Genomic DNA, 288,358 nt, shown 5'->3' on the forward strand with positions numbered 1-288,358 from the left:
GGCTCTCCAAGACTCTCACACCAGGGGAATGCTCTGGGCCTGGGACCGGCGATCTCCTCCGACCCAGGGCAACACCAATGGTGTGTTCTGGACATTCCGAGGCCACTCCTGGAGCACAGAGAGTTCTGCTGGACACCAGCGGGATCGCAGATCACTCAAACCAGAAGTTTAAGCCCAGAGAGAGCTTTTTCTTTCCTGCTTTTACAGTAAAATTAAAATCTCAGGAGACTGATCCATTCTTGGGTTGAATGGCCTCAAAGGATAGAGGTGGGGAGTAGGGGAGAAAATCAAGACATAAATTGTAGTTTAAATACGACCCTCACTTTTTAAAAGTAACAGGACCTTTCCCAGGAGGCTGGTGTATTTAGATCCTTCTTTACCTTAAACAGAAAGAGCTCCTAGCTCAAGCCTCCTCCTCCACGCCTCTGTCCCTGTAAATACACACTACCCAATACATCAGCAACGTCAGTTCACAACGTTCGTTAATAAAACACCCACACAGTGACAAGAATGAGACTTTAATCAGTTTTAAGTGGAGTTTATAACACTAAGAGATAAAGGGTTAACAAACACAGTAACAAATGGACGTCTGATTGGTATGAGGCATTAATTATCCTGTACACATTGTATGGTGGTGGTGGTGTATCCTCAGTGCATCGCATTACACACGGAGCCACTGAGGCATAGCACTGGAGGATCTCAAGAGGCTGAATCCGAGTAAGGCTGTTGAACAGACTGGACTTTTTAGGATATATACTCTATAGGGAAACAGACTGAAAATGTGACTGGGCAGAGTCGAGGCCCTCGGAAGCCCCCGTGTCAGGGCCCAGCTCCACCCCTCCCATCTGCATGCAGGACACGCTCTAACAGTATTTAAAGGTGAACGAGGCACTTGGTGGCAACCACAGCCGTCGTTAACATATTGCACACGCTTTCTAGAACTAAAACACGGACCTTGCACCCTAATTTAATTTTTTAAAGCTGAACCATCTGAGGCTGCCTGTAAACTCCACTAAGGCTTACAGCCCACGCCACAGCAAATCATCTTTTACGCTCTCTGTTCAACTGCCCTTTGAGAATGGTGGCAAAAAGAGTCCGGGGAGGGGGGGAGGGGTGGGCGGGGCTCCAGGTGCCTGGGGAGGGCCCAGGGCCCAGCGGGGAGCTCTGTGGAAAGGGATGGATACCTTCAAGTCATTTCAGACATGGAAGCTGCTGCACATCCAGAAAGGTTAAGCATACAGTCCAGAAACTCAAAAGAGATGAGCTGCAGAATGCATCTCAGGCTACTTGTGAATACTGTCATAAATAAAGTTTTCATAAGGACTCAAAAAACCTTTCAGTCGTAGTAATTCTTGTCAAGTTCTATGGGGATGGTAACTGAAATAAAGTATAGGAGAGTATTATAATATATATTTATATATATAATATATATATATATATAATGCCATTTTTCCATTTCCAATGACTACACCATAAAATGTAAGCAAGGCTTCTCAAAAATGTGGAAACATTCAGAATTGAAACCCTCATTCAGACCTTCACATTCCAAAGGAAAAGGAAGTAGAGTGCAAAAGCCCATTAGAATGTCATTGCTTCCAACCCAGTCCTCAGTGGGACCTGTTGGCACGATACAAATGAAATTGTAATGTCTTGAGCCCAAAACTGGAGTGAACAGTGTCAATAACTGAAGTATTTAGAAGCTTGAACACTGAATTTAGTCAGCAATGCTTGTCTCTGTGAGTGGTGGGAGACACATTTCACGTGTCTATCTTAGGGGCGGCTATCTCCTGCTGGTCAGTTTCACCAGCATCACTTGTGAGCGCCAAAGCAGTATTTTTGGTGCATAAAAATCATTAAATATAAATGTGTAAATCATAAGAGCTGGGGGGAAAATTAATCATTAATTTGCTGAATGAAATTGACCACCAGATTTCAATAGCGTTGCATTACTGACCAAGCTTCTTTAGATGACATCCTGCCAAATCGAATCACCCTCCAAACTCCACAAATGCTGCTGAACTAGGCCGAATGCATTCTACATTCAATACATGAACGAGGTCAGAGCACAGCTGATGACCAATGTCAGCACCGATGAGTCAATCAAAATGGGATTTTACACCAGAAAGAAATGGGTAGTTGAATCCTGAAGATAAACGTATAGTTTGAAGTACACCAAATTTCTGGAAAATAAATGTCAACAGCATCCTCCCATCTGCTATAGCCTACCAGTGTGTTCCCTGCTGATCTCCTGGAGTCTGAGCACGCTCCTTCTGGGGCCACTTTCAAAAGGGGAGTGCGAGCCCTCCTTCCGACTACTGGCCCCCCGAATGAAGGATACAACACTGCCAGTTTAAACAGAAGCCTACAACAAACACTGTCTGATCGGGAGGAGACGAGACCCCTTCTCCTTACAGCTGGGCAGTGCCGAGAAGTTCCTTGTTTCCTGTTTACCGTGTGTCATGGTCTTTCTTAATATATAAATATTCTAGGTGCTAAGTATTCTTCAAGTAAAATTCCCTAACAGTTAATGACATTAAAAAAAGTGTGCAAAACTGCAAAACTCATGGTGATAGAATGTGTGCGGTCCAAGGGTGGAACAGCTGACAGCTAGGTGCCTGAATCAATGCATCATGAGTCTTCGGTCTCACTTACTGGGGAATCTCCCATGAAGTTTTCGGTGCAGCGTCACAACCGTGCTCCTGTTTAAGGAGGACGCAAAGCTTGCAGGCAGCACATGAAGCAGCCACAGCAGGGGGGGGGGGAGCTGGGGGCTGATGTGGGGACTAACAACCTCTGACCTTTAGCACTGGCCTCGATCACACGGGACAGGGAGCAGTCGGGACAAGTGAGAAAGCACATTTCAGAGAGCACTGTCAAGGTTTTAATCGCCGTGTTTGTCTCCAGCCTCCACATTTGTATGGTGAAGTCATTGTTGCTGTGTTTCTTCTTAGCTAAGACCCCCCTTCGGCTTAGACCCCTCGCCTGTGGGGCTCTAGGATGTTGTGGAAGGTTCATTCCTGTACCCCTAATACAGAATCACTCCTTCTAGCTGCCTTTTCTAGCACCAATATGCTTAAAAAAATAAAACGCACAAACAACAAGCAGTGAGAGCGGCCAATTTCTCCAAAGTCCAGGATTAATTACCGTAGCATGCTAAAGAAAGGTGCCTGTAGAACAGCTGGAGATGGTGCCTGGTCCAGAGTCCAGCATCAAAGAGACGCCTTTCTGAGCATTCTTTCCACTCCCCTGACCCCAATCCATGCAATATTACAATGGAGTCAAACCCTTGGGAAACTCCTCGCCACCAACTGCAGCCCTGTCTGTCGCCACGTGAGTGCAAAGGGGCAGGCTGTGAACCGGGACAGCTCGGGGAGCTCTGAAGCCACATCGGGAGGGGACAGAACACAAAGGGACATCCCTACGCATCACACACCAGGTCTGCCTCCACTTGTATAAAACTGGAAAAAGGGAAAGTGCCATCTTTATTTTTCCTAATTGAAACTTTAAGCGTCCTTTGAACACAAAAGGTATATACAGATGACAACGAGGCAGACTCCTTCCCACCGGACGGGACGAGCATCGCAAGCCTGCCACTGGGGAGAGGCCCCGACGGAACTGGTCAGGGAAAGGTCACTGTTCCTATCACTGGTCAGCTGATATACTGTCCTATTGCCATTTTAAAAAAAAGGTCCTTTTTCAGGTTCTTCAAGTTTGTCTCTGATATTTTTTCCCCTCTTGATAAAAAAAATATTCAGACTTTTGTGATCTGTGTGTGTTGATCTTCATCAAAAGGCTCGTTCTCTGGGTCAGAGTCAGTGGTGTCCGAGTATCTATAATGATCGGGTTCATTGTCACTAACATCCGGGGTGACCGAAGTGGAGCTGCTGGCCTCTGGGTTTGATGGTTCTTCTACGGTTTTTGTGAAGAAAAGCTTCACCTAGAGGACAAAAACACAAGCGCAAACCCTCCAGTGAAAACCCATAATAGGAGCAGCCAACAAGTCAGGTGGCACCCTGCTTGGGAGGGTTCCTGCCTCAGAGAAGAGGAACCAGGCCCAGAGGAGCAAGGGGCCTGCCCTGGCGAGTGCCTGCCTCAGTCACTCGCCCCCACTGCCATCTACACCGATGGAGACCGAGCACTTACACCCAGTGGCTGAAAGCAGCCCCAAAAGGCCTGCTTCAAGCATGACCCAGGAGAGGCGAGTGCCCAGAGATTGAAACAATCTTTCAGAGCAAATCCCTCGTTTTTCCAGAAGCTCATAATTCTAACGTTTTCATCAGCATTGGAATGTATTTCAATGAAAGATAACCAAATGGGCCGAGGTCCCAAGGCTCCTTCACAACCTGCTGATGTTCTATGGGGGAATTCAAAAGCGCCTTCCCATAAAGATAGTTATATATGATGCTTCCATTCCCAGCTTCACCAAATTAACCCATAACATATTTGGAATAATAAATTTTACAATAAACAAAAATAGCAGAATTACATTCTTAAAAAAAAAAACAGAAAAACAACACAATCACAAGTTTATTCTGAATGCTAGACTTGAAGGAGAAGTATCAGTGAATAAAGAGGTCAAGGGAGCTTTGTTATGGAGACACTGAAGGAGATGTTAAGAGAAGTAGGTGGTGTGGTGCAGCGGACTTCGTGATGACCCTGAAATCCTGCATCAGACCCCAACAAGCTGTGTGAGCAGAGGACGAGTCACTCAACCTTTCCACGCCTCAGGCTCTTCGTCTGTAAAGTGCTAAGGTCTAAGTCCATAAAGCTACGACTGGGGGAGAGGCGCCCTCCAGGATAGCCAACCTTCCTTAACATAGAGACCTCATTAACAATAAACATCCTTAACCCTTTTATGACTCAGAAGAAGGGAAAAGGAGTGTAGAGGAAACGAAAGAAGAAAAAGGACACAAGTGACAAGAAGCAAAAGGAAAGAGGAGGAGGAGGCTGAAAGCCTAGTGCAGCAGCCCTCCCTTGAGGAATCCGGGGGGACCACAAGGGGCGACCACAGCTCAAGGGACTGCTGGAAACAGAGTGCTGGGCACACAGGAGACCAGGGATTGACTTCAGTACTCAGGCAGCTGCCAAACTTTTTAACCTCAGGATCCCTCTGTAGTCACAAAAACTCAGAACCCTAAAAAGCTTCTGCTTATATAGGTGTTACCTACTGATGGAGCCCATGTTTGAATTAAAATGCCTTCTTACAATTACAAGTATGGTTCTGCTGCACACAGCAGGTTCCCCGAAAGTCTGCAGAATGGACGTTGTAAGAACCACTGATCCCAGAATGGCTGGGTCTGAGACAATGCATGATGGGGCTCCCCAGCGCCTGCAGCTCTCCCACCCTGGCCCTTCTGGCCTCTGTCTCAGGGATGCAGCTCACACAGTCCTTGATACACTTAGCATCAATGCTTCAAAAGGCCAGGACATTCACCCATGGATGCTCCCTTCACTGATGGCAGACTGCAAGGCACTCCTCTTACAACTTAAGCTGTTTCATGAGCTGCTATGGCTGGAAAAACATGACTTGCAATTACACAAGGACTTTTATAACTTAAGAATGATGTAGGGACCCGAATTCTTTCATCCCAGAAAAATATGAATTAGAGGGATCTTAAGGTAATGAGCAAAATCTAAGTCCAACAGTCCCAAAGGCATTCCTCACAGCAAGGTAGAGAGAAGGAGCCCTGGGTTTTGAGGCCAAAGCCTCAGGTTGGAGGCTGGCATTGCCACTTGCTCCACATGTGACCCCCGGCAGGTCCCTTCCCCTCCTCAGGCTCAGGGGCTGGACTGCTAACACCAGGATTCTAGGATCCCAATCACCAGCAGCTCAGAGAGAAAACAGACTGAAGTACTCTGATGAGCTAAAGTTGAAATGAAGTGAGATGGAGAGGGACAAATGGCCTGACTCCAGGACCCTGGCAAATATTGCATGGCAAAGGAAGTTTCTTGCATTTACAAACAAAATTCTGCTCCAGAATCAAGATGAAAACAAATGCTAACTCAAAGAGCGGCAAACGATTATTCTGATTTAGGGTTAAAATTCTGATTGTACTATTTATAGCCCAAATGCCATAGTGGACATGGGGTGAGCTGCTTGGCCTGTCTGGGACCATCTCAATCTGGGGATTAAATGACCTCAAAGGTCTCTCCGAGGCCCAGATTATGATCCTCCTCAACTATGGCTATGAGCTCGTGAAATGCTTGTCCTTTCTGAGATCTCTGTCCCCCACAAGACACGACAGTCACAAAAACCCTTAGATAACTAAAAAGCACTTCCCCTCCCCAGCATACTTTTCTTTGCATGCTACTACTTATTCAAGATGATGCAGCTAATTAACAAGATACCATCTTGATCAATTATTCACAGAACCACAGATTTAGGCTAGAAGAGACCTGAAGTCACCTAATCTAATCTGTTTGTTTTACAGATTAGGGAAAGTGAAGTCTGGCGAGGTTAAGTCACTTGCTGAAGTCACACAGTTATCAATGGATGAATCAGAATCCCAATTCAAGTTCTTAATCAAAATGGACCCCTCTTCTCCTCTGCACCACACACACACTACTTCTAATCTTAAATACAGGAAGTAAGCATATTAGGTAGTGGCTTAATGCTTACAGAACTAAAACTGAATTCATTGATAATTAACAGGTTTATGTTGCTTCTTTAGAAATTCCTCAGAAACCTGATATACATTATTTTTAGATAATTTCACATACCTCAATCTAAAAGGAACTGAAATAATTCCTTGTTTTATATCTAATTTTTAACATGAAAACCTCCACAAGGATTTACTAACCTTAAAGTTTGGAGAAAAGTATCTGTTGGCCTTGTCTTTATTCGCTTTGTCAAGATCGTTTTTGGATAATGTGAGTATGAGATATTCCTTGTCATTATCTGTTCGCTCGGCACTGCAAATACTATCAATCTCTTGATCACCACAAAGACTTCCATTTTCTACTTTGTCTGAGTTTTCCTCTGGTCCTGGTATGAAGAATGTATTTACCCAAAAGTGAAACATTTTGTCCTAAAAAAACCAAAAACAATTTATGAGCTTGTTCACCATCAACTGATGCAAAAAGAAAATGTCTCACACATCCACACCTGCCACCAGAGCATAGATAATATTTAGGATTAGGACAAAGGTTAAAAACACCAATGTCTTAGAACACATATATAGTAACACATCTTCACCCCTTAGCCATTTTCATGTCCAGGATTAGGATTTACAGTAACTTATTTTGGTTTAAAATATCAAGTCCCCTTTCTCCTTTCTAAGAAGATGTCAAAATGTGTTGGCCCTGGGCAGCTGCCATAAGTCGGCTGTTCCATGATGGCCTTGGATGGTAAGCTCTTTGTAGGGCAGAGCCCCTCAGGGCAGCCCAGCCTGAAAGGCAATTGCTCTCATTTCTGTCTCCCATTGACATTCCTGCCAGTACGATTCCCTGGGCAATCCATCCCACACAGGACTTTCTTCTATTTGCTGACCTGAACTTCTGCTGCCTTACTTTTTAAGCGCTTGTGTCTTTTTGGCCTCACCAGATTCCCCTTTGCAGACCCTCCTAGCCCGACAACACCGTCAGTTTTCAGAAAATGGTGGCCCAAGTTGCTCTACTTATGTATGTCATTAAGTTGGTGACTACAGTCTTAACTTACTAGCCTCTTGGTAAGAGAACAAGCCAATAATTCTTACAGATTTCCTGGATGTCCGTCTGGCCTTTCTACCGACCAAAGCGAAGTACTCCTCTATGCTGCTGTCCCCCTCTGCCCACCACAGCCAAACGCCAGCAGCAAGCAGGGAAGACTCATCCCAAAGAAGATCACGTGCCCACTTCATGAGGCAAAGTACAACAGTGTGCACAAAGAGATGGGATGTAAATACGTAATCCAATCTCCACTGGTCAATATTTAGAAGTGCTAATATCATGTAATCCTTCACACTCCCACAGTGGCTGCGAGGCCCACCTTCCCACGTCCTTCCCTATCAGACGAAGCCTTGTTAAAGGCCCTTGGCAACCCTTGGCTTACACATATTTCCTAGAAAAACTTCCTGGAGCCTCAAGAAAAGAAAAAGTATTGAAAAGTAAGATACAGTTTAACTTCTACTTAAGTCTTTAATGAAGAATGGGTGAAGAATGGCATGTTGTGTTCCAACTCTTCATGTTAATAAAGTTTCTCGAGAAAGCCCCTTGGGAACCCTTAAGGAGCTTACAGAAATGCTGATGATTTTATGGAGAGTCCCTGGCCAACTGGACTGATGTCTTTACCTCAGGACTCTGTAACACGCCCCAAGGACACCAACCAGCCGAAACATCCCCTATGTTCATCTAAGTTTTCTAGATGTTGGGAGTAAGTTCTCTATTGGTTTCTATGATTCATCAAGTGATAAAATCTGGGCTTAAATAAGCTAAATTTCACCTTTTGCTCTTACAAGGCGACAGTTCTAAAACAAGTTAAGGATTAAGATAAACTAAGTGCTGCTCTCTATCACGAGGTATCTCCAACTTCAATGCTACCAGCTATGAAAACACCCAAACAGGAATTGAAAAAAAAAATCTTGGAGAATCGCTAACATTACTCATTCTTGATCAGGGTCTAGATTTTAAAAGGCTCACTTAATGAACCAAGGTTCTACATGGGGGTCCATTTAAAATAGGCCTCTGCAATGCTCTTGTTGCTAGCGAGCCAGTCTGGTAAACCTCTCCACTCCTGCGTCTTCCCCTGCTCACCACACCTTTCTCCACCAGATAACACATCTCAAGCATTCATTGGGAAGCAGGAGTCAAGGTCAAATGCCTTAATCCCCAAAGCCTTTTCCCTAAAAAGAGGAAAGCATCAGAAGCAGGTAATTAATTACTTCTATCCCCTACCCTAAGGTCATTTAGAGTTATGAGGCCTCTCTCCACTCCTGCTCCTCCTCCACACCTCACTGCAGCTGGGGCAGAGCAAGGCCAGGTCCCCACTCCTGCCCAGCCTAGGGATGATCTCCTCCAAGAAAAGCAAAGTGCAAACCTTCTTGAGCATCTTGTTCTGCTTGTGGAAGAATTCCACTTTAATGTCACCGCACACCGGCAAAGGCTGAGGGAACTCAAAGTACATGTACTTGTCTTCCCGCCTTGTGGGTCCAGAAGGGGATGTGTAGATCTTCACCTTCAGCTGGCAGACCACGAACTGAGGATCTGTGAGGAGAAACACCCAGGCTTGTTACAGAGTGGCCAAACACACACCACATAACCCAAGCCTCCTGGCACGACCAAAACTAATCAGAAGACGAGCTTCCCCAACATGCTGCTTAATCCACACCTTTTTAAAAGCAGCTACAGATGGCAGCTGGTTATATTCCACCCTGGTGGATGTAGGGTATATTTCAATGCTTTGATTTAATTCAAGTTCACTCCACTAAAAACGATTCGTAGATTCAATGTTTCTAAAAATCTCCAAAATGTTTTCAATGCTCTAGAAGGTTTAATTTCACAAAACAAAAGCAGTGCAGTACCCTTAGGTCCCAGTTCAAGTCCTGCCTCTGAAACTCTGGCTATATCACCTGACCTTGCTGGGCATCACTCCTTCTGATAAACATTTTCCTCCCACAAAATAAAGAGTTTTTTAAGATGAAAGGAACCATAGCGATTAAGATTACTTAGTCTATAACCACAGCAAAAGGTGACAAATACCTTTTTTGAATGGCTGAAAGAAAATAACAATGAACACAATTACAAATTGCTATAGAATGAAGATATGAAATCTAGAATGTTCTAACAGCAGAAACATATGAGCCTTTTTTCTTCTTTTTTTCTTTTGGAAGCAATCAGGGTTAAGTGACTTGCCCTGGGTCACTGTGTGAGGGCGCATCTGAACTCACATCCTCCTGACTCCAGGGCCAATGCTCTGTCCATGGACACACCTAGCTGCCCCCATATAAGCATTTTCCAAAATGTTAGCCACATTTCATTTTAGCTCTAATACTATATTTTATTCTTATAAGGTATATAAAGCCAGAACCCAAGGGAAAACAAGAAAGGAAGAGGCATTAAGCAGAGAAAAAAAGGGGGGGAAAGTTAACAATGAACCACCAAAGAGCAAAAATTGCAAAGAATGTTTTGTTAAAATCTGCTGTAATTGTAACCCATTTTCTTAAGATCACTCTGGCAAAATTTAGCCTCTCAGCATACCATCACTCTTTACGTTATTTGAAGAAGAGCTTTGTAGGCTTATTTTTAAGGTATTTCTTATGCTTACATGCATATAGCAACAGGTGAATAGGCATACATTATTAAAAAGAAAATATAAAACAATATCAAATTAAAGTATGTAACTTTTTCAAACTTTTTTTCTTTTAGTATTCTGAGCTTGTTAAAAGTTAGCTTTTCTTCCTATTCTAGAATTTAAATTGTACTGTCAACAAAAAGAAAATGCCTGTGATTAGACAAACAGAAAGTTTCTCTAAAAATTAAATTTGAAAAAATGCCAAGTATATATAGCTATTCTCATGACAGAGGCATTTCAAACTAGATTATTTCTGAGAGGGAGACTCACAATTTAAGAAAGTAAAGGAGACAGAAGAGACGCAGAGACAGAAATGGTTTCTTTCTCTGCTGAAATCCAGGCTGGTAAAGTAGTTAGTTCCCATTGGTTTGGCCCTGTTTTAATTAACTTTTTTTTCCCCTTAAATAGTTTTCAAAAGAATACAAGGTCTTAAAAACAGGTTAGGGAAAACTGATTCATTTTGAAACAATTAAAGAGTGGAAAGAAAGTCAGTGCCCATCGATTTGAGGAATGAATGAATAAAAAGTAGCATATGAATTTAATGGAATGTTACTGAACCATGAGAAATTATGAATACGAACAGTTCAAATAAACATAGAAAGACTCATATAAACCAGTGTAGGCAAAGCAGGACCATTTAAACAATGACCACAATAACGTAAAAGCCAAACACTGAGAAGATTTCAGAAATCTCATCAATAAACTCCTCAAACTGATTAAAAATAGGTTAGGATTAGAGAGACTGATCTGACAATCATCAACACAGAAATAACTGGATCTGCAGGTGATGAAATCACCAAGTGAAATGGTATAGAGGGAGAAGAGCAGAGAATCCTGAAAGACACCTACTGTTGGAGGGGGAGGAGGATCCAGCAAAGGAGACTGAGACAGAGTGGTCAGAGAGGGAGGAGGAGAGCCAGAAAAGGTTGGGGGAGGACCCTGAAAACCTCGAGAGAAGAATGTCCAGGGCTGCAGAGAGGTCAGAAAGGACAAAGATAAAAGAATGAGAAAGGGCCACTGGATCTGGTGATTCAGATCACTGCTAACCTGAGGGCACGATTATTTGAATGAGGTCAGAATCCAGATCACAAAAAAGTTGAGAGGGAGAGGAAGGTGAGGGGAGGCATCGACTGTAGAGGGCCTTGGGAGAACAGATATGAGGCCACAGCTGGCAGGAGGGCATGGTTCAAGGGAGGGGCTTCTGAGGATGGGGCAGACAAGGGCTGGTTCAGAGACAGTGAGAGTAATCTGCTGGAAGAGAAGGGATAGAACACGTGTGCCTTGGAAAGTAGGGCCACCTCTCCATGTGTGATGGGCGAAGGAGAGAGACTGAAGTGAGATGAAGAGAGAAGAGGGAAGTCTTGGTGAATGGCATCCATTTCTTTGGCAAAACAGGAGGCAATGTCCTCGGCTGAGAAGGTGGCAGCAGAGGAGTAATGGGGGGTCAGAGGAGAGATGACAAGGTCTAGGAGAGCCACAGCGGTGGGTGGAAGGGGGCCAATTAGGGAGCTGTAAAAAAGGGTGCCCTGCTCCAGGGAGGGCCCACTTGGGATTACCAAACATGAATTTGTAGGGCATCCAATCAACATGGGCGGCGGCAGATTGTGGGAGTATCCAAGGCTGAGGCTTGGCAGGGCAAGTTTGATGAAAGAAAAGGATAGTGTGGAGTTGAAATGGCCCTCCAGGAGGTGGTCAGCACAAGGGCGAGGGCTGGGAAAGAACTGAGGGACAGAGGAAAGAAAGGTGATGGTGGGGAAAAAGAACAGGGTTTGGGGTTACAAGGCACAGGCTGACACAGAAGACACCAGCCTGGCATTAGAAGGGAGAGGTCCTGACATAAAAGTGAAACACTTGGAGGGGATGGTGAGAGCAACGACCCACCCCTAAAAACCCAATGACTGAACAATGGAGCAGAAATGAAGAAATGCAGACCTAAAGGGATTATCTGAGAAATCCAAGGAAGGAAGCACTGGTTACCAGGGAAATTGCAGAGAAAAATGGGAGCAAAGTCTTGGTTCAATATATTGAGTCTAAATTGTAAAAGCCTTCCAAATCAATAAGCATTATTAAATGCAAAGATGACCAATGATGAGAAGAATCAGTGTTGGGGGGGGGGAGAAACAGGCACACTAATACATTGTTGGTGGAGCTGTGAATTGGTACAACCATTCGGGAAAGCAATTTGGAACTATGCAAATAAAATGATGAGAATATATCCACACCCTTCGACCCAGAGATTCCACCTCTAGGCTTTTACTCAATCCCCAACACCTGCTCAAACAGGATCCTCCTTTCACCAAAATATTTGGAGCGGCATTTTTTGTGACTGCAAAGAACTGGAAAAAAAAAAAGTAGAAGCCCATCAATTGGGGAATGGCTAAACAAATTGTGGTATGGGAATATAATGGAAATTTACTGTGCTGTAAGAAATAATGGAGGATAACAACAAAACAACTAACATTCATGAAGCACCTATTAGGTGCTGAGGCTTGTACTAAGTGCTTTACAAATTTCATCTCATTAGACCCTCACAATCACCCTGGGAGGCAGTCGCTATCGTTATCCCCATTTTACACATGAGGAAACTGAGGCAGACTTGCCCAGTGTCACGCAGCCAGTCAGTGTCTGAGGCCGGACCTGAACTTGGGTCTTTTTGAATGCAGGCCCTGCCCTCTACATGAGCTGATGCAGAGTGTGAAGTCAGCAGAGCCAAGAAAACAGTACACACAGTGACAACAGGCCCCCACACAAGAATCAGAAACAAATGCTGCGAAACACCAAACCAAAGCTCAGCTCTAGAGAAGAGACGGAAGAAGATGCCACCCCGTGCCACCCTTCCGCAGCAAGGAGGGTAACAAGCACAGGCATCGCAAGTGAGCTCAGTCTTTCTTCGAGGCTGTGATTGGTTATGCTCATTTCTCCTACTGTCTTTAAAAAAAAATGATTTGTTACACAGGATGGCTCCCTGGGAGGAGAAGGAAGGAGGTAAGGGGCAGTAAGCAAGGGTGGGGTTTAACAAAATTAAAAGAAAATACAGTTTGCACAGAGACAGGCTTTTAAACACCAACTGAGGAGTCTGGAACGCTCCAGAAGCTTCCTGAGCAGTGGGGAGACGTGGCCAGGCCTTTGGGGGAGAGACCTCCGTCCTTGGCAGCTACGTGAACGCAAGGCTGGCTGGGCAGAGACGGGAGGAAAAGACCAACGGTGACGCAGGAACAAGGCCCGGCAGAGGCAACGAGTGCCAGGTGCCAGGGTGGTGGCCACACCAGGAGAAAAAAGGGGACAAACCCAGAAGACAGAAGAAGGTAGGAAGAAATCAGAAAGGCTTCGCAGCTGATCAGATCTAGGAGATGAACGAATGAGGGAAAGCAGCAAGGGTGTTTTCATAGGCCACAGTTCTCTTCAGACGATGAGCAACTGAGAACAACTGCGAAAGTTCTATCAAATTAAACGAGTTTCCAGATTTACTGGGTTGCTGACTCCAGGTTAACCGTGGTTCACTTATTCAGTCTTTCAGGAAGTAGGTGCCTTGAGCACAACTGTGTTTCTGACAAGCATGAGCTATTATCATTTGTATTAAGAGTCAATGCACTCAGAGAAGCCAGGTCCTCAGGCCGAGTTACACTGTGGGCATCTGCTTCTGCCATCGTTCCCCTCCTGGGCCACCCTAGAAGCGCTAAGTGTAACTGGACCCAAAGGATGATGAACGGTCTTACAAAGCCTACGGAGAACTCAAGTTTTAACGTAAAAATATAAAGTCTGTAATGAAAAGGAAGCTTTTGCTTTACTGCTCTGGTATAACACTGACATTCATAAGACACTTTAAAGTCTGCAAAGTACTTTCTATAAAGTTATGTCATAGCCTCTAGACATTTAAGAAAGATTTTGTGATGTCCCAGTAACCGAAGTAACGATAATTAGTCATGAGATCCAAAATATCTTGTCACTTAGTAGAAAGAGCCTCAGCTTGTCGTGGAAAGGAATACTCACTGCAGATGGAGAACAAGGACCGGGCCATGATCACCTCAAATAACTCCTGTAACTGAGCGCTGAAGGTACGGGGTCAGCCAGTGGGGGAAGGGGTGGGAGTGGGAGGGTCAGGATTGTGCGGCAGGCTCACACAGGTGAGAAGGAGGGGGTCGTGTGTAAAGAGACTGAAAAGGTAGGAGGGAGCAGATGTGAAGAAAACTAAATATCAAACACGGGATTCTATATTGATTTGAAATGTAATGGGGGCCCCTGGAGTTTACTAAGCAAGACCAGCTGGTGGCATGTGGAGGATGGACTGAGCCGAGGTAGCTTCAGACAGACCCTCCAGGCACCGACCGCAATGCTCCGGGCAATGGATGGTGAAGGCCAGAAATGGGGGTGGGGTGTCTATGCTAGTTGAGAAAAGGGGGCTGCATGCAAGATACTTTGTGGAGTGTCTACAGTGTCTACAATCCAGCATCTTTAGTCACCCAATGGACATTTTAAATTGAATACACGACAGCATCTCAAAACCACCACATCCAAGCCAGAACGCTTTCTCTTTCCTGACAACTCCACTGCTCTCACGACCTTTCCTTTTTCACCCGCGAATATTTATTACACACCTACTATGTGCCAGGCCCGGTGCTAAGCACCGGGGATACCAAGAGAGGAAAAACGAGTCTCTGCTCCCCAGGAGTCCACCATCTAATGGGGGGACAACACGTAACTAGCTACACACAAGATAGAGCGGAACACGACCGCGCAGGGAAGGCCCCGGAATGAGTCAATCGCCAAATTCTGCAACCTCCCCGGCATCCTCCACTCATCACTCTCACCCCAGAGGAACACGCTCACCAAGTCTCGTCATCACATAAACTGCTCAGCCAGACGAGGAGTGGTCAGAAGTGGGAGGCCACCTGTGTGCCAGGCTCCAGAGAAGACCAGCCCAACCCTGGGGAGCACTTTCAGGAGAGAACGAAGGAAGAGCAGGGAGACGAAGTGCTCTGCAGCCCGGCGGCCCGCAGCCCGCCTCCCATCTCCTCTGCGATGAAGGCACATACAGAGCCGTACGTGGCAGGCGTGGTGCGAGGCAGGTGCGGACGAGAGCAGGCCCAGGGCTAGAGGAGCCTGGGCTTCAGGAACAGAGGGAAGGGGAAAGAAAACGGGACTGGAGTTTGCTAGACACTGGAAACGAGTCGAGGCAGAGTGTCAGTCGATGGGAGCTGCTCCTTCCTCGATGACAGCAGGGGAGTAGGAGGTCTCCATCTGGACTCCCTTCAGACTCCCCATATGGATATCTGCAGTAGCACCCAATGGGGTGACCCCAGGAAGAAAGCAAATGACCCTGCAGGAGCAACAGCAGCTATAGAAGTCAGCTTATTAGTGTATCTTCTTTGTCTTGGTATCACCAGCACCCAGCACAGTGCCTAGAAAACAGGAGGCCCTTAGCCAACTTTTGTTGACTGACTGCACAGTGTGAAAACTGGACGAATATTGGGGGTGGGGTGGGATGACTTAAGGATGACTCACTTTGTGTACCTGAAGCCAGGTACCTGGCACCTGAAGGGTGGAGGGGCCTTAGCCAGAAAGAGGGAAGTCAGGCCTCAGGGTGGGTTTGGGAAAGCAGACAGGAAGCTAAGGACGAGGTGTCTGACCACATCCCAGTAGAGACGTCCAGGAGGAATAGCCTTTCTGGCACTGCATCGACCAGCTGCGACGTCTCAGGAAGGTTCCAGGGGGCCACAAGGAAAGGGGAGAACGTTTGTTCGTTATGAGCAACATAAAGGGAAGCAAAAAGCCTTGAGAAACTAATGTCTGATCATAATGTTCAAGTATTTTGACCGTGGCGAGCCTAAAAATACAAACCTACATAAAAGTGCCCCAAAAGCAGAACTTTTAAGGCTAAACTAAAAGTCTCTAAAAATCACAAACCATCACTGAAGCACAAGTACTAGCACACTAAAAGAAACAGTGCCGTGTAATCCATCAAGAAACAGGACTGTACTTCTAAGTACAAAAACTAATTAGATTTTCGAAGATAAAAACAGTCAACTTCGAACCCGCTGTAACAAATTCTGCTGGGTACTGAACCAAGTATCTCTGACTGAGAAATCACTACTATTACCTGTAGCAAAATGAAGGAGTCTACCAGAGCTGCCTGCTAATCGAGCCTCTCTCACACTCAGAACATTCTTGCTTGGCAATCAATATTTTCCAAAAGAGAAACAAGAAAGGGGCAGTGGCTCAGTGGATAGAGCTATGACCCTGGAGTCAGGAGTTCAAATCTAACCTCAGACACCTGACACTTATTAGCCGTGTGACCCTGGGCAAGTCACTTAACCCCGACTGCCTCACCAAAAAAAAAAAGAGAGAGAACAAGAACGAAAGAAACCCTCTTGGCAAGACTGGAGACAAGATTACTAAGCCAAAAATGTGGTTGTCTTTCGGCCAAGATCACTCCGGGGCCACAGGTGGTGAGCCTCCTCCAATTCAAGCAGGAATCTCGACCAAGGGAAGGAGACAAGGGCTCTAGGATATTCAAGACAAGACTATCAGGCATCACGGGGAGAGCAAGAAAATAAATGAGGAGCGAGCTCAGTTTCCCCACTTTTCAAGCACCAGGAGGTGCTCATTAATTGATTAATTTATTATAAGCACCAGACCGGGAGGGATGGGGAAAGCACAGGCGAGCCTACGACCTCCCGCAAATCACTGAAGCGGCCTTGACCGCAGTTTCCTTGTCTGCAAACCTTTCATCCCAGAGGGAAGTCAGCCCTCCACCCTTAAACAAGACTCCTGGCACTACCTCCTCTTCCTTTTCGCAGCCAAGCTCCTAGAGAAATCAGTCTACACCCCTCAACTCTCTGCCACCCTGTGGCAGCAGCAGACTGTGTCCACTGCACCTTCTCTTGGTGTCCTCCGCTCCCAGAATGCCCTTCTCCCCGCCCAGCCTTTAAGGCCCTGGTTTCTCCTCCGTGAAGCTTTCTGAGAAGGCTCTGGTCCGCACAGCTCACACCACTTACCGGACAATTAGTCACATCATGTTCTGCGGCACATCTCTCACAGCTTTTATATTTATGATTTAAACACTGTATTAGTTAACTTTTCATACATTTATGACTCGCCTTAAATCCTAAGCTGCCTGAGGCAAGAACACTCAGGCGCGCCTAGCCCAGCACCCTTCCACAAAGCAGCCACTCAGTTAAGTGGTGATGAAATAAATATTTCTAGCATCTTCACAGACATAACAGGAATTTCTGATCATGTACTTAAAAAACTTGGTTTTTTCTTGATCCCAGAGAATTGTAAGGAAAAAAAACAGGATGCTTCTGAGAAGCAGCTGTGGGTCTCAGTGTGCACATGGGACTGCAACACAAGGGACCCCGGAGATTCTCAGCTGCAACCTGCTCATTTCAGAGATAAGAAAACTGACGCCCCGGAAGGGAAATGACTAGCAAAGATTTGAACCCAGGTCTTAAACTCCAAATCCCCTACTTTTCCCACCACACCAGCCACTTTAGGAATGGAGAAACGTACAAAGTAAAGTGGACCACAATGAGACTGGTGTACCAAAAGAAAAAATCAAGTTTAAAAGGCGAAAAAATGTGTTCTAGTGATGTCATATTGCTCAAAGTCAGTTTTCAGTCATTTGTGTGTCTGTTTTCCCCAAGAAGAGTAATACAGACACAAAGACATCAAGAGAGTGAGAATGAGAACCTGAGGATGAATCCATGTAAAAGACAGAGAAAGATCTCCTCCCCAGGTTCCCTGGGGCCCTTCCCACTCTTCCTGATTCTGCCTTGTAACTCCACCCAGTGAAAGCCCCCAAAGGAAAGTGAGCACTGAGACCATCACTCCCGTGACTCTGGAGAAGGCCTTGCTGCCCAGACACTTCAGAAGCTGGGCTAGGCCTCGATCCTAACAAGATACCCAACCGCTTCATCTCAGACGGCCACCATGATTTTAATCTGGTCCACGGTTGATAATTCACATTTAGATGATGCTTCCTCACAACATCCCTGTGAGGCCAGCACAAATACATTCATCCTCACTTTATAGACACAAAACACGAAGCCCAGGGATGTGGTGATGCTCACTGACATGCTGGCCATCCACCTGCATTCTGTCTATTCCAAACCCTGCAAACACGAGGTCACTGGAAAAGGTACAAAAGAACAAAACCTTTTCATAATCATCACCCCCCCTTTTCCTACTTTCCCGAGTCATGTAAGAGATATCCCTAACAACTGATGATGGCAAAGCCCTCTCTCTGTAGCCCAGAAAAACACACCCACTCTATAGAATTGTCCATCTCGATAACGTCCTTTTCCAGACTTTTATGTGGCTTCCTAGTTCTGTAAAGCAAAAAGTTATAATAAATCAGAATAAGGTAAGTGCTCTTACTGCAAGTTCCACCACTGAACATTGGAATTGTTTCAAACATCATCTTGTGAAAAAGCAGGGCCACTGGTCTGTAATCCAAATGATGCTTTAACAGGTGGCTATAGTAATACACATAGCGCCTCTGGCTGGGTATAGTTACTCCCTGTAAAACAGAAAAAAGAGAAGATAATTGTAAAAAAAAGAAAAACTGTTAAGGTCTTCATCAGTCATTTCATTAAATGCACCAAAGTAATCACCTTCTAACCATCAAATAATACAACTGGCATTAAAAGAAGACAGTAGAAATGCTACCTTAATTATGACTTTTTTTAAAAGATCCAACTAATAAAATCTTGAAAATCAATATTGGACATTGGAAGGAGTAAGCTTAAGTTATCTAGAAAATTAGTTTCTTTATTAGACTTCACTTACTGGGTAAAGCCTGGCCAAATGAGGCATACTTAACCAAAATTACTGATCCATCTTGTTCAAATAAGCACAATGCCAAAGTCTACAAAACCAAACATGTAATTCAGAAAGAAACAAATCGACTGCCCCCAAGCATAGAGAAGGCAAGCTGCTAAAGAAGCTTTAATGAACCAGTCCCTGACTGATGAAAAAAGGCCTCACTGGTGACAGAGCAGAGGCAAAGGCCAGTAATTTCTAGGGAAAGGCCTCTGCAAGTCACCAGTGGGATCAAATTAAATCCAGGATATATTAGAATTAAGTAATAACCTTTCTTTTCAAAAACATCCTTCTGTTGTTACCTTTTAACTGACTTTTACCAATCACATTTATTTCAAACTTATTGCTCACCCACTCACAGAGGAACAGGGGAAAAAAGGCAGTTCAACAAAACGAATCATTTTATCAATTGTGCCTGACAGGGTATTCACTATTCCACATCCACAGCCCCCTCACCTCTCCAATGAAGAAAGAGGTACATTTTCTCACCTTCTCCTCTGCGGTTAAAGTTAGTCATTCTAATTACATGGTATGAAGTACCTGGGGTCCCACAGCTAGTAAGTGACTAAAGCCAGATTTGAGCTCAGGGCTTCCTTCCTGACTCCAGGCCCAGTGTTCTATCCACCGGAGCAACAACTTCCTCAGGTCCTCTTTAGTACATAGTAGGACTATGAGGGCTGTTATTGTTATTATTGTTGTGGGTTTCCATTTGCTCTTCTATAAAACGGGGGTGAGGGGGGTGGGAGGGTGTCAGACTGGATGGCTTCTACCCCATCTCTCAACTTTTTCTAGCGTTCTTACCATGTACTCAACCATTCTAGGACCCTGGCCTCCTGGCTTCGCCTCCTCGACAGCCCATCTCCACACCCTGGGAATTCTCTCTGGCTGTCTCTCAGGCCTGGAACTAACTCTCTCTCACTAACTCTGTCTCTCTCTCTTCATCATTATCCTCCTCCTCCTCTCCTCCTGATTTCTTCAGCTCCCTTCAAGGCTCACCTGCTGTAAGAAGCCTTGGCCCATTCCCCCTCTAAGAATCTCTCTAACTGAACCTGAATACGGCTTGCTTGTACCTCCTGGTGTGGATGCTGCCTCCCCCACTAAATGGGGAGCTCCCCAAGAGCAGGGACTGTCTTGTGGCTTTCTTTGTATCCCCAGGACTTAGCACCGTGCCTGGCACAGAGCAGGCACTTAACAAATGACTCCCAGCCCTAGATCCAGGACCCCACGACGTTGGGTATTAGGCACTAACGGAGTCAGCAGCACTGTGTTCAAGGAGATTAGGTTTAAATACAACCCCCCCCCACCCCCGAGCTCCCAGGTGAATGAAGGGCGCTTGCCCTGTAGGCACGCCTCACACAGCGCTCTCATAAACTAATTCAGCTTCTCCCCACGGAGGCTCTTCCAAAGCTTTTCATCTCACCTCAAACCTTCCATGGCCCCCCCCCAACTCTTTCAGCTGAGATCTTCGCCTCATATTTTAAAGGAAAAATTCACTGTGAGCCCCTTCTTCTCTCCTCTTCCTCATCTCCCATCACTGTGGGCCTTCTGCCCCTCTCCCCTCCTTCACCCTTGCCTCACGTGAAGAGGAAGCCTTACTCCTCACCAAGGCTAACCTCTACCTACTCAAGCGATCCCATTCCATCCTGGCTCCTCCAAGAGATCGACTCCTCCGTCATCCCCATGTCTCACTTCTTTTCAATCATTCCTCCCCTACTGGTTCACTCCTTACTGCCTATAAATATGTCCATGTCTCCCCCCATCCTCAAAGACCCCTCACTCGATCCTTCCACCCCCACCGTCCTCCTGTTTCTTCTGCCCTTTGTAGCTAAAACCTTCACAAAGACATCTACACCAGGTGTTTCCACCTCCTCTCCTCTCACTCTCTTCCTAACCCCTTGAAACCTCACCATTTCCATCAAGACTGCTCTCTCCAGAGTTACTAATGATCTCCTATCTGCCCAATCCAATAGCCTTTTCTCAGTCCTCATCCTTTCTGGCCTCTGCAACCACAGACACTGGTGAGCCCCCTTCTCCTTCTTGATACTCTCTTTTCTCTTCTCTTTCCTTTTTTTTGGCAAGGCAATGGGGTGAAGTGACTTGCCCAGGGTCACACAGCTAGTTAAGTGTCAAGTGTCTAAGGCCAGATTTGAATTCAGGTCTTCCTGAATCCAGGGCTGGTACCCTATCCACTGTGCCATCTAGCCGCCCCAAAGGTGTTCAATTTTCTTTTTCTTTCTTTCTTTTTTTTTTTTTGCAAGGCAATTGGGGTGAAGTGATTTGTCCAGGGTCACACAGCTAGTAAGTGTCAAGTGTCTGGTCTGAAACTGGATTTGAACTCAGGTCCTCCTGACTCCAGGGCCAGTGCTCTATCCCCTGAGCCACCTAGTGGCCCCCTGATACCCTCTTCTCTCTAGGTTTTCAGGACCATCCCCCTGGGCAGCATGCACCTGGCTGGGCTGGCATCAGGCGGCTCACACATGGAGCTAGTGACAGTTCTTAAACTGAAGCCATCATTTAAAAAGATCTTTTCTGCTCATAAACAGGTGACCAGGAAAGCACATTCTCTGAGAAACTGCTGAAGGAACTGGTTAACGCTTTTATTGGACTAGGAAAGGCTAACGGGAGAAGCAGCAGCCACCTCCACACACCTAAGGAGCTCTCCCAGGGAAACATGAGCGTTCTGGTCATCCAGGGGACCAAGTGAGGACAAAGGGGGAAGCAAAAACAGGCAGATTTTTGACTCAACACAAGAACACAGGTACTGAGGTGAAATCAATCTTAAGCAGTTTGGATGTGGCTAAGTTTTACTATGGTAAAATTTTTATTTTATGTCTGACACTTGAATGGGGCAAATAAAAACAAAATCAGAGATTATTTTCCTTCTCATCAGTAATTTGGAAAGAACCTGGATGAAACTTTCAAGAAAAATTGAAATCGTTTGTCCATTCTTTTTTTTTTTTTAAGGCAACTGGGGTTAAGTGACTTGCCCAGGGTCACACAGCTAGTAAGTGTCAAGTGTTTGGTCTGAGGCCGGATTTGAACTCAGGTCCGCCTGACTTCAACGCCACCTAGCTGCCCCCTCGTTTGTCCACTCTTAAGGCACTTAGAGAAGTACGGAAGAAACGCTGCTCCTTTACTGGGAGAGGTTGGTTTTTGCACTTTTTCTGATGTTGGTCTTTTTCACGAGAGGAGCTTCGAGTTATCAGACCATTGAAGGAGGCCATCCCTGCCCAGCACAGGTGTACCAAGAAGCAAGGAGGCCCAGACGCCCCAGGGGCTCCATGAGAACACGCCTGATGCCCAGGAGCGCTCCTGTCAACTCTTCCCCTTAAACAAATTCAATTCAGTTGTAACAGAAATTAACAGCAAGTTTAGGAGACAATCCTTAGGCTTGAAAAGACAAGTCATGGAATCATAAAGAAAATGTTCAGAACCAAGAAAATGCCAGTTTAATGTCAAAATAATGTCAAGCTTTCCTAAGAGCATGGGATGAGTGTTATCGATCAGCACTGTCAGACAAATGTAAATTAATTGGGGGAAGCCTAGTGGGAAGAACACTTGTCTCCTGCTCTGCCGCTTCTCTTGGGCCTTGTGTCCTGGGCAAGTCACACACTCACTCAGTCTGCTTTGTGATCTGTAAAATGCTATCTTAAAGGTGCTTCAAAAAAGGTATTTAATAAACTGTAACGTGTTTTATAAATGTGACTGTTCTATAAAAAGGTTATAACTTCAATTTTTTAATATAAGGCAGCAGATAGACAATTTCCGTATTTCAGTAGCTAAAGTTATATGAAAATGCCCCATCATGGCCTGGAGGTGACACAGGGGTTGTGAAGGCCATACACGCTGACAGAAGGCCAGCTAAGGGTCCAGGGCAGGGGTGGGGAACCTGCAGCCTCAAGGCCACATGTGACCCTCTAGGTCCTTAAGTGCAGCCCTTTGACTGAATCCAAACTTCACAGAATAAAACTCCTTAACAAAAGGATTTGTCCTGTAAAACTTGGACTCAGTCAAAAGGCCACACCCAAGGATCCAGAAGGCCACACGTGGCCTCGAGGCTACAGGTCCCCCCACCCCTGGTCCAGGGGTGAATGATTAGTTCAGGAATGGCAAGTGACACAGCCAATGTCCCCACTGACAAGGGGATAGACAACACACTGTGATCAATGAGAGAGGTATTAACTGGGCCAATGTTATCACGGATACCTATAGAAACCATCAGGGTTTTTAGGATACTCCTGCCCCACCTCCTTCTCTTGACATACTCAGAAAGGAAAAGTACCCACATTAATTAAATATGTTAACTGGTAGAAGGCCACATGCACCAGATTCTTAAGTCAGTTCTAGACTAATATCGCCTAAACATTCTCCAACAGTTTTAATGACAGAATAGAATGGCAACTTTTAACCTGAGAAATGGAATTCACAATTAGATGAAATAAAACAGGAGAGATTCAAGAAAGACTGTGGTGTGGAAGGATACTAAAGTTATATAATCCAATCTTTCAGCTAAGAAACTGAGGCCGGGACAGTGATGCTTGCCAAGATCACACAGGTAGCAAAACACCCGAACAGAATTTGACCTCTGGTTCTCTGCCCACATGTCCACTCACACCCCAATTCCTCTTATGTACCACAAGACAGATTTCACCAAGAGAAGCACCAAGGGTTATAACGGGCAGCAACAAGAGCTACCAACAAATTCTGCATTGGAAATACAGCCCAGTGCAACGAGCAATCTCGCCCTGCTCTAGAGAGACAAAGGAGGAAGGAAAAAAGGGTTCCTTGTCCTCCAGGAGCTCAGCATCTACTGGGGATGACAATGTGTTCATGCAGAAGGATGCACACACTAATCTAAGGAAGGAGAAAAGCGCCAGCAGGAGGATCCTGGGATTAACAAAAAACATCACCTGACATGGATGGCATGTTTTAGGGCCCACAGAAAATGAGACAGGGGCAGCAAGGTGGCACAGTGGATACAGCACTGGCCCTGGAGTCAGGAGGACCCGAGTTCAAATCCGGCCTCAGACACAGAACACTGAACTAGCTATGTGACTCTGGGCAAGTCACTTAACCCAACTGCCTTGCCAAAAAATAAAAAAAGTGAGATAGAAAATGTCAACAGGACAGTGTGTGTGTGGTGCCCTGAGTCCTAAGCCAGGGCCCACGTTGTCTTCTTCCAAACTCACCACTCACACTATTTATTTTACAGCCAAGGAAACTGTGGCTCAACATTAACTACATGCTCAAGGTTAGAGAATCCCTCCATGCCAGTCAGTCAATGTCTGGGCTCCTGACTCCCAAACAGAATGATCTCTGCGGCTGCACCTCTGTCTCCACTGCTACTGACTGCAGCTACCGTCCTGTCACTCCTAGAGAGACATGTCTATATCCTCATTCCTCCTGCGTTCCAATCGGACCATTCACCTGAAACTGCTCTAAGGTCACAACGGAACCCAATTTGCTTCATCTGAGGGTATTTTTTTCTGTCCTCCCTCCCCTCCGATTCTCATCTGCTCTACTCAGGCTCTCTTCTTCACTTTGTGACCACTCCTTTCTGGCATCCTAAGCAGCTGCTGCCTCGCCCCTTCACCACCTGCAGGCCCTGAGATGCGAGAGAACTTCATTTTTTCTTCCACCATTCTCTCCCTATGAGGTCTCATCCACTCCCAGGGGCTGTTATCACCTCTATTTGGATGACTACCAAATCTACGTAATTTCCAGAGATTTCTTTAGATAAATGTCAAGTCTGTACCACTAACATCTGCCAGATATGGCCACCTATCTGTAGGGCCCATCAGCACCTCAAAACTGACCTCAACGTGTCCCATCACCGCCCCTCCCACAACTTGCCCAGACTAGATAAGTCTTTCCCCTCTTCCTCACCTGGATTCTGTATCACAACCATCCTCTCCACTCAGCTCTTAGCTACCAACAGGCCTCACTGTCAAGTGTTTCCTCTCTCCAATCCATTCACACATTTCTCAAAATTATCTGACAGAGATCCACAGCTAGGAGTGCCCCCAGATGCCACCTACTTTAACCTATTTGTTTTACAAATTGAGGAAACAGAAGCCTAGAAAGACCAGGGAATCGTTTGAGTTTACAAAGGTAATTTTCATCCTGAGCAATATTAGAAGCCAGATCCTCTGACCTCGGCTAGTTCTTTTCCTTGTACTATGCTTCCTCCTGGAGCAAAGGTCACTCTTCTGATGACCTGAAGAGAGAATACAAGCCCTTTCCCTACGAGTCCCCTTCATGCACTAGGCATCAGCCAAGCTGGAACGCCAGCAATTCCCTGGATTCCAAAAAGAACATGGGAACAAACCTACAGCTTGGGTGATGAGTTTGGAACTCAGGGTTTCTAATAAAGCTCAGTTCAACTCCAGCCATTCTGGAAAGAAATTTGGAACTGCTGAATACTCAAAACACTGTTAAACTGTGCATACCTTTGGACCTATTAGTCATGATGTCACTACTATGCCTATACCACAGAGATCAAAGAAAACAGAAAAGGTCTCATTTACATATCAGGTTTTCTGCAGTGGCAAAGAACTAGAGACTAAAGGGACGCCCGTCATTTGGAGGATGACTGAACAAACAGCATACGAATGGAAGGGAATATTACTGTACTATAAGCAATAATGAGAGAGTTTCAGAGAAACTCGAGAAGACTAATATGAACAATGTATATAATAACATCAATGTAAAGAAAAAAAACCTTTGAAACACGTAAGAGCCAACCATGAATTCAGAGCATGGGACCTGCGGCCTGCCAAAGAAGCGATGCTCCAGATGCACAATGAGACACACCTACGTGGCCTTTGTGGAAATGCGAATTCTGCTTGATGGCGTGTTTGCTCGTGACCTCCTGCTATGCTCCTCTGTAAGGTTTTGCAAATCAGCTGTCATTCTAAAGTGATGTTACCCGTGCTTGCTACACCCCGGGACTTCTAACTCTTTTCCTAAAGTAATCCTATATTTAAACATGGAGTGAATCTACAAGCCTGTGATCTCATTCCTTAATCCTAAGCCACATTTCCCAACATATCTTTCCCTGTATGCCCGTATGCCCCATTATTCTTTGGCACGAAAGTAACCAATCATTAAAGCCCTATTGACTTAATTGGAAAAGGATTATCAAATGTTTAATGATGTTGCTATTGTTGGGTTGTGTCTGACTCTTCTGGACCCCATTTGGGATTTTCTTCACAGACAGACTGGAGTGATTTGCCACTTCCTTCTCCGGCTCATTTTACCGATGAGGAAACTGAGGCAAACAAGGTTGAAGTGACTTGCCCAGGGTCACACAGCTAGTAAGCGCTGAGTGCTCTACCTACTGCACCACGTGGCTGCAAACATTTAATAAGCACTACCTCTCCAGCTCCAGGAAGTATCACAAGCACGGTCTCTCTGCTTATGCTCCCCATGCATCACGTGAGGTGCCGCCGGCGCTTCTGTAATTCTACCTGTTCCTGGCCCAGAAAGAGCTCAGGAGCCGGCCCCCTGCTGGTCTGATTTCCCTTGTACCATTCGGGCCCTCCAGCAGTGTACATCGGCAGGGCCGCGGCTCTCAAACTGCAGCAGCACAGAGACAGTCCTTGAACATTGTTCATCGATGTGGACAATCTACCCAAAGCAGAGCACAGATGACCCATCTTTGCCTTCTTGGCCCAGGAGACATTTCCTCCTCTTAAGCTAATGCACCAGTGAGTGGGGTATGGAGGGGCTCTCATGCCAGGCCTGGAGTCAGGAAGACCTGAGTCCAAATCGTACCACAAACCTGAATAGCTGTGTGACCCAGGACAAGTCACTCAATCCTGTTTGCCTCAGTTTCCTCATCTGTAAAATGGAAATAATAAAACCTAACTCACAGGACCGCTGTGGGATCAAATGATACATACAAACCACTCTGCAAACCTCAAAGCACCATAAGAATGTTCACTATTATTATTATTCCTCTAACTCTGACGTGCCACAGACACCATCAGAGGCTGCAGGCTTGTCAGTTTCAGCATAACTGGCCCAAACCTTATCACACAAAGCTGAAACTAATAATTTAGTTATTGGAGTAGAATAATTCTTAATTCTAGGTGTACAACCATACAATCAATTTGTAGATCAAAATAAATACCAAATTAGCAGAATAATGAGAAGAAAGCCGTGCAACTGAAATAACACCAACTTCATGTTTTTAATAAGATTCTGACACTGAAAAAGGTGAAACGAGTTAAAAAAAAAACCCAGGCATCAATAAAATCACCATTGCTTAAGGAAGTTTAAGCAACGTAAATCAGTGGTCATAATAAGATCCGATGAGCCTAAAAAACCGATTCAGCCACAAACACAGAAAATGGTCTAAAACTCGTGAGGTTCTGGGCCTCATCTCCCGCTCTTCCCATCAACCTCACTCCATCACCGAATGCAACAGCCTACAGCCTAAGGATCCCTCAATACTGGGCTAGACTGGTTCTCAACAGCACTGATTACACCATGAAAAGCACAGAGGCCTTGTCTCTTGATCACACACACACACACACACACACACACACACACACACACACACACACACACACACACACAAAGGCCCTTTGTGGGTCTAGCTCCACACAGGGACCCCTTCTGTCAACACCGATCTTGGCCCACCAAAAACTTTTTCGACAAATCCTAGGAAGTTGCCGAAGGCACGGAAATTAAATGACATGCCTAGTATCACACAAGGTCGGGTGAGGCCTCAAAAGCCCTTCAATTCCATTCCCCCAGACTCCTCTCCAGCCCTGGGGCTTTGCCTTCTAATTGGCCAGCTGGGCCCAGAACCTCCAGTTTAAGGAAGCAGCCCTGGCCCAAGATATCTTCATCCCCCTCCAGGCTCTAACGCTGTCTCGTTGTCACTAGATTTTCTCTACCTTCCCAATCCCTCATGCTTTTCAGCTCCTTTCCAGGGCTTGTCTTTCCCCATGAAAATGGAAGCTACTCAAAGACAAGGCCTGTGCTTCTATTTCTACTCCCAGCCCTTAGTACAGCACCTAGGACGTGCTAAGCACTTAATAAATGCTTGCTGACGACTAGAATTCCACTGAGCACCACAGCTATGCCTCTCTCTTCAAGCACAATCCCTGGCACGTAGCGACTGTGCTTACTTAAATAAATTTGTAAATGTTTACTTAGTTGAATTGAAATAGAACACATGGCTGTCACTCACTGGGATGGCCAACTTGCTCCATGTCACAATCTGGGCCACAGGCATTTCCCATTTACTTTTCTTCTTCACTGTGAATGGTGAGCAATTCTCCTTCCTACCAGTATGAGACTCTGTCGTGTTCCCAGGTCAGATGCGATTAGTACAAATATGAATAACCAGAACAGCTTAGCCTCAATAAGGAATCCTCTCGCTCTGACTCTGAAGAGGACATGGGATTTAGACCTGCCAGGATCCTCAAAGCTCTTTCCTGACACTGGGGAACACATGAGGTGAGAGCGTGCGCTCCTGGTTTATGCCATATTTAACAACAGGAAGCACAAAGCTGAGTAAAGTTATTTCCACAGTGTTGTGTGCCCCCAAATTATGTATGACGTTAACAAATGCACCAGTAAGGAGAGCCTTCAAGGCTGCGTTGCGCTCCCGGGAGTCAGTTTTTTCTTAATTAGCAAACAGAAACAGGATCTGAAAGTCTCTCCACCTCTCAGTCAGTTGTGTGCCTGTAAGGATGGAGTCCACTACAGAAAGTAATCCACAAAAGGCTTTCCCTGTTCCCTTCTCACGCTTTTGTTAAGGAATCTCCAGTGTGTTAAGACTTTTTCAAGATTTTATAGAGATGAGAAGGTAGGTACAGGAGTTGTCAGCTGCTGACACCTTCTTGATTACACTTTTGGAGAAGGGTACCCTCTGGGGTCTCTTCTTTTCAAACTGCTTGTTCTTTCAGACTTCTTGAAAATCCTCAATGGTTTAAAATGATTTTGGCTACGGACAGATTTCTTCTGGGGTGATCTGGTCATGAGCTACAAGTATAAACAGGCTGCAGCATCTTACTAAGGACAGCTTCTGCATGAGAACTGGGCAGAAGAATAACCCAGGGCCATCACCAGAAAAGGAAGTGGGTGACTCACCTAAAAGGAAAAAGAAAAGACTGAAGCCCAAAAGCTGTTCCGGTACCACTGAAACCTCATAACCCCCAGAGACAGGCCCTGAGCACCTCGGGCAATCAGAGAAGATGAGCAGAATCTCAGCAAATGAGAAGGTGTGGGAGAGTCGATCCGGACTGGTGCAGGGAGTGAGCACAAGCAACTCAGCTCATCCTCACTTTATATTCCTAAGTGTCATCATCAGGAATTCCTCAAAGCACGTAACGTTTCAGCAGGGAGGCTCCAAAGGGGAATTCCATTTTCATCTCTCAGAAGAAGCGAGCACTCCCAAGATGGCTGTAGAAGCAGAATACTTCTGGTTTCGAATGCTCAGTGGTTTCAGGATGACCTAGCTTCACCAGGATCCCACACCCAACTCTGGCAAGCTCCTTTTCTTCTCAACAAGGTCTGTGGCAATGCTGCTCCCATTTCAGCATCTTGCTCCCCCCTCCAAGAGAACTGCAAATGGGCTCATATTCCCCACAGCAGCTGAGCTGCTGATCTCTTTACTCGACCAAAAATATAAGGCAGGTGATGGCACATCTTCAGCCATGACACGTTACAACTAAATTCTACTTAATCACCAACAGCGCATTTTCTGTGGTCCAAAGCAGGGGTCCTTTACTTTTGTATGTCCTGGGCCACTTCAGCAGACTGAAGAAGCCTTCTCAGAATCAGGTTTTTAAAAGAATAAAATAAAATACACAAGATTACAAAGGAAATCAATAATGTTGAAATGTAGTTATCAAAATACTTCTAAAAAGAGAAAAAAGCACGTTCACAGGCCGCAGGTTAAGAACCCTGACCTAAAGGAACCAGTGTGGACAGCACTAGAACCAAGTTTTAAAAAAAAAGTACAAAAGATTGGGCTAGGAAAGGATGCATACCAGTGAATTAGAGGTATTACAAAGAATAATGCCAAGAATGCTAACGAGAAGAAGCTAACATGACTGGTTGTGACCCCTAAGAACAAAATACTGTTATCATTTAGACGCAAGAAAACCAGGAGAGGCCAGAGTGGTTGTTCAGGGAGAATGGGATAAGAGAAGATGGAGAGAACCTCTTATTCTGCTTCCTTTTCCCTGCAAAGAAAATGACTGGAAGAACAAAAACACTTAACAGAGACTGAAAGGAAAAAGGAAAGGGAGGGAATGCGAAGAAGTAGCTCCCTGAATGTTCAGGGAATTTAAGAGCACAGTAGCCCAGGCCCCAGGGATGGCTGGGCTTCTGGGAGCTCGGGGGAATCACAAAGAGGGGGAGACATCCTACAGCACTAAGTAAAGGCAAATATTTTCCTTACTTTCAGAAACAGGAACAAGATGGAATCTGCCAACCACAGGCTGAGGAACTTGACTTCTACCTCTCTCCAGTTTCTACAATATGTTATTGAAGGGCTGATGTGTAAATATTTAGAAAGCAAAATGGTGATCATTAAAAGTCAGGCGGGATCTACCAGAGCAGCAGGTGGGGAGCACCGCAGATCTGGTTCACAAATCTCCCTGGCCTTCTTAACTGAGAGTTCCACGGGGGTAAGTGCCTTGGCGGGGTCACGTGAAACCTTCCTGGCTCACAGGCTGGTGCTCTCTCCACTCCACTTCAGTGTCTTTCATAGCATTGTGCTAATCAAACAGAACAGTGAATCTGAACCAAGTCTCTGGAGAAACACCAAAGTTAATGCTATCCAAGGAGACTTTTGCTTGGTGTGTATTACATTTTTAAATTCTCACAATAAAGTGAACTCTTTATCCACTGAAAGAAAAAAGTTCATGGAGAATTTATCATATGAGCAAACTTATCTTCCAAAGGCCCTTTATTTCCAAGCATACTTGACATGTCAGCCTGACTTGCCATTCACAGGCTTCGACATGTTATGCTTTATAAAGATTCAACAAGAAAGTTGCTATTGCATTTGTGGGCACAGAATGATATAGCTAGATATGCCTGAAGGCATTCGTGTGCTCTCAAAAAACTCAATGAACCAGACATTATCCACTTGCTCATTTGGAAGAAAACACCATCCAAGGGTTTAACACAAAATCTAAAGTAAAAGACACCATGCGATAAGCTACAAGCACACTACTACCCTCCCCACAAAACATTCGATGACTTTCTGTGGACTGGGCAAACGAAGGGAGTGTGATGTGGCTGTCCCAGGAGGGGGGTGTCTTCTAAAAATAAGGAGCTCCAGGCCCTGGGAAAAAAGGGAGCAAAAATGTCAACACACAACTCACCTTTTTGTCTCTGGTCCTTACTTCCCCATAGAAATCTAGAGCCTCTTGTGCCTTTAGAAACTTCCCTCGATGTAATAAATATGCACAGATCATTACACCAGTTCGTCCCTTTCCTGCTTTACAGTGAATTGCCGCAACATGATTGTCATCTTCACTCAGCCACTGGTCAAGATCCTCACAAAAGGGTTTGATGAGCTCTAGCTGGGGTGGGTTGTGGTCTTCAAAAGGATACTGTGCAACTGTGTCGAAAAAAGAAATGGTGCCATTAGACAAGATGCGTTTTATCAAACACTACTCTTACTCTGAACTGTTAAAACAGCCAGAGGTGGGTTAATTTTATATCTATGGCAATGATTTTCTAAGCAAGGAGTTTAATCAATGAATAGCAAAATTCTAGAGAAAATGTCTTCTGTCTCTCCATACACTAATCCATCATATTCCTCCACTTATGCTCCATCAGACTTCTAGCCTTGGCAAGCCAGGCATCATCCCCACCCCTGACCCCGGCCACAGAGAGCAGCACTGGGCTGAAGAGGTCAGCCAGTTGACTCTGACAAATGACGAAAGGTCTCTGGGTCCTTCTTTCCTCTTCCTCCACTTCTCTGACCTCCACTACAAAAAAGTGCCTCCCCTCAGGAGCAGGGGCATCCTCAAGCACGGTTCATCCTTTCAAAATATAAAGGAGACGTAGGCTCAGTTGAATGACAAAATCACACCCTTCTTTTTGATGCTACACAAATAACACCAGCTTTTTCAAGCTGTTCTTTCAGTTACTAATTTCTGTTTATGTGAGACAGAGAAATAACAAAGTGGTCTACCAGTAGCAAACACATAATGGTCACAAAAAAAAAAATTCAAAAATTCTCTACACAATTTTTTTTAAAAAGCATTACAGATGGATAGACAAGAGCCCAAGCCCAAGCCAACAGCAATGGCCTGTCTCCTAAATGGTGTTTCCCCAGCGCTCAGCAAGAACTGCAGGCAAGCCCCTGGAACCCCGCCCCACGGAAGCTCTAGAAGCGAATGATCTCAGGGTGACCAGGTTTCTAACAGCATCCAAGGGGGCCACTTTCTCTAACATTCTGAATTAGTCCTTGAGCAAAAGTTTGCCTCTTCATTTTTTAACTGCAAACCTGAGCCAATGGCAAGACCTGGTACTTACCTCTACAGTTAAATTTGGTGGCATCATAATGTCTTTCAGCACATCTAAAAGAAAAGTTAAAATGGTCACTTACACGTGTAAAAAATCTCCTTTCAAATTCTAAAATGATACCGAGACTACACATATCTGGGAGTTGTTCAGTCAAGCAACAGTACTAGAAGCAGCAAAGAGTTACTTCCTCACCACAATCCTGTGACACAGCAGATAACACAAGCATCACCACCCACTTTTAAAGATGAGGAAACTGAGGTTCGGTGAGTTTGCACCTGAAAATCATAGGATCCAAAGCTTGAAAGGATCCTGAGATTTTCTGGTCCAACCACACACATGTGCCACCCCCTTCCCACCCCTGTGGTGCAGGCAGGACAACCGAGGACCAGGAAGGGGAAATCACCTAAGGAAAAAGGAAAGACACAGTAAAGCATCACTCCTGAGTCAGGGCTGCTGACACCAAGAAATCCCTCGTTCTTCCCACCACACCAAACAGCCTAGACCAGCCCTACAGCAGTCTCAGAATCCTTCCTAGCCCTTTTCTTTTCGTAATAGCTTAGGAGGAGCTTGCTTGGGCAGGTGCCCATTTTTTATTTCAAAAGATACTGGGTCGCACTGTCATGCTCAAGTAGTTTTGTTATAAGCTATTCACATATTCTTTTAACACAGACTTCCCAAATCTTTGCCTCTAGAAAGAACTTGTTAACAGATCCACTTGGAGGGCAGAATTAACAAGAACTAATTTAAATGCAAGGCGGAAGGGCGCAGTATATGTAGAGAAGGCTGGTCTTGGATTCAAGTGCTACCTTTGACTAAGACATCCTCTGTGTGATCTTGGACAAGCTGATTCAGCCCCTTTAGTGTCCAAAGCAGGTCTCTAAGACCATGGAAGTTCCCATGCTGAGATCCCACTCACAAATGAGACCGCAGGTTAGAACAACACCTCCTCACACACAAAATAAAAAATAAAGTGTTTTTTTTTTAAAAAAAAAGAGGATTCTGGAAATTTTTTACTGCTTCATAACTTGCTCATTTTGACAACATCAAGGATTTTCAAATATTTACAAATATTTGAAACATATTGTTTGAAACATATCAAGTATTCTCAAAATCTTGTTTATTCCATATTATGAAGGAATGGGGCGCTCGACTTACATTTTCTGGCTGATTAAAATTATCCCTCTAAGCTCTAAAGCTCATTTTTGATGAACATTTTCCTAAAATATGCACCTCTATTACTATCCTTTTAAATAGTATAGTGTATAGACATGAAGAATTTCCTGATGACCAAGGCTCCTTTGCAGATTCCAGGGTTACAAAGCCAAGAAGAGCCAGGTTTCACCTTTGCTCAAGCTATAAAACTATAATCCCAGCACATTCCTTTCTCTGTCCTGAGCCTTGATCAAATAAAATCAGTATCTCCTTGTTCTTAACTGCTAGCTGCCGCTGCCAACATTCACTCAGCTGCTCAGACTTTAAGACAGAGAAGGTAAGAAGTAGCAGAAAAGGCACAATGGAAAATCACTTAACTGGAAGCCACATGGCCGGCTTTTGTCTATTTATCACCTGTATGGTCTTGGGCAAGTCCTTTCCCCTCTGGACCCCACAAGGCCTCAGAAGGGCCTTCCACCTTGAGGTCAATGATCCTATATCCTAAATCTGCCCCTCACAAGTCAAAAAGAAGTGACCCTAGAGCAAAGAAAACAAGAAACCTCCACAACAACTCACACTGAAATGATCCCTGGAGGCTCACAAAATACATTCCTTCTAACCACGCTGGAAGTCTCCATTTTCCCACTTTGCAGATGCAACAACTGAGCTACCTGCCGGCAGCCACACAGCCCAAGAGTCTGGGCAGGATCAGTTCTGGGTATCCGACCATCGAGTCTCTCGTTATTCTCTCTTGAAAATAACAAGTTACTACATCTTGCTCGAGATGTTGATTTATACAATACTTATCCACTCTACACAAGTATGGGGATCAAATGCTCAGAGTTAACAACAATCTCACTATGGCAGAGTGAGATAACAAAAATATTAGAACAAAGAAAAATAAAAATAAATCATTTAGGAATTATAGCAGGTTTTTAAAAAAAGCATAAACACCCAATCTTAAACATTTTTTCATCTAAATAAATTAGTACACAATTTTTGATGGATTTTTTTCCCCACAACTTTTCAGGAGGAAAAGTTATCAGAAAAACCTGCTCCCTTCCAAATGCAAGGGAACTAAAAATAGGAAAAATGTTTATTTTTCCCTGGGGCCCTCACATCACCACCAAGGAAAAAAAAAAGGAGACAAAGTTGTTTAGACATAGAAAATCCCTGTAATGCTGCCCTAGAAAACAGAAACCACCCAATCCAAGCATTCAAGCAACGTTTCTGAGTTCCATAAAGAGAGAGGCCAAAAGAGTGGTTTTGACGGCATCCCCGTGGAAGAGATGCCAAGGACAAAGAACCACCTCTAACTTCAAAGTACAGGTCCAGGGAAGACGGGCAGCCATCACCACTGCTTAGGAGAAGGCAGCTCTGCTGGGAATTACCCTTCCACTGACCACGTGGTCACAGGCTCTCAAGACCGGCAGGATGCCAAGCCATTTAAAGCAGATCAAGTAACAGAAATCCTTGCCAACACCCCAGTTCACCTCATCACTATACTTACTAAATGAGTTAATGATATTTTCAATCAGACTTCTTGAAGTAATTGTTTTACAAATACAATGCAGTAAAATAATATCTTTAACGCTACCTCACCCCAGAAAAGAAACAACTTTCACTTAAGAGCTGTTTTTAGAAGCAGGGAAACATACTTACAGATTGTATATCTTGTAATGATTTTTATGCTTTGAATCCAAAAACCTTCAAGTAAAGAAAAAAATCATCATTAACAAAAATAATTAACTTAATATTAACAATACTCAAGAAACTTAGAAGAATGAAGTTTTATTTTCTAACTTCAAGCAATATTTACATTCAGTGAGATAAAATTCCTGAAAACCCTTCCTTGGTATGTTTTACTGAGGAAGTATATATAGTTTATATCATATTAATATTATCCTTAAATGATGCTACTAGTCTTATCAATTTATGGTTGGGTGAGGAAAGCACTTGATTTAAAATCAGAAGACCTTCATCTGAATCTCAGCCCTGTTATTTACTAGGTGACTTCCTGTTTACTTAACTCTGGGAATTTGTTTTCTCATTTGTAAAGCTTATGGGGAAGGTACCTCACAGCTTTATGTCCTATGACATACAATCTAAAGGGGGGTTCTTAATGTGGGGTACGTTGCCTTGAATGCAGAAGAAGTTCCAACTTCATTTTCACTAATCTTCAGTTGTCTTTGTAACTCTATATAGCTTATCTTACGCATTTAAAAACATTCTGAAGAGATCCATCCATATGCTTAACCAGAGTGACTACAAAAGGGTCTATGACACAGAAAAGGTGAAGAACCCCTGATCTAAACAGAAGCCAAAGCAAGAGAAAGCAATAAATGACTATTCTGGTATTAATGATTTGATCTGAATTTTAAAATAATCTTATACCAGCATCAGATTTTGGTTTGAAAAGAATTCAGCTTATATATTCGTATTTTTTAAAGGATTGTATCCATATACACAAGTGTTCACATGTATAAACTCGAAACTGCACTGAAACCTTTGCCACTTCTGAGGAGCCAGGCTGTCCTAATTCAGTAAGATCAATCAGGTGACACACCACAAGTCTGACATCAAGTGATCTATGGTCCAGAACAGCACACTCGCACCTGGAGGAAGGCCCTGCTCCTGCAGCTCTCTCTTCTCCGGTCTTTTTTTTTTCCCACCCCTCCTCATACTTTCCCCTGGGTTTCATAGGAGTTCATATTTTGGAGTGACATTGACAATATTTTTTTTCCTGCAGGCATATTTTTTTGTTGTTAAGTCATTTTTCAGTCATGCCTGATTCTCTATGACCCCATTTGGGGTTTTCTTGGCAGCGATACTGGAGTGGTTTGCCATTTCTCTCTCCAGCTCATTTTATAGATGAGGAAACTGAGGCAAACAGGGTGAAGTTACTTGCCCAGGGTCACAGAGCTAGTAAATATCTGGGGCCAGATTTGAATTCAAGAAGATGTCTTCTTGACTTCAGGCCACGCATGAGGGCCAGAAGTGAGAAAGCAGAGGCTCAGCTTAGGAGGACTGAGCTCAAACAAGAAACACCAGAACAAGCTGGGCGAATAATGTGTCAAAAAGCATTTCAACCTTTCTATACAAATAAACATTTTTCCCCATGGTTGAACAGCATGGGGAGAGGAGAAAGGCATTAAACTGGGAGTGTTCACTGGATTACTCAAAACATCCCAGTATTACTCCAAAGGTTCAAGAGATCTCAACCAATAAGCAAAGCTGAGGGAGAGACCTCCAAGATCGCGGAGAGTCAGTTAATGGCAGAACTGAGACAACAGCTCCAATTTCATGAGTCATCATTCAACTCTTTCCATCCCATTCCATTACCTCCATGTTCTGTCTCTTGTTCATATACAATTTTCATTCAATGATTTCCAGATTTTCATTAGCACTCAAATACTTATAACATACAATAATGAATATTTGGGCCCTTAAAACAAGTCCAGGCAGCAGAAAAAGTCCTCTGAATTAGCCAAGAGCCAACTATGAAAGTCACTGATTACACTAAGGGCCAAGCCCAAGAATCCTCACCACTAAATAGTATCCTCTCAGAGCCAAGTACCATATAGGTATGCATTTAAAATACATACATATATATATATATATATATATATATATATATATATATATATATATATATATATATGTATATATATGTATATATTTTAAATCAACATAAGGAAAACTGAGAGATTTTTTACCAGAACAGATAAGCGCTCTAAAAACTATTCTTATCTACGATTGCCAAACTGTTCTTCAAATTTCTGCAAAACGTAAATAATTTCTACCTAGCTTTGTTTTACTACGTATACCATTCCCTCCTCTAAAAATAAGCAGATGAATGTAATTTTGGTGCAAAGGATACACTCTGAAAACTCAGGTCTGATTACCAAATCAAAACAAAATATTATAATTATGTAACGCATATGGTGATATTACACACACACAAATGCTAAGACTGGACATTAACAATACTGCACATTAGCCATGGAAGGACACGTTCAAATTCAATTCAAACATTTATGAAGGAAAGCCCTGATCTGTACAAGACACTGCACGAGTCCCCAGGAATACAAAGACAAAAAACAAACCACTCTCTGACCTCAAGGTTATACCCTACATTCAAAACGAAGGGAAGCAAGCTGCTCAATCTTGGAAAACTAAGCCAAAACAAATTCTAGTTATCAGTTACAGTACTCCAGAGGCATTAAGCTAAGATTTATATATATATATATATATATATATATATATATATATATATATACACACACACACATATATATACACACACACACATATATATACACACACACAAATATTTTTCAATAACAAAAAACCATATATCTTCATATTCTCTCTAGAAAAAAAAATCCACTGCTGCCTGGGAGATTCTGTTGTTCTCCCTGAGGAGACATCATATATTCTGTACTACTTCATATCTATAAGACAGCCTTTTCTTCTTTTTTCTTTTTTCTAATTTTATAAATTTGGCAATTTCCCTAAGGGCCTGGTATATGACAGAATTTCCCACCTTTTCCAAGTGGAAAATAAGAAAGGAAAAATAAGGCCATTCAAGGTTATATAGCTAACATCCTAAGTGCCTGGTTCAAACAAAACTGTCATCTACAAAATACTGTGTATGACAAACTAAAGATGATAGAGCGTTTATTAATAATAGTAATATCAACTACCTACCAGGAATTGTACTAAGGACTAGGGATACAAATACAAACAAGAAACACAGTCTCCACCCCCAAAGAGCCTACATTCTAATAGCAGAAAACACCAGAGAAACAGAGATAAGGCTAGGTAAGGGCCATCTGTCAATAAAGTAGCATATTCTCTCCAAGGTGAATACCAAAGAAAGATTCCATTTTGGCTTGGGAATCAATCATTCAATATTCAAGCTATCCACCCATCTTAACATGTACCTATATAGATCAAAGTTGACTTTAAAGTTTTTTACTTCTTTTTTTGGGGGGGGAGGGGCGCTAGGCAATGGGGTTAAGTGACTTGCCCAGGGTCATACAGCTAGTAAGTGTTATGTGTCTAAGGCTGGATTTGAACTCAGGTCCTTCTGAATCCAGAGCCAGTGCTCTTTTTCTTGAAACAAATAGTAGATATTTCTATAATACACCCTGTCATCCCTGCAGGATCAACATTCACTCGACTTAGGAGGATAATCATCTCTTCCCACATATTGTGCTTCTTCAAACAGAAATATGGAACCAAAACAAGAGGGCGTTTTGTTGTTGTCTTGGTTTTCCTACCACTCCTCTTTCCACTGAACCACACTGCCTGCCTCAAATTCTCTTCTTTTCCTTGCCCAGTAGAGAGCCTCTCTTCCTACATTTTGTTGTTGTTCCATTGGGTCCAACCTCATTCAGGGTTTTCTTGGCAAAGATGGCAGAGTGGTTTGCTATTTCCTTTTCCAGCTCATTTTACAGATGAAGAAACTAAGGCAAATAGGGTGAAGTGACTTGCCCAGGGTCAAGCAGCTAACAAGTGTCTGAAGTTGGATTTGAACTCATGAAGAGGAGTCTTCCTAACTCCAAGCACGGCATGCTACCCATTGCACCACCTAGCTAGCTGTCTCTTCCTCTTCCTATGTTAATAGGGATAAAAGGATCTTACAGCATTTACCTTGTTTAAGTCATTAACCCAAATCTACAGCATCCCTCAATGTCTTCCTTTTTGCTCTACTCAAAGCCTCTCTACTTGTGTCCTGACTCACCCTCGCACTCCACCCCCCATCATTCCCTCTCTTCCATCTTCAATCTGTTTATCTACTGAATCCACCTCAATGCCAATAAACCTGCCCAGGCTTCCATACCCTACCCCCAATCCTTTACTTAAACCAACTCACCAACCCTTCCTTTGACTCTGCCATCCCCACAATCTTTGGTTCTCTCTCTCCCTTTCAGAAATAAACTCTTATTTCCTCACCTCTCAACACTCGGCTATCCCCTTTCCGATCCCTCACTAAACACTCTCTCCAAGGTTACCAATGAGCTCTTATCTAGATCTGCAAAATCCAAAGGTCCTCTCTCACTCCACCATTCAGTTTGATTTCTACAGCTGTTTACACTGCTGGTCACATCCCTTCCCCAGGCCATCCTCCAAAGCTACCATTCCTTTTTAAGTCTCCTCTCCTGCCCACAATTTGTCCCAAATCCATGTACCTTCTGTCTATGCTTTCCCTCAGTGATTTCACCATTCCCCACGGATTAAATGATCTCTCTACAGAGAACATTCTGAAATCTATCTAATATCCAGTCTTAACCTCTCTTCTGAACTCCAGTCCTGCACAATCACTTGCCTGCAGAGCTGCTTTCCCTGAACTTCTACTGGCATTTCAAATTCAACATGTCTAAAATGGAATTCATCTCATCTTTCTCCCCAAATTCGCTTCTTCCCAGACCTTCCTATTTCTGTTAAGTGCATGTATCACCAACTCTCAAGTTACCCTGGTTCATGAACTCAGAAACACCCTTAACTCATCACTCTTCCTCAATCCCTCTAGCCAATTAATCGCCAAGTTTGATTGATGCTTCCTCCACATCTCTGACATCTGTGTCTCCCTCTCTACTCACACAGCTGTTGCTCCGGTTCAGGCCCTCATGACTTCTCTCTGAGACTATCACAACAGCTTCCTAATGAGTCCCACCCCTTCTAGTTTCTTCCTTCAATCCACACTCCACAAAGAAAGGAGTCTTCAGTCTGACTTCCATTCTCATAATCAAAGTCTTCTCTACTGCCTCTAAAATAAACAGAAACTCAACTCAACTAAGCATTTATGGCCCTCCCACAATCGAGTTTTCTACCTAATTTCCAGACATTGGTTCCCCTTCACACTCCACACTGCAGCCAAACTAGTCTTTGGTCTGGCCTCCAAACCTGCTATTTCATCTGCTATGTCCAACCCTGTATAGGCTCTCTCCCCTGCTAGAAACAAACTCTCCTCACTTCTATCTCTTAAGCTCCTTCAAAATACAAATGGATTGCTTCCTCCTATAGTAAGACTTTCATGATTTCCACAAAAATGAACATTCTTCTCCTTCCTCACATTATCTTGTATTTCTTATCTGTGAATGTATTTTATCTTCCCAGTTCAATATAAGCACCATGAAGGCAGAGACCATTTTGTTCATCTTTGTAGCCATCTCTTTTGCACATCGATAGCGGGTCTTTATGCGTGTTCAACATATTAAATTTAATATTAACCATTATAACGCCGAATGACTGGATTGTATTTGGAATAACGTACTGAAAACCCAGTCAGCTCACAGTGCAATACAAAACACCTCTCAGGCTAGTCTTTCACGAAAATAAACATTGTATAAACTGTTGTTACTAATGAGAAATCAGGTGTAGATCAGAGAAAAGCCAGCTTAGTTTTTTTTAAAACTGAGTAAATTTACCAAAGAAATTCAAAAGGGAATATTGAGAACACTGATTCCTTTCCTGCAGCAGAGAGGCTATAGCCAGCTCAGGAAAGTGCTGTCATAGTGGGCTTTCCTCAAGGTGATAAAGAACTCAGCTCTGCTTTAAGAGCTGAGTGTGCTGAGATACCGGGCTGCCTCACTTTTACTTACACTCCCCCAAAAGCACTGAGTATATCTAGAGCAATTCAGTGATTATAAGGCATTTTCCAAATCTCTACTTCACCTTTACTTTAGTCATGCATACTATGTTAGGGTCTACAGACAGCCATACAGTGTGCAAGGCATGCCTTTAGGAGTTAATGATTTCAAAAGCAACACAGCAAGGCTTCCTAATCACACCCTGTCCCAATCTTACAGAAGCCCAGGTCATTCTCTTTTATGTAACCATCAATGCCATTTTCACTATTTGCTGATACAGAATCTACCAAGTATGTAATTTAGGTAAGCAAAATTTCAAAATCCAATACAATGTAGTCATCTGTCTACTTTAACAATGGATTTCCAGTTAATAAGTTCAAATAAAACTGGTCAATGCTGAACCCTCATACTCACTAAAACGGGATGCTACTATAGCAATTAAGGCAGGAAAAAAATGGGAACAACTGAAAAACATGGTTGAGCTGTATAGGGAAATCAGACTGGCCAAAGCAGCAACAGCAGCAAAAACTAAGACAGAAAGTTTTTTATCTGAAATCAAAATATTCCGGACAAACAACTCTGAAGGACTTGAGAATTCTGATCAAGCAACGTCAATCAGGGCTCCAAAAACGATGCTGAGAGAAGTGAGGCCCCAGATGCATATTAAGATACACAGTCTCAGTCTTAGCTAAGGTAGTAATTTGTTTTGCTTAATTTTGCATATGCTTCCTTTTTTGAGTGTAAGTGGAGGAGGGAAAAGGGGAGGGAAGGGAAAGAGAAGAGAGGGGAGGAGAGGAAAGGAGTCACTCAGGTATCTCTCTTATAAAATGCACCAGAGAATGGTAAGCCTGAGAGAAGAAAAAACAAGGAGAACACTGAATTTATTATATATTTAAAATAATGCAAGCTGTACACAAGACAGCTTTGTAATTCCATGTCATCCCTTTCTTCTGTTATACTCTGGCTATGAAAACGCTCCTTTTTTGTCTGTTTAGATGAAGAGAAGAGAGGAGAAGAGAGAAGAGGAGAGGAGAGGGGGGAGAACAGGAGAGAAAACTTTTCTGGCCGATACAGAAAATTGACTCAGCACAACGGACAGCTCCCCAATCAGGGCCAAAACAAAGCATTGAAGCATAGAAAAGAGGAGGGGGGTTCTGAGAATTATGGCACCGTAGACTTAGAGCTGGAAAATAGCTCAGCCCTCCTCTGGTGAGGCCATTCCCTCACAGTACAGTTAATTAAACTGAGGCACTCTGGAGCCACTGCTAGGTCTCAAATCCAGAAGTAGGAGTTCAAATCCCGGCTCAGACACCGACTAAATGTGTGACTCTGGGCAAGTCACTTCACCTCTTTCAGCCTCACTTTCCTCATCTGTAAAATGGGGATAATAACAGTCCCTACTTCCTAGGGCATAGGGCAGCTAGGTAGTGAAATGGATAAAGTGTTGGTCCTGGAGTCTGGAAGACTCATGTTCTTACATTCAAATCTGGCCTCAGACACAAACTATATGACCCTAGTCAAGTCACTTAAACCTGTTCACCTTAGTTTCCTCATCTATAAAATGAGCTAGAGAAGGAAATGGCAAACTACTCCAGTATCTTTGCCAAGAAAACCTCAAATGGGGTCACAAAAAGTCAGGCACAACTGAAATAAATCAACACCACCACCACTTCCCAGAGCTGAGATATGATGTGTGAGATAATCTTTGTAAGGCACTTAGCATAATTCCTGGAACATAGTAGGTGCCTAATAAATGTCTGTTCCCTCTTCTCCTTTCTCTAAAGTTCAAACAAATAGTAAGAATCAGCATCCATTAAAATATCTCAAAGAAATAAAACACATCCCCTGATTTTTAGAAGTCTATTCATTACTCAGTAACCAGGATCCTTTTCTAAAATTTATATTAAAATGTTTTGCCTGAATTCAAGTTTTTTAAAGAATGTTAAAAACTGTTCTTATGTGTAATTGGAAAAATTTTTTCAAATAACATTTATAGAGTCAATCCTTGCATTTCAATATTTATGCTACCATCAAGAACTGCCTTTTCTCTTAAGTCAATTACAACAAACTCAAGCAATTCTAATCCTTAATGAATGGAATTATTTTGTATATTTCCAGGACAGAAAGGAAAAGCTAAGATAGATATATAAACAGACAGACACACTCTCTCTCTCTCTCTCTCTCTCTCTCTCACATGCGCATCCTGTGCCCCCAAGTGCAGTGTAAGCCATTAAAGCTTAAATTTGCACCAAGACTCTGGGACATCCTTTCTATTGGCCATCTACCACCACATCCCCTGCTTGCACAGAACCACTTTCTGCAGTCAGTCTGTTTCACTTCCATATTAAACAAACAGGAAAATACCAATCAATAATTACCTAGTCACTCTATTCCTACTCTTTAACAACAACAACAATAACACCTAACATTTATAGAGCATCTAATATGTGCCATGTTAAGCGCTTTACAATTATTCTCTCATTTGGTCTTCAAGATAACCCTGGTATGTGTTATCATCCCCATTTTATAGATCAGGAGACTGAGGTAAACAGGCTAATCACTTGCCCAGGGTCACAGAGCTATTGTCTGAGGCTGAATTTGAACTTGGGTCTTCCTGACTCCAGATGCTCTATCCACCTTCCCCACCTACCTGATAACTACGACTTTCCTTCAATCACTAGCGAAGATCTGATAAAATCGTAAAAATGTCTATCTTGTGAAAAGTATTTATTGTCCTCATACTTCATTTTCCCTTTTTTTCTACAAAACTCTTGGATTGAGATTTAGAGTTCCAATCTGGTCAGCTCCTTATTTCAGCAGGACCTTGGGGAAGTCTGAGCTGCAAAATCAAGGCACTGCCCTAGGTCCTTAAGATCAACATTCTATGCTCCTAGAGAAAAATCTTGACGACTTGGCACAGTATGATTTGTTTCTTTCTACATTTCATGATTTTTGTAACAAAATAGGATGTGTTCAGCAATTCATTTTGTCTGGTTTCCTTCAAGAAAAATCCATTCAGTTCAACTCAACTTCTTGGGTAGTTTACTATGGTGAACTTGAGATATTCTTTAAAAGTTTCATTTCATCAAAAATGACCCAAAAAGCCACAGAGAGAAAAGCGATCTGAAGAGAAAATGGCATTTGGTCTAGTTCCCTTTCCCTTGCCCCACAGGAGGCAGCATAGCACACTGACTCCAGGGTGGTTTCTAGTTTTCTTTAGAATTCACAGAGATGACCAAAAGGTTCCCCATCCCAATTAAAATTCACTGTCCTTCTGAAGCCACACATGCCAGCTGTCCCTTCTAGGGAACCGGAGGTGGAGGAGAAACCATACCGAGTCCAGCCAAGTTTGGAATCCTCTTGTTCCCACACAGTGTTCTCACTCTGCCCAGTTCCCTTTTCTTCACTCAGGTATTCCCTGGATAGGAAGAACTAATTAGGCATTGTTTTAAATGGCTCATGCTGGGTTGCAAGTTGGAAGGGAAAAAGAGAAAATAGGGTGTGTCTCCCCTTTATCATATACTCCGCTTATGTAGGAATTTGTTTTTTAATTAAAAAACAAATCTGTCAGAGATAACAGCACACAAATATCTGAATCGATTGTAACAAAGTCTGAAGGTAACAAACTCTTTAGGGATATTATGTTTCTAAATAATTTCTTTCTCATACTGTGGGTAATCAACAAATCATTTCCATTCCTATAATTTTAAGAAGGAATCTGTCACATCTAACTTGAAATGTTATCTATTCTAAAAAATACAATGCACCTTGTTGGGACAATGATTAATCTCTAATAAAAACTGAAGGTCCAACAGGTTATAAATTTTACATTATATTTATATATTTGAGGGGTAACATGCCAACTTCCACTTTAAAAAACCAAAACAACCACCTATGTCATTATCCCTTTATAAGCAAGTAGGCCAGACTGACAAACATCTCTTACAAACTGAAAACTTCTGTTGCTAATAATTAACAGTTCAATTCTGAAAATACCTCTTCTAACAGGAAAAATTAATTTTAAATAAAGGCATTCTCTATCTTGCATCCTGACTTTGACACAACTATGGGTGTAACAGACCAGAGGCTAATCTAACAAAGCTGGCAGGACCCTACATTTAGCGTGATGCGTTCACAAGCCAGAATACATCCGAGGTGCCAGGAACCCAGAGGCCGCATGTGAACCCAGCTCCTCTCGCTTCCTACTTCAGCATATTCTGACTATACCATGCGGCCTGCCTCGTGGTTTCACTGATAGGCCCACGGCTAGAGTCTCGAATTCCAAATCTGCACACCATGCTCATGTGTGGACAATGCCTAATAGTGGAGAGCCCCAAAATAATTAAACTTAAAACTGCCTTGGGCTCTCTGGACCTTGAGTAAATACAAATTCTCCTTTTAACAAATATGACAATTATTCTTCAGGCAAACTCTTTCCATTCCTTGGTGGATCATCTGCTTTCATCAGTCACAATGAATTCTCTACATGTTATCTTGAGTCTTTAACAAAACTATCTAATTATGAAACATTCAGTCAGCTCATCCTCCTCAAAAACCTTCAACAAACTCCCTGACAGTTCAAGCTTCTCAGGGCATTCCACCGAGGAGCTTCCCGAGGAGTGTGCCCTTAACTTTTTCCCTCCTCCAAATCCAAATTCCCAGCTCCTGCCAGGTCATCTGACTCATTTGGCACAGCTCAAGCGAAACTCAAAAGACTTGGGCTTGTCTAAACTGTCCTCCTCTGCTTTGCTTTTAGCCGTACTCTGCCACCCATCAGGGCAGATCGAGTACCATCTCTTTCCCAAAGGCTGCTCTCCTCCTTGTTGGAGCTATTTGCCTATCCTCCTTAACTCAGCACTGATGACTGTATTATTACTTTAAACATTACGTACGTTCCTCTCTCGTTCCTCCTGTTTCCTAACCAACACAGCCAATTAGATTATCAGCTCCTAGTAAGGGAAAAAACTGTTTTGGAAATTAGGAGGACACGGGTTCTCATTCTACTCCACTATAAAATGTTCATATGGCTTTCAAAAAGTCACTCCAACTTTCTGGGCCTGCTTCCTCATCCATTCAGCACAGTGTGGACTACTTAGGAGAAGGCACTACTTGAATGCTTTGTTATCGACTTGACTTGGAAAGGCAGGACCACGTGATGACCAAGGTTCCTTCCAGTGCTGGCTATAAATTCCATCACCACGTATTTACTTCCATGATTCTCTGACCGTGAATAATACCTCTTTTGTATATTCCACTGCACCCCAGCACTTCTCTGTTGCCCAATAAATATGCTCGAAGTAAATCTGGACATTTTCTTTTGCTCCCTTTTGATATTTGTCCTATCTGATACCTTATCTAGGACCAATGGGCAACAATGAGATTACTGAGGAAGCAAACAATTAGTTTAACAAAAAAAAATAATAATAATCTTGCACAAAAAAAGAGGTTATAATCAGGTCCTCCAAGAACCCGAGAGAATATTAGGAGAAATATTCGTCGCCAGTGCTGCCGCCTCAACCTCTTCCTCTTCTCCTCTCACCAGGATTTCATGCCCACAATTTGGCAGACTGCCTTAGCAGACGTAGACAATGGAAAGGCGGAAAAGGCAAGCTAACAGGGCTTTCTAAAGGGAAATGAGAAGGCCTGCCTCCACATTGTGGGGGGAAGATTATAAGAACTGAGGAAAAGAGACTATCCCCAACAAACACAGACAATCTGCAAGGTGAATCCATGCACAAATCATAAGCTGTAAAGCCAATCCAGCATAGGAAAACACGACTTTATAAAATAAAGATACGTGGGGCTGATTAACTCTATGAAAGCCTCTTCACTTTCCTGAAGGAGGGCCAATTGTATTACTAATAGTTCATCACTGCATAATCTAATTCTAAGAGCCCCAATTCCACATTCAGGAGTTTGGTTACCAGGCCATTCAGTTTCCCATTCTTGAATCTCAGTATCCTTATCTACAAAATAGGGGTAAGACCACCTAAAGAGTCCACACCACAACATTGGGAGGATCAAGAAATAGCACACTTGGCAATATTACCATGATCTATAGGCTTTATACAGATATTTGTCAGCTATTATTCTTAATTTCCCTTAAATAAGGGAATTTGATGAATTTCAAATGATTCTATTTATAGACAACTCTTCAAGGGCCCCAAATCACAGGATCACAGAGGTTTTCTACTGAAAAGGATCCCTGACCAGTAGTTCTACAGAATCACTTTCACAGATCCTGAGAGCAACTAGCCCATCTTCTAGGCAAACTGCATGTGAAAGTTCAGCCAAGAATCACCCTGAGGTTCTCTGGACCATACGGAACTGATATGTTCTGTTGCGTCCAGTCTTGGGATCTCCTCAGGTGAGTCACTGTCCAGGGCTCCCGTGTAGATCATCACCTGCTGTGCCAATCAGAGATCTCAGAAGGCTGCCTGGTAACCTAGCTCTTATATATGTACCAGACATATCAGAAGGGACTTGAACCCAGACCTTTCTGGGGTGGGACACTCTCTTTCTCCACTGAGTTCAGCTGCAGCTCATAAATACATTATTCAGTTAACACCAAAATGGTGGGAAATCCAACCCAAATTTTTCTCCATCACAAAGACAGAAAACATCAAGAGGTAAGTGGTACCCAGGGGGGAGAATAAATAAATTGGGGGAGGGGAAGGAGACATGATGACAAATTCTGAGACTCCTCTAACTCTAAAAACCTCATCGTTATCTAGCTGGTGGTCAGTAATAAACGATCTACTAAGAAGGCAAGTATAACCTTGATGAAGAACTTTCAAAACGAAGGTAATAAATATTATTTTAAAACCTTTCTTCTCTTACAATTCTTGTTCAGGGGCTACTAGAGCAGAAGGAGAGGCGGGTCACAGCCCCTTCAAGGTGGAAACTGAAGGACACAGCAACATTTTTAAACAGGATGAAGGATCAACCTAGGGAGACAAATGCTGCACAAAATTCATGGAGATGGAGCAGAGAATACCAGTTAACATACAGAGAATCTACTGAACTTCCATTCTTACTGGGTAGTCTTACCAAGAACATAACGTGATTGTTTGAATGTAACCGCTTCATGTTCAAAGGATCACAGGCCTTGGAAGGGGAAGGACCATAAGAAATCACCTAGCTCAACTCCTTCATTCTACAAATGAGGAAACTGAGGCCCTACAAGTTAAAATAACTTGTCTAAGCTGCTGAATGCCAGCACTGAAATTCAAACTTAGGTCTCTTCTATAGAGAAGGACGTGTTGGGGGGGGCAGGGTTTGGAGGCATAGAGGGAGGTGGAGAACAGAAACAAATGGGGTACGTGGAGGGGGGAGACAGGTTGGGAAGATTAATAAGGGATAAGAAAAAAAGATGAAAGTCAATCAAGGAACTTCTAAGTTGGTTGAACAAAATGCCAGGTTTTTTGCCGGTCGTGCTGTCTAAGAAAAGGAAGTGTAGCATGTGGAAAAGATCCCTGGGCTTGTACCTAGTGGGGCTGTGGGACCTGGACACCTCTCCACATTTTTCTCCCAGTTCTAAAATGCTCTCCAGTTACCAAAAGGCTCTACACCTAAATCTAAAGGCCTGGGAAAAGCTCCTAGACAGAGACAACAGGTCTGTCTCTGTCTCACACACACACACACACACACACACACACACACACACACACACAGCCAATGACCTTAATACAGGTTCTTTTATGTCTACACACAATGACATGCAAACAAATGTCATTCTGTAACTACATAAAAACCCTCAATGCTTTACTGAAACAGTATCAAATGAAAAAAGTTACAATTGCTCTTTTGTCCACAACAACTAAGTATTCAAAGAAACCTAAAACACACCAATACAGCAATGGACAGCTATAAAATAATTTGCTTATGAATGTGTTTATGTGCTGATTCTGAGCTCCTGAAACTAAAAAAGATTAGAATATTACAAAACAGTCCAACAGATATCACATGTTCACTGACATGTTCACTCCTAACAAAAAAATAATCGTTCATCCTGGGACGTTACATCAACATTCAAGGTCCCAGGATTTCTATTAAAGATTCTTAAATCATGAACAAGGACCTTGAGAAATACAGCCTGAACTGCCGAGTAAGAGAATTCAGTAGATCAAGTTTGTCTCTGACTCTCCTAATTAATCTCCTTTTTTTGCACTTGCTCCCTCGATCAGTAAGCCTTCAGGTCTCTTGCCCTGGTTGTCCCCATAACCCCCAATCCAAGTCTGCCCTCAGGAAAGCAGCCTCACCACAGCACCGACACTGCTACCAACTTCTGTTTTCTCGGAATTTTCAGGACAGGGCTCCCACTGTCAGCCCTCTAACATATCTGACAACTCATTTTCTCTTTGCTTTCCTTTGCTGGTCCATTGCTTCCATCCAACCACTCACTGTGAGTGCTTGGCTCAATCCTGGGCTCACTTAATCTCCTCAGCGGTCAAGGGTCTAATTACCATCTCTATGAAGAGAGCTCCTAAGTCTGTATTTCCAGCCTCTCTCTCTCTTCAGACAGACCCGTCACCATTTTGGTTAGGGCACCATCATCTTTCTATGAACAAGGTTTACAACCTCAGAAGTCGCCAGATCTGATTTCCACCTCCACATTTCTCATGTCACCCCCTCTCTCTACTCACACTGTCCCCATCCTAGTTCAAGTACTGTCAACAGCCTTCTCTTTGGTCTCACTACTCTTCAAATCCAGCCTGCATACAGAGGCCAAAGTAATTTCCCTAAAATTTAGGTCCTATCAAGTCATTCTCTTACTCAATAAAACCCAGTATTCCCAACTACCTCTAGAATGAAATATAAACTCATTTTGTATTTAAAGTTTTTCACAACCTGGCCCTATCCTGCTTTCCAGCCTTGATGCATACTTATTTAAAGTTGATCATACTTTAGTGAGATTGATTTGTATTAAGACAGTTATGTCTCCTAAGAACATCTGCATTTGAAGCCCCACAGTGGCTTGAATCCCCTTTGTAAAGGAATGTTAAGCATCAATTATCTAGACAAAGGGAGGTATTATCCAGACAAAGGTGGAGAGTCTTCTCATTGGCTCTGAAATCAGACTGCACCAAAGTGCACACATCCACTTAAAGGAGCTGTTTTCAACTTTATATAGGGAAAGATGAAATCACATTAAGTCCAAAACAAAAGTTCTCAATTACCACAAGTGTAAAACACGAACATATAAAGTAAAACAGTTTTTAAGTTGCAAAACTACTTTCAAAATTAAGAACACGGACGAAACACATATCCCACACTCTCCATAAAAGACAAGTATCCAAAAGGTTCTTACCTGACTACATCATCGATGTTGTTCCTGTAAACGCCTTCAAGTCTTTCTGCAGGAAACCCCATAGCAATGATGTTTGGATAAATATCTGAGCAGTTCAAAGTTAGGGAAATATTCAAGCTATATGTGTACTTAATCCTAAGACACTAGTTGCACTACTAAACATCTGTATCAAGTTTGTCAGTATCACTTATCAGAAGAGGAAAATTTTTAAAATATTAAACAAGCAAAATTAGCTCAGCACATGAAAACAAATTCTAAAAAGCATATTCAATCAATAGTTGCATATATAAACTATATACACATATAATTTCAATATACTGAAACCAAAAACATAAATTAACTGAACCATGGACAAATGGTTAAAATGACTAAAAAAAGCTTTCTTGTGCAAAAATCCCCCCCACCCTATCTTTTAATTACAGAAAGCCATCCCTGTCCTAATATGCAGTCATGATTGTTTTTACACATTCATTCCCATTCCACCTGACCTTACAATCTTTGAATTCCACCAACAGCCAAAAGAATAGGGGGTCAATACTTGTGCCCCTCCCTCCCATCCCAACGTGGGGAAGCACAAATCAGACAACATAAAACCCCTTGAAAACTGAAAGGCAGCTGCAATTATTACTGTTATATATCTCCCAGTAAAATAAACTTCAAAAGCACAGGAGAGAGGGTTAGCTAAACAACGGGCCCTTGGAAAAAGGAGCAGGGGCTTTAGTGTTGAAATAGAACCTCCATGAGTCATGGTGGCCCACAACAGCCCAAAAAGCTGCCAGGCTCTCAGGCAGCACTGAGAGAAATCCAGTGTATCCAGAACACGGGGGGGGGGGGGGGGGGGATTCCAGACCACATGTGAAATGGCCCAAGCTTTGGGCATGGCATTCAGGGAAGGACGCTTTGGCTGGAACCCACTTAGGGGCATGCTAAGCAGAGCAGAGAACCAGAGCCCTCGATGTACATGGACTGTTAAAGGGACCTTGAGAATACTTAGTTAGGAAAAGAAGTGACCCTAAGAGGCTGCCCACACCATCCTCACGCACAGAAGGGAGACCCAGGCCAGAACTGGCAGAGGGCACAACCACCAATAGGGAAAAGCCACCAAAAAGCAGCTTAGAGCCCAGTGAGCAAGAAAACCTTCCTAACAACGACTACCCCAAATAAAGGAACGTTTCTTAGGCACTGACAACGTGCCAACTGCTCTGCTGAGCACTAGGGATAGAAACACAAAATCCAGGTGGTCCAAGAAGCTCTATGAACAATGCTAAGAATTTCCTGCAAAATGCAAAGACCTAAGAGGCAGCCTGGTCCAGTGGAAAGGCAGTACAGCCTCTGGGGTCCACAGGCCTTAGTCGGAGAACAGGCATTTATTAAACATTCGGCACGCACCAGGAATTGTGCTAAGCACTGAGGAGACAGAGAAAGGCAAAGAACACAAGACACCTGCCTGCCTCCGAGGAGCTTACACTCTGATGGGGGAGACATCATGCAGAAAGTCACAAACATACATGCAGGAATGACGTAAATGAAAGGGAAGCCGGGAGGTAGAGTCAAGGAAGAGCTTTCCAGACCTGGGGAAAGCCAAAGAAAAGAGCGAGGGAGAGATGGAGCATCTTGTTCACATACTGGTCTAACTGGATCAAAGACCTGTGACGGCAAGGAACCCACAGTGTCCCAAAAAGCTTAGAGCAGTTTAAAGCTATTAAAGACATAAGAAAACTAGAAAACAGGAAGAGAAAAGGCCTGACTGGTTGGGAAGGACTTTTTAATGCCCAAGAGAGGAGTGTATCCTTGATCCTGGAGGGGAGGCACATGCTTTACGAAAATCCCCATGTTCATGAGCAGCTGATGGGCAGGAGGAGGGGGGAGAGAGGCCATCAGCAGGTGTGCAGGCAGGAAGGAAGGAGCGATTGGACCACGGTGGCCAAGTCAGTAGAGAAAGAGCACTTCACCCGAGTTCATTTCAGAATCCTCCTGAAGGAGTCTGTGTAGATGGCCTCTCGGGTTCCTGCCTGCTCTGAAATTCTGTCATCTTATCCTATTGACTGTTAGAATTCTCCCTTGAAGCCAGTCCCAGAGGCCTTTATTTCACACCTTGATAATTCATTACTTGTCATGAAGTTTGACTTTACTCACAAGAAGATAGGAATTCATATTTCCAAATAGAAAAGCTTATCAAAATGCAAATATATTTCAAAAGAAGTTTACCCAAAAAGGACTTAAGGAAATAACACATAAAAAGAGAAACCTATCCTTAAAAATCTACTGGCATTTAAGAGATATGAATTATCAGCAACTATTCTACTACAGTCTTTGTTTCACACCATCAGCAGCAATCCCTCAAAATATTTTTGGTGTAATTCTTTGTAGATTAAAACTTATACCCTAGACAATGTACGAGTTACTGACGAACCAAGAGCTACGTCTCCAGTATGGTGAAACCTCACAAAGTTGTATTCATCAAATAAATGACAAGTTTGCAATTCAACCTATCATCAAACATAGGTGACATTCAAACTAGGTTAACAAGAGGCTGCTAATGTAAATGGCGACTTTTTGACAAATCTAAAAAGTTTTGCAATTAGTATGCCAACTACATGTGAATTGGGCCTAGGGAATTAAAGAAATGGAATGAAATAAGTCAGACAGTTGCTTTCATACCGAACTTACAACATTAAGGTGCTTACTAAGTCCTCAGGCAGAGGTACCACACCATCAGGGCCCTGCCTCATAAATACGCCAAATGTATCGCCTGAAACATATCCAAGGCAGAAGCTCTGTCACTTCTCCCCTTCCTGAGTGGTCAGGGGTCCCAGGGGAGGGAGGGGAAAGGGCAGGGTGTGAATGAAGCACAGAGCCATGCCCGCTGACTACTTCCATTCACCACTAGACCCACTTCACCAAAGAAATCCTGCTCAAGAGTGTTTGAGTTCCCAGGGTGGTTGCTAACAGCCAAGGTTAACGCAGAATGGAGCTGAATTTTCTAGGACCCCAATGTTGCCGATAACAGACCCACAGCCTCACGGTTCAGTTAACATCATGAGCTTCAATGGGGGCAGGGGTGCCCCTCTGACTAAGCTCCTGACTACTGTTTAATATTATTCCTGAAAGAAAATATATCCCAAATCCCCAAATCTGGGAACATGGTTTTAAAGTCAGGAACAATTTCTGTAAGCCAGGAGAATCCTCGTCCCCCATGACACCCCACCAATGTCCCTGTCCAGCCTCTTTCTTTGAGAAATCCTGCTCTCCACTCTCACTGCTCCTCACATCCAAGAAGCACTCCCTGATATCCTCAAGTGAAAGGGACCACTCTGGATCTCTCCTCTGGCCTGTTGCATTCTGCTTCGTATCATGATTTTGTAGATCGCCCAGGGCCTCCTTAGATTTTTAACTCCTGGGCAACGACGAGAATTGTCACTTTTTTCATGGTGTATCAGCAGCACCTAGCACAGGACCTTGTAGATAGGAGGTGCTTAATAAATGTCTGAATTGCATTTATTGCCTACATTATGATAAAAATTTTAGAGACAGAATATTTCTATTACAAAGTAAGTTGGCTTTGTGGCTGTAAGTAAAAGAAGTCAGTCTCCAGTCTCCAATTAATTAAAATTGTGCATCACTTAGAGGGCAATGGAGAAAACGCTTAAAGAGCTTTCTAAAAAGATGAGGACTGGAGGAGACGGGCCAATGTGGAGCAGAAGCATGAGCAAGGAACACCAGGCACACAGGCTTCCAACTTCTTGGGTAGATCCATGCAATGCCAAGAGATGCAGAGGCAGTCCCCAGCATGTGAGGAGAGAGGACCCACATGAAGGATCTGTGGGAAGACAGAGTCCCTCAAGATGAAAAGACAAAGAATCGTTGTGTTCCACACCACGGAAAGGACTTGGACCAATGAAATGAGAGATCCAAGGAACCGACACCTCACATACCAAGAAGACAGCAAAATGAAACCAAGTCATCGAAAAATTTTATTTAATTCCAAATTAAGATTATGCTACAGACACCTGATTTTTAAATCATCTATACAGGAATACAGACTCAAAAAGAAATGGGTTCTGATCAAGAATTTGGCAGGAAAACAATGTCATGGACTTATGATCCAAGGACCCAGGTCTGAAGCCTGGGTCAGCTATGTGGTATCTCTGCAAACTCCCGCAAGTCCTTCAGTTGCCTGGGGTCTCAGTTTCCTCACCTATAAACCAGATGGCTTGGACCAGACAATCCCTAAGGGATTTTCCAGTTCTAAATTCTATGATAGCAATTTTACAAAAATCTACCTTTTTAATTCTGTAAATGGAATCAGAATACACTAGAGAAATGTTACCTGAATAAAAACCTATCGTAGGGGGATCCCTCTGTAAGCCAAATAATCATCTACTCTACTAGCTACGTTCCTATGTCTATAGAATTCATTTCTTTAAAACAAGGTAAACGTCTACGACCATAAACACATGGGTATCCCTATTCCAAAATCTTCCTATATCATACATACACACACACACATATATGTAACTTTTAAGAAATTATGTCTACTCTAATTCCAAAGGACCCATGACAAAAAAATGTTCTGTACCTCTGATGAACTCTGAATGCAGATTAGTTCTTTTTATTTTACTTTTCCTGGGTTTTTTTCGTCTGTGTTTTCTTTTGTAACATGGCTAACATGGAAATGTTTTGCATGACTGCCCATGTATAATCAATATCAAATTGCTTGCCTTCTCAAGGAGCAGAGGGAGTAGGAGGGAGAGAATTTGGAACTCAACATTTTTAAAATGAATGTTAAATACTTACATGTAACTGGGAAAGATTTAATGAAATAAGAAAAAAAGAATTACATCTACTCACCAATAATAATATTCCATCTTATTACACTATCACTTTGTTAAAGAAAACAAAATACCAATATTTATCAGGTTTCATAGTAAAATATTAATTACCCAAAATAAAGGCTATGAGTCAAAATTTGCAATTAACTGAGCAACCTTCAATGGTGAAAAAGTAAATGGATTCTCATAAGGAAGCTATAAAGCTCTTTTTAAAGGAACCAAACTTCAAGAAGAAGCAGCTAAGATAGAAATCTGAAGCAGTTCTGACTCTAGATCCAAGCTCCAGCTGGAGGCTGAAGCAAAGATGAGGAAAACAGGATTGACAACAGATGTCATGGCGAGTTAGCCAGTGGCCGGACTCAAGAGTTCCATAGGTTCTTCGATATTTTCATTTCTATCTTAAATCCAATTTCATAAGTATTTTCCAATCATCCCATTTTTTTAAAGCTACCTCTTGTATGTTTGTAATTTAATTCAAACATCTGTTAAGTGTATCTGTGAAGTTCAGGGCCTCACGCCAGGGATATAAAGGGGAAAAAAAAAACCAATAAAACTGACCCTAGGCAGCTAGGTGGACAGGAGAAAAAGCACTGGGCCTGGGGTCAGGAAGCCCTAGGTTCAAGTCGGACCTCAGACACTTGCTGGCTAGCTGTATGACCCTGGGAAAGTCATTTAACCTCTGTCTGCCTTAGTCTCCCCAAATGTAAAATGAGGTTAATAACAGCATCTCCCTCGAAGGTTGTTGTGAGGCTCAAACAAGACGCTATCTGTAAAATGCCGAGCACGGTGCCTGGCAAGTAGTACGTGCTACATAAAAACGCTTATTCCTATCCCCCTTCCTCCTCCCCTCCAGAAGCTGGGGGAGATGCAGATAACATAATCAGTTCCACAGTGGTCTGCCGATCATCACGCTTGACCTGGAGCACATCTCAGGTGCCATCTAGCTGGTCCAACCCCTCATTTTAGACAGGAGAGAATGGAGGCCTAGTTATGTTAAGTGATTCGCCCCAGGTCAGGTAGGTAAGAAACTGTGAGAAGGAGGATCTGAGTTCAGGTCTTCTGATGTCAAAGCCAGTGACCTTACCACTACACTAGGTTGTTCTCATGCCGAGCTGGGATGACCACCGAGTCAGATATAGGTAACACGCTGGAGCCCAAAAAGGAGATCAGATATGGGCATAGAGATTTGGCAACACTCATAGAGCTATGAGACATAAACACCAGGGTACAAAAGCACCACCTAACGACAGTGTAGAAGGTGAAGACGTCCTAGTTGAAAGCTTTGACAGATCCTCAACAACAGGGAGGTGAGAGCCACATGAGAATCCAACAAAGGTGAAGGAGCAGCTGCCAAACCTGCAGAGGTCAGGAAAAGCAGAGTGAGGAGGCTGGCGACTGGAAGAAAAGCACCAGAGACTTCCAATGAGACAAGGCTCGTTGGACAGGGCTGTTAACAGACTGGTAGCAGAACCCTTAAGACCACAATCTCAGGGAAAGTGATGGGGTCAAATGCCAGATTACAGGAGACTCAGAAATGACCAGTGGGGAAGGGATGGGGGCCACTATGTATTTTACCTCCTCCCACCCAGTTCCATTTCCCATCCCGAGAGCTCTCAAGGTTCTTTGTTTCTTCAAGATTCTACTTTCTCATGGGGCCAAAAGTATTTCTTCAGCTTTAGTCTCAAGAAGGGGAAAAAAAAAAGAAAAGAAAAAAACCCCACAACTTTGTCCTTATATTTGGACAAGGCACTTTCAAAACACACTAGATATGGAGTCACTGATCAGGAATGATTATTCTACTGAAGATCTGTATTGAAGGATGACAAATGTAGGTTCCTAGATGTTGCCAGTTGGTAAAGTACTCTATAACATAGCTTTTACTATTTGATAAATGATGTTTTCAGCTACCTAATATAAAACTCACACATGAAACAAACTGTTTACCAAAAAAAATTAGGATCTAAAAATGATTGGGGGAGAGAGGGTCCAAATACAAAACCAGTTTGGGGGTCTTTTCTTTTCTCTGTGACAATAGAAAAGCTGCTCCAAAACAGGAGTAAGAAACTAGGTAAGTAACTTAACAAAGCTCAAGAGGAATACAGGTGTTATTAACATAAGACAATATTCCTAAATGTTGCATTATTGCAATCCTAGTTCTGACACTGACTGTTGTCAACAATGAGCAAATCACTGAACTGTCCTGGGCCTCAGTTTCTTTATTTCAAAAATGAGAACACTACTTTTACTACCCACTTCATAGGAGTGTGATGAAAACACTTTGGCAAACCTAAATATGCCATTGAAATGAATGCTATTAATACTAAGCTACATAGCAGGGATCAAACATAAACAGGACTAGACATGTTCCTCGCCCTCCAGAAGCTTTTAATCTAAGATGGGAGATCTGACATGAACACAAATAAAGGTAACAGAAATAGTATCAAGTACAAAAGAGAAGTCCAAACAAAAATGTAATCAGAAATTTTAAAAGGTCTAACACTGACTTCCAGCTGAGGGAACCCGAGGAGACAGGCCCTCCAGATGGACAATAAATGTTTGCCAAATCACAATACCAGTTTACGTTCACGCTTCTATCGCTCCTTTGTCCCAGCTTAAAAAGCAGAAATCTCCAAGAAAATGTGAACAATCCCATAACTATCTGGTCTTAACAGACCGTCCACTTCTCCATAGCAAATTATAGGCTACTGTGCATTTGATCCCACGTTTGTCTGGACTGGAAAAATTAACTCAGTCTTGCAGAAGTTAGTTCTGAGTTCATACGGACGACAAGACGCCCACCAACAACTCCAGAACCAGAGTCAAGAGACTTTCTTGGCGTAACAACAGCCATTCAGACAAAGAACTAAGACTGAGCACCTGGCCTCAGCTCCTAGCCGTGCACCTCCCCCACTGGGGACCCCTGAGGACTCCGTGACCTAAGCACGCTGATCTCTCCAGTCGCTGTTTCTGTACCTCGGAAATGGGCCTACTAGCTACCCTGCCTAGGGGAAAGCACTTTGAAAGTTATAACGTCTGTGCAAACATGTGGTGTTTTAAACTACTTGTTTGTCTCAAAACTAAATTTGATTACAGAAATTCTTGCAAAACATACCTCACAGGGTTTCTGTGAGGAAAGAGTCCGATTTTAAAAAAAAATCACTGTATAAGATATTTGAAGGTAACCGTATTAAGGCAATATTATATTTGATGATGAAAGATGACATCAGCTCTGTGGATAAATTATTTTCCTCATCATCATCATCTCTATACTGAATTATCACAGAACAAACTGCCGTCCAACATCACCTGGTCCTAAATACATTTTTAATCGACACTGTCTCCATGCCAAATGCTCAAATCTCCAAGCTTCATACAATGAAATGCTTTCAAAATATGAGAAAATCAATTCAGGACTTAACCAAAAAGATACGAATCATGTAGTAACAGAATACTATACATGCCCGTCTCTGTTATTCCATCTGCTACTGGAGCTCTAAGGATGATTCCCCTCTGTAGATCACCGCCAATTAATCCGGACTCCAGCTTATTTGCACACCGCAGTTTTCATGTGGCCTCCTTCATTAGACTGTGAGCTCCCTGAGGGCATAGACTGGTTTTTGTTTTTCTTAGCAGTGTTCTGGCACCCAGTAACCAATCAGTAAAAGCTGACAGCACACATTCTAATAGGATCAGAGACCTAAAAGCTGGATGAGACGTCAGTGGCTGTCCAATCCAACCCCGTCATTTGACACATTTCTTCAGCTACAACATCCGTTTTTTTCCACTTGTACAGCAGTTCACTGAACACTGATCAAATAGAAAGGAATCACAGCAGGATAGCAGCTTGCCTCAGAACCATTTTAACCTGAACCTAATAAAAAAATGAGACCGAGATGACAATAAAATATTCTAACAAAATCCCATACAATGAAACATTGGGCCTATCACCATAAGGCAGCTACAAAAAAAATTAATACCTCCTAGTCAAAAAGGAGAAAAAGGATTGACAGATTCTTAAATCACATGCTGAACAGGTCAAAACCCTACTGAAAGACGTCTGCAAAAAACAGACGTCATCACTTCATCAAGCAATAGTAAAGGGGGATAACAGGTGCGATCCACTGGATATGGTGAATGTAATCAGAAATGGTTTACCTCCAAATGGGGGCTATGAAATGGGTGAAACCCAAGAATGGCACCAAAAGCCTTCCAAGAGTGACACGGATGTAAATTCAGCCAACCATGTTAATTTTTTTTTAAAAGCATCAAACTAACAGTGAAGTCACGTGGATTTGTTTGTAGAAATGGAAGGGCTTATAAAATAGATAGCTTTGACTACCTGAAACTGAAAACCTTCTCCAGAGACAACATTAATGCAACTAGGATAAGAAGGGAGGTGGTCGAATGGGGAAAAAACTTTTTGTCAAACTACTCTGATAAGAGGTTGGCATCCAAGATACATGAACAATTTACAGATACAGCTACTGATATGGATAAGACTAGCAGCCATTCCCCAATAGATAAACTGTCAAAGAATATGAACAGTTCTCAAAAGAACTGAAGAGCATTCACAACCATATGAAAAAAATGCTCCTAATCAATAATGACATGAGAAATGCAAATCAAAACAACCCTGAGCTTTTACCTCACACCCTGTAAAGTGGCAAAAATGAAAAAATGGCAACAGTCAATGTGGGAGGGGTTGCAGAATGATAAGCACACTAATACATTGCCAGTTCATTGCCAGTAGAAATGGTATAGGCATTTTGGAAAGCAATATGGGATTATGCAAAGAAAGTGACTAAAATGCCCATACCCTCTGGGCCAGAAACTCCTTTACTGCACTTTACACCCCAGGGAAGACAGCAATAAGAAAAAAAGTCCCCATAAAATTGCGAGATATTTATAGCAGAACTTTTTTCTGATAACTGAGAATTGCAAACAAAGTAAATGACCATCAATTGGGGAATGGCTAAACCAATTGTGGTCCACGAATGTGATGGACCTTTCTAACAGAGGCAAGTGCTGCTCCCAATCACCTGGACAAAGCACTGATCCACAGAAAGTTAAGGACGCTATTTTTAAGAAGCGTAAGTGTTACCATCTCAAATCCTTTTCCAAGCCACATGAAACAAAGAAATTCTGAGACAGAGAGAGACGGAGTGAGAGAGCAAGCAAGAGAGAGACAGAACTATCAGAAGAGACCAAAATGACACAAGGACAGCAAGAAATTCATCCACATCAGCCCTGTGTGACATCTGGCTGCTTCCAGAGCTAAACCAAGGGTACTTGGTGAGCCCACAGAAGAGACACTTACATCTTAACACTCTTACTCAACTATAAAGAGCCATTATTTTATCCACCTGGGAAGAACATCATAAAAGAATAATAGCAGGACAGCAATTTCTCTGAGGACCACTTCTATTGGAACCCCATAAAAAAAGGAGAAGACAATGATGATAAATAACCATAGCACTCTAGCAAGAAGATGAGCTTCCCTCACACTCTCTGAATCCCTACCCTCAGTGCCAACCCAAACAAGAAGCCAATTTATCCCCTCCAAATATCATTGCTCATTCATTTGACTTCCCCCGGAAGTCTCATTCGCATTCCTTCTTTCCCCATTTAACATGTTTACTGTCATCAGCTCTGCATTACAAAGATTCACAGGGGGCTCCCTGGCAGTCTTTTATACACCTAAGACTGCTCAATAAACTGATACTTAAAATGTAAACTAATTCTTCACAGGTAACATAAAGACCATCTATCTTTCTATTAATAAGCTCAATAGACATTTTAATATATGAAGTTATGTATTAAATATATACAAAGCATAAAAATTCACACATCATAAAGCATATTTCATTGCTGTTTTTCCCAACCGAAAAGATTTGCTTCCACTAAAGTCTTCCTCCAATGACTCATTGTGGAGGTGATGATGGGTTTTCAAAGGCTCTGATTCTACAGCCACAACTGACAGATACCATCAAGCAAGAAAGCGTTCAAGAACAGGCCAGCTGATAGTAGTAGTGTAAGAACCAGCCTGACCAGGCTGCCCCTAGCCCTAGGCTTTCTGGCCAAAGGAATTTCTAAAGCTATTAATACTCAAAAGGTTTTGATCTGCAACCATCAATGGAGTATCGCCCCCCCCCATGAAATCACTTTTCATCAAAATATTAACTATCGAATCAAAAAGAAATTAAATCTGCCTAGGACACCGCCAGCGCATTTTTAAGGGCAATGAAAGCAGACTGTACTCTATTTAACTAAATACAAGCTGAAAGAAATTAGAACTACAAAAAATTCATTAAGCAGGCCATTGAAAATGCTAGCAACCTTAACCTACTATCTACTAAGTACCCTAATAAGAGTTTGCTTCAACTAATTTAACGCTTTTTTTTTTACAGTAGGCATTGGTTAATTATGTAATAATACAACTACAACTGCTCACACTGCATCTGTGAACCATGAAATGTTCTGAGTTGCCCAACTAACTGGTTTTTAACGGGTACACCCAATAATTACCCTTTTCCTAGGGGTCTCTGGATGAATATGATAAGAATGGTTTCCTGTTTCAGAACAGTGCTATTGTTAAAAAGAGAGAGAGAGTGAGAGAGAGAGAGAGAGAGAGAGAGAGAGAGAGAGAGAGAGAGAGAGAGAGAGAGAAAGAAAGAAAGAAAGAAAGAAAGAAAGAAAGAAAGAAAGAAAGAAAGAAAGAAAGAAAGAAAGGAAGGAAGGAAGGAAGGAAAGGAAAGGAAACAAAAAGAAACCCCCTATGGTTTCTAGGTAGCATTTACCGCCATTGCCAAATAAACCAAAAGAGAGTTCTAACTTACGTCGCCGCTTTCATGACCATCAGTTTCAGCACAAGCATCAGCAATGAGCTGAATGAGACTGGAAAACTCAAAAGGAACCTCGGTGCGACGTCCACACCAAGGCGGCCAAAAAGCTTATCTGAAAGACACCAAACCACCAAAACCTGTTTCTAAGGCTCAGCCAGCCAGTCCAGATGGAGCGTACACAAGACTAAAAGCAGGCTCCACTGGAGCTTTTAAAACATTCTTCTGGGGCAGCTAGTGGGGCAGTGGAGAGAGCGCTGGCCCTGGAGTCAGGAAGACCTGAGTTCAAATCCAGACTCAGACACATAACACTCACCAGCTGTGTGACTCTGGGCAAGTCACTTAACCCCAACTGCCTCACCAAAAAAACCCAAAATCAAAAGCCATGCCTCACTCACCCTTACCCACAGCTAACTAAGATATTAGGTTGGGGGCTACCATATGATTAAGCCTCTAAATCCTATACTCAAAAATTCTCTAGGGGTGAGAGAGATGAGGCTGCATTAGTCCAAAGGGCAGGAGTTAGAGAACAAAGCTATGAAGAGAAGTAGCACTGAATGTACCTGGGTAGAAAATATTTTGCTTTTAATTTTCTGATACAAAGATTGTGGAGTCCTGAATTTCCAAGATAAAGCCTAAAAGAACCAAAATCAGATTTTTCGACAAATTCATGTTTTAAGAACATTTTTTTCTATATGTCATAACTTGAAAACACAATTTTAGACACCAAAACCTTCTCATGAGAACGTACTAGCTTATTTCATTCTGCATTTAATTTTAACACAATAAAGTCATAATCACTTTGTATATTTGTCTTTAATGAAGACTTAGGTTATGTCACACCTGCAAAATATTTTGTTCTCATTGTTTCCAGTGTCCCAGGGAGGTATATGGTCATTTTTTTTAGAGGGTTCAGGGTGGGGAAATGGACAAAGCAGACACCAGGTTGCTTTAAAAGCCCATCTATCTGTTTCCCCAGCACTGAGCATTGCCCTGATTCTAGGGTGACTGGCTGACATCTTAATACTAATATAGTAATTCCTAGTCACCCCATTTTAATCGTCCTGTGCACTTTAATGGAACAAAAACCAGTCAGTTCACTCAACTATAATTTATTGAGTACCTACTATGTGCCACAAACAGTTCAAAGCTCTGGGGATACAAAGAGCAGTCCTTCCCCCCCCCAAAAAAAGCCCCTGCTCTCAAGGAGCTCACCAATGAATGAGGAAGACGATATGCAAACAACCGTACAAGTTGGCCAAACTAGAAATAATCAACTAGAAATAAGAGGGATTGGGACTTAAAAGAAAGTGGGACTTTAGCTGGGACCTGAAGGACGTCAAGGAAGCCAGGAGGCAGAACTGAGTAAGGAGAAAGTTCTAGGTATGATGGACATGCCTGGAAACACCCAGAAGCAGGAAATGGGAGTGTCTCGTTTGAGGAACAAAAAGGGTACATGGAAGAGAGAAAGGTGTAAGAAGACTGGAAAGGTAGAAAGGGACCAGGTTATAAAGGCCTTTGAATACCAAACAGGATTTAGTCATTGATTCTGAGGGTCATAGTGAGTCTCTGTCACAGAGCAGTGATATGGTCAGACCTGCATTTTAGGAAGATCAAACTGACAGCTAAGTGGAGAATGGCTTGGTATGGGGAAGAGACCTGAGGCAGGGAGATCCACCGGTGACGCCTGAGGTCAGGAGAACATGGCTCAGGGCAGTGCTAACGCCAGAGGAGAGAGCGGGGAAATGAGAGACATTGCAAAAGTGGAATCAACAGGACTTGGCACTGACTGGATATGGGGGAGGGGGGTGTAAAGATGTACAAAACAAATTACTATTGGGTGGGAGAAGGCCATTAATTGACTGGGAGCATCTGGAAAAGCTTCATGGAGAAGTTCACACTGATGCAGGAATGAAAGAAGCAGAAAACAGCAGGGAGGCGCAGGAATGTAGAGGCAGTTCTACGGGAGAGCCAAGAAGAGAACCTCAGCACAAGGAGCGAGGGGTCAATGAGGATCTGAAGTCAGGAAGAACTGCCAATGATCCAGAAGCCCTTCCCAATTAGAGCCACCCCCCAGGAGAATGGTCTCCCTTCGAAAGGCTAGATGATGATCTATGGAACTTGTGGCAGAAGGGACTCTCGCTCAGTTACAAGCTGGATGAAAAGACGATGACCTTGGAGGCCTTTCCAACTCTAACGTGATTTGACCAATATCATGTGGCTTGGCGGAACCAGGACTAAAACACGGGATTTCTGACTCCAAATCTAGTAATCTTTCTGCTCTACCAAGATGACTGTCCACTACATTGGGCCCTAATAATTTCAGTGGTAAAGACTTTCACTCAAACACAAATGCTGTCCGGGTTTCTTCACTTTCCATTTTTTAAACAGAACTTCCTTTCCTCCCATCTTCCACATTTTCTATTAAGCAAAATCCAGCAGCGCCCACACAACTGTGCTACTACCAATCCCAACAGTAAGTGAAAGAGGCCTGGCCTTGCCTGCAGCCAGGAAGACCTGAGTTCTTTCACAGCCAGACCATGGGACTCTCCCCTACAACACTCTATGCCCAAGCAGCTTAAGTAAGATCCAAGTGCAGATGTACAAGGTAAGGAAGAGCTCCACTATCAAAGAAATCACTGATCCAGGACCTAGCTGTAGTCCTTCTCTTCTGCACAGTCACATCTGAACAAATGCATTAATAAAGAAAAATCAATAAAGTCAGTGTCCAAATCACTGCTAATGGCTTAGACTTCAAAAAACATAAAAAGAGACCGACATTTTTCACTTGGCAAATGCCAACATATTTATTGCAAGCGCATCTAATACAGCTAAAGTGCTATTTGCCTTAGGACAAATCTTGGAAATCTTGGTAAATAAAACCAGCCAACATATTCTCCAGCAAAAGATTATCTATCAAGTCTAAGTGAACACCAAAGGTTCACCAAAGAGGAGCAGAAATCCCCTTGGCAGTCATAAAAATCTGGAGGATTACATTACTTTCCAAGTACAAAAGTACAACGAACCAACCAACCTGTATTACTCAAGGAAAAAGAAAAGCAACAGAGAGTCAAAAATGAAAATTCCATTTGTCACTTCAGGACTAAATTGCAATTAATTGCTTGAACTGCTTGACAGTATAAAAATTATAAATTAGTAATAAGCAGATAAAAAATGAGGCTTTTTTTGTTTCTGCAGATATCATATAATAATTTCAACATACAATAAAAGTTAAGCCCACTTTGAGTTACGATGTGGTGCTACTTTTCTATAAGTGAATCAGCGAAAAAGGCGAACGAGTCCAATAATTCATCTCTTTTTTCAATATTTCAATGATCCACATTTTCAATGTAGGTCACCCTCCTCTAAAGCCTATCAAAACTCTCCAGGAGGCTGAGTCAATGGTTTCCAATTTCACAAGGCTGTCCTTTGAACAGACACACTGACTGCTTTTGGAGGTCCTAAGGAAGCCAGTGCTCCTTTATCCTTCCTAGTTTTTGAGGACCCAGGGTCAACTAACATCAGGCAAGACTGTGGGATCACAGCAGGAAGAACTGAGTGGAGAAATTCACTTACTATAGTTAACAAAAATATCTGCAGCAAAAGTCAAACATCTTCCAATAGTTAAATGAGCTTAATCCTACTTCTAAATACACATCATAAAGCGAAAGCATCAAAATTAGCTTCATATTTTTAATACTAAAATAAGACACAGTGAAACCTCAGTCACTCAAAATAACAGTGCTAAATGATAAGTCACTATTCAAACAAAAAAGTGAAGTGGCCATATACTTTAACATTATTTCCAATCTTGGTTTTGCAGTATCTACAATATACCCAGATTTTCTGATTATCAAACAGTATTAAATCCAATACAAAATGTTTGTTCCCTTTAACTTAAAAGTGCTCTCAGCTTTTTTTTTTTAAATAGAGAAAGGAGAAAAGAATAGGAAATAATCTGCAAAATCAAGTGAATTGTTATCATAACAAGCAACCTGGTCCTAGAATATTTTCTAGTCACAGTCTTCTGTCCTTAGAAACAAAAGAAACTAACAAAATATGAGCAGGAGTTACTTTTTGGCACCTCCAACATCGACCAAATGGAAATAGCATTCCATTAAAAATTTTAAGTTTTTAATTTAAATAGCACACTCTAAATCAAAGAGCTCACAACTGAATAAATATTTATGGCCCTACGACACTAACATGAAAAAGGTGTGAACCGCTTAAGATTCCTGATAGTCAATGTCACTGTCTCAAACTTAAAAGGCTTAAAAGCTACCTAAGAGAGGGCTTTTACAGGAAAGTCAAAAGAACTAATCAAAAAAAAAATTTAAAGCCCATTTCCAAATTGACAGTATTCATATTATTGGTGTCCATTGCTATGACAATAACTGTGTGGCCCTCAGGTTGTGAACCAGAAGAAGAAAAAAAATTATATTAGATGTATTCAGAAACATAATGAGATTTTACACCTTATACTTTCTATATTTTATATTTTTAACTTCATCTCATTCTGTTTTAATTTTCACCATTAAAAATATTCTGACAATAATATAAAACAATATTAGCAAAAAAAAAAATCAATTCTGATTCACCAGCCCAATGATTACATAGAGGGAAGTTAAGGATAACCCTTACCACCACCGACAAGAACATAGAATAGAGCTTTTTCTTTTAAAACAAATCAGACTGCAATTTCCAGGGAGACAGTAGGATGTGAGCCCGTGCACTCAATGTCCTCCTCCAACAGCCAAAGCAACACTAACATGAAACAACGCCGCCTTTAGAAACCCTCTGAAGAGCATTGTTAAGATCCCTTCAAGGAATGAGTGAACCAAGAAGAGCTCCAACGGGGGGGGGGGTTGGGGGAGGGGAAGACTACGGATTAAAAGAAAGAAAAGCAAAAAACCTGGACTGAGACAGCAAGAGTAACATCAGAAACAAGGCTAGAATCCTCACGACACATCTGATGTACAGCGAACCAATCCCTATCATGAGATAAAGTAAAAAAGAAACCAACTGCAAGAAGGAAAGCTCACAACGAAATGATGACTTCAAAACATCCAGAGAGAAGAAGACAAGGTTCAAAGGAAAGAGCTATCTCACAAGAGTTCAGGACTGGTGGAAGAGACAGTCAAAGCAGAACGGCCAAAAAGCTCAACGAGAAAGAGGCTCAAAAGCAACGGAGACACAAGCAACAGGTATGAAGTCTTCTCTCCTTGATCTATTCTTCTGCACAACCTGACCGCAGTATCTCATAAAATCACACCCAAAGTCTTTCAGCTTAAGGCCAGACAAGCCAAGCTCACAAGACACCAGGAGAGACATCCTTGAAATTCAACTCCTCCAAAAACGTCGAGCCCACGGCACGATCCTCAAACATACCCAAGGTCTCTGTGGGTAATGAATCATGTAGTCAGTTACACTTGCAAGATCACAGCTTTAAGCACGGCTCCAGCAGCACAATAGTGAGAGGCAGCTTCAGAAACCCCACACAAGCGAGGTCTGCTCTTTATTCCACTATTCACACCAGTCGGTAACGGCCCACGCATCTGCAGTCCGAGGTGTCAGAACAACACAAGGAGTCCCTTAGAGCCCTGCCTCGGAGAATACGCTGGCTCCACAGAACACCCACAACTAGCCACTCAAGACTCTTCTTCCACGACGGGCTTCATGGTGAAACAGAGGGATTGAGCGCCATCTTCGAGAAAAGGGAAAAGCATTTCACAAAGAAAGAGTCTGCAACTGGGCCACGAGAAAACTCTCAGGACAGCTAGATGGCGCAGTGCATAGAGCACTGGCCCTGGAGTCGGGAGGACCTGAGTTCAAATCCGGCCTTACGAGCTGCTGTGATCCTGGGCAAGACACTAACCCCGGTTGCCTCCTCACTTAAAAAGCCCACCCCCCCCGCCCCCAGAAAAGAAAGCGCTCTTCCCTTCAGGATACTCTGAATTGCTCAGGAAGAGATGCCTTGAGGACAAAGTCTGAGATCAGTTCTGGACCCTGCCTGTGCTGACCCCAGACAAGCCACATTCATCGCTCTGCTGTAAAATGAAGGGGATGAACGAACCACGCGACCCTGAAGGTCCCTCCCAATCGTGGATCCTCCTCTTGGATAACTCAGCAGAACTAGAGCCCAGAGATGCTCTCTTCTCCACTTACTCCATCTTGGTTCATCCTGCACACAGCCGCCCGAGAGGCACTGCTAAAGTGCAGCTCTGGCCATGTCACACACCTACTCAACAGACGCTGCAAACTGCCTCCCTCCCACCTCCATTTCCTTAATTCAGCAGGCCTCCCATAAAGACCTATCCTGACTGGTCTTCCAGATCTTTACGAGAAATGCTCTTCCAAGGTCCTCCCTCTCTCTCTCCATTCTCTCCTCCCCCTCGGCAATCTCGTTCACTCCCTGGGCTCCAACTAACACCTCTACAGAAATGAATCCTCCAGGCTAGATCTCCAGTACTACCCTCTCCTCCTTCTAGCTGCACCGGGGCATCTCCAAATGTCTTCCTATCAGTGCCCAGCTGTCTTAAATTCAATAATACATCCAAAACCGATCTTGACAGCTTTCCCTCAAAAGCAGGTGCACTTTCTGTGAGTAGCACCCCACTCAGGTTACTAGCTCCTCATATTAAAAATCTTGGTGTTATCTTTAGATAGGAGGAATGACAAAGATGGAAGAGTCCATTTGTTACCAAGTCCTGTCAGATCCACCTCTGAAAGGTCTCTTCCTTTCATTCATTCCCTCTCCTTTGGAGCCCCATTGCCACCTTCCTCATACAAGCCTTGCCTTCGTTATCATACTGGAATGCTTCCAGAGCCTCTGAACACCTACCTTCCCCTCTCCAATCTAGCTTTCACACTATCAGATGAATCTTCTTTACACTCAGCCTTGGTCATATTACTGCTCTGCTCAAAACCCTTTAACAGTGATTTGCCTAGCAAATAAAGTATCAACTCCTCTAACCTGACATTCAAGGTCCTCTCTGATGGAGAAGCTCCCTACCTCTCCAGGCTTATCTCACACTATGGCCTTTTACAGAACCTACAATCCAGCCAGACGGAACCATCATCATATATACGCTGCACTTTCCCACCTTCTATTTTCTGTGCTCAGTTCCCTGCCTGTTTTAGTTCCTATCCATCCTGTAAAGCCCAGATCAAACATCAACCCATCTATGAAAACTTTTTCCTGCCTTCCTCCTCCTCACCTCTCAAGGCAAGCCTGCACAACACAGGCCCACAGAGCAGGCCTGCCCAACGGTATGAGGCCTCTTGATCCCTCCTTCTTAAAGGGCCAGTGAGCCCTACTAGCTGTGGCTGAGAACAGCCTTGGGGCCTGAGGATGCCCAGAACCCTCCACCGGCGGCCTGCTCCAAGGCAATACTGCTAGAGTAGGGTAAGAGAGACGCATTTACATAGCACCTGCCACGAGCCATGAGCCACGAGCCACGAGCCACGAGCCACGCACGGTGCCTAAGCACTCTACAAACATCTCATTTGATCCTCCTAACAGTCCTGCTAAGAAAGTGCTGTTATTATCCCCATTTTACAGTTGAGGAAACTGGGGAAAACAGGTTATGAGATTTCCACAGGGTCACACAGCTAGTAAGCATCTGGGCAGCATTTGCACTCCGATCTTCCTAACTCCAGGTCCAGTCTCCATCCACTGTGCCACCTGGCGGCCTCCAGCACTGCGCCTTTCTTGCATGTGCGCTGTGTCATGACTACCTACTAAACTGAAAGCTCACTGAGAGCAGCGACCACATCTTTCCTAAAAATTCTATCTCCCCTGGCGTCACCCAGTGGAGGGATGCGCTAAAGAAGCAGTTAAATGAATGTTAAATTGAACTGAGCCAAAGTTTACTTTATGGGAAAGAGGCTAAACGACAGCATTTGACCATGTCTTAAAAGCAAAAATGATTAACAGAAATGAGTATCCAAAGAAGTGAGGTTCCACTTTATGCTTAGGAAAATTGGCAAAGTGACAAAAGGTGGGAATAGTCAGTTCTAGAGGGGTTGTGGTAACTAATAAGTTGTTAGTAGACTTGTAAATTGGTCTCCCCATTCTGGAAAATAATTGTAAAAAAAAAAGCGACTAAAACGTCTACCACCGCTGACCCAGAGATCTATGCTAAGCACACACCCAAAGAGGCCAATGACAGAAAGAAAAGCCCCATATACATGGCACTTTTTGTGAAGGAAAAAAGTGGAAACAAAGTAGATGCCCATCAATTGGGGGATGGCTAAACAAACTATGATACATGAATGTAACAGAATATTACTGGTAAGAAACAATGAACACAACCAAAACAGCAAAATATGCAAAGACTCAACGAACAGATGCAATGCGTACATAAGCAGAACCAGGCAAACAATATATACAATGACTACAGCATTGTAAGTGGAAAGGGCCAAGCAACATAATCGGAGCTGACCACCACCAAGATGCACTGACCACACCTGGTCCCAAAGTTCTTCTAGGGAGAAGACATCTACTCCCCACCACAGCTCCCTCACTAATGGCTAGGGAGCATGCTCCTAACATCAGACTTGTTTCAATTTATTGCTTGGTTTTGCTGAACTGTTCCCCCTCCACCACTAGGCCCACCCCATTTTTTAGTCTGTTTTATAAGGGTTGGTTTTCTGAGGGGGGGAGAGAGGGAAGGATCATTAGGGAAATGAGATGATTCAAAAACAAAAGGTATCTTTTTTTTTAATCTTAAGAAAAGCAGAAATATGCTTTTCATTACCTGAAAGTATAAATCCTATTTTATTTGTAACTCCTTCAGACTGCACCTGGTCCGAAGACAATTGGTTACCTGTATAATCAAACTGCTTCACCTCTATCTGGCATACATACTTTATCCAACTATCATGTCCTCCTTAAATAACAGATATTATACACAGAGAATTAGTCAACAATCCTTACTATCATCAAGGGAAATTATATTCATTGTTAACCCGAAAAATCAGGTACATAAAAATCAATCCTATCCTTTGTGATCCTTTCATCACTTTTCATCAACTTTTACTTTTAGTTACAGAGAACTCAGGGAGGGCCCATGGGACTCTATTAGTATCCCCTTTTAAAGATAAACTGGTGGGCAGAAACTATTTTTCATACAAGTCAACTTGACTCCAAAGGCAGGAAAGTAAATAAAGTTGTTCTGATGTCACAGTGTGAAGCTCAGACCCTTGACAAGAAATTTGGCTAGTTTTTATGATATATAGAAAATGCAAAGGTGCCCTGTTAATCATCTAATCGCATAGGTCCTTATGAGGATCAGAAAAAAGTTCTACAAATTCTATGCCTAAAAGAAACAAATCAGCAGAAGACAAGCTTCACTAGGATAGGTATCTACATCAAAGACGAAAACCAGTGCAGCCAATTAAAAGTTCACTTTTACATGGAAAGGCACCGAAATAAGGACTGACTCCTTAAAAGCAAGCTTCCCTTGACACTGACTACAAAACATCAGAGTTTACTTCCCAATTCCCTCTATCCATTACTTCTTGGATAATTTTTTTTAAATAAGCTTAGAAGGAAAACTGTTGCTCAATGATCAATCTTGATGTCTTCCTTTCCATCTCCAAGTTCCAGATTTCTGTTAACAAGCATGACAAAATACAAAATGCAGATCAAAATTATAGGACAAGGTTTTATACCAAATCTTAGATTCTCATACTAAATTAACATAGCCCTACATGATACAGGTCAAAATCCTCCCACAATCATTATGATTTTACATAAACATCTCTACTTAACACCTAAAAAAGTTTAGATTTCTGACATGTAATATTTACTATTTCAATATAAAAAATAATTTTCATTTTAAGAGAGAACTTACATGAGCTTTAATCAAAATAACCAAAGACTTTCTTGAAATAAGTTTATAGTCTTCCAGTTTACCTTCTACATTAACATAATTCTGTGTTTCCAGGGAACCTCTCAACTTAAATCTTAAGGTAACAGTTGGTTGTTTTATTCATGCACTAATCAGTGAAGTTTATTGAAGGCACTAAATTCAACCTGGAAGAAATTTTAAAAATTTAAAGGACAGGACACCAAATGAGTTATCAGACCTTTCTACAATAACATGGCACAGTAAATACAGGTAGTGCCCATATCGCAGTAATGTTAAATGAAAATTACATGTGCAAATCATTCATTTTTTTTAACCAAAAAAAGGGTCTACAGATTCTCTCTCTCCCTCTCTCTATCAATGCTATGAATGGCTTTCTTTAGAACCCTAAACTTTCCAGCTCATTTATGATAGATCAACAAAAAAGCAACAATCAGAACACAACACTCTATTAACTAAGAAGTACAAAAGGAATATTGATTAACATATGTGAAAATTCTGGCTTCATTCCTATAGTTTAGAAAAATCCACAAAGCTCACTTGTAATAAAATTTAAAATTTTCACATTTTCTAAATTAAAGAAATTCATTTCCAATGACTGTTTAAGATACTGATTCATGTTTTACCCAACTGAAAAGTTTTATATTTGTTATGAAAAATCCAGATTACTGACCAACTTCCAAACATGAGAATTTGTCTAAATATTAATATTTTCCAACAGTTAAGACTTATCTTGGCTCTGAAGAACTAGTTAGCATTACATGACACACGATTAACCCTTTTAGCAATCAGAGGGATTCAGAAGCAGGACTGACAAAAAAGCATTTTCTCCTTCCTATATGAAGGTACTAAACCACAGGTCGGAGTTATCATTTCTCCTTGAGCTGTCTGTCACTAGAGTCTTTCCCACACCAGGCACAGGTGAAGAACTGCTCTTTCCCAGATGCTAAAGTCACTGTTGTTGACCGGATGGCATTTCAGCCTTATTAAATGCTCCATCTCTAACTGTGGCATTTCAAGATCACTCAGTCAGCCTTTATACTGAAGTGAACCCAGTTGCTCTCACTAGTCAAAACACAGACTAATCCTTAGCATTTGTTAAATTTGTCCTCATATTTGAACTCAGATAATATACGATGCTCTTTAAAAAAAATTATTTCAAAGGAACTAAACAGTTGCTGTCTAACCTCTAAGTAATAAAGAGTGTGGGGGGGGGGGAATGGTAAATGGTCCAGTCCAATATATTTATTTACCATTTCCAATGTTTTTTATAGACTGAAAAGTACTTTGTAAAAACTGAGCAACTACTACGTTTAGATACACTGCATCTACAAAGAAAATCCCTATGAATAAAAACTTTTCTATGGTGACACGCAGGAAAGAAAGCATGTGGGAGCCATATAACCTTTATAAAAGTCAATGACCAAAGTCATCAATACTTGACATCACAAACTTTGACCATTTCATCGAATTCCAACACAACACCACATGTCACTTCTTCATGTCAAAAGTTTCGTGTCAAAGCTACCACCTACAAAGCCATTTGTAAACCAGAACTGAACACCAGCCACCAAAAGCACCACCAATCCCAGGAGCTCACTAGGAAGACATAGCATTAACATTTCTATCCCACTCTCCAAAAAGGAATCTTGCCTATTCCCTCTGGCTCTGTGACAAGACTAGGCCACAAGACTTTTCACTACAGATTTCACTGCAAGAGGAAAGAAAATAAAGGTAAGTAGAGAAGGATGCTATTTTGCACAACCATACAAACTATTCTTAGCCAGCCACATAAATATTACATAACTGTTTTTTATCAAGATGTTTTCTAGGTCCTAAATAATCACAAGAGTCATTGTGAAGGAACATTACGCATGTAGCACAAAAAAATTCATATGAAACAAAAATAAACTAATATCAATTTTTACCTAATTTTGTTTTCCATAAAAATTAAGACAAAACTATTCTGCACTGTTGTTTGCGCCAAGGAAAGTTTAAAAGCAAAAATACAAGATGGAATATTAGTATTTTAATAAAATGGATTATTTTCACACAGAATGCTACACACAGCTGCAAAGGGCCTTCAGAATTCCCAGCACCCACTTCTTTCCCACACTCAACACCTTCTCACATGAATTTGCTTTCTAGGGAAAAAGTTTTCTCATCAAATGCACATTAACCAAAAGTAGAGGCTACTAAAAAATAAGCACATCTTAAAAAAAAAAAAAACAAGGAATCAAAAGCCTGTGGAGGTTACTTTAAAATCAAGAGCAATTAACTGGCTTGTGCCTTTCATGGAAAAAAAATATATATTCTTAGTATACTATATAAAATGGCAATTCAAAACACTTACACTACCAGATTTCCTGCTATTTACAATCAAATTAGTACAAAACACAACAAAATCTGAAGTTAAAAAGTTTTCCTGTTGTCTAACCGTTAAAACTTGGCTCATCACTTCACAGTATATTATGATTTTTTATCACTTATTAATCTTTACACAGTATAAGTACTATAAAGTACAAATACTTTAAAACAGCTTAAATCTTATTTCATAAATGCCAAACAAAAGAATTAGAAATAAGTTGCAGCAAAACTCACTTCCCCTTTATGAAATATAACCATGTAAATGACAGCTCATCTACTTCTTAAATTATTCATTCTTGGATAAAGCTGGTAGGGCAAACTTGCTAAGTAATTATAAAAGGTTACTCGGCGGCGAAGATGGTGCCAGTAAAGCTTTAAAACTAGAAAGGGTTAGGCAGTCACCCAAAGACCACTGAAAAGTGAATCTGACAATCACTTCAGAGCCACGACTGTGGTCTAAGTATATGAATTCTTGTTCAGAGCTGATTTTTACAAGATGCAAATAAAGTCTTAAAATGTCATACTATTCTAAAGGGGCCTTTATTCTCTCACATTAAACTCTATACTCTATACTTCTGGATAACCTACAAGCCTGCTCAAGATGAATTGAATTTCAAAAAATTTAAATAACCACCAAAAAATTACTGCAATGCACACTTGTACAGCTGTCCTGCAGTGATGAGAAATCTTTTCATTAACGATTTACTTTTACTTAAAAACGCAATGCAATGTTCAGCCATGAACACTGAACATGAACATAGCCAGAGGTGCTATTATAAAGAATGGTAGCCACTTCCTGACAGAGAGCCATGATGGACTGGAGATGCAGAATGGTATAGGCAATTTTGGATAAAGCCAATAGGAAATATTTTGTTTGATTATACATACTTGTTACGAGGGTTTTGTCTTCCTTTTTTCTCCCCCGATGGAGAGAGAGTTGAAAGACAGAGAATACAAATGCTTTTTAACCAAAAATAAAATTTTGTTTTATTTTTTTCAGGAAATAAAGATTTTTCTACTTTTTTTTTAAAGCCACTACAATTGATCAGAGAGTGATAATGTCTTCCTTACTTCTCACTCTAATGTCTTCCCACAATAATCAGAAATAGCGATGGTCAAATGCAGACTTTGTCTGCTAAGGAGACAGGCTCTTACAGGACAGAGTCGGCTTCACTTGTATCTTTAAAACCCCAAACCACATACTGGGCAATCCTCAGAAATGCTCGTTGATCGACTGACAGTGAAATCAAGCATGTTTTTCTGGTGCATCAAAAATTTTTGAGAATGGAAGCTTTCAATGATCTTTTGCTTTAGTGACTGTTTTTAAGTTGCATAAATTTTATATACAGGTGCCAAAAGCGGCATAGGAAAGTTATATCCCATCCCCCCATCCCCCCCACCCCAGAATAGCATTTTACTGCTCACATAAGAACCTGGCAGAAGATTTGCAAAATGACTATATATTGATATAATTTAGATAGTCATTCAGAGGGTCATAATTTGTTAAATCAAGTTAAATTTTGCAGACATAACAATGTGAAAATTGACATCATTTTAGCCATTTTTAAGATGATCCTAAAAGCCCACTAAAAGCACTTAATTAGGAAAAGGTCTTCTACCTAGTTCTCAGATAACCGCTATTATAATTTGACTCCCAAAATGAAGTGCTGGTAAAATAAGTTATAAGACAAAACCTGCAAAGAGCCATCTCGTAGGCCATGCTGTCCAGTTCAAATGTGTCTATGACATTCAATCAATGCAGTCTCTTAAATTTCCAAAGCTACTCTAAAAATACTAAGTTAAGAACTTAACAGGAATATGTATTGTTTTCATCTATGTTTAGTAACTTCCTCTAACAAAACATGTGCCTACTGTTGTTAAGAAAAACAAAAACACCTGTATGCTTATGTTTAGTTGGCATAAATATTAATATAAAATTTTAATAAAGCAGTAGAAAAAGGCAAAAGTACAAATGTAACAAATACAAAAGGGAATCAAATTCTTTAGACACTAAATTCTGTTATGTTCTCCTCCAAACTTTTTCATGTAAGAGTAATTTAAATGTCACTCTCTCCACTTAATTGTTTTGCTGACCATTACTAAAGTGTTTTTGAGAAAGGATATTCTGTAGTCAAGTCTCATATGCCACCTTACAACTTTTCTATGGAAAGATACTAGCAAAGAGGCTGTTGCTTCCAAGGAAGAGATTGTCAAAACAAACTACTGATTTTTTATTTTAAAAAAGTCCATCTCATGCTCCACATCTGCTCAATTCTATCCATATGGTTTGCTACTGCATTTATGACACTGTATGTTCAAAATGCTCCAATCAGCTAAACACCAAAAATCTAATTACTTTAAATTCTGCTTCTTCATACGTGCATACCAACAGGACAATTAATTGTTAGGTATAAAAGTGCACCTTTCATGAGTTTGCAAATAAGGAAAATGAATATAATTACCAGGTTTGGTCAAAACCAAAACTACAGGGATGACAGTAAAGTGCTTTGATGGCCTTCCTCTTTAGAATTCGAAGGCCTAACCTTAATCCTTCCAGAGCAAAGTCCCGGCCAAAATTCTTGGTTTCTCTTAGTCAATAAATTGCTTCGGTAAATTTAAACATTAAAAGCCTTAACAATTAATCTACAATGTAACTCAATTCAAAATGGGTACACTGACACTCTTACCAGCTCTTCCAGGCCATGTTAAATGGTAAAAATATACCAGGTTTTTCATCTCACTAAAGGTGGAAATCAAATTTATTGAGACCCCTACCATGCCAGGAGACCCGAAAAATAAATACTGCCAATTATCAACCTGGCCTCACAATAACACTTCAAACTTGCAATGAACATTAAATTTAACCTTTACAATAACCATTCCAGACACAGAATGCCCACTGATCTCCTTGACATTATCGTTAGAGATCAAAGCCACTCAAGGTCCATTCCACTACATGTAGATGCGGCACAGAAAACGCTGTTAAGCAGTTAATTTCATGCCTTAACCGACATAACAGCCTACTATGAGGGGGAAAAAAAAGCACATTTAACAAAGACCTCAGATAAGCATAGGCCTCATAGGGTTGATCATAGCACTAATAATGTAAAACTTTGCAAAACTACTAAATCCGGCCCCCCAATGGTAATTAATCTGGTTCTCTGGCACAAATCTTGGGGCGTGGGGGGCATCTCCCCTTTGCCGCCAGGGTCGAAGGCTGGGCCCCTCGACTCACGGTTTATGGCATCTATCTATCAAGACAACCCTGGGCCCCAGAAACAATCCCTGCAAGATTCTGATGCAATCCTGGTACGTGCAAGCCTAATTCTCCGTCTCTTCTCCAGACCCTCGCTCTAGGTAGGGCCTACCCTAGGCCGAGGGCGCCCTGGCAGGCGGGCTCCCTGCTTCCCCGCTTGCTGCTCCCAGGTAGGTCCCCGGGGGAGCTCGCTAATCCGCTCCCTTCCGCACCGACCGAGGGACAATAACCCCCAGAGGAGGCCGCAGCGGGGACCCCGGCCTCGGAGCCCCTGAAGCTCGGGGGGAGGGGGCGCGCGGGGCCGGGATGCTCCGGGGAGGGGGAGGGGAGGGGCGCCGCAGCAGAGGATACAGGTCAAGTCCAAGTCGAATCCATCCTCTTGGTATCTCCTTTTGTTTCTGCTCACGATCTCCTTGATGATGGCTGTCATGTCTGGGGGCCGCGGGGGGAGGGAAGGAGGGAGCGGGCGGACGGAGGCGGCCCGCGCGGCGGCGGCGGCACTGGCGGCGGCGGGGCCTGCTCAGCAGCCGGGCGCCCGGCCTGGGCCTCTGCCCGCGGCGCGGCCCGGCGCCTGGGCCTGGGCCTGGGCCCGCGGGAGCGGGTGCTGCGGGTGCGGCAGGCGCGGCGGCGGGCCCGGCGGCGGCCCCGGAGGCTGCCCCGGCGCGCCCGGCGGAGGGCGCGGGCGCGGCGGGTGCGGCTCCTCGGGGCCCCGCGGGGGCCCGCGGCGCGGCCGGGGCCGGGCCCGCAGCCGCGGCAGGCCCGGGCGAGCGATCAGGCGGCGCGGCCCCCGCTGCAGGAGGCTGCCCCAGGGGCGGGGGGCCCGGCGGCCGCGGCCCCGGCGGCGGACGAGGACGACGGCGACGAGGAGGACGAGGCCGAGGCGCGGCTCCGGCGCGGCGGCCCGAGGCCCGGGGGGTGGCGCCGCCGGGGCCGCCGCCGCCGTGGTGGAGGAGGGGGGGGCCGGGGCTGCCGCCGCTCGGGGCCCCGCGGCGGGAGCGCCGGCCTAGGCCGGAGCCGGGGCCGGGGGCGCGGAGCGGGGCTCGGGGCCGCGGCCGCCGCCGTCTCGCATCGCCGCCGGGGCCGCCTCGCCTCGCCGCGCCCCGCCTCGCCTCGCCTCGCCGCGCCGCGCCTCGCTTCGCCTCGCCTCGCCCCGCCTCGTTCCGCCTCGTCCCGCCTCGCGTCGCCTCGCCGGCCGGGCCGGGCCTCGCAGGCGGCTTGCAGCGGCGGGCGCGGAGCTCACTCGGCTACCATCATGGCCGCGGCGGCCGCAGCTTCCGACGGGAGACACCAGGCAGCTCGCGCCCGGGAGGGAGCCGCGGCCGGCCCGCACACCTGCGCCTGCGCCTTGAGCCGCCCTGCGCCGGGACCCGGACCCCCCGCCCCCCGGAGGCGGAGGCCCGTCCCCTGGACCCGCCCCCTCGCCCGCGCGCCTGCGCCCGGCGCCGCTCGGCTACGCGCCACACCCCCCGCACCTCCGACTCAGCCCCCGGGGCCCCGCCCCGGCCTCTGCTCCCGCGCCCACGCGCCTGCGCCCCGCGTGGAACTCCGCCCCCGCGTCCCGATACCGCCCCCGGGGTGGGCTCCCCAGGCCGAGGCTCCGCCCTCAACCGCCTGCGCCCTGCTCCGACCCGAGGTGCCGGCGCCCCGCCCCCGTTCCGGGGCCCCGCCCCCGCTCGCCTAGCCAGCCGGGCAGAGCCTGTGGCCGGGCAGCAGGCAGCGAGCGCAGCGCAGAGCCCCGCCCTTCCCCGCCCTTCCCCTCCCTCGCCACTCCCACCGTGCAAGCGACACCGATACCACGTCGTATCCCACCGCCGCGCACAAAGAGTCCCGCCACATCACCTCCTGCCATGGGAAAAAGACGGGGAGAGAGAGCGAGAGACAGAGGGACGGAGACACGAGGGGAGGGCGAGGAGCTGACCCCGGAGAGAGCTGGAGCTAGGAGAATGTGGGGGAGGGAGAGCTCCTATGGAGGAAGGGAGAAAGACATAATGGGGGAGGAGAGGAAGAAGCGATGGGGAGGGGGGAGACTCGTTGTGAAAGGGAAGGAGATCTTCTGGGGAACGGGAGAGAGAGAAGTGATGGGGAAAGCGTGGGGGTGGGGAGGAAAGGGAGACGGGGAGAGAGAGAAATGGGGGAGGGGACGGGAGAGGAGAAGTGAAAGGTGCCCAGGGGAAGGGTTGGGGGGCTGGGCGGGCCTGGTGCCGTCAGGTGTCAGGCCGGCCTCGCAGACCGTGCCCCTGCGCATGCCCAGCGCCCAGGCCGGGCTCGGCCGCTCTCAGGTGTAGGGGCTCTGGCTGCTGAGGCTGCTGCAGCCGGCCTGGGGAAGTGTGAAGCCCCCAGCCCAGCACAGGGGCGGGACCTGGTCCGCTTGGAGCTCCGGCCCTCCCGGGGGGACCGTGGGGCGCCTGACCCCTCCGCCGCCCCGCTGCTTATTTCCGGAGTGCTTTGCAGCAAGTCTTCTGAACCATCGCGTGGAGTGAGACGACGGGGGGGCTGGTGCTGTCCTCCCTAATGGGGAGACCCCTCCCCCAAATCCCCGGAGGTGTGGCCAGGTTCCTTTCGTACCTTTCTTCAAATGGGCAGAAGTGAAGTGGGCAGAGACGCCACTGACGCTCTCCGTCCCCCTGCCCCACGTTTAGCCCCTGCTGTCTGCCTTTTCCCTTTTTTCCTTTCTCCACTCTTCCCACATACCCTAGGAATTGGGGGGGGGAAGAGATATACTTGCCCAGCCCCTCCGTTCCAGGACTAGGGGTGCCTTCTGAGCCTGCCCCCTCTTTCCCTCCACGTACTTTCCCCAGCCAGCGGGAGAACTGGGGCTCAGGAAGGACCTGCCCAGCAATCGCACCCCCGCCACCCCCAACGCGGGCCAGGCTGGGATATGGTGTCAGTCTTCTGGAGAACAGCCTCCCATTGTGTCTTCAGTCTGCGCCCCCTCCCATATAAGTAAGCTTTTCCTGTTGGGTGCCCTCCCACTTTAGCAGAGCATAGCCTCCTACCAAGTTCCCAGTTTGCCCTGCTTCCCCCAGTGCCCCCCGATAAAGGAGCTGTTCCCGATAAATAAGCTTCCCCTCCCGGTGGCTCCCCCCGATAAAGGAACTCTCCCCAGTAAAGATTTGCCACCAGTGCCCCCAGATAAAGGAGATGTCCCCTATAAATAAGCTTCTCCCCGGTTGTCCCCAATAAACTACCCCACCTAGAATAACAAAATTCTCCCCAAGGCTGTGCGAGCTGAACCCTGTCCTCCGTTTCTACCCCCATTGGAAGGAAGGTCTGCGCTAGTAGGTTAGAGATTGCCCCTGCCTCCCTTTCCACGCTAGGTCCCCGGGCTCGCGTCCAGTCTCCGTCTCCTTAGGCTGCTGGGAAAACCCGATCCAGATTAAGGTGAGGATACGCGCCAGTGCTAGGAGCCGGCTGTCTACAGTGCGCATGCTCTGCAGGAGGGCGGGCCTGTCCGGGTGGGCTGACTCGGGCCCTCCGAGGGGGCGGGGGCAGGTGGAGGAATACGCTAGTCTAGCCGAACTACTTTCGGAGCAGTGTCACGTGGGGGGGCGGATGTCTGCCCCTGCTTGAGGGCGGTGTTTAGGCTTCTCACTTCTTAAGGCCGGAGCATTGGCTGAGCAGGAGGACGTCGCGCCCGCCCCTTCCTCACCCGGGCGAAGGGGGTGGGGGATACGAAAGAGGCAGTTCATTAACGTAGGCTTGTAGAGGGAGGGAGAATGAGAGGAAGAGGCTCTTTTGTCTAGGCCGGAGCCCCGCATGCAGAAGGGGTTTAATAAATGCTTGTCGGTGGCTCCTTCCTTCGAGGTAGAGAACATACAGGCTAGACGTGGAGCACTGATCCAGCCCTTTTTACGGCTGAGGAAACTGAGGCCCACAGAGGTTGGGACTCGCCGGGTCACGCGGCGGAGCCTGGTCTCAGATCCAGCTGTCTGCCCTCCTCTTGGGCTCCCGAATGTCTTGCCGCCCCCCAGGAGCACTGAGTCCAGCGTCACTGCCCGGGCAGGGACCGGCCCCGCCTCTGTCCAGCCCCCCAGGAGGGCCGGAGCCGAGGCAGGCCGGATCGGTGCTGGATCGATGCCCCCGCGATGGGACTTTGGTGCCCACCTCGTGGGGGGCGGGGGGAGTGAGATGGTAGCTTTGTGTCGGCTCGCTCTCCCAAAGCCAGGACGGCCCTCTGCGCCCCCGGACTCGGGGTGGTTTGCGCTCGTTCTGACCTAATGCAGTGGGCTGCAGCCCCCGCGGGAGGCGTGCACACCCCCCCCCATCCTTAAGTGCTGGTGAGTGGTGTCCCAGGTCCACTCAACCAATGAACGTCAATTAGCTTTTTACTCGGGGATATTCAGCAATAATCGAAATACAAATATCCCAGTCTTCGGGAGCCGCTCTCCTCTGTACCAGGGAGGATGGATTCAAACTTCACTTAGTTCCTACACAACATTGATGCCAAGTTCATGCCCAGCTAACTGACCGGTAGTCCTCCTCTCTATTACGGGTAGTGAGTCCTGAGGCCACCCTGGAAGCCACTGCTTGCTAAATAGGCCCAGTGCGGAGCTGCAATGCTCTTCTCCCTACTCCTGAAACAAAACCCACTCCCAGGCAGGCAAAGAAAGTCCGCGTGTATCCAGAGAAGAGCTTGGTGGCCTGGGCCTAGGATGAGGGGGCCCCGGGCCTCTCTGGCAGGATTGCCTCTCACCAGATGCCATCAGCAAAGCAGTCCATAGGATCCCCAGAAGCACAGTGAGGAGAAAATGGCCCAAGAGCCCCAACTGAGGCACACTCTGGCCTCTGTGAACATGCCCCTAGTTCTGGTTATGCAGCCAGTCCAAAAAAACCCAAAACATGAGGAACCAAATGCCGAATATCTATGGCATGCCCCCCCCCCATGCAAAGCACTTCATGTCATCATTACTGTCCTAGAAGTAGAAGCCCTCTGTAGGGAGACACTGAGGCACCCTACATAAGAGCCAGACCCAAGTTACATTTGTAACGCACATTGCAGATCTGAACAAAATATTAATAAGCAAAAAAATTAAGCTTTTATTTTGTGCCAACAACCATAATAATGATTTGTTGTCAGGCATGTCTGACTCTTCATGACTCTGTTTGAGGTTTTTCTTGGCAAAGATACTGGAATGGTTTGCTATTTCCTTCTCCAGCTCATTATACGGATGAGGAAACTGAGGCATTTGTGACCTGCCCGGGGTCACACCAAATTTGAACTCAGGTCTTCCTGACTCCAGGCCCAGTTTGCTTTGTCTGCTTCAACACCTAGCTGCCCCGATAATAATAATAATAGCTAACATTTTTATAGCACTTAATATGTGCCAAGCCCTGTGCAAAGCCCTGCGATAACAAAAACAAAACGAGACAGTCCCTGCTGTCAAGGAGCTTATATTCTAGGAAGAGAAGGCCACACCTATTGGGGATTGGAGGTCTGCGAAGGGTACTTAGATCTAGGAAATCCATCCCCAAGATGGCAAGTGGAGTCACTTGTTAAAGCATCATAAAAACATCCATCATTATGCCTTGTTCTGTTGCTACAGTCCACCCTTCCCCCAGCAGCCATCAAATAAAACAAATTATTCAACCCAGCTTAGAAATCATAAACGAATCCTAAGAACCCACATTTACAAGGTCTTTTCTTCAGAATGACCCTGAAGGCTGGGGAGTGCTGGTTTTCCTACTTTTGTAAAATGAGCAGGGCCTGTCTAACTCTTAATCATTGTTATGCCCACTTTACAGATGAGGGAACAAAAGTAGGAAGAACTAAGTAACTTGGCCCAGGGTCATACAGTCAAGTGACAGCCAAGCAGAATTTGAACCCACGACTTCTGCCTCCATAGGCAGTGCCCTTTCCAGCATACCCCACTAGAATGGTCTTTTCTTCTAAGAAAAGAGAGGGAGTCTCCCAAGATTAGCAAAGTGACAGGTAGGGCTGCATCGCCTTGAAGCAGGGAGGGGAGACAGAAGTTGGATTGGTACTAGTGGCCAGGCAGGTTTTGAAGTTATCTGACTCCTCTAAATGATTCCAGAGAGCAGCTAGTGAAGATCTGGGCTCTGTATCCACATCGAAGGACAAGAGGCAGGGTCCTAAAGAAGCCCCCAGAAACCCAGGCTATCAGCCCTGGCTCTGGGACAACTTCTGGCCTGCTTATTAACCCAGGGATCCTCCTATTCCAGCCATTGCTCTTCTGGGCCCTGAACTTGTTCCCTGGTTCTGTGTCACTGCCCTGCCCAACACAGCTGTACATATCACCTACTGAGACTTTTAAAAATCAAAACCAAACCTACTTTAAAAAAATTTAATGGGGCAGGTAGGTGGCACAATGGATAGAGCACCAACTGTGAAGTCAGGAGACCCTGAGTTTAAATCCAGCCTCAGACCAAACACTTGTAGCTGTGTGACCCTGGGCAAGTCACTTAACCCCAATTACCAAAAAAAAAATTTTTTTAACGTTTTACTAGAAACTTAATAATGGACATCAATACAGTCAACTAGACTGCTTAGTGATATTTACCTTGAACTTAATTTCATTGCATAGAGTATCCTAAGGCTCTTCAGTCACTCTCACTCTGAGAGCTCTTATCATTTCTATTTCTGCCCAAGGTGAAGGTGAAGGAAGAAAAGGATTCCAGGGATCAGGAGCTTCAGGGCACCTCTTAGCCCCGTGGCCTCCCCCATACATGTGCCTCACCATGATGGGATTTTAAATTTGCATCCACTCTTCTCAGGGACCCTGGGTGTGCATGGGCAAGGGGAAAGAGTACCCCCAGTTTGTGGGGCTGTCTTCTAACTATTGTCCTTGCAACTCCTCAGCAAATTCTCCTTTGTGAAAGTCTCTCAGCTGGTTGACCACTCTTAGCAAGAGCAACACTGGATGAGCAATAGAACCCTACAGAGAAAAGTGGTCAATTGCTTCCTTCGGACCTAGCCCCTCATGGAGAGCTGGAGAGATACCAATGGAAGGAGGAGTCAAGGGAGGGTTTTCCTATATCCCACACATGGTCTTCCAGCCCAGTTGCCAGAGGCTTCAACCCCTTGACTCTCTGGATTCGAAGTATCCTCAGGAACAACCTCAATTCAATTTCATTAAATTCAACCAACATTTACCAAGCACTGTATGCCAAGCACTATGCTAGAAGTAGCTAGAAAGAGACAGTGGAACAGCTCCTGCCCTCAAGAAGCTTCTGTTCTAGAGAATTCTTCTAGCTGTAAGAAGCTACGTTGTAGTAAACTCAATATCCTAGAAAGCATGGGGGGAAGAGCTGACAAATATTCAATGCCAGGGATCAATATCCCTTCATTCTAGCGACACGCTTTCTATTTTCTGCTGCCATGTGGCCTTTTGAATGAACACTCCTTTCTCCTCTCCCACGCAATGACCTTTCAAGGAGAGGCCTGAATCAGTGGTTTTCATCTGGAGCATCTTTCTCAGTTTTTATCCCTTTCACTGATAATTCCCTAAGTAATCCAGAATGGTAACATGTAATGAAAAATGTTTGAATTGAAACAGAAACAAGCATTCTAAGGAGCCCGGAGTCCTTCCCTTAGCTATGTATCCAACCAACTGTCAGGCTGTGCTTCCTGAAGCCTACTCCCCCACTCAGACATCGTTAGCAACTCCCTATTGACTCCAGAATAAAATAGAGAATTCTCGGCCTGATTTAGAACCATCCACAATTTGTATTCCTTTGAATTTTCCACCCCTTTTATATTGCACCTCCTCACATATTTTCCATTCCATTCAAGCTGGCCTGTTAACTGTTCCTCTTACATGACATTCCATCCCCCACCCCCATGCCTTTGGACAGGTAGGTCTGCCATCCTTAGAATGCCCTCCTTCCTCGTCTCAGTCTTGTAGAATCCAGAGCTTGCTTCAAAACACAGCCCAAATGTCACTTCCTACGTGGGGTCTTCCCTGATCTCCCTTCCTAATCTCCCCAGTTCCTCCCCCTGGAAATGGCATTATCTTACTCTGTAGGTACCTTGCACTTACAAATCTCTGCCGGTCATAGCCTCCTAATAGAGTGTGAGCCTGTTGGTAGTTAGGATTGTTTCGTTCTTTGTTTCTGTAAAAGAGCACCAGCTAGCCAGAAGGTGATTAATAAAATGTCTTTGAAGACAGATGCTATGGAAGATTAAAGTCACCAGGCCTAGAAGAGACTTCTTCTGGGTTTCACTTCCTCAGTCTATAAAATGAAGAAGTTGAACTCCATGACCTCTAAGGTCCCCTCCATCTCTAAGGCTGGGATCCTATGGGGGGAAAAAAAAAGTCTTTTCTCTACCCTTTCACTCACTGAATCCCCACCCATCCTTTAAAACTCAACCCAAATGCCATTTCCTCCAAGAAGCCTTCTCTGATTGCAGCACCCCCCCCCCCAGTGATTAACCTCCTTCTGCCTTGGAGCTTCCAGAGCACTGTGATCTCGTGCATCATGGAGTCATGTGTATGTCACAGCCCCCAGTACGCTGTAAACCCTATGAAGAGGAGCCCTCACAAAATTTGGATCATGCCCAGGCCTCGCATCTGGCTGTGTGTTGTGTGCACGGGAGCTCAGTAAATAATGTTCAAATCGGAATAGCAGGAGAAAAAAAGAAAATACTAAACCAGTGCCCATTAGAATGAAAGATCAGGTGAAAAAATGGAAACAGTGCCATCTGCTGGAGAATGGGGATATAACGAGCGGGATTCTCTGCTTCTTAGGGATGGCCGACCCCACTTTGCTGGAGGTTGAACAAGCATGCCTTTGGGGAGTCTACCTAACAAAGATGGGCCAACAGACAGAGAAACTGTCAACTCAGTTGGTGGGAAGAGAGCTGGGCCCCCTGGAAGTTCCTCTGGTGAGACTGGAATAAGTCACACCCTCTCTGAGCCTCAGTTTTCTCATCTGTAGAATGAAAAGGTTGAAGCTATTCAGAGCAGCACTTTGGGGGGCAGGGGGGTGCCAATAGAAGCCAAGCAGGCGCCTAACGAATGGGGAAAGGACTGAAGGAGCCACGCTATGTGGAGTGGAACAGTATTTCTAAAACGATAAAAATGAGGTCCGCGAGTCTAAACAAATGTAGAGAGACAAGAGACAGTCATTACAGTGACTACGACGTCAGCCAAAACAACAAGGAAAAGCAGCCAAAACTAGCTGTCATGATTAATCTTGATCTAAGACAGTAGATGGTGAGCCCCTTCCTCTCTGTAGAGAAGCTGAGGGTCTAAGGTACGGAATGGTGCATGCCTTGTTGACGCACTCACTTTGTTCATGATCGTCTTTGTTTTTTTTTTTTTATAAGGGAGTGTTCAAAGGGGGAGGGACACGTGTCAGCCAATGGCATCAAACTTTTTAAAAATGAAGATTAAAAGGGATTCATGAGATCATAGACTGGCAACGGGAAGGGATGTAAAAGAGACTCAAGCCTAATCCCACCCTCATTTTTCAGATGAGTAAACCAAGGGCCAGGGGAAGCCAAGAGATTTTCCCAGGGTCACACAGCTAGGGAAAACAATGTGAGCAAAGATAGAGCAGAAGGCCAGTGTATAGGCAGGTTCTTCTTGCCCTTTGTCCATTCTGTTGGACTATCCCTAGCTTGGAGAGGGCATGCATTCCAAAGAACTAGCTAGTTCCCTTGGGGAGTGGCATTACCCGGGCTGGGCCTGGCCACAGAACTTTGGATAGGCGTGTGCCTCTCTATCATATCAGTTAGAATCGTAGGACTTCTGTGTTCCACTCAGAATATTCTGCCCTTTAGTGTTTTGGGTACCATTCACATAGGCCCATGGCACCCTTCTGTAAACTTCCTTGTGTAACAAGCAGAGTCAATGTCCTCTGACGGAAAGAGAACATCCCTCACTGGACCCTCTCCTCCCCTCCCCAGAAAGCAGCTCTGACCCCGTGATAGACTTGGACCAGGCTGTGATGAGCTCAGAATAGTTCCAGAGGGAATCGAGAAGGAGGAGGAGGAGGACACCTGTTCCTGTCTCCCACCATTGTCTGCGATGTCCTGTTACACTTGGATGTACATGACTCCTTCCTTATTCTGAGCTAATCAGAGAGGTTTTCTGTGCATCCATTTAGAGGGTCAGATCAGCGGTTTCGTGTACAAAGGGAATTCTGGTGAAGAAATTCCCTCTACCAGTGCAAATCAGCAACTATCTTATAGCTTTTAGTCTTGGATTAATGCCTGGGGCCTTATGAGGTTATGTGACTGATGCATTAGAGGTGGGGACTCAGAAAGGCAGTTTGGAGGATCAGATTGAAAGTATCCATATTCATGTCTCCTTCTATTTGAAAAAAAAAATGTATGGGCAATAAAGTAACAGAGCAAAGAAGAGGCAAACTCCAACTGTTGTTACTGGCATACAGAGACAGGCTGCCGTTAAGATCCCCTGGAAGGAGAAAGGGCAGTGGCTGACTAGTGCATCCTTGAGCTGGTCACAAACTTGTTACCAAGGCAGCAGCATAGCCAGCTGAAAGGGTCCACGTTCAAATCCTGCTTCTCTCTCCACATGGTCTTAGGCAAAGTCACTGAACTGCCATGGGCCTCAGTTTCCTCTTCTACAGAATGAGATGGCTTTCGAGGTCCCTTCTAGCTCTCTGATTCTATGAGTAAATTGAATGTCATAGATTTAGAGTTGTGAGACATTTTAGGTCCAGAGACATTAAGTAATTTGATCAAGGTCAGATAGGTAGTGAGAGCAGAGCTGGGATTTGCTCTAGGGGCCTCCTCAGACTCCAAATCTCACATTCCTTGTACTGTGTCATGCTGCCTCCCTAATGAGTTAGTTATTTGTACAGGAAGGTTTAGGCCCAGGTGAACACTGAGAGCTTGGCAAGGGTGTGGCTGCCTTGACAGGGCCCTCCAGAAGGGCTCCCCCACATGGTCACATTTCTGTTTATTCTCCCCATGCACAGTGCCTTATAGGAAAGCACCCTGGGAAATGGTGAGTTACAGCTACATTTCCTCTGCTGAACATCTTGTGTGACGAGGCTATGCTTGTCACCATCTTAGAGTTTGGGGGTGGGGGGGCAGGTCAATGTACCAGGACGAGAAAGTCTGCAACAATATGGCTATTCAGGGATAAATACATTTGCATACATTTTTTAGAGATCTAAATTTGTGCCTCATCACCCTAGCCCACCCCTCATATCTTCTTCTTCTTCTTCTAGACCAATCATGGTGATATTGTCAGATTTCATTTTTGAGAGCCCCCTTCCTTCTTGAGCTATCCTTCCTTTTAGCATGACAGACCATGATATTATACCTATCGTTTCTTTGAGCTTTTTAAAAAAAAGCTGCTATTCACAATATAACTCTTAGGCTGCAAAAGATGGCTACTTTTTCTACAGAGGTGCTCATTGCTTCCATTTTTAGCACTGTCCTCCTTGTTCTCAGAGTCAGATCCAGAAACAGTCCCTCTTGTTTATTTCTTTGCTTCCGAGAATTGAAACTTCTAGGACTTTTGTTCAAATATGTCCAATGACCCCAACCTTGTCATTTGCTACCTGGGTAACCTTGGGCAAGACTCTCTATTTCTCTGGACCTTAGTTTCCTCATCTGTAAAAGGAAGGGACTGGACTTAGCCTCTGAGCCAGCTCTAAATCTATGAGCCTATAAGACAAAGCGAGAGTTTGTAAATTTACCTTAAATAGAACCAACATAATATGCAGTAGAGAAAGATCAGAAGCATTCCCACTAAAAACAGGTATAAAGCAAGGGTGTCCAGTCACTACTTTTATAATACTGGAAATTCTAGTACTGCAATTACAATTAGATAGGATAAAGATATTAAAGAGATTAAATTATAAATTAAGAGGTCAAAATATCATAATTTTCAAAAGATAAAATGCTGTATCTATAAAATCCCACTATCTCCAAAATTAATGTAGACATTAAATTTCAACATTTTCAGAATACAAAGAACATGCATTCTTATTTTCTCGAATAAAGATCAAGAAAACAACAAAAACAACACCACCAAAATCTACCTGGCAATACATGCATATATAACTATAATGAACAAAATAAAGGAATCACAGAATCACATAATTTAAAGTTTGAAGGGACTTCAGTGGTCATCTGACTTACAATACATATTCTACAATACATAGGATATTCTACAATATGCTGTAGAATAATCTGCAGAAATTCTAACTATTATGTACCTTAAAAATGGCTAAAAAAAATGCAAACAGATTTGCAAACTTCAAGACTACCCATAAGTTTATTGGTATTGCTATTTATTCATTAACTTATTTTTTTTAACCTCCATTTTCATTGACATAGGTAATTCCCAGTAGAGAAACTCCCTCTACCAATACAGATGAGTAATTATTGTAGAGCATGTAGTCTTCAGAGAGCTGCCTGAGAAATTGAGAAGTTAATGACTTCGAGGGACAAACAGTAGGTATGTGTCAAAGGCATGACTTCAATCAAGACCTGACTAATTCCAAAGCCATCTCTCTTTCCAATATGCCACACTAACTCATCATTCTTGTTATTATCACATGGCATGTATTCAATGATCTTCACTGTCTTGTGTATTCTTCTCTGTATGTTCTCCAACTTAGCAATTTATTTCCTAAAATGTTCCAGCCAGAACTGAGCACAGTGTTCCATGTGTGTTCTGACCAGAGCAGAGTAGACAGCAGAGTACACTGTCCTATTCCTGGAAGCTATACCTCTCCTAATGCAACCCAAGATGGCGTTATTTTTTTTTTATCTGCTGTGCTCCACTCTAAAAGCCACACTATGGAGTTTATAGATCACTAGAACTCCCGTATCCTTTTCAGATAATTGCTGTCTGATCATACCTCTTCCATCTCATACTTGTAAAATTATTTTTCTGAATTCGAATGTAAGACAACATTTCTAACGTATTATATCTTTATGAACTCAACCTAATGTGCTTAGCCCAGCAAGATCATTGTGGATCCATAATCTTTCACCAATGTGCTAACTGTCCACTCCTGGCTAGGCTGCTAGGTGACACAGTGCACAGAGCCCTAGGCAAGCCACTCAACTCACAAATGAGGTAACTGAGGCAGACAGAGGTGAAGTCACTTGCCCAGGCTTCCACAACTGGTAAGTGTCTGAGGCAGGATTTGAACTCAGGTCTTCCTGACTCTAGGTCCAGTGCTCTGCGTGCTGCAGCACCCCCCCTCCCAGCATCATTCTACCTTCACAGTATCTCTCTCATCTATCTGCCCTTCATTCACTTCTCTCCTGGATTATTGCAAGGTATCTAACTGGGGTCCTCAACTCGAGTCTCTCCCCACTGAAATGGACCCCCCACACTGCCACTAAAGTGATTTTCCTAAAGCACACTTTCACCTTGTCACTGCCCTTCTCAGTAAACTCCACATGGCTCCCTATTATCTTTAGGACCAAACCTTAGTTCCTGTGTTTGGCATTTAGAACCTTTCACAGCTTGGCTCCCTCAGGCTGTCCAGCCTTCTCACTCCTCTCAGCCAAACTAGCCTTCCTTCTGCCCTTCACTGTCTCTGTGCCTTTCTCCCGGCTGTCCCCCATGCATAGAATGGCTCTCTCTCCCTTCCTCTGATTCTTAATATCACCTTCTCTATAGGGAGTCTTTGCCTTCCTCCCAAACCTAGCATCTGTCTATTTTTGTGTATTCCTGTACATGCCACCTTCCCCAGCTAAATCACAAGCTCCATGAGGGCAGAGATTGTCTTTATAGCCCTGGAGCCTTGCCCAGTGCCTGGTACACAGTAGGGGATTAATAAGTGCTTGTTGATGGATTGAACAATTGACTTAAATTCCTTGCTGGGTAAAAAGGTTCACAGTGAATGAAGGAGCAATGATGTGAAATACTGACACAGTAACCTCTTTCTGTAGCAGAGGCTCATGGTATAATGGGTCGCATGCTAGAACTTGGAATCTGGAATCAAATTCACGTTTCACCTCTGACAGAGACTCACTGTGTGATCGTGGGCAAGGCACTTGACCTCTCTCTTCCTCATCCATAAATGGGGATAATAAGAAGTGCGGTCCTTATTTTACAAGATTTTGGGAGGTTCAAATGAGTTCATGTTTGCAAAGCCATGGACAAATGTCCTTTATTCCCTAAGAGCAAGCAAAGGCAAGACTTAGGAGCTGTTCATGGGCGCTGTCCCAGGGAGAACTCCCCACTTGGCTGACGTGAGCTTCTGCCAGGATCCTTCAGGTAAAATTAGAACAAGAGTTAAACTTCCTGACCTTTCTACAGCCCTTCCCAACATGCAAAGTGCTCTGTAAACATTCTCATGAACATCCTTAAGACAATAAAAGCTCTGTTGTGAGGGTGGGGGGGGGGGATGGGCCCCCAAGGCTAGTTGATAGTGAAGGTCAAATGTCTGTCTTCCTTTAGAGAGACAAATAGCCAACCTTCAAGCCCTGCCTCTGTTTGTTCCATATTGACCGCATGGCCCGGGGCAAGTCACTGGACTTTTCTGCTGTCTGGACAAATCTCTGACTATAGGTTGCACCAGAGGTATCAGCCTGAATCAGCAGAGGGAGTTTCTTCATCTGGGAATTCCCCATCTCAGTGAAATCTGAGGTGGTCATTCTTTCCCTTTCTCTCTTGACTCGACCTCAGCTCTTGCCCGTACACCATCTATGATTAATTTCTCTTCCCAAGCTGGATGGGAGCCCACAGCCCCTCCAGCTGGGGCAGTTCTCATGATACATCAGTGAGATGGCACCCTGGCTTTTCCATCTATCTGGTGAGTGCATGAGTCAGTGCCCCAGCCTTATCAACTTTGGGGAGATGCAGATAAAATCAAGTTCCTGAGTCTGCAGAGTTGAAGACTAGACCTTTGGACTCTTGGCAACAACCCCACTTGAGGGCTGGCACTGTCAGAGACCCAGTCTGAGCAGTCTGGCTGTCTTCCTGTGCTGAATGTTATAATTCTGTAACATAGTAGATGAGGGAGAAGGAGAGAGAGAGAGAGAAACAGAGACAGAGACAGAGGCAAAGAGACTGAGATAGAGACAAAAAGAGACAGAAAGAGAACCTGCTAGAGACAGAGACAAAAGATAGAGAGACAGAGAAATCAACAGAAACAGAGAGACAGAGAGAAACAGAGACAGAGGTGGAGAGGCAGAAAGACAGAGACAGACAGAGAAACAGGGAGATAGCCACAGAGACAAAAGATAGAGGAAGAGAGAAACAGGGAAACTGACAGAGACAGACATAGAGAAACAAAGACAGAGGTGGTGACAGTACTACAGAACAGAGAGAGACAAGGAGAGACAGAGAGATAGTCACAGAGACCCAGAGACAAAAAAAGACAAGAAAAAGAGAAACAGAGACAGACAGATGGAGAAAGAAAGCCTGTGCACCTGTCAGACTTACCCAGTTTTGTATGAACTGTCTGGGTGCTTCACTACTTGCCACACAAGGTAAGCAAGCTTGAAGCGGGTCTCCAGTCCCTAGGGCGGACCCTTCATGGTGAACTTCTGGGAGGGCCTGGAGAACACACCACCAGGAGTGGTGACTGGCCCCTTCCCTCAGGAGGCTTTTGCAGCTCCTAATTAGGCTCACAGAAGGGACCTCAGGGGTCCTCTCCTCCAACTCCTTATTATACATCATTGAGAAAACAAGCCTTTATTGTGTGTAGAAAGACCCAAAGCCACCTAAGTCAGCAAAAGTCATGAAAGTCAGTGCCAGACACTGAAGGCACCATCCCAGCTCCGAAGGCAAAGCCAAGACTGTCTGCCCTCAAGGACCCCGCATTCTATGGGGAGGTCCCACCTGTGAAACGGCAAGGGTATACATGAAGGTTTGAAGGAGGGCCATTAGGAAAGGCTTCCCAGAGGAAGTGGCTCAGAACCTGAGCCTTTCATAAAGCCAGCCAGTCTAAGAAGCAGAGGGGAGGAAGGAGGGGCTTCCAGGCCCTGGGGGGCACAGAGTGTGTGAAGGAATGGAGCTGGGAGAAGGAATCCTAAGTGCAGGAAACAGTGAGTAGTCCAGTCTGTCTGGGACATAGATTGATGCCAAATGAGCCCAGAAGTTAAGCTGGGGCCAGACTGTAAAAAGCTGTACAGCAGAAAAGTCTGCGTTACCTCCCAGAAGAAACAGGGAACCACTGAAACTTCTAGAGGGGTGGAGGTCAGACTTGTGCTTTAGGAGGACTCTGTGAGAAGGGTGTGGTAAGAAGGCTCTGAGGGGTGGCCTGCTGAGCTGAGAGAAGGGACATAGCCTGAGCCCCTGGGGAAGTAGAACAGAGATCAGCCCCCATGACTGACTAGCTGTGGGGCAGAGGCAGAGGGCTGAGATAAAAGGCAGTGTCATAGAGTTGGGAGATGCTTAGGGCCCCCATTCTTCCTCTAGAAACCCTCCCGGAGGCTAGGCCTGTGGCTCAATGCTGTTATTGCAGTCCCTTCATGGACATACCACCCTTCAGTCCAGAAGTGTTCCCATGGCCCCATCCAGGGAAGCTGGGGAGATGCCCAATGATGTCAGTCTGGCCCCGGGCTTCTCTTGAGTCAGCGCCTCATATTGTGACATGGGCCTCGGGTCACACCCGCTGCTTCCCTCCCTCTTCAAAGTTCTCTGCTGCAGGGTGAACCAAGCTTAGGTGATGTCACTTCCTCCCTGGACTAGTTCCCTGCCATGTGGCCCCTAAACTGGAAAGATGACGGTGTGGGCAAAAGTCGTCAAAGAGCAAACCACTAGAGAGCTGCCCAAGAACCATCCCCCTCAAAGCTGCTCAAAGGTACAGTGACCCTTCCATCAAAGCCTCACCTGCTTGTCTGGCCTCGGCCTTGACACCCCCTCCCCACCTGTTCTTTCTTCCCATCTGTAAGGTCTCGGGGAGTACAGAGAAGAATGTGAGATTTGGAGTCAGAGGACTTGAGTTCAAATTCTGGCTAGACTATTTACTGTGTGACTATTGGCCTACTTTGACCACCTAAAAGATGAAGGAGTTGGACTCGGTCAATAGTCCTTCCAGCTCAAAATCTATTCTAATCAGACTCACGTTCACAGGGACTGTCCTGACTCTCAGTATGACTCTTCTCCACTTCTCACCTGCTTATGGGGCCTCCCACAGTGCTCTCCTGCCCCATGCATGCTCCTGCAACAAGGCCCTAACATGAGGTAGTCCGAGGGCATGATATAAGCTCTGCAGAATCCCCAGAAAGGATGCAGCAAGCTCTGATTCTTCCTAGACTTCCCTATGAGGCAACATCTGGACACATCTCCTACACCCCCCCCTTTCCCCTCCTCTCTCCAAAGGGCCCTCTTGGCTTAAATCTACTGAGAAGTCACAACATTTACATTCTAGGCCCTGGAACAAAACTCGTCTTCAAGGGTCCCTTGCCTTTGTTAACTGCGAAGCAAACAGCTCCAGCAGAGAAGGGGCCCTTTCCTTGCACGCTTCCCCACATTGTATCGTTCATGAGGTATTTTGTCTTAGGCACAGTAGGGTTTTTTCAAAGTTTCAAAAGCCAAAAATGCCTCCCCCCCCCCAACCAAACAGCATGGGACCTTTGGGTTATATTTTTAAAAGACAAAATATCTCTTCTAAACTAAGTTGTTTTCATTCAATTGAACCAACATTTATTGCTATGTGCATAGCATTGAGTGAAGGAAGGCAGAGTGATGGGAGATACATAGAGGGAATACAAAATTTAGATAAAATGTAGTTCCTGGCCTCATGACGTGTATAATCTAACTGGATAGTAGGTCTTACAGTCTTATAAATCTAGCATAACTGATAACACAATTTTAAAAATAAATATTTTATGAATTTTTTAAGTATCTCTCATTTCTGAACAGACCATCTTCCCCTCTCCTGCCAAGACACTTCCCTTATTAAAAAAATACAGTTAAGGGAAACAATGAACACCCTGGACACGTCTGAGATGTGCCTCCTTCTGCTTCCCCTGGATCAAGGAGGGGAAGGGAAGCTTAAATTTCCCCATCAGTCCTTTGAAGTGAAGCCAACAGCTGTCACTTGATCAGGCTAATCATACAATCGGTCAGCGATGTGTTCCTCCTGAAGTTCTTCTAAAATGAAAGTGCCTAAATTCCATCTGGGAATAGATTTCATCATTGACTAGTGTCATCTACAGGCCCTGGATTATTTTAATGGGAGAGACAGGGGCAGCAGCTCCTTCATCCTTGACTGTCAACAGTGGGTTGAAGAAGGGGTCACAAGTGCCTACAGCCAACCTAAGGCACAGCCCATGAGGAGACTGTAATTTCCTTGAGGGCAGGGACTGTTTCATTTTTCTTTGTATTCTCAGTGCCCAGCAGAGTGCCTGGCATACAGTAGGCATTTAATATTTATTGAATCGATTTGAGGAGAGAAGGAAAAGGGAGAGGACTGAAGAGAACAGAGAAGGAGAGAAAGCAGGGAGGAAGAAGAAGGGGATGGGGGAAAGAGAGTCACCAGCCTCTGTAGTCCTGGATCCCAGGCTGACCAAAGTGCATGGGGTCATTGTCACTACATCCTGAGAAATCAAAAAGAGAGAAAGCAAATGGGGAAGGGGAAAGAAAAGGGGCCCATCTTGGGGAGAGCAGTCAAGAGCTCTAAGAAATTACTGGGCAACCATTCATTGCCAACTATCATTCTGGAGTCCAGTCTGACAGTCACTTGGTTCTATTCTAGTTCCATTCCAGTGAAAGCCCCTTTTCTTTCCTAGATAACTGGTTTTTGGTCCAGACCAGTGACTTCATCAATATGGGGGAACTCCCAGTGTAGAAATTTCTTACACTGATGTATATTGACAACTCATTTGCAATCTCTGATAGTTGTCTTTGAAAGGCTAAGTCATTTGTCCATGGTCACACAGCTATTATGTGTCAGGACTTGAACTCAGGTTTTCCTGACTCCAAAACTGGTCCTCTGTCTACTTCTGATATGTTTCTATTCCTAGATGATAATTAAGATTTAATAACATATTGTTTCCAGAAGATCGCTTTTAAAACTTCTCAGTGGCATGGAGCTGTTAATACAATCGTAGTTCTGCAGTGTGAAGGGACCTCTGAGGTCATATAGTCCATCTCACTCCTTACACAGGTGAAGAAATGGCTCCCAGAGAGGTTAAGTGATTTGCCTAAAGTACCACAGGTAGCACAATCAGGATTTGAACTCGGACTCGGTGACTCCAAATTCAGCACTTCCTCCACTGCCTCAGACTACAAGCCTTGTAAGATTCCAGCGAGACAATGTATATAAAGCACTTTGAGTAGTGCTCCCCCTACTGGGGGGCGAAGGGGGAACAACTCTGCCAGCTGCACTTGAACTCATAAATTGGATCCCTAAAGCCAGTTTGCTTTGGGAAGATGCTATTACTCTTAGAGTCCTAGGGGGTGAACTTTGTTTTTAATGAGCCCCACTAGCGTGTCCCCCATTAACAATCATACAATTAACTTTAATGAAAGCATTTATTCAGCAAGTACAATATGAGTGATTGGTATAAAACCTGCCTCCCCAAACTGTGCCCTAGTACACACAAGGTCCCTGCAGAAAGTGAGTTCAAACTTCTAGCATGAGTATAATGAGGCACAGGAGTTGAGAACACATGTAACAAGGAGGTACTTCCCCATTTCTGGCCCTGTATCATTTTCTCCCTTCAGGGAGTCTTCAGGAAGTTCCTCCTAGGTTTCACTTTCTGTTGGGCTGCAAGGATCAGTAGTAACCTTCTTGCGTCCACAGTCAGTAAATATCTCTATTATGGGCAGGGGGTGGTGGGGTTCACTCTCCCTAAAGCTGTCATTGGATGATTTATCTTTCAACATTTGTCTGCGGCCACTGTTACCACCACCTGCCACTACTATTCCAATGGCCACTGCTACTGTTGTCTTTCAGCTCTGACCATCGATGGGACCTCAGATAAGGTCTCTGGACCTCCCAAACTCGCAAAGTCAACTGGACACTTCCATCTGGGAATACTAAAATCAAGAAATAATAAACACAAAGAGACAGAGGTGCATCACAGACACTGTGACCAGGTAGGAGATATGGCTACTGCCCCCTCTCCTACCCAACTCTCCAGGCCACTTCTAAGCTCAGCCCTGCTCCCTGTAACCATAAAGGGAAAGAGATAGGGCTCACCCCTTGTGCAGACCCACCAAATCCTGGCTTGGTTCTTCCAGCTCCCCAGCCAATCAGAATGTTTTTTATTGTCACATGGTACCAGCCCCTCAGTCACGCAAGGCCAGGTATAGGTCACCCCTAGCTTCCACATGGTTTTTTGAACTGAAGACGGTCAAGGAGTATCTCTGTAGGCTTCTCAGACTTCCCTCCCACCCTTCCTGGGTCGGTCCACCTTAATAGATGCATGTGGATTGATTCTGATTCAAGGCACGTCATTTAACTTCTCAGGGGAAGCACCTCAAACTATAAACTGGAGAGCAGGTGGTGATATGGGCGGATACAAGATGTTCTGTCTCTGGGAGCTCCTTACATTGATGTTCTTGTATGGACTTGTGTACACATGTCTACATACACATGCACATATATGTATAAAACACTGATGGTCACATATAACTGGCTGTATCTCTACACAAACACATCGATATGCACGTGTACGTACATGCGTGAATATGTATACAACATTGATATTCTCCTATTACTAGCCACACATACATACTACACACATACACACATACACACATAAATAAATAATGGAGTGTGCAAGATGTGGGGGAAGAGAAATAATAACAGATTGGGTTCTGGGAAAATAAAGTAGCATTTGGAGGAGAAGGTCACTGCCCACACGGAGCTAACCGTCTAACAGGGAACCATTCATTACCAACTATCATTCTGGAATCCCACCTGACAATCACTTGATTCTATGCTAGTTCCATTCCAACGATAGCCCCTAGTCACTTGGGAAGGTTCAAGGTCATGTTTTCCAGTGCTCCCAGCTGCTAATGCCTTCTTCTCTAAGGCCATCTTGTATGTACTCTATATGTATCTTGAATATTCTGATGTATGGATTTGTTGCCACCCCATCAGAATGTAAGCTCTTTGAGGGCAGGGGCTGTTTGGGCTTTTTCTTTGTTTCCCCAGTGCTTAGCACAGTGCCTGGCATACAGTAGGCATTTAATAAATGCTTGTTCATACATCACAGGATCATAGATTTACAGCTGGAAGGGATCTTAGAAACCACCACATTTACCTCCGTTCCCTTTGGCCGGACTTGGGCAGGGTCACACAGCCAGCAAGTGTCTGAGGCAGGCATTGAGCTCAGGGCCTCCTAACTCCAGGTCCAGTGCGCTACCCAACTGGCCACATGGCCTCTCTTGATTGACCGATTACAGGCAGGAAGCCCGATGAGGAAGCTCCTGCAATAATCCAGGCAGGTGGAAATTAGAGCTTGCATTGTGTTGGTGAGAGAGGACACAGCAGCTCTGAAGCACTACAGAGCTGGACGTGGCTGGACTCCGCAGTGCAGCATATGTGAAGGATCCGAGACGGTGCCAAGGCTTCGTCCGTGGGAGACCAGCCAATGGTGAAGCCACACACAGAGCCGGGAGGGCAGAAGGGGAGTAGGGTCAGCAGGACAGGTGAGGAGTGGTTTGGGCCATGTTGACTTCGAGGTCCCTGGTCTTGTGGCCACTGCAGTCCAGTAGGCGCGATAAGACATGCCCATATGTTGATACCAACATAATAAATGTCTAAGTACAAAGAACTCTGCGGTCAGAGGAGGAAGATATGGCTTCTAGTCGAAAAGGAATCAGGGAAGACTTCGCGGAAGCAGCCTGCTGCCATCTATCGGGCTGTGCCGGATTCGCTCTATTGAAAGGTTAAAACGCGAACGGGATGACCTGTATCTTTTCAGCTTTTTTTCTGAATCAGCCCCTCCCCCGCAAGTCACGTCCAGGCTGAGCTCTCCAGGCCAACGATTTTGTTTTCTTCAGGCCATTCCCCATTCCCCTATCATCAGTAGACGTTTTTCCAGGCTTTCTTGAGGCTGGGCAGGGGCATGCTGGCAAACATTTAAGAGCCAGCTCTCCCCCTCCGAAAATGTATTCACCCCACTTTTGAGTAGAATATGCGCCATGAACATTTTCCCCGTCACCTTCTTAAGTCCAGACAATCAGCTAAGGAAACAACAGAGCCAGCCCGCATTTGCCGCCTTCGGTGATTTCTGACTTGTAAACGTGCACACTGAAAATTTAACGATCAGTTCTTGGGAGGTGCTCAGGCACACCTCTAGAGGGTGGGGGTGAATAGGCGATTTTCCATTCCCGTCACGTCCCTAAAACATAATGCAGGCATCTTGCAAAGCAACTTAGAGCTTTAATGAGCTTCGGGGAGGCGCTCAGTAACGGTAAGTGTGAGGAGGGGGAGGACAGTGCTGGTGGCCTTTGTGAGCTGCGTTCCGGCTGCTGCTCGCCTTCCCCCCTACCCTACCACCCCCGCCGAAAACTGTCCCTGCAAGTCCCATCCAGCGCACGACCACCGTCTGTGGGTGCGTGTCAGCCAGCCATTACTACTCCTGGGGGGGGGGAGTAAGTATCACCCCAGATATAAGAGCACAGCTGTATGCACAGAGACCACATGTAGTAGACTCATCTCCTGGTGGGATCACGGACGCAGGAAACAATCCTCACGAAACTGCTGGGCGCCTCTGCCCACGTCTTCACGCATTTTCACGGGAGCGTAATCTATCAGCCTGGCCCTAGTTAGTTCTGGCTCTTCTAGGGAAGTCTGTCCCTCACCCCCTTCCCCCGCAGCTGCCCCTTAGAATCCAAGATTTACGAACTGGCAAGGTTTCAGCTCAAGAGGAGAAGAGTTCAGGGGGCACACGGGCATCTTGGAAGGGCTGTCACGTGGAAGAGGAATAGCTGCTTGGCCCCAGTGCGCTGGACTAGGGGGAATTGCAAAGAAGCCAAATCGGACTTCCTGTCACTTTCAGTCATTAAACAGAGGCTGAACGAGCACCTGTCACCTATACCACAGAGGGGATTTTGTTCAGCACCACGTCAGTCTCCGTGACCCCAGAGGTGCTTTCTAATGGTGAGGCTGGGCAATTGAGGGCTAGAAGGAGCCAGGAGAGGTCATCAAGTCTAACCCATTTTATGGATGAGGAAACTGAGGGTAGTGAAGTGAGTCTGGCACTGCTAGAATTTGAACCCAGCACCTCTGGCTCTAATTCTAGATCTGTCCGCTGCATTGTCCGTAGTCCATGGGATGTGGGTTTGCTCACTCCCATGTTGCTTCAATAACATTTTATTCCTTCTGTTATAAGTTTTTAAAACCTGGGATGACATCCAGGTGAACTCTTGGTATAGCACTTGTATTAAGGATATTAATGGCTAAATAAATTCTGGATGAATATAACAGATCTGAAGAAGTCTGAGTTTTTCCTGCCCTCACCAACATTCTGTGGAAACTATTATTCATTCAACAAGCATTTATTAACCTATATGAAGATAGTAGGGAGGGGGCAGCGAGGTGGTACAGTGGATAGAGCTCCGGGCCTTGGAGTCAGAAGGACCTGAGTTCAAATCCTGTCTCAGACACATAATACTTACTAGCTGTGTGACCCTGGGCAAGTCACTTAACCCCATTGCCTAGCCTGGGCCTGTGATTGCGCTGATATAAGGAACTCCCAGGTAAGGAACTTCCTCTCACAAAGCAGCCAGCGCCTTCTCTGCATCTTATCCCTGGAAAGTTGCCTTGGGCGTTGAGAGATTAAGTGACTTGCCCAGAGTACTATGGCCTGTATGGGTCAGAGTAGCACTTGACCTCAGGCCTTCCTAGCTCCTAGGAAGCTATGTCAAGTATAGAATCAATGGAAAATATTATGGACGAAAGAGGAGAAACAAGTAGAGGGATTAGGATGGGCCTCTAGTAAGATGGCACTCTGGGTGAGACTTGGAGAAAGACAGGTATGCTGGGAGGCAGAGGGAATGAGGTGAGAGAAAACCTGGCAAAGGTGTGGAGGTGGGAGATAGGATGGTGCATTACAAGGAGGACAGTCTGGCTGAACCATCAAGCGAATACAGAGAAGTAAGGTGAGGGGAGCCTTGAAAGGTGGGTCGGAGCCAGATTTCCAAGGGCTGTAAATGCCAAACAGCGGATTTTGTATTTGAATCCAGAGGCAATAGAAAACTACTGACGTTTCTAGGGCAGAGGAATGCTAAGATTGACCTCAGGCTTTGGGAGTATCACCTTTTCAGCTGCATGGAGGCTAGGTCAGCCGAATGGGGGAGAGAGAAGAGCGGAGCAGCAGGAGGCTGAGCCTAATCCAGGATGTTGAATGGTAGGAAACATCCACGAGGAAGTCCGACAGCTATTTCTGTCTCACTGGAGGATGATTTTTTAATCCGTGTTCATCATTTCTCACAGCATAGTAACATTCTGTTATGTTCATGTACCAGTTTGTTTAGCCGTTCCCCAGTCAAAGGGCATCTACTTTGTTTCTAGTTCTTTGCTACCATGAAAACAGCTACTATTTTGTAGGGACATTCTTCTTATCGGTGGCCTTCCTGGGATATAAGCTTAGTGGTAAGATCTCGAGGTCAAAGGGTCTGGACAATGTAGTCACTTTATTTGCATAATTCTAAATTATGCTCACACCATACTTCTAAATGTTAACTGAACATTTTGACACCCACTCACAAAATCTTCATCAATGCTTCCTGTACAATCCTAAAGGCTGCACCTGGCTGAGTGTGGCGAGTTTGAATAGAGGGCTTGAACCAGGGCTTCTGCTTTCTATTTTTATGATGTCATGCCACCGTCCTGGGATTTTTTTTTAAAGCCCTGGCTAATTGGCAAAGCTGCCTTAATTCCTTTGCTATCGAGTGATGGCTTTTGAGTGAAACTGTTTGGCTCAGATGGTTTTCCAGGCATGCCTTGAGTACCAGCCTAGCAGAAACAAAGGCCAGGGCCAGGTAGCAGAGACTCTGGTGAAGCTGAAATGAAAGTGCATGTAGTGATGGCTCAGGCTGTGTGGCTGGGAGAAGGTGGGTCTGGTCCAACCACAAGCTTTTCTCAAGGAAATACCTACCTCCCTGCTTGTCATGAGGATTAAATATTTGTAAAGTGCTTTGAAAATCTTAAAGCACTATATAAATGCTAGCTATTAAAAGGGGGGGGGCAGTTAGATGGCACAGTAGATAGACTGGCAGGCCTAGAGTCAGGAAGACTCCTCTTCCTGAGTTCAAATCCAGCCTCAGACACGTACTAGCTCTGTGACCCTGGCTAAGTCACTTCACTCTGTTTGCCTCAGTTCCTCATCTGTAAAATGGGCTGGAGAAGGAAATAACAAACCCCTCCAGTATCGTCAAGAAAACCCCAACTGGGGTCATAAAGAGTCAGACACATTTGAAACAACTGAACAACAAAATAATAATAATAATAATAATAATAATAATAATAAAAAATACCCTAACCTAGCAGAAGCACCAAATTCTTATTAGAGCTCCTCCCGGGACACAGAGCTGAAGAAGACTTTTACTTTGTTCATCATTTCTTATCCCACAGGGAAGTCCCATGACATTCATGAACCACAGCTCGGTTAGCCCAACTGATGGGCATCTGCTTGGTTTCCAGTTCTTTGCTATACAAAGAACACCACTACAAATGGTGGATATCAGGCCTTTCTTTTCATCACTGACATTCCTTAGTATTTTTAATTTAATAAAAAATGACTCCAGGATAATTCAAGCCTAAATATTATAGATTCACAGACTTAGAGTTGGAGGTAGGTGGGAGGGGAAGTTAGAGGCCTTCTATTCTAACCTTCTCATTTTGCAAATGAGGAAACTGAGGTCTAGAAAGAGTGTGACTTGCTGAGGGTCATACAAGTGGTAACTGCTACGATTTGAACCCAGGTCATTTGATTCCAGATGTAGAACTCTATCCACTGTACTATACTGTTGATAGGTTTAGGGAAAGGCTCTGGTCCAGGAGTTCTTAAACTGGGCTCTGTGAATTTGTTTGAAAAAAATTGCTAACTGTATCTAATATAATTGGTTCCTTATAATCTACTATGAATTTTATTTTATGCATTCAAAAAACATTCTTCTGAGAAGGGGTCTATAGCTTTCAAAGAGGTCCATGACACAAAACCAGGTTAAGAACCTCTGCTTTTATAAGTGTTTCCTAACCAGAAAAGCTCTTTCCCATGTTGGCCTATGTGATTCTTGGAATTATCAACTAGAGCACCTTAGTTGATAAATAGAGAAACAGGTCTGGTGCCATCTTAAAGTCACAGGACCATAATATAGTACCTGACACATAGTAAGCACTTAATAAATGCTCAATCTAAAGCATACTAGTGCATTGTTGGTGGACCTGTGAATCAGTAGAACTATTTTGGAAAGCAATTTAGAATTATGCAAATAAAGTGACTACACTGTCCATACCCTCTGACCCAGAGATCCTACCACTAAGCTTATATTTCAGGAAAGCCACTGATAAGAATGTCCCTACAAAATAGTAGCCCTTTTCATAGTAGCAAAGAACTAGAAACAAACTGGTACATGGATATAATAGAATGTTACTGTGCTGTGAGAAATAATGAACACGGAGGAGCAGGGAGAGATCTATAAGAACTGATGCAGAATAGGGCACGTTGCTCATATTTTTAATGAACTGATCAGTTAGATTGATTTTTGTGGGCTATTTTTTTTGTCTTTAAATAATAGTATTTGTAATATAAAATGGTTCTCTGGGAAGAGGAATATATGGTAATGTAAAAAAAGGTCAATAAAACTCATTTTAAAAAGTAATTTAATGTTCATTCTATCTATCTGTCTGTCTGTCTGTCTGTCTGTCTGTCTGTCTGTCTATCTATCTATCTATGTATCGGAGACTGAAAGCCAGAAGGGAGCTTACAGGTTACGTAGTTCCATCTCCTCATTTTTCCAAGGAGGCCCAGATGAAGTGATTTGTCCAAATTCACACAGTTGTAGACTCGAGAATGGAGCCCAGGTCTTCTCATCCCAGATTACCTCTCTTGCCCCTCAGTCCACTGAAAGCACAATTCACTAAATACCAAGTTCTGACACATGTTTTTTGCCAAGACTCTCAAGGACATTTTTTTTTCCTGGAGTCACATAAATCAGAGTATAAGATTAGCCAATTTACAGAGAAATCCTTTGGAGGATACAGAGGAAGGGCATATTAGGAACCAGAACATCCTGGCCCTGTTGGGGCCCCATTGATCAATCTGCTTTCATGAGAATTGAGAACGAACAGCTCATGCTTGCTCTTCTTCCATTTAGATGACAAGTCTCAGATCTGCGTTCATGCTAAAGTCCCACCACAGAGCTCGAAAGTCACTCTGCAGAGCCTCAGCTGAGCCCAGGGCCCTCCTCCCCAAAGCTTACAGCTTTGTTCAGGCATGCACACTTAGAGGCAGCTTGCAAGCCTTAAAACCCTAAGGAAATGTTAGCTCTGGTTACTACTGGGGCTGAGACACTCCCCAGGGTGACTCCCATTCATTTACCAATCTGAATCTTCTCCCCCAATAATAATAATAATAATAATAATTTGACTTATCGTGATTAATCTAAAGCCAATGTTAATGCACCTATTTTTTTCAGTAGCAGGAATTGAAAAAAAAAGAGAAACACAGGATCCTATTTTACAATAACCTGTTATATAAAAATATCAAACTTCATATTGAAGCATTTAAGGAGGTTGTTGAATGGTTTCAGTCACATCCAACTCTTTGTGACCCCTTTTGGGGTTTTCTTGGCAAAGACGCTGGAGTGGTTTGCTATTTCCTTCTCCAGCCCATTTTACAGATAAGGAACCGAGGCAAACGGGATGGCATGACTTGCCCAGGGTCCCACATCTTGTAATTATCTGAGGCCAGATTTGAACTCAGATAAGTCTTCCCAAATCTAGGCCTGGTGCTCTATGCACTGTGGTGCCACCTAGTGTTCATTTAAGGATGACGTAGTTTTAAAAAGTTACACAAACTCTTGACTGGTGGACCATATGGTCCACATGCATATATGTCTATATAAGCACCCAGGTATAAGAGACAGAGAGGCCAGTTCCTTAACACACTAGCCGTATGTGATCCTGGGGAAATTATTTCATATCCCAAGGCCCTAGGCAACTCACTAAAACAAAATATACTGTATTATTATTGTCGTTACTTGTTCCTGAGGGCAGGAAGTCTTTTCTGTTTTCTCTTTACATCCTAGTATAATGCATGGAACACAGAAGAAACTCAATAAATTCTTGTTGACTGACTGAGATTCTGAGGGTGGCTCCAAGCCCTGATCTTAGCAGAGGGGAAGCACTGGGGCCCTTGAACTCTCACCAAACGTTCTCCTCAGAACGTTATTAGAAGAAAGGTGAGAGGAAAACCAAGGTTCACAATAGGAAATCAGCTAGATGGCCATGAAGAAGGTAGGGAGGAGGAGTAAAGGGAAGGGACCAGAAGTGGAGAGGAAGGAAACTACATATCTAAAACACATAAGCGCATGAGTCCCCACTAGTAAGCTTACCTTTAGTAGTCAGCCTATAGACATAATTAGTTCAGAGCAAAAGCATTTAATTAGGTGACAAAAAAATAGCAACTATAACACTATATAACATAATATAATATAATTAATATATATTTGCCCCCATAAATCACAGGCACACTTTTCCACAAATACAAATGGCTTCTGAAGAGGAGTAAGCACAGACAGTTGTAATGAGGAATACACATAAGGAATACAAGTGGCCAAGGCAACTCATGCATGGGACTGTAGGGTCCAAATGTCTTTTCTCTTCTTGTAATATCCTCCCCACTGGGTATAGTGTCCCTTCCTGCTAAGTTGTTCAGCTGCACTCCACAGATATACTCCTCTCAATTTCCAGGGCATGCTCTCTCTTGAATCTATGGTGGGCTCTTCTCTCTGCTGCCAGAGTTCGTGCTTCCTGTAAAGGTATTTCTTGCTTCTATATCTGTCTCTTTCTGCTGCCTTACGTTTGTAGGTTCTCCCAATAGGTGAGAGGTCCTACTCAGCGAGTTTATGATCTCATCTATGTGAACAGGTCACTGATCATGATCCACCCACCACTTTTCATCCTTTGTAACTCTGCCTTTACGTCTATCTTTGCTGAAGCCTTCATCTGTGTGCCAATGCTGCCTTTGGACTGTCCATCTATGACTCTTGGCTAGGTGGCCTTCCCACCTTTTCCCTTTCCAGCCCCCTTTGTCCTTGATAACATATTTCCCCTATACCTTGTTTGAAAGTAATCACCAGTAATATGGTACTTGCCCCCTTCTCCTGACCACAAGTCATCTTTAATTTTCATTCTTCAGAGAATGTAGGGCTCTACAATTTGCAGCCATGTAGCATCACCAGAGGGATTACGGGGTTATAGAGTTATAGGATTTAGAGCTGAAAGGGACCTTAGATATCATTTAGTCCAACCATCACATACAAAGTTACTTGGTGCAAAGGTAGGAAAAGATGAGGCTGGAGAGAAAGTGTAAGCGTCTAAACTGAGCCACTGGGACCCCGGTGGTTTGTTCCAAGCATTTATTCAGATAGATATGATCTAGGATCTGGCCCACCCTTTCTCAAGTGAGACTATAATTTCCACCTCTGGGAAGAGATAGGGAATTGGAATTTAAGAGGTTTGGAATCATCACCTCTCAGTTATATTTCCATCCGGTTGTTAAAATGAGATAACATTCCTAAAGTACTTAGCACATGGTAGGTGCTTAATTAATGTGTTCTCTTCCTCCTCCCTCTCTGAGTATCATAGATTGCTCTAACACTTTCTTCTGGTATCACCCAAACTCTAGTACTTTCTGGTATTCTGGGAAAAGTATCTGGATCCACATTAGTCTTAACAGACCTCTAACTTATTTGGAACTGCCCTATCACAAGCCCTAGCCACGCTGCTCCCAGTTCACCCTCTGATCTGCTCCACCTACACCGTGGCTACTTTGTCCCCTCTCTATTTCCTGCACCCCTTTCTCTGTTGTCCTCCCTCATTCGACTGTGAGCTCCTTCACAGTGGGTGCCATCTTGTTTTTGCATCCTCAGTCCTGGCACATAGCGAGTGCTTCACAAATACTTTTATCTATCCCCATCTATCTATCTATCCATCTATCTATGCATCCACCCACCATCTATCAATCGAGCTAGCTATCTCAAATCATAATTGGCCAAGGCTGCCGCCCTCCTCTGGCAAGCAGCATCCAACATGATACTGGCCAAAATACGGCAACAGATTATTATCAGTCCATTCCCGGGGGGAGGGGAGGAAGGGAATAAGCATTTTTATGATGCCTACTATGTGCCAGGAACTGCACTAAATGTCTTACAGATATCATGTTGTTTGAGTCTTACTAGGAGTTTTGCTCTTGGCCTTCGCAGTAATAACCCACTTCAAAGCTCAGATCTCAAGACTGCGGACAGGGTAACGAGATTCACTGACAGTCAAGCCTCTGCTGGCCAATGCAGTTGGCCTCTGGCGCAGACTGCTTTCTTGGTACAGGACAGCTCCCAAATCTTCCAGGCCGGCCTCTGTGTGGAGAATCCATGTTTTTCTTGGGTCTGCACAAGCCAATGCTGGTACATGGGTAAAGAATCTGATGAAGTCCTTGAAGGCTTTTTCACATTTTTTCGTCTGCCCATCTCCAAAAGGCAATTTTACCTTTCTTGCCTTTTTGGTTCTGGCTCTCTTCAGTCATGTGTGCACAGATGTGGTCATTTGATGATTTAGCCATGCCAGCATAGCTCTTAACAAACTTGAGATAATAACCATCAAATCCCAGAAAACGAAAGTCTCTAAGATTCTATGGGCATACACATGTCAGAAGGGCTTCTCCCTCCTCTAGGTCAGTGCTCACACCTTGCTGGAATATGGACCAAATATTTATTTCATAGAAGCTCTGAAAAATTGGCACGTGTCAGTTGGCTGCTTCACACCAGCTTCCTCCAGCCAACAGGATGCACTACTCAGGCCCTCCTCATAGTCCTTCAGTGCCTTACCAAAGACAATGACAAAGGTATACATACACTTCTATGCCGGGTGTGCCAGAACCCCCAAACCCCACAATGAGAGCTGATTATTACATTTTCATTGCGAGCATGCACACCTCAGAAATCAGCAAACACTATAACCTGCAGCTTCATTTGTTATTTTGTTGATGGCTGGATTTAAGATAATGCAGATGAAACTTAAAAGAGCCATTTGTTAAACATTTACCAGGGTACCCCTCCTTCTTCTAGATGAAGCAACAAACATTTACTGCATTAAGTAATTACTACATGCCAGGCACTGTGCTAAACAGCTGGGGCTACAAATACAAAGAAAAAGACAGTCCCTGACTTAAAGGAGCTCACATTCTAATGGCGGAAGACACACAAGGACGTTAGAAAAGGGGGGAGCAGAAATTATGTTGACGTCCAGAAAGCCAGAAACACAGGCAAGAAGGGAATGAAGGGTGGCCAGCCTGGGCCTCTCCCCCAAATGGAGGCCCCAGAAGGAACCCACCAATGGGAGAACGGGACCGACATAGCAGAGGGACATTCCAGGGCAGATGAGGCATGATATCCAAGTCTGCTAAAGCAGAGGCACAGCCAGGGAGGAGGATGAAGATTGGTCTAGGTGGTTCATAGCCCCAACTTCTTTCATCATTAGCAATCAGAACATGGTTGGTGCCCCCCAAGATCCTCTGGGGCACACACTCAAACTGGGAAAAACCAGATGAAAGCAGTCTTTCCCTTGTCTTCCTTGGACATAGAGAACTGGCAGTACTCATTACATAAGTCCGAGATGCAAAAGGACTGGCTGCCTAGTGGACAGTCCAGGGTATCTCGTACCTGTGATATAGTATTTGCTCCTTTTGTTCAAATTTTGACAATCTGCACATATCCATAACTTTCTGTTCATTCTCTGGCACCACCACAATGGGAGATGCCTAAGGGCTGCTAGATTCTGTGATTATGTCATTGACCAGCATATTTTTTTGAGACGGTTTCTGTGGTTTTCCATGAGAGACAGAAGCTTCTAGATCTTTCTCTGAGTGGTTGGGAGTCAGTAAGCTGGATTCTATGGGGCACACCTTGATCACATCCTGATTGTGCAATGAGTTTCAGGCTCGACCTACTCTTCCACTCATTTGGTCCTAGGAAATTCCCAAATACATCGAGATCCAGTTTCAAGGTTGAAAAGTTAGAATGCTCATGATGTCCCCTGATGGCTCTTACCTCTGTCCCTTTGTAAGCATCTGAATGGTCAGCATGGATGACAATTTGTGAAGAAGTTGGTGCCAGCTTACTGCATGAAAACTCCAAAAAGCCTAGTATGAGTTTTAATCAGTGCTGATACCCTAGTGAGCATTAGAGGCTCTGGACATATCAGAGCCACAGTGCCCACTTTCCTGCCAACACTAACAACCGCCTTGGGAAATCTCAAACTCACCTTAATGCACATAGAAAGGCTTTTGCATTCAACCCACCAAGTCCAAGCCTTGTCATAAGTTTTGAAGGATTTTTTCCCCCCAAAAGTGTCAAAAGAGATTGGAAAGTGAGGTTAACTTTTTTTTTTGCTTGTGAGGCAATCGGGGTTAAGTGACTTGCTCAAGGTCACATAGCTATTAAGTGTCAAGTGTCTGAAGTCACATTTGAACTCAGGTCCTCCTGACTCCAAGGCCAGAGTTCTATCCACTGCACCACCTAGCTGTCCCAAGTGAGCTTAACTTGAGATTTACTATCCAGGACAATATAGTCCACATTCACAATTTTTACCATTGCTTCTGCACGAAGTCTTATGAGTTCAGGTGGAATAGGCCATAAGGAATTGATGAGGACATCAATGTGACTCTTCTCATGGACCAAAGAGAGCTCCTTCCCTGGCCATGCCTCAGTTTCTTGAAGCAGGAAAAGAAGACAGCAGGTTTTGTACAATCAATTCAACATTTCTGGCACTAGTATACTCAATAGTTGAATGGAGGATGAATTGGAGTGGAAAGAGACTTGAGGCAAGCAGATTCACCAGCAGGCTATTGCAACAGTCCAGGTGTGAGATGAGGATAACCTTCACCAGGGTAGAGCAGCATCAGAAGAGAGAAGGGGGTGTATTTTAGAGATGTTGCAAAGGTGATATCAACATATCTTGGCAACAGGTTGGAATAGGGAAGGGGGTGGGGCATGGAGATGAGAGACTGAGGAGTCCGAGATGATTCCTAGGTTGAGATCTTGAAGGACTGGGAGAATAGTGGGAACATTTGTAAGTTCTGCATTTAAATTTTGCAAGAGGGGAAAATTTGGGAGGGAAAATAATGAGTTCAGTTTTGGACATGTTGAGCTTAAGATATCTATAAGGCACCTGGTGCAGGATGTCCAATACACTGTGTTTAAACAATACAGTGTCACAGCAATAGACATTAATTTGAGTCATAAAAACACTACCAATAACTTTCATGTTTTAATAGAGCAATAAATTATGCACACAGTAGCATTTAGAACTTTTAAGAGATATAGCCTATCAATAAATTTAGCAATCACATAACAATATTTTCATGCTAATATCAGGTAGAGATGGAGCCAAGCTAGTTTAGATGAGATCATTACACCCTCACAAAATAAAAATAAAATAAATTAAAAGTACATAAGAAACAATTCCAAGATACTACCAGAAAGAAAAAAAAATTTGGGCTTCAAAAGAAAATCTACTCACTAGGAAAAGGAAGGAAAAAATTCAAACAAAATGTCTTTCAGAATGAGAATGCAAAAATCCCCCCTTAAACATCTGACACTTTTCTTCACTCAGTTTCCTCCCACTCAAATGGCTAGTTTGAGGCAACATCTGGTCACAGGCAAAGCAAAGGTTAACAGGATTCACCATCCCTTAAAAAAAAAAATTAAAAAAAGACTGACAGATATCTTTCCTTCAAAGTTGCCTCAGAGAGCAAAGAATGAAGAAAAGGACCCATATGTTAAACAATATTTATAGCAACTCTTTTTGTGGAGTCAAAAGGGTACCATGCTTAAGAAGAACTTTTAAAGCATCCATGAATGGGAGAAAAAAACTTCCAGTAATCAAGAGCTGTGTCTTACCTCTTTGCCACATATGTCCTTTAAGCTGTCTGACTTCAGAGCTCTAGACTCTGAACTGATTTGTGGGAAAGTATGTGTCACAGGCCTTTGGGGAAGATGTTATGTAAATCCCTTTTCAAAAAGCTATTTAAATCTGGTTGACTAAAATGATTCTCAATTTATAACCCTAAGTGGAAAACACAGGTGGGGGCTCAAGCCAACGGCATTTGAAAACCACTCCCAAATCTATACCAAACAACACAAAACCATTACAAAAATATTTATAACAGCTCTTTTTGTGGTGCTAAAGAACCTTGGAAACTAAAGGGGTATCCATCAGTTCAGGAATGGATAAACAAATTAGTGTGTGTAGATTTAATGGAATACTAGTATGCTATAAGAAGTTATGAAGGGGACGGTAGCCAGAGAAGACTTTCAAAAATTAATGCAAAATGAAATGACAAAAGCAAGAATAATTTATATAAAAATATTGCAAAGACAAACTACTTAGAAAGACTTAAGAACTCTGACTGACACAATGACCTACCACAATTCCACAGGACTTATGAAAAAGTTCGCCACCTTCTGGCAGGGGTGTAATGGACTCAAGATGTAGAATGAGATCTTTTTCCTGAACATGGCCAATGCAGGAATTTGTTTTGCTTGACTATGCATATTTACTAAAAGGATTTTTCCTTTCCTTTTTTTTTTCGTAATGGGAAGGAAGAGGCAGGAAGGAGAGAAAATACATTTTTGTTCATTTAAAAGAATAACATTTAATTTAAAAAACCCACAAAGTAGCTCTCAGAAAGCAGGTGGGAGACAAAATGTAACTATAACCCCAACCTTTTTTTGGAGAAAATTTTTCTATTTAATCTCACTCTAGGCCAGTTTGAACAAACCTTGGTACCTAGAACAATAGGCCTTTTAGGAATGAAGCTTTGAGTTCCTTCAGTACTGACAGCCTGAGGTGTAAATGCTCACAATGAAAATGTAATAATTAGAGACAGCTAGGTAGGGCAGTGGAGTCAGGAGGACCTGAGTTCAAATCCAGACTCAGGACACTTGACACTAGCTGTGTGACCCTGGGCAAGTCACTTAACCCTGATTGCCTCACCCCAAAAAAAAAAAAGCAATGACCAGCTCTGGTTATCGGGTTTGGGGGTTCTGGAACACCCCTGCACAGAAGTGTATGTATACCTTGATGTCATCATTGCCTTTGTTAAGGCGCTGGAGGAGTATGAGAGACGGATTAATGCATCCTGTTGGCTGGAGGAGGCTGGTGTGAAGTAGCCAACTGACATGTGCCAATTTTCCAGAGCTTCTGAGAAATAAATATCCGGTCCATATCCCAACAAGGTGTGAGCACTCACCCAGAGGGGGGAGAAACCTTTCTAATTTATGTATGTTCATAAAATCTTAGAGACTTTTGTTTTCTGGGATTTGGTGGTTATTATATCATTTTTTCAGTGAAATGTTTTATCCCTCCGGGTGGAAGGCTGCTCCTTGAGGTCAGGGATCACTGTATCCACCATACCTAGCACGTAGTAGTAGACACACTTGACATTTATACCATGAAGTTTGCACATTACCAATATTTCATTTGATTCTCAGGACAGCTCTTTGCAGTGGAGACACTTATCACCATTTTACAAAAGAGGAAACTGAGAATGAGCAACGAAGTTACTTTTCCAAGGTTAGTTACACAATAGGAAATACGAGGCAGGCTTCAAACCTAGGTCTTCTGCCTTTAACCCTGGAATATTATCCAGTTTCCGCGCTACCTTTCCATTAACAAGCCCTTCTTGAATTTGAGCTCCTCCTAACTCTGCCCCCCTTCATTTTGTTGGTGCTCTAGTTTCTAAAAGCCAGTCCCTTTAGAAACAGGAACGAAGCGGAAACAGTTACATTGTAGCATTTTGAGGTTGGCCTGAAACAGAACTTGTGAGCCTCGAGGTTGGAGGGGGGCGGCACTGTGAGAGTACACGGAAACCCGGGGCTTCGGGCTCCCTCCTCCCAGGAAGGAGAGTGGCTGCGGCGTTCAGTGCTAGGGCTCCGGCGTCCCAACTAGAACTCCAGCCGGGGGGAGGGGGGCTTGGTTTCGAAAGCCCAGCGTCCGCAGCTGGCCACCGCCAGCCGAGGAGACAGCAAGGCACTCCGCTAGTTCCCTAACCTCATCGCCCGCTGGAGCCGCGCCAAGCCTACCGTGGGAGCCGGAGCACTGGAAAGGAAATTCAAAAGCCGGTGACCTTCTGGACCCTACGGGTCGGAGGCGGGCTCTTCGGGGGAGGACCTCCGCCTTTTCTTAAAGCGCCCCTTACACGAATCTCTCAAACTTCCAAAGGGGAGGGAAGAGGGCGAGCTCGGCTTCGGAACCGAAAGGATTAAAGGAGTATCGCCCTGGGAGAGAGAAGAAGCCAGGGTCAGAGCTGGGCAGGGCGTGAGCCAGGTTGGTGCTTTGCAGTGGTGGAGTCGAGGCTGGGAGGGCATGTAGGGGGCCACGTGTGGGAGTTTCTTTGCCTTGGGTCAAGGGTGGAGGGGCACTCTGCAAGTGATTGCTGCTTTTTAAGTTCCAGTCTTGACTTGTCGCCATGTGCTCTAGGCTAGGTCTCTATGTTGGTATGACTCGTGGCTTCCTGCGGAGAAATAGTCCTCAAAACAGTGAGTCTGGAGTCTGAAACAGTATGCATATGTACACGAGAGTGTATATGAACACGTGTATACTTGTACGCATACACATATGTACACGAACTTAGATATGTATATTGAATAATCTGGTTTGGGCCTGCTCTGGATATTAATAGGAATCACTCGCTTACATTTTTTGTAGCTTTACAGTTTATAAAGTGTTTTCTTCAGAAAGCTTTGAGGTAGGCAGTGCCAGTTCAGCTAACCCAAGGTCACAGGAAGTAGCCGATTCTGGACCTCAAGTAAGATCTGCCATTAGATAAACTCTCTCCGGTCTTATCTCTTTGAGCCCCAGGCTCCAAAAGGTTAAATGACTGTCCCTGAGTGACATAGCATTTGTCTGAGTTATTCACTACACCCAGGTCTAACGGAATTGAAATCCAGCACAAGAGATGGGGACTTGGAGTCAGGAAGAATTGGGTTCTAATTCCATCTTTAGCATGTACTGTATGACCTTGGCTCACCTAGCACAGATGGAGAGTTTTTCAACTTCTTCAGGAGGTTTCAAATCCAGGCTCATTTTATAGAGGAGGAAACAGGCTCAGTGAAGTTGGTTACCTTGTTCAAGGTCACACAGGTAGTAAGTACCAGAGGTGACATTTAAAGCCAGGGCCTTGGACTTCAAAAAGTAGCTTAATCTCCCCCATTTTACCTGTAAAATTGAGGATGAAAATAGTACCTACTTCCTTGAGTGATCTAATGAGGTAATGTAAGGAAGATGTTTTGCAAGCATGGAAGGGCTATATAAATGTTCATTATTATCATTGACTGATTGCAGTTTGGGGTGGGTCACTTGCCCTTTCTGAACTTCAGTTTCTCCATCTGTAAAATGAAGGAACTGGACTTAATATAGTACCCTGAGCCTTTATTAAGAGCCTGCCAGGGGGCAGCCAGGGGACAGGTAGGTGGGGAAGTGGATAGAACACCAACGTTGGAGTCAAGAGGACCCGAGTTCAAATCCAGCCTCAAATACTTACTATCCCCCTGACCCCTAGGCAAGTTACTTAACCCCGATTTCCTAAAAAAAAAAAAAGCCTGCCAGGCTTCTAATAGGAATCAAGGATAGGCTGGGCTTGAGATAGGTACCAGAGTTGTGATTTCGCTTGTGTAGTGCATCTCCCAGATGTGACAATAGCCTCCACCAGTGCTGTAGGGACATAAAATTCAGCTGTGATTAGGGATAAGGGACTGGACCTGTCATTTCTTGGGCATAGGGTCCTCCCGAAGGAGGAAGTTTCCTCTCCCTGCAGGTTCTTAGAAAAGACAGGGCTGGGGATGCAAAACCAGAAATGAAACCAGAAAGGAAGCTGAGGCTTCCCAGAAAATCCATCAAGCCTCTTCCAGTTTTGAATTCCGTGATCCTCTGACTTTATTGAAAGGCCCTTTCCTCTGGGACCTCAGTTTCCCTGTACGTGAAGAGAGGAGGTTGCCCCCCCACACCCCAGACCTCCACTAAGGTCCCTTCCAACACTAAGTGCCATACCTCTATCGCTGCTCCGCTCCGGAAAGGACTTTCTTCTCCGGGCTTTCAGGCACGCCAGCTGGTGCCCCGCCCCTTCAGGGGGGCCGCCGGGGTTCTCGGGTCCATCTCCAGGAGCTCCTTCCTGCACCGCCCCCCTACCTCCGTCGGTGGTGGCGAAGACCCGGCGCGGAACATGCGGGGGCGGGGTGGCGCATGCGCCATGCGTGCCGCGGCCTCCGTTCCCTGGTTGGCTCCGCAGCGCAGCGGCAGCGGCGGGTCCGTATCCGGAGGTTCCGCTGCGGGCTCCGGGCTCCGGGCGAGACTCGGGCCGGGCTCGGCGGCTTCCGCGCGGCCAGGTGAGCGTGGGGCGGAAGGAAGGAGGGAAGGTCAGGGGCTGCTGCGGGCGGGCCCCGTGCCTCGGACCCTGGGCCGGGCCCCCCTCGGGCCTGGGTCTCCGGGCCCCGGGCCCGCCGCGCGGACGAGCCTGGCAGCCCCGCGGCGCCCTGGGGACTCCGAGGCCGAGCTCGCGGGGCCGCCCAAGGTCACGGCCCGACGGGGGGCGCCCTGCCCCGGGCGCTCGAGGCCTCGTGGGCCCCATTCTACGGCGGGGGAAACTGAGGCCCCCAGGCCCGCCGGGCCCGCCCTGGGCCCCAGAGAGGCCATCGAGGCCGGCCCTCCCATGGTACTGCTAGGGAAACTGAGGAACAGGCGGGAAGGCGACAAGGCCAGGGTCACCCCGCTCAGGAATGGCCTTCCTGATCGCACGAGGTCGTATTTGCAGAGCACTTAGGCACACAGTAGGTGCTTACTAAGTGTTCGTCCCTGGGCCTCTAAGGTATAAGAAAGATGAGCAAGAAGGGGCGCCTCGAACCCCCGGTGGCCGAAGGCCCCCTCCCCTGGGAGGGGGCGCTGGAGACCCTCCCACCCCATCTGCCCTGGAACCTGGTGCTTTCTTATCCCTCAGGATTTCTTTGGCACACGCTGGCCCTGGTTCCCTATCAGTAATAATCATAATAATATTAGCTGATGCATAGTTAGATTTAGGGCCTTGACTGGATCCTGATTGACTCTTGTGACAACCTTGTGGGACAAGAAGACTCCAGGTATGAATTATTCTAAGGCCCTAAGTTACAGAGTGGGAGAGGGGCTTTCCTCACTTGGGACCTCCCCCCTCCTTGCTAAATAAATCACTGGTCCAGGCTCCCTCCAAAATTATGTCCCTATTTTATAGATGAGGAAACTGAAGCATAGAGAAGGAAAGGGACTTGCCTAGGATATCCTCACTAGTAAGTGCTGGGTCTCTCTGCTATGCTAACCTTCCTTTCTTCATCAGTAGAATGGGGAGAATACTAAGGCCTCCTTGACAGGGTTGTCCTAAGGACCAGTGTTTATTAAGCTCGTGGGCTGGGCTGGGCGCTGGGTCTGTGAAGCTTTCCTTGCCCTCCAGGAGCTGACCTTCATTTGGAGGAGATGTTGTGTGCACAGAGATGTGTGCAAAACAGAAGATAGATACAAGGTGGTTATGGGGGGCGGGGGGGGGGGAGGCAGCCGGAAGGGTGAGAAAAGCTTCCTAGAGAACTTAGATGAGCCTGGGAGGTGAAGGGACTGGGCAGGGTGGGAGGTCCCTGGCATGAGGCACAGTTACTCTAGAGGAGGAGTGGTAGTGTGTGTGTTTGTGTCTGTGTGTATCTGTGTGTGTGTCTGTGTGTACATGTACATGTGCACACACACATGCATGTGCAGGTTCATGCCCGTCTTTCACTTTGCTCTCCATGGGAGTCGTGGTTAGGATTCATCAATGCTCCTGGAATGAATAGGGGAGGTGGCTCTCTCCTGCCCTCTGGGGTGGAAATAAAATCAGGGAGTTTTCACAGGGTGACTTCAGCTTCAGAATAGGCCTGAGGCTTTCCTGAGCAGCGGACCCCCCACCCCACTCCCACCCACATCCCCTGCTGTACCTCTGTCTGAAGACAGGACGATCAGAGGTGGACGGCTTTTGTGAAGGGGACCATATCCATAGAAGTTTTGCACTAGAGTCTCCTTTGCCCCACCCCACCCCCAGATACCCCCACAGGACCCTCAAGGCAGGGAGGGATCCCCAGAAAGGGACTCACTCCACCACCTCCCCACCCTCAGAACCTGGCAGTCCACCTCTCCTGTGACAGTCAGACAGCTTGAGGCACACAGTAGGTCTGCTCTTGGCAGAACATTATTTCACTGCATTTTTACAGACCAAATTGGGGAGGTGGCTTCCAGAGGTCACCTAGCTCAATCCAGGACTGGAGTCCTGATCCTTCCTCTGACCCCCAAAGGACACTTACTGTGGAGAGAGGGCCCCTTAAAAGGATTTGTTCTGTAAAACTTGGACTCAGTCAAAAAGCCGCACCTGAGTACCTAGAAGGCCATATGTGGCCTCAAGGCCCCAGGTTCCCCACCTCTGGACTAGGCACTATGGAAGAGTCTCATCTTTAGGTTATGAACCAGCTGTAATGGATGGCCCACTGTGGAGTCCCAGGACCAGGTGTCAGTCATGGCTCTGCTTCATCCCTAGGTGACCCTGGCATACTTATAAGCCTCAGCGATCTCACCTGTAGAGAGGTGGGCTCCTGGCCTTGGAGCTCCTTCCCCTGGTAGGGTCCTGTGGCTAAGCATAGGCATCATCCAGGCCGAGCTCCTTTGACAGAGGGAGGAGCAACCTCAGCCCTGCAATCGGGAGCATTGGCTCACCCGAGGTCATGGCGGTCATGGCCCATCAGTGCAGGAGCAGGGGCTAACACAGGGCTTTCCTTGCTCCCTGTCGGCTGAGGCCTGGAGCCCAGAACGAGATGGGCCTTGGGGTGGCAGGTGTCCAAGGTAGACCTAGAGAGGGCCGTGGAGGACGTCCAGCCTGTGCTGCCCTGCCAGGCATCTCCTCAACACACTGCCTCCACCTCCACCCTGGCCCTGAGGAAGCTTGTGTCTCTCATGCCCTGTCTTCTCTGGGAGAATAGGGGCTGTGCTGGTGTTCACACTCACCCCCTATTCTTAGCACAGGAAGTACTAGGGTGAATGTTCTATCACATTGTGCAATTGGAGAACCGGCCCTACCAGTGTCTCATGCCAGGCAGCATGAGGAAGAGCTGTCTCTCGAGCCCTGTGTCCTCCTACCACAGTGTAGATGTGGGCAGGCTTTGGCTTCGGGTACAGTGATCCCTCTCCCCACTGAACTGCCAGCTTCTCAGAGACAGGAACCAGCTGAGCCCCCTCTTTGTATCTCCAAGGACCTAGATCTTTGCCTTGATTTAGGATGTCAGACTTGGAAATACCTCAGGGAGACCAGATGGTCCAACGCCCTCTTTTGAAACAGGATCTGTCAAGTGATTTCCAAGTAATGTGACCTCGAAGTACCACATGAAGGGTTCAGAGAGGGCCCCCTGAGTCTCCTTCCAAGCAGCTTCCCGCCATTTGAAGGAGCAGCCTTCACACAGAGCTGAGCACCTGAGGCCTGTCCAGGCCCCTTCCTCATGCAGTCACTGAGTGTTGGACCTTGGGGAACTTTGGCTTTCATAATTCACTTGCCTTATTGGGGAGTTCCTTGTATGTGGCCAAAGCATGTTCTGCCCTGGGGGAAAAAAAAAGATTTCATTGAGCTGTGGAAGTGACCACCTGTGCCTTCCTTACTGAGGCCTTTGAAAGAGGCGCTAATTGTTCAATGTCTCAACAGATTCACAAGCTGCCATCTTAGAAGGCCGAAAGTTCTTTGTGAGTCTTAGCAAAGGTTCTTATTGTAAGTTAATTCCCTGCGTCCTCTGAATCGTCACCATGTTATCTGAAGAGTTTGTAGGCTAAGACTGTTGAAGGTTCCTGGGACCCTAACTCACTGTGGCCCTAAGAGTTTGACCTTTACTTTCCTTAGTTGGGGGTGGAAGGGTTGCGTAGACTTCACATACATTTTTGTACCATTGTAGATGGGCACCGCCGCTTTAATTCAACTCCTACCTACCATCAAAGTCACTCTTTGTGTAAAGGTAATTGAGAAATTGGCTAACATGTATAATTTAAAGATGTGACAAGTTTTGGGTTTTTTCTGATTCACCAAGAGAACCAAACCTAGGCTTTCAAGTGTAGAACAGTTGGGAAGTAACTAGGACTTTGCTTATAATTAAATTCAAGCATTTTCCAACTTGGATTCGCTTCTCAACTTCAGATTTAAAATTTGAAACACATTTTCTCATAAAAACAATGTTTTGAATGATGGCAATTGGATTCTCTTAATAGCTCTCTAAAACCTTTTGGGAGAGATAGAAAACGGGAACCTGTGAGGGAGAAGGAGGGAAAAAAAGCATTCATTAAGCAACTACTATGTGCTAAGTACTGTCTAAGTTCTGTATTTCATTTAACTTTACAACAGCTTTAGGAGGTGGGTGCTATTCTGGGCTCTATTTGAGGAAACTGAGGTAGACAGGTTAAATGTCCAGGGTTACACAGCTAGTGAGTGTCCGAGGTCGGATTTGAATTCAGGTCTTCCTGACTCCGGCCCCAGTGCTCTGTCCAGTGTGCCACCTAGCTGCCCCATCAGTAACTTTAGGAATGCTGTTTGCAGGTTGTAAATGGAGTGTGGTGGGTCGAGGGCTTTTAGTGTGAAGGCCAGGGGAGGAGGAGCTTGAAGGTGGTTATAATAAAGTAGTGTAAGTCATTGCATAGTAAGATAAGGTCGTGAGAGTTGGTTGGCAGCTTTGCACTCGTCTCTTTGTTTCTCTCTTCCCATGTTGGTGGGCCTGCACACCAAGAGTCTTAATTCTTTTCTAACTTGGGCCGCTTGTCTCAGGGTAAGAGCGGGCCAGATAGAAGTGGACTTGCGTTGCAGGAAGGTGGGCAGACCTCCATGCTGAGTGGGTTAATTACCCAATAAAACACTGGCCAGTTGTGACTTTTCTGTTTTTGTTTCTGGTCATTGAGGAAGGTCTGTTTCTGCTTCAGAAGTGATTAGGCTTATGCCTTGAAGAGAAGCTTATGAAGAGTTGGATCAAAGCAGGAAAATGGCAGTTTGGAGGTCTGTATCTTCATACTTAGACATGGGAGATCCGTTGTATTGGTCATAGAGAATAGCATGTGCCCTTTGTAGATTGAGAGCTGGAGGGGCTGGAGAGGTCATCTAGGCCCAGAGAGGCTCAGGCCTTGCCAGGTAGCAAGGAGCAGAGCCAGATTTGGTCTCCGATGGCCGGACTCTAGTTCCAGCGTTCTTCCCACAGCAGCAGAGACCAGAGTCTCTAGTTTGGAGTGATGGAAAGCGATGAACTCAGTCAGAGGAAGATTCTTTTGCCAACAACTTGGAGGACAAATTGGAGAAAGAAGTGGCCACTGATTGGGATTTGGGGGTGGTGGGGTGGGAGGGTGAAGTTAACCAGGATGTAGTAAGCACTTTGTATTTATTTACTATGATGCCAGTGTTACCGACCTAGGTGTGACTAGGACGATAACGATATCATCAGTAGAAGTCAGGGCTTTGGGAAAAGGGGCAGGTCCATTTTGGGTATGTTGAGTATGAGGTATCAATGGAACATCCAGCTGAGGAGGGACAGCAGGTAGTTGGCAGTGATGCATTGCAGTTCAGGAGACAGATTGGGGTCGTCTGGCATCTGTCTATCCATCTGTCCTTAAGACTCATCTTCTTTGTAGAGAAAATTGAATTGGGTATGGCAGGTAGGCTATAGAGGACAAAGAGAGAGAAGAGGTTGGAGGAGTCGCAGCATATGGGGGGAGGGATGTGGCAGATGTTTCAGTGGAGGAGAGCAAGGAAACAGGAGGCAAACCAGAAGGGAGCAGGGTCCCAGGAGATAAGGAGAAAAGTGGATCTGGACAAGGGGGCAGTCAGTAGCGTCAAAAGCCGTAGAGACGTAATGGAGAATGGCATTGGAGTTAGCAGCCGAGATCCCTGTTCCCTGGAGAGGGCTGCTCAGGTGGTCGTGTGGGAGTGGAGGAAAGGGGAGACCCAGGGGTGGAGGGATCCCTAAGAAGAGTTTGGCCCTGACTGGGAGAAGAGAGATGCACCTGGAGACACAGATTGGGAAAAAAAATGGCTTCCAGGGCCATTTTGAATAGTGTCATGAGGCAGGCATGCCCTCACACGAGTTGGGGATTGGCAGGCTTTGGTGGGCGTGTTGTGCCTGAGACTGAGCTCTCCGTGCTCCAGTCCAGCCTCTCCAGAGCTGCTTGACCAACCTTCCTAAAGTGAAAAACCCTGGAGTCCTCTCTGGACTTTGCTGCCTCAGTGACGTTGGCCTCGACCCCTCTGAACACCAGTTTCCTTGGTTATAAAATCAGGGACTTGGACTGTCTGGCCTCTAAGGCAGGGCTTCTGAGCCTGGGGTTCATCAGCCCGTGGTGTCCTTGGACATTTTAAGGCTTCCGTAAGCTTGGATGGGGTAACCTTGCCCGTCTTCATTTTTGCTTGCCTCTAGCTGAATCCTAGCGTTTCCTTCGGTTCTAAAGGGATCCTCGGCCTCCGCCATGCATGGCACGCACATACGAGGGCTCTGTGGGCAGAGGCAGTCGAGCATCAGTTTCTGAGCCTGGGAATGTGTCCCCAGCCGCCCTTTGTAGGCAGGAGGCCGAGGTCTGCCGGCTTCTCTCAACTCTTGTACGGCCATTGATTCTGTCTGTGAGCGCCACCTGTGCTCCTGGCCATCTCCGCCGGATCTGGGTCCTCTTCATCCTGTTCTCTTCAGGTGGGATCGCTCCAGGAAGCCTTCCCACAGCAGGGCCCTTTCTGCTCCTCCTGGTCTGTTTCATGACTGGGCACTTCCCCACGGCCCCACGTCCATGGGAGACTTCTCCATCCTCTGATTCTTAGTGTGTTCCCTCCTCCACCGCCCCATCACGTATATCCGGCTAAGTTGTTGAGCGGATGAATTCCTGATCATGGGGTCTTTCCCTTGGCAAAGACAGAATTCAGAGCATCGGATCATCCCTGGTGGCTTCCCCTCTGGGAACGATGGGCATGTTGTTTGTCAGCTGAGCTCATCTCAGGGGGGAGTCCTTCACCCATTGCTGGCATTTCCCTCTTGACCCAGGTGACAGTCTCCTTGTGACTCGGTAGACCATTTGTGAGAATCACGCTGGCCCAAGGCTGCGTCGTTCTTTAGCCTCTGAACTAGCTTAGCGGCCCCTCGGACAGCAGACGGACCCAGGTGTGTCTGTACTCAGCCGTTCCGGTTTGACATGGGCCCTGCTAGATAGAATGATTTTATAAAATTTTAAACCAACCTTGGTGTCGTGATTCAAATAAATGATCTCGTCTGGCCTCTGACCACAGCGTGCTGGGAAGTCTGCCCGCCTGCCAGCTCTCCCTGCTCCACCTATGCTCAGCTCAGCTGACCTCCCGAAGCGCGGTCTGACCACATCACACTCCTTCCTTCTCAGACTCTAGCGGCTACTTTTGTCTCCAGCCCATTTGGAGCTGGTGCCTTCCCGCCTCTCTGACCCTGCATGTCACTGGTTCTGTTCATTGATGGTCCAACATCAATGGCCTTTTCGCAGTTTTTTGCCAGGAAACCCCTCCTGATCCGGTCTTTCCCTGGGTGTCCCTTCCCTTCTGTGCCTCCTGGCCCCCCGGCTTCCTTCAAGGCTCCCTCCTGCAGGAGACCTTTCTCGTGTCCCTCCCCACTGGTGCCTTCCTGCTGAGATTATCTCCCCTGTGCACTGTCTAGATCTCGTATGCGTGGTTGCTGTGCACCATTGGGTGATGAGCTCCTGGAGGCAGGGGCCGTGTTGGCCTCTCTTGGTCGTCCCAGAACTTAGTGAGCATTTAATAAGTGAATGGCCAGTGACCAACTTCATCGTGCTCGTCCGTCGCATTCACAGGCCTGGATCTGTTTAGGTGCCTCCCATCCTTGGGCGCCAGCTCTGCTCCTAGGTCTGTGCTCCCACAAAAAGTGCTGCCGTGGCTATTTGGGGGCATTGGAGTCCTCTTCTCGTTGACCTCGTTGAGGGATGTGCCTAGCAGCGGGCAAAGGGGGTGAAGCTTTCTCCATTCTTCGTCCCGCGTGCATTCTGTGCCTGTCTTTCTACGATCCCTCCAATATCGATTCATCTATCTTTTGTCTGAGCATGCTGAACCTGGAGTCAGCAAGACCTGGATTCAAATCTGGCTGCATGACCCTGCGCAAGTCACTTAATCTCTGTCTGTTCTCTGTTATATGGGGGTAACAATAGCACCTGCCCCACAGGATTGTCGGGAGGATCAAACGAGACCCTGTTTGTAAAGTGCTTTGTTCACTGGTTTTTCGGCTGTGTCCGACTCTTCGTGACTTCATTGGGAGTCTTCTTGGCAAACATGTTGGTGTGGTTTGTCATTTCCTTCTCCAGCTCAGTGCTGATGGAGGAGGAGGAGTTGAGGCAAACTGGGTTAAGTGACTTGCCCAGGGTCACACAGCTAGTGAGGGTCTGAAGGCAGATTTGAACTCAGATCTTCTTGACTCTGGGTCCAGCACTCTGGCCACTGCCACTGGCTGCCCTGTAAAGTGCTTAGCAGGCGATGAAAACAGCGTGTAGGTGTTAGCTGTTAATCAGGTGGGTGTGAGGTGGGCCTCAGGGGGGTTTTGATTGGCATTGCTCTTGATGTTGGTGGGTTGGTTTTTATGTGGTCAGTGGTTCCCAATTCTGTTGAGAATCGCTTGTTTCTGTCCTTTGCTTCTGTATTGGGGCGTAGCTTCTGCTTCCAAGGAGTTCTTTAAATTGGTAAACTTTCTAGGTGAAAATCTATTACTTTAACACATTTGGTCATTTTACAAACAAATTTAAGGAACAGTGACTCTGTGGCGGAAAGTAAAAATTCCACTTTGCTTCTCCGCAGGCCAAAATCAAATTTACCTGTTGGCCTTGTTGTCATTACATTGAGGTTTTTTCCATTTGTTTCCAGGTTAATAATCAAGATGGTACATACTGAAGCCTTCTCTCGTCCCTTGAGTCGGAACGAAGTTGTTGGTTTGATTTTCCGTCTGACGATATTTGGTGCTGTGACGTATTTTACCATAAAGTGGATGGTAGATGCAATTGATCCGACCAGGAAGCAGAAAGTCGAAGCTCAGAAACAGGTAAGGCTTGTGGATATTGGATGGGCCTTCTTCTCATTGTGTTTAAAACAAGCTGTGCACCCCTTTGGGCCAGGCGTGACTTGAAGCCAATGGGCCCCATTGGGTAGTCTCATTTATTTCTTTTTAGACATTTTTATTGTTGTCTTTTGTTTTTATGTCTCTTCATTTCCAGAGATGTCCCTACCCACCCCCATTCCTCTGCCTGGGGAAAGACGAGTCTGGGCATCACATTTAACCAGCATGTAAATGTAAACCTGGTAGACATCAGCAGGCCTCCACCTCCGCACGCCTGAGGTCCAGGACCCTTCCTCCTTCCTCCTTCAGGGTCAGCCCTAGTTGTTTCACTGCATTCAGTTGTGTTTTCTCCTCCCATTGCTCTCCTAGTTTTCCTTACCTCACTCAGCACCAGCTTATATAAGTCTTGCCATGCTTCTCCGAATTCTGCAGAGGATTCATTTCTTACCTTGCAGCAGTATTCTGTTACATGCAGGGACCACAATGTACTCATTCCCCAGTTGATGGACACCTACTTTGTTTCCCATTCAATGCCCTCACAAGAAGTTGTGACTGTGTTGGTGTATGTGGGACCTTTCTTTGTGTCTTTGACAACATTTGTGACAGTGGGACCTTTGGATTAGAGAGTATGGACATTTATTCAGTTTCTAAAAAGCATAATTCCAGATTGATTTCAGGAATGGTTATTGGCCATTTCTCCCTCAGGTGTTCACAGTTCCTCCCATAGTACCTTACCGTGCCTGCTTTTCTGTAATCCTTCCAGCACTGCTTTCCTCCTCCCTCTCTCCCTCCCTTCCTTCCTCCCTCTCAGACTTCCTTCCTTCCTCCCTCCCTCCCTTCCTTCCTTCCTCCCTCCCACCCTTTCCTCCCTTCCTCCCACCTTTCTTTTCTCCCTTCCTTCCTTTGTCATTTGTGCGCGGGCTTTGAGTGTGAGGTGAAACCTTAGAGTTGTTTGGATTTGCATTTCTCTTCTTAGTGAATTGACGCAATCTTTCACATGATTGTTAGAGCTTGTGATTCCTCCTTTGAAAGTTGTTACTATTTTTTGACCATTTACCCATTGTTGAAAGGCTCTTGGTCTGAAGAATCTGTGTTAATTCCCAATAAGGAAACAGTGATTATGCAGAATCCTGGGACTCTGGGAACCTCTATCTGAGAGATCTTCTAGGAAGCATCCCAGCTGATAGGGTCTCTTGGTGTATTTGAATTGATTTTGTTCATGCAAAATGCTTTTCAAAGTCCTGAGATGGAAATGATGGTTTTTAATTTTTGTCTCATTGCTTTGTAATTGATGTCTTATATTTTACTTGATCTTTCACTGAAAAGCCAGGGGAAGGAAGAGAAAGGCAAAAAGATCAGAAGGCTAAACATGGGAGATTCTGATTAGGATGCTCTTCCCAGTCAGCCTGGAGGGAATTATTGACGAGGTTGGACAGCCAGCTTGTCTTAGTCAATATTACTCCTATTTAAGTTGTTGTTATAGTGGATGTGATTGAGGTTGAAAGTCTGTTTTGAAAAGCTTCTGGAAATAAACCTTTGTAGTTTGCAGTTCTGTGGCTGATTTTTGGGTATAACCAATAAACCTAATTTTGTGATTTAGTTTTAATGTACTGTAGCAAGGAGGGATTTTTAACCTGGGATCTGTGGAGAGATTTTTTGCGGGGGGGGGGGAGTCTATGAACTTGGGTTTGAAATTTAGCATTTCCCCAATTATTTAAAAATACTGTTCTGAGAAAGGGTCAGAAATGTCTTTCAGCTGATGACCAAAGGAGCCTTTTTTTAATTTAAAAAAATATTTATTTTTGTTCTGAATTGCATGTAAAAACAATTTTATCATACTTTTTTTCAAATTTCCAGTTCAAAATTCTCTCCCTCCTCCCATTGAGAAGGCAAGCAATGTGACATAGATTATACATGTGTAGTCAGGAAAGATACATTTCCATGTAAATCTTGCTGTGAAAGCAAACACAGACAAAAAACAAAAACGAGAAAAATAAAGTAAAGAAAAAGTATCTTTGATCTGCGTTCAGGCTCCACCAGTTCTTTCTCTGGAGAGGGACAGCAGCTTTCATTACAGGTCTTTCAGAATCATCTTGGATCACTGTATTGCTGAGAATAGCTAAGTCATTCACACTTAATCGTCATACAGTGTTACTGTTACTGTGTACACTGTCTCCTGGTTCTGCTCATTTCACTTTGCATCAGTTCATATAAGCCTTTCCAGGTTTTTCTAAGCTCAGTCCGCTCATCATTTCTTACAGCACAATAGTATTCCATCACATTCATATACAGCAACTAGTTCAGACATTCCCCAGTTGATGGATGTAAAGGGTCCATTCTTCATCAGAAAGATGAAGGCCCCTGGTCTTGAGTCCAGATAGATTTATCCCAAACAGTAGTTTTCCTCTGGCCATTTGAGGGTGTGGACGCTGGCATCTGGGGGTTTTAGGCCTCTCTGCAGTGAATTGTGGCTTAACTTAAATGCAGCTGTTTTTCTAATCGGATAAAGAAATGAGTCTGTGCTTCCCTGCAGCCTGAAGAATAGGCAGCCAGAATGCACCTCAAGTGCTGTTTTGAATGTTCATAGACCCTTCATTTAAGTATAAAGCAAATCACCTGAAAGCCCAGGGTGTCAAGTCAGTCAGTGTTCTTCAGCCACTGCTATGTGCCAGGCATTGTGCCAAGTGCTAGGAATCAGAGAGAGGGAAAAACAGCCCCTGCCCTCCAGGAGCACCTCCTCTCACGGGGGAGACAGCATCCACCTAACTGTACAAACAGGCCAGAGACAGGATGAAGGGAGCTAAGCCCAGAGGGGAAGGGGCTCCAGAAAGTCTTCGTGCAGAAGCTGGAACAGAGACAAGGCGGGAGTGGACAGAGTCGGCCGAGGTGTGGATGAGGAGTGCCTGTGGAGGAGTCCGGGAGAAAGCAAGGAAGGGGCCGGGCCAGGCTCAGCAGCTGAGTGCAGGGCTTTATATTCCTTTATTCGTGGAGGGAACCTGAGGCTCTTGTACTTTAGGGAGGTCGGTTTGATGCCGCTCCGATCAGTTAATTCATAAATAGGCAGCTTTCCTCCTGTGCAGTGACTCTACTGTCTCCCCTTACCAGGAGAGTCTGATGAGTATTTTGAAATAACTTGAGCTTCAGTTACCTGTTTCTTGAGCCATTTACATTGTCTGGTCATTAGCTTTGTGTTTATTTATTTTATAAGTGTTTCATCTTAGGGCCTGAGTTGCCATAAGGGCTGTTTGAACAGGGTGACCTGAGTCTGTTAACATTTGAGTCATACGATCATCAGAATATAGGCTTAGCATTTCCTTTATTTTGGCCCAGATGGGTGATTTCATGGGTGGAGAGAACTCCTGGGCAGGAGATTCCCTCTGCCAGTGAATGCCGAGCTGCATGTGAGTATGGCCTCAGGCACTGAGAGGTGAAGCCCCTTGGGGCTAGAACCCAGCTCCTGCCTCTGAGGCATCCCCAGCGTCTGATGTTTCTCAGATGATGTGTGTCTCGGAAATGATGACTCAGAAAATATCTTTAGGCCTGTGACTTGTTAGGCCTCAGTGCCAAGCCCTGCCTGGGCAGGGATGATATGGCCAGGCCTGGGCTGCGGGGAAGGCACGCGGGCAGCCGAGTGGGCAGTGGACCCGGGAGAAGGTTATTTCTGGTGAGAGGCAGGATCGGTCCAGACCTTTGCACAAGGACAGTTTGTCCAACTGTGTATACTTTGGATTTTATCCCCTTTTGTGCGTTGTTCACGTGTGGTTGGCAAGCCTGCGGAGGGGAGTTCAGTAGAAACATCATCAGCCACGTGTAGCCCCTCCTCAGACCCAGAAAGATGTGGCCTTGGCACTCTTAGCTCAGTGCTTTTGTCTCTATAATCCTCTCTAAGTGGTTCTCTCCACTAAAGTCTAAGCTTCCTGAGACACACCGTTTCATTTTGGTCAGCATGGTACTTGGCGCCTAGGAGAATGCGTAATAACTGCTTGGTGAGGGAGGGCTGGGCTGGTCCTTTGGGGTTGCCCAGAGCAGGGACTGAGCCAGGCATCCTCCCAACAAAGCTTTGTGCTCATAGATTTGCTCCTCCTTCCCTCAGTTCCACCTGGAGCTCTCTCTTGTTACTGTTTTCATCCTGGGTTACTTGCATCTGCTTTCAATTTCTTGGGTCTGGGATGGTGAAAGGCTGAGGAAGGCCAGATTGAAACAGGGACCTTCTGTATTAACCTTTCTTTTGCCCTGGGGGCTCACCAGGGGAGGGTGAGGGAGAGGGCCTGGGAAAGCCACCCAGCCCTTTGTGCCTTCTGAGGTGTCTCACCCACAACCCACATTTCTGACTTATTTAGAAGAAAAGATGGGAGGAAATCATTTAATGTCTATGTCTGTACTCTTTGTTTTCCAGGCTGAAAAACTAATGAAGCAAATTGGTGTGAAAAATGTAAAACTTTCCGAGTATGAAATGAGCATCGCAGCACACCTGGTGGACCCCCTTAACATGCACGTAAGGGCCTCTCATTTCATTCTAGAGTCTCCATTCAGTTTGGCATAGCAAGGAATTTCAAAAACAATTTGTAATGGAAATATCTGAGGCATAACAAACCATTAGAAACTTAGGGCGTTATTTTTCCTTTTTATAACAGGAGAGATGACTCTCCCTGTTTGAGTTGGAACGCATTCCTGTGTTCTTGTGGTAACTTATTTTAAATAGTAGCATAATAACCATAAGACTCTCGCCTTCACCTGTCTGAAAGAACAGACGTCTGCGAAGTTTGCGGCCAAACGAGTCTGCATTTGAGTTTGCTTAGATAAGGTCAGGAGAGCTCCTTGTTGAGTTCCCCTTTGATTGGCCTGGGTCTCTGATCAAGAGAGGTGAGAGTCTGGTCTTCCAACAGAGCCTGTGCCCCGAAACAAAGTGGGAGTCAGGCAGTGGGCGGCAGTCTCCTGGTGCCTCCTCCTTCATCTCACTGTCTCTGTGTCCATGAGCTTCCCTCTTCCCTCTCCGCATAGAATTTTAGCCACACAATAGGAATGTTAAAATCCCTTGAAGTTGCACGGAGTTGGATAAATAGCTTAGACAGATTTAGTTGTAAATATGGGGGGGGAATACATTTGTGAATGCTACCATCAAAGTGTCCTTTAGATACTGCCACAAACCTCCCCGGCTCTGCATACTGTATAGCTGTGTTTAGCAACACCCTCTCCCCCCAAAAAAACCTCCTGAAACACCCCAAGTTTGTTCCTTTGGACCAAGTTAAATGTAGGTCCACAAGGCTTTTCTTGTAAGAGGTGGTACTTTCCAAAATGCTTTGCTTTGCTCTTTTTTAGGGTATTTAATTACGTAGAGAGTCTCTAGTTTAGTGCTTGGAGGTCCTCGGTCCACTGATGCAGGGTGCAGCTTCTGCGCCTTACCGTGAGTTGCTGCAGTCTGCCCCAGGGCCAGCCTCTCCAAGCCTGGCCCCCGTACAAAGGAGCGGCTGTATCCCAAGGCTTCTGCCTTCACTCAGCTTCTGCCAAAGTCTGTTCTCCATTGATAGATCCTTGGAGACCGGGGGGTTGTCTGTGAGCCAGGAAGCAGCGCTGGAGTAGGATGTCAGTGGAGGTCTGGGGTCCGCGCCCCATGTTTGCGCTCCTTGTGGCGTGTTCCAGGTGACCCCTGGCCCCGCCAGCTCTGGAAGCTGCTGTCACGTTGGACTTTGTGCTCCCAGCCTCAGATTGCACCTGCCTTCCAAGAACGAGCCTCGCCACCAGCGAAAGAAAGCAGATGCAGTCTGGGTTGTCCCTGTTAGCTACTGCAGGGACTGAAGCAGTCAGTGGTGGAAATGGGGCAGAGCCTGCTAGCGACCACGTGGCTTTTTGCCCGTCTCTAGACCTGGATGACACTGTCAGTACCCAGATGGGAGAGCCTTGTCCAGTGATGGACAAGAGGGTCTCATCCTGGAGGGCCTGAACCAGTCACAGAGCCCCCTGGATCTCCCCACCCTAAACTCACTCTAAACAACATTAGGAAACAGGGACATACTGGGTCAGCAGAAAGGTAGCTCTCCAGCTTTCCTTGGAGAGGCGAATAAAGGAGGAGATGAAGGTGGTGAGGCAGTAGGAAGCTTGTTGTGGGACCTTCCCCCCTCTCGTACGCAGTGTCTGTGATGTGCATTTGCAGAAAAGCCACCGAACCAAGGATGGTAACCTAGGAGCCAGCCACTGTTTACAGAAGACGAGGCCCTAGACTTGGTCGCTTCAGTGCCGAGTGGGCGTGGGGGAGGGGCAGACGGCACCATTCGGGAGGATGCTTCGGACGTCCTTCATGCTTCCTTCAAGAAGGGAGTTGGGAGGCGGGAGGGATGGTGAGCCCAGAAAAGCAGAACAAAGCCATGGACTCTGTTTTCACTGATTAGAGATGATCCATTACTGGTGGGGTGTCATCCATTCTGACCCAGCTGGCTGTGTAGAGTCAAACCGCCGACTGGTGAGAGCAGAGATCGAAGTCTCAGAGTCAAACTAAGAGAAGAAGAGCGAGAGGGTGATGGGAGCAAAGTTCAGGCCACGGCTGCATCAGCACAGGCTGCCACTTCTTCACTGCTGTCAGTCAGTAATAATGGGCCCAGAGAGCCCAGGAGCTGCCTTAGCCAGCCAATGCTGGCTCTCTTTTCTAGAGGAAGAAGGCAGCAGAGGAGCACTCTGTGCTGAAAGCACAGAGACGTGGGGCACGACTTGCTTTGCACCGTAGTCGTGTGGCGTGTGGGTCTGTGGAAGAGTGTACAAAAGGCTGGCCTCAGCTTCTGCTGCCCTGGCCCTTCCCGGCTTTGTGACCAGGTGCAGGCTTCCTAAACTCTCTGAGCCTCAGGCAGCTCTCCAAGGCTCGGAGAGTAACTGTGAGGTGGGCGATGGTGGGCAGACGATGGACCCCAGACCCTGGCCACGCCCCGTGGTCAGGACTCTCTGGGGGCCTTGGTGCATCCATGGACGTCCTTCTGGCCACCTTAGATCTCAGGCCCTTCATTTCCATGATGAGGGCATCAAGGCCAGTGTACCCCCACAGGCAGAGCCCCTCTAGGGCACACCTGACTGATGGTCGTCTGGCCTCTATGCCTTGCTGCTAATTAGGAGGAGGGGCTTCCTTGGGCCCTGCCTGAGTTAGCAGCTTTTTCCCCCCACATCACTCCTTCCCTCTGGCATTTTCCCTCCTGTGGCACAGCCCTCGATGCATGTTACATGCACCACCATGTTCCTTTGGAGTGTTCCCTTTTTGAGGCTAGATTGTCCCCGGTCTCTTCCCTGGGCCTTCCTGCAGCATGAGCTGGAGGCGTTTCCTCCCCAGGTGGCCTTCCAGCTCATCTGCGCCCCTCAGACTCTGTCGAACACCTGAGCCCAGGGGTTCAGAGGTCACCAGATGAGGGCAGAGTGCAGCGGGACTGTACCGGCCACTTCCACAGCCTCCTCTGTGCTGAGCACACAAGAAGAGGCAGGAGACAGTCCCTGCCCTCAGGGAGCTCACAGTCTAAGGGAGGAGACCACAGCTGGTACAAACAAGCTCCTTACGGAATCAATAGGAAATAAGTAGCAGAAGAAAGGCATTGACCTTGAGGGTTTTAGAACAGATTTCCTGGAGAAGGCGGGACTTTAGTTGGGACTTCAGGGAAGCCAAGAGGCGGATCGAGGAGGGAGACGGCCAGAGAACATGCCCAGAGCTGAGAGAGGGAGGGTCTTGTTCATGGAACAGACAGCAGGCCGGAGGCACTGCATCAGAGAGTATCGGGGAGGGGGTGGAAGAACCCTGGAGAGGTGGGAGGCGGACTGGCCCGTGAAGGACTCTGAGCACCAAAGGACAGAAGGAAAAGATACAGGCTGCAGAGAAGCTTGTTGTCCATGGAACGGGCATTCCAGGAGGCGCCTGGCAGGCACGGATAGCGTTCGTTTGGGACTCCGGACTGGGAGGGGAATAAGGAGTCGGGGGAAGGGGGAATGGGGCCTGAGTGGTAACTAGGATAGGTAGAGGGATGGTGTTAGTCGTTGACGGGAAGCTGCCACTCCTCTTCCCAGACGGGGCTGGAGGCTGGGCAGGAGACCCTTACAGCCTGGGATGGAAGAACATGGTCAGATGGAAGGCCCCTGCCTCCACCCCCCATTCCCTTTCCAGGAGGCGTCAAAGCCGGAGATGGACGGTTGGTGCCCCTTCATCTTCCCTCCTGGGACGGGCATTGCAGCAGCAGTTTCTCACCTCTTTATTTAATCTTGTAATAGAATTGTGAGATGTAATGAGAGTCTAGTGGTCCAGTGAAGGACCTGTGTTCAAATCCTGCTGCAGATGCCTAGAATCTTGTGACTTTGGGAAGACCACTCCGCCTCTGAACCTCGAGTTCCTCATCTGTCGAATGAGAGGGCTGGTTTAGCCTTCAAGGGCCCATCTGTCTCTGGAGCATTGCTCTTACACTCTTACTACGAACTTTTTCCCTAATAAAGTTTCATTTGATTACATTTGACTCAGGGCTCCTGTCTGTCAAGAGAATTTTGATTCCTGACTCTGCATCTGCACGGTTTTGTGTCATGTTCAGATTTGATTAAGTGGTCATTAAAATGTTCCGCAGCTGGGTCCAAGCACAGGTCTCTGGAGCATTGCAGTAGAGACCTCCTTCCCACCTGATGAACTGAGGTTGGCCCTTTACCCAGGTCTGAATCCATCCAGCCCACGTGTTTCTGTCTTTTCCACAAGATTTGCTTGGTGAAAGTCCAGGCAAACTATTTTTAGATCTCCCCTGATTTGCCCTCATCGGTCAGCGGAACAAGGTGACGTCAGTTGGGATGGCACCGTGCTGAATCGGTGACCCGGCTTCCTCTTCTGAATGCACTTTTGAAACAACACATTCTAGCATTTTTCCGTGGTCTCATCCCGCAAATCCCCGGGGCCGTGCTCAGTGATCCCTCCTCCAGCTCTTTCTGCACCCCAGGACGGACTTCCTAGGGGTGGTCATTGTCTGGGTATTAGATGGTTCTTGTATCCCAGCAAGACACATCAGTATTGTAGGGAAAAAGTATTCCTGACCCATGGACTAGAAGCTTTCGCTTCCTGATCCAGAACCTTGTAATGGATGAGCAGAGCTCTGGTTTGATTGGTATGGCCACTGATTACAGGAAATCCTTCTGAACATGGATGCCACTTCCCGCATCTTAGCTGTGGGTCATCTCCCTTTTCCCACAGCACAGTATCTTTTATCCTAAGTGGGCCCACGGGCCATCTGATCTGATCATGGTGTTCATTGCCTCATTTAATTGTCGAACTAATGGTAAAATGAGCTGCTATAAAACTGGATTGCATCAGAAGCCTGGGGTTGTGTCCTGGCTGTTTCACTCCATGTATGCCCTTGGGCAAGTCATTGTCGTTGAACCCTGGGGCCTCAGTTTCCCCATCTGTCAAATGAAGGGGATCAGATTGATGACCTCAGAAGTCTCTTGTAGCCTTTAGGGCTAGAATGCCCTGGAGTTAGAATTCCTAACGATTCTGTCTCTCTGCCTAATTCTTTGTTCACATACCATGCTAGAAAGACCTTCCTCCCCTCCCAGACTCACAAGTGCCCTGAATTTATTACTTGATTGGGTTAGTGCTTACCGGCTGTTCGTCTCTCCCTCGTCTGACCTTTTGTGTCTCTGCTGCTTCTCACCTCAGGTTACTTGGAGCGACATCGCAGGTCTGGACGACGTCATCACAGACCTCAAAGACACCGTCATCTTGCCTATCAAGAAGAAGCACTTGTTTGAAAATTCCAGGCTCCTCCAGCCTCCGAAAGGTAGGGAGGGAGTACAGAAGCTTGACGTTGCCGCCGAGACATTCAGCAGCAGCAAGTAATCAGGTTCCCAAAGGTCGCTGCATTCTTGTTATGCCGCTGTCAGGTTATTTTCTAAATAAAAATTGTTTAATTGCATTTATTACCCAAGTATTTAAATAAATACTTTTTTCACTGGGATAGTTAGTCAAATCATAAGTCCGGTTTGTATATTTCAAAGTGAATTAAAATTTGAGAGACAGTGGTGGTGGACATTGCAGAGATCTAAGCCAAATTATTTCAAAATACCTAATATCTGGGGTAGCCAGTAGTTTACGATCATTTTTCTCATTCCAGAGTTTTAAGTATCCGGGTTTTGGCCTACTTTTTAGACTATAACCATTCTTTACACAGGCAGTGGCAAACTGCAAGTGACCTAGAACCTAGATAGTGGAGGTAGGCTAATGTTGAGACTAAGGAATAGGGAAAGAACATCCTTCTGATCTGGGACCGAGTTGGTTAATATGCCAACGCCCAGCAGTCTGCTTGACCCAGGAGCTTGTCTCTCTGATTTTGTATTAAGTTCATAGGCATGAGCTTAATTAATTGTACATTGTTAACCGTGGAGGGAAACTAGTCCCTCTTTTCACCAGGAAGTTGCTTTAAGCCTCGTAACTGAAGAGTTGAGAGGGTTGATTTAGGCTTCAGGGTGGATGTACATTTTTTTAGCTTTGATTTTTTAAATTTTGCTCTTAAAGAGCATTTCCATATATAAAATAGAGCAGAAGAAAGAGGATTGCACACAAAACTAGCCATCTGCGTGCTTACTTTTAAAAGTCCATGTAAGGCATTGGTTGTCCTGTTTGGCTAGCTCTCCCACACGGCGGGGGCAGTGCCTACATCTTGGAAACACGTCGTTGGCCCTCTTTCAGCGACGCTCTGGACAACGGTATTCTGACTCACTCACTCTGGTTAGTTGTTTTGGAGTTTGTCAGGGTTCTGTTACAAAGAGCAGAAAATGAAGAGTGACCCAGAGGAGCTGTCCTTAGCCAGGAGCAGGCAACCTGACCCTGGCTTTAGGACTGCAGGCCAGGCCCCAGGAAGAGATGTTCCCCAGGGGCTGTATTGGCACTGTGGGTGGAGAAATGTAGGCTTTGGTCCCCCTGGCTTGCCAGGTAGAGTCAGTCTGGAAAACAGACTTTCTTTGTAACTGTCACATCAGGTACTCATTTGTGTTGTGCCCCAGCACCCCTGCTTTCTCTCTGTGCCCCACTCTCACCTATGGCTCCAAGAAGCTGTAGCATGAGAAGCAACCCCACCCCAGTAAAACCGTCCTGGCAGATGGGCTGAACCAGGTTGAGGGTAACCGACAGGGCCTCAGACCCATCCGTGAGTTAGGGAGATGTGTGCCCCCAGCAGAATGGGCAGATGAGAACAGTTTGTTCCAACAGCCACGAAGAGGCTGAAGCGGGCACTGGGGAGCGCTTAGAGCTTGCTCAGACGTCAAAAACACCAAGGTCGTCCGCTGCGTCCCGCATTGTGCAGCTCTGCCTCACTTAAATCCGGCTCACACACGAGTCGAGACATTGTGATGCTGTTGGTGCTCTTCGAAAACGAAGGCCGAACTGCCCCCACCTTCTGGAAATGTGCCATTGCTGTCTTGGGTCTGCTCTAGAAAGATGTTTTATGAACGGATAATCTTAGTGCCTCAGAAATAGTTCAAACCACTTGGACCAAAAAACTGCGTTTCAAATACTTATTAAACCATTAATGGAGCAAAGCAGTCAGGTACAATTATACAGTGCTAATTCATCAGCAAGGAGAATAGCAGCGCGTTTAAGCACAATGTTTATATCATGCTTAAAGGTGTTTGTGCCATGCAGGTGTTTGCACCGTGCTGGGACAGATGATTCGTGTTTCTCAGACATGTCTGAGCCAGGATTCACACATCCGTCTTGGGATCTAGCCCTTCTCACTCACTATACTCTGTGGCCAGAATTCCATTTGAGAGGTCACATATGATCTTACTGGTTAAAATCAGTTAAAGATATGTTGAGACTTTGTCAAATCTAGTAAACAGAATATTGTAGCTGACCATTCACAGATGGAAACTTCACTTCTAACTCAATTTACAGTGCTTTTTTTGGCATTGGACGTGAAAGGTTTGCAAAAATTGCTATAACAAGCTCTTCATCAAGGACAGGGAAGTCACTAGCACGTATGGACACTAAGATCAGGCCTTGGTGCATTTCTCTGAGCAAGTAGAAATGAATGGCCTTGGAAAAAAAACAGTGATGGGAAAGCAGCTTCCAGTCAAGAACCATTTATGAAGTGTGCCTGCTGTGTGCCAATCCCTGTGCTAGGAAAGGTGACGGGTAGTCCCTACCCTCCAGCTAAGAGGAAGGTGGTGGGGAGAGTGTACAGAAACTTTGTGTAGACAAGCTATAGACAGGGTAAGTTGGAGAGAATCCACAGGGGGAGGGCATTAGCATTCAGGGGACTTGGGAAAGGCTTCCTGCAAAAGGTAGGCTTTTAGTTGGGACTTAAAGGAAGTCAGGGAGGTCAGTAGTCAGTGTAGAGGGGGAAGAGCATTCCAGGCACGGGGGACAGCTGGAGAAAATGCCCAGAGCTCAGAGAGGGAGGGTCATGGTAGGACAACCAGGACACTGGTGTCACTGGATCAGGGAGTGTGTGCTGGGGTAGGGAGAGGTCCAAGGTGTAAGAAGACTGTAGAGAGGAGTGCCGTGTTGGGGGAGGGGCTTGAAGCATCAATTCCCAAGGGGTCTGAAGGAGGGGAGAATGCTAAAGGCTGGAGTGCTCTAGAGGTCAGTGGGGCACCGGGCATGGTGAGCACGAGCAGGCTGTCTCCCATTACAAATAAGGACCTCATCAGAAATGTACGCTTGGGGAAAAGACCAAGAGAATGTCGGTAGTGCCTGCTCGGAAGCCTCCTCCGTCTGTGTGTACAGTTTTTAACAGTAGTGTGCGCATGCATTGTGAGTGTCCTTGAGGAGAGAACTGCCAGTCTTTCACAGTCTGTGTCTCAGAGCATGTCCTCTTTACCACACAAGTAATGAATGATTGAGAAAGCGAGGACCCTGGGCTGCACTGTGTGTGGGGACTTCATAAAGGGATTTGATTTGTCAGAGCGAAATTCCATCTTCACGGCCCTCCTTAATTAAGCAAAGTGTCTCCCATGCTGGCATCCACGGTGGACAGTGCTCCTTGAAAGGTGCCTCGGAGGATGAGCCTTAATGTCAAACCGGGTAGAGAGGAGCAGGAAGTGTGGCACTGGAGAAAGAGCTCCGTCTGTCCCTGAATTCTCTGGAAATGAGGGGCGTGGACTAACTAGCCTTTGACACACCTTCCAGCTCCGAGTCTAACTGAGGAGATGAATACTCCCCTAAGTGTCCTCAGCCGTCACAGGAAGCTGTTTTGTCCAGAGACTGCCAAGTACAAGAGTCTCTTTAGATGGCAGGGTCTTCCAGATGCTTCTTCCCATGATATGATGCTGATTTTATTCAGGGAGCAGAGCCTCCTCAATGAGATAATCACTCAAGATAACTGTCCACACAAGAAGAAACAGATGGATGAAGAGTGCTTATTGTAGAGGCTGTGAGCATCGAATGGATGGCCTGTGGGACTCGGACATCAGTGTATATGCCTGGGACAGTGAGGAGGAGAGAAGACGGAAGACTGTTCTTTTGTTGACCCCCCGCTTTTCCCTGAGAAAAGAGGCCATCTTTTTAACACCAGTACTCTTCCAGTGATGATGTACCCCCCAAAGGAGCGGTGGAGAAGTGTGTGATGGGCACAAATGAGATGTAACACATCGCAAGGGTATTATTACATAAGGAAATGTGTCATAAGGATGCCATCAGAGAACACAGATGGAGCAGCCTCTACTGGACAGCCCGCATGCTTTCTTGGTGTTCTTAGGAAGTCAGGAGGAATTGAGAAAGGCCCCCCCCAGCATGTTGGCATCTCTGATGAGCCCATGGGATGACGTGGAGAAGGGTCCGAGGGATGGGTAGACATAGATGGGTTGAAATCTGCCTTATTGGAGGGTTCATCCCATGGAAGGTCACGGCTCCTTTGGCATGTTGGAATATCTTACACTCACTGGAATAAAGAAATCCACAAAGAGACTTAAGACTCAAAGTATTTAGGATTTTGCATACAAAAATAACTTACCTTATATTAAGAAGTCAGTTTTGCCAACTCCTGGTGAGATAGGATAGAGTATGCCCTTGGAAGTTCCAGTCATGATCTATGTTGGAGGAGACCCTGCTCTCTGCAGCACTCAGAGAAGCCTCTTGGAGGGAGAGCTTTGTTGGCCACTGTCCTTCTAATTGCTCTCCTTACTCTTATCTGTTCTAGGTCATCAGAATAGCTTGGTGACCTGTGAGAGAGTGGTGTTGATTTCAGTGTGTCAGCAGGAATGACCGATATCTCAGTGGGCATTAACGTGAGAAAATGTTAATTTTCATTTAGCCCGCTGATCGGGTACTAGCGTCATCTGTACAGAATGACCCATTTAATCCAAAGGGTTCAGGACAATTATTACATCTCCTTGGACAGAAGTTTCATGAATGGGCACATAGAGAGATGTTATATGTGTTTACTTAAACACAGACAAACACACCACTTGAGTCTACTTGGAAACTTTACATTAGATGTTTTGTCTTCATTTCTAGCAGTGACGTATCACATACCACAATGCGAGTGAGTAAAAGCAGGATTAGACTGTTGTTCATCACCTAGACCTTGGGTGACGAGCAGCGACAGTTGGACGTCACGTAGAAGGGAGCCCGTGGTAGACACTCTGCGGGACAATCAGACCATACTTATCTGCGTGTTCCTTTTTCAGGCGTTCTACTCTACGGACCTCCAGGCTGTGGTAAGACATTGATTGCCAAGGCCACTGCCAAGGAGGCGGGGTGCCGATTCATCAACCTCCAGCCGTCCACCCTGACAGATAAGTGGTATGGGGAGTCGCAGAAGTTGGCCGCTGCCGTGTTCTCCCTCGCCATCAAGCTCCAGCCTTCTATCATCTTTATCGATGAAATAGGTACAGCCACCCAACACGCAGCCGCAAATAGACTGAACATTTCTGTGTGCCAGATGATGCAGAGGGATTCCAGAGTAATATAGGTGTCTGATACTGTGACACGTCTGCCCACTTTCACGTTCAATAGGATTTTAAAATGTTATGTTCTGTCTTTTTAATGTTAATATTTTAGCATCCAGAGAAGTTTTGTAGGCATAGCTTGGAAATTTTTTTAAAAAATCTGTGTTAACATGAGGACAGAGGTTTTTTAATTATGATTTCCTGACTTCTGTCTTCCATTCTTAAAAAGCAAATCACAAGACCTCATTTCTCTTCTCATCAGAGAATAAAAGTGTTCTGGGTCAGTGAATTTACCGGGCAGTGGAAGCTTCCTCTTTAAACACCTTCGCTATTTAACTGTGGTTATTGTGAAAATGGCCCTTTTTTTTTAACCTAATTTTTGCAGTCCCTGCCTTGAGCAGAGTAGACTGGATGCAGTCTGTCTCTCTCTGGATTCAGGGGTGTGGCCCTGAGGGGCAGTTCGCATTCGGGGCTTGAAGTGTGGTGATGCCCAGTGCAGCAGTGATTGAGGATGCTAGGACTACCCCACCCTGTCCGCAGTGACACCACATGTTCTGAGAGTGGTCGCTTTCGCCTCTTGGATGTCCCTTGACACTCGTGGTTGTCACTTTGGGGTAGTTGAGTTTCTCACGGCTCTGTGGGCTGTTTCGAGACTGCTGTCCATCATCACCTGTGGGGAAGCCAAGTCACTGAATTGATAAAATTAAGTTTCTGAGTTAAAAGCCGGCCCATTCAGCGCAGTCCCCGGAGCCTGGGAGATACTGGCATCCTCACTGATTCCGATGTTGAACTCCAAGCCCCACTGCCACCTTGTCATCGCTGTTCCCTGAAAGAGTTGAGCTAAACTCTGTAACACCCAGCAGGGAAGGCGGGACGGGACGTCACTGGTCAGAATGGCGGAGCTCAGAAAGTCAAAAAGATGTTAGGCGTGTGGTGAAATTAATTAAGGAGCAGTGTAGCAGAAACCAAGCTGGCCTGAAAAACCAGAGGACCCAAGGTCATGTTGTGCTTCTGCGTTCTCTGGATTTGATGATCGTGGGAGTGAAGCAGTGCCTTCACCTCTGGGGCCTGGGCAGCTTAAAGCTGGCCCCAGTGGAAGGGGCTTCCACACTGCTGATCCCCACACCGACTGGGGCACCTTCCTCTCCTCCCCTCCACTGCTGTTCAAGGGGAGGAGAGGTTGTTGACATTTCATGCAAACGAGCCTGTTTCTACCTCAGAACTTCTTCAGATTACTTTCATGGAAATTCGGAATTTGTTTGACTTGATTACACTTAGCATTTAGTTGCATGTGTACTTTGGAAGCTCTTGGGAAGGATCTTCTTTTCCTTTTCTTTTTTTCCCCCTCAAGGAGCTGACTTTGTAAATTAAATTTTGCTTTCAAAGAACACCAGCCCACCTTCTCTCCCTCCCATCTCCCCCTCCCCACTGAAAAAGAGAGAAAAATTTAAACTGTTGCAGTAAATATGTATAGTCAAACAAATAATTCAAACAAATTTGGCATCATCTATTTCTACAATTAATATGTCTCAATATACACTGAGTCCCTCACCTCTTTGTTAGGAGGTGAGTGGCATGTTTCATTATGAGTCCTCTAGAATTATGGTTGGTCATTGCATAGATCAGAGTTGTTACATCTTTCAAAGTTGTTTGTCTTTAAATATTATTATATGATTTGATTTTCTGATTTTGTTCACTGCCCTCAGCATCATTTCATGTTTCTTCTGAAATAATCATCTTCATCCTTTAAAAAAAAGTTATTAATTTATTTTTAACATTTTTAAAATTTTTTGAGTTCTAAATTCTCTTTCTCTAACCCCTCCCTCACTCACTGAGAAGACAAATAATGCGATATTAATTACATATGTAAAATCATGCAAAACATTTCCACATTAGCCATGTTGCCTCCCCCCCCCAAAAAAAAATAAAAACAAGAAAAGGTGAAAGCGTGTACTTCAGTTTGCACTCAGAGCTGATCAGTTCCTGCTCTGGAGGTAGAGAGCGTTTTTCAGCATGGGTCCTTTGGAAGTGTCTTGGATCATTATATTGATCAGAGTCGCTAAGTCTTTCACCGTTGCTCATCCTTACAATATTGCTAATAACTGTGTATGATGATCTGGTTCTGCTCACTTCACTTTGCATCAGTTCATATAAATCTTCCCAAGCTTTTCTGAGACCATCTTGCATGTCATTTCTATTGGCACAGTAGCATTCCATCACAATCATATAACACAACTTGTTCAGCCATTCCCCAGTTAATGAGCATCCCCTCCATTTCCAGTCTTTGCCACCATAAAAAGAGCTGCTATAAATATTTTAGTACATGTGGGTCTTTTTCTTTGATCTCTTTGTGATAATAACCTAGTAGTGGTATTGCTGGGCCAAAGAGTATCCATAGTTTTGTAGCCCTTTGGGTATAGTTCCCAGTTGTTCTCCAGAATGGTTGGACCGGTTCACAACTCCACCAACAGTGCATTAATGTACCAATTTACAACATCCCCTCCAGCAGTTGTCATTTTCCTTTTCTGTCACATTTACCAGTCTGATGATAGGTGTGAAGTGGTACCTCAGAATTGTTTTAATTTGCGTTTCTCTAACCGTTAGTGATGTAGAGCATTTTTTCATGTGACTATATCTACTTTTCAGTAATGAAAATCTTTAGCAGTCATCAAGAGGACTGGGGGTGTAATGGGCTCGTTCCATTGCTCACCGTTGTATTATAGGCATTGAGTTATGTCTCACCTGTTGCCCTCCCTCTACCTTCTTAGCACCTCAGATTTTCTAAGGTGAAGCTTGTTGTGTTATATGTAGAGGTCTAGGAGTGCAACGTGAAGCAGATCTCCATTTGTTAGCAAAAATGAGTATGTGTGGGTAGTAACAGAGAGACAGCAAGGCCCTAATCTTGAATGGGAAGCAGTCAAGGAAAAGTGCTTGGGAAAATAGGGCCAAGGGCATAGCCATCTCCTCTGGCGTCTCTCCCTTAGCCTCTCTGCCCTTTGGGATCTGTTCTCCATTTATATCAGCTGGCCAGTGAACTTTTAAAAGATATTTTCATGATCTGTTTCAAAACAATTGGTTTACTTTGTAATCCTCTGTTCTATGTATTTAAAAATTTGATTCTGAGAAGGTGTCCATAGGCTTCCCCAGCCTGCCAAAGAAGTCTGGAGCACACAGAAGGCTAAGAGCCCTTCATCTAGACCAGACTGATGGAGCTTTTCTGAGGGGTCTTAGCCCTTGTTGGTGGGTAGGGAGGAGGTGGGGTGACTATAAATGATCTCCCTGGCCATTTGTAGGCATCACTTTTCCCTGTGTTTAACAAATCATCGCAGAATACGAAAGTAGTCTGAGAAAGCATAAGTGGATGACTTTTTCCCTTTAATTCTCCAATGACTGTTTATTGAATGATTTTAAAAATGCATTTTTACATCATCTAGCAGTTTTTACAAAGGGCCTTCCTTGCAGTAGCTCCATGGGTTGCTTCATATAGGTAGTATTCATTTCATTTCACAGATGAGGATAACTGAGGCTCTTGAGGTGGGATGATTGTCCTGTGGAGACACACATTTGAGTGTCCAGGGCAGAGTGGGAGCTCATGCCTCCTCACTCCCATAAGCTTTCCTATGCCATGATAGCTTTTTTTTTAGGCAGTTGGGGTTAAGTGACTTGCCCAGGTTCACACAGCTATTAAGTGTCAAGTGTTTGGGCTGAGGCCGGATTTGAACTCAGGTCCTCCTTGTTTCAGGGCTGGTGCTCTCTCCACTGCGCCACCCAGCTCCCCCAGCCATGAGAGCTTTGAGTTAGATTTCATAACGAGTAAAGAATGGGTTCTGCATTCCTGTGATGAACGTATTCTTCTATTCCTTTTAGACTCTTTCCTTCGAAGCCGATCGAGTTCAGATCATGAAGCTACCGCCATGATGAAAGCTCAGTTCATGAGCCTCTGGGATGGGCTGGACACAGACTACAGCTGTCAGGTGGGTGAGGAGCTGGGTTGACTGTTGGGAAGCATTCATTTCTTAGAACATGTGTCTAAAGGCAGTTGTGTTTGATTCTTCGAGGTGACCCTGTTCACAAAATACGAATGGATTGCATTTGTTTCAGGTATTTAGCAGCAGGCAGAACTGTCTTCCAGAGATTTTCAAAACCACGGTTTATAAAGGAATGAAGTGACCAGTTGCACCGGGCCCTTCGAGGATTGGCCTTCTTACCTGGTCTTTTTTTTTCTTTCACCACCTTCTGCTGCTTGTAGATTTTTTTCATCTTACTCATTTTTTCCATCTTCTCTGTTTCCTTCCAAAATTCCTCTGTACTTTTGACTCACCATATCCCTTCTCACCTTTCCCCAGCATTTCTTCTTTCCTTCGCTCTCTCCCCCCGCTCCCCCCAAAATAAAAGGGAACAATTTGGGTTTTTTTGTTTGTTTTGTTTTGGGAAAACAAATCCTCCTGTTCTCTTCTCTCTTACATTCTATAGTCAGTGCAGATGGACAAGTGCAGGGGGGAAGAGAATCCTTAAATATAATTCACTTGTTTGGGTGGGAAATACAGCGTGGCCAAGAGAGAGTTTCATTAAAGGTGTCTGAAGATACCAGTTACTGGTTCTGAAAGGTCTTCCTAACTGAACCAATCTTTTGCTCTTTTGAGGGGTTTCTGATCTCGGTGTGAGCCCATCCACACCTTCTCCTCCTCTCCAGTCTTTGTGCCTGTCCTCCTTTAGTGCTTTCCTAGAGGATCAGCCTGGCGCTGGAGGCTGCCTCTTAGCCCTTCTCGCCCTCTGCAGGGCCCATGGAGCCCTGGCACTGTGGAGCTGTCCTCCTGGCCCCACGAACAGCCTCCCTTCTCTCGGCCTCTTGCAGATCAGTCAGTCCTCCCTGGGAATTGGTCAGTCCTTTGTGCTTTGGGTCTCCCTGTGGACCTCCATGCCTTTGCTCTCCCATTTCCCACTCCTGAAATGTTTTCCACGTCCTTGAGTGTCTCAGAGAGTTGTTGGGACACAAGCTGCACTTCTGCAGAAAGCCTTTCCCAAGCCCCTTCACTGCCAGGCTCTTCCCTCTGTCAGTCACCCCCAGGTCATCCTGCCCACATGTCACTTATCCAGAGTTTGCATGTTGTCTCCCCCATCAGACCGCAGGCTCCTCCAGCAGCTCCCCATGCTTGGCACAGAGCCTGACACCTGGCAGGTGTGACGTAAATGCCTCTTGCCCTGATGGTTTTTGTGCTGGCATTCTCATGGACGCCACTGTGCCAGGTGACCCGAGTGCCGCGTTAACATGGTCAGCCCCAAGCCTGGCTCCTCTTCACAGTGGACCTGTGCGCGGGCCTTCTGGTTACTGGGGTTTCTTCTGCCTTTGTTTCCCTTGAGAATGTTGGGATTGATGGGATGCTGTCTTTCCTGCCTAATGCCCGCTTGTTCAAGTGGTCCATTTCCCTCTGTCTGTGGGGAGATTCCTTATGGAGATTGCCCCTGCATTTGGGCTCGTGGTCTGTGCTCTCTGTGACGTGCCAGCTTGAGCATTTCCTGTTTGTCTGCGTTCTCGTTGGCGAACAGGAAATGCTCCCTGGACATTTGAACAGTAGGCTGCCTGCGTCTCTGTGTGCTGTCTTCTCGGTCTTCGTCCATTTGTCCACCCTTCTCTTTTTTATGTATTTATTTCCAGGTAGTTTGGGCGGTGACGCTCTGCATTTGTGTTCTAGATCAGGGAACACCAAGCCTGCTTCAAGACTACTCTTTTTTTTCATTATTTCCCTTGATATTCTCAACCCTTTTGTTCTTCCATACGCATTATGTTTTGTCTGTTTCTTTGAAGCCTCCGTTGGTAATTTGGTTGGCTCTGAAGATTAATTTGGAAAGTCTCATTTCTGTTGTATCAGCCCAAACACGAATAGTGAGAATCTCTCCAGTTGTTTCCTTTATCTCTGTGAAAATTATTTTCTGGCAGTATTTATGAAAGTTCTTATTTTCTTAGTACCAGAGCTCCCAGAAGTTTAACCCATTTGGTTGTTATTTTAAGTGGATTTTATCTTTCTGTCTCTTAATTTGGGTGTTGGGGTTTTTTTTTCAGCATCATAAATACTGATAATTTAGGGTTATTTGGCATTTCTGCTGCTTTACTGAAGCTTTTATTTCTTGATCCATTTGTTGATTCCTGCAGGTTTTCTAAGTAAACTTTCATCTCCTTAGTAAAGAGGTGATTTTTCCCTCTCTGTTTTTCTTTTCAACGTAACTTGCATATGTAGTGTTGGGTCGGGTGATAACAGACTGATGTCTTTGTGAAGGGCCTGTAAGAAGGAGGCTGTTGCCAACAAGGCTCCACTGAAGTCTTTCCATTGGTAACGGGACAGTCAGCCACTGGTTGAAGCAGCAGTGTTAATGAATCCCTTCTATTTGTTGGTTTTATTTTCTTTTAAAATAAAGCAGAAAAACATAACTGTTCTTATTCAGATGCTATGAGCATTACTGACTGTTGAAAAGGAGGTGCCATTGCAGAGGGACTTTGCCTAACGTGGACGCTGGGTTCCTTTTCTGCCTCTAGGTGGCAGCCTTGCTCAGCTCCTGGAAGGTAGTGTGCTGGGTGCTGGGCTCAGGGGCCCAGAGGCTCAGGCCCCAGGGTAAGGTGTGTCGTGGCGTGGAGCAGTTTATCTTCGGTTTCTGAAATGCCAGTGCTCCTAGAGGCATCTCTTGAAAGGACAGAGAGGAGGTTTTTGTGGAATTTCCAGTCGGTTCTAAAACAGTGTGCTGTGCTTTGATAGTGATGAGGATGATAATGGCGAGATCCTGGGGTCCTCGGGAGCTTGCACAGGATTACGTTCATTTTTCTTGTCTTTTCCTGCTCTTGCTTTTAAAATGGGGGGTGGGGGCTTAGGGACCAGCTCCTTCTGTGTGAGCCCCCAGCAGGTGCAGGCTCAAAGATCATCTCGGGATAGTGGGCATCTGCCCACAGCTACGATGGGAATGGAGGGAGAGCTTGAGTTCAAACCGTGGGGCTCCCCTCGTTTTCTGTCTCACCGCTGCACTGGGGCAGCTTCGGCCGCCCCAGGTTGCTGGGTGGCCAGTGTTTCTCAAGCACTTACAGAGTCAGAGCCTAATAATTTAGAGTCTATCTGACCTCGTCTTTTAAGCAGCGTGCACCCTCCTGTGATGTCCCTGGATTATTGCAGACTTAGAACAGGGGTACTCCGTAGCCCAAACACTCATCTTTATCTTAGCTCTGGGACTTAGTACTTTTTTAAGAGGAATGTCAGTGAGGCAGCTAGGTGGTACAGTGGATAGAGCTCTGACCATGTAGTCAAGAGGACCTGAGTTCAAATCTGGCCTCAGACCCTTGACACTTACTAGCTGTGTGACCCTGGGCAAGTCACTTAATCCTAATTGCCTGACCAAAAAGCAAAAAAAAAATATCATCATACATGGAGCTTTAAATATCAAGAAGATTTAGTAAACCCTCCATTGGGTAGAAGCGATATTATTAGGATATTTAATACGTCTTTCCTTTTACATATGTAGGTCATAGTGATGGGAGCAACCAACCGTCCTCAGGATCTCGATTCTGCTATTATGAGAAGAATGCCTACGAGATTTCACGTCAACCAGCCAGTAAGTTGCGGGGAGTGCCGTGGAGGGCCAGGAGCTGGCTTGTGGACCGTTCCGCTTGTCTTTGCTGGGCTTGGCTCAGCTTTCTTCCCTCCCCGCCCCACTGTGCTCTCCAGTGCCCTGCCTAGAGCAGGGACTTGGGAATGTGCAGGCGGCGAGAGGGCGAGGGCGAGAATCCCCTGCCTGGCCTCATGTCCTTCCCCTCAGCTCCTCTGCTCTTCAGCTGTTGTGGGGCTCCATGTCCATCAGGCCCTCGGCTTGTTCCTCTAGCCTTCGGCGGATGGGCATTTCTTTGTTTTCTTTTCTGTACAAAATGTTTAACTGCCGTGGGAAGAGGCTGTGATTTTGCAGCTTAAACGTTTCCCCTCTTAGATCTGACTGCCAGCAGCTCAGCACTTGCAGAAATGACGATTGCCAAGGTTCGTACGTGGTATTGGCAGCCCGGCCCGAGAGGCTCATTGTGAACTTGGCGTCATCCTCTTTCACTCGTCTCCTTTGGCTGCACCATTTTCTCCAGCCAAGGCAGTTGAGTGTGGCAGCTCAGTGATGGTCAGGAGGTCTGTGACAGACATGAGGAGGTGCTCCAGTGGCCAAGGGACTCTCCAGCCCCACTTTGAGAGGTGCCTCAAGCTCTTGCCCCACTCATTTTGTCTGTAAACAAGAATGCGGACAAGTGACTGATAGTCCATGATTTGCCAAGTGCGTAGATCATGACAGCACCTGTCTCTGGAGCAGCCTGAGGGCCCAGAAGGGGCTGTTACGAGGGTGAAGGGCAGTCAGATAGATGGGAATAGACCTCGGAGAGTGGCAGAATTGGGGCTAACCAGCTGGCAGAGAGCCACCAAGAGTCCTTCTAGTGGAGCTTTGAGGATGGGGGACCAGAGGGTAGCGATGACACACGACCTCCTCTTTAGAGTAGCCAAGGTCAGCAGATTCACACGGACTAAGGTTTTTTAAACTTTGAAGAAACTGGAAATAGAGTTTTCTTCAACTTTGCATCTTTTAATTTTTGTGTGGGGGGTGGGAAAGAAAATTGGCTGGTTCATTCATGAAGCTCTCTACAACCCCCTCACCTTTTCTGCTTCCTGAACAAGTTTCTTCAGGGTGACGAAAGCAGGCGGGAAATTTGATTTGATCCGTTAATTGCAGCCATTTTTAAAGCTCAGGGATTCATTTTGGTCTTCTCTGGCTGCCTGAAATTCCTAAGTGTTTCCTCCTGGTTTCAGTACTATAAAAAACATGAGACTTTCCCCTCTTCTATTTGAATGGACTCTTGGTTGGTTCCAAAAGAAAACAAAGCACTTTGATGGCAGTGATGTGGAAAGCGCTTGGCTCCTCCACGTAAGCAGAGAAGGAAGCTCGGGGCAAAGTTGCAAGTTGGGTTTCAGGCTTTGAGAACAAGGTCCAGAAGCCAGTTTGGGACTTTGATCAAAAACTCTCTTTTCATAGGTGACCCTTGGAGAGCTTTAATGAATGTTCCACCATTTTCCCAGTGGATTCATATGTCCATTTCCTAATTAAACAAGGTCGTTAAGTGTGTTCTTAGTGCATAGCTAGGGGAAAGAGTGGGTGAGTAAATGTACTTAAAAACCCCTCCCAGGGCCAAAGGTTTCTTTGGTTTTTTTACTCAAACTCCAGTGGAGTTCTTTGCTGCCTTCCTGAAGAAGTGGTTTTTACAGCTCCTTTAATTTCATAGTTACTGCAACTAATTCTGTCCTCAGTGATAATGAGGATAAGAGATGAATTATTACTGAGAAAAAACCATTTGTGCTCCCTGCTTCTGCCAGATGCTGCACAGGGGAGTTAACAGATAATTCCCTACTAATAATTGACGTTGTTGAGATGCAAAATCCTTGGTCGATTTCCACACACACACTGCTCTAATGCTGTAAAGAGAAGATTCGCGTCAGGACTTGGGGAGGCCTGGGAGCTGTGGGTTCACATCGGGGTGTCAGGGGATGTTTGCTGCTCTTTTCATGGCTGAGGATTTCTTGAAGGAGGTGAGAGAGATGACAGAAGGTTCCTCAATGGAAGGCTTGCTTTCAGAAGTTCCCCAAGCAGTGGGTCCCCTCCTTTTGAGAATGGGAACCCCATTTTAACGTCAGCAAACTTCAAAGACTCCCTCATGTTGTAACTCCCTAATATGGCTGCACACACATGTGGAAGACATGCCGACAAAAAGCTACTGCGACTTTGCGTTTGATAAGTCGGACATCCTGCATTGGGTGTACAACATTGATTCAGCCCCGTCTCCCTGAGGCACGTGGCATACTTTGTGGGTTATAGATAAAGGTCAAAATGGCCAACTTTGGTGCATGTCTGGACTTGCGGTAGCTCTGGGGCTCCCCTCGAGTCCTCAGCTCACAGGCTGGGCACCATTTTTCAAGGGGAAAGGAGTTTTTAGTGTGGACGTTGTCAGAGCTTACTTGTTTGGTTTCAGCCAACAAAATGTTTTACTAGAGCTGCTAACGAGTACTAAAACAGATTGGAGTTTCATCTTTTTCTTGGGACTCACCTTTTTGAGGTGCTAATTGGCAGTGTCCAAATCACAGGAAATTTGGAGGAAAGAAAAGAATGTTAGACCATCTCGTTGGCGCTTTATAAAATACGGTAACTGAATTATCCCATCTTTGTTACCAGGCTTTAAAACAGAGAGAAGCCATCCTGAAGCTGATTTTGAAGAATGAAAATGTAAGTAGAGAACTGTTCCCTTTTTTCGAATGGGCCGCTGTAGGATTTTATTTGCAGAGGGCTCAGGCCTTCGTGACTGTTCTCTTGAAGGCAGCTGGGGCGGGGGGGGGGGGGGGGGGGGGGCTGTGTACAGAAACACCAGCCTCCTCTTCATTGAAGGAGCTGGTTTTGATGGCTGGATAGATTGCCACCCAGAATCTGAAAGGGTTGAGGATCAAGCTGCAGGTTTCTTTCCTTTGAACCCCACGAGGTCCTCGGAAGCCTCGAGAGGCTGGTGGCTGGGAAGGCCCTGAATGGAAGGCCAACAAGGGCTTCTGTTCTTTGGCTCATGGCTGCGAGTCAGGAAGAGTGGGCAACACCAATGTGTTCCAGCAGAAGCGTCAAAGACCATGGGGCAGAGAGCTCACGTCTTGTCTCTGCCACATCCTGGCTGCACACCCAGGCATGAAGCACTAGCCTTCTCATCCCCACCCCCACCAGCTCTGTAATAGTCCAGTTACCGAGGACCTCCTGGCCATCCTACCCCAGTGACATCATGGCTTGGATGACACCCCCAGGGTAAGTGTTGCTCTAGATGAAGCTGCTTCAGGACCGAAGGAGAGGTGATGGTGCCATGGTACGAGCAGGGGACGTGGAATCAGGACGACTCAGGTTCAGATTCAGCTCTTAACAGTGTGTGATCCTGGGCAAGTCCTTTCCATCTCGGGGCCCTCATTCCCCTCTGAAACGGGATAATAATACCATCACTGAGAGTGATGGGGATCATGCTCTGGGGCGCTTGGAGGGCTTGTCAAGGCTTTGGCAGGAAGAGTGATTTAGATACCATTAGGGAAGGGCTCACCTTCTGTGAATCTGAGGATTTCTTCCTGATGGCATCATGTTGATGGATTATGTCCATGTCCTTCAGTAAGGAACTTAATGGAGATGAAAGCTACGGTGTTCCCCGTGGACAGAAATCTGCTGGTGCCCAAATTGGCCGACCTTTGTATTTTAAGGTACGTGAGGCCCTCTCTGGCCACTGCTGGCATTGGGCAGAATGGAGGATGGATGTAGCTGACCCCACGTGGCTACTGTCAGCTCCGGTGAAAGCCCTGCCCACTGTGTTCTCCTGTCTACCTTTTCTGATGCGAGATGCTGTCTGGAAATCCTCGGCATGATTCCATTTGTAGAGGGCCCGAGAGAATCCCAGTCGTCTCTTGGTTTTGACATATACAAGTACAAGGGATAAGCTTACAGCTTCACAGTATGAGACAGTCACACCCTCTGCATGATGGTTTACCACGGGTCGTGTCTTCTCACTGCTGACTAATGAGCCAAGGCACATCACAGCCTCAGAGTACTGGGCCTAATTGTTACAGGAGCCTGAAGGCTCCAGCCCATCCCTTCAGATAAGGGATGAGAGAGAAATCTCCCAGTTATGTGATGCTTTGCACACTCTGTCCGGATGTGGGGTGTGAGCTGACTGCCAGATTTTGTGTGTATTTCTTGTCCAAGAGAAGAATCAGCTTTGTGTGATGATGTTTTCTGTCGCTGATTCTTCACTGCTGGATATCTGATGGGGAGATAAAGCAGCCTGTCAGCCAAAGTGCTGCTGTTTAACTATTGTTCTTCAAACACAGTTTTAAGAGCAAACTTTGGGGGGGGGGGGGGGCGGAAGCCTGACATCTTTTTCCTTTTCGAAGTTTTAAACCAAAGCTACAGCCTGAAGTTTCTGCCTGGCTCACCTTTGAACTGTGATTGTAAAGTAAAGACACCGTTTTATTCAAACAGATCTATCAGAATAGCTCCATCCAAATACATGCTTTTCTGTAGAGAAAAAACCTCGGGAGGCTCTATCCTTATTCCAGGAGTGTCGCCCATGGCCAGTGCATGGGCCATTTCTGGAATTCCGGAGGTGCCGTCAGAACCAGTTTACAAGCAATTGATGAGCTTGATCATTAATCAGCCGGAGTTTTCCCTGTTACGTGACTCTGGGTTATGAACAAGCACTTTGATTCGTGGTGGGTGGGCCCCCTGCCCCTCCCTTGTCTGCCAGAGTCTCCTCCAGGCCAAGGTCGTCTCCTCCTTCTGTGTGCTTATGCTGTCATACCCAGGGCTTGGGGGAGAGGGGGGAGGACGACCCCGTCAAGGCCAGGCAGAGAGGGGCGAGGGAACAAAATGGCACCGGGTGTGTCCCAGCTCTCACATCAGGCATGGTCTCACAGGTGCTGATTGCCCCTCAGCCCTGCCTGTCTCCCAGTGTGACTTTTGCCAGCTGCTTCTGAGTTCATTCTAGCCGTCACTCGACTGTGTCTCTTTGCTGATGTGATGAAGATACTGGAGGGCTGCCCAGTCATCCCACACCCTCATTGTGTGACCAGCCCACCAAATTGTCCTGTCCTGCATTTCTTCGATGACATCTTTAACTTTGGTTCTTCTCACCACAGATTGCAGCCTGCCTCCCCATGGACCTCTCCATCGCCCTGTTGTATAAATTCATTATGAATTCTACAGATTGTTGCATTAATATTTTGCTATTTCCTTGGGAGGCTTGAGGTCATTAAAAGAGCTTTGGAATTTCCTGGTCTAGCCTGCCCTCCCCCTGTCCAGCTTGGGGTCCAGCCCATGGTCCACCCTCACTGTCACACACAAGCTTCTCACATGGGTTTCATCCACTCGGTGTTTCCCTTGTGGATGGTTAGGCCAGGCTCTTTTGGTGCTTCTAGGTCTCTCACAGGGAGTTTTGCACTGCTCTGGCACTTGGTGCAGCCGACACGATGTTACCTGCTGATGAGACCGTTGGGAGGAATCTGTCCTCCACCTGGATCCTGGCCTGGATCACCGCCCTGGACCCGTAGATGTCGCTTCTCAATGCCTCACTCGGTGTCTGATCAGAGGCTGCTGAATGTGGTCTCTGGGTCTCTGACCTGTTCACTGTGTGCGCCCCTTGCTTTCTCCCAAAGACCAGAAAGGACGATTCTGCCTTTGGAAAATGGCGTCCAAGAAGGAAGGCTGCAGCCCCTGACCTACGGGCTGCAGGGATATGTTGGGATTGAGGTTTGTAAGTCGTGGATCAGAATGGGAGTTGGCCTTCCCCAACTCCAGCCGAGTGCCAGAGACAGCAGCAGCTCCGCTCTCAGCAAGAGAAGGCCCCATTAGTCATCTGGTCCAGTGCCCTCATCTGGTAGACAAGGAGACCACGACGGGCCTGGGCCTGGGGGCCCCTTCCGTGATGGCCTGCTGCCCCTCAGCGCACACTGGGTTCTGTCTTCTGCTCTTTGCCATCTGCCTGAATGATGAAGTGGTCCGCACTCTCAGGCTGCAGTCTTGGGGTGTCAGCCTTTGGTGCGGCTCAGTGGCTGGCCTGCCGAGCCCGCCTTTCCTCTGTGTAATTCTCCATGTAGCAGGGTGACTTCTCCCCCTGTACCCTATCCCTCATCAGAACTCTCTGGCCTTAGTTTCAGAATGCAGACTCTGGCTCTTGGAGTGATGTAATTTATAGTAGTCTGTGACAGGGTCCTGGGGTACTGATGTTTTAAACAAGGTGTTCATTAACTGAAACACAGCTTTGACTGGTGGAATATGGGGGAGGCAGGGAAATTGTGCCTCCCTGCCCTGCCCTCAGGTTTCCCCAGAGCAGAATGGGGATGGGGTGGCCTGGGCTTTGGAGCTGCCTTTCCTCTTGGACTTGGTTCTCCAGAGGTAGAAAAGCTTATCGCCCCCTGTCTGTGCAGTGAGGCAGTGGGGCAGGGCAGTAGATAGAGAACAGCTAGACCTGGCATCAGAAGGACCCACGTTCAAATCCTGCCTCAGGCGTTTGATAGCTTTGGGACCCTGGGCAGGTCACTTAACCTTTGTCTGCCTCAGTTTCCTCATTTATAAAATGGGAGTGATAATAGCACCTGCCTCACCTCCAGGACTGTTGTGAGATCACACGAAATACTCTTTGTAAAATGCTTTACAGACCTCAGAGCTCTGCATAAACGCTGGCTGCAGCTGTCATGATTATTACCAAGGCCAAGAGAATAATGAAGCTTTCAGATATTGAAGTAACCTTTACCTTCTGACCAGGAAACATCCCATCTCCTAGACTTCCTTCTTCCTCCATTAGAACAGTTTACATTGGCATCATTTCTGACCCCGGGGGGCTGCAGAGGGAGGGCGTTTTTGGTCACATCACTCTTGAAGGTTGTCTAGCAAACCCCAGATGGGTGGCAGCTTGCCTTGGGGGAGGGCTGTGCCTACAGCAGTGACCTCTGGGTGATGTCAGAGCCAATCCCAATTCATCCCAAATCCGGCTTCTGAACTGGACTAGAGAAGAGGCGCTGACCCCGTGACCGCATCAGCAGCAAACAGCCAAGTGGGAGGAGAGGCCCAGCTGGCCTTGTTACAGGGGCTGCAGTCTTGATGCGGACGGTGGGGCCTCAGGCGCGCTGGGTACCTGAGTGCCTGCCACACCCCGCCGCTTCTCAGAGCTGGGTTTGTTTACGACGCTTGGGAAGGTTCTCTTCATCCATGGGCTGAGTCGTTCCTGCAAACAGCAAACCTGTAAAACAGGAGCAGTCGTGTTCCTCCCCACTGGCATCCTGTTTATTTATTGGCATTTTTACCCTGGTTCAGGTGGACAGGCGCGTGGACCTGCTAGAAGTCGCCAAAGAAACCGATGGGTTCTCAGGAAGTGATTTGAAAGAAATGTGTCGGGACGCTGCCCTCCTGTGTGTCCGGGAATATGTGAATTCTGCTTCAGAAGAAAGGTATGTTTGCAGGCGTCTAGCGGCCCGGCACTGGGCAGCGGCAGCTTGCTCACTGTGTATGTAATGGGGCTCTTCTGTTGAGCAAAAGACATGCCATCACCCCATCACCCTGGGGAGCTGGTATGTATGGCCGCGGAGCTGCTTCTGCTGCCAGGTGCCCAGGCTAACTTAAGAGAGTGAAGGGGTGACGCTAGGCTGAACTTTGGTACCATGAGCCAGGTAATCACAGGACCGAGGAGTGACCAGATGGGAGTCGGGCCCTGAGGATAGATAGTTTAAGCCAGCACAGCAGGGCAATGAAGCACTGGACCTTCCGTGCCAGGGAATCGGAGCCGGGCGTTCTGTCTGATGGCCAGGGTGCTGACCGGCACTGATTCTCTGAGCTTTGTGAAGCCTGAGGCTGAGGTCACTTCTGTTAGCAGCTCCTGTTATGGGGTTTTAAAGAGCGAAGGGTGGGAGCAGGCTTCTAGACCTCCTCTCAATGAGTCTTCTGTTGTGATTGACCTAAAGGCTGTTTTTGTTTTGTTTTTTTAACAAAATGATTGGGCACTCCTCAGAAGAGCGAAGATGGTCAAAGCTGACCCTTCTGTGCTCGCAGCCCACAGGAGAATGAGCCTGTCCCACCTAGGCCCCTTCACCATCCGTCAGCATCCTCCCACCACTCTCCATGAGGTTTCAAGCCTTGGGGTGTGGGGCACGTCAGCACAGTAGCAGGCTCAATGTGACTATGAGCTTGTGCAGAGCTTATCGGGGCAATTCCCCGGGCTTGGCCCTAGTGAGCTGCCTGTTCCTGGCCTGCTGGTGGAGTCCAGCCCCGTGTGCAAGCCCTTCCAAGGAGAATTTCTGGGGTGCGGTAGGCTTATTGTGGTCCCTGCAGGAAGGCTGCCAGAGTGACTTGCGGTGTCTGGGGCTCATTCCAGCTGATCCCGATTTGCTGACCGTGTGCAGTCACTAAACTTGCTTCCTGCTCTCCCAAAGCTCAGAATGTTCAGGAAAGCCGCCCACTGCTCCCAGCGGCAGTTTAGCCCATGCCAGCTTGGGCACCAGTGGCCTAACCACTGAGGAAGCCAGGAGGGGAGGCATTAGCACCATTTATTTCTTGCCGGATTAATGGAGTAATTGTGCTGAGTAGCTGAATCCTTAGCAGCTGTGGTGTGGTCTTCGTGTCTCTGTAACTCATATCCTAGGGGAACCTTGATATTGTGTGAGGTTGCACTTTTCTCAGAATTAAATAATGAACAAGAGAAACCCTTGTACTCTAAGCAATAGCATTAATTACTCATTGAGATTTGTCCTTGGTTAAACTAGAAAAGGAAGAAGAAAACCACCACAAACAATGTGTATTGAAATCCATACCCAGAATTCTAGGTTCTTTTCAGTTTAATCAGCATGTTTTAAAATTCAGGCAGTTCTTCATGGGAACAATGTTTTTGACTTGTCAGTTGGAATTTTATTTCCATTTGGGTGAATTAACTTTCTAACGTTGTGGTGGGGAAGACTAGTCGTATGGGAGTAAAGTGGGTGGCCTCAGTTGGGTCTTCTGCACCCCAGAAGCTCTTAGCCCAGGGTGTGTGGGGGCATCTCCTTGGTAGCACCCATAAACCACAGCCTGAATGTTTTGGGTTTTTGTTTGGATTTTAGCCGTGATGAAGATGAAATTCGGCCAGTGCAACAGCAGGACCTGCATCGAGCGATCGAGAAGATGAAGAAATCAAAGGATGCCGCTTTTCAGAATGTTCTAACCCACGTTTGTTTAGATTAAGAGTAAAGTCCCTTGTTTGTATGGTTCACGCGGCGTGTCCCCTTGTCACTGAGCGGGGGGAAGAGGGGAGGAGGAGTGGGCTTGGGGCAGCAGGAGGTGATGATTGCCCTGTGGCCTTGGGCTTAGTGAACAGAGGTAGGTGGGTGAATGAGGGGACCTCTGCCCAAGATCCCCTGAGAGGGAGGGGTGCTTGTCTTGGGCCCCTCCAGCTCCCAGTGGTAGCCTCTTGGGTCATTGGAAAGGAAGGGGACAGATTAAGTGCTTGTGCCTGTATATAGGTATGAGTGTGTGAGTGTGTGTGTGTGTGTGTGTGTGTGTGTGTGCGCGCGCACATTTTATATTGACTTTCTTTTGGAGAGGTTTGAATACAGAACCTTTTTTTTTTAAAATCCAGCCACTGATTCAAATGGCACCAAATTCTGTAGAGAGGAGTGAGGTTTCGAGGTGGGTCTTCAGGGCGCCCCCCATCCGTTGTTTTCCAGTTCAGTTTCTCCATGGTTTTAGCTGTTGTTGCTTGAGCAGAGAGAAGTTGGGTGAAAGGACTCACAACCTGACCAGCCCATGTGGCCAGATGTGACCCCGGGATGCACTGTCAGGATGGCCAGATGTAACCCATTGCCCTGCGACCTGCGGGCAGAACCGCTGCGTCCACGTGGCCCTCTGAGCTCCGTGATGGGGAGATCACTTTGAGTCTCAGCTTCACATAAACGCGGGGGTCAGCCAGGTTTCTCCCACATGAGCTTGTTAGAAATCTTCAGTGCCATTTAACACAAATCTCCCATTAAAGTGCAGTTCTTCGGACACTTTTTCATTCAGTGCAGCATTTTTCCATTGCAAAACAATGAATTTTTTTAATGGTTTCAAGTTATGTTTTCTTTGATTATGGGCAAATACAACTTACTGAATTTAAAGGGCTTTGCATAAGTCTAAAATAGGGAGAAATGTAAAATTACAGGATGTTAAATATTATGCTGAAAGATTTCCTTTTGTAACTTTAATTTTTTTTCAGTATTCTTAGAGCATTGTTATAAATTGTGCATTTGGGCAAGTGTGGACACACTTAGGAAGATTTCCAAATATCTCTGGAGTCTGCTTTGATCTTAAGTGGATTATTTCTATAGCAAACTCTCTGTTCTCCAGAGTTCTGTTAGGCCCAGTGTTTTTAGCTTCTCTTCATGCATTGACAATTACTGCGAGCATTCGACCCTAATTATGGCATTGCCCAGCCCTGAAGCACCTTCCCAAATATCCAAGAGTAAATGTGTGGGGTCTTGAGGTTTGTGTGGAGAAAATGATGGAGAGCAAAGCCAGTTCTAAAGAGTTAGTTATGAACATGCGATGGATAATCCATCACGTGACACTAGACACCAAAAATAAGGCGTTTCATCTCAAGTTGATGAGCACTGTGCTACACTCTAATTTTGTAAATGTGTAATAAAGGGGTCCCTGATCACTGAGACTTTCTCCACCCACTGTGTGGTCTCTTGTATTAGTTCTTCAGAAGCTGTCGCAGGCGGTCACTTTGAGCCTGGGGCGTCGAGGGTTCAAACCTGTAGCCTGGAGGATACGGCCTTAGAACCTTCTCCCATAGTGCAGGATTCGAATAAGCCACTTGGGCATAAATCCTGTCCCAAAGGGGAGCAGCTTCTGCACTGAGCCCCATGGTCATCTTGATTCCCTTTGAGCAGACAGGCCAGGGGCCTGGCAGACATCCACACTCCTTGTTAATGGGGGGCTTCTGGACCACTGCACATGTGGTACATGCTCTGGGTCTTCCTGAGGGAGACAGCTCAGGAGGATCCTGCACATTTTGCAGTTGCCTCACAAGGTCAGGGATGGGCTTCTGTGTTATCTGTGTTATCTGTTCCAGAGAGGTCGGGTCCAGAGTCACCCAAAGCCTGACTGTCCAGAGACCCCTCACTTAACTCTGAAACTTGAATACCCCAGCCCTGAATGGCCCCCAAAGCCCCCGAGGGCGTGTGCCCCCCAGGGCTGGCCCTGAAGGAAGATGCTGAGCTCAGGGTGTGCCTCGGTGAAGGGCGTGGCGGGCCCTTCCTGGAACAGTGCTGTGGGGGGCTGGCTGCGGTGGAGGCTGGCTGGCCACTCTCCGGGCTGACCACTGGGCTTCTTGTTCTTCGATGGTGCAAGTCACATGCCCATCACCCTTGTTTTTCAGCTGCTCTTAAGAAACACTAAATAGATGGACTTGAGGAATGGAGAGATGGCCATCTTGAAGTGGGGAAGACCTGGGTTCTAATCCTGCCTTAGATCCACCATAGCCAAGTGGTCATGGCCCAGTAACTTAACCCCTCGGTGCCCCAGGCCACTCCGTGTCTGCATCAGTAGACAGAGCTTCCATTCCCGAATGACCTTCCAGCCTAGACCCAAGCAGAATGTTCACATGCTGGTTATGTTTGGATCCGTGCCTGAGAGACTATCCTACTGCCACCGAGGCTCTGCTGTCAGAGCTAAAGAATTTTAGGGTTGGGGGTTCCAGACTATTGGGTCCAACCCCTTCATTTTACAGGTGAAGAAAAGTGGCCATAGCAACAAGAGCAGCCGTTAGGTTCAGAAGGCCCGCTCCTCGGCCTCTGTTTGCTCGGCTGTAAAGGGAAGGGATTGGACTCGGTGATGTATAAGGCCCCACAGCCCTCACGCGTATACACTCGAGGCCTTGGCCGTGGTGTTGCAGAGAGCTAATGGCACGAAGGCGCAGGGAGAAATGGGACCCACCCAGACCTTCTCTGGTGGCTTGAGGGGCAGGCCGAGCAACACCCAGATGGCCTGAAGTCGGCAATCTGGCGGGTTTTTAACTTTTAACCCCCACCTTGGCCATCAAAGCAGGAGAGCCTGGTGGGCCAAGTGCTGTGTGGACATGAGGACACGAGGCCTTCGCTGACCCTCTGTTCAGGCATTTATGAGCCCCTGCTATGTGACGGGCACTGTGCCACCTCCGGGACCATCTGCCCAGTGGTTGGAGAGGAGCTTGGGTCTGCGAGTGTGCGAGCATGTGAGCCAGCCCGTCCCCTGCATCTGCCCGACACCACAGCTCTTGGCCTCGCGTTTGGGGCCTTCTCCTTTGGGTCAGAAATTGATGCTTCAGGGCTGGAGCCCCCACTTCTCTCTTTGAAATCAAACGGCTTCCTTCGTGCAGGTGAAGCCTGGGATTTGGCCGAGGACCCGCTCCAGGCTCAGCTGCTCCTCCTTCCTCAGCAGCCTCTGGAGAGCCAGGTGAGGGGTCTGGGCGGCCTCCGAGGTGACTTGGGTTCCCTTTTCTGCAGTCCCATAATGCTCCCCCCTCGGCGGCTCTCAGGCACGCTTCCGGCTGAGGCTGCGCCCGACAGAATGGTTTTTACCCCCACTCACGATGGGGAGTTTGTTGGGAGGAGAAGGCTTCACTGCCAGCTTCCTGGACCCTGAAATGTTTACAAATGCCCATAAGGCAAACAGAAACCTTGTCAGTTAAGTTCCATGTGTATTGTACTCAGCACGTTGTTTCTGGTCTGCTTTGTGTCAGAGCCCACTGTTTTAATAGCATCCCCAGGGCCCCACATGACCTGAGTGGGCCCCCCCCTCATAGGAGTCGTCTTCTCAGGATCAGTGCTGGTGGGACGGGGCGAGGCTACAACCTCAGCGTCCTGTCTTCCTCACCCGTCAATGGAGGGGTTTGTGCCACCCAGATGATCTCTGAAATCCTCTGCACAACAGTTTAGTGAATGCCTGGAATTTTGTAAATCTCAGTCAAGAGAGATGTGACTAAGCCAGGCTTGACCTACCAAATTCCCAACAGGAGGTCACACAACCCAAAGTGGGAAGGGAATGGAAAGTGAAAAAGCATTTATTAAACACCTGCTATATGCCAGGCACTGTGCTACATTTGATCCTTACAACCCAGGGAAGTGGGTGCAATTATTATCCCCATTTTACAGTTGAGGAAACTGAGGCAAGCAGCAGTGAAGTGACTTGCCCAGGGTCACACAGCTAGTGAGTGTGTGAGGTTGGGTTTGAACTCAGATCTCTCTCCTTCCAAGGCCAGCACTCAATCTATTGTGTTACTGCATGGAGAAATCCATTTCACTTTTGAACCGCTCTGGTCCTTAGTACATTTTTCCTTACCTCGAGCCTAGATCTGTGCTCTGAAGCTTCCACCCTCCATTGCTCCTGGCTTTGCCCTGTGGGACCCCAGCTTGCCACCCACTGCCCCTGAGTCTTCCCTCATCCGCACCAAACAAGCCTGGTTCTTTTTTTTTTTTTTTTTTGGCTAGGCAGTGGGGTTAAGTGACTTGCCCAGGGTCACACAGCTCATGAGTGTTATGTGTCTGAGGCAGAATGTGCACTCAGCTCCTCCTGAATCCAGGACCGGTGCTCTCTCCGCTGCGCCACCTAGCTGCCCCACAAGCCCAGTTCTTGATGCCCATCTACGTATAGCAGGAAGTCCCTTCTTCCTGGCTACCTTTCCTCTGGGCTCTCTGGAACATCCTCCCAAACTGAGGTGGGCTCTGAGAAGGGAACAGGACATTCCACGTATGGTCTGACCTCGGTGGAGTGCAGTAGTGTCTGCCATCCCCCTCATCGTTTGTGGTCCTGTAGCTGCCATCCTCCCTAGACTCAGTGACCTTGTCATCCACTTACACTGCTAGAGTTTTTCCAGCCAAATCGCTTCCTAGCCACAACGCCTCTGTCTTGTCATTAGGAAGATGTTGGTTTAAACCCAAACATTGGATTACATTTATTCTATCTGTGCTTTGGTCCAGGTTCTTGATGAAAGTACCATGGCGGGTCAAGGGCAGATCCCAAGGGCGTTCCACTCTAGACTGCTCCTGAAATGTGGCGTCAGGCTCCTTATGGTGACTCCTGAGGTCCTCCCATTTAATCAGCTACCCATCCACCCAACCTTTCTACTCTTTCACTCACATGTCTCTGTGTTTGTCAAATACTTGGCTGAAGTCCAGGTAGGCAAGCTGTTTGTTATCTGTGGCATTCCCCAGATCTACCCATTTGCCAACTCTTCCAGAAAAAGAAGTGTAGTGAATTAGGCTTGACCTATGTTTTGTTTTTTTCCCAGTCCAAGTAGTGAATTTTTTAAGACGCTGGTTGGGTGGGTGAGATCTCTGGTGAGTCTGCGGTATTTGTGATGCCAGTACAAGCAGCCAGATTCTTCAGGAATCTGCACCTTGACCATGCTGACTCACTGCTTCCCTAGTTCTTGGCTCTTGAACCCTCCATGGTTGTCCTACATTTCAGGGCTTTCAGGCAGAGGTTCTTAACCTGCAGTCTGGGAAATTGTTTTGAAAACCATTTGGTGAACTGTCCTTCCATGTAATTGGGTTCTTTTGTCATCCATGCATTTTATCTTAGGCATTCCAAAGGGGTCTAGAGATTTCACCAGAGATGGCCAGACGGGTCCAGCAGAGGTGCTCAAGAGCATGTCATCTCCCAGAAGTGTTCCTTCAGCACATACCACAACCCCTCAATTAAGTCAAATTGTTGATAAGCATTTATTAAGCACCTGCTGGATGCCATACCCCGTGGGAATACCAAGAAAAGAAATGTTTCTAAAATTTAGTTCATGATCTTAAAGAAGGCCCTTCCAATTCCTGAATTTCTGTGATAAAATCTCCTTTGGGCCTTGGGGTCAAATTCCTGTGCCAAAGTTTCCAGCTAATCGGCATATGTGGCTTATCAAGATTAGGCTCTTCCAAGTCCTTTCAAAAGTCAAGCTTGAAATTCAACTCTCTGCAGCTGTGTAGTCCTCATCCATTTAGTGCACACTGCTTACCTGTTATATTCACTGTTTGGTGTGCTTTCCACAGGGAAACACAAGCCAGGTCAAGATGAGGTCGAGCTCTTTAAATGGAAGCGAATCGACTGGCACCATCTTGTTGGGGATGGACCAGGCAGCCCTGAGACCCCTTCCCATTCAGACCGGTGGCTCACTGCTCCCAGGCAAAGGAACCGCCTGGACCTCCCAGAAGGGTTGACCCAGCTGCCCTGAAGCTGCTGTGTTTTCTCCATAATTAAAGCTCAGGTCTGCCGACAGTGACTCAGATCTCTTTGATGTGCGTGAACATGCCTCCCCACATGTTCTACCACATGTGTTGCTCGTAGACTCCCTAGCCCCGGGAGGTCGGGCCATCAGCAGAAGTGTTGAAGTCCTTGGCTGTCCCTGAACTCTGTCCCAAGGTGGGTTCCTCTGCCTTCGGCCAAGGGATGGCTATCAAGGCTCCAGCTTTTGTGGCCATCTGTCTAAAGTGCGGAATGTGTACTGACATCAAATAGAAATACTCAGAGCTTCTGATAGCGCCATTCTTGGTCAGCTCGAGGAGCTCCAGGGCAGGCCTCTACCCCTTCCCCTCTCCGCAGCCTCCCCAGCTCCCTTGAAGGAACAACTCTCAGTTTAGTGACGGAGATTCATGACGCATGAGTATTCCCCACTCTTCACTCCCTCCTCCCTCCACTCAGGTGCTGGGTCTTATTGACTCTAACTGCGGGTCTCGCTTATCCTTCATGCGTCTTCGCCACCGCCCTCTTTCAGGTGCTCATCCCCTCTCCTGAAGTCTCACTTCTCACTGGTCCATCCTTGCCATTCCTGCCAAAGCAGCATCCCTAGAGCTCCGGCCTGACCACGTCACACCCTGTTCAAGAAGATCCAGTGGTTCCCTATGCCTCTAGGAGAGGGGTCTTAACCGTTTTTGTGGAATGGGTCCTTCTGGCAGCCTGGACCTTATCTCAAAATCGTGTTTATAAGTGTAAAAAAAAATACATAGGATTATAAAGGCAGCCAGTTATAGTGAAATCAATTAGCAAAGTAATTATTTTTGTAATGTTCCCAGACCCCAGATGAAGAACCCCTGTTCTCGGTTAAAATATAGACTCTTTTCTTTGGCGCTAAAGCCTTTTCTGGTCTGGCTTCAGCCTCTCATTCCAGGCTGTGGAATGAGGCTCCTTTACAGGCTGTGTTCTAGGCTTATTGGCAAGGAGGCCGCTGTGTCAGGTTTTTGCCGGGCTCTCCCTCCTGCTTGGAACATATTCCCTCTTTGGGGCCCTCCCCCTCTTCTGTCATCCCCTTGGAATGCCTAGCATCTTTGAAATGTCTAGCTCATCACCATATCCTGCATGAGGCCCATCCCCATCCCAGAAGCTTGTGTCCTCCCTAGATTGAAAAGTACTTTGTAGGTGGGTTTTGTGGGGGTGTGGGTTCTCCCTTAATGGAACTGGAAGCTCTGAGTGCAGACATTTCATGTTTTTGTATCCCCAGCATCTGCTCCCGTCAGAGGCTTGACTCTTTGTAAAATGTGGGTGTTTGCCCCTGGCTTCCTGTACACAGGAGCATGGGCTGCTAGGGAGTGGGCCCTGTTTGTCCAGATCAGAGGAGCTGGGCTTGAATCCTGTCTCACTCAGTCATTGACCGCCTGGGTGACCTCAGGGCCTGCACCTGTAAAGTGAGCTGGATCTTCATGACCTCCCAGGATCCTTTCTGTCCACGAAATCTCCATTCAGAGATCCTGCTCTAACAGCCAAGTTCTCTCTGCCAGCCGTCCACCCCACTGTGGCCTTCCCAGCTCTTCTGGCTTGTGGGAATGGGAGGTGGAGGGAAGAAGGAGAATTTACTGGGCTTTCAGCAGAGTTGCCCTGGCTGCCACAAGCCTGTGGATCAGGCTTTCCACTCTTAGTCCCACATGGTGAGAACAGTTAATTAGAGGGTGACACACTTTCTGACACCAACTAGGGAAAGCCCGTTCAGCGGGAAGTCAGGTGGCTTCCTGGCTCCCTCTTGTGACCAGGAGCTCTGGGTCAGTGATTATGCCCTGCACTCACACAGAGCTGGGCCTTGTGGGCTTCTCTCTGGGCTTATCCGGGGCCTGCGGTCCTCCCAAGCCACAAGGTGCTCAAGCTGCTAGAGGAGTTTACCTCTCCCCTCCAGGATGGGGTCTTCTCGGTGCAAAACAGCTTGCCAAGGTCATAGTGTCTAGAGAATCTCAGCAGTATTTCTGCATATGAAGTGAATTATTAATATAGGCTATTAAGGTGATTAATTTAAGCTGAGCTCAGCAGAACTTTACCACGGTGTTATCTCTGGGACGGGTTGGCTAAATTAATGGGGTGGAAAGCCCGATTTGGGGTGGGGGGTGTTTAATCTACTGAAAAGAGCCCTAAGGAGTTTAGCAGATTTGTTTACTTGTATGCAAATGGTGCTAGACAGTTAATTACTTGAGGTTTCTTCTTCCCAGCCACAAGCCCACACCCCTACTCAGTCCCGCATCACCTGGGGAACCTGGGAGCTTTTAAGTAACCAAGGCTTTTGACTACTCCTCCCTCCTGGCCCTTCCCATGAGTCAAGTTTAACCCCATTATGATAAATGTGACAATAAAAGCTCCCCCTGCTCTCATTTAATTTCTACATATCCTGAATTAGACGGGAGAGTGGAGGCGGGGGAAGACGCCTAACAGGAAGGTAGACTTGAAAAAAGGTGACGGGAAAACCGATGGATGCCCTCCTGTTAGGTTGGGCTGGGATCCTGGCTGTTGTTAGGGGGCCGTGCCTCCTTGGGAAGCCCAGACCCATCAAGTGACCTGCCTAGAGCCACCCAGCTCATAAATGTGTGGGTAGGATTCGAAACAGCATCTTCCTAATGACGTGTCTACTCCCCTATCCAGGTTGCCACAGTGCTTCTCACTGGAGGTGTCAGGACAACCGGAGGAAGGCCCTCAGCACGTTGGGTGGACGTCCAGCAAAGATTTATGGGAAGATGCAGGAGGGGCATCAGTCTGCCTTGTGGAAAGGAGTTGAAATCAGTGTTTGAGAATGGGAAGAGATCTCGGGGGCCATTCACTGGAAACCACACCCAACAGGAATTAAAAAAGGAACCAATCCTTCGTCCTTGCAGGGATGGAAGCAGCCCCGTCCCCTTGTCCACCCAGAAAGGCAGCTGCACAGGTCGGGATGGAGAGCCCCGCTCTGCTCTTCACATCCGGTGCAGCTCGGGAGAGGCTCCCCACTCTGGGGCTCAGTTTCCCCAATGTTCCTCCCAGCTCTCAACGCGGTGCTTCCATGGTATTTGATCAGCTGCCGCCCACTCCTGAGCGTCCACCCCAAACCCCCTGTGCGCTGGGTGACCGCGCACACATGAGGCCAGTGTCGGCATTTTCCCCATCCAGGCCCTGGCCCTTTGCTTTGTGCTTCGAGACCTGGTGCTTTGCAGAATAGAAGGTGTATCTGTGGGAGCAAGGCTGAGCGTGGGGAGAAGGTTGCCTCTGCTGGGGGGGAGAGGACCCAGGACCAGGGGGGCAGGACTGCACGTGGTCCTCTGAGAGGGAGGGAAGGAGGGAGGAGGGGACCACAGGCAGCTGAGGAATGGAAGCTGCCCATGCGTCTGTTTGGGTGGCAAGATGGCAGAAACCAAGGTCCTCATTTTTAAGGAGCAAGGGGTAGCCAGGGCTGGAGGTTCTAATCTTGCCTCTGGCACTTGGCATTCTGAAGCAGTCTCTCTTTTAATGAAGAGAAAGGGGGCATGTGTGCGAGATGTTGGGAAGACAGAAACAGCAGGATGTGGCAGCTGATTTACACGTGGTGATTTGAGGCTCACGCAGAGGCTGGGAATGAAGAAGGACGGTGGCACCTTCTTCAGTAAATGGGGGAAAAACTAGAAATCAAGGGGATGTTTTTTGGTTGATAGAACAAAAATATGCAAAACAATTTCCCTCATCTTCTTGTCTGGCTCAGTACAGAGGCATGACTTTATGCAGTGTGCTCTAATGCTAAAGGGAAGTCTGGGATGTGTGCCATCTTGGATAGCTGTCCACTAAAGCAGTAGCAGAAGCCTGCCATCCCAAGAGCCTTCTCCCTGAAGGGTTCAACATTCCACAAAGAAGCATAAATTTTAAAAAGCAGACATTGCGCTTGGACTAGCCACAGATAAAACATAAGGTTCCATTACAGGATGTTTATTAAAATATGAAAAGGCAATCGTTTGCACATAGAAATATTCATTTGCATTGAGTATTGCAAGAGCAGCTTAACACCTACTTCTGAACATCTTCTAAGCCATGAGCTACTTTAGCTAAGGCACTCAACCCATTCTCATGTTTTTAATAAATATGCTACCAAAAAAAAAAAAAAGCAAGCAAGCGGCTTTTTCTAGAGAGACGAATCATGTGGTATTAAAGAAAGACCAGGCCAGCCAGGCTTTGCTATGTTTGCAATGAGGCACATAATGGTGAGAATTTTAATAGGCAAAAGGCTAAAATTTTTAAAAGAAACACTAAAAATGGGAGAAGTCTCGATATTCCCTTTCTTGCCCCCATCTCTGCTAAAGAGACGGAGTCCATTAAAAAGTGCTGCTTTCCTTAACAGCAGCAAAGGAATGAATTCCTGCTCTCTGAGCCAAAAGGATGCTTTAGTTTCCATGAAACATGGACTTCCTGGAATGGACATCATGAGATGAGCAGGACATATAGGGTACATGCAAACGGGTCCCTCTGAAGAAAGTGGACCTCCTGCCCCTGTGACCTTGGACTTCTTCCCCTGTGACCTTGGACTCCTGCCCTCTGGGGGCCTGCTGCCTGACTGTTCCCATTGGCCCAGGGGGCAGGGAGGAGGGTGGGGAGGCTAACCTACTGGTGAAGGCTGTATTGTGGGGGTAGCAGGGGTTCACTTTGGCCAGGCCTCCTTTGCCACAGAGTTGTAACCTTGCACGACGTGTGGAAACTGTTGGACTGGGAGTCCAGAAGATGTTGTTCTAGCCAGAGCTTTCCCACTTATCAGCTGTGTGACCCTGGACAGGTACCTCACCTCTTCCATTCTTCAGCCACACAATGAGGGGGTACAGGCTCAGTGCCCTCGGGTTCCTTTCCAGCTAAAATATTCTAGGACCTGATGGCCTCACTCCAGCTCTCATATCACAGAGAAAGAAACTGCAGCCCAGGAAGGAATGCTCAGCCCAAGGCCCCCCAGAACTGGCAGTGCCCAAGACTTTTCATCACACAGGATGGCCTGGAGCCGCCATCTCCACGGGCCTTCCTTCTTAACACAGAGACTTTTCCCCCAATGCTGCAGTAGCGGGCAAGTTTTCATTTGTCTGTGGAAACCCTTCTGTTCTGAGGCAGTTCAGGGAGAGGCACAGCAGGGCAAAGCTCTGTCATTAGGGATTTCTGTGCTGTGACCTTTAAGCAAGTCCCTTCTCCTTTCTGAGCCTCAGTTTCCTTCTCTGTACAAGTAATGGCATGGAAGACCACAACAGAGTTGTCAGATTTGCCAGACTCGCTGCTTACATGTGGTGCGCCTGTCCGGAATAAAATATAGTTGGGAAATATTTAACAAAATAAATAAAAATACAATGCAACCTAGATAATGGTAATTTGTGGTTTTCTAAGCCCATAGGGGGCCACAGGGATCCATTTCCATTTGAGGTTGACCCCACTGCACAGCATGGCCCAGAAGCTGCCTTCCAATATGGCACCTTTGCTCTGACATTCGCCTTCTGACCTTGGGTGAATCCCTTCTCAGGCCTCAGTTTCCTCATCTGTAAAATGAGGGATTTGGATCAGGTGACCTTTAGGCAGCTGAAAGACCTCAGGGCAGTCATAGCTGTTTTCAGGGTCTGATGACCTGTAAGGGCCCCTGTATGCTTTAGTCCTAGAAATGATGGCAGTCACATCTGAGACCAAGATGCATATTAGGGTTGGGGCTGGAGGTTGGGGTTTTCTTTTACCACCAACACACACACACACACACACACACACACACACACACACACACACACACACACACACACTGTGCCCTTTGGTCTCGCTGGCAGCTGGGCTACGGCTCTTCTCCGGGTCAGTGTCACTAGGATGCTCGGCAGAATGCTGCTCATCTAGGCTGGTTCTTGGTTGTGGGCCCTGATCAGCCCCCAGGATAGTGCCTGAGCATCCTGGGGAGGGGGCTCAGCCTTCTCTGGCTCTGGTCCTCAGTGTAACAAAAGAGGAGAGATACAGACAACAGTCTTCTGAACTGGATGAACACAGCCTTCCTGCCTGCTGGGGCCACCCTCGCGGACGCTGTTCTTCCGAGTCTCAGAGTTGATTCCGAATTTAGGCCTACTTTGGGCCTCGTTAGTAAGTGTTCCCTTAAAATCAGGAAGCTACACAATTCCTAAGCTTCTAATCACAAAAGCAGAAAGATGAAGAGCAGAGCACGGGGTGCAGGGAGGAGGGAGCCCCCAGGGGCCCTAGTTACTCTTCTCCAGGGACCTGTAATAGTCCATCAGCACTTTCCAGGCTTTGGGGGCCATGAAGCCATCGGGCGGATTCTCTCCTTCCCGGGCAAGCTTCCTCATCCGTGTTCCCGAGATGAAATCAAACTCATTGTGTCTGAAACAGAATCAATAGAGAGAAGTTGGGCAGGCCAGCAGTCAATTCTGAACTTGGCAGTCCTTGCCCTCAGGGGGCTTACAGTCAGCCAGGGAAATGCTTTTTTTTGGTTTTGTTTTTTGTTTGGCTAGGCAATGGGGTTAAGTGACTTGCCCAGGGTCACACAGCTAGTAAGTGTTACGTGCAGGGCCAGTGCTCTATCCACTGCACCACCCAGCTGCCCCTCACGGAAATGCTTTGTGAGGGCTGAGGAGAAGGCCCCGGTGGAGAAGGGGCCAGAGCGTGGAATTCTGGGTGAGAAAGGGCATTCCATCAACTGAGGAAAGAGAATACAGCGAGTTTAGGGTCAGGGAGTGAGTCAGGAAGGCAGACTGACTAGCCTAGCACAAGGGATTGTAGGATCAGAGAGAGGGGAGAAGACCACAGGGGCCACCTAGTCTGATCCCTCATTTACTGAGAAGTGACTTGTCCAAGGTCACCCAGAAAGTGAGTGACATGCTAGGATTTGAAACCAGGCCCTCTGACTCCAAATCCTGGGCTCTTTCCACTGGACTCTGATGGGAGAGCCATGAAATAAAGCTGGAGAGGTGTAGTGCTTTCTGATTCTGGAGGGCCCTCAGGGCCAGGCAGAGGAACCAGAACTTTGCTTGGGAGGTAATAGGAAGCCACTGGGCATTTCTGGGCAGAGGGAAAGTGCACATCTTCTGGATGTGCAAACAGAAGCAACAGGTGTTAGGGGAAGGTAATTTAGACTGAGAAGGTCTTGGTCAAACACCTCTTCCTCTCTGTAGCTCTTAAAGTCAGGAGGGTGAGTGGGAGGAAGGGGGGGCCCTGCAGAGAATAAGGAGAACCCTGAGGCACTGACATGTTTCTCACATGCTTGTCACCATGATCTCATTTGGGTTTCCTGGTACCCTATGAAAAGGGTGCTTGCCAGTCAATACATGCCCAGCACCAGGCTAAGCGCTGGGGAGACAAGAGAAGGCAGAAGACCATTTGAGGACTGAGGCGTGGAGGGTCAGAGAGGCAAAGCACTCTGCCCAGGGCCTCATTGCTGCCAGAGGAGAGACTAAAAGCCAGTCTCCCTGGCTCCAGCAGACCACCCCCCCCCCCCCCCCCGGCCTCTCCTGTCTGTCTGGTGGAGGACTCAGGCCTCTGTCTGGTGGAGGACTCAGGCCTCTGGAGCAGGCCAGCACTGAGGCCCCTCCCTTCCTTGGCCGCTGGTTCCGGAGCTGGGGACTCACCTTGCCGGGTCATAGAAGGCCATGGCTTTCTGGACCTTGTTGTAGGCAGCCACACGGAAAGGGATAATTTCCACAGACGTGAGGCCAGGAGCCATGCTCAGGACCTTTCCCCCGTGAGTGGGCTCATACAGGTCTTTCTTGGATTCAGGATGGGGCATTCCCGCAGGGTCCCGGCCTACGATGTAGAAATTGGCCCCTGCTATCATTCGGGACCGGCAGTGCCACTGGACCTAGAGAGACAGCCCAGACCAGAGAGGGCGGTTACTTATCCCCCACGGACAGAAAAGACTCCTCCTCATGGGAGGCCAGGCAGCGATCAGGGCTGAAGAAACGCCTCACCTCTGTGGGGCCAGCATAGAGCATTGGCGAGGGGAAGATGGCCACGATGGTGGACTTGGGGTCCAGGACCCCCTCCTCCAGCACGGCCGCGTGTTGCTTCATGCGCCACTGCAAGGGAACATCGTCGTCCTTGGTCCAGCCGCCCAGCGGATGCAGCAAGAGGACAGGATGCTTGTAGCCTCTCTCCAGAAGGCGGCGGCGCGTGTCCTGCATGAGCAGCGCGTGGCCGTTGTGGACAGGATTGCGCAGCTGGAACGCAAACACCGCGTCTGCAAGAGGGCGGTGCGCAAGCCGTGTCAGAGAGCAGCTGGAGGGTCGTGCTCTGCGTGCCAGTCTCAAGATCGGGACCGAGATGGCTTGTTTACAGCTAGCCAGTGAGGACAAATGAAGTCCCCGGGCCCTGAGGACCCAGACACCCATGCCAGCTTTAGACAGCTTCATACAGACGAGGGGGCAGGAGGCGGCGGACAGAGCCAGCCGCGAGACCAAAACCAACCCACACGCAGGCAGAGGCAGCACCACCCAGAGAGCCACACCGCCTGGCTCGGGGGCCACACGCTTCTCCAAAGGGCAGAGGGAGGCCGAGAGCCCAGACAGGGGCCGCCTCTGGAACCCCCCAACCCCACACCCCTGAGGGCTTCCCTCCTGAGGACCGAGGAGGGAGTGAGGCAGACCTAACGGGGGGCGGGAGGCGGGGGGCGGGCCTGACCACAGCGGAGGGACACAACGAACCTGCGTTCATTTCTTTAAATCGCTGCTTGAGCTCCAAGGGCGTGAGGCGGTACTGGTCCAGGCCATCATTCCACCGGACCCTCTCCAGGACCAGGAGGTCTCCACCAACCAGCCAGTCTCCACTTCCCATCACCATCTTCAAAGGAAATCAGGCATTTGAATGCAGTACAAGCCAGGCAGGGAACATTTGTTAAGCACCTACTGCCGACGCCAGGGAATGTCCGAGGCTGCTCTCAGGGAGCTCACAGTCTAAGAGACAACGCACACCTCCCCACAGACAAGATGTATGCAGGAGAGTGAAGCGCCAGCCTCCAAGGGGATCTGGCTTCCTGCAGAGGGGGTGCCTTGCAGGAGACCAGGGAAGCCAGGGAGTGGGGATGAGGAGGGAGAGGGCTCCAGGCCCTGCGGGCCCTGACGCTGCTAACAAGGGCTGGCTGGGAACAGAATCTCGTTGGATCCGGGATGCCTGGGAGACAGCAGCGTTCTAGCCATTTCATTGATAAGAAGCCAAAGCCCCTTGTCCTTGGCCCCGCAGCTGGAAGTGTGTGTCTGTTGGGGGGCCGGGGTGGAGTTGGGTTTGAACACAGGCCTTTATGCCTCTCACGTGTGCTCTGCCCACCACATGCCATTCAATGGAGAGTGGCAGAGCTATGCAGAAAGGTCTGAGACGGTATGTCCTAGCGGGCTTCCTGGCCAGCAAACATTTGGGCTGGGCAGGAATTCCGGGCTTGGATCATGGGCGGATTTCTGTTTGTTTTAACCTAATGTTTGCACACCCTTAAAGGGGCCACCAGTCCAACCTGCTCACTTTGCAGAAGAGGAAACTGAGGCCAGGAGATGGGCAGTCACTGGCCAGAGGTCCCCAGGAGTGGGCCTCCTCATCCAGGACTCATTCCACTGCCCCCGCCTCTTACAGTGGGGTGTCATGAACAGCTGCCATCAATAAGCCTGTGCTCCCCATGGACCCCCTTCCTCAGCTACCCAAAGAGCCTGATCTGGATCACCCTCCTGCCAACTCCTGTTTAAATCTGAACTGTTTGCTTTATCCGCTTTTTGTCATTAAGCTGCTATGTTCAGGAAAACTCCCCAAATACTTTTCTTCTAAATGAGGTGGGGGAAGGAGTTCAGTGAGAGCTGGAGTGGGCCCAGATCACATCCAGGCAGCCTGGACCATGATTATGTCCAAAACAAAGAGAGGGCTGCCAGGGAAGCCCCCACTTTCCCCGACATCCGCTTTCCAAAGTTATGGTTTTCAGTTCCATCTGGCCCCAGTGGTAAAGTGGGGTACGGAAGTTGGGAGGAGCAGAAAACCTCACATTTCTAGTGTGCTTTTCTGGCAATGACCTTGGGAGGTAGGTGTTATTATCCCATTTCACTGATGGCACAACCGAGTCCCATACCCCTGGGGCAGGTCTTCCCATCACCAAGCCTAGCACTCTCTCTAGGTTATTCTCCTAGTCTCTGCTGGCCTCTCCTGAGCTCCTGCTCTCACCGGGGAGCATCTTGTCTTCCAGGGGGCCTGCAAAAGGATCATGGTCCCCTTAGAGGCACCACAACTAGAGAGTACGGGGAATGTCCCTCTCAGTCCCCACCCTACTCCTGACTCCTCCTGGGGCCACCTGGTGCTGCCTCAGCTTTTAAAATGCAGAAAATCATACTTCATCACTTTATGAGGAGACGGAATGAGTGGTTTGGCAAAGTTTGCAGAGTCCCAGATGAAAAGCAGCCGAGATCCCGCGTGCTTTGTGATGACAGAAGCATTTCCAGCTCCACCTGCTCCCTCCCCTGAACTCTGGGGCCTTATTGCACCTTTGGGGGTGGGAGGGAACACGGGCTGGTTCCAGCCTTAAGGGGGAGCCTTTCTCTAAAGTCGCTCTTGTGTCCACTGCCAAGGCTTCCTTGGGGACATCGGACCGCACAGTGAGAGGAAGGCCCTGGGGGAGACTGCTCCTGGCCCACCCCAGCACAGGGGATTTTTTGGAAGCAGTGGAAGCCGTAGCCTGGGGAGTCCTGACCGTGGTTCCAAAGTGAGGAAAGAAGAGGTGTGGGATTCGAATTCTTACCTGGTCACTTACTGTGTTGCCTTAGACAAGTCACTTCACCCAGCTGGAGCTGAAGGGGGCCTCTAAATTCCCTTCCAGCTTAGTCCACGGGTCCTCACTAGCTGTGTGATCCTGGGTATGTCACCCCATGGGTCTGGAGTCAGGGGACTTGGCTTGCAATTTACCGGCTGTGTGACCCTAGGCAAATGCTCCTAGGTTCTATCAAATACGGGGGTTGAACGAGATGCTGTTTAAGGTTTCTTATGGCCTTGGATCTGTGACCACGAAGGAAGGAGAAGGACTTGTCCAAGGTCACATGGCCGGGTTAACTTAAAGGGGGGAATGATGACACCAGCTGCTAATTGGGATCCCACAGACCATGGCACGACCGGCCTCCTTGGGATGTTCTGGGTAAAGAGCTCTGGAAACCGTCCAGAGCATCGGCGATCACCACGCCTGCCTGCCTCTTCCCATCTCCCCAGCACCCCAGTCCAGTGAAGTGAAAGGTGCAATTACTCCTTTGCCTTCCTTCCTCATCCTTCTCAGAGAGGTTACAGATTCCTTCTTGGGGGCGTGTTCACGCAAGCCTGTCATGGCCTGGGTGGGATGGTCCTTGAAGGACCAAACCATTATTGGCTGCATTTCAGAGACCCCAGGAAAGACTGGCCCTGGCTCCATTGTGCTGGAGCTCCATAATACAGAACCATTGGAGTCATGAGAGATTTGGGCCCAAAACCTGAGTTATACTTCTAAACCTGTCAAATGACCATGGGCAAGTCACATCTCTCTGAGCCTCAGTTTGCTCCTCTGTAAAATGGGGGGTCAGCACTAGAACAGAGACTTCTTTGGCAGTTGGCAAAGGCAAATGTGGATGGACCCTTCTTAGAATCATGTTTTCAAACACAAAGTATGTGGTATTACAGAGGAAAGTGATTATATCGAAATATAGGGACAATTTTTTTTCAGTTCCTCAAGACCCCAGGCTAAGAATCCCTCAATTAGAGCATCTCAAAAATCCCTCCTAGCTCTGAACACCTCGAAGACACAAACCTCTAAAACAATGCAGCCAGTTTAAATGAAAGCCTTCTTCTTTATGTCTCTGGGTGGAGGGAAAATCACCAGCTTGTATAATTACAACCAGGGAAGGGATGAAAAAGATGCCTGATTAAGGTGATTAGAGCATATGGCTTTGCTCATATGGGTGCCCAAGACTGAGAGTTATGTCTGGCTAAGGCTGACTCCCCCATCCTTCCCACTGCCTGAAATCTGCACGTGTCATTTAGTTTCAAAGAGGAATATGCTGAGAGTGAGGGTTTGCAGGCAACAAGCTAGCTCTTGCTTTCTGTCCATTGATTGGCTCTTAGATGGGAAAGGAAAGCAGAGGCAGAAAAGTGTTTTGTGAAAAGCACGGGAAGGCAAAAAGATGGGCATCGTCGATGGTGGTGGGGCTGGGGGAAGGAAGGCTTACTAACATTGAATGGGCCCAGCGATTCTGGAAAGCAATTTTAAATTATGCTTTAAAAAAAAAAAGTGACCAAAATGCCCGTGCTTTTTAATCCAGAGCTCTCCCTACAAGGAGGTCAAAGGCAAAAAGAAAGAGCCCAGAGACTCCTCCCCCGCGGTAACGTCTTTATTATCCTGAGCTGGTGATGATGGCAGGGCTCCAAAGTCCCAGTTCGCCCTTACCCTCCATACTGAAACCAGTCGATCAGCAGCTTTTGCCCTTTCTCTGCAGTGTGGTTCCTCTCTCTAGAGTCCTAGATTCACGTCTGAGGCTGATTCTTCCCCAGCGGAGGACAGTGAGATTCAAGGCCCAATGTAATCTGGCTTCTATCCTATCTTTTCTTTCTAAATTCTGAACTTAGCAAACACTCCATATAACAAGGCTTTATTTCCATATACATTGTGGACCAGGAGAGGACTGTACATGAAGCTGCCAATCTCTTACATAGATCTCATTTTTCTTGAGTACACAATAAATCCAGCGTAACACTTACCAAGCTGCCTCATCTGTCTGTGATTCTTTCTCTTTCTGTTTGTGTGTATTTGGGGGGAGGGTAAGGTAGGAAACACCCTGGTAAAGGGATAGGGAGGAAACGCTATCCCTCCTATCTCCTCTCCCCATTAAAACAACAAAACCTTTCATAGCAAACATGCCCGTTGAAGCAAAACAAATCCCCACATTGGCCACATCCCAAAATGTATGTGTCATTCTGCATTCTGAGCCCTTCCCTTCTGTCTTGGGGGCAGGGCACGCACTTCCTCATGGGTCTCTGGCTGGCCCCTGCCTGGGTCAGAGACCCCAAGTCATCCAAAGTTGCTGCCTCTACAGGGTGGGTGATATTCTATTACTGTCTCTGCCTTGGTGCACACCGGTCTTCCCAGGTTTCTTTGGAACCGTCACTTCCATCATTTCTCACAGAGCACACAATTTGCTCCGCCATTCCCTAACCGACGGGTACCCCCCTCCATACTCTTCAAGCCAGTGACGTCAGCCTCCTTGCTGTTCCTCAGACAAGACAATCCATTTCTCAGCCGCCTCAAACCCTTACTAGCTGTGTGATCTTGGCCAAGTCCCTTCTCTCCTTTGCCTTGGCTACCTCAGGTACAAAATGAGGGGAGGGAGGGTTGGACTCTTGGTCCCTTCCAGCTCCAAATCTAGAATTCTGTGTCCATCACATGCTGCTTCCTTCCATCTTCCAACCAACTGATGCTGTGAATACTGGCCTCTCTCCATACAGTGCTTCCCTGCTCTCGTTCCCACAGTTCCCTGAGCCTAGAATGCCCTCCTTCCCCTTCTTTGCCTGTTGGATTCCTATGTGGCCTTCAGTGTTCTCATCTGTAGAATGGGGCCAACCTTAGAGCACTCTGGAGCTAAGTGGACACGGGCTTTTCTGGACGTACCTTGATGTGAGGGTGCTGGGCACAGGTGGTCCCCCAGACGCGGGCGCACCGCTCTTCCTTCCTGTGCTCGTAGAATTCTGGATCTCTCAGGATGGCCACCTTCCGTCCATCGTATTCCAAGGCGAACTCACCACAGCCCTGGAGGCATTTCTTGTCATCCTCAGAGACAGGGAGGACTATGGGGATGCTGAGGTTGAGGACGCCATCTGTGGGAAGAACCCAGGGAGGCATCAGTACGTGGCGCCTCTCACCCCTGATGGGCCATCCCTGGGATGGAAGTAGACAGAGCTGGGAGGAACCTCAGCGGTGATCTGGTCCTACTCCCTCATTTTACAGATGGGGAAACTGAGGGCCAAGCTCACGCGAAGATCACCCTCGTGACCCAGGAGAATCCCAAAGAAGGGACTCTACCACTTCCAACCTGGGTGACCTTGGGAAAGTCCCCTGGCCTCCTTGGGCCTCAGTTTTCTCATCTGCAAAATGGGGGGTTGGACTCACAGGCCTCCTCGGTCTGAAGATGTTGACTCAAGCTGCACTTGCCTTGTTCCCAACCAGCCCTGTACTAGAACCGCCGCTTCTTCCTCGTCTGACTGGTCCTCCCCAGGCCTCTGCCAGCGTGACCCTGGGCAGGCCTCGGAATCTTCGTTTCCAGCTCTGTAACACAGGGTTTGTGCTCCCTGTCTTCCTGACAAGTCAGGATGGCGCAGGTTCTTTGGAAGCCTTACAGCTTTGTAACGATGGGGAGGGGTGATCATTTCAATCATACAAGAAATAGTTTCCAAAAAATCAGCTGACTTTGGCCGATCAACATGGCCCCCAGCACCCAATCTGACTTTTTGGACTGGTGATTGGATGGAATTTTAGCACCAAGGATATTCTAGCACTTTGAAGACCTTTTCCAATGACAGAGAGCCTTCATTGATCCAACTTACCCAAACCAAACCGCCACAAAAACTCCAGTGTGGTCCCAAGGGTGGATTGCAAGAGGCCACATGGGACTCGAGGCCAAGCATCACAGGACATGGACCTGGGAGGTCACTAGTCCAACCTGTCATTTTCCAATTATCTGGAAAACTCCTTTACCCAGAATACCATGGTCTCCAAGGGTGCTAGATGATGCCTTGGTGTGTATCCCCCTTCCTGATCCAGTCTGCCACCCTTTCCTCCATGCCTGGTACGTGAACAAGAGCTTCTTGAGTTGCTCATGCTTTGAGGGGTGATTTCCTCATCTATAAAATGGGAGTTGGAGTGGATAACTTCCTTCCAGCTCCAAATCTATGGTTCTCATTACTACCCATATGACTATGTCTCTTTCCCTCTCTGGGCCTCAGTTTCCCCACATGGAGCAGGTGGTCCCTAAGGTCACATACATCAATAATCTATGATGAAGTTGTGGAAAGAACACTAGCTTTTGAGTGGAGGCCTGGGTTTGTATCCTGGCAAGGGTGCTGACCAGCTGTGTTACCTTGGGAAAGTCAAATTCCTTCTCCAGGCCTGTTGTCTTCTCTGTAAAATGGATTATCAGGGATGGCAAACCACAGCCTGAGGGCAAAATCTGACCCAAATTTGCTTCTGTGTGCCAGAGAGCGAAGAATGGTTCTTCCATTTTAAAAACACAATAAAACTTTATTTTCATATATAAAAGCCAGTCTTGGTGTTACTACTGCCCTCCAGCCCCCCAGCCCCTGCTCAGAGGGAAGTGTGTAGGCCAGTGTGGGGATCACCAGCCATACTCTGGAAACTGGCTCCAAGATGGAACAGGGCCCAAAAGGACAGGACAGATGTGGGGAGCAGTGTGGTGGCCCCCCAAACCCAGATAAGATGCCAGGGGGCTGGAGCTGAAAGCCTCCTGCAGAAGGCCATTAACAAGGTCTCCTTACTCAGTAAAGGCCTTCATCACCCCAGAGTCCCCAGAAAATGGTGTCCAGGGGATGGGGCTGGGCCCTTTCTCCTCCTCCTCCTCTTGCAGGGGCAGGGACCGGACAATGCCACGCACATTCCCCATTATGATATGGGTGATCTAATCCAGTCACCCAAGACAGTCTTCAGGACTTCTATGATTTCAGGGTCATAGATTCAGCTAAGTAAATTAAAGGTGATCCAGATCTGCCCTTCACTATATAGTGACTCTCCAAGGGCTCACAGTGATAAGGGGCAGAGTCAGGATTTGAACCCAGCTCTTTGCTGTCCAAATTCATCTCTATGTTCTATGCTAAGGTCCTTTTCAGAGACTTGCCCACGGTCCCACGGGTGATATGGGTAGTACAGAGCCAAGGTCTGAACCCCATCTCCCAATCCTGCTCTCTTTCCTCCTCGCCCCTGCTAACTACAAGAGGAAACCCAAGGTCAAGGACATTTTCCATGTTCATCCTTGCTCCCTTGGAGCATGTGCACCCCTCCCATTTGGGACCATCCCCGAAGCCTCCATTGGCTTCCAGTTCTATCATTGTCTATCAGTTGATGGTTTGAAATTACTTTCATGCAAAATCACACGTCTGCCGCAGAAGCAGCCCCATAGTTCATGCAGAATCCAACCAGATGTGCCCACTTCAACTCCCATCTAAAACCCACTCGACCTTAAAGGTCTGGAAAAGCACAAGAAAAAGAGTTCTTGGGTTCAGTGACCTGAGAGGAACACGGGCCAACATTCAAAGGCAATATGGCTGACAGCAGACAAAAAACACTCATCAAATCATTAAGGACCCACAGGTCTTCTTCTGCTGGCCAGAGATGGCAGGGTAAATCACAGCTACATGGATCCACTAATTCCCTGAATTTGGCTGGCCCAGTTCTTTGGCCTCCCCACCCATATTGCCTTTACTCTTCCATAACTGGTTGGATCATGAACTCCAATCAATTACCACTGGTTAATTTAGATTCTTTTTTTTTTTTGCTATTAAAAAACTCTAGTTCCAATTAATGTAAAATATCTAATCATAATAATTTGATTACTTGGAAAGTTATTAAAGTACATACCAAGACAGGCCATGCCTAGGGAAACATAAACACAATTAACAAACATGTTTTCAGCCCCCTTTGGAATCATCTCAGAGTCATTTCAAGGTGGTGGAAGCTCACTGGGAACTTCCCCCACATATCTATCACATATAACAATATCTGGAAGCCTAATTGCTCTCCAGGACATTGAACTTGATGCACCCCAGTGTAGTTTGGGGAGACGTGACCAGGGGAGGACTTTATGCCCCAAGGGTGGCCATCTGGCTGAATACGATGGCAGCCCACAGTAAGTGGCCCCATTTCATCTCAATGGAGGAGCTGAGGTGGCTGCTTCTGAACTCTGATTTGGGGACGTAGGTGTGGCAACACTCTAACCAGAGCATCCTGGAGAGGCCCTCCCCCCCCCACCAAAACACTAGCAGCAGCGTAAACATCATGGCTCAGTGTTGGAAGCTCCCAACCCCCTCACCAAGCGCTGACCCTGCTCACAATCCTTTACTTGAGCTGGAGGTTACCATTGCTGACTCTCATCTCACTGCATCTACATAACCTTCCCCTCGGGCAGGTAGGATGGGTCTAGTTATATCACTTTTCAGGAGACTGAGGCTCAGAGAGGTGAAGGATCTTGTGACAGTTTGGGGACAGGATCTGACCCAGGTCCTCCTGCCCTTTCCCTCTCTGCCAGTGCTAACAGACTATGTGGACAAGTTGCTTCTTCACGCGGCACCACAGCCTCGAGGGGCTGCTAGGTCTTCATTGTTGCTCTTTTCTCAATCAAGCCGTGGTTTTTCCAAGGTGAGGCATGCTTTCTCTCCACTGAGACCAGGGGACCAAAAAAATCTCCCTTCCTGTTTTTCTCCTACGTTTGTTGGTCATTCATGGTGGTGCCACGAATGCGCCCTTCATGGGGGATGCAGAGATATCTCAGGAAGGCAGGTCTGAGTGAGGCGCAGCTGCCCTCTAGCTCAGACTGACCTTTCCCCCCCGGTAGCCACTGGCCCCTCTGTTCCAGGAATGGGGCTAGTGTCAGGGAGGTCCCCTGAGCACCGGGAATGGAGTCTCTGCCACAGGGCAGCCAGTGGTGGAAGGAAACCATCTTATGGGCAATAGAATGGCCTGGACCTCGGCATGTTTCTGAGAGCTTGACCATGGGGCTTTGTCCAGGAACTTAGGTTTCCTCTGTCCAGGGCTCAGGCAGCTAGTTTCAGGGTGAGAGTTTCACCTACATATACATACACGTACACACAGACATCCATATATGTGCATGGCACATATATGTTCATGTGTATGTGTGTCTATGCGTGTGTATAAGAGAGGTTCCAAGGCCCTGGGGTCAAGGGCACAAGCCCAGAGTAGCCAAATGGTCGTTCTCAGCCTGCTCTGGGATGTCGCCCCCACAGCATCCACAGGAGGTGCTGAGCCTCTCCCAGCCTTGGCAGGAGGCGATGCCCCAGCGGCCCTCAGCCTTGCGGGCAGGCAGGCAGGGTGGGCAAAACAAAGCAGGGGAAGGAAAACTAACTAACGACTTCTCTGCTGGGTACAGAGGGCAGAGTGCGCTTCATCTTCAGCTCACAGTCCTTATGACTTGGGGAAGATGGCAGCACCTGCTGGCAGCTTCATCTGGCAGAAGGAGCTTGGGATTTGGGGGCAGAAGACCCGCGTTTGAGTCTTGCTCTCTAGCCAGGCGCTGTGGGCAAGACAGCCTCCTCCACCGGGCCCCCAACAAGGGGCTTCCCTGCCGGCCCTCAGTCCTGTGATCTTGTACCTAACCAAGTCCAAAGCTTGGAAGACTGTGGTAAAGCAAATCAGACTGGCCCTAACCAAGACATTTTTCTGCCTCACAATGCTTCCAGCTCAGGCCTCTGTAGGCTTGGAAGGAAAGGATTCCCCTCTTCACTCCAAGCCCCCATGATAAGAAAGAGTGTGAAAGAAGAAATCCTACCATCCAGCAAAGTGTCAAAGTGCATCACTTGCAGAAACTCCTTCTCCCGCATGAAGCCTTTGAGGGGTGTGGCCCAACCTTCGCTCAACACTTGGACCCACTGCAGATCCAGCTGCAAAACAGAAAGAGGTGGGTGAATGGGGGTGGGGTGACAGGTCTATCCCTGGGACAGCCCCCCACCCTGGGCTGTTTCCCTGGGGGTCAAGTCTGTCCTTGGGGCAGCCCCACCATCCTGGCTGTTTCAAGGCACTTTCCTGGTCCCAATGGGCTCTGAGCTCACTTCTATCTTAGAGGCCCAGGCTTAGGATAGACTCATTCCCATGATCTTTCTTTTGTATTCTGGGTAATTAATAATCAATTTATTAATTAGGTCAGCAAATAATCAATAAATTGATAGTGGTTTCTCTCCAGTAACCAAAGACCTCATGATCTTTCTAAGGATGGTGGTGAAAAAGGGTTGGGGTTATTCCTCATCTCAGCCTCCTCTGACCCCTGCCCAGATGATAAGGGGGCTCAGAGACCTCCTGATCTACCTGACTGAGAAACCCCTCCCCTAACCAACCACCTGGTAGCTAGCAGCCAACCTCATTCCAAGGCGAAGCTTCAGGAGTAGGCTTCAGTCTGTTTGAACCTCCCACCACCTACCGGATGGGACATCACCTGTCTGAAGCCTCCCTTCCTCCCCCAAGAGGCTGGGGCTGTGCCTCACACATTTGTTGTTATTGTGAGGCACACACACACACACACACACACACACACTCACACTTACACAATACACATTCACACACACACACTCACAACCCACACACACATATACACACACTCACATGCACTCATTCACACACACATTCTCACATATGTACACACACACACACACTCACACACAAACACACACACCATGTGATGATGCTTCTGTGAGTGGGAGTAGGATCCCCTCCTAGACTGTCAGCATTATGAGGGCAGGAGCCCATCTTACCTGAACTTTGTCTCTGCCCTAACTCTTCGCATAGTCAGTCAGGGTTCAAAATAAATGTGTGGTGAATGAAAGAATGAAAGAATGAATGAATAAATGAATGAATGAATGAATGAATGAGTGGAACAAAGTCTTTGACATGAGGCAGAAACAGCCTGAGGTCCGGGATGTTGGCAGGGAACAGAGGGAGGAATGTGAGCTAACAAGGAGACAGGTTGGGAGAAGACAAGAAGAGGGCAGGCCCAATTACTTGCTAGCTCTGGGACCCTGGGAGAGTCTTGGTTTGATGAAAAGAGCAAACAACTTGGAGTCAGAGAGCCTGGAATCAAACCCCTCCTCTGCCACTGATTAGGATGGGTGACCCTGGACAGGTCACATTACTTCACTTGGTCTCAGTTTCCCCATCTGTCAAATGAGGGAGTTGGGCCACATGGCTTCTGAGGTCCTTTCCAGGTCCAGCTCAATGATCTTAGGTCTGACCTCTGAGGTCTCTTCCGGTCTAAATCCTAAGATTCTTTTGGTCTTCTCTACCCAGCACTCAGCACAGTGCCTGGCACACAGGAGGTGCTTAATAAATGCTTGCTGACCTACTGCTTTAATCAGAAGGGAAGCTCTAAGTGAGCAGTCAGACAGGAGGAAATTGGCTTTGGCGCTCTGAGGCATCTCTGGGATAAGATACTCCAGCGAAAAGCTCTTGGCTTCTCCCAGAGCCGTGTTCCCTCCCCCCCCTTCCCACCTCATCGAGAACTAGGAAGGGCAGTCACCTTGGTGATCAGCAGGGAGGGCAGCTTCTCGGCTTCAGCCCGGGCCGCGTCCACTTTGTTTTCAGGTACGAAAAGTTCATGGATGCCTTGAATCGCCGAATGGGGCACGATAGTCTGAGGCCAAAGGGAACACAGACACCCGCCGTGAAACACGATGATCTCAAGCTGGACGTCCGCAGGGCCAGGACAGACCCTCCCCCCTCCCCTCTGCCCCTCCCCCAGCTTGTCTCTGTTAAGGGGGCGCCCCCACCTACCTGCTCCTGAAGTAAGTCCACCACCTGCTGCACACAGTCGCTCACGGTCGACAGGTTGGTTTTCACAACCAGCTCAGGGGTTTCCGGTTTTTCATATTCAGAGTCGATTCCCGTAAACCCTGGAAGCAGGACACATGAAAATGGCTTTCACCAGGAGGTGATAATTAGCTTAATCGAAGGGGGAGCCCTTGCCCGGGTAATGGACCAGAAATAAGTTCCACTGACGATTCTTGATCTGCAGTCAATACACTTAGGAGGAGAGAGACAGTATCTGTGCCACCTCCCTCCTCTCTACTCTCAAGCAGAATGTAAGCTCCTTGGGGGCAGGCACCATTTTTTAAAATTGGGGTAGTGAGGTGGTACAGTGGGTAGAGTACTGGGCTTGAAGGCAGCAAAATCTGAGTTCAGATCTGGCCTTATTGAACCACTGCTTGCCTCAGTTTCCTTATCTGTAAAATGGAATAATACCATCTACCTCCCCAGGTGGTTGTGAAGATCAGATGAGATCATACTTATAAAGTGCTTAGTACAGTGCCTGGCACATAGTAGGCACCATATGAAAATTCCAGCTATTATTATTATCATTGTCATTATTGTTACTCTTATCCCAGATTTGTTAAATGCCTCACGTGTGCCAGGTGTTCTGGCTAAACAGGCAAAATCAAATCACTTTCCTCCTCCCCCCCCCCTTTGATTTTTAACTGTTTTGGCCTGGAACTGAGAGTTTCAAACCCAGGAATTTCTCAATAAATGATATGAGAATACAGGAAGCAAATTTTCTTCTGGAGGGCCGAGAGTTTCCTGGGCACAAGGATATCCCTCCACCCCACAGACTGGCACCCACTCTGTGACCTAAGAGTCAGCTCACGTCCTGCGCTTCTGGGAGGTGAGGGATGTCAGGGTCCCTCAGAGGTAGGATTTGAACCCAGATCTCCCAGACTCCATCTCTATTCCCTCTGACATGCCACTTCACATAGCGTTTAAAATGTGGGTGATGTCTTTCCTTCCACCTGGGAAATAGCTCTTTTCCTTCTCTCTAAGAACGCCCAAGTATCTGAGCAGGAATGTGCCAGGGAGGACCCCCAGCCCAGCCCATTCTCGAAGGATGGGAATTTATGTTGATGGCCATATTAACATCATTATCGTCATTAGATTTGGAGTTAGAAGGGACTTTGATATAAGAGAAAACTGAGAGAAACCCACCGTCACAAGTGGCAAGTAACCTAGGCAGAATTCGAACCCCAAACCCCTGACTTCCGATCTGTGATTACATTATGGGATCACCGTTTCAGAGCAGGAAGGGAGCTCAGAGGCCATCTATTCCCACCCCTCATTTTACAGATGAGTAAACCGAGGCCCAGAGGAGAGGTGACTCTCAAAGTGGCGTGTTTGTCTCCCTGATGCCTAGAGCAGCGTCTAGCAGACAGGAGGCACCCGAGGGCTGTAATCCAACCCGGTTGGTGGTTGGACACTAGGTCTGCCATCCGTGCCAAAGCACCACGATGTATGACTAACCCCTGCTTCCACCTTATACAACCTGGGGAGAGGCCATTGGTCACTTCTTCAAGGGTGAGGAGAAGAGAGAAGGAGACGCTAGGAAAACTCCCCCGCGCGGGCCTCCCTACCTTTGATTTCCCCAGCCCGGGCTTTCTTGTAGAGGCCTTTCACGTCTCGGCTCTCACAGATGTTCAGAGGGGCATCGACAAAGATTTCAAAGAAGGGGAGTCCTGCGGTCTCGTGAATTTTACGAGCATTCTCCCGGTCCTGTGAACAACAAAAGAAGATCACCGGCTTCGCAGTGAGAGGCATTTGACGTCACCAGGGCCAACTTGGCTTCGTTTTTCCTTTTGTTTGTTTTAAAGTGAAAGTCAAGCAGATAGCAACAAACCCCTATTGAGCAAAGCGCTGGGGGGCGGAGGGGGGGAGAGACACGGAAGGCTACACAAAAGGGAATGGGTCACAGTCCCTGCACTCAAAGGGCTTATACTCTAGCAGGCTGGGAACCACGGAGGAAAACTGCCCGTGATGCGTTCATAAGAAAGCTCCCAGACCTGCCCCAGGAGCCACGCGCCTCGTCCCCCCCTGGAGGTTTACGAGGCTGCCGCTTATCGACTTCCGGCAGCGCTCAACAACCCCAGAGGCTGGCAGGGCTCCTGGAACGTCTCCTTTCATAGAGGAAGGAGAAACTGGGCTGCTTGGGAGCACCTCCTTTGGGGCAGAGAACGTAGAAGAGCGGACTCTGGCATGGGGAGCCAGAGGCCCTGGCGTCGGGCACCCAGGACTCAAAGAGGGAAAGTGAAGGAGATTGTGGCCTGAGAAGAAAACAGGAGAGAGACCGAAAGGCCAGGTGGCCACTCCAGGCGCCTCCCAACCAGACGCCTCCTCCGAGTCAGGGGCCAAGCACCCCTTTGTCACAACTCCTGGAACCCAAGAATCCCAGCGAAGGTTAAAAAAAAAAAGGCTTGGGCACTCTTTCTGCTCCTCCTTTCTTCTGGAAGAATGAGTTAATCCTCCAGGGGCAGAGGTGTGAAGTGCTCAGGTCTGAAGACCTCAGCTTCCAGGGTGTGCTGCTGCAGAGATGGACGGCTGCTTTATTTTTCTGGAGACATTGGGGGTGGGAGCACACTCCTCATGTCTACCTTTCAGAAATTTTCTCCTCTAGGGCCGCGGGGAAGGTGGGAGGACGCCGCCACTGATAGGAAGGGGGGCAGAGGAAGATAAAGACAGAGGTCATTGACCAAGTGCAAGGAGAGAAGGGAAGACATCTGGTTTCTGACCCTTCCTCCAGTTGCTGGAGTCCTCTCCACCAAACTCGCATTCACTCCTCTGTGTAATATGGTAACCACCCACAGAGAATTTAAGTTTCTTCAGGGCTGGGGCTATAATAAAACCAGAGACGGAAAGCCAGAAGAGACCCTAGAAGCCATTCTTGTCTGTTTTCCCCGTGCTTGGAACACGATGGGCATTTACTAAATGATGGCAGGACTGCATAGCCACCGCCCTGCCAGCTCCTTGAAGCCAGTCCACTTCCCACCTGTGAGCCTTTGTCTGAAATGCACTCCTGCCTGAATTGCACCACACAGAATCTCTACTTTTCTCCAAAGCACAGCTCTGGGGCTACCTCTTACACAAGACCTCTTATTACCCTCGCTTCCTCTTGAGATAATTTTTTTTATTACTTTGCATTATGTTCTGAGTCTGCATCCTTAGCAAAGACACAGAGTGTTGCACATAGTAGGCGCTTTGTCTATTGTCATCAAATGAACCCATTGCAGTGAATGAATCCCAAGCCAATTCACCTTCGCAAATGGAGAGATGAAGCTGGTGATGCAAACCAGTCCGGCGTCGGCAAAAAGCTTGGCCACCTCCGCTATCCGGCGAATGTTTTCTTCCCGATCCCCGGCTGAGAAGCCAAGGTTTTTGTTGAGGCCATGGCGCACGTTGTCCCCGTCCAGGGAATAGCAAGGGATGGCGTGGGACACCAGGTACTCTTCCAGGGCAAAGCTGATGGTTGTTTTTCCAGCGCCAGAGAGACCTGTTCGGGAGTAGACGTGGGTTAGTTAGTTGGAAGCCTCTCCTGGGTACCAAAAGATGAGATTGTGACCTAATAAAATGAGCTGGAGAAAGAAATGGCAAACTTCCACAGCATCTCTGCCAAGACAGCCCTCACTGGAGTCACAAAGAGTTACACGCCACTGCCACAATTCAACGTCAACTCAAAGCAAATGTACGCGGCTGAAGTTTTGGACGGACGGGCTTTCAGGTGCCTCTGAATAGGCACAAATCCCGTTTCTAGGCGTGCTTCAAGCCTTTTCATCGCCACAAGCCCCAAGTCTTTGAGGTAGTAGCATCACCTGTTGGTTCGGCTGTCACCTGCGAGCCGGAGCCACCATCGCTGTGGGAAGGCTTGGGCAAAATGGAGACGGGTGCTGGGGGAGGAGGAGGCAAGAAGCTGCCCTGGGGATGAAAGGACTGGGTAAAGAAATGGCGAAACAGGGGAAGGGGGAGGATAGGCTCCTAGCAGCTGTATGCTGTAGAATGGCCCTGAGGATTGTGGCCGCATACCAGACAGGTCTACTAAGTAGAGAACATAGTAACTTGAATCATCAGATTTTGACACATTGGCTTGGATCCACTTGATAATCTGGGTACAGAAAGGAGCCTGGATCTCTCCTTTGCACCAGGGAACTCACATTCCTGGGGCTCCAAGGAAACTCTTTTCCTTCCTCAGACACATTGTTGTTTAGTTATTCCAGTCATGTCCAATGGTTTGCCATTTCCTTCTCCAGCTCATTTTGCAGATGAGGAACCTGAGGCAAACAGGGGTAAGTGACTTGCCTAGGGTCACACAGCTACTGGCAGAGGCCAGATTTGAACTTGGGTCTTCTTGACTCCAAGCCTGGCACTCTATCCACTTCACCACCTAGCTGCTCTCTTGGACCCATTGCATCATGGTAAAGAGAACCAGACGGGAGTCCTGGATTCAAGCCTTAGCAGTGCCCAAACCCCCCTACATGAGCTCAGGAAGGTGCATTTCCTCTCTGGGATTCGGTTTCCTCAAGAGATAGACTCCAGGATCCTGAGGGTCGTTTTTGGCTCTAACATTCAGAGATTCTCTGAAAACCACTAAAGCAGAGGGTATGAGCAGTGGCTGCTGCCACCAGGAGCCATGCACTTCCCAGGAGAGTGGAAGCTTCTTGAGGGCAGGGACTATTTTCTTGGATTTGTCTTTGTATCTCCAGTGCTTTTCACAATGCCTTGACACACAGTGGTCAATTCAGTTCAACTCAACAAGCATTTAAGTGCCTACTACATGCTAGGCAATCAGGAAACAAGAAGAAAAATGAAACCCTCTCTGCCTTCCAGGAGTTTCTATTCATGGGCCCTGGGTTTGAATCCTGGCTCTGTGACTTACTGCTTGTATTGCTTAATAAATATTTGTTGAACTGAACTGAAGAATGTGACATACATACATACAAAGAGAGAGAGTTGGGTAAAATTTAAGCCACTGGTACATTTCTTGTGTGTAAATCATTTCATCCTAACTGTAACATACTTTTACGTCTTCGATATGAATGTCTTTCAGACCACTGGGCACAACAGTGTACCAGCATATTAGATCATCAGAAAAATGACCACAAGAATATCCCTTGCCATCCCAAACGGCATGGACTGGATTCTGGAATATTGGGGCAGGAAAGAAGACCAAAGAGTATCTAGTTCAGCCCCCTCAGCACACCCCAAGAGGTAGAGGCTATCTTTTTGAAGGCTCGCCATGAAGAGCCCCCACCACTCCCCAGGCGGACCACTACTGCTTTGGACAGCTCTCAGTGCTGACGAGTTGGCTCTTCTCTAAATCAAGCCTAACTCTGTCTCCCTACAATTTTTCTCCGTTGTTCTTAGTTCTACCCTCAGAAGCCCAATGGCTGAGTCCAGGTTGACATCCCCCTTCCCCCGCCCCAGTTAGCATGGAGTTTATCTGAGCCAACATCTCCAGGCATTTTTAACTGAACTGAACAAATGACCACACCACCTTCCGATAACAAGACTGGCCGACGACGTACCTGTCAACCATACTGTACAGCCCCGAAATCCTCCTCTGGTCCCGACAACCTGGCCTCTCTTATTCCTGCTCACATGGTGAGCCTGGTAGACCACATTGGTGGATTTCTGTTCGACATCCTACAAGATGAAATATCACATTGTTTTGGTTAATGAAACATGGTTTTTTTTTTCCTTCATGGAAACACAGCAAAACATAATACAATCGAAATTCAGTGATGGGATTTGGTGATCTCCTCTCCTGTCTGTGTACTGACCAGCTGACCTGCAGCTGGTGCGAGACATATGACTAACTCCCTTTGTAAGGGAAGAGACATCTTGGAGAAGACAGCTCTAAGCAGTCTCATGTCTTGGGTACCATATTGCCATCTGGGGTCAAGGTCATGTCTGGGGTTTGTTTGCCTAAGCCACGATGAGCACTGGGGGTTCTTTGTTCCTTCTGTGTGTATGTACTCAATTCACATGACTTTGCAAAGTCTGGAGAAAGTGAAATAAGAAAGAGCTGCTGCTGCTGCTTGGCGGCCCTTAGTACAGAGCTAAGATGTTGTCCTTTGGAGATGGATGCACCACTGTCTTGAGCATAGCTGGAAGAACCACCGTGAGCTGCAGCTAAGGTCATCCTAATTAAAGGATTGGAGTCAGTGACAGGGTCCTAGTCAGGAACAGGACAAGGAAGATTATGAAATTGGGGGGGGGGGAGTTCATTCTTGAAAGAAGCACCATATTAAAACACGTAAATAACCCCTAAAGGAAAATGAGCTCAGGTGAATCACTATGAACAATCTTGATTGTAGGGAATATGAAATGAAATGCACATCTCTCCTTTTGTTAGAAACATGGGGGCCATAGGATCAGGGTACTGCAGATACAGTCAAATCCTAGTGGCTTTGTCAATCAGTTTTGCTTAACTGCTTTTCTTGGTTACTATGGAGGGTTCAATGAGGGCGGGGAGGGGGTAGAATATCAGAAGATACAACGGTATTAAAATTTAAAAAAAGTATTCTGAAAAAAAAAGAAGAGAGGAAAAAAGGAAGGAAAGAAGGAAGGAAAATCTCCCAGTGGCCCTTTGTGCTCTGGGTAGGGTATTGTCCTTCCTAAAGGAGGTCTACGTCAGAGGTGTCAAACTCAAATAGAAACAAGGCCACCAAATCATGCACAAGGATACCCGTGGGCAGCATTTGGACTTAGAAAACCATATGTTCACACTAGCCTCTAGCTCTGGGATCCCCAGCTCACTGGTGAGCTCTTGCTTCATCTTGCCCAGCTCTGGGCCTCCCTCTCACTTCCCAGGTCTTTCCACATCATGCTGCCATGTTCTATGCTTGGAACTGTCCAGTTGCCCCTTACATGTTGTCTTCTGCATGAGAAGATAAGCTCTTTGCACTGGCTGGAGCATAGTAAGCACTTGATAAATGCTCTATCATGTCTCCTTACGTCTTCTGTCTGTCTTCTTAGCTATCAATCATCTATCTAGCCTTTTTTTTTAAAAATCTAGACAATGGGGTTAAGTGACTTGCCCAGGCTCATACAGCTAGTAAGCGTTATATGTCTGAGGTTGGATTTGAACTCAGGTCCTCCTGATTTCAGGGCCAGTGCTCTATCCACTGCACCACCCAGCTGCCCCCCCTTCTTTTTCTTTATCTGCCTTCCTATTTCTAAAAATATCTTTCATGGCTTCCTATTCCCTTTTGGACGAACTAGGAATCCCTTGGCTTGGAATCTAAAGCCCCCTGCCATAGCTCTCGTCTCCAGGATCATTTCATATCACTACCCTTCAGGCACTTTATGTTCCAGCATACACACCTGTTTGCTCTTCCCTTACCCATGTGTTCTGTCTTCCACCTTAGGCCTCTGGTTAGGCCAGCGCTTATGCCTGGAATGCACCTTCTCCCCTGTTCCTTTGTTCTGTTCACAACTTCATGACTGGGGAGCCATGTCCTCTGAGAAGCTGCTCCTCATCTCTCTAGTGGGCTCTCCTGCCTGAAGGGACTTTGTATTTACTTCTCTGTGTTACCTCAATGATGTTACCCTCATGGAGTGTTTGCTCTCTGAGGGCAGAGACTGTTCCTTTTTAGTGTCCCTGGTGCCTAGCTGGGGACCTAGCTCACGGTTGATAACTAAATCGTGTTTATAGAACTGCACTGAACACTAGCTGACCTGCACAGGGGATGGGAAGCATGGGAAAGTGCTTTTCATCCATTCTCTAAATTCCCTCTCTGCTCTCAGACACCTGAGATCCCCTGTTGGCATTTCATTCTCATCACCAGCCTATGGTGCAAGGACTAGAGAGACTAGAACAGAAACAGTCCTTCTCTCCTCTTTGTTGCTTATAGATTGGAGACTACACAGGTGGATAAGGTCAATGCTTTCTGAATTGAATAAAAGCATTGGGGTGCCAGCCCGTTCTCTGGAGGCTCATTTGCTGAGACTGTTCTCAGGACAACTTCAGGAGGCAGACAGGACCTTGTCCCGCACGGATCTGGATTATAAATATTATTATTATTATTTATTTATTATTATCCTAGAGCTACAAAAAGAATAAGGGAAAGGCCAAAGATTGGTGGGCAGGTCCTCCATGGAGGGCTTATAATAAGATGTGGACAAGGGTTTTGATGGGACCAGCCATGGGTGGTGGAGGGGGTGTCCCCTCATGGATCACACAGAGTCTGTGATCAGTTTTATAAACCCCAGGTGGCAGCATTGGTGGCTGCTCCAGAGGAGAAGGAGGGGATTGTTCAGTCAGCTTCTTTTCTTTTCTTTCTTTTCACTTTTTTCTTTCCTTTTTTAGGCAAACTATTTGGTTCCTCATCTACAGCCAGCTGGGCCACAAGACAGGCTGATCTCTGCACAGTGTCCTGTCTGACAAGGGTCATGGCTGCCAGAAACGTTCTGTTTCTCGCTGAAGCCTTGCCCTCTGGGTACATATCCTGTTGTGAATTAGAACAGAAAGGTCAGCAAAAGAATGCCGTTTCCCAATGGAGGATCAAACCCTGGCCATTAAAGCCTCACAGACAGCCTTCTTTGTCCCCTTGTGGCCTTGGGGCTGTAATGGGAACAGCATGGCTCACTGGGAGGAGGACGACATTTACAAGTGCTTATCAGGCACTGGGCATGTGCCTGGCATTGTGTGTGCTAGGGCTGGTCCCTCCCTCAAGGAGCTCACATTCTAATGGGGGAAGAGACAGCGTGCAACAGCTGTGTATGCAGAGAATCTGCACAGTATGGATGGGGAAGGGCACCGGCAGCGGGGGGGGGGGGGGGAGGTGCCTCCTGCACAGGGCAGATTGGGGTAGAGTCTCCACGGAAGCCAAGAGGCAGAGGTGGGGACGGAGGGCACACCAAGCATGGGGCGTGAAGAGGGGAAAAGGCATGGACTCAGGAAATAGAGAAGCATGTGTAGCAAACAGCCAGGAGACCTGTGTAGCTCGATCGGAGAATGTGTTGGGAATAGAGGGAAGCCAAGTATGAGAAGACCAGCAAAGGAGGAAGAAGGGCAGAAACCACTAAGCTTGGCAAAGGGATTGAGTGAAAATCAGGAGCTGTGAGGTGGCACCTTGGTGGCAGCTGGCACCCATGAGCTCTTCCCTGGCCTCTCTCCACTCAGATTTATCAAAGCCCAGTTCTTCTGGGACCAGCAGTTACTCTGTGTTCTGGGATCTCTCTGCCTCACCTCAAATAAATGAGGGGGCAATACGGGCTTCTTGTCTGAGATTTGCACAGTTATATTACATGGGCATTACTGCAGGAACAGGGGACCACAGGGGAGTCCTGTGGAGAAGCAACTGTCTCCTAGGATGCTGTAGCCACAGCCACTGGAGACCCAGAACAGGGGAGTTCTGGGCATTTTCAAATGCTTCAACATCTGAAACAGACACGGCTTTCTTAATGGGAAGAATATGTATTACCATTGGCTTTGCCACCTCTGACTGGCAGCTGAAACCCCCTAGATGTGTCAGCAGCTGGGCTCAAAGGCTTGGTTGTCTAGGTTAGCTCTCTATGCACAACATCACTCTGAAACTCCAGGAACATCTATTATCTATCTGTCTATCTGTCTATCTATCTATCTATCTATCTATCTATCTATCTATCTATCTATCTATCTATCTATTGACCTATCGATCTATTATCTATCTGCTGTCTAGCATTCTATCAATCATCTATCATCTATCCTCTATCTGTTATTCTGGCAGTCTGTCCATTTGTCTATTTATCTGTCTGTCAGTCTGTCTTCCTGTGTGTCTATCTAGCTATGTCAATATTTAAGCATTAAGAAATGCAGAGCTTTTCTATCCTCAGTCAACATCTTTAAGCTGTTTCCTTGCTCCTTTACAAACGTGACTCTCTGTCTGAATGCCAAGGCCCACTTAGGGACCTGCCCTGGGTTAGCCCAACACAATCCCCAGAGGACATGCTCCACAAATCTCTTTTGCAGCCTCCAGTTAATCCTCTGAGCTCTCTTGAGTCACATCCCAGATGTCCCATGCTGGTGATGAGTCTTACTGCCTAAGGTCCTAGGCCTGAAACCTAGAGATCCCTCTTTCCCTCCACCCCCAGACTGCCCAGTGGCTAGAAGCTCCCTGCTCTGCCTGAAATGCTCATGTGTTGTTTGGCTGTCCTATTCCATCGGCTGACCCTCCTCTCAGCTCTTAAATGAGAAGGAGGAAGTGTGCTCTTCTATGCCCTCACATTCCCAGGAGGCCTGAGACACAGAGCTTAGCCCTCTGAGCTGTTGTCAGGCAGCTGAAGAGACCAGCAGATGCTGGAAGAAGACCAAATTTTTTCTACAAGTTCAGATGGACAAAAGGGCCTCCCTCCCACCAAGAAAATACCAAATTCCCAATGGGCTTGGGATTTAAGCTTGCCAAGGAATGACAATGCATCTAGAGTAAGAAGAAAGACTGAGAAAAGGTAGAAAACCCATCCCAAACCACAGAAACACTTGAGACATTTTGAGAACAAATTTGGAAAGGATATAGACATACATAGCCAGCGACTCTAACTCTAACCCTAAGGGGAAAACACAGTTCTCATTTTTCTTCCAAGAAAATAATGTGTCTGTGCCAAAGATGTTACGATACCTGCACACTGGCATTATGGACCAGGAGGGCTAGGGCCCTCTCCCCTCCCAGCCACTTAACTTTTCTACCTCTAACAGCAGATCCTTTTGAAAAAATAATAAACGTTTTACTCACTTTTTTAAACATTGTCATCACTGCTGAGTGGAAGCTCCACCTCTCTGAAAAGACTTGTTTCTCACAAAAAAGAACAGCCAAGAAAAACAAGCCCCCAGAAGAGTGGTTGCCATGCCTGAAGGCACCCTCAGTCTGCACCTGTATTCCAGCACCCCAATTCTGGTAGATTTTCTGACTGGTGCAACTTGGGGTGGAGGGGGGGTTGGAAAGGATTTTTTGAGGAAGTTCTTGAGGGGGAGAGAAGAAGAAGAAGAAGAAGAAGAAGAAGAAGAAGAAGAAGAAGAAGAAGAAGAAGAAGAAGAAGAAGAAGAAGAGAAGAAGAAGAAGAAGAAAGAAGAAGAAGAAGGAGAAGAAGAAGAAGGAGAAGAAGAAGAAGAAGAAGAAGAAGAAGAAGAAGAAGAAAAGAGGAAGAAGAAGAAGAAGGAGAAGAAGAAGAAAAGAGGAAGAAGAAGAAGAAGAAAAGAGGAAGAAGAAGAAGAAGGAGAAGAAGAAGAAAAGAGGAAGAAGAAGAAGAAGAAGAAGAAGAAGGAAGAAGAAGAAGAAGGAGAAGAAGAAGAAAAGAGGAAGAAGAAGAAGAAAAGAGGAAGAAGAAGAAGAAGGAGAAGAAGAAGAAAAGAGGAAGAAGAAGAAGAAGGAGAAGAAGAAGAAAAGAGGAAGAAGGAGAAGAAGAAGAAGAGGAAGAAGAAGAAGAAGAAAAGAGGAAGAAAAGAGGAAGAGGAAAAGGAAGGAGAAGGAGAAGGAGGAGAAGGAGAAGGAGAAGAAGGAGGAGGAGGGTTTTCCACCATCTCAGAAGGCATGGTGTCCATCCGGCTCTATATTTAAGCCCTCCTCCCAGCTGATGGGCCTGCAGGCACGGATCAGCTATTTGAGGCCAGGTTTGGCTTGGTTTCTGGAGGCCAGTGAAGTTCTTTGACTTATTGTGAGGCCAGAGGCTCTCTCTGGTGGGGCTCGCCATACAAAAAGCACGTCTCAAAGCCTGGGTTATAAAATGATGCTGTGAGTGGCTTTTTTGGGGGGGAGGCTCAAGGAGTCAGACTGGTAGACTAATCTCATTCTGTGCGCCCTGGTACAGGACTCGATTTGATTAAATAGGTGATGAGGCAGCAGCGACACTCAGTCAAAGAAAACAGATGGCCTCTTTCAGGACACGCTGAAATCTGATAGTCATTTGTGTACAATCACCTCTGGGTGATGAGGTGATGAGGAGGCCACTCTGGTGTGGAGGCAGCTGGCTCCTCCATCCTCTCCCACCAGGCTGAGCTTCATGGACTGACTGATTCTACTCTCTGCACTTCCTCCGTCTTTGTGTTTCTCTGCCTCCTCAGTTCAACTCCATGTAACTCAATTCCAAAGACTTTCTTAGCTGTCCGTGGGCAAGGTTCTTTCTGCCTAGAAGAGTATCCTCACCTCTTTGCCTGCTGAATTCCTTAACCATCCCACAAGGCCCAGCTCACCTGTCAGTAATGTCCTTCTTCCTCCCACCTCTCACCCAGAGTCTTTCAGCCGTACTCTATTGGGTACCACTGTGACAGGCCTAGGACTGCAGCCCACATCTCTCAGAATTTTCCCTATGGGCCTGGATGATGCGGATGATGATGAAAACGATTTAAAACGACCAACTGGTAACTCAAGGATGCTGAGAATCACCCTTGTCCCCCTCATCATCAGTCTGATCTATCTCCCGTGTTTGGAACTCTCTCCTCATCGCCATCTTCTGGCGTCCTTCACGTCCCAGATGAAATCCCACCATCTTCTGCAAGAAGCCCTTCCTAATTCCCATTAATGTTAGTGCCTTCCCTTTCTTAATGATCTCCAACTTATCCTGTCCATATCTTCTTTCTATATAATCATACACAAGGTATCTCCCCCATTTGGTGGTGAGACGGAAAACAGGGGCTGTTTCTTGCCTCTCTTTGTATCCACAATACCTAGGACGGTGTCTGGCACATGCATTTCCTCCTAATAAATGCTTGCTGACTTGTTGATCTTTAACTATTTCCATCTCCCCCACCCCCATCCAGGCAAGAGACCAAGGGAAAGGATAGAGCAGTGATGAACAGGACATGGGTGTAGCAAAGTGGACATCCTCCTCCTGTTTGCATTTGCCCTTAAGATTTAACCTTTTTCCCCCTTCTCATGAGGCTCCTGCCAGGAGAAGCCTGGGAGCCAGGCAGTTGGGTGGCAAATGATTCGTTGGGAACCATTGGGTCCTACTAGCTGCTATGGTCATGATCCAAGGGAGACGATGTTTCCTAAATACCGTGGTCACAGCAGAGTTGAGTACTTCCATAATGTGAGCATAAAGGGTCAAGACTGAGCTAGGAAATTCCCAAAGAGCAGGCAGGGATGGAGGAATGGACCAGACATCATCCTGTTTCTATAATCTGAAACAATCACTTTGTAGCAGAGCCTAGTTTTAGACAGAAGTCAACAATCATTTCCCCCGTCCAGGTCTTTTGAAGACAATGCTTGGCACAGCACACACACACACACACACACACACACACACACACACACACAATCTTCTGAGGAGGCATCAAGGGGCCATAGATGAAACCAGAGGTGGTCGCTGGAGCAAAGCGCCACCTGGTGGGCAATATTATAAACTCTCCTTCCAGGCTGCTTAAGGCTAGGGAGGAATCCAGTCTTTCTGTGGGCCTAAGGAAGGCAGGATGGCAATTAGTGACCACTGTCAACGCTGCTGTAGCACCTTAAGCATCACCTGGGATGCCCTCCACGTGTACGCACAGCACAGACCTGTGTCACAGACATTTATGTAATGTTTTCAAAAATACATTTTTAAATTCATTGTTTCTCAATTACATGTAAAAACAATTTTTAACATTCTTTTTAAAATTTTCAGTTTATATAATGTTTTAAGGCGTACAAGGAGCTGCATATACATTATGTCATTTGAGACTCACAAAAACTCTGAGAAGTAAGTAGTATATGTATTATTATCCTCATTTTACCAATGAAGAAACTGAGGCCCAAGGAGGCAAAAGGACTGATCTGTAGTCAGGTAGCCAGAAGGTATCATTGTCACCAGTATTATTTGAAAATAGTGTTAGAAATGCTCTTATAACAAGACAACAAGAAAAAGAAACTGAGGAAACAAATATTGGCAAAGAAGAAATAAAATGATCAATTTTTTTCAGATGACATTACAGTCTACCTAGATGAACCCTAGAGAGTCAGCTCAAATCATTGAAATAATTAACAAGTTAGTACAAAATTTACTTACACAAATCATGAGTCTTCCTATATTCTACCAGCAAAATCCAGAATTTCGAGATAGAAAGAAAAACTTCATTCAAAAGCATTACAAAATATATGAAATATTTGGAAGTCTGTCTATAAAGACATGCACACACTATGTGAACAGAGGTCAAGTCAATAAGCGTTTATAAGTGCCTGTCATGTGCTATGCACTGTGTTGAGGGATGTGAATACAAAGAAAAGGAAACCAAAGTGCCTGCTTTCAAGGAGCTGACAGTCTAATAGAGGAAACACAACACCAGAAAACAACTACGTACAAACAAGCTGGATTCAGGCTAAACTGGAGATCATCTCAGAGGGAAGGTACTCACTAGCACCAAAGAGAATCAGGAAAGGCTCCTTGCAGAAGGCAGGATTTTAGCTGGGGAGTGAAGGAAGCCACAGAAGACAGGTATGTGGAGGCGAAAGACTGCAGGCATAAGAGACAGCCAGGAATATGCACAAAGCTGGGAGACGCAGCATTGTGTATGAGGGACAGCAAAGAGGTCAATGTCACTAGATGCCAAGGGGAGGAATGTATAAAAAGACTGGAAAGATATAAAAGGGCCAGGAATGAAACTATAAAACATTCTTTACAGAAAAGACATCTAAATAATTGGACAGGTATTAATTGCTTATGGTTGGGCTGTGCCAATATAATTAAAATGATGTTATTGCTTATATTGATTTATTTATTCAGTATTATACCAATCAAATTACCAAAGGATCATTTTAGAAAGCTGGAAAAAATAATAACAAAATTAATCTGGAAGAACAAAAAGCCAAGAGAAATAATGAAAAAAAGTGGTAAGGAAGGAAGTCTAGCGGTAGTAGATCTCATTATATCCTACAAATCAGTAATTACCAAGATTATTTGGTTCTGGTTAAAAAGTAGAAAAGTCAACCAGTTGAACAGAGTAGGTGCACAACACCAGAAGCAATTGAATGTAGTAGCTCTGGAGCGACAAAGCAAAGGCTAAAATAACTCCTGCCCTCAGGGAGCTCCCATTCCAATTCGGGAAACAACAGGCAGACAAGGAAGTAAGTACAAGTTACATGCGGCCACCTCAGATTCCCAGCCCCTTCTTAGCTCACATCTGCACCCTTGAAATCGCTGCAGAACAATCCCCCAAGCCTCCATCCTGCTTGGCTGACTCGAGCCTTCCCCCTTTCTGATCCATCCTGCCCCAGCTGCAACCTCAAGCATCACTAAATAACCTGGCAGTGTGTGACTTCATGCTTTCCAAACAGGCAGTGGGGAAGAAGCTGTCAAAGATAGACTTATCCTTCTAGGCTTTAGCACGCATTTTAAAGGGCTGGGGCCCCAAAATCAAAAGCAAAATTAGAGAGAGTAGAGAACCCAGAAAGAACCCAAAGAGATAAATAGACAGACCAACATGTGTGTGATTGTGTGCAGTTGTGTGTATGTGTGTGTAAATCACAACAAACGCCACTTGGATTCATGGGTCAAATAAATTTTAAAAATATTTTTCAGATGAAAACATGAAGGAGGGGAGGAGAAGCACAGTATGTCTTTACTATTGAAACAACAGAACTTAGGAGTTATACTGAGATAAAGAGAATAAACAGAGTGAGGATGTGAGTGTGTCCTTAAAAAGTCCCCCTGATCTATGTGTACAGTGTCCAGTCTCTAATGGGCACACAGGCAGAAACTGTTAACTCATACACTCAGCAAAAACTCAAAAAATGTCCCACCTCATTAATCATTAACAAAATTCAAAATAAAACAAGCAGCACATGCTCATTCACACCCATTAATTTGTCCAAACTAAATCAAAATGATAAACAAGGTCCCTGTTGGCATGGTGATGGCATCCACTTTTGGCTACAACATTGATTGAAGCTACCTTTCTGGAAAGAAGTACTAAGAAAGTACCTTCTGCTTTGGGAGCCAGGAATCTTCCTAGTATAAAGATACCAAAGGAAATCATTACTTGGGGGGGGGGGGAGACAGACAGACAAATACAGAGAGGAGAGACACAGAGAGAGGGGAGAGAGAGAAAGAGAGGGAGAGAGAGAGAGAGAGAGAGAGAGAGAGAGAGAGAGAGAGAGAGAGAGAGAGAGAGAGAGAGAGAGAGATGGAAGAGGGAAAGGTAGAGAGACAGAAACACAGAGAAAGAGAGAGAGAGAGAGAGAGAGAGAGAGAGAGAGAGAGAGAGAGAGAGAGGAATGACTTGTTTGAAGATATTTCCAGCTGTGTTATATGCAACGTCAAAAACAAAAGAAAGCAAAACAGGAAATAATCCAACAGCTAGGAGATGGCTAAATGGATTATGGGCTATATGAAATAACAAAAATGAAAACTATAAAGAAATCTGGATATATCTATTTGAAAAAAAAAACCAAGAGTGCTGAAGATATAGATTACAAACTACTTTTATTACTTTTTCCATAATGGTTTATATTTGTATTTTATGTATGTATATATTTATTTTATTTTTGTGTATGTACACACACATATAAATAAACATAGGCATGTGTCTATCTATCTCTCTTAAGGATTAGAAGGGGTTATAGAGCACGTTTGTAAAGCTAGTCACTGATATCCGTACATTTATGTTTTGCTATAAAATTGATTAAACAAACAGTTAAAAAGGAATCCACAAAATGAACCTCAGACTTACATGGCTGGCTCCTCATTGCCTGGTTAACGTGCCTGGGAGGCTACTTGAGACCTTCTAACATCTGACTTCACAATTCTAAAAAGCACAGGGATGTTTCTCAGAAAATGCAGCCTAATTTTTTTTTTAATTCCACAAGTGAGAAATCTGATGATCATTGAAGACATGAGACTTTGCCCTGCTGATTCACTCTGCAGTGGCTCAAAGCAGGTATTTAGAGGTAGGGGGTTAAAGTTGGATAGAAGTAATGAATTGGGCAGAGGAGGGGGGAAAAAAACCCAATCGTTTGCCCACCTCATTTCTCATTACTCCCCAACGTGAATTCTCTGCCCTTGCATGGTTGGTCTACTCATTGTTTTCTGAATAGCACTGCCACCTTCCAGCTTCTAAGTCTTTGCTTACCTTGTGCCTCTTGCCAAGAATTCCTTCATTCTTACTTTCTCCCCTCTCCAAATCCACTGATGCCCAGCCTAGCCTTCACCTCCATGAAGACCACCACAGTCCACCATGATCTCTCCTGTGGGACTTAGTGGACAGAGATCACATTACTGGTATTTTATCATTTCCTTAATTATATTGTTATTTAACACTTGTTATTTTATGTAACAGCTTCTTTTTGATTGTGAGCTTATTCACCTACAGACACAAAGATTTCAGCAAAGATGATAGTATAGGGAACTGTGTACAGCTGATGAAGGTGGTTTGTTTTTTAAGAAATAGATGTTTGCGACATTTTCTGTACTTTTTGTTTTCTTCTAAAAATGTTTTATTGGCACTTTCTCCCCACATACTGATTACTACCTGCTACCTCAGCTGACATTCCTTCTGGTCCTCACATAGGATGTTTTGTCTCCAGCCTCCAGACCTTTGCCCTGGCAGTCCCACACACCTGGAATGGGTTGTCACCTCAAACCTGCTTCACTCCTGGGCCATTGCTAGTCGTCTTGACTTTTGTACTGCCACTGAACTTCAATGACTCAGGAAGAGAGAGTGAGAGTGACTTTGTACACCTCTGCCTCACTTAAATTCAACTGATGTGCCAGGTAAGACATCACCCATGATGTCACTGGTCTTCCTTGAAAATGAAGGGCCAGGGGCAGCTAGGTGGCACAGTGGATAGAGCACCGGCCTTGAAGTCAGGAGGACCTGAGTTCAAATCTGGCCGCAGACCAAACACTTCACATTTACTAGCTGTGTGACCCTGAGCAAGTCACTTAACCCCAATTGCCTAAAAATAAAAAAAAAATTTAAAAAGAAAATGAAGGGCCAACAACACAGAACTCCTGTCTTCCTTTAGACATTACTCACACACTGCCTACACAAAGTCTTCCCTGATCCCTCCCGCTGCCAGCACCCTCCCTCCCAAACTGCCTTCTATAGAACTATTTTTAGATTTGCATTCATTAGCTTTATATCTGTGCTGTATTATACACATACACACACACACACACACACACACACTTGTATCTATACTTGTTTTTCCTCCATTAGAATGGAAGCTCCCTGCAAGTAGGGGTTGGCTGATGCTTTGTACTTGTAACTCCAGTACCTGGCACATGGTAGGAGCTTAATACACACTTGTTGACTGATGGGTCACAATGCAGCAGGCACAGTGCTAGGAGCTGGGATTAAAAGACACACAAAACAGAAAACAGCTCTCCGACTTTGAGGATGGGATGGGGCAGGGCGGAGGTGCCTCTGGAGAGATCAATACAAAGACCATACGAAGTGATTTCAAAGGGGAATGACGACTAAGAGTTCAGGGCTGGGGGTGCAGTGAGAGGATCAGGAAAGGCCTCTGAGCGGTGCTTGGGAGGAAGCGTCTTTCTGAATGACGTCTGCCATGACTCCCCTTGGATCCAAACCATTACTAGCAAGGTGCCACAGCCTGCTTCCTGCTGCCATTCTAGGATTTCCTCTCCCGTTGCAGTCACTTAGAATTTCTGAGGCTTGCAATCCACATCCCCGACCACGCCAGCGAGTTTTGTTTCAAACCAAGTCACTTTCTCTGACTAGCACGTACCATCTCAGCACGATCAGTGTCTCAGCTGCAGCAGTTTTTAAGAGTAATGGCACAAAGCTGTCCAACCCTTGTGCCTTGGTGGAAGGGTCACATCATTAAAGGGCCATGTGATCATTTAGAAAAGAAGCCAGCCAACTGCCAGTTCTCATTTTTGTGAAATAATCTCTTAAAATCACATCAAGGCAGAGAAAAGGGTTCAGCCTTGATTGGCAAGTCTCCCAGCACCAAGGCAGCCTTTGACAATTGGCCAAGATGGAAAGCTTTGCCAGCACTGCCAGCACAAGCTTCACTTCTTGGAGAATGTCAAAGATGACCTCCCTCACCAAGACCCAAGTCAAACAATGAACTTCGAGGCTATTGTTGAAGTCTACTGTTCTCAAGACAATACGCAGGGCAGTATGGTGCAGTGGGAAAGAAGGAAGGAAGGTCCAAGTATTTATTAAGCACTTATGCTGCCATACACTGTGCCCAAAAGAAGAGCAGCCTGCCCTTCAGGAGGTTCCACTCTAATGGAAAAAGACAATAAACAAAAGAGACCCACAAAGGTGAGGGCACACCCAATAGTTTGGAAGTCCAGAAAATGAAGATGGGGTTGGATTTGGAGTCAGAGAACCTGGGTTCAAATCCCAGCTCCACCACTTACTAGGTATGAGGCCATAGAGAAATCCCTTCCCCTGTGTGGGTTTCCAACTCTTTCTCTGTACAATGAGAGAGTTGGAAATGGAGGATCTTTAAAGTCCTTCTCAGCCCTAGGTCTCTGATCACATGAACTTCACTCCTCTGGGTCTCAGTTTCCTTAACTGTAAAGGACAGGATTGAGTTAGATGACCTGCCAAATCCCTTCTGGCTCTAAATTAGCGATCCTGTGTGATTCCTCTGTCCACTTCTTGGATCAGTCTTGTCCTCTCTGCTTTATTCATTGCTTTAAATGCAAAAGTGATAGCTTTACATGATTCTCTGCTTCCATGAATGGAGCCTAGGTTTCAAGGAACCAGAGGTGGTTTAGGAAACTAGCTGAAAAAAAGACGAGGGTTCCCTGACACAAGGAATCTTGCATCTTGGAAAGGGCTTGATGTCAGTGCACATTCTGAGGTTTCCTCAAGTAGAAAGAAGATAGTTGTCAGTGTTTTCCATCCTTTTCTGGGACTCTGAGGAGCTAAACATTGAGGTAAAGCTCCCAAGTGCATGACTTGGGGATTCCCCAAGCCCTCCCTTCTTGTACTTGACTATTGCTGTCCAGGGTACTGCCATCCTCTCTGTTCCTCAGGCTCACCAGCTCCTCACTAACTCTGCCTACATAATTTGGTATCAAATCTTGTCATTTCTGCCTTTGCAGCATTTTTCATTTATGCCACCTTCTCTCCTCTGGCACTGCCACCCTTACAGTGCAGGCCTCCATCACCTTGTGCCTGAACTCTTCCAACAGGCTCCCAGGTGGTTTCCAGGGCTCAGGTCTCCTCACTGCAGTCTATCCTCCACCCAGCTGCCAAAGAGACCTTCTCCAATCACAGGTCTGATCACCATGTCATCCCTCTACTCAATTATCTCCCATGGCTCCCTATTAGCTTCAGGATCAAATAGAAAATCCCATTTGGCGTTATGAGTCCTTCCTTACCTGGCCCCTGACACCTTTCCAGTTTTCTCCTTATACTTCCCTCCTCCCACATGCCTTAAGGGACACTGGCCTCCTTGCTGTTCCTTACACGATACACTCCATCTCTGGACCATGGGCATCTTCCACTAGCTATCCCCATTTCTGGAATACTCTTTCTTCTTTTCTTTGCTTCCTGGCCTCTCTGGCTTCCTTCCAGTCTCAGCTGAAACCTCACCTTCTGCAAGAAGACTCCCCTGGGTCCCCCCAACAATGCTTACACCTTCCTTCTCGGATTCCCTACCATTCACATGGACGGGTCTTGTGAATATGTAGTGGTTTACATGTTGTGAGCTCTTTGAGAGCTGGGACTTGGTTTTTTGCCTTCCTTTGCATCCCTAGTGCTTGGCACAGCATCTGGCACACAGTAGGTGCTTAATCAATGCTTGTGAAGGAGGAGGAGGAGGGTTAGGGTTAGTGCTTCAGTGAGGGACAGTGATCAGGCAGTGTCAGAGGCAGGAATAAAACCCAGCTTGCTCCAGACTGAGCTCCATCACTCTTCCCAGGCTGTTTCTTGTTGCTAACAGGATGTCTTTTTCTTTTGGTCACTTCTGGTACTAATTAGAAATACCACTCATTTGATTAAAATTTATTTAAAAAAACTAATAATAACTACTCATGTGACCCTGGAGAAGGTATTTCTACTCATTGAGTCTCTGTTTCTTCATCTTTAAAATGAGCACACTGGACTAGAAGATGAATGAAAAAGCATTTGTTAAATCCTTATTATGTGCCATGGATTGTGTTAAGAACTGAGGATACAGGGGGAAGCTAGGCGGCACAGTGGATAGAGCACTGGCCCCAGAGTCAGGAGGACCCTGGGTTCAAATCCAGCCTCGGACACTTACTAGCTAGCTGTGTGACCCTAGGCAAGTCACTTAACCCCCATTGCCTCCAAAACAATAAATTAAAATTAAAAAAGAACTGGGGATACAAATGGAAAGCAGCTAATCCCTTGCCTTTGAGGTGATTGTATCCTATGAGGATAGACATTACAGACAGGGATGTTGAGGCTGGAGAGGGCTGTTTTGGTCTGGGAAGTCTCGTGAGTGGCACCATTGGGAAGGCAACTAATGTACCCTTTCCTGGTAGGCCAGTGGTAGTACTGACTACATGAAAGAGGGAAGAAGGCTTGGGGGCATCAGCTGGCTGAAATGTTTGATCCCCCTTCCCATTCCTAGGCCATGTGTTCCACAAGTGCACAAGTGATATTTGTGAATGCTGAAGGGGAAAATCCCATCCAAGCCTTCTGGCCAGTTTTCACAAGTTAAGGAGAAGCGTCTCATGGGACACAGGATAAGGCACAGATGGGCTGCAATCTGAACCTGGGGAAGAATACCTATGTTGGTGAGATCATGGATCTCTTAATGTTGTAAAGTAATTCCAGCCAGTTAAGGACCAAAATAAGAATAGCCACAACTTAGCTTCTCATTTGTTTATGTCCTCAAGAGTGGTAATGTGACAAAATGGATAGATTTGGGGGTCAGGAAGCCCTGAGTTCAAACCCTAACCCTGACACTTAATAGCTATGTGACCTGAACAAGGCATTTTCCTCTCCTCCTCTGGGTCCTGTTACAATTGCCTACAGTACAGTGTCGTACAGTGGGAAGAAGGCTCAAGTTGGAGTCAAAGATCCTGGGTTCAAATCCTGACTCTGCTACTTACAACCTGTGTGATCTGCAGGCCTTAGTCCTTCATCTGTTAAAAGGAAGGGGTCAGACTCTGGCCAGGCTGCTAAAATCCCTTCTAGCTCTGAGTCTCGGACTCTCTTGTAGTTGCCAGGTTACGCTGTTACATTTCTTTCTTTACATGTTTGTGGTCTATTTGTAGCACAGCAGTATCGATTTGTTGTCTACGAACCATTTTGCTCACTGCGGACATGCCTGTGATTGCGTGGAAGTCTGTTCTTGATAAGACGGTTGGTAGTGCTGCCACTGGCCAGCTAGCTTCTGTTTTTGCTGTTGAGGATGGTCTCATCATGACTCATGGAGGTGCATGTCCTCTTAGACGGGAGCGCCCTCGGCCCCTCGAAGCATTTAGATACTGAGTTGCTGAAACACCCTGTCAAATGATGCTCTGCATAGCGCTATGTCAATGGCAGCTGCTATTGGTAATGGGACTTTGTTTTCAAAAGTAACGTGGTGTCCTGGGATGCCAGAATATTCTTCTTTCTTATTGCCAACTGTTGCTGTGTGCTTTCTTATTTGTGCTGTGTCATTCTGACTTTCCAGTATATCCTGGTTGACTATTGCAAGGGACTGCAAAATTTCTGGACCTGGGAATGAGAAACTAGCCCTCGTGTTGTGAGTGACCCTGTGGAGACAGGAGACTCAAGCAAGTATCATCCCTGAGTTCACCAGCTGGTGATGTGTTTGAACATGCATTTCTAGGACTTTTTTGAAGCATTTCTGGGAGAGAGAAACCAGAAGCAAACGATCAGTCTTTCTTCCTGTTCCCCATAACACAGAAAGGAAAAGAGGAAGTTCAAGAAGTGTGCCAAAAATCTTGGGGCAGGGGCAGCTAGGTGGCACAGAGGATAGAGCACCAGCCCTGAAGTCAGGAGGACCTGAGTTCAAATCCGGCCTCAGACCAAACACTTGACACTTACTAGCTATGTGACCCTGGGCAAGTCACTTAACTCCAATTGCCTAAAACAAACACAAAATAAAACAAAAAATCTTGGTTCAGCTCCCCCCTCCATCCCCTTGGAACTCCATGGGTAAACAATGGTGTCAGACACTTAGAAGCCAAAGCTGCTCTTACTCAACCAGAGAGCTGATGAATGAGCACTGTTGAGACTGCAGAGAAGCCAGAGGAAGCTGTACGTTTCCTCTCCCTGGCCTATTAAAGAGACACTAGCTCAAAGCTCATCTCCCCATTAAGCTGGTAGATGATTTTCCCTCCATTTGGGACCAGGCAAGGGCCCAGGAGGAAAAGCTTCTGCAGCCAGACTTGTTCAGCCACTGGCTTCTTCCTACCCAATGAACCACTCTCTCCCATTGCTTACTATTCTTTAACTGCTATTAAATTATTTTATTTTCACTTTTACATAAAAGAAATATGATGGTTAATAAACCTTGTTTTTGTGATCGATGCAGGCACAGGTAGAGATTTAGGAAAAGGCTTGGATCTCAGTAGAGAGAAAAACATCTCTTCCGCCCTGCTCCCCCTATCCCCCACCCACCCCTGGGAAGGACAAACAGACTCCAATCACAAATCTAAGTGAGGTACATTGAAAGAGTACCTCTAAGAAAGCACAAGTTTCCACAAGTGGAGTGAGATGAATAATAAAAATGCAAAGATTCCTAACCCTACTACAGATAAGCTCTTGAAAAAAAAAAGTGAGTCAAACCCAGAAAAGGGGGGGGGTGTCTACATTACTGGTGGGATACCCACAATGCTGCCTCTTAAAGGGAAATACACCCTCTAAGTGCCACAAAGAACACAGACTCCTACAAATGGGAACTCAACAACCTCAGTACACATGGAAACCAAAGGTTATGCCAGGTGACTGTCCATGTCACAGATAGGTTGCAATAGGGCTTGGTGGGGGGACTTTCCCGTTCTGGGAGTCCAGTAGCAGAAAGAAGGCAGCATTTAGAGAAAGAAGACGTGAGTTCAAATCCCTGTTCTGCCACTGTGGCCAAATTCCTGAGCCTTTCTTGGCCTTAGGTTTGTCTGTAAAATGGTGTGTGTGGGAGTGTGGGGGGATGATAGCTGGCCTCTAAGGTCCTTCCAGCTCCCCTTCCAGCTCCACTTCTAGGATCCTGATGACTCCTCGTGGTCCCAGATCCTTTCCCTATTCCTGAACATCTTACAAAGTGCTTAAACATAGGGCCTATGCCTTCAAGTCAATGTAATTCAGTTCCATGAGTATTTCACTGAAGCCTCCTTTGCAAGGGACTGTCCTGGGTCCTCTGGAGATGCAGCAAAGCACAGGAAACAGCTCTCAAGGACCTTGGCTCTAATAGGATAATAGCTGCAATCCCAGGCCAGCTGGGATGAGTGACGCGATGAGAATGAAGGCTTCAGTGCCTAGGACTGGGTTCTGTCCTTGGCGAGTGCTCAACAAAGCTTACAGCCTGACTGCAAATGTGTCCCAATAGCATTGAACTTGGGAAAGTCTGAGTACCAAGGGGCGTGTTTCTACCTTGGCTGCGGTCCCGCCTGAGTAAACAATCTGAGCCCTGCGGAGGGGGAGTTTGCTGGGCTTCCCTTCCAAAGCACCAACGTTCAGTGAAATGCTTCTCCGGCCCATTCACCCCATGCTCAGCTCTAAATCGGCAGCAATTGAAAGGCGCTGCGTTAACTTACAAACTCTCCTCTTTCTAACAATAACACAGTTTTTCCCTGCAAAGGCAGGGGCAACCATTCAGAAGACCCAGATTCTAGTCCCAGCTCAGCCATTAGCCAGACCCTCACTAAATGCCTGCCCTTCTCTAGGCCTCAGTTTCTTCATCTATCAAATGAAGGCATTAGACAATGTGATCTCTAAGGTCCATTTCCAGCTCCAATAAGTCTATGATCTAACGTCCAAGTATCTGGAGCTGTTTGTGACTCTTAGGAAACGTCCAACATGTCGCGAGCTCTTCTAGAAATGGGGGGGGGGTCTTCCTAGGCCAGCTCTTATCCATCATAAGAAAATCCCTGCTGCTGACTCCACTGGCAAACTGAGGAGCAAGACAGCAACAGAAAGGCCTGAAGAATTGTAGAATGGTGAGAGCCAGTGACAGAGACAGGGAGAGGAGGGGAGGGAGACAGAGACAGAGACAGACAGAGAGAGAGAGCCAGTGACAGAGGCAGGGAGAGAGGGGGAAGGAGAGAGAGACAGAGACAGACAGAGAGAGAGAGACAGAGAGAGAGCCAGTGACAGAGGCAGGGAGAAGGGGGAGGGAGAGAGACATAGAGAGAGAGTGAATGACAGACAGAGACACAGAGAAAAAGAGAAAGAGAAGAAAAGAGAAGAAGAGAGGAGAGGAGGAGAGGGGAGGAGAGAGACTGAAAGAGAGAGACAGAGTGAGAGAGGACTACAATTCCAAAAACAACAAAGATGAATTCAGACTTTCTTCGAAGCAGCTATGCCATCATTTCAGGCAATGAATAAAGCGAAGCAGTCTCATGCTGGGAGCTGGACACTCATCTTCCTCTGGGCCTGGCAGAAAGGAATGTCTGGAAGAAAAATGTCAGGTTCTGTAGACAGAGGACCAGCTGAGGTGAGGGAAAATTAACATCCAGGGAGAAACTTTGGGAATCTCGGGGGGGGGGGGGGGGGGGGAGAGCTTGCTCAATGCTTCATTTGTTTGTTTGTTTTAAATTCAAATGTTCAGCTCTTTAAAGCACACACACACACACACACACACACACACACACACACACTTTATTTTTAAAAATACACAGACAGTAAGTGGCAGAGGTAGGGTTCAGACTCAGAGCCTGCACCTCCCAGGTCAGTGTCCAGGATCACAGATCACAAGATCACTGATCTCAGATAGCAGGGGCTTGGCGGCCGCTGAGTTGATCCCCCACATTTCACAGATGAGGAAAGTGAGACCCAGAAAGTTTAAGTGACTTGGCCAGGGTCACCCAGTTGATAAGTGTCTGAAGTGGGATCTCAGCTCAGTTCTTCCTGCCTTCAAGCCTTCATACGACCTTCATTGTGACTCTTCAAGCTCAGCACTTATTCCATAAACTCAGAGGCCAAAGTCTCCGGGGCAGGAGTCCAACCCAGGTGTTTCTGACTTCAAATCCCTTCATTATTTTATCAGCGTGAACCTCCCATGGGCTCGGCCGTGTCTGGCCGGCAGACCTTTTCCTCTTCCTATTATTTGCATTTGCTACATTAACCTCTGCACGTGGCCCGCCTGAGAATCTTGGGCAGCAGCAGGAGAAAAAAACTGAACACTTTGCCTAAAAAGACCTCAAAAACCTGGAACTTGGCTAACATTTTTCCTAGCAACAGTGTGTGTGTGATCAGAGAAGACTGATTTCAGGCCAGGCCAAAATAAAAGAAAAATTTGCAGGTTTTAAAATGTCTTCTCCAAGAGCAATGAGGCCCCATGTGTCCTTGTACATTGCTCGATCTTGGATTTCTCTGTAGACTGGTACACGTGATAGATAGAATGGAAGCTTCTTAAGGTCAGGGACCGTGTCACTCTTGAATGTGTATGCCCAATACCCAGCACAGTGCCTGGCATTAGGAAGGCACTCAATAAACATTTAGTCATTGATAAACCTTGACTCGGCTCTAGTGGGGATGATGAAATTGACTCAAGTAACATTTTACGAGATATCTAAGAGATATCTCGTCTGGAACTGGAATGCCACCTCACTGGAAAACAGACAATAACTGACATTTCAAATAGTGCCTTTCCGTTTGCAAAGAACACATCTGTTCTTTCCTTTGTACCTCACAGCCACCCTGGAAGGGTGCTGGCATTATCCCCATTTTTGGATCGAGAAACTGAGGCTCAGAGACATTAAGTGATTTGCCCAGGGTCATACAGAGAGTATATAGAAAAGATAGATTTGGAATGTGGGGCTTCCCGGCTTGGCACCCAGTGCACTGTCCACAGCATCACCTGGAGCTGCCTCCAACTTGGCTAAATAAACAATGTCCGTCCATTGGTTCTGCCTGGCCTGGTGCCCCCTCTGAAGTCTCCTGATGCTTTCTTGGTTTATGCAGATCATCCTGGTTCTAGTAGAGCTCAAAGCCTGGCAGACCTTGGAGTAGGGGCCCAAGGCTATCTGTTACCCAGAGCAATGACTGGCCTTGTTCAGTCTAGAGAGCTTACGTGGCAAGGGGCAATCAATGGATGTCTCTCTTTCAGTTACAGCAGTTCCAGATGCCCACCTAGGAAGGGGAGGACATATGTGTTACATTGGCAGAAGAAGGATGCCCAGCAACACAGGTCCATTGAGTGCCTTGGGGAAATGTGGCTTTTTTCTAACAGGTCATTCTGGATATAGGGCAAAGGACTTGGAGTCAGAGAGACCTGGGTTCACAGCCTACCTCAGATGTTTGTGAGATGTGTGACCTCCAGCAGTGAGTAAATGAACTTTTCTGGGCCTCAGTTTCATCACCTCCCAAATGAAGGGATTAGATGGGGTCATCTCCTTATAGCTCTAAATCTCTGAACCTGGGCTATAGGGCAATGGGGTAACCAAGTCGCTGAATGGGATGCTGGCTTTAGTGCTGCACAGGATCAGCCAGTTCATCTGGCCCAACCCGTTCCTTTAACAGAGGAACGAGCTGAACTCCAGGAAAAGGAGTGGCTAATGCACATCCTATAATCAATGACACCGTGTAGGGTTTACACTGGGAAGGATCTTCCAGATATTCTTGTCCATGCCTCTCACTTTACAGATGGAGCAACTGTCTATTGCTTGACATATCAATGACATTTAGCTGGCACATTATTGTTCATCTGAAAACCTAAAAAGTGGGCTTCAGTTTTCCCATCTATAAAATGAGGGAGCCAGGCTGTGGGGATCTCCAAGAGCCTTTCCACCGAATCATGAACATTTCAAGGTGGGAAAGGACCTTGGTGGCATTGAGTCCAACCTACAATTACAAAAGAATTCTCCCCATAACATGCCTGGCAAGTGAGTTGTCTGGCCCCTTCTGGAAGCCCTCCAGTGAGGGCAGCAGCAGCATCTCCAGACTGTCCATCCCGTTTTAGAACCAGCTCTCACTGTTAGAAGTTTTTCATGACACTGAGCCTCAATTTACCTCTTTGTAATACTTCTCCCCCAATTCCTCCTGGTCCTTTGGGGCCAAACAGTGGGGCCTCCCCTACATGACAGTCCTTCAAATGCTTTAAGCTCCCCCTCACTCCCAAGTGTTCTATTCTAGAGACTACACATGCCACCTTCCTTCAACCCAAGGCCTTTCCTCATCCACCTGCCTTTTTCTGGGTCATCTTCAGCTCATCAATATCCTTTCTAAGATGGTGCCCAGACCTGACCAGCATCCTCCAGAGGGGCATGGCCAGGGCAGAGGACAGTGGAGTCGATACCTCCTTATTTCTGCCCCTTATCCTCTTACTGAAGCAGCGCTGACATTTTTTGGGTCTATGGCTTCCAAACAAGGGCTGCTCCAAAGCGTGGTTGTGTAAATCTTCAAAGAGAAGCTTCACACAGGGGAAAGAAGCCCTTTCAGGGTCACATTGCCATTCTAGCTGGCAGCACCATGAGGAGACACCGGGCAGGCCACACACACATCCACAATGTCGAATCTGGGGGAGGTAAAGCAGCCGACGATGACTGGCAGAGTCCTGGGTACTTTCTTAAACATTCAACTACCCCTCAGTAAACTCTTATGGAGCTGAGGGCTGGCTCTGGGCAATGCCTGCGGGGGGGTGGCACGCTTCAGAGAGCAGACTGTACAATGTCTCACCCACAAGGAATCAAGGTGTTCCATGAGGTGACTGGCCAGTCAGGCCTATCCAAGGGCCTGGATCTGAAGTCACAAGATCTGACTTCAAAATCTAGCACTGATGCTTACTCCCAGTGTGACCTTGGGCCACTCAGGCCACTCCTCTTGGCCTTAGTTTCCTGATCCGCAAAATGAGGGGTTTGGGAGAGAAGACTTCTAAAGTCCCTGCTGGCTCCAAATCTCAGGTCTTACAGACAGAGGAGGAAACGGGTCCCTCAGTCACGGGGACTTTCCAGGAAAACGCCCCTGAATCTTCTGCTGGCTTCCTTCCCGCAGCACCCTTGGCATGTATCTTGTTACACAGAGAGGGGTGAACGAGAGAACTGGGCCCACTGCCCCTCATCTGCTTTCCACACTGGGAGATCTTCGCCAGTGCCTTCCCTCTGAGATTATGCACCGTCTACACTATCTGGGCTGGGGCTCCACGTGCACAGCTCCTAGCCCATCGCCTCTCCCATTAGATGGCAAGCACCTTAAAGGCAGGGACTGTGTTTTACCCTCTTTGTGTCCTCAGCACCTTGTGTAGTGTGCACGACATATAGTAGGCTTTTTAATAAATGCTTGCTGACTCATTCATCGATAAAGGCCTGGCACTGTCTCATTTTTGTCTTTTCATCCACAGTATTCCCTTAGCACGGTGCCTGGCACATAGCAGGCACTTTATGGATGCTTGCTGACTTTTGGTTGATTGGGGGCCCATGCTGTCTCATTTTGGTCTCTGCATACCCAGTGTCCTCCTTCAGTGTCTGGCACACAATGCCTGCTACCTGGCTGATTGGCACAGGTGGGTCTCCATTACTTGGTGACATTTGGCTTTTCTGGATCTTTCCCATGTTTCTCCTCTAACACAAGAATTTTGTGGCCTTCTCAAAGAGCTCCTCTAATTTAACCACTTTGTCAGCTCAGTGACTCAGGTCAGACTCTTACTAGCTCAGATGGTAACTACTGCCTGAGGAAAATAATACACATACCTTCTTCTTCTCTTTCCCCCTTCTCCCTTGAGCACATGTTTTGGGAAAAGAGGTTTGACTGTGTCAGAGAAGAGAGCCTTCCTGGCTTGCTGGCCCAGAAGCAGCCTTTGGGCCCCCCTGCCCAGATTCCACGTAAGCTTTCTTACACAGATGTCACTCATAGGCCCAGAGCATTGTCATGAACACTCCTGTGGGAGAGCCTTCTCTCAGCAAGCCTGGATGTCAGGTGGGTTTAGCCGCCAAACTGGGGTCCACAGGAATTCACTGTGGAATCCCTGACAGAGTCAATCATTGCCCTCACAAAGCTGCGGTCGCTGTGGGTTGCGTTTTGGCTGCTGGATTTTTTCTCCCAAAGGTGAATTTTTAAAAGATACGGGGCGTTACCATGATTCTTGAGCAAATATAAACCTGCATGCATGGATGTGCCTATGAGAAACCTGCCCTTTTCATGGTGCTGGACAGTGGTGATCTGCCTTTTGACCCCAGACAAACAGAATGGCAGCAATACTTGTCTTCATATGCCCTGAGAAAACTGTGGATCATCATAGGGAAAGTCAAAAGGTACTGAGATTCCGATTGGCTCAAGAATAACACACAGGTGGCTCAAGGGGCAGCAGGAAACCACCGGAGGGAAGGGGCATAAGCAGGCTGTGACATTTGGCCAAGGTAGCAGTGGGGGATTGGCAGGCAAAAAGGAGCAGAAAGACATTGGCCACAACAGACACGACCAGAAAATGAGGCAGGCCAGTCCTTTCACAAGAGTGAAGAAGCATAGAGGGCCTGCTCTGGTATGCAGAAACAGTCAAAGAGACAGACAAAGGCCATGAGTCAGGGAGAGGTACTAGGAAAGGAGCACATGTGGATCTGGACTCTATGAAAGAATCCTGCGCCTCAGTGTCTTCAACTGTAAAATGGCGAAATTGGACTAGATGGATTCCGTTTCCCTTCAGGCTTCAGACGTTTGAGCCTGTGACCGTGCAGGTGCTTAACTATTTACATGTGGCCTGTAAACTTGCTGGGAGTGTGGCCATTTCTTCCATTTTTCTTTATGTTTCCAGAACTTAGAATAACGTCTTGTGCAGAGTAGGTGCCTTTTAAATGTTTGTCGATCTGACCTGGAGGTCAAGACGCATATGAATTGTGACCTGAGGATATGCTTCTATCTGTGGTCCACATATGAAAATACTTCACAATGCTCACATTAGTTTTCTGTGTTTTATTTCACATGCATTGACCATTTCAACTGCAGCCAGCATGCCCCATATTTACATATGGCTCACATATGCCCTGACAACAGCAGATGTCTGTTAGCTACTAAGTCACTAAAACACTGATGACAAAATTTCATGCCACCTCTTGGTCAATGTAAAATTGAATGCATTTGGCATGAGATGAGATAAAGTGATATCATTTAGACAGCGACCTTCCATAGTGTGTGTCCATCCTGACATCTAAGTGTCAAATTCCAATGCCAACTATAATGTCACAAGAGTATTATCATTTATCTTTCAAGGGAATGAATTCCAATTCATTATTTAGTGAGAAGGAATCGGTGCTTTAAAAATATTCATCCTGTTCAATGATCTTCCTCCTCTCCAAAATGAGGGGTCTACATTGCTTGGCACGTTCCCCAAAATGATCAAAGAATGAAAGGTCTTACATACACCAAAATATTCACAGCAATGGTTTTTGGGGGCAGCAAGGAACTAGAAACAGAATAGGTGCCTATCAGCTGAGGAATGGTTAAACAAAGTGTTACACATGGATGTAAAGGGAGTCATGCTTACTGAGCCATAAGAAAGGATCATGACAAAGAACTCAGAGGAGTGTGAGAAGATTTGCATGAACTGATGTAGAGTGAAGTGAGCAGAACCCAGAAAAGATATTGATTCTGACAATGTAAATGAAAAGATGACTAATCTTTGTCATGGAGAAAAGTTGAGAAAAATCTCCTTCCTCATCTTTGCAGGGATGAAGGCTATGGGTGTAGAATACTATATATTGTATCAGATATGGCTGATGTGTTCACTGGTTTTGACAAATTGCTCTTTTTTTTCTTCTTCTTTGTTTTCTTACCAGTTTGCCTGGTAAGGGGCAATGCAGGGATCTATTCAGAAAATGGGGATGTAAAACATGGTAAGCAATAAACTGTTTTAAAATTAAAAACAAAATCAGCAATAGCTAAAATTCTGTCCCTGCATAAGTCCTGGGATTCTGGGATTCCGGAACCAAAGGCAAGTGGGCAGAAATGCCCTATGAGAATAGTGACTCTGGGTGGGTGGGTGGGGACTGGAAAGCAGCTGGTAGATAGAGAGGTTTTGAAATTATCTGTGTATAATAACCATCTTTGAAGGCCACATGATTTTTCAGGCTTGAGGATGACCCCTCAGTGAAACAGATTACAGAGCAGTTGGCCTGGAGCTGCCAGGACTGATCGATTTGTCCCTGGGTGGCCAATCATAAGTGAGGAGCTTTGGGGAACTGAGCTAGGCAGGTCTGTGGATGACAAAGGAAGACCCACTCCATGAGTGGGCCTGGCCTTAAGGCCCGTTTCAGCTCTGCAGGACATGCCTGGACTCTGGCCCTGCTGGCGTAACTTCAACAAGCCCAAGGAAACCTCCATACCCCACTGAGGCATGAGGTTCTTGGACACCCAGGCTCGTGGTTTCCTTAGGGTGGGGAATCTTGGTGGTGCACGCCAGCATCTTGTCATCTGCAACTTGTCACCTTAGAAAATGCACGGTTCTTTTTAGTCACAGAGGAGAAACAGGCTGGCTATGAGTAGTGGATATACCTTACCCTGTTTTAACAAATGGAGTCCCTGCCTGGAGCACTGTGGGGGCACACCCATCCCTCACTGACACATTATGAGTGTGCCTTGGTAGTCCAGCTGGTGCATTCTGTTTGAAACTAACTACTCCTAGTTTCTCCTGGGCTGGCTAGTTTCTGGAAAGAGAAGAGTGCCCGACCAAGGCAGAAATAAAATGAAAAACCTGCTTACAGAAATCTACTGGGACCATTGGGAGAAAAATGCAGAGGGGGCCCCTAGACTCTTAGAGAGTGATAAGATGACAGACTGAAAGCTGGAAGGGACCCCAGGGAGCATGTGGCCCTACTTCCCCCACTTTGAGACAAGAAAACTGAGGCCCAGGAAAGGGAACAAGTTAGCTAAGGCCACCCAGCCAACGGCAGAGCAGGATTTGGGTCCACATCGCTCGGGCGACGTTTACTGCCTGGGTGACCTTGGCAGTGTCCCTACCTCTTCAGGTCCATTTCCTCCTCGATAAAATAAGGAGGCTCAGTTAGATGGTCCCGGGGATCCTGCCAGCGCAGAGTCAACGATCCCTGACTTCAGGGCCAGGGTTCTTCCTTCTACTCCAATGTCCCAAACAGGAATCTCTTCTCCAATATCACAGAGAGACGCTGTCCAGCATGGGCTGGAGAGCATCTGGCACTTAATGGGCACTTAATAAATGTTTGTTGATTGACTGGAGAAAATATTTATAGTGACAGGAAGCTCATTACCTAAGGACATAGTCAATCCCATTATTGAACAGTAATGATCAGAAAACTCTTCCTTCTTTTAAAGTAAAATCTTTATCCTCATAAATTTTTAATTTCCCCACATTTCATTTTCTTATGCGTGGGTCCATTGGTTACACGTAGAGTAACAGACTACATGAACAATCTCACATCATTCTTCTCATTTTTTAGAGTCCCCTCTCTTCCTGCCCCCTCTTTCCATTTCCACAAGACACTCTGGCCACATCTACAGCCACATCCACGGAATGCATCAGCTGCTCCAACACTGCATTAGTCTTATTCACAGAGGCTGAGTGGTATAAAGGGATGCCAGGGGTGTGCAGGAAAGGGCTGTGGTGTAAAAGGAGGCCAGGGGTATACAGGGAAGGGCTCTGGACTTTGGAGTCCAATGGTTTGGCTTTCAGTTGTGGCTGGGTCACTTGCTATGCAGGTGACTTTGGGCAGATCATGGACCATCCCTGCATCTCAGTCCCTCATTTGTACAAGAGGAAGAAGCGTGTCTGCCCTACCCAATCCAGGGCCCAATCCTGGGAGGAAAGGGGGTTGCAGGTGGTGAAACACTCCAGAAACATGAGCTCTGAAGAAGGGGCAGATGAAATCACAGGTCCAAGCCCTTTGCTCAGCCTCTTTGACTTTTAGAGGTGCAGCATGGTGGTACAGTGGGTAGAGTCCCCCTTGGAGTTGGAGGGTCTGTGCTCACATGGAACTCCTTACCCATCCTGGCTCTCTGACCCTGGCACATCAGTGAAGCTCCAGGTGCCAGAAGGGACAGTCCCTAGGAGGACCTTTAAGAGGAGTGCAGATCTGACTTGGTGGAAGGAGTGGAAATGCCCAACTCTGATGAAATCACAGGTCCACCTTCCAGCCCCTCCCCTAAAAGTTATGACCTCCAAAGCCTGCCCTGTTTTACTCCAGGGCTTCCCTACCTTCTCCCTCCCATGGGGCATCATAGATCCCCTTCAGTGTGCACCCCACTCCATCCAACCTGTTTATCTTCCCTTTCCACTGTGCGTTTTGCTTTGGGTGAAATCCTACCTGCTGTTCTGGACAACCCCTGCAACGGAATGTTGTCAAGTCTTAAAACTTATTTTGAGCAATGTCAGTGGCCTCCACATCTATTCCACCCAACAAGCATTTATTAATCACCTACTGTGTGCAGAGCACAGAGCTGGGGATGCAACAACAAAATACAACTGTCCCTGATTCCTAGAGATGGAGTCCCAACCAGCACAGAGCAGTAAAAGCAGGGTCACTGAGTTGTGGGGGATGGGGAGGGGAGTCAGGGAGGACTTCGGGTGATGTCTGAGCTGGCTCCCTCTGGCTAGCTAATCCCCTCTGTGTTCTTCCTTTAGTCCATCCTTCTTCCTGTCATGTTTCTTTAAAACACGCTCCAAGTGGAGCAAAGGAGGATCCCAAAGGCATGTCCCTCCAGCCAGAAGTCAGTTATGTCACCGAGCCACTCTGGAGCCACCACTTGGCCAGCCTTCACTTGGGCATCTGGGATAAAAGGCCTGGGTCAGTTCATTTCCCTCCACCCTGCCCACCCCTTTCTGTACCTTCCCTAGCTCTTGACACGGCTTCCAGAACCCCAATTTCCCACTTGGACCCAAGCCCATGAACACTGATCCTTTTCGGCCCTGGGGCCCCACCAAAGACAAGAGCACATATCTTCCCCAGGTAAAAGCAGTTCCAGTCTTGTGGTCTCCCTGTCTCTGGTGTGTCTGTAACAAGCCTTCACTCACTCCCCAACCATCTGGGCCTTCCCCAGGCAGGGCCAGGCTGTGCGGTGACTGTCTCTCCATGGGGAAGAAGAACTCTCTCTTTCAGACCAAGGCAGGCGGGCCAAGATGAGCATTTCCAATTCCCAGGTGAAGAAAATGGGAGGCAGCACCCTCAATCCCTCCCCACCAGGGCCGCGACTCCTCATTCACCCCTCCTGACTGTAAGGGACTAGTGTCAGGCTGATGAATGGAGCCTTTGTCCAGGGCTCTCAAAGACCTGGGCGCCAACAGCAAGACTGTCTGCTGTCTCCCACAGTTCACACTTGCCTACATTAGACTCCAATGGATTTCAGAAGGGAGACAGCAGAGAACGAGAGGGAGTCAACACAGGTTCCCCACCCACAAGGCTAAAGAAAGCTGAGCCAATATTACTATATAATAATGCCATCTTTCATAGGAGAAGATGAGGGAGGCAGAGAGGTCCAGGGGAAACACTGTGAGCTTTGGAATCACACTTGGCTTGGTCACCTACTTGGGAGACTTGGGTAAGTCTCCATGTCATCTTGGGCCTCAGTTTCCTCTTCTGTAAGAGGACGGAGTGGGACTGGATGATCTCAAAGGTCCCTTGCAATTCTGGCTTTAGGATCTTACACCATGTGTTGAGTTGTTTTTCTAGCACTGGTCATCTGTACGAGTTTTGTATTGAGCTGGTCCCAAAAATAATTTCCAAGAGGTGGAGGGCATGGCAAAGAGCACCAGTCACCATCCATCTTTCCAACAGGGTTACTGGTTGGCTGAGGGGATGGTTGATGTGCACCAGGCCAGCTAGTAATGGTTTTTGTTAGCTGTCATACCATACTGACTAGCCAAGCAGAGCTCCCCCAAGAAATCTACTTCCCATTCAATCCTGAGCCCAGCTCAGAGCCCATCTGCTCTGCCATGCCTGTCCAGGATGGATGCACTGAATCTGGGAGGTCTTTGGGCAGAGGCTTGGCAGTCATTTAGCAGGGATGCTGGTGAAGGGATTTTTTTTTTGTCATGTGAGTGCCAATGAGGTCTTTTCCAAATCTGAAATCCTATGATTCTGGGTCCCTCAGGCACCCAATGACAAGAGACATGGGGCTGCCAGAGACTGGGACTCTCTTAATGTAGCCTAATGTAGGAGCTACCTTGGCTGCCTTAAATTGCCTGTGTTCCTTTAAAGTCCTCAGGCCTTTTTTCAAATACACCACTGCCATCTTGCACTTAGGATGTCATTTTTTTTTAAAAACCCAGATTTAAAGACTTCATATTTACTTCCATTAAATTTCATTTTATTGTATTGACCTCATAATCTAGACCATTAAGATCTTTGGTCATCCAATATGTTAACTATCCCTCCCAGTTTGGTGTCGTAGGCAATTGTGAGGACCATGATTACTCATGCCTTTATCCAAATCCTTGATCAAAATGTTCAACAGCACAGGACCAAGCCAAGTCCCCACGACACAACTGGAGACCTCCTTTCACACTGACATCAAACGACTCCTGACAACTCTGGCCATCCAAACAGTTTGAACCTCCCTGACCTTGTGGCCCTCTGGTTCCCTTCTCTCCAACTGTTCCACAAGATTAGTTATGGGAGACTGGGTCAAATGCTTTGCCAAAGTCTAACTAAACTATATCGATGGCATCTTTCTGCCCCACAGAAGTGTCTAGTCTGGCATGATGCATTCTTGGCAAAGTCATACTGGTTTTCTGTAATGATCGCTGCTTCCTTTTCTGGCTGGTCACTAACTATCCCTTTAGCAAAAATCTAGAATTTTTCCAGGAATCCAAGTTTAGCTTCCCAACCAAATGGGCTATAGATTCTGCTCTCTTCCTTTTTTCTTCTTTCTTTTTTAAAACAGGGAAAGTACCATCCCGTGGCACACACACCTCTCATTCTCTTTGAGTTTTCAAACATCCCTACCAGTGGGCTGTTTTGACAATCCCATCTATCAGGTCTTGGTGTACTCCAGGGTACAATTCATCTGGACCAGATGACCCAATCTCATCAAGTGCAGTTAGGTGACCTCCCTACTTTACCTAGGTATTCATCCCCTGTCTGTTAGTTTTTGTCTGTCCTTCTTGGGCAAAATTCCCTGAAACAAGATGGGACCTCCAAGCTCTGCCTTTTCCTGGACATGCATCATAATCCCAAAAGCCAGCCCAATCCCCCTACCTTTGATCCTCCCCTTTTCATACCTAACAAACAAAAACCACAGTCACCTCCCAACCCCTTTCCTGTTCTGAAGTTTCTTTGCCAGCCTCAGCTCACTCTGAGCTTTATCACTCCTGACTCTCGTTCCAGGATTCTGTTATGCACCCTCCTTTACCTACTATTGCTCCCATCTTCCATTGGCACAGAACTTCAGTTAAATGTCACAGCTCACTAGAGAGCCTTCTCCTTCCGTACCACACAACAGAAATCTCTCCAAAAGATCAGGAGTTGCTATCAACAGTTAAACCTTACTCTATCTCTTAATTACTATCAACAGGCTTATTTTTAGCTAACGCAAGGCCGGCAGCAGTGACCAAAAAAAGATTAGATTTAAAAAAATGTGGTGACAGCTAGCTAGCAAAGTGGCCTCTAGAAATCCACTAGTAACAAAGAAACGGTCAGCCAGGAAACAAGAATTGATGAATTGTTTGCTGTGTTGGGCTCTACTTGTGTGCACGTAGTTCTCCTTTTGTATGTCCAGCACTGAGCACAGTGCCTGGCACATGGTAGACTCTTCGTTAATGTTTGCTGACTGACTATGCTAGGTGCTAGGGATATACAAAGACCTAAATGTGCTAGGCCCTGCCTTCAAAGAGCTTACATTCTAACGAGGAGACATGTAGAGAAATGGATTTACGCAAGAGTAAGGGGAAAGTAACTTTAGAAGTCTCCTTATTATATGAATTCAGATTTGCAGTGGGTCAGATCTACCCTCACAGAAGTATACCCAGTAAAAGCCTGGTATAACTCAATTACCCAATATTAATTAACCAATTAACACTGCCAAAGGCCAGTTCACTAACCCTCTAAATTATATATATGGACATCTAGCAGGTTTGGCAATGAGATTCATGGGTTCCCAGAGTAGAAACACACTTAGAAATAAGCTGGCCCAGGTGGGGCAGCTAGATGGCGCAGTGGATAGAGCACTGACCCTGAAGTCAGGAGGACCTGAGTTCAAATCAGACCTCAGACCAAATACTTGACACTTACTAGCTGTGTGACCCTGGGCAAGTCACTTAACCCCAATTGCCTAAAAAAAAGAAAGAAGCTGGTCCAGTGATGTCAAACAGGGGCCACTAAACTGTACTTGAGGATCCCTCTGGGCTCTATATTGACTTAGAAAACCAAGTATTAACATTATCTCTGTTCTATTGCATTTCTCTATATTTTGTTAACTATTTCCCAATTACATCTTAATGTAGTTCTGGCAGCAAGGCCATGTGTTTGACGCCTCCAAACTAGTCTCAAATTTATTTTACAGCTAGTGAGAAGACAAGCTGGGTTAGGAACCCCAAATCCCAGGCTGTCTGCCCCAAGGTAGGCCAGGATTTCTCCAGAGAAGGGAATGGGCCCTGCCCATCTTAGCTTCTTAACCTTGTGTCCCAGTCCACAAGCCAAGAGAGGAAGTCAGTAATTGTAGTCTTGTGGGGGAGGCTGCGCTGTTGGCTTCTCTGACTGGGCTGCTTAATGGTCACACCGGCCAGTGAGATCAGCCAAGCCCACTACTATTTACACTAGGTATTATTAACAGCTGATACCTCTACTATGTTTACCAACATGGTTTACAAAACACTTTACTTCCACCATCTCATTTGAACCTCACAGCCACCTGTTTGGGGTAGGCATTGCAGGGCTTGCTAATCTTATTTCACAGAGGGGGAAATGAAGGCTCAAAAGTTAAAAAAAAACTTGCCCAAGGTCACAATACTGTCAAGTACTATTGGTTGGATTTGAACCTGGGTCTCTCCTGAATCCAACTCCACTACCCCTGTTCAGTCATTTTGGCTGTGTCTGACTCTTTGTGACCCCATTTGGGGTTTTCTTGGCAAAGATACTGGTTTGCCATTTTCTTCTCCAGCTCATTTTACAGATGAGAAAACTGAGGCAAAAAGGATTAAGTGAGTTACTGAGGGTCACACAGGTAGTAACTGTCTGAGGCTAAATTTGAACTCAAGTCTTCCTGGCTCCAGGCCTGCTCTATCCACTGCATCACCTAGCTGCCCACCCTGCCTCTTTACCAAACCACGCTGGCTCTGAAACTGGAGAAGAGAAAAGATAAGTTACATATACAACTATCCTTCCTTCCGTTGGGACATTGGAATTGAGCCAACTGTTATCCCAGCCAAGAAAGGCTTGCCAACTGTTTGAAGTCACAGAGGTCTCCAAATCCTGCCAGATTTATTCTGGGCAGATGCAAGGGCTGCCTGTTGGTTGGGTGTTCAGCACATGCCATCCTGAGCATGCCAACCACTAAAGCTTTGGTAGGAAGACTTAGATTGGCATTCCATCAGATACAACAAGGAATGTGAGTTCCCACTGAAGCCTACATTACTCAGTATGTGAGATGGGTTCCAGAAGGAGGAAGCAGAGGTAGGAAGCAGCCCAGTAAGGTGCAAAGAAGGTTAGGTTTGGAGTCAGAAGTCCCTGGTTCAAATCTCTGTGCCTCCGTTCTTTCATCTGTGAAAAAAAAGTGACTTACAATCCCTTCCAGCTAGAGGGGCTTCTGTTGTGAGAAGGACCGCTGGATCTGAAGCCTACCCCTGCCACTCTGTGGTCAGGAAGACCTGAGTTCAGATCCCACCTCTGACCCTTGCTAGCTGGGCGACCCTAAACAAGTCACTTAAATGTTGTCTGGAAAATGGAGATTGTAATACTTGTGCCTTACAGAGTTGCCAGAAAATGAGTACAAGAAACTTCAGAATTTTAGTGTGCTAAGTAAATGTCAGTTATGATTCTTTTTCCTTAGGTCTGCTTCTTCCAACAGATGAACCTCGAAAATCCTTTCTGTGAAATCGTAACTTATTATGCATGGATGTGAACAGAGAACTCCATCTGAAGCTGCATCTGGCATTGCCCAAGTCCACAAGTGGTGACTGTCCAAGCCCTGTCCTTGACTGTTCCTGGGCACAGAACATCAAAAGGGATATAGCCTTGCAGGGGAACCAATGGCCCTTTTGCCTTGAATTTTTTTTTTTTAACCCAAGCAGGGCACAAAACTACAAATGAAACTCTATTAGCTTCTTTAAAAAACAACAATAAAACACTTTGTTCCTTCTAAAATCAGGGAGTATTTCTGCTGAGTCACAGTGAAGTGGAAAGTTTGAAATTTCCTACCAAAAAGTAAACCCATAGATGATTTATGTTGGGAAAGGAATTGAGTAAGAGGGGTTAAGTCATAGGGGTGGGGAACTTGCAGCCTTAAGGCCACATGTGACCTTCCAGGTCTTTGGGGGTGGCCTTTTGAATGAGTACAAGTTGTATAGAACAAATCCTTTTCGTAAGGGGAGCTGGAAGGGACCCTGAGGTAATCTGGCTGGGGAGGAAGCTCTGAGCCATCCCAGAGGAGGCGTGAACATCTAGTGCTTCAAGCAGGATGGCAAGGAGAATGAAGCCGCCAAAGAGCACCCATGTCCCCATTCTGAGGGTTTGGCGGCATCAGGATAATTGTTACATGGTTTGGGTTTTACCCAAAAGGGGAGACTGCTGCTACACAACGTGTCTACGACAAAACCGGGTAGGGATAAGGCTAGCAACTTCAATTCTAACCCGAGTTTCTCTTAATAAGGGGCCCAATCCAGGATGAGTAAGGAAGCTAATTAGTAAAGCTCCTTGCCAACTGCTAAGATTTCTAATTACAAGATGTCATCAGATCCTAGGCCAGAGTGGTATCGGCTGGAAGCAGATCTCAATGGAATTTAAGGACATTCCTGATGTTGCAGGTACATTTTTTGTGTTCAGCCTGGCACTGGGGAAAAGAGAAACACAGGAAAACACAGAAGGCCTTATTGCATTAACTTCTCAAGGCCCCCCCCCCAACCTCTTAAATATGAATGGTGAGAAAAGCAAGTTAAACAATTCAAAAGCTGGAAGGAGGCACTCAGAATCTCTGAATTGGATTCAATTTAGCTTATTGAATGGACCTGAATTTGGCTTCCCAAAATGGGACTATGTCCTTAACAAAAAAAAAAAAGGAATCATCAGTGATGCTTGAATGGGGGAGGGTAATTTGGACCATAGTGAAGTGGAAAGAGTCCTTGGTATGGAGTCAGAGGCCTGGGGTCCAAATCCCAGCTCCAGCCCTTTACTTTGGGACTGTGGGTCACTTTACTTGTCCATGTTTCAGGTTCCTCATTGCAAAATAGTAACACCAACTTCACAAGGCTCCAAGGACACAATGCAGAATTAGTAGCCAATCTTAAAGTAACATGCAGATGGAAGCTCCCACTGCAGAACAGCAGAGCCAGGAAGGGCCGAGGTCATTTCCAGGCGCCTCTCTCATTTTTCTGGATGAGCTCACTGAAGGCCAGGCCTGTCCTCTAGCACTAGCCCGGTATGGGAGGCCCAGAGCACAGAGGGCAAATTGTAGGGTGTTTGGGGGTAAATCTGTGTCCTTTCTGAATACCTTGCCTGTTCTATCACTGCTGGTTTCAGTCCCTCCATTGTGCATCTGACCCAGGACGCCGGACTCTGAGCTAAAGAAATGCCGAGGAAGCCTCTGGCCCACCCAGAGAACAGGCCTGGAGCTCCTGAGGCTCTGGGACCTCCTAAGTCATGAATGCCTGGCTGTGCAAAGCCCCAGGGGACAGGCAGGGCGAGGCCTCAAGTTTCATGGAAGGTTCTGAGGAGTCTTCTCCAGGGGCCGATTCAGGGCTCTAACAAGGAGGCTTTGTACTGGAAAAATGAGAACAGCTCACTCGCTGCTCTCCAAAACCATGGCTCCTGGGGGAGGCTAAAGGGCCCTGTTAAGGCTTGCCCAAAGAGGACAGGCCCTGGAAGGTCCTGGAGGTGGCACAGGGCAAGGGAAGTGGCCCTCCATAGCATGTCGGAAAGTTCCATAACCAAGCTGGGCTGCCAAATTCACAGTCACATTCACCTTCTCATGACTAGGGGACTTGGGGGGAGTGACTGGCCAGAGCTCTCCAGCTCTTCACCGTGCCATAGCACTGACCAGGGGGATGGGAGAAATGATTACCATGTGGTAATGACTACCAATGGTGCCAATGGGCGCCATCCTCAGTGGATCTGAAGTCTTAGAGAGACTCCAGTCTCTGAGGGGCATGGACAGGGCCTAGAGAGACCTCAGAGGCCATCTGGGTCAAGGCTCTCTTCTTCCAAGAGGGAAACTGAAGCCCAGAAAGGGACAGAACCTGCCTCAAGTAAAACATGTGGTTTGGGATCCCGAGCCACATCTTCTGATTCCAAATCTGGCGCTCCCCCCGTCTTATCACCATGCCTCATTAGGTGATTAATTCTTTTTTAATCTAACAAACAAACAAAAAACAGGGGCCATTTCCTTCCTCAGCTCAGCACAGTGATCCCTACACAGGAGGCATCTGTCAAGTCAGTGAAAATCAACAGCAACCGTTTACAATTCCACGGTGCTTTTAAAACTGTGATACAAAGCAAATGTTATTATCCCCATTCTACAGACCAGAAAACTGAGGCAGGGAAAGATTAAGTAAGGGGCCCAAAATGACCTAACTAGTAAATGCATGTTACTTTTCAAAATGATTGTGTTTATACCAAGTCCAGCCTTCTCATGGTGTGAAGGAGGAGACTGAGGCCTTGGGAGGGAAAGTGATCCCATACAGCCTTACAAGGAAAAAGCAGGAGAGTCAGGATTCAAACCCAGGTCTTTGAATTGCAAATCCAGGGCTCAATCCCTCACACTGCCTCTCACTGTCTAAAGGCTTATTTCTCTATGTGTTGATTTGAGGAAAGTTATTCTGGGCCACTTCCCAGGCTGACAAAAGTTCAGGTAGGGTGACCCTGGCAGCCCTGAGACACCCACAGTGACTGGCTGGGGGACTTTGCTCATGGTCCCCTTCCCCTTCCTAGCCAAACCCGGTATGGCTGAGCTCAGGCAGCAGTGGGACCCTTGGCAAAGGGGGACCCCCAGGGAGCAATGCTGGTGGCCTGGCCTGGCCTAGATGTGGGCACAGCTCATGCTGGTCTGCTTCCCACATGATGAAATGTTCTTTGCAAACTCAGAATTTCATCACCTCTCCCAACACAGCACAGAGAAAGGAGTGGCAGGGCAGGCAAGGGAAGAAGGAGGCCAGTGTGACTCTCCAGCCAAGCAAGTGTGAATTCAGGGCTCCCTCTAAATTCAATGGGCCATTATCACCTGGAGATATTAGGGGAAGGGAGCTGGCAAGACAGGTACCCAGTAAAGGAGGCATCTCTGCCAGGTGCCAGATGGGCTCTGTGTGTGTGTGTGTGTGTATGTGTGTGTGTGTGTGTGGGTGGGTGGGTGGTATGTGTGTGTGTGGTGTGGCGTGTGTGCATGGTATGTGTGTGTGTGGGGGGGTGTATGTGTGTGTGTGTGTGTGGTATGTGTGTGTGTGTGTGATGTGTGTATGTGTGTGTGGTGTGTGTATGTGTGTGTATGGTGTGGTGTGTGTGTGTGGACATGTTCCCTTTCCAGTGCTGAAGGTCTCTTCCACTTCTACAGAAACAAACAACCTACCTAGTCCCAGGGGAGGGAGCTCAGGAGAGATCAGTCGCAAATACCGGGGCTCCTTCCCCTCCCTAAAGGCGGCCCGTTTAGTTTAATGAGGTCCCTTCTGACTGTCTGCTGGCAAACAACAGGCTGGGAGTAGGAGCAGGGAGAGGCTTCCATCAGGCAGCCGCAAAGCCCTGAGCTGCCATCAGGTCCCACCAGACTCCTCCCAACAACACACTGGCCGGGGGGGCGGGGGGAAGGGGGGAAGCAGGGGAGGGGGCTGGCTTCTGCTGGGGGACGGCCACCCCCTCCCCCAGCAACCCCTCCACTTTGGGACCGCTCACCTTGCTGTGAAGTCTGTCCTGGCCCCCACCCTCAATCACATGCATTGCTCCTAGTTTGGCCCTCTAGGGCAAAGCGGATCAGACCAAAGCCCTCTTTCATGGGCTAGCCTTCAAAAGCTCGGGGACAGCCTCACTTCCCTCCTCTTGTTTTCCAGGTTAAATACTGTCAATAATGGTGGAGGACAGCAGTATCTCAGAATTAGAGAAAGGCGGATGTCTCAATTAAAAAAAATAGAGAAAATGGCATCTGCCAGCTGAGGCTAGTGAACTTGATTTGGATTCTGGGCAAAATTCTAGATTATCTAATTAAACGGATGGTTAGTGAACACTTAGAGAGGGAGGCAGCGATCCCAAGAGCCTGCCCGGCTTCAGCAAGCACTGGTCAGGCCGAGAGCCCCTTATTTCTTTTGTTGCCACAGTCACCAAACTGGTAGACCAAGGGAATTCAGAGGAGAGTTTACCTCAATTTTGGCAAAGTACCCTTTAACCAAAAGTCTTAGTCAACAGGCAAATACAGCCTAGTGTCTGGGTTTACTTTGCTTTCCTTCCTTCCTGTTTGGGTGGACATTTCATCTGAAAACAGATGAATACTGAAAAGCAGATTTCTGAAATCTTGCGTTTCAAATGCACAACTCACTGGGGGCAGGGGGCAGTGTCTTGGAACAGCCGGAATCGTTCAGAGTTTCCTCAAAGGGTCCTTCTCTGGGGATTCTGGTCTCCAGGAAGTCCTGACATGACCGTCGCTCCATCCTGTTCAATTCTATTCAATTCCATAGGCTTTCATGAAGTACCTACTGTATGCCCAGGCAGACTTGAAGCTGAAATTTGGGAGAAATTCGAAAGGTGGCAGTGAGGAGGAAGGGCACTCCAGGCAGCAGAGACAACAGACTGATTAGACAAACGAGGAAAACGAAGAAAGCTAGTGCTTTTGGGAGGGGGGGTTCTGCTTAGAACTGCCAACTGGATTGCATCTGGTCCAACCTGCGGTACTGGGCTTTTGATCACCATTACTGATAACCTGGCATGTGACCGCCACTAGCCTGCGGGTGCAGGTCAGCACACCCTGCCTTGGGGTCATCCCTGCGAGCTGGCTTCTGACAGAAGGAGAGGCCAGCGGAGAGTGCAGAGGGAAGGACCGGAAGCTCGGTGCCATGGGATTTCTCTACACCGAAACAGACCAAGAAAAGTTTTACAAGAACAAATTCATCGTACATTTTGGAGACAAAAACACGAAACCAACTGATCTTGTTATTTTATCTAAATCATAGGACCATAAATTCATGGATTGAAAGTGAGAAGGCTCATCAGGTCCAAGGCCTGCCTTTTACAGAGAAGGTAATTGAGGCCTGGGGGGGGGGGGAAGGCACTTTTATAGCACAAATCTCTCATTTGATCAACACAACAGCCCTGGGAAGTAGGTGCTATTATTATAATACCCATTTACAATGGAGGAAACTGAGGCAGACTGCGGTTAAGTGACGTGCCCAGGGTCACAGAGCTTGTGTCTGAGGTCCAATTTGAACTCAGGTCTTCCTGAGGCCAGGCCCAGAGCTCTACCCACTGCACAGCCTACCTCAGGGCCTTGGCTAGAATCCTACCAGCAGTGAGCAGCAGAAGGGTAGGTACATGGTATGGAGAAACAAGATGTAAACCGATCACAGTGAGAGGACAGCACCCGATTGTCTGGGGCTAAGTGAAGTGTGAAATGGTAAGCACATTAGCCAAAACACGAAACGAGGCTTAAGGAAATGGGCGGAGGCACCGATGGCCAACGTGGCTCCCGGTCATGAGAAAGGTCCCCAAGGGGGCCGTGGGATCGGATCCAGAGCAAGCTGGTGGCCATGTAGTCATGTGTAGGGTCACTGAATACAGAAACACACACAACCAGCTGGGGACAGGGACAAATCCTCACATTCAGAAAGCAAATGGAACCCAGATCCTCAACCTCCAGAATCTGATGCTCCTTCCACACCAACGCTCCCTGCCTCGCTAAGGACAAAATACAGAAAAGAAGTATGAGCAAACACTTCAATGATGTGCTGGCCTGGAAGGGAGAAAGGAAACCCGGACCCACCAGAGACACAGCAATTCAGATGAATCCAGTTCAAGAATCATTTACTACTGTTAAGCTCCTACTATGTGCTAGGCTTTGGGAATACAGAGATAAAAAGACGGAAGTCCCTGCCCTCGAGATGCTTCCATTCTCCTGCGATCTTCACACAAGCCTCTAAAAGATAATGGGCCCTGGTCCAGCAGACCCCACTCTCTGAGGAGTTCCTCACATCTACTGCAGAGTGCCCGTCTGCCACTTGCAGCCACAGTGCAAGTGAGCTTTCTGCCCTGTCTCCCTTCCCCAGCCTCCACTCCCACAAGTGGAGCAAGAGGTCAGGGAGGTCCTCCTCACCACCTGGTCTTGGAAAACTTTCCAGAATCCTAACCAAAATGACTCAGCGAGTGCCCATGACAGCATGGTGATGGAGTCTGAGATAAACAGCATCCTCTCTGAGGATCCAGATGGAGATCAACGATTCCTTCCATAGACTTGCCTCCCTTCAAAGGCTCCGGCTCTCATGCTAATCATTCTAATACGAAGAACACCTCAGCCAAAGAGGAGACAGCAGAGTGGGAAGCAGCATGATGTCATGTCGTGGGAGAGACGCTTGGCCTGGGAGTTAGAGACCTAGAGTCAGAGACATTCCACTCTCACCTCCCCTGACAATTAGCCCCATGCCTTTGACTGGGCTGATGGGTTTCAGCCCCTTTGTCAGAAAAATGAGGCAGCTGGGCCCAGCCAGGTAAGGTCCTTTCAGTTCTATTCAAAAATCCAATGCAGCAGGTGCCTCTTCTGGGAAGAGCAGAGAAAGCCCCCCAGGGAGCCAAGACAACCTGGGTCCAAGCCTTTCTTCTGGCAGAGACACCCTTAAATGTTAAAAATCAACATTTGACTTTTCCATGTCCAAGCAGCTCTAAGACGAAAAGCTATAAGAGAAAGTGCCAACCTGAAGGGACAGAGGGACTTCCCTCACTTGGTGTTCCCTATACAGATGGAATTGCAAGTCCAGGCTCCCCTCGTTGTCCCTGGATTAGGCAAGGACTGTGCTAGGTGCTGGGGATACAAAATTAAAAAGAAATGATTCAGGACTCCCGAGAGCTGACATTCTGCTGGGAGGGAGGTTACAACATCATCCACACTGAAGTCAGTGAGAGGTAACTCTTACTGAAGAGGGGGGAATCCTGATGCCCAGGGTGGGTGGGGGGACAGGAGAGGCTTCATAGAGGAAGGGCCCCTGTGCTGCACCTTGAAGGATGATAAAGGCTTCTCAGAGCTGGACATGGGGACAGTTAGGTGGAGATGGAATGGCAGGTTTGGGGTCACATTAAGTATTTCCGTTTTTCTGTAATATAGAGGTTGTGATGAAGAGAAATGGCTGGAAAACCAGGTTGGAGCCAGATTGTGGAGTACCTTGAATGTTGGCCTGAGGTTTCATCTTTTTTTTTTTTATTGTAGTGGCAAGAGGGAGGCACCAAAGGTACTTGAGCAGGGAAGTAACACAGTCTAACCTCTGCCTCGGGAAAATTGTTTTGTGACTATACAGAAGAAAGCTGGGGAGGGCAGGGACCGGAAGTTCAGGGTGGTGGCCGTGTGAAAGGACAGCCCTACAAGACCACGTGGAGACAGATTTGGAAACTGATTGGTTATAGCAGGTAAGAGAGAGGGAAGCGTGGAAGATGACTCCGAGGTGGAGAACTTGAACTTTGAACTTTGAAGACTGGCAGTGACCTCTACGGAAATGGGCCAGTGTGGAGGAGGGTGGGGCTAGGGAAGAGGTTGACAAGGTCCTTGGTGGACATACCAAATTTGAGATGGTGATCGAGATGGAGATGGCCAGCACTCAAGTGTCTTCGCAGAACTGGGGTTTGGGGGAGATATCAGGGATGGACTTCAGAATGTGAGAGTCATCTGCACAAAAATGAGCACGGAAGCTGACGAACTCCCTACAGGAGAGGAGGTAGAGAAGAGAGAAGGTCCAGGACATTGCTTTGGGGGACACCTGCCCTTAGGGCAGAAGATGAATGATGCTGGGAATTCAGCAAAGGGAGCAGAGGAGTGGTCAGAGGGGCAGGAGAATGACCAAGAGGGAGCAGCATCCCAGTGGCCAGAAAGGACCCAGGAGAAGGTCTGGGTCAGCTGTGTCCTAAGCAGCAGGAATGAGATGAAGCAGCCAACTCTCCTGGAGAGAAGAGCTTTGATAAAGTGATGGGGCTGAAAGCTGGTTTGTACTGGGTTCAAAAATTAGTGAGTAGAGAGGATACAGGGGTGGTAGGTATAGAGCATTTTTATTGAGAGGCACATAGGCTGATGATCTGGGTCAAGTGTCCGGGGCATCTTAAGGAAGGTGCAGACTTGAGCATCCAGGAAACTGCCAATAAAGGAATACTGAGGATAGCGGAAGGGGGAAGACCAAATGGGCAAGGTCCTGGAAGAGACTGGAGGGAATGAGATTGCAGGCACGGGAAGAGGAACTAGCCTTGGCAAGAAGAAGGACCACTTCTTCCTCAGAGTCTGGAGCAAAACTTGGGTGGGATGTAAATGGGATGGTGGAGGGAGATGAGGGAGTTCATGATGGATGGCCTTGATTGTTTCAGTAATGTAGGATGAGAGGTTATGTGAGGGAGATGGAGGTGGGTATGGTAAACTGGGCACTTGAGAGAGATGAAGCTGATCTAGCCATCCTGTAAAGCAATGTCCCCAAAGTTACTAAACTGTGCACACTCTTTGACTGAGCAGTACTACTAGGAGGCAAATACCCCAAAGAGGTCAAGACCCATAAGAGGAAAAGTACTCACACATGCCAAAATGATTATAAGAGCTCTTTTTCATGGTGGCAAAGAACTGGGAACTAAGCGTGTGCCCATCTACTGGGGAACGGCTGAATTAACTGTGGTATAGAGATGTGGCAGAACGTCATAGCTCCATAAGAAAATGATGAAAGGGTTTCAAAGAAACCTGGGAAGAATTGCATGGACTGACGTAGAGTGATGTGAGCAGCGCACAACGGCAACATCCACACATAAAACCACCTTGAAAGACTTTATAACTGATCAATGCAATGACAGAGGCCCAGTGATGAAGCATGTTACCCACCTCCTGTCTCCTCATCCCATTTTACAGAACAGGACAATGAAGGGCAGAGAAAGGAGGTGTCACGCAAGGACTTTGCCTCTTCCCTCCACAAAGGGGAGGGTCATTTCTGGACGTGATCATTGCACTGACCCTTCTTCTTGAACCTCTCGTGAGGATGCAGTAACAGAACCTGAGGTCTAGGAGACGTCACGCCCCTCCTTTTGTCATGTTCCGCTTGGTTTAAAAGGGCAAAAGCACGATACACTAACGGGCAATGATCTGAAGTCAAACCTAAGACCTGAAGGAGAGTCTTTGTTCATTTAGAGCATGCAAGCGGCTTGTCGAATTTGGGAAGGTCAGAAGCCAGTCGCCAGGATCCCAGGCTTAGGGCAGTTAGGGTCCCGAGAGGCCATCCGGTCTGAGCACCAATGCCTTTTACACCATCCCTATTCAGTGGTAGTTGACTGTTCCTAAGTTAGAGGACTGACCGAATGGACACGTGGACAGGATTGTCTGGAAATGCTGAAAATTCCGTGAATTTTTTCTGGCCATAAAAGATTCCCGAGAAGACACACCTAGCTTCCAGTCCTGGGCTGGCCATGTGCAGAGTTAGCCCTAAACTACTCCTGCTACTTGCCCCAGGAAGGAGCGGCCAGCTTATCTCTGCCCTTTGGCTATTCCTCAATTAACTGAAATGTTGATGAGAATTTTATGGATTTAAATATATATGCATGTACATTTTGTGGATCTCGTGTTCATTTAGTGTCAGCTTTTTTGTGTGTGTTTGTTAAATTTTAACCTTATTCAAAACAAAAAAAAAAAAAACAGGTTAAGGTCTAGAAATAAAGGATCCAAAGACCAGCCAGTTGGCCTTCAAATCGCTCCTGAGCAGAGAAGCCAATGCTGTCTGGTCCAAACGTCCGGCAGCACAAATGCTCTGCACACGCTGGAGTGGGAACAGGCTTTGGGAGGGGATGAATAGAACTTCCTCAGTGATAAGAAGAAGTTCACCTGGATCTCCAGGTGGTGTTTAGGAGAGACCATGTGATGCTGAGGGCCAGATGCTGGCTTTGGAGGGAGGGGAAGGCAGCCTGTGTTAGGAAGCACTTAGGATGTGCCAGGTACTGGGCTAAGTGCTGAAATACAAACAGAAGAATCCCTGCCCACAAGGAGCTTCAGCACACAAGAGGGAGCTGGGGGGGGGGTTGAGGATGCAGGGACCTAGTATGGGAGCCTGGCATTGAGGTCCGAAGGCTGGGGACGGGGCCAAGAAGAAAAGAAAGAACAGCCTGGGCCCTTGCACAGAATCCCTGAGGAATTTCTAAATGGGAGCAGTGGGCCTCACAAAAGGAAGGAGGCCCCAGGCCCCAGGCCCCAGGCCCCAGGGGAAGGTCCAGGAGGGGAGAGATGATGATGAAGGCTTTCTGGGCCTCATTTTCCTTATCGGTCCAAATGAAGAAGCGAGACCAGCCAATTCCCCATGTCCTGTCCAGCTCCATATCTTATGATCCCATGGAATACAAGCAAAGTGTTTGCAGAATATTTGTAGATTAAAAAAACAAATTACATGGACAGTCTCCAGTTTATAAGTCTTTACCCTACTGTCCCATCTCCACCCAAGCCCCCATTCTCTCTAATGCTTAAGCCCTTCCCAGGAACGGGCCTCACTCCTAAAAGCCCTCAGCGAGGAGTCCCAAACTGCCAACCCAACTCTCCTCTCCACCCCCAACCCGGATTGAAGCTGCCGCCTCAGGGCTTGTTCAGCTCAGCCCGGCCAGAGGGACTCTCCTCTCCGGGGCCTATCATTACTCCATCCTCACCTGAGGGCAGGGTTAGGAACCACTGTTTAGTGACAGAGTCCATGGAAAGCCTCAGACCCACAGGCCATACAAGGGAGCATTTGGAGCGCATACTGTGATGTCGAATTCTAGGGGGGAAAGCCTGGGTTTGGAGCCCCGGGGAGGCCACCCCTGCTCAGGTGACTTGGGACAAGGCCTCCCAGGTCCTGGCCAAAATCTAAGATTCTGTAACCATTAGGTGTCTTTTCATTTAGCAATCACAAGCACCAATAACCCATGCCTTTTTTTTTTTAATCATATTTCACATTTAAGCAGGTCATGCACAATTCTTGAGCGAGCAAGCTTTGCTCTGGCTGTATCCCTTCTTTCCTGCACGTTGTGGAAACTGGAGCTACCTCTCACAGGAAGCCTGCCCTGATCTCATTTGCTATCACCATTCCCTCATCCTCACCACCATTACTTTGTCTTCACTTCTGGGAGTATGTGCTACATTCCCTATTTGAGTGGGCCAAGACTGTTCCATTTGGGTCTGTGTATCCTCGGAACTCGGCATAATAGGGGCCTAATAAATGCTTATTAAATTGAATCTAAATGAGTATGGGCTGGAAAAATTATCTGTCCAAGCAAGAAGCAGTAAATTCAAATCTCTGTGTTTCTCTCCCCTCTCTTTGTCTCCCTCTATCTCTGGGTCAGTCTGTCTCCCCCCCTCTCTCTTTTCTCTCTCTCTGTCTGTCTGTCTCTGTCTCTGTCTCTCCCCCCCACCCCTTTCTCTCTGTCTCCTCCCTCTCTCTCTGTCTGTCTCTGGGTCTCTCTATCTCTGTGTCTGTCTCTCCCTCCATCCCTCCATTCCTCCTCTGGGGCTGTCTTTGAATTCCTGCTGTCATTTAAAATACAATGACCTCAGCAAAGAAATGGACCAGAGTAGGAGAAGAACAAGGCCCAGCTCCCCCACAGTCTATTTTTCTACTTAGGAGCAGGAGATAATCTAAGACCAGTCCCCTATTAAGCCTCCAATGAAATCATGAAAAATAAGAGGGTTAGAAAGGTCCCTTGGCATTCCAGCATAACACAGTGGATAACAGAGTGCCAGCCTGAAAGCCAAGTTTGGCATTCGATGGCCGAGTGATCCTGGATGAGTCACCTTAAACCTCTCAATGTTCTAGACCAGAGTGTTATGTAAACTTGTGGCCTTGGGTTGCACACGGCCCAAACCAGATGAAAACATAATTGTGAAACATACTAAAAAATAAATAAACAGAAAATACAACACAGTTGTGTGGTTTTCTAAGTCAATTTGCACCAGCAAAGAGCCTCGTGTGCGATTTGGTGACCCCATTTCCATTTGAGCTTGACACCCATGTGATCTAGCCAATTCTAAACCTTTAAATCACAGGGGAGGTGCTGCTGGCCTGTGTTGGTGGAGGGACTTTCCTCACCTGGGAGTTCCCTGTGAGAGTGAAATCTCAGGCCCAGTCCCTAGCCCTAGAACTTTTCAGAAAGATCCTTTGAAAAGATCAGCCACAGCTGTGTGCAGAAGCCCCTCAGTACTCAGTATGAACTCCAGCAAAACAAGGGGAACCCGACAATTCAGGACAAAGTGCTGTTTGGGGCGTCTTTAGTGTGCAGGCAGAGCTCGGTGTGAGCAGGTCCCCTGGAAGAGATGGGGCTTCAAGGGTCTGCTCTTCACCTAGGGGAGCCAGCCCCTCATCCGGGCCCATCCATGTCCCAACCAGCGGCCTGGCCCCACTCCAGCCTGTCGGCTGGACTCTTCCCGCAAGTTAGCTGCCCAAACCTTGGTTCCGCTAAGTGAAGGGGATTTTTCTTCTCGAGGCAACTTAAACAGGCTTCCTAGGCTCCAGAGAAAGAGCACCAGACTGGAAGGCAGAAGCCCGGGATTGGGTTAACTCCCCTCTCTGACCCGCTTCCTCGCTGTGGAACTTTGGCTGTCACGTCCCTTCTCTGGGCCTCAGTTTCTTCCTCTGAAAACTGAGGGGTCTGGTGAGGAGGAAGATGAGGACAGCAAGTTGATGAAAACGAGCGAGAGAACTCACAAAACCTTTCCCTGGAAAACCTGCCTAACGAACCTGGGCGCCTCGCTGCCTCCCTCCCTCTCTCCCTCTCCGCCTACTCTGCCGGGCAGAGTCGGGAAGCCCAAGAAGAGCGCCCGCGAGGAAGGAGTTGGGGGAGCTGCTGGCGGGGGGCACGAGGTGCCTGGGGAGGAAGGAATTGGTGGGAGCCGTTGGCAGGGGGGCGGGGCGTGGGAAGGGGCCCGGGCCCGGACAGCCCTGCTCAGCTCGCCTCAAGCCGGCCCCGATCCTGGCCCAGGGCTGCCCAAGGGGTGGCTGTGCCAGGTCCTACCGTCTTTTGCTTCTTGATCCCAGACATGCTGCGGGTGGTCAAGGGAGGCGGCGGCAGCGGAGACGGAGGGACGGGCACAGAGCGGGCTGGCAGGACCGGCGGCCGGACTCTCGGTCCCCGAAGAGGGAAGGACTGGCGAACCGACGGAAGGAAGCCGGGCAGGCGGCGGGGAAGGAGCTTTAAAAAGGCTGGGGAGACACGTCGCACTTCCCTTGACCAACCCCCAAAGGCTTCCCTCCTCCGCCGCTGCTTCCTCCTCCTTCTCCTTCCCTTCTTCCCCCCCCCTTCTCCTCCCTCCTGCCTCTCCTGCGACGCCCTCCTCTCCACCCGCCCGGGGGCGTCCCGGGCGTGGTCCCCGGGCTAAGGGGAAGGAGACTAGGGGGGAGTTAGAGGGTGGGGACTGTGGGGCGGCGCCCAACCAGGCTTCGGCCCCTCAGCTCCAGCGCGGACTATCAGCTCACTGACCCTTCGGCGCTGGCATCATAGGGGTCACACTAGAGAGTCCCTAGGCCAGCCCTTTTCCTTTACTGCTGGGGAAACTGAGGCACCCAATACCACCAATTACGGGACCGACGAACCACCTAGTCCAATACTGTCATTTTGTACAGTGGAAAACTGAGCTCCATCCCCGCTTAAGAAACCAGGGATGGAAAAACCAGCTGGTCGATCCCCCTCATGTTGCAGATTGGGAAAGTGAGACCTATCAAGGTTAAGGAGCTTGGGATCCTCGGATTTCTGAGCTAGAGGGGACCTAACAGATCATCTAGTCCAACCTGATCGTTTCAAAGACGAAGGAAAAGAGGCCCAGAGAGGTCTGGCGATCTGCCAAAGGTCACCCAGGCAGTCAGCCGATGAGCGAAAACAGGTACCAGACGTCATTGGAAAGAACCAGGTCTTCTGAAAGAATCCTGAATTTGGAGTCAGAGCTCTGGGTTCCGATTCTGTCTGCTGCCTTATGTCTGTGTGACTTTGAGCAAGTCACTTGGCCTCATCAGGCCTCGGTTTCCTCAACTGTAAAATGAGAGGGCTAAATTAGGTGACCTTCGAAGCCTCTCTAAATTTAAGTTCTCTAAGCTAAGGCTCTTTCCTTCCACTCTTCTCGTCCCTGAGGACTTCCCAAACACCTCCTGTGGAGAGAGTCTTCCGACCATTAAAGAATTCTTTAAGATGGAACACTTGGCATTTACTAGTACTAACTGCTAATACCACACCTCCAAAGCCCGGGCATCTTTTCACTACCCCTCCTGCTACCCCAGGGGGTGGAAACCCCTGATTGGAAGAAAAATCAAGGCACAGGCTGTGGTTCCGCTCAACAGCGACACTCTGCAGTGGGTTAGGCCCTGTGGCTGATTCAGAAAAAGGACAAGATGTCCTGCCCTCCAGAAACTTACTTCAGTTGGAAAGAGAATACAAAAACACGTCGGAAACAAAATCTAAGTAGGCTGAAATGTCTGATGTCAGGGCAGTTCAGAAAGGATCCTGGTTTTCTAGTTCTCAGGCCCCTGAGGGCAGAGCCTCTCTGAGTCACTGTCTCAGAGCAGAGTACTAGGCTGTGTCCCTGAGGGAAGGGTGCTTGGCGGTCCTTAGTGGGTAAATGGTTGTCTTGGCCGGCCAGCCAGCCAGCCCCTTCTTGAATCGGATAGCTTTATGAGACCTTTACGAGGAAATTGCTGAGCAGGTATGGAGTTGTGTTGGTGGAGGGACTTTCCTTACCGGGAGTTCTATAGATCAATGAAACCACAAGTCCAAGCTCCCCTACCCCCCAACTCCTACCCCATGCAGTGTATTTAAGTGATTTTTTTTCTTTTTTTCCCCAGGAAGTAATTGGGAGGGAGAAAATAGGTTTTCATTCATTAAGAAATAAAGTTTAATTTTAAAAAAGAAAAACAGGCAATGCAAGGCTCTGTGTTAAACATTTGCAGGGATGCCTGTGGCTCTACCCTAGAGAACTTGTCTTCCAGGCTGGTGACACAGTCCCCTCATTGGTTCTTTGGGGCCATGATGGTGCCTACGGGCTCCCTGAGTCAAAGAGGGAGGAAAGGGCCCAGAGGGAAGAAGAACAAAGCCCTTGGGGACTCCAATGGGAGAGGTCCCTAGTGCTCCCCTTGACTTCCTCTCTACAGAATGGGAGGGGAAGAACCCCCTCAGCCCCCGATGCCTATGCGAAGGCTGCTCCCCTGTGGCATGCTTAGCTAGGAGAGGCTCAGTCCTGTTCTAAAGGCCATCTCTTCTGCTTTGCTTTCCCTTTTGTTCCCAGCCAGGATGCCAATCGCATGATCTCATGAGCGTGGGAGCTCCTGGGTCCTAAGCAAGGTCTCCCTATGCTGAGGAAGGGGCTCCAGACTGTTACCATGACACTTCTCGGCAGACAGGATGAGCCCGAGGCTTAGACAACCTAGTTGTTTGGACAGTGCAGAGCTGAGGTGAAGAAGCGATTCTTCAATGGTCCCACTGAGTATCTCGGGTTTTAATCTTTTGAGTGTCTTTAGAAGAGTATAATGGAAGCTTGGGTTCATGTTTCATGTTCCAAGTCAGTACATATTCACGAGTCTTTTGTATTTTAAGCATTTCTTGTAGGAAGGAAATAAATGACTGTCCTATTTCTGATCTATATTGTACATTGACTACCTTTTTACTCTCTTTTGGGGAGACCCAAGATAGAAGCCTTGAGTGATTTTAGACAAGGAGCCGGAGCCCTCTCTTTACAGGCCAAGGGCTCCTCAGTAAGTGCCCAGCCCCTCTGGCCCAGACATTTTATTGTTAATGGGGGAGGGTAGAGAATCAAACATTTATGTAGGAAAGTCTGACAGAAGGAAAATGAAGAAAGGAGAAAATTAATAATGGTGGGGACGAGGGAAGGCTTAAAGGAAGAAAGGGCACCTGAACTGAACTTTGAACGAAGACAGGGATTTGGGAAACAGTGATGGGAAAGGAGTGAATCCTAGGTGTGGGGGATGGTCCGTACAAATGGATAGAGGTGGGAAACAGAGTGTCCAATTCAGGGAATCGTAAGTAGACTGTCAGTTTGGTTGGAATGTAGACTGTAGGAAGTAGAGGGTGAGAAACAGACCATGGAGGGCCTTAAAACACTCATGGGCTGGGGTGTGTGTATGTGTGTGTGTGTGTGTGTGTGTGTGGCACGTGTGTGTATGTGTGTGTGCACGTGTGTGTGTTAGATCCATTGCAAATATGTCAGACTTACCCACACACTATACACACCCAGAGTCCTATACCTTTGAACCTTCAAAGCAATCTTTAAAATGCAAACTAGTCAATCCATATCCCACAGGGGTGGGGAGGAGGGGGCGCGGGTTGGGCCTTCTCTCCTACTAAGAAGACCCGGCTCTGGCCTCCCATTGACTGGGCTCATTCTTAGAGGAATCTGGCTTCTAAAGAGGGTGACCCTATTTTTCTCACTGTCCCTGGCTCATTGCACCCCAGCCCCCACCACACATCCCTAAGGTCAGTCTCTTAAATGAAGCTCAGGTTTGGGCTCATGGGGAGGGTTTCCCCAAAAGGGGCCCTTCCAGAGATGTCCTCAATGTTTCTTTCCCCGGCAGCAGGATGCCTCTCAAGAAGGCTGGAGGGTACTCTGGGTGACCAGCCTGACTGCTAGGTCTGCCCTAGCTCTACTGGCTCTAGTGCCAGCTGGGCAAACCGTCAGGAAAGGCAAATGAGGGCGGAAGGGAGAGCCAAGAATTTGCATAGTGCTTTGGGAAGCTTCGAGCTATCTCCTCAGTGAGGAGGAAGGGAAGGGCCTGATCGCCACACAAGAGCAAAATTATAGAACTTTACACATTCCCTACATAAGATGTTAGAGAGGAAAGCACTGCTAGCAAAACTCTTTTCTTAGGGTGCTTCCATTCCTAACGTGTACAGTACAAAGACCTCATGAAGCAGTGCACAAAATGCTACTCCTGAATCTTCTTTGGGCGATGTCCCAACATTTTATCTCTCAAACTTATTTACTTAGCATTAGTTGGAAGCACGCCAAGACAGAAGACAGGAGAAGGAAACATGAGTTCACCTTTGCTTACATAGGGCTGAGTTTCTTTTGTTGGGATTTTTTTTCCTACCAGGAACTAGCCAGGCTTGGAAAGTCTCAATGAGAGGTGAGGGGCCAAGAGCTCGCCTCCCAAGTGTTATGAAAGATGAGGCTCAGTTCCTGTCACCCCATGCTAATGACTCTATTCCTCCGACCAAAAAATATACAACTATAGACAAAAGTCAAGGTAATGAGAGCACAGATGCAGAAGCACATATATTGATAGGGATTTCAACACCTTTTTTCTAGACCAACAGACCTTCAAATGGATGGGCTTCCCTGGTTTCAAGTGTATTCTCCTGCATTGCCCTCTGATTGTCGCCTTTCAGAAATGCTCCATGGCTACTACTAGTAGTTGTAATAATGGAGGAAGAGGCCCCTTGACCTGAAGGTGACCTTAGATTCTAGAAGGCTATGACCCATGTTTCGCAAGCTACAGAAGATGTGACCAGTCCTTAAAGGCCCTGAGTGCAGACCCTGTAGTTATCTATCTAAGGATCACCTGAGCTAAGGGCAAAGTGGGCCCAAAAGGGGAGGAATGATGAGTCTGTCTGCTCCTGAGTGGAAGAGCTGTTGTCTCTTCGGCCTTCCAGAGGGATGGCCTTCCTCGGTGCAGTCACAGATCTTTTAAAGCTTTGATGGAAGTGGATGAGTTGTTCATCCTTCACTTCAAAGAGGACCAATGACATCACACCTTGACTTGTGCATGAACTAGATTTAAGTGAAGTAGAGCTGTGAACAGTCCTCAGCCTCACTCTCTCTTCTAGTCATCAAAGTCAATGCAGCCTGGGATACAGGGGATGACTTTGGCATCTTTAATGTCTAACCAAGCTCTAACTGCTCCACAGTGCCCGCTTCAGACGCCTCCGCGGCCGTCGGAACAAACTGTTCTCATCCGCCATTCTGTCTTCACATGCTTGGGGTAGGTGTCCCTCTAACTCACTGATGGATCTGAAGCCTGTCGGTTCTCCTTACTTGGTTTGGCCCATCTGCTGAGACGGTTTTACCAGGGTGTGACTGCTGTGCATGCTACAGCTTCTTGGAGTCATAGGTGAAAGGCAAAAGGTGGACGCCAAAGGCGGATGAGCAGCCCTCACATCAGAGGCGCTCGTCCTCCCTGAACACCCCACGTACCCCAAAGAGTAAGGAGGTGTTGTTGCTCAGACACTTCAGTTGTGTCCAGCTCTTCACGACTCTGTTTGGGGTTTTCTTGGCAGAGACACTGGAGTGGTTGGCCATTTCCTTCTCCAGCTCATTTTACACGAGGAAACTGAGGCAAACAGGGTGAAGTGACTTGCCCAGGGTCACACAGCTAGTAAGTGTCTGAGGATGGATTTGAACTGACTTTAGGCCCCATGCTCTATGTGCTATGGCACCACCTAGCTGCCCAGGAAAGGCAAGAAAGGCACCGTTTTATGCCTTTTCCAGACTGTGCATGATTTTATAGACTATGCAGATGCTTTTGTCCTTCTCTTCTGACTCAGGCGCAGTAGCTGGTTAGGGAACAGAATCAAGCTCACTGCCCTCCGAAGGAATTCCTGTCACTCAGTCTTTATTTATGAAACTCTCTAAAGACCTAAACGCAGTAGGTCTGGGGAAAGACCTAGGAGAAGAGGCCAAACTGCTACTGACACACTAACACATTGTTGACGGTTCTGTGACTTGGTCTGGCTTCCCTGGAAAACAATGTGGACTGACAGAAAATGCTTTATTATATTGTTCAGAAAACTTATTGGTTATTATGCTGTTTAAATCTAAATGGAGATTGTTTGAACCCAGAATGTTGCCCTGACCTCGGTAACTCTCCAGGAATATGAGAGATGGATACAAGGAATTTTGGGTTCCCCCAGGTCCCGGATCCACTGAAAACCACACTCAGGTCTTCTTTTGGGTTCACCCAAGCTTGTGTTTTGGATTCACCCAAATTTTATGAAGTATTTACACTTGTTCATGTCCATCTCAATCTACCTTGCTTTCAGGTTGCCTTCTGGGCAAGATTGCTCAACTGTGTATGTGTGATCTGTGTGCTGATGCCCTCGTCTAAATCCTATATCATGTAAACTTTCCAGAGCCTGGATGAGAGAGGGCCACACCTCCTTGCCAGCTTGTTCTTCTTTACCAAATGACCGAACAAATTTCCTTCTAAAACTATTTCAGATTTTGGGGTTTGTTCTCATGGACAACAAGGACCCATGCTAGAATAGTGACTAACCTGTCTATTCCCTTTGATTTACCAATCCCACTGAGCACGACCCAACAAAGTCAAAGTCAGAAGGAAAGGTCCCAGATAGACCAAAATACTGGTAGCAGCACTTTTTTAAGGTAATTTTTTTTTCAATTGACAACAAATCTATCCTCTCTCCCTCCAACTTCCTCCCTCCCCATGGAGAAAGAAAGAAAAACAAAACCCTTGTTACAAATATGCATACAAAACAAATTCTTCCTGTGACCATGTTTAAAAAAATGTTTCAGTCATCACTCTTGAGTCCATCACCTCTTTGTCAGGAGGTGGGCAGCATGCTTCCTTATAAGTCCTCTAGAACTGTGGTTCATCATGGTTTTGATCAGAGTTCCTAAGTCTTTCAAAATTCTTTTACCAGACCAAATTGATGTCTTTACCACATTGTCCTTCCTGTATACACCATTCTCCTGGTTCTACTCACTTTCGCCAGCCTCTGTTCATACAGATCTTCCCAGGTTTCTCTAAAACCATTCCCTTCATCATTTCTTACAGCCAGGGGCATTCCGTAGCATTCACAAACCACTACTTGTTCAGCCATTCCCCAGTTGACAGGCATTCCTCCTCAGCTTCCAGTTCTTTGCTTGAAAAAAGAACTGTGGGGCATCATTCTTGTGATAACAAAGAACTGGAAACAAAGTGGGTGCCCACTGATTGGATAATGGCTAAAAAAGTTGAGGCACAGGAATGTAATCTAAGATTGCACTCTGAAAGATAACGAATAGGGAGATTTCAAAGAAACACAAGAATTTGTATGAAGTGACAGAGTAAATTAACAAGCTATATATTGACCACAACAAGGTAAAGAAAAACAACTAGAAATGATATCAAGATTTCAATGCATGCAGTGACTGGTCTCGTACCCAGAGGAGTGATGGAGAACAAACACATTAAAAAAAAAAAAGATGCCGGAGGAGTGATGGAGAAACCCAGCATCTTCTCAGTGCAGAGGTGGAGGTTTACAAGCACAGAACGGGCTACACAGCATCACATGTGGTTATTGTGTCAGCTTAGTATGTTACTTGTATCTCTGCCTTACAAGGGAGGGTGCTTTTGGGGAAGGGAATGGTACTGAAAGTTATAGCAATGTAAAAAAAAAGTCAAAAAGTATGAAACAAGGTAAAATATTATTAAAATTAACTTGGGATTATTCAAAATTGTTGGAAGTTCAAATTACTAGGATTTTCTTTTTTGAGTCCAGACCAGAATTTTCCTTCTTTTACTGATAACTGTGTTAAAAGTCCCAGTGTTTGTTAATCAGGATGTTCCCGGTGAATCTAGGGCTCTGGCTGGTCATTCCAGGGAAATTCGGTGGAAACAACCAGCTGTGCCTGTTGGATGCTATATAAACAGAACAGGCACTGTCTATGGCTTTCCACCTCCAGGGAGTTTCTGGGGGGTCCAACCCATGGGTCCTGAGCCCATCCTGAGTCCAAATATCTGCCAGAACCCAGGTAGAAGGAGAGGTCAATTCAAAAGTTTTCCTCATTAATCTCCAATGTGCTATGCACAGGCTCTGAGAAATTGTGACTGGGGGAGCCAGGAAAAGAAAAAAATCCTCACTAAGAAGTCTTTAAAATGAAGGCAAACAGGAGCCTAGCTGAAAAGTCAAGGCAGATAGTACAGTGGATGGAGTACTGGGCCTGGAATCAGGAAGACGCGAGTTAAAGCAAGCCTCAGATGCTTACCAGCTATGAGACCCTGGACAAGTCACTTACTGTTGTTTACCTCAGTTTCCTTATCTGTAAAATGAGCTGGAGAAGGAAATGGCAAACTACTCCAGCATATTTGCCAAGAAAACCTCAAATAGGGCCATGAAGAGTTGGACACAACTGAAATAATAACAAAATTATTGTCAAGGGCACCACCATCCTCTGGTTCCCCAGGTTCAAAACCTAGGTATCATCTTTTCGTACTATCTGCCCTCCCAGGCATATTTTACACACACACGTACATACATGTGCATTATAATCTTTTCATCTCTGTGACTTTCCAACTCAGTGTCAAGTCAAGTGCTATTTGCAGCTTTCTTAGAAAGAAGTTTAAGTAAATGCCCATAAACGTAAGGCTAGCTAAACAAATAGCGGTAAGTGAGGGTAATGGGATATTACTGTAATCTAACAAAGTCATAATATGAGGGATACACAGAATCACAGGAAGATGGATGTGCATTGATGCAGAAGGAAGCCAAACCAGAAGAATCCTATTCACAATGAATGCAACCTTCAGAACAGCAGAAAACCAAACCCTGCCTGAGCACTAGACAGCTCTGATGACCAAACTCAACCCCAGAGAGGAGTGGAGGCAATACCTCCCCACCCCTCCCCCCTTCTGAATGCAGGATGTTACTTAAATACTGTCAGTCACAGCTAATGTAGTGAACAGCCTCTTCCCACTTTAATCTGTGGGTTGTTTTTTTTTTTATATACTACCACTTTGATTTATTTGTTTTTGAACAGGCTAGAACAATTTGTCATTTCTTTTTGTCTTTTCTTTTTTTAGTTTTTAAATTTATTTTAAACTTAAATACAAAATAAGAAAAGAGAAAAACATTGCCATGTACACAGTCCCATTCATAATAAAGCCCTAGATGAGTGGAGTAAATGAAAGCCTAATTGAAGCCCTATATAAATGGCAGCTATTATAATTCAGAATTCCTCTAATTTCATGATAACTCATTTTTTAAAAAATAGCTTTTGGTGCAGAACTCTTGACATCGTTCTGAAAGTTTAAATGAATGGAGCAGGAAAGTCCCTAATTCTTTCCACTGTCTCCTTGACAAGGCATGAGTTTAGACAAGCCCAGATTGCTGAGTTCACCTTGACAAGGAAGTTCATGCTCCACCCCGAGTTGACATGTCACTCAATTAATCCTGAAAACTTCTATTACCACATTGTGGGACAGGAACCATATTAGGCCAGGAGAACCAATCAGTTCAACTCAGTTAACAGGCTTCAACTGAGTATTTGTTATGGGCTAGGTTTGTGCTCACTGGGGAGACAAAGTCAGAAGTGAGACAATATCTGCCCTCAAGGATTTTACCTTTTTTTTTTTTTGGTGAGGCAATTGGGTTAAATGACTTGCCCAGGGTCACACAGCTAGTAAGTGTCAAGTGTTTGGTCTGAGGCTGCATTTGAACTCAGGTCCTCCTGACTCCAGGGCTGGTGCTCTATCCATTGTGCCACTGAGCTGCCCCAGATTTTACCTTCTTTTAAAAAATAATTTTTAAAAATTCAAAAAACAATGAAATACCTGTTACAAACATGCACAGTCAAGCAAAAAAAAAAATCCCTCTTTGGCTATGTTTCAAAAATATGCCTCAGTTTGCCCCTCTTTATCAAGAGGTCAGTAGCATCCTTTGTCTTGAGTCCTAAGAAATCAACGTTGGTGACTGGGTCCCAAGCCTTTCAAAGATGTTTGTCTTCACAATATTGTTGCTATTATATTGTCTCCTGGTCCTTAAGCGATTACATGCTACAGGGCAGGTGTTATAATAGAACCAGAGAAGGCAACACAAAGAAAGTTGGTCAAGAGGAGCCTGGACAACTGCAGGGATGAAGAAAGACCTTCTTCAGGGAGGCGACCCCTGAGCTGAGCCTCAATAATTTAGAGATTCCGCAGGGAAAGAAGAGGGAGGAAGGGCATTCCCTGGGCCAAGGCCCAGAGGGAGGTCATAGGGTGGCCAGTTCAGGGAGCAGCGAGGAGGCTGATGCGGCAAGATTGTGCGTGAGGGCCAATAAATACTAAATAAAATGATAAATCAGAAAGAGGGAGGAAGACTCTATAGGTTCTGAATGTCAAGCTGAGAAGTTTGCATTTTATCTGAACACTAGAGAGCTCCTGAGTAAGGTGTCATGGGGTGGTGCCCTGATACTTGTGCGGAAGGGGCCCCTCATGGCATGCAGAGGCCACAGAGCTGAACAGGCGATGCAGAGAGGAGAGGAGCTGTGCACGACACAAGTGCCTGCCCAGGGCTGCCACACGTGCCATAGACAGAATTGGATCTTTGGTTTTGCAACCTTCAGCTCCGAAGCTCTTTCTGCTACTCCACTGAATTGCCTGTCTTTCATGCTTTTCAAGCTCTCGGGTCGATGAAGCTGCTGTGAAATGATTCCATCCATTTGTCCATCAGATCCAGGATATCCTCTGCAGTTATCACTCCGATGCTGTGTGACCATGGACAAGTCAGGGCCTCAGCTTCCCCTCCTGTAAAGTGAAGGAGAGGTTCTAGAGCTCTTAGACAATCTCCAGACAGAATGTGATTGTGTTGGAATATGGCTGAGGTGTAAGGAATGATGAGCTGGTGGATTTAGAAAAATAGGGAAAGACTTGGACTTATGAAGGAAGATGCTACAGTCTTACATATATGTGTTTGAGTGTACATGCATATGTTTATGGATACATATGTAAGTATATACATATATATCCACCCTTAATAGCAACCTTCTTGGGGGAGGGTGAGAAGAAGGGGAAAAATAAAATAAAAAGTGCACAAAGTGGTTTGGCTTCCTTCTGCACCAATGCACATCCATCTTCCCATGATTCTGTGTATCCCTCATATTATGACTTTGTTAGATTACAGTAATATCCCATTACCTCATTTACTGCTATTTGTTTAGCTAGCCTTAAATTTATGGGCATTTACTTAAACTTCTTTCTAAGAAAGCTGCAAAAAAAAATAAAGTAAAAAGGATAAAAGAAAACCTACAAGAAAGCAAAGGAAAGCTGGACAGTTTTGAAAATAATGTGCAGTATTCATTCTATAGGTTTTCTGGAGATGGAAATTTATTGCTTTATATTGAATCCTGTCATGCTCTGCTGTGTACATGACAATGTTTTTCTCTTTTCTTATTTTGTATTTAAGTTTAAAATAAATTTAAAAACTAAAAAAAGAAAAGACAAAAAGAAATGACAAATTGTTCTAGCCTGTTCAAAAACAAATAAATCAAAGTGGTAGTATATAAAAAAAAAAAAACAACCCACAGATTAAAGTGGGAAGAGGCTGTTCACTACATTAGCTGTGACTGACAGTATTTAAGTAACATCCTGCATTCAGAAGGGGGGAGGGGTGGGGAGGTATTGCCTCCACTCCTCTCTGGGGTTGAGTTTGGTCATCAGAGCTGTCTAGTGCTCAGGCAGGGTTTGGTTTTCTGCTGTTCTGAAGGTTGCATTCATTGTGAATAGGATTCTTCTGGTTTGGCTTCCTTCTGCATCAATGCACATCCATCTTCCTGTGATTCTGTGTATCCCTCATATTATGACTTTGTTAGATTACAGTAATATCCCATTACCCTCACTTACCGCTATTTGTTTAGCTAGCCTTACGTTTATGGGCATTTACTTAAACTTCTTTCTAAGAAAGCTGCAAATAGCACTTGACTTGACACTGAGTTGGAAAGTCACAGAGATGAAAAGATTATAATGCATATATATGTATGTGTGTGTGTAAAATATGCCTGGGAGGGCAGATAGTACAGTAGATAGAGTACTGGGCCTGGAATCAGGAAGACCTGAGCTAAATCAAGCCTCAGACACTTACCAGCCATGTGACCCTGGATAAGTCACTTACCCTTGTTTGCCTCAGTTTCCTCATCTGTAAAATGAGCTGGAGAAGGAAATGGCAAACCACTCTAGTATCTTTGCCAAGAAAACCTCAAATGAGGCCACGAAGAGTTGGACACAACTGAAATAATAACAAAATTATTGTTAAGGGCACCACCATCCTCCCGTTCTCCAGGTTCAAAACCTAGGTATCATCCTTGACTCCTCACTCCCTCTCACCCTCTCATTTCCAATCTATTGTAACACCTCTTATATAATAGCCCCTTCTCTCCTCGGACACCACCTCACCCTCATCACCTCACACCTAGATGCTGTACAGGCAGGCTCAGGGTTGGCCTTGAAGAAAATGGGAGAAAATGCTTTGCAGAGGGAATGATGGGGGGGGGGGCAGACAAGGGACAGTATGCAGGGTCAGGGGCACTTAGTGGGTTGTTTACCTTGGCTGAAATGTTTTTCTTTTCTTCGTCCTTTTTTCCCTTTGTTACTAGGGAGGCACACGTGTGATGATGAAGATGGTATCAAAACAAAAGATATCCCTGTAATTAAAAAAGGTTTCCATAAAATAATCTTCATATCGGTTTTCATTCCCAGCCCCTATGCCAGCTGGGCAGGGAAAGAAAGTGGTCAGCGTTAAGAAATAATGAGGAAGAATTGAGAGAAATAGGAGAAGATTTAAATAATCCGATTAGTGAATGAGGTAAGTAGAAGCAGGGAAAATGTGCGAAATGACCATAATAATAAAAAGGAAAAGGAAATCATAAGGGCACCTTCTCCTACATCTATGCACAGAGCCCATGGGGAGCGGGGAGGGGAGAGAGTGGGTATAAGCATAAGGGTAGTGCCAAGCAGATGGAGGAAGGAGCTGCTGGGCCAGGAGAGTCCTCCCAAAGTCTGTCTGGGGCATAGTCCTTGGGATAGATGGTTGCTCTGATTCTCATCTGGGCTTGTTCCTTGTAGGGCATAGCATCTCAGCTGGGTGAGGCAATCTGCTGCTGAGCTGGCTCCTCACCAGGCTGGGCTGCCACAGGCTGGGTCAGGCTCTTCCCAGGGTGGAGCATTTCTGGATGGATCAATGAGTGGAACTCACTGAACATCTACAGCCTTTCACCACCTTCAGCCACTGGCTTGGCTAGGTGGGACTGTGCTCTCTTCACCTGGAGAGAGTGTTACAGCCCTCTTTTCAGCTGTCGCAATAATAGGCAGAACTGCCTCCTAGCTGAGAAGTAGGGGAAATGGAACCTCCTTGGTTTAATAGTTCTTTCTGGTTCAAGGTCAGTTTTCAGACTTTCTTTCTTTCTTTCTTTCTTTCTTTCTTTCTTTCTTTCTTTCTTTCTAAGAGTAAATTGTATTTTATTTTTTCCAATTACATGTAAAGATAAATTTTCAACATTCATTTTTATAAGATTTTGAGTTCTAAATTTTTCTCTCTCCCTCTCCTCCCCAAGATGGCAAACAATCTGATAAAAGTTATATATGTGCTATCATGTAAACATATTTCCACATTAGTTATGTTGTGAAAGAAGAAACAGAACAAAAGGGAAAAGCCACCAAAAAGTGAGAATAGTATGCTTCAATCTGCATCAGACTCCATCAGTTCTTTCTCTGGAGGTGGATAGCATTTTCCATCATGAGTCTTATGGTACTGTCTTGGATCATTGTATTGCTGAGAAGAGCTAAGTCTATCATAGTTGATCATCACACAATGTTGCTGTTACTGTATACAATGTTAGACTTGTTTTGCTCACTTCACTCAGCATCAGTTCATGTAAGTCTTTCCAGCTTTTTCTGAAATCTGACTGCTCATCATTTCTTATGGAACAATAGTATTCCACTACAATCATATACCACAACTTGTTCAACCATTCCCCAATTGATGGGCATCCCCTCAATTTCCAATTCTTTGCCACTACAAAAAGAGGTGCTATAAATATGTGGGTCCTTTTCCCATTTTTATGATCTCTTTGGGATACAGCCCTAGTAGTGCTATTGCTGGGTCAAAGGGTATGCACATTTTTATAATCTTTTGGGCATAGTTCCAAATTGTTCTCCAAAATGGTTGGATCATTTCACAACTCCACCAACCACACATTAGTGTTCCAATTTTCCCACATCTTCTCCAACATTTATCATTTTCCTGTTTTGTCATGTTGGCCAATCTGATAGGTATGAGGTGGTACCTTAGAGTTGTTTTAATTTGAATTTCTCTAATCAGTAGTGATTTAGAGCATTTTTTCATATGACTATAGATAGCTTTAATTTCTTCATCTGAAAACTTCCTGTTCATATCCTTTGACCATTTGTCAAGTGGGGAATGACTTGTATTCTTATAAATTTGACTCATTTCTCTAGACATTGAGAAATGGGGCCTTTATCAGAGACACTGGTTATAAAAACTTTCCCATCTTTCTGCTTTCCTTCTAATCTTGGTTGCATTGGTTTTGTTTGGGCAAAAACTTTTAAATTTAATGTAATAAAATTATCCATTTTGCAATTGTGTAATGTTCTATATCTTTTGCTTGGTCATAAATTCTTCCCTTCTCCATAGGTCTGACAGGTAAACTATTCCTTGCTCTCCTAATTTGCTTATATTCTCACCCTTTACATCTAAATCATGTACCCATTTTGACTTTATCTTGGTATATGGTATAAGATGTTGGCCTATGCCTAGTTTCTGCCTTACTGTTTTGCAGTTTTCCCATCAGTTTTTGGCAAATAATAAGCTCTTATCCCAGAAGCTGGAGTCTTTGGGTTTATCAAACAGTAGATTACTATAGTCATTTACTATTGTGTCTTGTGTACCTAACCTATTCCACTGATCTATTTCTTAGCCAGTACCAAATAGTTTTGATGGTTCCTCCTTTATAACATAGCTTTATATCTGGTACAGTTAGGCCACCTTCCTTCACATTTTGTTTTCATTATTTCCCTTTTGTTCTTCCAGATGAATTTTCTTATTATTTTTTCTCTACAAAATAATTTTTGGTAGTTTTTAATAGGAATGGGTGCTGTATTTTGTCAAAAGCTTTTTCTGCATCTATTGATATAATCACAGGATTTTTCTTGGTTTTGTTATTGATATGATCAATTATGCTGAGTTTTCCTGATATTGAACCAGCCCTGCATTCCTGGTATAACTCCCTCCTGGTCATCGTGTATTATCCTCATAATAAATTGCTGTAATCTCTTTGCTAATATTTTATTTAAATTTTTTTTTTGCATCACTATTCATTAAAGAAATTGGTCTACAATTTTCTTTCTCTGCTTTGGCCCTTCCTGGTTTAGATATCAGCAGTATATTTATGTTATAAAAGGAATTTGGTAGGATTCCTTCTTTGCCTATTTTTCCAAATAGTTTATATAGAATTGGAATTAATTATTCTTTTAATGTTTGGTAGAATTCACTTGTAAATCCATCTGGCCCTAGATCAGACTCTTTCTAGGCTTATGGTGATCAGGCATGATTCAAACACCTTCATACTTGCCAGGATCTTGTAGTCTAAAGTAGCAGGGGGCTAGACAAAGGAATGAATTTAATGTGTGCCCTAGAGTCAAATTCACCGTCTAGCTGCCATCTTCACATGCAATAGAGCTATTCAATCCTCAGACTCAGAAATTTCTAAGCCTCTTTATTTTGCACCTGAAAGGATAACCACCTTTATATTTCTATTCACTCCATCTTTACCTGAAATTTTTATAACTCCTTGCTTCCTTCAAAGTTCAGCTGAAGTGCAACCTTTTATGAGAAGTCTTTCCTGATAGAACTGGTGGCTAGTGCCCTCTCCCTCTGATGGAGATCAGGTTCACGGAATCATACGTTTAGAGCTAGAAAGGATTTCTGAGGTCCATCCATCCACCCCCCTCCTTTCACAGATGACAAAAGTGAGTCCAGAGAGGAAAAGTTACCCACCCGAAGTTACACAGGTAGTAATGAATAGTTAGACTCAAGCCCAAGGCCTCTGGCTCTAAAGTCGGTGCTCTTTTCACTATATCACAAAGCTTTTCCTACTTTGTATATTTTGAAAATATTTCTATGTATTACGTATGTGACAATATCTTGTATATGTTAGAAAAATCTGAAACAAAAATCTACTGCAGTGAGTGAGTGAAGGAAAATCTTTATTATGCTTCTCTAACGGGCACAACGCACTTTAGTAGCACGTGGGCACTGGTTCAGTGGTAGAATCAATTTTTAAACCCTTAGTAATCCATACTCCATCCACCAGGGCTCCTATTGGTTTAGTTCATCTGAGTTACACCCTGCCTGGACAGCCCATCGCATGTTTGTCCATGTTCTGTTCACTCCACCCACTTCATAGGTCCCATGCTCAAAAACGGGGGTTATCTCTGCCCTTGGGGTGTGTCGGTTCATATTCAACAAGCTTATTAAGCAAGCCCAGGAGAGAAAAGCCTTTGCCAGGTCGAAGCCCCTTCCTTGAACCTGGCTGGTTGCAACCGGTTTAGCCCCTAGGGCTCTTTCTTAAGAACTAGTTGCTTATAGAAAAGTATGGAGCACTTTCTGATTGGTTCAGGGACTACCCACAAGATCGTGGAATTTCTTATCCTGCTGTGGAAGCCCAGCCCCCTAAAATCTTCCTTACAATTCCCCCCTTTTCTTTCTAGTAAAGGTTTGGCTTCCACACATTACCGATTTCCTTCTCCTCTAATCTCTTTAACATGATTTCACATTCTCCGTCACTAGGGAAAGTCTCATTGGTGCTCTCAGTCATCATCCTTATATTGCCAGAGCCTGCCCTCTGAACTCCCACTGTGGGTTCTACTGGGATCATCTTATTGAGGGACATCTCTATCAATCGTTGTACCAGTCCTCTTATGCATGGAACTATACAACATCCCACAACATTTCAGCCACAGTTAGGTTGTCGATAACAGATACATTCCTCTCCCATTTGCCAAACCAGGATTCTAACCATTCCTTTAATCAATGATCTATTAGAGAGTTTTCCGCCAACTCCTCAGCTAAAGTCCTTAAACCTCGCAATGCCTTAGTGATGGTCCTCTCTGGGGCTGTGCTGCTGGGCAACATTTCATCAAGGGATTTTGGGGAACATTATAGGGGAAGGAAGGGAGAAATTGACTGATGCATTGATGAAATTTAAAAGGGGGCAGTCCCCTTATTAAGTGCAGATACAGAGACCCAAAGTAACGATAAATTATCCATTTAAAGCTTCAGAAGCCTCTTCTCATACAGCTGTCTGACACTCTGGACATCATCTGGTGAAGTCCTCTGGTCTAAGTGCCGTTCAAACAGCATCCAGCAGACTCTCTCCTTGTAGAGCTCCTCCTTCTTGTGTCCACTCTCCTACAAGATTGATCTCAACACAATTTTAACTTGCCTTGCCAATAACCAGGACAAATAATGAAAAGTTAACTCAACCCCCATGTCTCCACTATTACAAGGTCAAAATTGGAACCTTGGCCAATTGCCAGATTTTAAGAAACTCAAATTGGAAAAAAATTAGAACTTAGCCTTATATCCTGCATTACTTCTAGTTTTATACCTTGCATTTATTCATTATTCATTCCTATTCATATTCCCCCATCAAGAGGATGCGATTCCATTAAGGAATTAATAACAGACTCCAACACAAAGTAGTTAATTTAAAACCAGTACATATCAGATACTAAAACAATCCCAACTTCTGGTCATGTACAAATAAATAATCCTTAATTAAAATGAATGCTTCTTTCAAACAACATAAGTCACAAGCTGTTCTTTTAACATTAATTAATTGTAACAAACTGAGACAACTTTAGCATTAACTAAGTAACAGAATAATATCCTAGTTTCACAGTCTCATGGCCTAATTATCCCCATGATGACACATTATGGGCCCAAGCCCCCCAAGGGCCCTTGCCTCTTGACCCAAAATGAATCGGGTTCCCATTTGTCTATAGGCCCCAGAAAACCCTTATACTTCACTCAACTGGTCTATGTGGTTTATCTCCAACAAACTTCCCCCCTGGCTGAAAGACTGGGCTGAATTCCTGCAGGTAGGGCCCTCATGATGTGACCTTGGAGTCCCAGCACTCCCAAACCTCTAGACCTCATCATAACCATTGAGAAATTGAAGGATCCTGACTTATACAGGACTATACTAGTAACAGATGTCAACAATGAATACTTTATTCTGAAATTCTAGGCCAAATAACTCAATCTTATACTTGCATCTTACTATAATAACCTCAGATGTTCCCAAATCAATCTATTATTTAATAGATTCGATTTTTATACTTACAAAACTTAGGAATTTGCCATGAAAGAACCGGGACACAACTAAAGTAAGGGAACAACGCTTCCCTAGGTTCATGTCAATTCCAAGCAGAAGTTATACAATAACCAACTGCACTGAGCCAGGTTTACAGTCTGCCAGGTGTCATAGTGGGGAAATTCAGTCACGAGACTCCTACCTCAGCCGTGCAGAAAAGTCATTCTCCCAACCTTCCCATGAGAACACCCCCTTGCAGCTCGCAGATACAGCTCACAAACCTCTTTGCAGGTTGCTGACGTAATGGGTCAGTAGCTCAAGCAGTCCCTTGTTAACCATACCCAGAACTGGACTCAAAATAATAGTTCATTAACAGTTCCCAAGGTCTTAGATAGCAAATTCCCCTTATCAGGGTTTCAGGTGGGACTATAGTTTCACATTAATTAGGGAACATACCTGAAGTGAGCTCTAAGTAGTTTGCATAACTTCCTACACATGTTCTAGTTCCTAATAACACCCTGAGTAAAATCAAACTTCCATTAAGATCATAAGTTGCTACTCTAAATAGATTTGCTTCTCTGTTTCTCAAGCTTATTTATCCCTCTGTAATCTTAATCTAAAAGAATGAGACACTTTCAGGACTTGAATCCTATACATATGATAAGTTCAAACAGTAATTTTAACTCTTGCTGGGCCATGGAATCAATTCAGATCAAAACAGTAAGACCTTTCCTACTTATAGCTTATATGCTTTAGTATTAATCACTAGCCTTAGATCTCTGATGCTGCTTCCCTTGAGACTAGTTCTCTAAAAGCACCCAGTTAAGTCCAATCCAAGGACACAACAAACCCAGTAATGAAAATCTTAAAAGTTCATAGTAGGTTTGGACATAATTTTCTTACAAATAGACATTGAGTAGGCCCTTTAAAAGAATATCAAAGATTTCATCAAAACTTTTTTTCATAAAAGTATCTCCCTTTCTTAAAAACAGCTTACAATTTCCTAATTACCAGAAAATTCCTAGTTACCTGAATTCTCTAGTCAAAATGTATCTGTATAAGAATTATGAGATTTTACAAAATCTATTTTTTTTTTGCATAATGACCACGTTTCTTTTCACACCCACACCCACACATGCAAAATACTTTTACCAGTGCTTGACTTAAACGATAACTCCAAATAGCTTAGTTAACAATTTTAAATTTCATAAGTGAGAGCCAAATAATCCCAGCTAAAACTTCTCTTTAAACATAGACAAAACTTGGAAGTTCTCATTTCTTAAATTACAGTACTTAAAAGGAAATGTTACAAAACAGGACCGTATAGAATGTCCCAACAGCCCCGATTCATTCTTTTTTCTCTTTTCTCTGAAGGCACAATTAATTTAACAACATTCTAGATTATAAAAGAAATTGCCCTTCTAACAACATAACTAATACAACTGCTTACCAGATTACATCACATGAGAAAATTCAGAACTATGTAAGCGGTATATTAAAAACTTGAAACAGAACCAATTAATTATTATCAGGAAAGAAAACCTTCCTTTCTTCCTTTCTGAACCCTTTCACCAGGTCCAACAGTCTCGTGGGGCCACTCCCACCCCTATAGACTGGCTTTTTTCCCCCATTAGCTATGCTAGCCCATCATTGTCTTTTACTTGGCTGATAGCCTCGTGCAAATCCAGATTCCTGATTCAACCTCAATGCCACTCCCAATCAAGGCACTCGGTCTATGGTGGCCTAGACTTCCCCACTACCACTAGTCCCTGCCCTAAGAGCCTGACCTGTACCGCCCATACCCAACAAATCCTGACTTTAGCCTAAAGAAGGTGTGGGTTGAAAAAAGAAAAATTGTTTTTTAAATTTCTAATTACAGCCCTGATATATGAGAGAATACCTCATTAATTCCAAACCAATACATATCAATAAGTTTTTCACAATAAAATGCTTGTACCATAGGGCATACATTATAAAATTATTTCCACAATTGTAATAAACTTTGAAACAACCGATTAGCAATTTACATGAATGTACTCCCAAATCACTTTGCACAGAGAATCATTCATCTCATCATTAATATGTTAAAACTACAACTTTAAACCACCATATATTTTTATAATAGTCAAGATTTTAAATGAAAATCTGCTATCATAGTCTTATAACCAAATATACCTTACTAGGTATTTAACAGTTTCAGATTATGTCATCTTTATCACTAAAAGACCCATTCCAGGTCAAGAGTTACCTTAACACCATTTCTACCTCACAATGGTCCCTCAAATTTTACATCTAAGAGTTTTAGAAATACAGTAATAAGCTGAACAATAAACTTCAGATAACATCAATTGCATTTCCAGATTATCACATATAGAAATTATTGATCTTATTACTCTTAGTACTTTTCCACTTCTAACATATGCCATTGTATTAAACATTTTACAATCATACATTTTTTTTTCCATAACCACCATCCAAGGGTGGGGAACTTAAGAGCACAAGGTTTAACTCTAAACTCTGTACCCCCTCCCAAATTACACTTACCAAGGCTCGGCAGCTTTGCTTGGTGATTCTGAAATCTGAAGGAAGGTAAGAATTGCAAATCCAGAAAACAGCACTCTCCTTTTCTCTCTCTTTTCCCAAATAGCTTTTACACCTTTACTATGCATTTTAAACAAATCACTGAAATCTTATCACATTAAAAGACAGAAAAACCCTTATTTTTACAACTCTAAACACATTGCCCCCATACCATATATATTGGTGGGAGGGATACAAAAACAGCAATTTAAACTCTTAGCCTTGGGATCCCTTTAAACCTAAATTCAAATCCTTGGCCTTTTTTCTTCTCTTTTGGCCCTAGCCATCTTGGGCTGCATGCTCCAAGTCCTAATCAGTAAAGGCTGCTTGCTGTGCCTTCCACTAACTTCTGAGAGATTCTCTCTCTCCCTGCATTTTGATTCTAATCTCAATTTCCCACTAAAAGCCTTAGACTGGAGTTCTTTCCCACCATTCCTTCTCCAATATCAGACCTCAAAAGTTACTCAAAAATTTTTATGGCAGATACAAAACACCCACAGAGAGACAGACAGACAGACAATGTGCACACAATTCAAATTCTAACCTTGACCGGTCAAAAGAAACTCATTTTGTCCCAGGATCCCTTTTGAATGGGTCCCAAGATTTTTCCATAGTCTGACTCCCCCTGCTAATAGGGGTTCTAGCATTTTCATCTTATTATTATTATCCCAGATAGACTAACTAACTTTCTCCCCACTGAATTGTTTTGGGGAATCTGGGGGGGGGGGCGTGTTTTGTTCCCTTTAGGTACCTTCATTCTAGAGTCCTTTCCCCCTGAATGGGATGTCCCCGTGAAGACTCCTCAGTGTAATTAAGGTTTGGGATAAGGCTGAGTGGGATAAGGGGTCCTGTGAAGACTTCTTAGAAGAATAAATAAAAATTGTATTAGACTCAAGGCAGGTATAGCAGCCTGACAGGCCTAAGTTTCAGTTTACTAGAAATCACCTGAGTCACAGGAGTCCAGTCCCAAGCCCCCCCCCCCCTTTTAGGCCACTGTTATATCAGTAGTTAAAGTTTGCCAAGCCTGAAACTCCTGAAGAAGCACCCTCCCCCCCCCCGTATCTTGTTGTACCTGCTATATTTCAGTCATGGTGTCCTGGCTATACAGTGCAGTGTCTAGCTTGACTACACATCTTTAATCGCTTCAGCAAACTAAGGGGCTAAATACAGACATGTATATTGTTCTCTTTGTTTTGTTTTCTGTTTCCATAGATTGTGAGCCAGAACATTGGTCAGTTGGTGGGAGGGGGATTTGCCCGTTAGGGCTATTTAATCTGGTTCTTAGCTCCTGTGCTCTGTCTCCCCTCATCAGAACATACTGGTGGAGGGACACTTGAATCTCGAGATTTGAAATAATAAATTAACTTTCTGTTTCTCCTTGGATACCTCTGTGGTTTTTTTTTAAAATTTGAGTGGCATCCCACACACTCTCATCTTAGAACTTCTACTGCGACAGTCCTATAGACTGGCCTCGCCTAAGATCTAGGACTTATAGTCTGACTGTCCTTTTGAACTGGTCTTGCCTAGAACCCCTGAAACCTCACTCTGAGAACCCAAACTAGGGTTGCCCTGGTTAGAGGGGGTGGGTTACCTGGCTAACAAGGGCAGACAGTCATTCACTCATTCCTTCTCAATTGGAGGCTCCAGAGTCTTTGGTCAATCTGGACACAAGCATGGAGGGAAGACAGAGGCTGCTCAAACGGAGCAGGAGCCCTCTCCTCTGGGTTCCTTCTTTTCCTGGTCCAGTATCATTGTGGATTCCTGGCCAATGCACCAAATTGTTAGAAAAATCTGAAAAAAAAATCTACTGCAGTGAGTGAGTGAAGGAAAATCTTTATCACGCTTCTCTAATGGGCACAATGCACGTTAGTATTTAGTATATAAATACAGTATATATTTTACTTTGCCATGTGTAACCCCAATCCCAAAGCCCACTGGCATGGGACACTCTCCTTAGTGGTGGAGATCATTGCCCTCTCCTAGACGAGAGTTGGAGGGAGGGGGAGAGAACAGACCTCTTTAGCCTTTCTCTTCAAGCCTGAAGTCACTCTGGGCACTTCTGGCTTCCAGGTTTGAGAGAGAAGGTGGATGAGCCCAATACCACCTCAGATTGCTGTCCAGTGCACCAGAGGAGCTGGCAGCCTCCATCACGTCCCTAGTCCTAGTTAACTGCACTAAAGACTAGAAGTTGGGATTGTTTTAGTATCTGATCTGTACTGGTTTTAAATTAACTATTAGGTATTGGAGTCCATTACTAATTCCTTAGTGGAATCTCACCCTCCTGATGGAGGAATAGGAATGAATACTGAATTAATGCAAGGTATAAAACTAGAAGTAATGCAGAGCATAAGGCTAGATTCTAACTTTTCTAATTTGAGTTTCTTAAAATATGACAATTGGCCAAGGTTCCAATTTTGACCTTGTAATAGTGGAGACATGGGGGTTGAGTTAACTTTTCATTATTTGTCCTGGTTATTGGCAAGGTAACTTAAAAATTGTGTTGAGACCAATCTTGTAGGAGGGTGGACACAAGAAGGAGGATCTCTACAAGAGGAGAGTCTGCTGGACACTGTTTGAACAGCACTTGGACCAGGGGACTTCACCAGATGATGTCCAGAGTGTCAGACAGCTGTATGAGAAAAGACTTCTGAGGCTTTAAATGGACAATGGATTGTTACTTTCGGGTCTCTGTATCTGCACTTAATAAGAGTGCCCCCTTTTTACTTTGTCAATGCATCAGTCAATTCCTCCCTTCCTTCTCCCATATTGTTTTAAGTCCCCAAGATCCCTTGATGAAATGTTGCCCAGCAGTAGATAGAACCATCACTACGGCACTGCAAGGTTTAACAGACTCTTGGATAGACGGTTAGAATCCTGGTTTGGTAAATGGAAGGAAGGGCTGTATCCATTCAGGAGTATTAACTGCGGTAGGATGTTGGATAGCTCCATGCACTAGGGGACTGGTACAACAATTGCTAGAGCCATCCCTCACTAAAGATTATCCCCGTAGGACCCACAAGGGGAGTTCAGAGGGCAGGCTCTGCAAATATAAAGATGCTGATACCTTATGTGTCAGTGAGACTTTTCCCCAGTGATGGAGAATGCGAAATCATGTTAAGGAGATTAGAGGAAATTGGGAAGGTGTGGAAACCAAATCTTTACTTTAAAAATATTAGGAATTATGAGAAAGGAAAGAGTTAATTTTCCACATAAGTAGCACAGACAGGCTAACTTCTCCGGGGGGGGGGGGAGTGATAACGCAATTCTAGGCACTTAATGTATGTTAGGGGTGGGGCATATAAGGAAGATTGTAACCCAGAAGGATCAGGACCAATCCTGATCCAGAAGGGAGGAGTTAGGCAATTACTAACTATAAAGCTTGCTCTGACCTCTGTTACCACGTGCATTCCTCTCCTCCCAAGGAATTACACCCGCTTCTCTCGAGAATAGAAAAGTCTTTGAGACACCAGTCTTTGGAACTGAGTCTGGGGTCATCTTTATAACAAGTGGGATCTAGGACCCTCCCTTGGTTGAGCTGAGTTACCTCGATTCCAGTGAAAAAGCCCCTTTACTCTGCACTGTCTGGTGCACACATTTTCCTACGTGTACTCTCTTTGACTTCCATTTCCTACTCATTGGGATAAGCGGGTTTCTTGGCTAAGTGTTAGTTGTGTTCACTGTGGAACTGATATTTGGTGGGAAGAGGGTCAGGCTCTGAATATAAAGCTTGGGGTCCATCTTTCCCCAGTTAATAAAGTTAGCTTGAACCTGAAAACCACATCCCCCAGACTAATAATATTTAAGGGATCAGATATAATTCTAGCCCAGTCCCCCTTTTCTCTGAGGAGAGCAGAGCAGGCTCCCGCCCAAACTTCCTGCTTCCCTTTCTGGCCAGAATTAAAGTCTTCCTTGGAGAAGGGTGGGAGGAAAAAAGGCTGGAGATGTCTATTCCGCCTCCCTTCTAGCCACAAAATAACACCCCCATAATACTGTAGTGGGGGAAAGCCTCGCTACATGTACATGTACATGCCTCACCACACATGTACATGCTGTTTCCTTCCATTAAAGGATAATTTCCTGAGTCAGGAGGACCTGAGTTTAAATCCAGCCTCAGACACATAATGCTCACTAACTGTGTGACTCTGGGCAAGTCACTTAACCCCAATTGCCTCACTTCTCAAAAAAATAAATAAATAAAAGGTAATTTCCTTGAGAGTCAGGACTGTTTTGTTTTTGCATTTGTATCTCTAAAGCTTAATACAGTGCCTAGGTGTTGTAGGTATTTAATAAATGATGAATAACTGAATGAAACTAAGGGCTGGTTGAGTGTGCCTGTGAGAAGTCCAGGATTCCAAAATGATGGGAGAATCCAGTCTAAGAATATAGGAAGCCTTCATCAGATTTTTTTTTAGAAAGAAAGGAAAAAAAAAAACATTTGAAATCAGCAAATTTAGAAAGATGTTTCAAAAGTCAGGCAATTCCCAAGTCCAGCTTGAGGATTCTGCCATTGCCTTGAGAAACGAATTTATAATTTTCATATTAATTGACATGATATGTGCGATGAATATACCAATAACTCAGTTTTCTCAAGAGCTGACTCTGGCTAGGGATTCAGAACTCCCAGTGCAGCTTGAACTGATTAATCTAAACTCTGACAACCCTCACAATCACTGCACCTTAACTTAAGTGAAGCTTGCCAAAAATTGAAGAACCTGTTCCCCGTCACAGAGCCTTGGTTCTGTACGTCAGGGGAAGTGGTCACAACACCCAAAGACTTGGCTCCAGAATTGTTGTGAGACTTACGGTTTTCTCGTGGGAAACCTCTAAATGATTGTTTGTAATCCCCCCCGCCCCTTCCTTCCCCAGTTGTGATTTAGGTATATAACCTGCGCTCTTATTTCAGCAAAGGGAACATTCCTCACTCTGAAACTAATTAAACGACTAATTAAACTACAGACTCCCTCCCGTCTCTAGGCCTGTTTTGTGAGGCGCTGAGCATTCTCAGTAAAAATCCCGTTAACAGCCTTTAATTCCATGAAGCTGTTTCCTGAGTGCAGAAGTCCCTTGTGAGAAACACTGGACTGGCCAATAGCTTTGCTTCTGACCCAGGTCGGGAGATCGAGTGCTTCGGGCAGATGGATGAGGCGTGCCCTGAACTGAAAAAGCGAAGTGTGGAGGCTACGGGGCTTTTCCCGAAAAGATAACGAGCTATTTTTGACGTGTTGAGTTTGAGATACCCAGGGCTGTCTTCTAAAATCCACACACACCCCCTCCCCCCTCCCCACCTCCCCGACAGTCTGGCGGTTCAGCTGAAACTGCTCTCTTCACGGTTCCCAACGATCCCAATTTAGGGTTAGCTTTGATGCCCCCAACCAAATGGTCTTTTCTCAATCTTTATACTTAATTGCCTCTCTTCAGCCTCTTCTGAATGCTCTCTCCCCTCTGAGCCTTCCCAGTCTCCTTTTCATTCTCTTCTACCTGGGTGCCTACTCCTTCTCAGTCTCCTTTGTTGGGTTGTCAGCCATTTAATGCCCCCAAGTTTCTCTCTATGCTCTCCCACCTGGTGATCTATCTCATCAAGCCCTGTGGCTTCAACGATCATCTCTATGAAGATGACTCCAGATCCAGAGCTCTCTGAAGCCCAATCCATCAGTCAACCAACAATCATTTATTAAGCGCCACCCACGTGCGGGGATTATGCTGGGCACTGGGGATTTCAAGTCAGTGAATCCACCGATCAGCAAACATCTGTTAAGCACCTGCTATGTGCCAGGTACTAACCTAGGCTCAGGGGGTGCAAAGACAGACATGAAACTGACCCTGTCCTCAAGAAGTTTACGTTTTATTGGAGGAGACAACACGTACGGAAAGCTGTCAGAGGTCTTTACTGCTTTTTAAGCTACAGAAAATGAGGCCTGCTCACTCAGTCCTGCCCTGCCTGGCTGGTCTGTGTGAAATGAAAGGGCCCTTACTGGTTTCTGACCACATTATTAGGAGCACTCAGCTATATTCTCCACAGTTTCCTTTTTTTTTAAAAAGAAAATCCAATTTTATTTTATTTTCAGTTCTGAATTATCTCCCAACCCCATCCTTCTTCCTCACCCATTGAGAAAGCAAGAAAAACAAAACCCATTACAAATAATTATAGTCATACAAAAACATTTCTACATTAGCTTTGTCTCACTCCCCACCTCCAAAAGAAAGAATGAAAAAGAAAGAGAAAAACATTTCCTTCAGTTTGCTCTGTGAATCTATGAGTTCTTCTGGAGGTAGGCAGCATATTTCATCATGAGTCCTTTGGAACTGTAATTGGTCATTTTGTTGATCGGTTTCTAAGTCCTCTCAAGTTGATCATCTTTTACAAAAATGTTGTCATTGTATAAATTTTTCTCCTGGTTCTGCTCATTTCACTTTGCATCAGTTCATACAAGTTTTCCCCAGATTTTCCTGAAATCATCTCCTTTATCATTTATTATATAGCACAACAGTATTCCATCACATATGCCACAACTTGTTCAGCCATTCCCCAATTGATGAGCATCCTCTCAGTTTCCAGTTCTTTGCCCTCACAAAAAAAAAAAGTTACTATAAATGTTTTTACATATAGGTCCTTTTTCTCTTTCTTTGATCCCTCTGAGGTATAGACCTAGCAGTGTTATTGCTGGGTCAAAGGTGTTCACAGTTCAATAGCTGTCTAGACATAGTTTCACATTTTTTCCAAAATAGTTGTCCAGCTCACAATTCTATTAGTAGTGCCCGTTTTCCCACAGCCTCTCTGGCATTTGTCATTTCCTACCTTTATGAACCTAGCCAATCTGATGGGTATGAGGTGGTGCCTCAGAGTTGTTTTAATTTGCATTCCTCTAATTATGTGATTTAGAGCATTCTTCCATATGTTTATCAATGGTTTTGATTTCTTCCTCTGAAAACTGCCTGTTCCTATCCTTTGACCATTTGTCAATTGGGCAATGCCTTTTTTTTTTTTAATATATTTGACTCAGTTCTCTATATGTTTGAGAAATGAGACACTTATCAGAGAAACTTGCTGTAATTTTCCCCCGTTTCCTGCTTTTCTTCTAATTTTGGCTGAATTTATTTTGTTTGTATGAAACCTTCTTAATTTTATATAACCAAAATTAACCATTTTAGCTCCTGTAAACCTCTCTATTTCTTGTTTAATCATGAACTCTTCACCTAATCACAGATTTAACAAATAGTTTCTTCTATGCTCCACTAATTTGCTTATGATGTCACCCTCTATGCCTAAATCATGTGCTCATGTATATGTTTTGCTATATGGTGAGATATTGGTCTATGCCTACTTTTAGCCAGACTGCGTTTTCAGTTTTCCCAACAGTTTTTGTTGAATAATGAGTTCTTGCCCTACCAGCTGGGATCTTTGGGTTCATCAAACATTAGATTACTGTGCTCAACCACTGATCAGCCTCTCTGTTTCTTACCCAGTCCCAAATTGTTTTGATGATTACAGCGTTGTAGTAGTTTGAGATTTAGTTAGGGTCCCCTTCCTTCCATTTTTTTCATTGATTTCCTTGATATTCTTGACTTTTTGTTCCTCCAGATGAATTTTTAAAATTATTTTTGTAGCTCTCTAAAGCAATTCTTTGGTAGTTTTATTGGTCTGGCACTGAATAAGTAAATTAATTTAGGCATTTTGTCACTTTTATTCCATTGGCTCAGCCTACATGTGAGGCATTACTGTTGCTCTGGTTATTTAGATTTGTCTTTATTGGTGTGAAGTGTTTTGTAATCGTATTCATATAGGTCCTATGTGTTTTTGTCAGGTAGACTCCCAAGTACATTTTATGCTGTTTTCAGTTATTTTAAATGGAATTTCTCTTTCTGTCTCTTCCTACTGGATTTTGTTGGTGATATAGAGAAAATGTAAATTATTCATGTGGGTTTATTTTATATCCTGCAACTATGCTGAAGTTGTTAATTGTTTCAATTAATTGTTTTTTTTTAGCTGACTCTAGGGTTCTCTAAGTAAACCATTATATTATTTCCCAATTCTTTATTCCCATTCCCCTCAACCCTCCCACCCCAAAGATTCAACCAAACACCACCCAGCCCTTCCATTGTGCCCTATGGAACACCCTTTATCCTAAATCTTTTCCTGTTCCACTCCCTCCATCTGTTAGCTATTACTGAAACCTGATGACATGGTCCCCTTGGCTACTCTTTCCAGTCCTGAATCTTGCATCTTCAACTTCCTTTCAGACATTTCAAACTGGATGTCCAGTAGACATCTTGAATGTAACACGTCCAAAACAGAACTCCTCACAAGCTCCCCACACCACCACTGCCCCACTTCCCTATTATTAAGGAGGTACCAGGACAACTAAAAGCCCATCTTCTACAGGAAACCTTTCCCAATGCTTTTTAATTCCAATGTCTTCTCTCTTTTATTTCCTATTTATCCTGTGACCTGTTTGTATATATTTGTTTTTGTCTGCCTTGTTATATTGTGAGGTCCTTGAGGACAGGGACTGTCTTGTGCCTTTTTCTATTCCCAGTGCTTGATGGCACATTGCCTGGCATATAATAGGTGCTTAATGAATGTTAATTGATTGAGATCACCTGTAAAAAGTGACAGTTTTGTTTCCTTTTTGCCTATGCTAATTCCTTCCCTTTCTTTTTCTTGTCTTATTGCTAGCATTTCTGGTACAATACTGAATAGTAATGATTATAATGGGCACCACTGCTTCATCTCTGATCTTATTCCTGTCTCATATCCATTGCAGATGCTTGCTCTTAGAAAGACACTGCTAATCATTTTAAGGAAAGCTCCACTGTGTTTTCTAGTGGTTTTTTTCTTTTTCTTTTTTTTTTTAACAAGAATAGGGATTGGAATAATTGTAAGATCTTTGTTGTTTTTGTTATTAATATTGTTAATTATGTTTATAGTTTTCCTATATATATGTGTATATATATATATATATATATATATATATATATATGTTGATATTTGACTTTCACCTCTTTGTATCCTCAGGGTTTAGCATGGTCCTAGCACATAGTAGGCTCTTAATAAATGCTTATTGATCAATTGATTGATTAGCTTGGGAACACCTCCTAATGAGATAACATCACTCAGTCAAAGAAGTGACTTCAGCAGTATATTACAAAGACCGTACATTATGACCAGGCTGATTTATACCAGGAATGCAGGGCTGGGTATTTTGAATTTGAAATAAATTTATTATATGCTGTGCTAGGTGCCAGAGAAGACAACAAAGACAAAAAGACGTCATTTCTGCCTTCCAGGACCTTGTGTTTTGCAGGGTTTTTAATCTTGTTCAAGTCATTCCCCCTTTCAGTTTACTTACTTATAAAATAAAAGTGTTGGACTCTAACCACTAAGGCTGGAAAGTTACCCAGTTCTTTGACTGAGTGCCACGATCTGGTTAGGAGGTGTTCCCAAGCTAGTCAATCAATTGATCAATAAGCATTTATTAAGAACTTACTAGGTGCTAGCACTGTGCTAAAACCCTGAGTATATAAAGAGGTAAAAGTCAATCTTTGCCCCCAGGGAGCTCACAGTGCAGTGGGGGAGACAATGCAAGCAAACACATACAAAGAAAACTGTCTACAGGAAAAATGGCAAGTAATTAACAGGGGGAAGGCACTAGGATTGCTGTGGGGGGTTGTGGTTTGTCCTTTGTTCTTGAAGAGGACCATGACATCAGGGAGATGAGGATATGACTTGCAACTGACTGTGATTTGAGGGAGGGAGGGCTGTGCAAGGTCACCAGCCTCATTTTTTCCTCCAGAGCCATCTGGTCCAGTGGCCAGATGTTGATCAGGATGACAGGAGATGGCCCAGGATGTAGTAGGGGACCTTGGCACTTTTAAGCTGAGGTCTTTTCAGGTTTTCACTTGGGCAGGGACAATGTACAATGGAATTGAGAGGGATTGAGGAAGGCTTCCTATAGGAGTTACGATTTTAGTTGTGATTCGAAAGAAGCCAGGGAAGCCAGGAGGCAAAGATGAGGACAAAGAGCTTTCCAGGCATGGGGGAGAGCCTGAGAAAATGCCTGAAGCCCAGAGACCGAGTATCCTGTTTATTATGGAACAGCCAGGAAGTCAATGTCACTGAATCAAAGAATATGACTTACAAAGGAGTAAGGTCTAAGAAGACTGGCAAGATAGGAGGTGGCCAGGTTATGAAGGACTTTGAATGACAAACAGAGATTTTCTATTTGATCTTGGAGGTAATAGGGAACCACTGAAATTTAGGGGGTGTGCGTGTGTGTGTGTGTGTGTGTGTGTGTGTGTGTGTGTGTGTGTGTGTGACACAATCAGACCTGTTCTTTAGGAAAATCACTTTCGTGGCTAAATTTGGATTGGAGGGATGGCAGTGGGGAGAGACTTGAGGCAGGCAGCCCAGCAGCATGAGGGGATGAGGGCCTGCCCCAGGGTGGGGGCAGGGTAGGAGGAGAGAAGGGGGTACATTCCAGAGATGCTGCAAAGGTAACAGACCTTAACACCATATTGGATATGCAAAATGAGAGATGGTGAGGAATCCAGGTTGTGAGCCTAAGGGACTGGGAGGACAATGTTGTCCTCAACAAGGATAAGGAAAGTAGGAAGTGGGGGAGGGTTTAAAGTAAAAGATAAGTTTGGTTTTGGACATGTGGAGTTTAAGGTGTCTACTGGATAGTCACATCGAGGTGTCTGAAAGGCAGGGGGAGATGTGAGACCAGACCTCAGCAGAGGGACTGGGGCAGGAAAGGTAGAATTTGAGAATCATCCAAATGGTCATTAAATGTGTGGAGTTCACTTCAACAATCTGGTAAGCGTCCCCTGTGATTAACAGCAATTCCTTTACCAAGAAGCCCGGTTTATGTTCTAGACAACCTCAAAACTAAGAAGTAGCTGAAATACAGATTTACTTAGGTGAATACTTATGGAAATTTGTTACTGGAAGTCCTAGATACATACATCTCGTTTACACTACAAATTTGCTTAGCAAATTCTTTCTTCCTGCATAGGCAGCAAGTGAGCCACCAGCAGAGCCCAGGAAAGTACCTGAACTCCCCAAGAGACCATGGAGTCTGAGTTTCTCCTACAGATGGACTATAAATACCAGGTTTTATTACTGAGAGTGGCCCCTACCCCATGTTCTAGTGTAGAGCGGGACTCCATTCTACTCCACAAGAGTTGCATCTGAGAGTGATGATCCCAAACACAGAGAGAAGACGCCAGGGAACAATGTATACAATAACTACAAACGCATAAAAGAAAGCAGCACTTCAAGGCAGAGGAACGGAGGTTAATTAAATGACCAGCTGTGGTCCAGGACAGGAGAAAAGAAAGCACATTTCCTTCTTCCCAGAGAGGTGAGGGACTGTGGAGAGGTCTGGAATGCTCTATATGCATTCAGAAGTAGTGACTTTGTGGATTATTTTGCTTGTTTTCCTTTGTTACGAGGATGGATTCAAACTAGGGTGTTCGGTGGTAGGATGGGGTGGTGGTGGAATACGTCAGATGACCAATGCATAAAAGACCAGCTAGTGGATAAGCACAGTGGGTAGAGTACTGGACCTGGAGTCAGGAAGACCCTAGCTGTGTGACCCTGAACAAGTAACTTAACCTCTGCCTCACTTACCTCATCTGTAAAAGGAGACAATAAGAGTGTCTGCCTTTCAGGGTTGTAACTAGATAATATTAGTAAATCTCTCTGCAAACCTTAAAGTGCTATATAAGTACTAGCTATAACAATTATCTTATCATTACTATTAATAAAATAACATGCTCACCTGCTTACATGTTATATTTGCCCTGCCCCCTCTCATTTAAATTCTTTGGGGGCAAAGGCTATTTTTTTTTCATTCTTACATCCTCAGTGGCTATCACACAGTATATACACACTTATTAAATGCTTGTTGAAATCCAATCTCAAAAGGACAATTCAAATCAGTCATGAATGAATTCTCAAAAGGGAAAGAAAAGAAACTCTGGTTCAACAAGATTTATAAGTAAATTTTGTCTCAAACGTTCAAAGACAAATTAATAACTATGTTATAAAAATCATTCTCAATAATTAAGAAAGAAGACATTCTACCTAACCCTTTCAGTGAGCCAAATATGGTTCTAATACTCCAAACAGAGAAGGATAAAGCAGGGGGAAATGTAGACAAATCTCAGTAATGAATATTAGTTTAAAAAAAAGTTAAACATGGAAATACATTTTGCATGACTGTACATGTATCAAAGTGTAACCTATATCAAATTGCTTGCCTTCTTAATGGGGGGGGGGGAGAGGACGGAGGGAGAGAATCTGGAACTAAAAAAACATTCTGAAAAGAATGCTAATAATTATTTTTACTTTGGGGGGAAATAAAAAATTAAATTTAAAAAAACAAAAAAGTTAAAATCTGAGCAAAGAGAATATACCAATATAAACAATAAAATAATCACTGTGACCAATCTCAACTTATACTAGGGATGCAAGGGTGATAACATTAAGAACACAGTTAACACAACTAATTATGAAAACAACAGGATTATATACATAGATGTAGAAGATTTTGTTTTCTTTTTGGTGAGGCAATTGGGCTTAAGTGACTAGCCCAGGGTCACACAGCTAATAAGTGTCATGATGTAGAAGTTTTTGACAAAACAAAACACTCATTGTGTTAAAAACCCTAACCCTAAAAATCACAGGCCTAATAGGGCCTTTCTTTCATAAGATCAAAAGCACATTTTCTAGGTTTAGCCACCATGCCTCTGCCTAGGTACCTCTTCTCCACCTCCTCTTCAGCTCCCCTTTTCTGTGTTCTTGAATGTAAGCAACTTGAGGACCAGGGCTGCCTTTCTTTTTCCTTGTATTTCTGTCCCTGGACTCAGTCCAATGCCTGGCACATATAAGCACTAAAGCACATATAAGCTTGTTGACTGACTGACTAGATGTGGCCATGCTTCCTGAGACTGTTGATTTGAAATAGAGAGGACCAGTTCCTTTCTTAGGGCAGAACTTAGGATCTCCCAGGTGCAAGGCCAGTATTCCATACACCTGAGAATCTAAGCTACTGTCAAAGAAAGATTCTGTACTCTGTGTTTTGGGTAAACTGAAGGTCTACAGAGCCTTTGTCGTATGCCTGTGAAACCTGGACAGTCTACCAGTGCCATGCCAGGAAACTGAATCACTTCTATTTGAATTGTCCTAGGAAGATTCTGAAGATCACCCGGCAGGATAAGATACCAGACAATGAGGTCCTTCTCAAACTGAACTGCCAAGCATTCAAACTCTACTGCAGACAGCACAACTCCGATGGGCTGGCCATGTTGTTGGAACACCAAACGTGGGCTTGCCAAAAGCACTATTTTATGGAGAACTCACCCAGGGCAAGCATTCATATGACGATCAGAAGAAGCGATACAAGGACACTCTCAAGGTCTCTCTGAAGAACTTTGGAATGGGTTGTGTGACATGGCAGACACTGGCACAGGAGTGCCCAGCATGGCATGACCTCGTCAGAGAAGGTGCTGAGCTCTAGGAGCAAAGCCAAATGGAAGTAGCTCAGAGGAGACTTGAGATGCCCAAACTTAGAGAACCCACTCCAAATGTTCCTACGGACTATCTGTGCCTGCCCTACAGGAGAGCACTCTGAGCTCTTCTTGCTCTGGTGAGCCACAGTTGGACACACTGAAACTTGACTCTAGCACAATGATGTCACTTTGGTCCTCTTTGAGAAGGAGGGACAACAACCAGCTAGCCAAGCAGCCTGCCAGCTAAAGTAGTCAAATTCTAAGCCTTCTACTTAGAGACAGAAATCCATCCTGCCTTTGAGAATCTCTGCTGGACACCAGATGATCTCCCCAATGAGATAACACTCAGTTACACAGCTCAGGTGAAAGTTAGGTTGACATTTTGCTTTATCAGACAGAACAAAAGTCACTTAAAATGTCAAGAGAATCATTTTCCTGAAACCATTCAAGCTTTCTTCAACCACTCCCCATTCCCAGGATTCTCCTTCCCATCTGCTAACCTAATTCTGTCCTCTGGGAGAATAGAGCTGCACCTCCCCCAAGCCCTTGCCCTCCAACTTTTAACCAATTTCTTCAAAACAAGCGGCTGGTCTTTTGTAAAAAAAAAAAAAAAAAAGGTGGAGGAGGATTGTTTCCCTAGAAGTTTGATTAAATACTGGGGAAGTTATTTTTATTCAAGGTAGTCACAAAACAACTGGGGAAATATTTGTGTTATTTCTTAGTATTTCTAAAAGAGGGAGGGAACTGCATGTGATGAGGACGGGATCTGGACCCCAGAAAGGAAAAACCCTAGACTTTCCCACATGGCCAAATCTCTGGCGTTAGCCTGAGGCTGTAATCCCATCAACTGGCCTTTCATTGTGGCTATGCCCAATCTCCCAACTAGCCCTCTCTATGGCCCCCAGCTATTTCCCATCCTTAATCCAAGCTAGGCTCCATTCTCCCTGGCCACGAGGTCCAAGTACCAGGCATTCTGTTCACCCCAGCTTACTGGCCACTGCCACTCAGATCTTCCTTAGACCCCTCCTCCAGTCACCCCAAACTACTTGGACACTCCTAGATCCCTCCCACAGTCTTTCTGTGCATAAGGTCCATCTCGTCTCCATTAAGATGCTCAGATTCTTACAATCTAGCCAATGGCTCACTAATGTTCAGGCTCCTTCAGAGTCTGCCCAATATGATGGATGTTCTAATATACCTTGTCTTTGGCTGAAAGAAGGCTTGGGTCACATTCTTTCATGCAGGACGCATGGGGTGCTTTCTTGCTGTTGAGGAAAAAGGCTCTCTATTGAACAAGAACGTTGGGGAAACTGGACAGTAGGTTGGCAGAAATTCTATTTAGTCCAGCATCTTAGAGCACAAATGACGATAAACTCCAAGTGGATAAATGACCTAAATACAAAAGGTCATATCATTTTAAAAAAAATAGTGGAGAAGGAGAGGTACCTTTCACAACTGGAGTTAGACGGGATTCTTAACCACACAAGAGAAAAAACAAAAGGGATTGAGAAGAATATGAGATAATTCTAAATGAATATAATTTAAAGTTTTGCTTAAAACATGCAGTTTTGAACAAAACATGCAGCATGGAGGGGAAAGTATTCATTAAGTATCTATGATTAAAATTTGATATTCAAAATATACATGGAATTTACACAAATGGTAGAGACCAGGAGCCATTTCCCAAATGGTTGTCAAAGAATGTAAACCAATAAACAGTTCTCAGAAGAAAAGCTGTGAACTGCAAACAATCATAAGAAAGTCAGCTCCACATCATTATTAAGAAATGAAATAGATGGGCAGCTAGATGGTTCTCTGGCCTTAAAGTCAAGAGGACCTGAGTTCAAATCTGACCTCAGACACTTGACACTTACTACCTGTGTGACCCTGGGCAAGTCACTTAATCCTGATTGCCTCACCAAAAAGCAAAAAAATATATAGAATATTAAAAAGAACAACTCAGGTTTCACTTCACACTCAGCAAACTGACAATAATGACAAAAAATAAAAGTGGTCAGTGTTGGGGCTACCAAAAGACAGACACACTAAGATGCTGCTGCGGCAGCTGGGAGTTGGCTCACCTATTCTGCAAAGCCATTTAGAATTATGCTTTTTTAAAAAAAGTGACTAAAAGTAGGACCCAGATCCCATCGCTGGGCATCTACAATATGTTTGGCACTGTGCTGGGCACCAGGGATACAAAGACAAAAAATATTTCCTGGCCTCAAAGGTCTTTTGTTTTACAGAGAAACAACATATGCACAAATAAACAAATACAGGAATTGCTAAAGTGCTTCAACATTTGCAAATATCTATTTATATCAATATATGTGACCTCATTTTCTCTTCACCACAGCTCTGTGAAGTATGTCCATTGGCTAAGCACTGAGAACAACAAACAGAAGAAAAAGAAAGACACTGTCTCCTCTTGAGAAAGTGGGCAATGTGGGAAGACAACATGCAAAAGGAAGCTGGAAAGATGGGGGAGTGGAGTGAGAAGGGGAGAGGACGGTAGAGAGGTGAGTGCCAGGAGCCGGGAGCAGAGCCCAGCAAATGGCAAGGCAAATGGCTGGCCTACTGATCAGTCAAGGGAAGGGGACACAGGTCTGGAAGACTCTTCCAGGGTAAGAAGCCACAGGACCAAATGTGAGATGAATGCAACGGAACATTATGGTGCCTTAGGGAATGGTCAAAGGGAAGGTTCCAAAAAAAACCCCCGGGAAGACTTGTATGACCTGATGCAGAGTGAAGGATGCAGAACCAGGAAAGGCCTTAGAAGCCTTATTAATGCAGTGACCAAGCAGGACTCCAGAGGGCTGATGTTGGACTAAGCTCCTCATCTCCTGATGGACCCAAGACAAAGAATGACATGAATATTTTGGACACAACCAATGAAGGAATTTGTTTTGCTGAACTATACATATCTGCTATAAGGGTGTTTTCTATTTCTTTTCAATGGGGTCAGGGGTAAAAATTGGAGAGAGAGAAAATAGGTATTTGCTATTAAAAATAAAATACTAAGTTTGAAAAAACAAAGTAAAGTGTAAGATATAGGGGATGAGACAGCCTCTATTCTCTCCATCACAGCAAATGCAGCAAATGCAAAAGATTCATCCATGAATGAGAATGGAAAAAGCAAAGCTCTTCAAGATACTCTCAGAAAAACCTGGCAAGGCCTACATGAACTGATGTAAAGTGAGATGAGCAGAACCTGGAGAACTGTACAATGCTCATCTATGATTGACATAGCCCTTCTCAGCAGTTCAATGATCCAAGACAATTCTGAAGGACTCATGATGAAAAATGTTATCTGCTGCAAAAATTTTAAATAAAATATTAGCAAAGAGATTACAGCAACTTATCATGGAATAATACACTATGACCAGGTGGGATATATACCAGGAATGCAGGACTGGTTTAATATTAGAAAATCTATCAGCATAATTGATCATATGAACAACAAAACTAACAGAAACCACATGATCATCTCAATAGATACAGAAAAAGTTTCTGACAAAATACAACACCCATTCCTATTAAAAACACTAGTGAGCACAGGAATAAATGGAGTCTTCCTTAAAATGATAAGTAGTATCTACCTAAAACCTTCAGCAAGCATTATACATAATGGGGATAAGCTAGAAGCATTTCCAATAAGATCAGGGGTGAAACAAGGATGTCCATTATCACCACTGTTGTTCAATATGGTACCAGAAATGTTAGCTTTAGCAAAAAGAGAAGAAAAAGAAATTGATGGAATTAGAATAGGCAAAGAAGAAACAAAGTTATCACTCTTTGCAGATGACATGATGATATACTTAGAAAATCCTAGAGAATCAAGTGAAAAACTACTTGAAATAATAAACAACTTTTGCAAAGTTGAAGGTTATAAAATAAACCCACATAAAGCATTGGCATTTCTATACATTACCAACAAAGTCCAACAGTAAGAGATAGAAAGAGAAATTCTATTTAAAGTTGCTGTAGCAGCAGAGCCAAGATGGTGGAGTAAAAGCAATAACTTGCCTGAGCTCTCCCCCAAACCCCTCAAATAGCTATAAAAAATGACTCTAAACAAATTCTAAAGCAGCAGAACCCACAAAAACACAGAGTGAAACAAATCTCCAGCCCAAGACAACCTGGATGGTTGATCAGAAAGGTAGATCGTGCTAGGTGGGGAGAGGAGTGCAGTTTGGCATGGGCACACAGGCTGCAGCGAACCTGGAGTAGGCCTCAGAGGACTGAATCCTGGGCACCTCTGGCGGTTTCCAGACCTCTCAACCCACGCATGCCAAAGACAACTTAGAAGGTCAGTGGGAAAGGGCTGTGATGGTAGTGAGAGAGAGAAACTCAGTCCCAGCCTCAGTCCCCAAATGTGGCCTTAGGGCAGTGGTTGCCTCTGGAGCTTCTAGCCCACAGACTAAGGGGGAATCAGGTGGCTGATCTGAGGGGGACTGCGGATCTCTTGCTTTGCCTGTGCTTGGATATGGGTCATAGTTCTGGGTGGTGGTCCTGGGGCGAGAAGGAGTACTGGTATGGTGAAGCTTGTAGTTGTGGTACAGAGAAAATCCTCCTCACAGTTCCAAGGCAGAAAAGAATGCTTGTGGTCACTCATAGACCAGAGCACAGGCCAGGAAAGGAGTAAACACTTTGCCCCTTACCATACCACCTTGGAAGAACTGAAAATTTACAGGTCCTTAGAAGTATCTCTGAAAACAGCTGCACAAAACCCCCAAAGCTTGGGACAGTATATTTTCCACACTGGAAGCAGACCCTTAACTTAACAAAGAGTTTAAAACTCAAGTAATTGGCTGGGATCATGACCAAGCCTCGTAAAAAAAGTCAGACCATAGAATTTTACTTTGGTGACAAAGAAGATCAAAACATACAACCAGAAGAGGACAACAGAGTCAAAGCTCCTACTATCAAAGCCTCCAAGAAAAAAATATAATCAGTCCCAGGTCTTGGAAGAGCTCAAAAAAGATTTTGAGAAACAAGTAAGAGAAGTAGAGGAAAAACTGGGAAGAGAAATGAGAGTGATGCAAGAAAATCATGAAAAACAGTCAACAGCTTGCTAAAGGAGACCTAAAAAAATACTGAAGAAAATAACACCTTAAAAAATAGCCTAACCCACATGGCAAAAGGGTCCAAAAAACCAATGAGGAGAAGAATGCCTTAAAAAGCAAAAGTGACCAAATGGAAAAGGAAGTCCAAAAGCTTACTGAAGAAAATACTTCCTTAAAAATTAGAATAGACCAACTGGAAGCTAGTGACTTTATGAGAAATCAAGACATTGTAAAACAAATCCAAAAGAATGAAAAAATAGAAAACAATGTGAAATATCTCACTGGAAAATCAACTAACCTGGAAAATAGATCCAAGAGAGATAATTTAAAAATTATTGGACTATCTGAAAGCCATGATCAAAAAAAGAGTTTAGACATCATCTTTCAAAAAATTACCAAGGAAAACTGCCCTGATATTTTAGAATCAGAGGGCAAAATAGAAATGGAAAGAATCCACTGATCACCTCCTGAAAGAGATCCCCAAAGGAAAACTCCTAGGAATATTGTAGCCAAATTCCAGAGTTCCCACATCAAGGAGAAAACATTGCAAGCAGCCAGAAAGAGACAATTCAAGTATTGTGGAAACACAATCAGGATAGCACAATATTTAGCAGCTTCTACATTAAGGGACCATAGGGCATGGAATATAATATTCCAGAGGTCAAAGGAGATAGGATTATAACCAAGAATCACCTATCCAGCAAAACTGAGTATAATCCTTCAAGGGGAAAAAATGGACATCCCTCAAAATAGAGGATTTTCAAGCATTCTTGATGAAAAGACCAGCTGAATAGAAAATTTGACTTTCAAATACAAGACTCAAGTGCAACATGAAGAGGTAAACAGGAAAGAGAAATCATAAGAGACTTATTAAGGTTGAACCATTTACATTCCTGCATGGAAAGATGATATTTGTAACTCATGAGACCTTTGTCAGTATTAGGGTAGTTGGAGGGAAAAAATTATATATAGTAGATAGATAGATAGATAGATAGATAGATAGATAGATAGATAGATAGATAGATAGATGGAACAGGGTGAGTTGAAGATGAAGGGGTGATATCTGGAGAATAAAATTAAGGGGTGAGAGAGGATTATACTGGGAGAAGTAGAAAGGGAGAGGTAGAATGGGTATATTATCTCACATAAAACAGAGAAGAAAAGGCTTTTACAGTGGAAGGGAAGTGGGGGAAGGTGAGAGGGAATGAGTGAATCTTATTCTCATAGGATTTGGCTTAAGGAGGGAATAATATAAACACTCAGTTGGGTATGGAAATCTATCTTACCCTACAGGAAAATGGTGGGGGGGGGGGGAAGGGGACAAGAAAGCAGGGGGATGATAGAGGGAAGAACAGACTGGGGGAGGGGGTAATCAAAAGCAAACACCTCTGAGGAGGGACAGGGTCAAAAGAGAGAATAGAATAAAGGGGGCGCAGGATAGGATTAAGGGAAATATAGTTAGTTTTTCACAACATGACTACTATGGAAGTGTTTTGCATAACTACACATGTATAACCTACAGGTTATAGGTTGTCTACAGACAAGTTGCTTGCCTTTTCAATGAGGGTGGATGGAGGGAGGAAGGGAGAAAATTTGGAACCCAAAGTTTTAAAAACACAAGTTAAAAAAATTGTTTTCATATGCAACTGGGAAATAAGAAATACAGGAAATGGGGTATAGAAATCTATTCTGCCCTATAGGAAAATGGAAGGGGAAGGGGTTAAAAAAAGGGGGGGAGAGATAGAAGTGAGGGAAGATTAGGGAAAGGAGTATTCAGACTGTATGCCATCTTGAGGTGGGGGAGGGGCGACATGTGGAGAAAATTTGGAACTTTTCAAAATCTTATGGAAGTGAATGTTAAAAACTAAAAATAAATTAAAAAAAAACAAAGTTACTGTAGACATTGTAAAATATTTTGGAGTCTACCTACCAAAACAAACCTAGGAACTATACGAACACAATTACAAAACACTTTTCACACAAATAAAGTCAGATTTAAATAACTGGAAAAACATCAGTTACTCATGAGTAAGACGAGCTAATGTAATAAAAATGACAATCCTACCTAAGCTAATTTACTTATTCAGTGCCATACCAACCAAATTACCAAAAGTTATTTTATAGAGCTAGAAAAAATAATAACAAGATTCATTTGGAAAAACAAAAGGTCAGAATATCAAGGGAACTAATGAAAAGAAATGCAGGGGAAGGTGGCCTAGCAATTCCAGGTCTTACATTGTATTATAAAGCAGCAATCATCAAAACTACTTAGTAGTGGCTAAGAAATAGAGTGATGGATCAGTGGAATAGGTTAGGCATGCAAGACATAGTGGTCAATGACTATAGTAATCTACTATTTGATAAACCCAAAGATCCCAGCTTCTGGGATAAGAACTCACTCTTTGACAAAAACTGCTGGGAAAACTGGAAAAGAGCATGGCAGAAATTAGGCATAGACCAAAATCTCACACCATATATCAAAATAAAGTCAAAATGAGTTCATGATTTAGATATAAAGGCTGATACTGTAAGGAAATGGGGAGAGCAAAGAATAGCTTACGTGTCAGATTTATGGAGAACAGAAGAGTTTATGACCAAACAAAAGATAGAGAACATTATGAAATGCAAAATGGACAAATTTGATTACATTAAATTGAAAAGTTTTTGCACAAACAAAGCCAGTACAACCAAGATTAGGAGGGAAGCAGAAAAGTGGGAAAGAATTTTTACAACCAGTCTCTAATGAGGGCCTCATTTCTAAAATATATAGAGAGCTAAGTCAAATTTATAAGAATACAAGTCATTCCCCAATTGATAAATGGTCAAAGGATATGAACAGGCAGTTTTCAGACGAAGAAATTAAAGCTATCTATAGTCACATGAAAAAATGCTCTAAATCACTCTTGATTAGAGAAATGCAAATCAAAATAACTGTGAGGTACCATATCACATTTGTCAGATTGGTCAACATGACAAAACAGGAAAATGATAAAAGTTGGAGAAGATGTGGGAAAATTGGAACACTAATGCATTGTTGGTGGAGTTGTGAAATGATCCAACCATTTTGAAGAACAATTTGGAGCTATGCCCAAAGGGCTATAAAAATGTGCATACCTTTTGACCCAGCAATAGCACTTCTAGGGCTGTATCCCAAAGAGATCATACAAATGGGAAAAGGACTCACATGTACAAAAATATTCATAGCAGCTCTTTTTGTGGTGGCAAAGAATTGGAAACTGAGAGGATGCCCATCAATTGGGGAATGGCTGAACCAGTTGTGGTGTATGAACACAATGGAATACTATTGTGCTATAAGAAATGATGAACAGGCTGACTTCAGAAAAACCTGGAAAGACTTGTATGGTCTGATGCTTAGTGAAGTGAGCAGAACCAGGAGAATGTTGTACACTACAACAGTCATGTTGTGAAATGACTAATATTGATAGACTTAACCCTTCTTAGCAATACAAGGATCTAAGACATCTACAAAGGCCTCATGATGGAAAATGCTATCCACATCCAAAGAAAGAACTATGGAGTTTGAATGCAGATCAAAGCATACTAGTTGATCTTTTTTTCTTCCATTTTGTTTTGTTTTCTCTTTCTTGTGGTTCCTCCTATTAGTTCTAATTTTTCCTTACAACATGACAATGTGAAAATATGTTTAATAGGAATGTATATGTAGAGCCTATATCAGATTGCACACCATCTTGGGGAGGGAGGTGGGGAGGGAGGAGCAGAAAAATTTAAAACTCAAAAGCTCATGGAAATGATTGTTGAAAACTAAAAATAAACTAATTAAAATTTTAAAAAAGAAAAAAGAAAAATGCTATCTGCCTCCAGAGAAATAACTGATAGGGTCTGAATGCAGACCGGGGCATATGTTTTCTTTACTTTCTTTATTTTTTTTTTGTTGTTGTTGGTCTGTGTTTTCTTTCACAACACGACTAATGTGGAAGTATGTTTTGCATGACTGCACATGTATAATCTATGTCAAATTGCTTGCTTTCTCAGTGGGGGCAGGGGAGGGCAGGAAAGGAGGGAGAGAATTTTTTAAAAAAGAATGTTAAAAATTGTTTTCACATGTAATTGGGGAAAAATAAAATATTAAATCATTAAAAAAAAAGAAAGCCAAAGCTCTGAAATAGCTCTCTAGGCTTGTTAGATTGCCCTCAGACAAGTGGAAGCCTGAGACCCTGGGAGCCTCTGACAAAGCGTGCCCTCTTCACTTGCCTGCAGTGTCTGAGTTGTTCCCAGAAACATCATGGCGACCAGGCAAGGGCTACATCCCTGATCCTATGACCTGGCCCCTCATGATCTGGGTCCTCCGGCCACAGGGCAGTCATCTCCTTTCTCCAAATCATATCCTGTTGAAGAAATCTTCTTCCTCATTCAGAGTGATATCTAGCCCTTGAAATCAGGAACTCTGTGTCTTGGTAACTTGAGAACTTGAGAACTCTCAAAACCAGAACTGCCCACAAGGTAAGACCTGGGAAAAGCCATCCTCACAACACCTAGCCTGTGACACGGTGTGGTAGCCAGGGACAAGCATGCAGGAGCCCCTCTCTCAGGCTCCCGCGGCATGCTTCTGTCACTTGCCATGTGCTCCTCCTGCGCTCAGAGAAGAGAAGATTGCTGCAGTCTGGTCTGGAAGGCCAAGGAAGAAGCATGGGAAATGAACAGGCACAAGCTCTTTCACAAGAGTCCATTCCCATCTTCTGGCTCTCAGTTATCAGGAGGCAGCCCTAATCACACAAAATCAATCAGAAGGGGCCCTGGTCCACTCTCCCAGAGCCAGGCCAGCTGCAACAGCCTTTCAGGTCTTGAGAGGTTACCCCGGGGGCGTCTCTGTCCTCTGATGCCATTTGCTCAATGCACCAACAGTTGTGTCCCCTCCCCACCCCACACTGTGAGGGGTCAGGAAGTAGAACCCCAGTTCCATTTAGCTATAAGAGATGTCATCAGAGGATCTCTGAGCACATGCTAGCCCCTGCTATATCTGCATCCTCACTCATAGCATGGAGCTAGGACCCATACCTTACTCTGTAGAGGATGCCTTTCAGAGAAAAGTCAGTGCGCTATCATGTTACCCAATTATTTAGGTTACTTACAATCAAGTTAAGCAAGGGTTCCCTTGAAGGAATCACTACATAATTGGAATGGGGTTCAAGGTGTATTTTTCTGCATAACTATTTTTATAGAAAATGTGAAGGTTTGCATTTATTAGAGGAAAAAAGTTCAAGGCCATAGTATAAATAAGGATGTCGTTAAATTGGGGAAAAGGGCCAGCTGTATAAAAATGCTCATAACAACTTCAATGGTAAAAGAAAAAAAGGTGGAAACAACCCACAAGTCCAGTTGGCATTAGCTGGACAATTGGTGGCATATTGACCCAACTAAATGTGATCCCATCACAAGAATGAAGAATAAGAAGACATAGAGGGCTCCTCTGAAATGCTTCTGATGGAAGAAAGCAGAATCAGAGAGACAAGGACAGCAAAGCCCCAACAACAGCACGATCCAGAAAAAAATCATAGAAGAAAAGAATTCAGAAGGGGATGAAGAAGGAAACAGGACCATCTGTAGGATTCTTTTCAAGTTAACATGTGTTTTTGAACGAAGTCTAAGTAATCAGGAGTGCTGGGCATTGTGATTCTATCAGGGCTGGCTTGGGAACTGGCGGGTGCTAAGGTTTGAGTCCTGTTTCTGACACGTTTAGCAGAGGGGCCTTGAAGTACTCTGTGCCTTCGTTTCTAAAAGAAATGGGTACAGAGCTACCTGTACTGCCTGCTTCCCAGGCAGATGCTGGGAAAGTGCTTGAAAAAATCTTAAAGCTACATCCAGGTGAGTTATTATCATTATTGCTAGGTCAAAGTGTTCCCTGGCCCCTAACCAAATTGCCACACCCAAGGCTCTGCTAGCAAAACCTTGTCCCTTTTCAAAGGACTATTGATTTATTAGTTACTCAAATATTTTCTCATGCTCAAAGCCCCTTTGCTGTTTCCCTAAATGATGAGATGGAATGTGGTTCCAAGAAAGTGGGTCCCTTCAAGGTCATCCTCCTCAGTACCATCCCTCCCCTTAGGAATATTGGGGAATGTGCTGTTATTGAGTTAAGAACCAGAAGGATTGGGAATACACAGAACTTGCAAACATGACTTGGCTATTCTCCTTCCGGGCCTCTCTGAGCTCCCAAACAGCCTTGAAAAGGTCTATTTTCTGCTCTAAGGCTTTTAACATCTACCGATCCCTTTTCTAGACTCTTTAAGTGGATTAGACGTCCCCACAAGGTATCTATCACTCTTGGCCTCCTGCCTCTTCCATTTTCTGCAAATTCTGTTCTACCTATATTGCAAGGCAGCACCCACCTCCTCCTCCACTCATTTACCAGTTCACTGGGAATGTTTTTCCAGTTGCCAAGGAAATGGGAAGTTTTCCAGTCTCAGAGTCTTGTCTTCTGGAGAACAGAGCACATCTCTCAAGAAATCGTGCGGTTTCTTGACAAGGACATTGCCTACAATGCAAAAGGCACCATGGAGGAGGGCGGGGAGCTCTGGCCTCCCGGGTCTCCTCCATCCAGCACGGAAGGGAAGGATGCCACGTAGGGTGGCCTGCCACTCATGAGTCCTGTACAGGTAACGCTTCGGCTTGGAAAGAATGCCTACGTCTCTGGGAAGATGGTGACGTCTGCACATGGCTGCTTCTGTTTGTGAGAAGAGAAAAGGAACCTAAAGATCAGGGACAGAGTCTGGATCACAGATGATCCTTAATGAGAGGCTCTAAGGAGAGGCAGTGCCAGAGGGAGAAAGCCCCAGAGTGGGGCTCAGGAGACCCGGGCTGTTCTCCCTAAAGAACCCTTTGGGTCGCCCTTTCACAAAGCTGTTTGGATAATTAGCCTTATTGATGTTGTTCATTCTCCCTCTCTCCCCTCCCTCCCTCCCTCCCTCCCTCTCTCCCTCCCTCCCTCTCTCTCCCTCTCCCTCTCCCTCTCCCTCTCTCTCTCCCTCTCCCTCTCCCTCCCTCCCTCCCTCCCTCTCTCTCTCTCTCTCTCTCTCTCTCTCTCTCTCTCTCTCTCTCTCTCTCACACACACACACACACACACACACACACTTTCTCTCACTCTCTTTCTCATTCTCTCACTCATTCTCTCTCTCTCTGTTTCTCTTGAATGTTTTATTGATAGCTTTTATTTTTCCATCACACTCCTCCCATTATGCCTTCTCATTGAACCTTCCCTTGTAAAAAAGAAAAACAGCTAAGCCAAACCAGTCGATAAAGCAAGAATGGCCTGTAGTGTATGCAACATTCTGCACCCACAGTCCCCACCTCTCTGCTGAGAGCAGGGATGTGTGTTTTATTATCTGCTCTCTGGGGCCAAAGCTGATCATTCTAATCACTCAGAGTACTTCAGCCATCTCGTGTGATCCTGCGACTGTGGGATTATGTGAATTGCTCTGCCGGTAATAGGGCTTGTTATGCACCATGTACTATACTCACAACCACAACAGCAAGGCCACACTCCCCCCTCCCTTTCAGCTCCCTTTTCTGGGTTGTTGTCCCCCTTAGACTGTAAGCTCCTGGAAGGCAGGGATCAGCTTCCTTTTTGCTTATACTTGTATCCCCAGCCTCTGTTCTCCCAGAAGAAGAGTCAAAGCCTTTGGGAGCAGGGGAAGGTCCTGCGACTTTTTGCCTGGGGAACCTTCGCATGGCTGCTAACTAGCTGGGATGCTGCTGTGTGGGCACTGGGGCAGGGAGGAAGCTCCGATGCACAGGAGTTCCAGCAAGGGCGAAAAGGCCTCAGTGGTTAATGTACCTGGGATGGATGAGGGGCACACGTATGTGCAGGGTGCCCCAAAAGTCTTAGTTCACATTTGGGCACTGTCTTTCCTAGTAAGTAATATCAACTCATTCCTGTTCCCCAGAATAAATATAAAATTCAATACTCAAGTTGAAATAATCGACTTCCCAAGGACAACATGGGTAAGATGTGGCTAGATAGCAGTCTGTCTGAAAAAAGGTTTGGAGACATCAGTGGTCTAGCAGTTCACCATGGTGGTGTCTGCACTAGGAGGGTGTGCATGAGGTTACCAAATGCTTGTTGAACTGCACTGAATGGAGCGGCACAACTTGGCAGTTTAGAAGTGAACCCAATCCCCGAGTGCTTTAAGAGAGACAGAGCGCCTAGGACCTGAGAGGCGAGGATCACACTGTACTCGGTCCCGATCAGGCCACGTCTGGGATACTGTGTTCGATCTGGGGCACACATTTTGGAAAGGACATTGATAAGCCAGGACAGCAATCAAGAAAATAAAGCCCTTGAGATCATGCCAGAGGAGGATAGGCTGAAGGGACGGGGGATTTGGGAAGACAAAGAAGACTCAGTTAGGGGACAGGGACAGAGGGATGAGGCTTGTTCTGTGACACCCCCCCCCACAACCCATAGGGCAGAACCAAGAAGAAGCGGTGAAAGACCCCCAGAGGGGGATGGAAGCTGGACATCAGGAAGAGCATCTTCACATTCAAGGACCACCCAGAGTGGAGCAGGCTGCCACAGTGTGCCTCATTGGGCATCTGCAAGTCCACACCAGCTGGCTCTTTGCTGGGGGATTCTGGTCCAGGCACAGGTGGAATTAGCTGCCTCTAAGGTTCTTTCCAGCTTAGGGGGAGGTGGAATTTGGATTCTGTGATCCCCCTAGGGAGGTTCTGTGCTTATGGTGGGTGGGGTCCTCAGCTCCACAGCTCTCGCCTTCCCTCCTTAGCACTTTGACAGCCACACTCAACCTCCTGTCCCTTGTCTTACCAACCTGAGACCTTTTCTTAGTTTATCTCTCTCCTTCACCTTGAGTCCTTCTCCTTTCCTTCAAGCCCTTCCATAAAGGTCCTCTTTCTCCTCCCTCTCCAATTGCCCAGGTCCTCCCAAATTTCTCCTCACCACAATCTGCTTTTTTTTTTTTATGCCCAGGTCCTCCCAAATTTCTCCTCACCACAATCTGCTTTTTTTTTTTTTTATGATTCCCAAACCCTCCAAAGCTTCTATGGCTATGCAGTTCTTCATCTGTCTTCATCCAAAGTTCATTTCCTTCTTCTTCCACCAAACCTACAAGTCGTCCTGGTGACTGAAACGTCTCAGATCTGTCCCTACTTTTGTATGCCCCCACCACCATCTGCACTGTGGTCTCCTTACCTCTTCTCTGCACTTTTAAAGCAGTCTCCTAATTGGTCCCAGCTTTCCAGGGCCAGTTCTAGGTCCAGATCTGATCCAGTCACTACTCTGCTTAAAATCCTTCCATGGCTCCCTATCACCTCCCAGTGAAAGTGACATTGCAGGAAGCCCAGGGTGGTCAAGAGAACACGGGATTAGGACTGAGATAATGTGTGCACAGCCTTGATCAGACCACATCTGGGGCACTGTGTTTGGGTCTAGGCACATTTAGGAGGGACACTGAAAAGGTGGAGGCTCTCAAAGAAGGCGGCCAGACTGACAAAGGTCCTTGAGGTCATGCCTCCAGTGAACCAGCCAATGGCACAGAGGAGGTAAGAAAAGGCTCAGTGACGGCACCAGCTGCCTTCTGGTACTGGAAGGGCTGTTCTACGGAAGCAGGATCAGACTCATTCATTCTGTTTGTCCCCAGAGGACAGAACCGGGAGATGGGAGGAAGTCTTTGGAGGCAGATTTAGGGTCGATGTCTGAAAAACCTTGTAACAATGAGAGCTCTCCCAGAAAGGCGCAGACTGCCAGGAAAGGTGGTGTACTACCCTCCCTGGCGGTTGAATGATAGCCTGTGAGTCCAGAGGGGTGTTCTGCCTAGGACCTCCAACATCATTGTCGGTGAGTAATGCTGCCTTTCCCGGGCAGAGGTGGCTCACCCTGGACAAATAATAAATCCATTCATCAACAAGCCTTCATTAATATCTACCAGCGGCCCAAAGGCCCCAGGCTAGGTACTGAGGACATAAAATAAGAAAACAAAACTGTCCCTGCCCTGAAGGACCCTATGCTCTATTAGAAGAATAAACACATACCCACATAATTAAATGCACATGTATGCAAATGCATACCAACTGAATCAGGAAAGTGTTCAGGGAGAAGGCCAAGCATGAGCTGAGCTTGTGTATCCATTTCTTTTGTAATTAATTATTTTTATCAGCTTGTATTGTCTTTCCCTCCCACCCCCACTAAACGATAAATACGAGTAAATAAAAAGAGAGCCCTCCTGGCAAACGTTCACCGGCCAGCCAAGCCAGCTCCCAAGGGCGGTCCGAGAACACCCGTCTTCATCCTCATCTCTCCCGAGGGCAGACGGGAGCCTGCGGAGCTCCATCTTCAGTCCTCTGGACTCACGGCTTATCATGGCACGGAGCAGGGTTCAAGTCTCTCTAATACTGCTCTCCCCATTCTCAGCTGAGCTTCAAAGGAAGGCAGGAATTCTGAGAGGTGCAGGCTTGAAGGGAGAGCGTTCTAGACGCAGGGGAACAGCCTGGACCAACACGTGGAGACTGTGGACGAGGGACGGCACAAAGGCTAGTAGGATGAGTAGAGGCACGTGGCACAGTAAGCCCAGAGAGGGGGCACGATGTACCAACAGATCGTATTTCAGTTGAAAGAGTGAGATCGTGCGTCTTCTTGGCAGAAAGGAAAACGGGCCTGAGGGCTGATGGGAGTTTCTGCAGCTTGGGCGCGTGGACACGTCGCTGCTGCTGCCCCTCCATGGCCTGGCACGCAGCACCTTCCAGCTGCCGGTCAGTACTCTTGCCCAGCAACACGTCCATGTCTGGTTGGAGAATCCCGAGGGTAGCTCTGCCCGCCGCCCAGACACGCCAGACCGCTTGGCTTCTGGGTTGGCAGAGCAGACAGGGCCAAGAACCAGAGCTCTGCTTCCTTCCCCAACTTGCCCTGGAAAAAGACAGTAGCGTCACTGTGCTGGGTGAGCTGTTTCTCCAAACGTTTGCCTGACCTCCCAGGCTTGGGACGCCGTATAAACAAAGCCTCCTGCAAAGACAGCTGGCAGAAGACTCCCTTAACCGTGACAAAGCAGAACTCAAAGACTTGTCAAACCATGTTGCAAAAACTCAGCTACCAGCTTGCTATGAATCTGAGGAAAATGAACAATCCACAAAGGGGCCGTGGGGCCCAGCGGCTCAGCGGCCCAGGCCATCCACTGGGGAAGTTCCAGGGGAGGGCACAAATCAGATGCCCCAAACTTGGCAGGCAGCAGCATCCAATTTACCTGGTCCAGCCTCTCGTTTTACAGGCAAGGAAACTGAGGCCTATAGAGGGAGAGTCTCTTGGCCGGTAGCAAGTGGCAGAGCTGAGATTCAAGTTAGCCTTCCAGTGCCAATGCACAATTATCCAAAATGGCGGGTGGAGCTGATTGGTCCCTTGGCTGTTCAGTAGGTGTCTGGAAGAGCATCGTAGGCCCGCTCCTCATGAGGCTGCCGAGGCACACAGCAGACCCAGGGATCCCTGCAACACCCCATCCTGCTCCCATGGGGGGCAGCTGCTCTCCAAAGGGCCACTACTTGCTTGACCTTCAGAGTAACCTGGCATCCTTTTTGTTTCTGCCTGTATCCCAGGGTTTTGCATGGTTCCTGGCACACAGTGCATGCTTAATAAGCATTTGTACCACGAATGAAGAAGTGAATGACATCACCTTTGGGACCAGAACTGAGCCAACTTTCTCTATGTTCATTAGCCTTTTATAGAAGTAGGAGAGGCCTGTTTAGAGTTTATTAATACTCACCATTCTCCCTCTCCGGTTTTCTGCACTTTCATACATCCCCATCTCCACCTACTCAGATTTTGAGAGGAAGCAATAATAAAAATGTGCTCCCGTGGAATTCTGTCTTGTCACCCCCTTAGTCCGCACCGCTATCTTTGAAAGAGCAAATAGACTTGAGAGACTGGGGAGTGCAAAAGAAAGAGCCCTGTATGAAGAGCACTGGATCCTGGCCCTTGCTACTCGGCATCTACTGACCTTGGGAAAGTGGCATCCGCTCTCCCCCTCAGCATCCCCCTCTGTAAAATGGGAGGCCAATCTTTAAGGTCCCTTTGTGGCTTCACAGTAGGGCGCCAAGGAAATCTGGGTGAACACTGTCAGGGTCTCTGTAGAGGGAATCCCATTGGAGTAGGTAGCTTTTGAGGTCCCTTGAGGGATGGGGATGGAGGTAGAGCAGTGAAATCAGAACAATACAAAATAGCTGATTTGGGGCAGTGTTGATACAGAGAGTCCAGCAACGTCTAGCACACCCATGGGGGCTCCAGACACAAGTCCTCCAACAACCCGCAAGTCTGGTCAACTACGTGTTCACCTTTGCAGCATTCTAAACAGACCGACCAAACATTTCACTCTAATTCATGATACTGGGCATCTGTTAGCAAAAGCCCTATTTCAATGCAGCATTCATTACGCAGATGAGAAGGAGGGAGTTTGGTACTGCGTCTGTTTGGTTTTCCGCATCTTTTTAAAAAACCACTTTGTTTGAAACTGGTTTACAAAAGCCTTCTTATAAATAACACAGTCCTGCTTTTAAATAAATGAATGAATGAATGGATTCAGCCTATACTCACCATTTATGCTCTCCTGGACTCCTGCCAATGACAGTGGGCAGGGAACGTGGCTGA

At 45.9% G+C, this 288,358-nt stretch overlaps 5 protein-coding genes across 8 annotated transcripts; 2 read left to right on the top strand and 3 right to left on the bottom strand.

Moving 5' to 3' along the window:
- Positions 1 to 502: 502 nt before the first annotated feature.
- Positions 503 to 78,358, bottom strand: PTEN (phosphatase and tensin homolog). Its single transcript, XM_020974958.2, has 9 exons — positions 78,171 to 78,358; positions 50,654 to 50,738; positions 35,408 to 35,452; positions 32,603 to 32,646; positions 31,441 to 31,679; positions 18,644 to 18,785; positions 9,014 to 9,180; positions 6,801 to 7,028; positions 503 to 3,937 (listed from the first exon to the last, which is right to left on the bottom strand). Exons 1-9 carry the CDS (start codon positions 78,247 to 78,249, stop codon positions 3,752 to 3,754), a joined length of 1,215 nt encoding a protein of 404 aa, XP_020830617.1. The 5' UTR covers positions 78,250 to 78,358; the 3' UTR covers positions 503 to 3,751.
- Positions 78,359 to 94,374: 16,016 nt separating this feature from the next.
- ATAD1 (ATPase family AAA domain containing 1) lies at positions 94,375 to 158,142 on the top strand. Of its 4 annotated transcripts, XM_020974962.2 has the most exons (11): positions 94,375 to 94,529; positions 97,632 to 97,774; positions 124,840 to 125,014; positions 129,426 to 129,524; positions 134,682 to 134,802; positions 139,649 to 139,849; positions 143,777 to 143,883; positions 147,413 to 147,502; positions 150,140 to 150,190; positions 154,790 to 154,923; positions 156,565 to 158,142. In XM_020974962.2, the coding sequence occupies exons 3-11, from the start codon at positions 124,853 to 124,855 to the stop codon at positions 156,683 to 156,685; spliced, it is 1,086 nt and encodes a 361-aa protein (XP_020830621.1). In that variant the 5' UTR covers positions 94,375 to 94,529; positions 97,632 to 97,774; positions 124,840 to 124,852; the 3' UTR covers positions 156,686 to 158,142. The 4 variants fall into 4 exon arrangements, with proteins under 4 accessions (XP_020830621.1, XP_020830622.1, XP_020830620.1 ...); XM_020974963.2 differs by lacking the exons at positions 94,375 to 94,529; positions 97,632 to 97,774 and adding an exon at positions 113,790 to 114,239; XM_020974961.2 differs by lacking the exons at positions 94,375 to 94,529; positions 97,632 to 97,774 and adding an exon at positions 116,213 to 116,296.
- Positions 111,167 to 117,913, bottom strand: LOC144456242 (uncharacterized). Its single transcript, XM_078150710.1, has 2 exons — positions 115,962 to 117,913; positions 111,167 to 114,426 (listed from the first exon to the last, which is right to left on the bottom strand). The coding sequence occupies exons 1-2, from the start codon at positions 116,536 to 116,538 to the stop codon at positions 114,389 to 114,391; spliced, it is 615 nt and encodes a 204-aa protein (XP_078006836.1). The 5' UTR covers positions 116,539 to 117,913; the 3' UTR covers positions 111,167 to 114,388.
- An 8,460-nt stretch (positions 158,143 to 166,602) lies between the features above and the next one.
- On the bottom strand, positions 166,603 to 236,835 carry PAPSS2 (3'-phosphoadenosine 5'-phosphosulfate synthase 2). The gene is made up of 12 exons (XM_020974960.2): positions 236,505 to 236,835; positions 188,756 to 188,873; positions 186,491 to 186,726; positions 184,817 to 184,955; positions 183,192 to 183,310; positions 182,938 to 183,051; positions 181,201 to 181,312; positions 176,301 to 176,506; positions 171,355 to 171,490; positions 170,623 to 170,891; positions 170,284 to 170,513; positions 166,603 to 169,039 (listed from the first exon to the last, which is right to left on the bottom strand). Exons 1-12 carry the CDS (start codon positions 236,529 to 236,531, stop codon positions 168,898 to 168,900), a joined length of 1,848 nt encoding a protein of 615 aa, XP_020830619.1. The 5' UTR covers positions 236,532 to 236,835; the 3' UTR covers positions 166,603 to 168,897.
- On the top strand, positions 194,057 to 194,858 carry LOC144456213 (uncharacterized). Its single transcript, XM_078150647.1, is given in 2 exon segments — positions 194,057 to 194,514; positions 194,516 to 194,858. Coding segments are annotated over 2 exon segments (801 nt in total).
- Positions 236,836 to 288,358: the final 51,523 nt, after the last annotated feature.

Source organism: Phascolarctos cinereus, unplaced genomic scaffold (genome assembly GCF_003287225.1).
Source record: "Phascolarctos cinereus isolate Bilbo 61053 unplaced genomic scaffold, phaCin_HiC Scaffold_3;HRSCAF=262, whole genome shotgun sequence".
NCBI classification, from domain to species: domain Eukaryota; kingdom Metazoa; phylum Chordata; class Mammalia; order Diprotodontia; family Phascolarctidae; genus Phascolarctos; species Phascolarctos cinereus.

Excerpts from the sequence above, each read along its gene's own strand:
- LOC144456242 (XM_078150710.1), bottom strand. The coding sequence starts at position 116,538 with ATGGGGCCCACGAGGCCTCGAGCGCCCGGGGCAGGGCGCCCCCCGTCG. Across the intron at positions 114,427-115,961 it reads GGAGCGGAGCAGCGATAGAG|GAAGCCACGAGTCATACCAA; the intron begins GTATGGCACTTA and ends ATTTCTCCGCAG.
- PTEN (XM_020974958.2), bottom strand. The coding sequence starts at position 78,249 with ATGACAGCCATCATCAAGGAGATCGTGAGCAGAAACAAAAGGAGATAC. Across the intron at positions 31,680-32,602 it reads CACCAAATTTAACTGTAGAG|TTGCACAGTATCCTTTTGAA; the intron begins GTAAGTACCAGG and ends TTTTCGACACAG. Across the intron at positions 7,029-9,013 it reads AGAACAAGATGCTCAAGAAG|GACAAAATGTTTCACTTTTG; the intron begins GTTTGCACTTTG and ends TGGTTTTTTTAG.
- PAPSS2 (XM_020974960.2), bottom strand. The coding sequence starts at position 236,531 with ATGTCTGGGATCAAGAAGCAAAAGACG. Across the intron at positions 176,507-181,200 it reads CTTTGACACTTTGCTGGATG|ATGGCGTCCTCAACCTCAGC; the intron begins GTAGGATTTCTT and ends TTCTTCCCACAG. Across the intron at positions 170,514-170,622 it reads TCTATGCTGGCCCCACAGAG|GTCCAGTGGCACTGCCGGTC; the intron begins GTGAGGCGTTTC and ends CTGTCTCTCTAG.
- ATAD1 (XM_020974962.2), top strand. The coding sequence starts at position 124,853 with ATGGTACATACTGAAGCCTTCTCTCGTCCCTTGAGTCGGAACGAAGTT. Across the intron at positions 125,015-129,425 it reads AAGTCGAAGCTCAGAAACAG|GCTGAAAAACTAATGAAGCA; the intron begins GTAAGGCTTGTG and ends TTTGTTTTCCAG. Across the intron at positions 150,191-154,789 it reads TGATTTTGAAGAATGAAAAT|GTGGACAGGCGCGTGGACCT; the intron begins GTAAGTAGAGAA and ends ACCCTGGTTCAG.